Genomic DNA, 288,358 nt, shown 5'->3' on the forward strand with positions numbered 1-288,358 from the left:
GGAGGGAAGAAAGATTGAAAGGCAGGCAGGCAGGAAAACTGTTCATTGTTTCTCTATTTTTCGTCATTGCTAAGACCAATAATGGTACCTGGTGATAGCTTAGATACTACATGAGTCTAGTGGCCATTACAATAAATATTATTTGTTTCGAGTTGTTGATACATACAGTCATTAAGCTTCTAAGAACTCAAAGAAACCATGAAGGAGCAGTAGACTGAAACAGTGTTAACTTACGGAAGTAGGAGCTTAAGAACTCACTGATAAACCAGTCCAGGTAATTCTCTGAGGCCAATTAAACCACGTGGTTTTAAATTTTTCTTAATAATGAAATGCACATCTTTCTAACAGGTACATTTTTCCATGAAGTATTTTTTTAATCAACAGATTTGAAAAATAAGAATTACTATTATTATAAAAGACAAGTTTAACTATGGAAGTTTTTATTCTAATATTCCACAAACATATGGTTACTTAAATTAACTTTCCAGAAAATAGTTGTCTTAGAAACTATTTCAGCAATAATCTGACGATGGTTATGTGTGTTCCATTACATAGTTGAGATAGAGGGCTTCTATGCCCTTTGAAGATCTTTTAAGAGAAAGGTGGAATATTATAGCAACAAAAGAACTTAGAGACCAAAGTAAGAATTGCTTTCAAAAAGCTAACAAAAATGCAATTGATTATGAAACGAAGAAAATACCGTATCAGAAAAACAAAGACTAGATGCTGTTTATTGCTTCTTCGAAAAACAGTGTAAAAAATGAATGAGTCAGGGGATATGTCTTTAAAAATCAGTAAATCAACCACTCACTTTATTTTTTACTGGGAAGATGTATACTTATTGTATCTGGAAGGCTTGACTTTTGATATAATAATATACATAATAATAGCAACATTGCAGTAAATAAAGAAAATAAACAGGCTCTTTGGGCAAGGTGCATTGTTATGTTATAGAGCATAAATGAATGAAAGTTATATTCAACCATTGTTTCCAGCTGGGGAGGTAGTTTCAGGTTCTGTTTTAAGTGTTTTACACGTTATCTCTTGTGAGCACCACAGTAGCATCACGCCATAGGTAATGTTACCGCTATGTTAAAATAAGAATTTTTTGATGTTACACTTTTAAAAGAACTTGGCGAGTAGAACATTCCTAAAAGGTCATTTTCTAAGACTACAAAAAAAAAAAAAAGGCAAATCACAGAGGATTATTAATTTGTTCAATTTGTTAACTTCTACCCCCTCTCAAAAATAATTTGAAACAATATACAAAATATAGGTTTCAAAGGTTAACAAATTGCAGTCGTATTTCAGAACCATAAAAATAAAATGTAAGCAGATAACTCATAGTAAGTTCCAAGGATCAGAAAGAAGTTTAGCTGTGAGTACCTCAGGGGAGACAAGTTTTTTTGTTTGTTTGTTTGTTTGTTTTCCTAGAACTAAATTCTAAAACACTGTCTCATATGGGGATTTATATAGGGCACATTAAATAATGGAATAGGCGGTGTCAGAGTCAATAAAGAGGCAAATTTCATAAGCCTCTTGCTTGTTGCAACCTCCATAAAACCTGAGAACGGCCCATAACACCGCAGCACATCTGGAAAGGACAAACTGATGGCCAAATACATTGCTTTTCAGCCATAGAGTCTGACTCAAGGACACAGCTTCAAGGCTGCTGAGAAGTCAATGCCAATTATTGCCCTGGGATGGTCTTTTCTAATGATGTTTCTTTCAAATGGGGCATTTTTTAAAAGGTTAGAATAGGGCAATTTGGGTTTATAGTCTGGGACGAGAGCCTAGTAAACTCCTTGATTTGGGCTAAAGGTAAACTGCAGGCCGTAGACACCACAGGAAGCTTAGCCAGTATCTTAACCCTGAAAGCACCCACCCCCACCCCCGCATGTGACTCCCAGTGAACCACTAGGAAGACAGGATTTTCTTCGGGTGGTCACTTCTGATCCACTCCTGGAGAGATTACACAGTGCAAGGATAGAAACCAACGCTCATGAGAACCATGCAATGTTAGTTCAACAAAATGCTTCATTCTCAGCATTGCTTTGTATTCCAAAACATAACACTTAATAAAAATGATTGTAGTGACAGAAGTTAGAATCAATCTTTTCCTAAAGAGTACTTGGAAGATTGTGGTTTCCAAGGATAAAGCAGAGATTCGGATTATTTTAAAGTTATATTCCAGTTTCTTTTCATTTATATTTTTATGTCTAAGATTTTTATTGATTTTGAATAAGCCATATCCTTTCCAACTCCGTATTAAAGGATTCACCAGCATATAGAACTTTATAATAAATTCAAGCAAAAGGAGACTGGCATTTAAATAATTTAGATTGACGGCATTACCCTGTGATTTCATTTTCTACATTCTTGAGTAGAAAACACACATTTCAACTCAACTGCATGAATTTTACAGGCTGGGGAAAGCAGAAGACAGCAAAACAGTAGACTCTGAAATCGCCAAAGCAGTAAAAGTTTCGTGTCATATGCTTAGCTACTGCCCTAGCCAAGCCTCAAATGATGCTAAAGTCACTTTCTGAAAACTGCAGAGATGTGACTGAAGGTGTGGCAGCAGCCCCAGTGCATTGAGGAAGTTTTTCTTCTGCAACAAAACTCAGTTTCGTCTTATACTTCTAAACTACACACAACTGCATTTACTTACTTCGGCCGAATCTTCCAAATACTAAGCCCTTTCTTCTCCTTGTCTTTAAAGTAAATAGAGTCAAGATAAGCTGGTTCTACAGCTCAGTATCAAGAAACAAATAACCCTATCAAAAAAACGGACAGAAGACCTAAACAGACATTTAGGTCATCTTCCAAAGAAGACACACACATGGCCAATAAGCCCATGAAAAGATGCTCAACATCACTAATTATCAGAGAAATGCAAATCAAAACAACAATGAGGTATCACCTCACACCGGTCAGAATGGCCATCATCAAAATATCTACAAACAATAAATGCTGGAGAGGGTGTGGAGAAAAGGGAACCTTCCTGCACTGTTGGTGGGAATGTAAATTGGTGCAGCCACTATGGAGAACAGTATGGAGGTTCCTTAAAAAACTAAAAATAGAGTTACCATATGATCCTGCAATCCCATTCCTGGGCATATATCCAGAAAAGATGAAAACACTAATTTGAAAAGATACGTGCGCCCCTATGTTCATAGCAGCACTATTTACAATAGCCAAGACATGGAAGCGACCTAAGTGTCCATTGACAGATGAATGGATAAAGAAGATGTGGTCCATATATACAATGGAATATTACTCAGCCATAAAAAGAATGAAATATTGCCATTTGCAGCAACATGGATGGACCTAGAGATGATCATATTAAGTGAAGTAAGCCAGACAGAGAAAGACAAATATCATGTGATATCACCTATATGTGGCATCTTAAAAAAAAAAAAAAAAAATGATACAAATGAACTTATTTACAGAACAGAAATAGACTCACAGACAGAGAAAACAAACTTAGGGTTACCAAAGGGGAAAGGGGTGGGGGAGGGATAAATTAGGAGTCTGGGATTAACAGATACACACTACTATATATAAAATAGGTAAACAACAAGGACCTACTGTGTAGCACAGGGATCTATATTCAAAATCTTGTAATAACCTATAATGGAAAAGAATCTGAAAAAGAGTATGTACATATATAGAAAGATATAAAACTGAATCACTTTGCTGTACACCAGAAACTAACATAACATTGCAAATCAACTACACTTCAATAAAAAGTTGTTTGTTTTGAAAAAAAAGGAAACATATATTCATATAACCAAAAAAAAAAAAAAGGATAAACTGCTTTTACCTACTTTGTGTGGCCTGATTTGTTTTTTTAACCAAGGCAGCTAACACCGCTAAGCTGAACATTCAAGACTCATATGGCTCAATCAGGAAATAGCTTCATTCTATGCAGTGCTGACCTTTAAACTTCCTCTGTGAGCCTAGGTCTTTACCTAACCCTGCCTGAAATCTCTGAGAAAGTCCACAATCTCTTCAAGCACCGTTAGATAGTAAGATGACCTCCATTCACTTTCCAGCATAAGAATAGTCATAAATAGACCCAGCCTGGTGGGATTTTCTAAAAGCCTGACTTTATTTAAAGTTAAAAGCTGTTGCCTCTCCTGGGTGAGACAAGCTTAGGAGGCTCTCATGGGGCTATATTCAATGTCTGTTCTATTTCCCCACCTCCCTGCCTCTCCGCCCACTGATTTTCCAACTCTGATTTGGGCAGGTTTGGAGCAGAGGCAGAAAGAAACGTCAAGAGCAGAACGAGTGTCATCGGGGCTGGTTTCTCCCGGCAGGTGGGGGGGTGACCTTATCTCCCACGGGCGGGTGGCCACAGCTGGCTCCTGTCCTCGCACGGCAACCGTGGGCTTCACTCCAGCCTGGGGACAACTGGTCCCCCTCACAGAGGCAGCAGCAGTAATTCTCCTCCGGCACGCACGGGGGTCCTTCTGTCCCTGTAGACCCCGGAGCTCACTCCCTGCTGCAGAGTCCTCTTGAACAGGATTTAAGGTGGCTCGAGAACAGCTCTCTCCCCTGGGAGACTCGCTTCTGGTCGCTCACGCGTGCTTGCCCCACCCCTGGCACCCGATCCACCTGGTCGGCTCCTTGCTCTCTTGCCTTCAGAGTCCTAGACACCCCTGCCCATTTCCCGCTCACACCTGTACTTCACAGACTGCTGGGTGTTCCTTTCTCTGATCCTGCAGCGCCCTCTCCTGGACTTTCCCCTCCCCCAACAGCTTTGCAATTGGGCAAGACGCCTGAATTCACAGCATTCAGAGGGGCTCTGCGCTCCTGACTCAAAAGCAGCAGGGACGTGTCTGTTACGTCCTGTAATTTATCCCTGAAGTTAGATGCAAAGGAAGCAGGGTTTCCTACAGTATGTGCCCCTCACCCATCCAAAGACAGAGATGAATGGGCATCTAAGGTTTCTGCCATGACATCAACGTTAAAGGAAAATCCCAGCGACATCTCTCCTAGTATATTAGAAATATGGATCTAGAACACTATGGGCTAGCTCCCTCCTCTCTTCTGTTCGAGGGAAAATATCCTCAATTTCTTTTTTAGAGTTCAGTAAACCTATCAGGTCAGCAGTCTTCCTGGGAAGCAGCACCAGGTATACCTAAAAAGACTCGGTGAACCACTCCCTAAAGCAGTTGGTTCTCGCTGAAAGATCTCCTTCGAGGTGCACGACAGCTTGATGCTTTCTGTTAACCCAAGGCATAAGCTTGTGCACGAGGGGTGAAATTATTCATCATTACAAATGCATTTCCTAGATTCCATCTATGGGGTTCCAGTCATTTCTAACAACTCCAGAGCTGTGTGCGTGTGTGCAGTCTCTAGCCTGGAAGCCGACCATTCCACTAGATCCGGGATCCACTAGATTCGGGATCCACTAGATTCAGGATCCACTAGATTCGGGATCTACTAGATTCAGGAGGCATGTGGCTCACAGATGGAATGGCATCTCCTGCTATTGGGCCGAGAGGAGCGTTACTATTCATCACCCACGGGAAGAAGATTCGCTGTTTTGCGCAGTGTACTGTGCGGGCCACCTGCTCCAGAACCATCTGCGGTGCCTGGTAAATACGCAGATTTCCAGGCTTAGCCCAAAGACACACACCAGAATTTTCTAGGGTCTGAATGCTAGAAACTGCAGATTGAAGAACCACTGCAGGTAATTCTGTGCACACACAGCAAAGTGTGAGAGCCGTGAGACAGACAATCAAAGACGGAAATGCAAGAGAAAGCATGCTGTGTTTAGAAACCTGTGTGACCGCCTTACCTGAAGGCCTCCTCCTCCACTTCCCTTTTCCACCTGAGGTCGACCTGAGCCATCAAAAAGCAAAAGCACGGATGAAAAAGGCAGAAGAGGAAAAGAAGAGGCAAGAATCAGGATAACAACAGAAACACTCCCATTTATAAGATGGGTGTTAAAAGATGCCATTAGGGGTGTTGAAACAACAAATAAAAGCAAATGCCTATTATTTAAAGAGACAAATGTCATCGCAAAGATCTGAAAGCCATGAGCAGAAGTGTGCGTTGTCAGGAATACCAACAGGGTTAAGGAAGCTTAAGTCTACAGCATGAGTTTTTAATCACAGACATGGATTCTTTTAGAAGAGTGTTTAAATATGCTTTTTGAAATCAATTTTACTGAGCACACAGATATGCAATAAATTCTAACACTGAGTGTGGCTGCCGTGAAATCTTCCTCCCTCGGGGTCTACAGGGTTGGTTCCAGGCAGCCAGAAGCGTCCTCTGAACATTCTAGGTTCTTCTTTTCCTGCTAAGTCTGGAAGCTCTGACATGTCTGCTTTTGAGCTCTGATTATTAGCTATTTTATTGGTGAAATCAGCATTCTTGGCTGTCTAAAGGGAAGGGAGGAAGGAAATTTAACTTTTATTTCAGAAAGCAGATGAAAAGGAGCTCCCTGTTCCCACAGAGTGATGTCCCACCCACATCATGCCATTAAATACCCCTGCGGACAGTAGCCCAGAACTAACAGTTAACTCATCTCACGCCTGATACAGCAGGAGCTGTGTGTCCCGGAGCACTGATGGGGGGAAGGAAAGACCTGGCCACTGATGATGAACTTTTATTCCCACTCGATTCTTTGCAGTGTTGCCAACGATACCTGCGTCATGGGAGCTCTGTCCCTGAGAGTCGCGTGGGAAGGATGGACAAGGGCCTTAACGTTGATGTAAAATGGGGAGAATGTAAGAGAGGAAACATGTACTGAATTCTGACAGAATGCTCAATATTTTAAATCACTTTATTTCATGTTCACCCTGTGCAGTAGCCATTATTAATTGCACTAATCTATTAGACAGGGGAGACTGGTACTCAGGGAAGTTAAGTATTTTGACCGACATCCATCTAGAAAGCAGTGAAGTCTTCAACCCTGCATCTGTCTAAAAATCTGATTCGTTCAAGGATTAAGTATTACACAGTGAATCAGAATTCAGTAAATGTTAGTTCCCTTCTCCTTCAAAAATGAGGCCTCCAGCGTCTCATGGGGTGAAGCAGGATCAGATTGTCTAGTTACAGCTCCAGCTTCCACTCAGGCTCCTTACGGGCAGGAAACATATTTATCACGCTGTTCATACCCAAGGTAGATGTTCATGATTTATCTGCCGAATATTAAGCGCTTAAACAAGATTTTAAAAGATAGCATTAAAGATTCAATTCCTCAGCCAAAAGACCCAAGAAAGGACTGGAAAGTCGAAAAAGCAGCAAAAGGGACAAAGCTGGACATTTTAACATAACCAGGTCAAGGCACTCATGTTGACACTGCCTAGTCAAAGAGCCGCATCAAAATGAAAATCACGGCTTTCTTCTTTTTAACCAAGAAATCTCCCACCTCTTTCTCCTGGAGCCTGATCACAGATCCGTTACCTCCCAACCTCTGCCCTCCCCACCCGTTCTCGGTGCTGGCGTCGTGTCTGAGACCCGCAGGGCAGCTCACAGCGTGCATCTGCACAGCCGGGGCACGTGTCCGTGACTGTGAATTCCCAAGTCCCTGTCAAGACTAGAGCCGCTATGAACAGCCATCAGTAGTGTGTGTGTGTGTGTGTGTGTGTGTGTGTGTGTGTGTGAAGGTCAAGGAATGTCTGGGCTTTGAGTTCCGAATGATTCCTCGAGGACTCAGCCTGAGGCATACAGAGCTCTGGCCTGGCTCCATGGCCTCCACCAAGAGCTCTGGTAGATAACTAACTGCAAAACCCTCCAAGCCGACCGATACGAAGGTAGGTCCTTTGTACACCTAGGAGCCCCGGTTAATGTGAAATTCATGTTCATGAATCCATGTCTTCTTTCCTTGAGCTCCAACACACAAGCGCACACACACAGCTACAAACAAGTGTGTCTGGTGAGTGAGGGAGGAGAGAAATACGAAAATCTATTAAATCTAAGATTACAAGCCCAAAATCAGTTATTTGAAATGGCATAGTCCCTCGATGGTGAATATTACTTCCGCCTTTCAGTCTTAAATCACATAAGACATTCTTCACCTCGGCTTTCTAAAAGTTTCAATTAGCTATTTCTGATGCGTTTCTTACCCTAAAAATTAATCCGAAGTCCGTGCTATGACCAGCGACTTCCACTGTAACGGGCAGCATCTAACCGTGACATAGTACACCTTGGGGCCTTCCTAAAGCCCCATGAGACTCACCTTGGGCCCACGTGGCTGGGTAATAGGATCAACGCCACGGCAGTCACAGCAGGATCCAAGGGCAATTTTACTTGTCATCTTGAACAAGCTCAGACCTTGCTTCCAGATTCAACTTTCTCTTGAACTTGGATGTCTGTTTTGCCTGGTTTGCGCTTCAGCAAGTTGTCATTTCTCTTGCTTTCATGCAAACCCTGCAAAATGCCAACGTAGCTGGACTTTTTACGGACTACGTTTGAACAGCGGTCTGCTTTACTACCCTGTCGACTGGTTCAATTTGTCTTCAGGACAGCGAGTTAAATAAGAGCACTATTTTTATACAGAGAAGAGGGTTTTTTTAATGAAAAATGAGCAACGTTAAATCTACAAAGGGTTGTGGGAAACGAGTCCATTTTGTTTCTCTGAACTTTGGAGCCTGGGCACTTTGCTCTGTAAATCAGTGAGCACCCATGTGGGTGTTTGGAGAGCACCCAGTGTATTCTCCGCGGCAGGCTGAACCACGAAAGTTGTAGAAGGTCTACTGGACCACACAACCCACTCCTGACTGCAGCAGATTTCTTTAAGTAACAGATGTTGCATTGGTTTGAGGCATCGGGATATTCATGCTAAAATAGATTCTATGACTTCCCCTGAGGAAATGATAATATAGGCACCTGAATATCATTTTCCCCTTAACTTCCACGTGACATATTAACAGATATCAATGCGCAAATGATCTGATCTAACCTCCTGCTTAACCTCCATACTCTGTCTCCCATCTGACTTCTTTCTTATGACATAGAACATAATTTTCTCGTTATCAAAGAATAAACAAAGAATTACCTGCCTCCCTAAGGAAAGAAACACTGCGATTAAGGAAGAAAAAGAAGACAAATAAAGAGGAAGAGAACTCGGACTCCTTAACCACGTCCACTCAAAGTTCCACCCTCAGGGCCGCAGGACATCAGCGGACTGGCTGAGCCATCTGTACTCCATTTGTTTTGTGTATTTTAATGTCATTTATCTCCATAAACAAGACAGTCCTTCCCCTAAAAATCAGAGTGAAAACGAGGAAGACGACTAGCTACAATCTATAAAACCACTCATTGTTCCGATTCTACTCTGGTGGTCCATAACCTGGGAAGAGAGTCCATGAACTTGGACTGGAAAGAAATGCCTCTTTATCATTTTAAATGCCTTTCGGTGAATTTAGTATCGCATTCAATTGTCAATGTAGAAAAGAAGTGTTAGTGGTGTCTGTGTCATTTTGTCACAAATAGCACAGGCATGTTCACATCACGCTACAGTTGTCACACATATCTCAAATATTATTTATGCTCATGCCTAATTTGAAATCTTGGTAGTTATTAAACCCACTTCCAGACTGCATCCAATTCTCCTGTTCACCAGCTATTGGATCACCCCTCATCCCATAGTTATGCAGTTAATAATGAAATCACATACATGCAAAATCAATGCTCAGAAAATGACTTTGTTCTCCAGTGTTCCACATCTACAATAGTTTGTTGACCAAAGTCAGAAGAAGATGAAATCTTAAAAGTTTCACAAATCTGGACAGTTCAAATTTCCATTCTTAATCCTCTGTAGGACAGTACAACTTGTGAAACGTGAATAGTTTAGAGTCCATAAGCAGTGAGCTTTCGCACTGTAACCATGGAAAAGATGACATTGAATTTTAACTTGTCTCTATTTTAAGTGGTTTGTCCTGTCAATTAACACATGAATACAGAGGCACGCACATCACTCTATCAAAAACCCATAAAGAGATTCATAGGTTTCACCAGATTGCTCAGAGGGTCTGTGTTAGTTCCCTACTGCTGCTGTTAACATTACCACAAATTTAGAGGCTTACAACAACACAGGCTTATTATTTTACAGATCGGGAGATCAGAAGTCCAAAAATGGGTATCATGAAGCTAAAATCCAGGTGTCAGCAGGGCTCTGCCCCTTCCTGCAGGGGAGAATCTGTTTCCAGCTCCGGAGACGACCACGTTTCTCGGCTCAAGTCAGCGATCACATCACTCCAGTATCTGGTTCCATCATTCTACCTCCTTCTCTCACCATCCAGCCCCCGTCTCTCACTTACAATGAAACTTGTGATTATACCGGGCTCACCCAGATAACCCAGGGTAATGTTAACTGCAGCTGCAGAGTCCCCTTTGCCACGTAAGGTAACATTTTTCACAGGTCCCAGGGATTAGGATGTGGGTATCTGTGGGGGGGGGCCACTGTTCTGCCTCTTACAGTGTCCATAAAACACACACACAAGCACGCACGCAAGTTAAGAACCCCTCTTCTTTTTCCTACCACCGTTTCTGATATTGCAGACATATCAATAACACCCTCCACAACAAAAAATAATGTGCCATGCTCTTCAATTGTGTTAAAAATATAATTTACCTAATCATTACTCTTGAGATTCAGTCACCTTCTAGAGAATAGGGCAACACTGGAATCATAAGAACTCAATGGAACGTGAGAATATACACAAGATCTAAGAAGTCAAAGAAGTCTAAAATTTATACAAAATTGTTACAATGTATTGAATAAAGCAAAATGATTTCAAGGAGCATATGCATCTTATATCCCGCTGAGATATCAACGTCAAAGCTCCAGTGCACAAATTCAGAAGTCTTTTTTTCCCTAGACAATTTGTCCTTAAATCGAGGTCAAAGCCCATTGACAAGAGCAGCACTACAAAAGCAGTTACCAGAGTTAAATTCTATTTCTTTTTAATCTTATTAAGTGTCTCTCAACTTGCGACGCGATGTTGGAACATGTATGCAATGGTCATTTCCTGGCACTCACACCACACTCTCCCTCTCTCTCTTTGCCAAAGAAGTACTGATCAATTTATCTGATAGTCTTAGATGTTTAAAAACCTAAAACAAAATGGGAAAGTACAGTATCAAGTGTTTGTAACTGATCCGTTCAAGCTACAGCTCAGTCCCTTCTCCTGCAGTGCTCTCTTGTTCCCACCTACGAAAAGAGACTGGGGTCCATGGGCTTCCCAGAGCCTGACTTGATGGCGGGAAATAGCTCTTATTGCTTCAACCTTGAGCCCATGGGCTCCGTTGTACTCTTCCGTAAATGCCTGACTCTACAATGCGTTTACATCTGTAAGGTACCTCACATCCTCTGAGAGATTAGCGGTGACTACCTTCAAATAATAACCATGAACATGAAGTATTTTAACGATGTCATTTGTTTACGTGATTTTAAAGCTCTAAAAGAGCTTATTTATGTGAAGTAGATCACAGTTTTCTCTTTTATAATAATCATATTTTTATTATCATATATGGACTTATACACACACACATCATATACATATACACCATGTCAAAAAGTCAGGTTTTTTTTTTTTAAAAAAAGAACAGATTAGCAGAAATGTTACTATTCCCGATATAAATGGTTGTAATGCTATAGCTCAGGCAGGCAAAGGTTTCGGCTACTTTTTACCTTGTTGCTTTTTTATTACAAAGCCGCTGCAGAAAGCATTTTACTCCAGAATAAAAATCACATCATAAGTCTCAAAATAAAATAATTTAATAGAAAAAAAAATTCTCCAGTTTTCTTAAACACTTTTGCAGAGTCGTGGTTTCCTAACCAAACTTGAAGCTTTCTTGAATCCAATGGACTTTAATAGCCAATTTTTGTCCTTTCCCTCATTTACATACAAATTCTTTTCTCCTCCTTAAATGCCATCAAGTTATCTTAAATTAGTGTTGAGGTGGGACAATGGGAAACGTGGAATAGTCTAGGAGATAAAATAATTATTGTTTTTGCAGTCCAGTGCAGCTGACTGCCTTTGGGCCTGTGCTATTTAACAAAAGAAGCTCGGAAGGGACCCTTTGCCTGTCTGTCTGCATCCCAGGGGCACCACTGCCATCGCAAGCCATTCCATTCAGTGGTGAATCTCTCTTGAATAACTTTCTACACTTACAGCACTCTAGCACCATATCGAGATTATTATTTTGGATAATTTTGCTCCACCAGGTTAAATATGTGAAACTGAGAGATTGTTTATGTATTTGTTTACTTGCCTTTATTATTCATTACTAGGAGAAAAGTTAAAAGAGATTTGGGGAGGTGGTGTGGTACAATGGGGGTCAGGAAACCTGAGTCCTGGTCTCAGGTGGATGACAACCAGTACTCACCTCTTATGGGGCCTTAAGTGAAGAATTACCTGGGCTTCCCTGGTGGTGCAGTGGTTGAGAATCCGCCTGCCAATGCAGGGGACACGGGTTTGAGCCCTGGTCCGGGAAGATCCCACATGCCGCAGAGCAACTGGGCCCGTGAGCCACAACTACTGAGCCTGCGCGTCTGGAGCATGTGCTCTGCAACAAGAGAGGCCGCGATAGTGAGAGGCCCGCGCACCGCGATGAAGAGTGGCCCCCACTTACGGCAACTAGAGAAAGCCCTCGCACAGAAACGAAGACCCAACACAACCAAAAAATAATTAATTAATTTTTTTAAAAAATTGGGCCTGTCAAATTTAAAATAAAAAAAAAAAAAAAAAAAAGAATTACCTCTCACGGCCTCAATCACCTCATCTTTTTGTTTTGGTTTTTTGGTTTTTTCAGAAACATTCCGGTTCCTCTGATATAATGATCTGAGAATCGTGATTTTTACAGTTTATAAAACAGAGAGTAATCATTTAGTAAACATGAATGTACATTAATTACATGACCTTTCAGGCAAGGTTTGCGTACACTTTTCTTGGGTATCAGTGAAGATGTCTTTATTGCAACAATGTCAACGAATATTCATGAATTCTATCATTGCTATTATGAAGATACATCAGGATTTTAATGAACTGTCATCTTTTTATCCTTAAAAAGCCATTGGCACAACTACTTAAAATTTAGAATGATCCTCTGTCTTACTCTAATACAAAAATAGATGTCCCGGGCTTCCTTGGTGGCGCAGTGGTTAAGAATCCGCCTGCCAATGCAGGGGACACGGGTTCGAGCCCTGGTCCGGGAAGATCCCACATGCCGCGGAGCAACTAAGCCCGTGCGCCACAACTACTGAGCCTGCGCTCTAGAGCCCACGAGCCACAACTACTCAGCCCACATGCCACAACTACGGAAGCCCGCATGCCTAGAGCCTGTGCTCTGCAACAAGAGAAGCCATTGCAATGAGAAGCCCGTGCACCGCAACGGAGAATAGCCCCCGCTCGCCGCAACTAGAGAAAGCCCGCTCCCAGCAACGAAGACCCAACACAGCCAAAAATAAATAAATAAATTTATTAAAAAAAAAAAAAAAAAAGATGCCCCCATGTCCCACCCCATGCTGTGCTCCGTGGATCTCGGAAACCTTAATATACAGATTTCATTTGGGGCTCTAGTTATAGGATATACTGTTTTGCAAATATTTTAATAAACCTTAAAAATTAGAGTAAAGCAGCTGATATAGCATCAATGAAACACTGCTTTTTGCTTAAAGGTCATTTTTAAAATGTAGAGTAAAATGGGAAATGCAACTCTCTTAACAGCTAGAGCCACGTCTCCTCACTGGGGTTGCCCTGAGTTTTGGGTGAAGCTGAGCTGCAGTAGATAAGAGAGGAATCTGCTGGGTTCTGCCGACAGGGAGAGGGTCAGGTAGAAAGAGGAAGAGAAAGAACCGGGCTGTGTGAAAAGCAGGACTGCAGTGTGACCTCTGCATGAGTCATTTCAGTGATGGCTGCAGTTATTCAAGCCTGGGCAGGAGGGAACTGAACACTGAGAGGCTGGTCTCTGCCTCTAGACCAGAGACCAGCGAAAGTCCTTCCAAAAGGGCCAAAGAGCAAACCTTTCAGGCTCTGCGGGTCACGTGTCGAAGCTACTCCACCCTGCTCTTCTGCATCAAGCCGCCCAGCATGTGAATGAGGGGTGTGGCCCACGACTGTTCTAATAAAACTTTACTTTGGACACCAGCGTTTGAATTTCATGTACTTTTCACGTTTCACAAAATATTGTTCTTCTTTTAACACTTTTCAACCACATAAAAGCGTGACACCATTCCCAGCATGAGGCCAGCCTACGGGTCAGGGTCATAGTTTGCGAACTCCTGCTCTAGACTCAGGAAGGGGCAAAAGAAACAAAGGAGCGTTTGCCTGGATGGTGAGGAAGAGACCGCAGTCATGCAGCAGTTGTAAGGAGAGCCCTGGATTGTCACTGACTGGGAAGGACAGTCACTAACGCTAAGAAGTAGCTGGGCCCCCAGGGACGTTGAGATACAGGGAGAACAGATGGGAAGTGTTGGACAGGTGTATTGATTAGGACCCTGCAAATAACTCAAAATAACTTTGACCAGCGTGAGAAAAAAAAAAATAGGGTCAGGTGGAATTAGTGTAAGGACACCATGTGTCTCGACGAACACAAGTATGAAGTAAATCTCTAAACTTGCAGAAGAGAAGTAAGTTCTTTGGAGTTAAGACGACAAAAGCCTTTAAAGAAGAGTTGAATTTGAAAGTCCTCAGGGAAAGGACCCTGGGCAAGAGGAGCAGTTTGAGTGAAAGGTCAGAGGCAAGAATAAGTTAGCTGTGCTGTGAATTAGCGCAGAGAAGTCAGGCTACGGGAGGGAAAATGAAGCTTTGGCCCCGCCCGGTCTCCTGCCCATGGAGACCCAGTGCTGCCACCCGGCTGCCAGCAGGACCATATCCGAGGCCAGAATGGAGCAGGCAGGCCCAGGGGCACCTCAGCTGAGATGCATACCCTCCACCCCAGGGACCAAGAGCCTAGGGAGAGGCCTGAGGTCCCATCAGCTGAGGTCAGTGGACTGCAGTGACAAAGGTGGCCAGCCTGTCAAGATGTGGAGCATGGACAGACGCCCTCCTGACTGCATGACCAACTCCTGGGACCGGGCGGGGCTTTCATTTCTCTCTCCCCGTCCATCTCCTCCACCTGCGAGGAGGAAGAGAAACTCTAAACAGCAGTCAAGGTGGAAAGGGCTGCAAGGACACCACTAGGGCACTGGGAAAGGAGGTGGATTAGCTTGGAATGCAGGGAAAATAAGGAGGAAGTTCTGGGTTGAGTCATCTTCCGGGCCCTGGCCCTTCTGCACCCTGTCGGCTGACTTCCCCTGCTGGGAGCTGGTCCCTGCGTGGCAGGTGCCGGGGGACCAGCGGAGATGCTCTAACACCTGCTGGACCACTCCTGAGTTCATCTGTCCCTGCCCTTTCCCATCTGCAGGGCGACAGAACAGTGCCACATCGGCTCTTAGAAGTGGAGGCTTAGATAGGGGTGCAGGAGGAGCCCTGCCAGCTCTGGACTCACAACCTTACCAGGATGACCCCGAGGCTCTCCCTCCTTAGGGACCCATGGGGAGTGAGCTTCAGCTGGGTGACTGATGCAGAACTCAGGGGTTCAGCACCTGAAAGGAATCTGTTTCCATCAGAAACAAGCGAGCAGTCTGTGCTGGAGGGCACGCTGGCCTTGTGATGCCTGAGCTAGGCAGAGGGTGCAGGCAGGCCCAGTACACAGCGGGGCCAGGGATGCAGCAGGGAAGCAAGGTCCAGAATAACGGGAAGGGGGGAAATGAGACGGGGAACAGAGTTCACTCTTTTCAAAAGAGGACATTTCCCTTTTAAAAGGTCCAGTAGGTAATCTTGGTGCTGACCCTAAGGCCTGGAGAAGAAAGAAAACTCCCCAGATGGGGCCTCAGAAAACAGTCGAAGTCTGAGGTCTGTTCCCATGGAGACACAGCTCTAGAACTGACCAGAGTGAAAGCAGCATCCGTGCTGGGACCAGGACATCAATCCTCCTTCTTAGATCAAAAACAGACCATCAGCTGGAGGGAGGGAGGGCACGATTAGACACAGGCTGGAAGGTTTCCTGCTTTTCTCCGAGGTGGCCATGGGGTGAGGAGCTGAAGAATGAGAAAGACACGGGGACACAGCTCCCGGGCATCTGAAGTGTGTGGAACGCAGGGCCCTGGGCCTCGCTGGATATGCATCCAGAGAGCAGGGATGCACCCCTTCTTCTTGGTCACATGGGGACATATTCTAAGGGGGTCAGAGCCCCGGAATGTGACAGCCCTCACCAGTATTCAAAAAAAAGCACTGAATGAGGCTTATGGTCAACAAGGGAGACTGTCCCTGTCCCCTACTGCACATGCGATGATGGCTTGGAATAGAAAAGAAGATGCAAAAAGAGAAGACAGTGTGAGTCTTCTGAATGTTTGATTCACCCGCTAGAGACAACAAGGAACCGTCAGTTGGTGTTCTCTGCATCTCGTCTGCCCGTTTGGATCCACCACTTTAGTCTCAGACTGAAAAGGTAGGATACGGGCTTTACCAATGGTGTCCTGTCCTTCTGAACACGTTTGAAAGTCACTGGTTCAAGAGCTATATTAAGGAATAAAAAGATTTCCTGACACCAGCTTAACATAGTCTTTGTCTCTGAAAATATGCTGTATATAATCACTGTTCAATGACCACACATTTTCTCATCCGCATTCAGTGCGTGTATTACATAAGTATCCTCTGTTGGGCAAAAAACTCTGTACCACATGCAGACACATACACACACACATACAAAGACTCAGCTCTGTTCTTCAAGGAATTTACAAGTGGTTGGTGATTACTGTCAATTACTATCATAATTTTTCAGTATCATATCAGATACCATTTCCAAAGGTATTTTTTTCAGTCAAATCTCTTAAAAGCTAATTTTAGAGGTAAAAATTCCTTCTCGGAAAAAGAAAAGTCATTGGGAATTTCTAAAAACACAAAAAGATAATAAACGGATAACAAAAGGGAACCAAGAAGCAAGGAAAGTTCTCAGAACTTCCCTACATCCTTCTCATCACCTCTGCAAACCTTCAGAAGGTCAACGTGGGCTACAGAAGGATTAGACTAAATGCCATGATGGAGCCACACTTTTCCAACAAATCATTTTAATTATGAAAAGAAAATTTTAATTCCAAAAATGTTTCTTTAACTATGCTACCAACAAAGAACTGCTTCTATTTGTAACCTCATGTTTACTATCTTAACAGTGTTCTGTATATCAGAAGGGCTACATGTTTTGTTGAAAAACACTCTTTTTCCTAATATTTTGTAACTGAACATTTCTCTTTTTTTCGGTCTGGTGCTATGGCATTCAACAAAACAATAAAACTAATTTTAGTTGAAGGACCTGTGGTAAGCTCTGAGCCTTTGCAGACCTGGTTAATCATAGTATGAAGAAAAACAAAGGCTAGCTTTAGAAACCCTGAAATTTGGAGATCTGGAATTCATTACCTTCGTGTTAGAAACATGATCCAATCTCCCCTCCCTCCAGCATGCAAATTTACCTTCCAAATTAAGGAGGGAAAATACTAATGAAAAATTTAAAGTTTGTGTTTCTTTTCTTTGAAGTAATTGGTAGAGAACCAGGATGAAGAAATAAGGGCGGGGGGGAATGGTAAAATGACAGAACACTTCATTCAACACGTGTTCGGCGCGATGCCCACGCCAATCACGGTGCTGGGGCGGCGGGGGTGGGGGGGAGGGGGGGGAGGACACTCCCGTGAGCGAAACGTGGACCCGCCTTCCGAGGAGAGAGCGTTTGCAAGCGTTGGAGAAAACATTTCCTGGTGAGGAGATAACAGGCTCCTCTGCCTTTCATCCCTGGCCACACCCTAAATCCTACAGGCTAAGTCGACATTAATTGACAGGAAAGTGACTCACTGGTCCTTCCAGCTCAATGCATCCCCGCCCCCACCACCCCGCTAACAAAGCCCATCCCCTCAAGCACCGCACACCTCACCAAACAGAGCCATCGCCCCTGGTCCCACAAACTAGGACACCCGGGGTCCTCCAGCTCCTCACACTTTCTCTCTTACCTCCATCACGTGCCAAGCCCTGCCTGTTCTACCAGAAATAGCTCTTCAGTTCATCTTCTCTTCCATCTCACTGCCCCTTCCCTAATTTAAGTTCCCGTGATCGTGGCGCCGAACTAATGGAAACACTCAGAGCCTCTTCCCATCTCCTCCCTGCCCCTTAAGTCCTCTGCCTGACACAAGAGCTGTCTTCCTAAACCACGTGAAGATATGGTCCTGTCTCACTACCCTGCCAGAGGACCTTAACGGAGAAGTTCTGCCATGCTCCTTTGAGTGGCATCCAAGCGCCTACAATCTGATGCAGCTTAACATGTAGACTCCACTGCACTGCGTGCATGCACACACATCATGTATGCACACACGTCATGCTACGCTGGACTACATCCTGCTTTCCAAAAGCCATCGAGATGCCAAGCATCCAAAGCTCCATCTCACCCGTCTGTGTACAACGATGCTCTCGGGTTACCACCGTATCCCACACTACACAGGTCTGAACTCTCTGGGAAGCCAGAGGAGCAGGGGCTTGTGGGAAACTCACCCTTGAAGCAAAAGCAGGTGGGTGGTCATGATGTGGTCAGATGCTGGCACATTTTAAGACTCACAGATCTGAATGTGCAAGGGCCTTAACATCTGAAGGGGACAAATCCAAGTGCAGAGCTGGCAAAAGTTAATAAGGAAAAGGCATGCTTCCGATACCAGGTATTTAATCTATCTGTAACATGGTCCTGGACCACTAGAGATTCTTGGTTTGGTGCTTCTTTGGAGGACCGAGGACTTCACTCTCACAGGTTTTCTTTTTTTTTCTTTTTTTCTTTTGGAGGGGGGAGGGACAGGTAACTCACTGGTTTTCTCAGAAGTACAGACCTCTATAAGGCTAGAGTCCAACAGAAGGTAACATTACAGCCCATTCATAGTGGGAGAACATTAGGAAATGTCACTTGTTTAGAAAATAGGAAAGTATTTCTCTTCGGTTGACTAACAGGTTGGCTTCAAATGTTTTGGGTAGGATTTGTTTCATAATGTTCTCTCTTTGGCACACTTCCTAACTCTAAGAGATTTTTAGTTAAAAAAAATATATGACTGCCATGCAAGGGAGGCTGAAAACACCATCTGCAATTTTATGTAACCAGCCTCATCCTGGCACACCTAATCCCTGGGAGAGGAAGCCCCGGGTGAGCTGCTGTGAAATCGCCATTCATTACCGTCTCATTCCTCCAAGGTCCCAGGCATCTGTAGCCAAGAGCCAGTTACCACTGTGGGCCATTCATCATCAGCACTGCTCAAAGCCCAGAACGAGAGGGAAGCTGCCTGCATCCTCTTACCTACGTTTCTCTACAAAAGGCACATCAGTGAATAGCTGGTCCTACAAGGGGAGGCCAGCCTTGCGTAGGCTCTGAATAAACTGCACATTTAGCCTCACAAAAGTTTCTCCCGACATAATGTGGTATTTCATATAGTTTATTTGTACCTTTGCTAAGTTTTAGCAGTAAAGCGTAAATTCAAATGTCATATAAAATATTTTTATATTTCACAAAATACATCTTGGACTATTATAAACTATTCAAAGTTTTTACTGTATCAAGAGATCAGTTATGGAAGTGTTTTTAAAAAGTGGTGTGTATCAGAAACTTAGTAAGGTGGCCAAGAGCTTACATCTGAAGCCTAATCAATACACTTTTTCCAAAATAAATACAACTTCCCATGGAGGAATGTTCTTCTCTTTAAGAAAACTATGTTTAGTCAAGTACATCCAGATTTGTGCACTTTCATAAAGCCCTAGAAGAGAATGACACTGGAAAAGGGATGCTATTTGTTCTAAATGGAAATCACAGATTAGGAAAATAATTTTATCCACAAATGGGTAAAATTATATGAGATGGATTTTGACTCAAAATTGAAAGAAGGTACTGAAAATCCGATGTCCGAAAACAGAATGTGCCACCTTGGCAAAGAGAAAACAGTAGGACCAAGGAAATGGAGGGGGGGGTGCTGGAGCTTGAGTAGATGAAATCATCCTAAGTTCCCAGTGCAGAAATGAACTACTTTTAAGAAAGCAGACACCTAAAATTTAAATTTAGGGGTTGCCCTGTAATTTCATTTTCGGTGTTGTCACCTGCTCCACTATTCCAAATCCGTAACAAAGACAGCTACACACAGGACTCTGGCAAGCAAAGGATGTGAACGGTGCTGCCCAGGGCAGTAGAATGCAAAGAAAGGACAGCACATGGGGAAAGCAGACGTGGAATGGAAGTGGAGAATTCAGAGGAAACAGCGATTCAGAGCCAGTGGAAACTAAAAAGAAATGTAAGTGTCCCAGAACTCACCCAAGATGTTAGGAGCTAAACCCAAAATGGAAGGTTGAAGCCAATTTTTCTTTGGGTTTCAGAAGACAGTCTGAGCCCAGAACATATCTGGGTTACCATTTATTTATCCAAAATTTATTGAGCACCCACTGTGTGCCCACTTTATCCCTGTTCTAGGCTTTGGAGAGAAGGTATAACAAGTGGACCAGGATGGCTGGAGTAGAGTGAGTTTGGGAAAGTAGTAGTAGGAGAGCTGCCAGGGCAGGTGACAGGGCATGGTTGGAGGGATGGGAGTCTCAGTGAGACGGGAAGGCACTGGAGAGGACTTTTTAACTGAATTATAGTTGCTGGACAATATTATGTAAGTTACAAGTGTACAACATAGTGATTCACAATTTTAAAGGTTATACTCCATTTATAGTTATTATAAAATATTGGCTATGCTTCCCATGTTGTACAATATATCCTACCATTAGAGTTGCTGGTTCTTAAAAAAAAAAGTGTATATATATATATATATATATATATATATATATCTGATTACCTAATCTATATATAATTATATATAAAATATATAAATGTCTGATGACCTAACATACATAATTACATATGAATTATATATATATCTTATTACTAATTTACATATAATTATATATAAATTATATATATATATATATATACACACACACACATATGTGTGTATATATATATAATTTCCTGAACTGTGTTCCATTTCTCACCAATTTTTTTTTACAGAACATGACAGAAGGCCTCTGTCTGCTGCGTTCAGGACAAAGGTAAAAGAAGATTCACATTCCCAGTTGACACCACAGGGTCTAATAAAATCTAGAAAGATTTTGGATTTCTAGGATCAGTAGGTTGAGAAATTTTATATTCCTCTCAGCTTTGTGGTCTGTCCGGTATACACAGAACAAAGGAAATGGACAGATCTCCAGTAGAGAAATGAAAATACCACAGAAATTAGGCTTCTCTGTGTGGTGAATCCTAACTTCTGTAATTAAAGGGGGAACGAGAAATACCTTCCTTCCTGTGAATTGTGAAAATAAAACATCGGTTCTTTCCATGGGTGATCCAGGATGAATCTCTCCTCCTATGTCCATAATTATTAACCCTACCACTTAATGTATACATGAACTTAACCTGGAATTATCTAGAAATTTTGCTATTTTATAGTTTTTTTTCTAAAAAAATTTTTGATATTTTTCTAAATTCTAAAACCCCAATCCTATCCCTTGAGATGGTTTTAATGTGCCCTCTAATTACAGGCAGGAAAATGATCTAAACTCTAGACCCAAAAATAATTACTAAATTCCCTTCCAATGTATGATTATATGGCTTCCTACTTTGTTTTAAAATAAAATATAACTGATTACCATCAGCTAAATTTTATTATTAGACCTGCCCTGAAAGAAAAAATATTTTAAATTTTTTAAGGTTTCTCAATTTTAAAAAAAAAGAATGATAGAATTAAGAATTAGTTGGGGGCTTCCCTGGTGGTGCAGTGGTTGAGAATCTGCCTGCCAATGCAGGGGACACAGCTTCGAGCCCTGGTCTGGGAAGATCCCACATGCCGCGGAGCAACTGGGCCCGTGAACCACAACTACTGAGCCTGCGCGTCTGGAGCCTGTGCTCCGCAGCAAGAGAGGCCGCGATAGTGAGAGGCCCGCGCACCGCGATGAAGAGTGGCCCCCACTTGCCGCAACTAGAGAAAGCCCTCGCACAGAAACGAAGACCCAACACAGCCAAAATAAATAAAATAAATAAATAAATAAATTTATTTAAAAAAAAAGAATTAGTTGGAATTAAGCTGGGAATTATTAAATATCAATTTACCCCCTTTCAAATTTGCTGATTAATACGTATTAGTAACAGGTCTGCTCCTGGAGTCGGATACTCGGCACCACAGTAACAGAAAATCTGACCCAGAGCGGCTTAAACACAGCGTGCTCGCTGTTCATTCACAGAGACTGGACTGGTTGGTCCACGATGACCGGCGGTGGGGGGATCCCCTCCAGAGCGCGCATCCTCAGCCTTGGTCATGCACCTCAGCTCTGCCCCAGGCGGTCAGCACATAACAAATTCCTACACCAGAGAGAACATTTCCTCTCCCCACTCTGTCCTTTCAGGGTGGACAGTCTCTCCTGGGAGCCCCAGAAGGCTGCCCCTTACATACCCCTGGCCAAACCGGACTTCATGCTCCCAAATCAGTCAAGCATGGTGACGGCCAACGAGGTTGCCATGACGGCACTGAAACCGTCGGGACTAGGCCCCTGGCCCGGCCACACCAGCACTCAGACGGCTGCCGGGTTCTTTTGTCAGGGAAAGGGTAAGGAAACCCTGCAGTGTCTGCCACATGTCGTGCGCTAGGTACTGTATCCAGACTTTTTAAATCTTTAAAAGAAAACCCTAGTGCCTATCCTTATAGTTCATAAATGAAGAGACTGAGGCTTCAAGACATCTAATGATCCACCCAAGTCACCCTGCTTGTAGGGAGGCAACTCTGAACGGAGGCCCAGCTGGCCCCAAAGCCTCACTCCCAACCATGCCATCCTGATACAGCCACGCCACGAGGATAACAACGGCCGGTCCCTGCGGCCAGAGCACCAGTGACGTGAGGCTCTGTTTGCCAAAATATGATTAGAGCTTCAGACTGCTTCTTGGGAAAAGATGCCAGTGTGTATCATCAGCACGTCCTCCAAACACTAATGTGTTTTTGTTCTTCCAAAGAAAAACTCTCTCTTAGTTGAGATGACAGGGACCTTCAGTTCCAGAGAAGAGAAAATATTACCCTTCTAGGCTCCCCATCAATGGGCACCGGGCGTCTGGAGACCAGGACAGGTCATATGTCTCAGGTGGCATCTTTCTGATGATTTGAGAGCCTCATAATTGTTTATTGACTCATGCCCAGCTTCACTTCATTTCTGCTGTAGGAGAAACTGTTTTTCTGTAATTTAGTGGTAAATGATTTTTGAATAATGAGAACTTGGAGGGAGGAAAGAGGACATTATATGAATCGAGACAAATGATTGAAGATGTTCACAATGCAAGTCATTTTTCTCCAGAAATAGCCCCTTGCCGAACTCCTTGTCTTCTTCTCTCGGGGGGTGGGAAAAAAACAACAAAAACCAAGCTCTGTGTCATCTTAAGATATGGATGCTTGGATATTAATTGGCACAGTGGCTGCTATTCATAAAATTAGGCAGGAGTAGAATGTAGTGTTCTCAACAAGATGCTAATTATTTTTTTCTGTCACTCTATTCTTACTAAAATTTCCGATCATTGGCCTTATCTTTTGCCTGCAGTCTTCCATCAAGGAAAAGTATATAGCCATCTTTCTAAGTTTTTAATGTAATGTTTTTAGGGTAAATGTTTAAGAAGACTTTTAGTGCCAAATGCTAATGAAACTGTAATGATATTGATAAGTGAGTAGAAGCGAAAAAGAAATGGCACTGTGGGGCTGTATAAGCAGCACTGCTTTGAACTTGCTCCTTGACACTGTTTCATGGTAGCTATCTCAAATTCCCTTTTTATAAATGAAACTTGTAAAAGCCGTTTTAAGAAAACAGTTCATTTTGGTATTGGGCCACAAGAGGTTAGCGGAGGAAATGAATTACATATATCTTATTTAAAATAATCATCAACTAAAGTCTACAAATAATAAATGCTGGAGAGGGTGTGGAGAAAAGGGAACCCTCCTGCCCTGTTGGTGGGAAAGTAAATTGGTGCAGCCATTATGGAGAACAGCAGGGAGGTTCCTCAAAAAACTAAAAATAGAGCTACCATATGATCCAGCAATCCCACTCCTGGGCAGATATCCGGAGAAAACCATACTTTGAAAAGATACATGCACCCCAGTGTTCATTGCAGCACTATTTACAATAGCCAGGACGTGGAAGCAACCTAAATGTCCATCAAGAGAGGAATGGATAAAGAAGATGTGGTCCATATATACAATGGAATACTACTCAGCCATTAAAAAGAATGAAATAATGCCATATGCAGCAACATGGATGGACCTAGAGATTATCATACTAAGTGAAGTAAGTCAGACAGAGAAACACAAATATCATATTATATCACTCATATGTAGAATCTAAAAAAATGATATGAATGAACTTATATACAAAACAGAAATAGACCCACAGACATAGAAAACAAACTTATGGTTACCAAAGCGGAAAGGTGAGGAAGAGGGATAAACTGGGAGTTTGGGTTTAACATATACACACTACTATATATAAAATAGATAACCAACAAGGACCTACTGTATAGCACAGGGAACTCTACTCAATATTTTATAATAACCTATAAGGGAAAAGAGTCTAAAAAAGCATATATATATGTATATGACTGAATCACTTGGCTGTACACCTGAAACTAACACAACATTGTAAATCGACTCTACTTCAATAAAAAATAAAATATAGTAAAATAATCACACAATCGGGTTGCCTCAGATGCCTTCAGGTCTGCTTTTGTGAACAAAACTACAAGGAGAGCCCCCAGAGGCAGAGTTAGGCATGTGGTGAACTTCAAGTGTGTGTGGGAGATGAAAGAAAAGAACTAACCAATCTGCAGTCTGAAATCATGCAAAATGTGAGTGCAGTTTTTCTGTAATTTCTGTGCTCTATGCTTTTTCTAATATATGCCAAGAAAATCTTTCTCAAGTTTGATGTACTAAGGAAATTTGTCAGTTCTTCCCAATTTTATCTTTTTATTTGTGCCTATTAGCTTAGAAATGTGTTTTTAAGTGCTTTACATAGCACTGGCCATTAATCACAGGTAGGTGTGCAAACAAAACTGTCTATCAGTGCTCTGAGCATTTTAAGTATCCCTTAGACCATCTACCACGAGAACACAGTTCTACTGGCCTGTGTTAATGCCTTTCCTTTAGAGCTTGACAGCTCAGAGTACTGGGCCACCTACTCTCTCATCGTCCTCCCGGAAACCTGATCCTGGAAGTGGGTAGGGGGGTAATTGCTCCTATTCTACAGGTGAAGGCGGGGCCCAAGATACAGAGCGAGGTCCCAGGGATCGTGTGGAGCCTGGAACAGGACAGGGGTCTTGATATTCCTGCCATTACACATGGTGAAAAGTTAGGGGAAAAGGCTGGCAAAATGCCTTACTAGAAATGCAAATGGGAAATCGAACAGCTTCATCTGGTTTGCTCACACCTGGGTCTACAAGGGCTGCTCCAGACCCATGCTGCCTACTGACTCAGCCATAAAAAGGAACAAAATGGCGCCTTCCTGATGCCAAGTCCTGCCGAGCTGCCGCTCAGAGACCCTCAGTATGAAAACCAACACTGCCCTTCATTGGCGCCCTTCTTCTCTCTTGCTGATTCTCTTATTTTCTTTTCTTTAATATCCTAACACCTTTATCAAAACCGTGTTGCCATTGTCTATGTCTAGAAATGCCAAATGCAGGACCCCTCTGACAACATTAACTTGGCCACCTCTGTCTAACTGTGGATCGGAAGCCTCTTCTCTGTTAGCTGGTTTAAATGTAGCCCGTGCAAATTATTCGTGATGTGAAAAGAAAGGTTTTTGTTTTACATAGTCTAATTTTTAGCTATGAGAAATGTCTTGTTCCTTTCCACAATTTAACTGTGTATTGATATATACAGACTTGTGCATACGTAGTTATACATGTATTTTTAATTGACTAAAAGTTGCCCTGGATCATGGTAGTTGTTAACATAACATTTTTGATATTGTTATAAAAAACTAGTTGGGGGGAGGGATATATTAGGAGTTTGGGATCAACATATACACACTACTGTATATAAAATAGATAACCAACAAGGACCTGCTGTATGGCACTGGGAACTCTACTCAATATTTTCTAATAACCTATAAGGGAAAAAAATCTGAAAGAATAGATATATATGTATGTATAACTGAATCACTTTGCTGTACACCTGAAACTAACACAACGTTGTAAATCAGCTATACTTCAATTTTTAAAGACTCAGAAAAAAATAAATTAAAAAAATAAAAACAAGCTAGTGGAAAACAGTTTGGCAGTTCCTCAAAAAATTAAACATAGAGTTACCATATGACCCAACAATTCCACTGCTAGGTATATACCCATGAGAAATAAAAACACACATGCATGCAAAACTTGCCCACAATGTTCACAGTCACATCATTCAAAATACCCCAAAACTGGGAACCCCTAAATGCCATCAGCTAATGAACGGATAAACAAATGTGGGATGGCCAGACAAGAGAATATTAATCAGCAATAAAAAATTATGAAGTACAGACACCTGTTACAACATGCACCAACCTTGAACCATTATCCCACGTGAAAGAAGTCAGTCCCAAAGGACCACATATCATACTGATCCCACTTACCCAGGACAGGCAAATTCATGAAGACAGAAAGGGGATTGGCTGTTGCTTAGGGGGGCGGCTGGGGCCAGCTGGGGGTGATTGGGTAGCAACTGCTAATGGGGACAGATTTCCTTTTTGCAGTGCTAAAATGTTCTAAAATGTGGTGATGATTGCACTCTGGATATGTTAAAAAGCACATAACCGTACACTTTAAAGGGGTGTATTTTATGGTATATAAAATATATCTCAATAAAACCGTAAAACAAAAATACCTAGCGTCTTAGTCTGCTCGGGCTGCTGTAACAATCTACCACAGATGGGGGAGCTTAAACAACAGACATTTACTTCTCACAGTTCTGGAGGCTGGAAGTCCAAGATCAAGGCGCAGGCAGATTCAGTGTCTGGTGAGAACCCGCTTCCTGGTTCGTAGACGGCCATCTTCTCTCTGGGCGGAGGGGCGAGAGAGCTGGCTGGGGTCTCTATTATAAGGGTGACATCACCTTCCCAAGGCACCACCTCCTAACAGCAGCACACTGTGTGTTAGGTTTCAACATAGGAAAATTAGGGAAACACAAGCATTCAGTCTATAGCACCTGGAACACTCATGTCAAATATTCTGATTTAATATTCAAGATCGACTTAGTCCAAAGACCTGGGTTCAGATCCCATCTTTGTCACTAAGCAGAGTATTCCCTGGGCAATCACTTAATCTCTGTGTCTACTGCTTCCTCCTTTTATAGAAAGGAAGATTGATTTCACTAGTGACTTGAGATCAAGTCCAACTCTACCACCTAGGATTCTGTGGGTGTTGACTTTCACAAAAGCAGAATAAGAAAGATGTTGTGTGATACAGAGAGGATGGCAGCCTTGCATTGCTCAGGCTGTATTTCCTGGGATCCCCCGACATTGTGAGAGGGGGTGCCCCTATGCTGGGGCAGCTTTCCAGCCACGGGAAAGTTGAGCCACGTAAATCATCTGGCTCTAACAGAGCCAGGATGTGTGTGTACCAACCGGCTTGCAAGGCATCCAAACCTTCACTTTTAAAAATCTACTCTAATATATGCCTGACACCCTTACAGTAATGTCATCAGAATTTATAGAATCTGTCGATTTATGACACTTGAGTTGGAGGTATTTTGTCCTATTTTACCTTTTTGTGTTCCCCAGACTATGGGGCCTGAACTGTTTTGTTTTTTGTCTTGTTTTGTTGATATTTGCAAGAATATAAAGCTCATTTTTAAGTAGATAAACCAGTATTTCATTAGAGATGCCAGCAGCTCATTGTGATTATTTAAAAAGCGAGGGGAAAACACTTCCTTAGGCTGTGCAACAATTTGGCTTTTAGATTATTAAAAATGAGCAGTTTCCTTAGTTTCCCTTCACCCACCCACCCCAGCCCCACCTCTATTCCCTTCCCCAACAGAAAAAAAGAGGTCTAGAAACCAAACAACAACAGAAAAGTTTTGTTATTTAATGAGCTCTCTAATCACCAAACACACAGACACAATTAAAATGAGAAAAAGTATATGTAGACAATCTGAAAGATACACATACATACTAATGTCACTAATATTTGTAAATATTCATGGCAGGCACTCACCTAATACATAGGAGGCCCCCCTCCACGGGGCGGGGGAAGAGTTAAATGGACACAGAACAGGGCTAAGCACACTTTCTCTGATCTTCTCTTTCACTCTTGAGAGAGGAGCACGGCACTGACAGGAGAAGAACCTGCTTCTCAGCTCTGACATCACATCATGTGTCTGTCCTTCAGTTCTTCTTGGTCCGGGTCCCCATAGCCCAAAGCACGGAGCCTTCACAGGGAGCCCTTGAGCTGCTGTCCTGTACTACACACCTCACCCGAGAGAGAGGCGAACTCAGACTCTTAGGCTCAAGTCCCAAGGATGCATCATTTTGATGTGCAAAATTTAAAAAATAAAGAAACAGGGTAACAGTGATTCCAAGAGTGTGGTTTGAGCTTCATCCCATCTTAGAAGCATATTTTAACTCGTTGTGACAAGAGACCACACCTCAAAGTGGCAAAGTGATGACTGTGGATTTTCTACATTGAAAACCTCATGGTCCAGATGCACAGGTGTAACTGCTGTAAATCATGGGGCAAGACTGAAAGTGAACCGGGCACACCCTTTCTGCCGCACTCAATAAAGATCCCTTTCCTCAAGCTGCAGGAGCCATTGTTTGCCAAGATCTTCAAGGGGGCCTGAAAGCATGTTTGGAAAACAAAGGACTTTTAAATTGCTGCTGACAGGAATGAACTCTCTGAAACAACAGCTGTGTCTTGAGATTACACTACAAGGCATGTGAGCAGGCTGCAAAGCATCCTCATCAAAAGACAAAGCTGAAGGAGCTTTTTATCGTTTCCGAAAAAAGTTCCCAAGCTGGGGACGCCTACTTTCAGTTCCTGTGGGACGCAGCTGTTGTATGTTTACAGAACGAAATTGAGAAACAACCTTTGTATTGATGACGGCTGATAAAAAACAAAATCCAGGTGGACAGTTCAGGCAGGAGTAGGAAGTCAGTTGTCAAGGTTATCCTTGTGTCCAGCCTAAAAGTTCGTTAGTGGCAATGACATCTGGCTATTAAAATACTGTCCCAGGAGATTATTTCCTTCCTGTCTTTCCAGTCACACAGAGTCTGCTGCTGGGTATAAATTACGGACAGAAGAACTCATTTGGAGAAATACTGACCCAGTCATACTTCACAGGTTTATTGCTACCCTGAGAGAAATGAACCTTGTGAAATTATAACCTCCGAACTACAACCAAGATCCTTCCAAAGGCAGACCTCTAGGGGACAGAGGAGAAGGTTAAGGGTAGGGGAGGAAGAATCGAGAGTGCTTAAGGAGGAAAGAAAAGGGCTAAGGAGATGGGGATTTAGTGAGCAGACCAGTGGCTCTGACATCAAGGGAATGACTAGCACACTATTTCTCCAGTTCCATTCATCAAGCAGCTTTATTTTAGACACTCAAGTCTTCAGGGTAAGTGATTCCACCAAAACTGCATATAAAATGAGGTGAGAGTGCATTTTCTATAACCTTCATCGGATTCTCAGAAGACCCCAGAAACTAAAACAGCTAAGAACCACGGTGTGGAGGATTAAAGAAAGCTGCAAAGCCTTTGATCCTCTTTCCATGGGGAAGTGGGTCCTAGCTCCCCTCCCCTTGAATCTAAACTGAACGAGGGCTGCTTTCACCACCAGGACGCTGAGGACAGTGGGCCTCCAGCTCCCAGCTCAGCTTGGGCAAGCAGCTTGTGCACGGGGGTTCTGGAGCCCTGAGACCACTGCCCATGAGATGCTCAGGCCACCTGCAGAAGGCCTGAGAGGATGAGATGCTGTATAGAGAGAGAGGCCAGGAAGCCCCAAGACCCCAGACATGAATGGAGAAACCGTCTTTGAGTGTACCCTACAGCCCCAGCTGCTGCCATATTGATCAGAGATGAATCACCCAGCCTGGCCCTTCCAGAATTCCTGACCCACAAAATCATGAACAAAATGAAATAGTGGTTCTAAATCATGGAATTCAGGGATAAGTTGTTTTAGAGCAAGAGATAAACATAACACACGTTTAAAGAGACTTAAGAAGGTCGCATATCACTCAGAACTTTTGGACAGTCTATAAAATTATACACTGAAACGTAATTCTAAGATAAAACTTTTGTGCTCCTATGCAATTTCTGCCCTTTGTGTTGCTTACCAATAAAGCTCTTAACAACTCCTTATAGTTTAAAAAAAAAAAACACAAAAACTTGCCAGAAGAAAAACATTTAAAAAAATCAGAACTCAGAATTTTCAATGCAAATGACCTTTAGTTTTACTTCATTTTCTTGACTTTCCATCCTGCCTACTTTCTTTCCAGCCCTCCATGCAACTTCCTTGTATGTTCTGCTCAGCCCTTGTTCTTTGTCCATCTTTCCCTTTGATACCTCATTTCCTTATTAGTTCATAGCCATGGTAAAATGGTTTTGTTCCCAAAGGACTTACAGATGAAGTTCCTTCCTGAATAACCTGTAGATGCTTCACTGCCTAATCGATTAGTTCTCATTTTATTTTTGCTAAAGATTGGTCCAGGTAACTTGCTCCACACAAAAGGACAGAAAATCCTGATAATTTTACTTGCTTAAGTTTAGATCCTATTACTTCTCTATAATTTCATATGATGCTTTCCCTTCCCATCCCTTGAGACAAAAGGAAATGTTAACTGTATAAGTCTCAACCTGGTTAAAGTGAATTTATATAATTTCCTCTCTTCTCATTTACCTGGAATGAAAACTTAGGAATTCTCATGACTTTTGGATCAACCTTAAGTACCATCCTACCAACTAAAACTCCAATCATGATTCTATTTTAAACCGGATTTTCTAATTCTATGCAGCAATCAAAATGGGTTTCCCACCAATTTTTACCTTAGCCTACTGACTTTGGCATCAGCATCTTCCAGTTATTTTGAGGAGAGGAAGTGGTGGAGGGGAGAGAGTGAGCAAGAGTCCTTACCTGACTGGTATTGTTGAACGTTTGCTTCATGCTCTCTGGATGTGGCAGGTTTTTACATCTCATTCTTTCTTTTGCCAGGTTCTTCAGAAATTCCTCCATTTCTGCAATTCCCTTGGTGAAAGAAAATATTATTCCCTGTATGTTTAAGTCAAAAGGTGCTGATATTCAAAATCTTTATTCCAAACTCAGTAAAAATTCCATTTATTTTCTTTCCAAGTTAATGTGGCAATGGAAGTGTCCAAATATATTGAAATGGTTTGGTAAAATACCATACCTCAACATGAAGGAGTGTAAACATTGAAATCCTCTGTAGAAATCTGGAAAATGTTTATGTTGTGTTAAATTAAAAACCATAATGCAAAATATGTATGCAAAATTATTGAAACAGTTTAAATATAAAAAAAGAATTTCAAGGTAATATACAAAAATTAAAAAACAACCGTGTCAATTGAATTTTGACAAGGGTGCTGAAACAGTTCAATGGGGAAAGAGCAGCCTTTGCAACAAACTGTAGTGAGACAACTGGACATCCACATGTAAAGGATTGAAAATGGATTCCTACCTCTCATCAGACACAAAAATTAACTCAAAATGGACCCTAGGTAGCAACGTAACAGCCAGATCTATAAAACTCCTGGAAGAAAACATAGGAGCAAATCTTTGTGACCTGGACTTAGACAATGGTTTCTTGGTTTCTCGGGCAAAGCACAAGTGACAAGAGAAAAATAGATAAATCAGACTTCATCAAAATTAAAAACTTTTGTGCTGCAAACAATACCGTCAAGAAAGTGAAAAGACAGCCCACAGAATGGCAGAAAATATTTGCAAAACAGGTATCTGATAAGGGATTTATGTTCAGAAAATATAAAGAATACTTACAAGTCAATAACAAAAAGACAAACAACCCAATTTAAGAATGGGTAAAGGATCTGAATAGATCCTCTTCCAAATGGTCAATAAGCAGATGAAAAAAGTGCTCACCCTCACTAATCATAAGGGAAACGCCAACGAAAACCACAATGAGATGCTACCTCACATCCACTAGAATGGCTACCACCAAAAGGACAAAAAATAACAAGCATACACAAGGATTAGGAGAAATTGGAGCCTTCATACATCGCTGGCAGATTTGTAAAATGGCACGGCCACTTTGGAAAATAGTTTGACAGTTTCTCTGCCTGTTAAACATAGAGCTTCCGTAGACGCAGAATTCCACTCCGGCATATAAACCCAAGAGAAATTAAAACATTCGTCCACACAAAAAAATTACTCCTAATGTCCACAACAGCACCGTTCGTAATAGCTAAAAAGTGAAAACCACCCACGTGTTCATCAGCTGGTGAATGGATAAATAAAATGTGACGTATCCACTCCATGCAATATTATTCAGCAACAAAAAGATATTAAATAACTGGTACATGCTACAACATGATAAACCTTTAAATCATTCTGACAAATGAAAGAAGCCAGTGACAGACCACATATGGTATGCTTTCATTTTCATGTAATGTCCAGAATATGAAAATCTGTAGAGACAGAAAGTAGATCCATGGTTGTCAAGGGTGGGAGGGGGGAACAGGCGGAGAAATCAGGAGTGACTGCTAGTTTGAGAGTTAATAAAATGCTCTGAAATCAGACTGTGTGATAGTTGCCCAGTGTGAATATACTGTGATATATACTGTGAATACTAATAAGCCATACTGTGAATGCACTAAAAACCACCGGATTACACACTTTAAATGGGCGACGTTTATGGTATATGAAATAGATCTCAGTAAAGCTGTTTTTTACAAAGATGATGGATAGCTGCTTTTATAAAATGTTCTATAAAATTTGTTTGTAAAATCGTATTTTTTATTGAGGTAGAGTTGATTTACAATATTGTGTTAGTTTCAGGTGTAGAGCAAAGTGATTCAGTTATATACTTTTTTCAGATTATTTTCCATTATAGGTTATTACAAGATATTGAATATCATCCCCTGTGTTATCCTTGCTGCTCACCTATTTTATGTATAGTTGTTTGTATCTGTTAATCCCATGCTCCTAATTTATCCCTCCCCCCCTTTCCCCTTTGGTAATCATAAGTTTGTTTTCTATTTCTGTGCATCTATTTCTGTTTTATAAACAAGTTCCTTTGTATCATTTTTTTCACATTCTACATATGAGTAATATCCTACGATATTTATCTTTCTCTGACTTGCTTCACTTAGTATGATAACCTCTAGGTCCATCCATGTTGCTGCAAATGGCCTTATTTTATTCTTTTTTATGGCTGAGTAGTATTCCATTGTCTATATGTACCACATCTGCTTTATCCATTCATCTGTTGATGGACATTTAAGTTGCTTCCATGTCTTGGCTATTGTAAATAGTGCTGCTACGAATACTGGGGTGCATGTATTTTTTGAATTAGAGTTTTCTCTGGATATATGCCCAGGAGTGGGATTGCAGGATCATACGGTAATTCTATTTTTAGCTTTCTGAAGAACCTCCATACTGTTCTCCATAGTGGTTGTACCAATTTACATTCCCACCAACAGTGTAGGAGGGTTCCCTTTTCTCCACACCCTCTCCAGCATTTATTATTTCTAGACTTTTTGGTGATGGCCATTCTGACTCATTTGAGGTGGTACCTCATTGCAGTTTTTTTTTTTTTTTTTTTTTTTTTAAAGAAAGGTATATTTTTATTTCATTCTTTTTTTTTTTAATTATTTATTTTTGGCTGTGTTGGGTCTTCGTTTCTGTGCGAGGGCTTTCTCTAGTTGCGGCGAGCGGGGGCCACTGCTCATCGCGGTGCGCAGGTCTCTCACTATCGCGGCCTCTCTTGTTGAGGAGCACAGGCTCCAGACGCGCAGGCTCAGTAGTTGTGGCTCACGGGCCCAGCTGCTCCGCGGCATGTGGGATCCTCCCGGACCAGGGCCCGAACCCGTGTCCCCTGCATTGGCAGGCAGACTCTCAACCGCTGCGCCACCAGGGAAGCCCCCCTCATTGCAGTTTTGATTTGATTTTCTCTAATGATTAGCAATGTTGAGCATCTTGTCACGTGCCTATTGGCCATCTGTATGTTGAGTGACGGTGTTGATGGTTTTGTGAGACCTCACATGCTATCACCCTTGAGCTCACAGGCATGACACTGCAGTTATTTAGAGAGAGGAGAGAGGCTCAGCATCTCATCCAAGTAACCATTACAGGTGGGAGGAGTGGCGGGATGGTCACGATGGGCAGCTGGGATGCACTGAATGATGGCATTTCTAAAGGAAATGGTCTACATGCAACTAAGGCCACCAGCAACTTTATCTATGAATTCATTAGCTTTGAACCTCCTTTTGGATGATAGATCATAAACACACCTGTTTCAATATAATGAAATAATCCACTGGAAAAGTGTGGTTGCATGACAAGTCTGCGATTAGTACCAAGACAATAATTTTGCTCGGCCCCTTCAGCCAGCAGTAGACTTGCAGCCTATCACGGTTAACCTATTGGAGCTCTGGTCATTTTCTCTGTTTTTCCCTTTAGTTCTATGGTATCTGGTTTATATATCTCTCGTTCCTCCCTTATACCTTTTTCTTTGTTGCATCACAGCAGACAGCTCAGCACAGAAGTAAAATAAATAAAATCTCAGATTCTGAGGATTCTCAAAGCTTAACAACACACTAAAGAAGGAAACCAGGGTCGGGGGCAGGAAGGGAGCTGCACGGTGTCCAGCCTGGTTGAGCCACATACCCTGTCCTGACAGAAATGTCCAGGGACCAGAGGTACGTGACCAGAGGCCAAGGACCTCCCGCTCTCAGGCTAATAGAATAAGACCTTAGAGGTCAACTTTTCCAACTCCTACCCTTTATAGATGAGGAAACCAGGGTCCAGGGAGACGTAGATGCTAGTTACATAGCTAATTCGTGACAGAGTTAGTACTAGAATCTGCTCTTTGCCTTATGTTGTGTTGTCATGGGGTGAAATTGTCTTTCCCTAAAAAGGGTCATGCTGAAGTTCCAAGCCCCCAGTACCTCAGAATATGACCTTGTTTGGAAACTGGGTGATCACAAGTGTACTTCGTTGAGGTCATCCCGGACTAGGGTGGCCGCTAACCCAATGTAACTGGTCCTCCAGAGAAGACAAAGACACGGGGAGAGAACCACGTGAAGACGGGGGCAGGACTGCAGTTAGGCAGGTGCAAGCCAGCGCCGGGGACTGCTGACTGGACTCTGGCAAGGTCCTCCAGAGCTGGAAAGAGGCAAGGAAGGGCTCTCGTGCAGCTTTCGGGGGAGTGTGGTCCTGCCAGCACTTTGATTTCAGACTTTCAGCCTCCAGAACCGGGAGACAATACATTTCTGGGGTTTGAAGCCCCCCAGTTTGTGATGCTTTGTTAGAGTAGCTCTGGGAAACTAACACACACGCCCTCAGGAAAATGTCTGTTCCCAGCACCTCGCTCACAGGGAGCCCGGGGTGTGATCGGGAGCCTGACTAAGGGGCTGCTGCTGAGCAGTTAATCCTGTCTGATGGTCACAGGGATGGCAGGAATCCTACCCTACCTCCCCAGCCACTGTCCCCACAGCTGTACACTCACTTTCAGACACCGAGCGCAAAAGGCCACGTTTCCTCTTTCCTTTGTGCCACGTTTCATGCTGCATCAGGACCAGAGGAATAGGAGTCACCATAGCGCCTGTTAGGGGATAAGAAAAATATTCTTGATGCCGAAACATCTCCCTTACCGTTCCTGACACATCAGACAGTAAGCCCTGGAGGATCAGCACCGAGCTCCCCAGAGTCTTCCAAACACAGATGGACCCGGGAAAGGCCATGCACACTGTCCCCAACACCTCTGTGTGGAAGAGTCCAACTCAGACGGAAGAAATGCACACACAGGGCAGCTCAGAATGTGGGCAGCTGGGTGCGGTGGGAAGAGCCTAAGCCTTGGAGACACAGGAACTCCAGCTGGAATCGGGCTCTGCTGTGGCCCCTGGGAAAGACATCTTCCTTCTCTAAGTTTCATTATCTATAAATAAAGGTACTAATACCCACCTTGCTGGGTTCATGTAATGCACATAGATAAAGTATTTAAAACAAGTAGGCTATTTAGATATACAATAAATGAATGTGGTTTTGTTGATATTTTCATTATTATTTTATTAAATCCCAGTGCTGGACAAAGACCTTGATGGAAAATCTGTGTCTTCTTAACTCTTCTCCATCCTATATTGGAAGCAGGAGACAAAAAACAAGTGTCCCCACTTCACTCCGGCTTTATCTGTCCTAGTAGAGTGTACATTCACGGGGCCATTGGGATAGGGACTCACGCGCATCTGAATACCTGGCACTAAGCAGAGTGTTTGATGCAGAATAAACAGTCAAAAAATATTGGTTGCATGTTGAATACATGTCACACGATCAATTTTCCTCGGGAACACAATCAAACAGTCATTTAAAATGGGCAAGTTAAAGATTCTTGTCCTAAAACACTGATTACTTTAGCTATTAAGGAGCACCAAGTACAGACTTCATCTAAGTTCACCCGGACTCAATGCAAAAAATATGTCGTCTTTCACTAGAGCTTTCCAAAACCTATGTTGCATTAATGACACTTTGCTTTAATCAGATTTTAAAATAAGTCAAAGTTCTTTGGATGTTGGAGACTAGGTATGGAATAGTCATGCTTTCTGGATTTTTCTCTTGCTCTAAATTTGCATTCACAGGCTTCCAAATGTTCATTCTCTCCCACAGAAGCTCAGCTGGCCTCAGTTTTTAAAACTGAGATCTTCAAAGAGGATGCTATGCACACACAAAAATATGTGATAACTGGATCAGATTAGTCCAAGGGTCTTATTCCCCTTGAGTATCTTTCTTTCTTGTTTCAACGTGCAGCCTTAAGACGAGCATCTTTTGCTGTATTCATACTCTCATATGTCAGTTTCCAGACTTTAAGACGCTCAACACCGTTATTTGACGACTGTGACAAACAAAAATCCCTGCTGTGTTCTTCCTCTCGCTTTCCACAAGAGCAGCCTAAAAAACCCTGTGGCTTGACTGCCATCTAGAGAAGGCTAGAGATACTGAAACTAAACAAGCTAATCTAGTATCTTCATAGGTTTACTTTTCTCTAACCCTTTGACGAAAAACCATAAGGAAAAGTCTTTTAAACAAGACATGAAGAAAATATTTAAATGTTATATTGTGTCTTGTGATGGTGTCGTTCACCTGTTTTTTACAAAAGTATATGCAGCAACTGTATTGTTCCCAGGGAGAAATGATACTATTAGTGATAGCCATCTGCTGGCCTTTGAATTTATTTTACGGAGTCCTTGTGGAAATACACATCAAGGTAATGTAATTATTATATCTGCACATTTGTAATGCTGTAATTAAAACTGGGAGGTTGTTCTCATTAAATTCTCCAGATTGTTGGTGGCTTCTTTCCTGCTGGCATATGAATTTTCATCTTAAAACAGACTCCAGACCTCTCTATGCTGTTCCTATCATATTAATACTGATATCACTAGACAAAAAAACTTATCCAGCTTTGAAAAATGTCTTTTGAGCAACTGTATCATGAAATGGCTTTAAGAAAACTTAAAGATATGGGGAATTTAAAAATGATTTTGCCGAAGTTTCCTCTGTTCATATACAACAAACCTGTTGATTTTCTGTGGGCTTCTATTACCTAGAAATCTAAAAGAATTGGTGGTGTTCCTTTTCTTTTACATTACCCTAGGCAACAGCTGTTATTCTAGTGCCAAGAAGTCAACACTTGAGCTTATTGAAATTCTCAACCATTTTCACAACAGGATTGTTATTTTTCACAGCTTGCAAATAATGGTTATGGGAGTGCTAACTTCAGGAAATTGGCAAACTGAAATGTAATACGATGAGTTACAGTGAATGACGCACATCTGAAGGCTACACAATGAAACAAGAAGGAAAGAAACATGAAGAGTCCACAGAGTATTAATTTAAAAACCACAGACTAAATTTTGATCCCATTCCATGTTGCCAGGTATCACCTTTTTTGTGTACTGCATCCTCTTTGAAGATTTCAGATTTAAAAACTGAGACCAATTGAGTTTCTGTGAAAGAGAATGCAATTTGGAAGCCTGTGGATGCAAATTTGGGGCAAGAGAAAGTCCAGAAAGTATGACTATTCCGTTCCTAGTCTTCTATATCCAAAGGACTTTGACTTATTTCAAAATATGACTAAAGCATCATTAATGCAATATTGGTTTTGCAAAGCTCTAGTGCAATACAACGCATTTTAGGATTGAGTCCGGGTAAATACAGATGAAGGCTGGATGCTCCCAACGGGGGCCAGGAAACTTTTTCTTGAAGGTCAGGCAGTAAACATTTTTTACTTTCCAGACCACAGAGTCACAATCTCCACTGTAGCATAAGAGCGGCCAGGGACAGTATGTCAACAAATGAGTGTGGCCGTGTCCCAGGAAAACTCTATATATAAAAACAGGCCAGCCCCTGTGTCAGAACAGGATCTTGGGTTTGCCTGATGGAAACGACTCTCAGATGGCGGAGCCTGGAATCATCAACTACTCAAGTGTCCAAGGGGTCAAAACTTCACGTAGGAGCCTGAGCCCAGCTGACACCAGCTCCAACCTCCTGGAACTAGTGCCTTTTTTTCCATATAACTGGTACATCTTCTACAACAGGGGTCCCCAACCCCCGGGCCACAGACCGGTACCGGTCCACAGCCTGTTAGGAACCGGGCTGCACAGCAAGAGGCGAGCGGCCAGCGAGTGAGCGAAGCTTCATCTGCCACTTCCCATCGCTCGCATTACCGCCTGAACTACCCACCCCACACACACCTCCCCCCGGTCCGTGGAAAAACTGTCTTCCACGAAACCGGTCCCTGGTGCCAAAAAGGTTGGGGACCACTGTTCTACAATATTAAACTTAAAATACTCTCAAGAATAATAACTTTTTCTCAGTGAATAATTCAACACACAAACTCAGGCAGACACACACACACGGTTTTCTCAGATTAGTAATGGAAGCAGAAGGCGAAAGACAAGTAAACTGGGGGTAGATGAATTTTTATGTATTTTGTGTGTTTTGATGCCTGTTTTAGATTGCCATGTCATCCTAGGATGAGATTCTACAGGAGGTATCAGATGCATTTTCATTTTAAAATGTAGCTTCTGTTTCATGATTGGTATTCTCCCAAAAGTCATGCCTGTAAAAAGGACCACGGGAAAGAATCTTTGCCGTAAAAATCTAAATACTGAAGTAGCTGTACTGCACGGGGAATTTCCATGTAATTCTGTGTGCTCGCATCTGAAGAGCTGTTGATATTAGAGGGAGCCCATTGGAAGAGGCGAGCTGTGGAGAAATAGAAATCCAGCAGAGTCTGAGATGTTCTAATCAAGCACGAATGTTTTTCCACTTTTTTCAGTCTATTTCACCATCTCAATGAGAATGTTTGATCTCCATTTTGATACGTTATCAGTTTCACCTTTAGTTTTTCGAGTACTCTTTTTTTTTTTTTAAATAAATTTATTTATTTATTTTTGGCTGTGCTGGGTCTTCGTTTCTGTGCGAGGGCTTTCTCTAGTTGCGGCGAGCGGGGGCCACTCTTCATCGCGGTGCGCGGGCCGCTCACTGTCGCGGCCTCTCTTGTTGCGGAACACAGGCTCCAGTCGCGCAGGCTCAGTAGTTGTGGCTCACGGGCCTAGTTGCTCCGCGGCATGTGGGATCTTCCCAGACCAGTGCTCGAACCCGTGTCCCCTGCATTGGCAGGCAGACTCTCAACCACTGAGCCACCAGGGAAGCCCTTTCGAGTACTCTTTTTGTAATGACTTCCTGGCCCACGAAGACACATGAGCATGAACTCCCATAATCGTTCACTGCCCTCGTGCTTTTCTTCCTGCTGCCTGTGAGTGGCCCACGCAGGGGACAGACAGAGTCTGGACTGGAAAGACAGACCTGAGTTGAAATCACTGCTTCTACTCACTCTGGCCCCGAGACCCTGGGGATGCTACTCAACCACTCTGAGACCCAGTCTCCTCCATATAAAATAGAGGTAACAGCAGGTATATTGCAGTACTGTTGTCACGATTAAAAGAGGACATCTGTGAGTGGCCTTGCACGTCACTCAGTAAATGTTAGCTCATCTCTTCTCTCTCTCCCCGTCCCTTCTCTAAGACGCGGGCTGCGAAGTCGGGAACTGATTCATCCACATCCCACCTCCCTGCAGTGCCTGCTGCTGTATTACACACAGGGGCCGCATGTGTGTTCCTGGAATGAGCAGTGGGTTCCCACGTTTTCCTTCGTTATTGAAGATCTTACCTTTTTAAATTGCTATGAGGACGAGCCAAAGGTGTTCTCTGAGTCATGAAAAGAAAATGTTTCATAAATTAAAAAAACAGAAGAACCCACTCACGTTAACATATACACACTACTATGTACAGAATAGATAACCAATAAGGAACTACTGTACAGCACAGGGAACTATAACTGTTACCTTATAGGTTAATATCTTGTAATAACCTATAAGGGAAAAGAATCTGCAAAAGAATATATATATATATTCTTTTTGTGTGTATATATATATACGTGTGTATATGTATAGCTGAATCATTTTGCTGTATACCTGAAACTAACACAACACCGGAAATCAACTATACTTCAATAAAAAAATACAATTAAAAAAAGAAGAAGGACCCACTCATCACATCGGAATGCTACACATCAAGTAAGCACTCAAATATCCGCTGGAAAATAAGGACCCACAAGTGTGTGGACCACATTAAAGAGATACAGTCACGATATTACACTCTGCTCTCGAGGGAGATGATTTGACTCACAATGATATTCAAATGGTGGAAAAACAAGGTGCTTTAGCACAAGGTTTTATTACTATTGTTAAGTCCTGTGATTCTCATCACGATTCATCAGTCAGACTTAGACACTTCTTAGCACTGCCCAGGGAAGAATCTTGCTGTCAAAACAAGCTTCACATTTTAATGTTTTAAACCAAACAGAGCACTGCCTGCTGATAACTGCGTGGAAATGTCATTCAGGGAATCATCAAGATTAGATGTGACTAATTCGGAGTCACCCAGGCAAAGGCGTTTTGATCAGAAGAGGAAATAAACTAACAAATCATCTGTAGGGGATAACAGTGGAAAGAGGATCCGGCAGTTACTTAAGGGCTTTGAGGAAAAGAAACAGAGTTAGTGAGAATGTTAAAAAAAAAAAAAAAATCACTAGCTATGGGGCACATGAACAGATCAGATAAGATGCCAGTAAAAACAAAATGGGATTCGTGAAATACCAAAAGGGTATATAAAAAGAAACCAATTAAATAGGATGTCTCCTTTGTTGTTCTGTACCTGTTCTGGCTCTAAGGGGTAGGAGTTACAGAGTTGTTTCCTCCCCTTTGTTCTATAAGACACAGGAGAAGTAATTATGCTGACTGAGATTTAAATTTTTATTAGTCACTTTTAAAAGTAGAATTTTCCTCATGAAACATAACTACTGCCCATTCTGCCTATCATGGCACCTATGATGTCCTAGAATATCAGCATGACAAGAAGGCAAGCTGTCATATGTGTTCTGATTATATTACCAGACTTACAGAACTTGTATAATGCATGCTGTACAATATCCCTGATAAGTTGTAAATCAGTCTGGCCGTAAAAGCCAGCAGATGTTTGCAAAAGTGATTTTACTTATCAACAAGTAAATATCATTGCATCGGTTTTAAAGATCAATATGTTTGTAAGGATATTTATGTACACAGAAAGAAAGTCTCCACTCTAGCCAGGGAAAACTCCTAACTGTCCCTGCATCTCCCTACCCAGCTATGAGTCATTGTGCCGGTGATAGCTGACCCACCTGGTGAAATCTCATCCTCTTCCATCATTTAAAAACTAACTAACACTGACAACTTTGCTTAGGAGTAGTGATTGTTCCAGAGAAGTAAAATTCCATATATGCAGCCAAAGACAGTCATCCGAGATTTGTTAATGGTACAAGATTCTTCTGAACAACTTGATGCATCTGCCCAGTTCTCATCTAAGATGATAAGAGCTAACACTTACAAGTGTGTACCATGTGTCAGGCACTGCTTTAAACACTTTGCATATCATTAAATCATCCAGTCCTCACAACAATGATGTTATAATGAAACAGGAGGGAAGGGGGCAGGGCACAACCTTTGAAAGAATGACATAACCCGAGAACATGACATAAACTGATTAGAACCAAATGGGTCCAAGACGGCGAACAAGTGGACTTCCACTAGACCTTGAGCCTCAGTATAGGCTCACTGTAACACATCAGCTAAATGACACACCCACAGGCACCATGACAGTTCCAAGGGTGACCACAAGGGTCAAAAAGAGGGTGGTGGCCCAATTCCTGGAAATCCCCACCCTCCCCCCAGATAGCTGGAATACTCCTCCCGCTCATTAGCCTATGAAATTACCCACCCCTATAAAAACTGACAACCCCATGCCCTGGTGACTTTCTCACCTTCTGAGATGGCCCACACTCTGTCTGTGGAGTGTGTTTCTCTCTAAATAAATCCACTTCTTACCCATCACTTTGTCTCTCACTGAATTCTTTCTGTGATAGGACATCAAGAACCTGAGCTTCGTTAAGTCCTGAAACCAGGTGTGTGCTCTCAGTTGGAAGACCGTGGGTTTCGTCTGGGTCTGAGTCCTGGCTACGTGGGTTCAAGTCCCAATCTGAGGTGCACGGTTTCAGTATTACGACCCTCACTTTGCAGATGTGGAAATGGGGGCCAAATGGTTAAGCGGCTCATGGAAGGACACACAGCTGGTAACAGAGCCAGGTTCTAACCCGGGCCGCCTGGCTCCAAAGTTCACATTCTTAACACTATGGTCCCAGGCAGCCTGCTGGGGGGGGGATCTAAGACTTAGATTCTTAGAAAATGGTTTAGTATAACCTACTTATTATCTTAAAAAAAAAAAAAAACAGCAAGTTAGCTAGATGGAACGTCTCCCTTACATGGTCCTATAGAGAAAGAGCTGTGAGTGGATGGAAGGGGCAAAGCCCTTACCACAAAGACCCTAATAATACACACCCACACTTCCCCCAAAGCCTGTGCATATTTTGCTCCAAAGAAGCATAATCAAACGTCTGTGTTTCTTTAGGTTAATCCATGACTCAACATAATAGAAAACGGAACACAACTTAATGTCCTTAAAAACAAGAAATTAACCAAAAACACAAAAAGAGAAACTCTACATGTGGCTTAAGCAATACAAGAAACCTTTGAACTGAGAGGGTTACAATTAACCAAAGGCTTTAACTCATATCAGTTAATCAGCAACTGTAAAGCTTTTTTAAGTAAAGAATCATTAGTACAAAAGAGTAAATCATGGAGAATGGTGTACCTGCCATTCTCGGTCAGGCATGAAACCAGTGTTACATAAATTTTTTCAACCAGTTCACCAAGAATTTAAAGAAAGAACTCAGGAGGACAATAGAATTTATTTCCCAATTTAATCATTTTTGAAGAGCTACATCCCACCCATAGGTTCTTTTTTTCATTTATGCCCTCTTCTTGAAACAGGTGATATCTTTTTATGAAACGATTGCATGCAATGTTCCAACAATAATGATCTTGGATTACCTTGAAACCCTAAATGATACTTTTGGTCTTGTTCACGACCGTCTTCCAAGTGAATCGTATTCTGGGTGGTCACACAACAAGAAGGCAGGGCAGTTGCCCCCAAGGAAGCCACACAACCCCGCGATGCCCTGACCCGGGGCTTGTTGTCAGATTGAACTCAATACTAACTCCAAGAAAACAATCCTCTGAGCAAAAAACTGGGCTGGATTTCCCCTTCCTGCAGAATGAAGTCAAACTCCTCCTCTTGGTCTTCATGGGAAACCAGGATCCCTCATTCAAGTTCAATTTCCATCAATCCCTTCCTCACTCCCTTCACGCCAATCAAAGGAAACAATAATTTTCTACATGCATCCTGCTTTTTTCTCATTTCCATCCTTATTTTCATGCTGTGCCTTCCATTTCAAATATTCATACTCATCTCTTCCTTCAAAGCTCATCTCAAATACAATTTCTTACACACATACACACGTTTCTCTCAACTATTTTTATGTGTGACGGTTAATTTTCTATGTAAGCTTGTCTAGGCCCTGGTACCCAGTGTTAGGTCAAACAGCAGTCAAGATATTGCTGCAAAGGTATTTTTAGATGAGATTAACATTTAGATCAACAGACTTCAAGTAAAGCAGATTACCCTCCATAATGAATGTGGGCCTCATCTAATCAGTTGAAGGAAGGCCTTAAGAGAAAAGACTGAGGTCTCCCAACTCAAGATGCAACATCAGGTTTTCCTGGGTCTCCAAGCTATTGGCCTGTCCTGCAGACTTCAGACTTGCCAGCCCCCAGAATCATGTGAGCCAATTCCTTAAATTAAATGGGTAGATAGATAGACAGATAGCTGATAGATAGATATAGATTCTCTGGAGATCCCTAACTAGTATAGTATGATGTCTGATTTCCCTACTGGACTGTAAGCCCCTCAAAAGCAATCTGCATCTTTCTAATCCTCAGAGAACAATGCTTTGAAAATGGAGTGTGTTTAATAAATATTAAATGAATGACTGAATTTTTGGTCAATGAATGAATAAATCTTTCATCAGATCCACCTGGGAAATAACTCAAATTATATTTTTATTCTCTCTTTCCTTTGTCAGTACTGTAGTTCATGCACTTACCCCCTCTGTCTACACTGTTTCAGATTGCTAATGGGTGTCTCTGCTTCCAGACCCTTCCAATCCCTGCCCAAGTGCTTCTTTCATATTGCCACGTGGATTTCTCCACAAACCACACACACACACACACACACACACACTTCAGAGAACTGCACTGAAACCTGTAATGACTCCCCGTTGCCCAGAGACCCTTTACAGCCCTCATCTGTATCCACTTTGCCTTCATGGCAAGTATTACCACACTAATCTCTCTTACAAAAATGCTCCTAAGAGGTTACTTGGTTAGAAACAAGTTTTCTGTGTGTATTACTTATCTTTTAACTATCAAAGGTAACTGAAGAAAAAAATGATTTAAAAGTTTCAAGTTATTTCTACTTTCCAGAAGATGGCCTTTATTATATAGTGCCAAGAGGCTGGGCATTTGGGCTGCGTGCTCTGGCATCTTGGGACCTCTATCTGCCTGATGACTGCTCACTTATCTTTGAGGCTCAGAGGTCACCTCCTCTGTACAAGCTTCCTCTCCCCCCCGTCAGGCAGTAGTTCCTCCACCTCCCATACATATCTCCACGTATTTTGGGTGTGTTTGTCTGTATCATTAGAATGTGAGTTCCTCCCAGGCTGTGTTCTTATCTCATTCACCTTGTGCACCCAGACATCTAGTCGTTGCCTGAGATCCCCAGCCTCTCTCTAAAGTACACTTTTATGTTTTATAGGCATGCAGGAAACTGTTGAAGTCAGCAGCAAAGCATAAATTATTGGCTTTTCTTTGGAAATTCTTTCCTAAAACCAGGGGGAAAAGAGAAAAAAAAAACCAACACAGGCACCATGAAGCAGAAACTGATGCTGTACTCTAACGGACACTGCTTTTCCTTTTTCATCTGGGCATTTCGACATGGCACAGAGCCAGCTGGTCATTCTGAAATTACGACCTCTGGGCTCCCCAGGTTTACCCCTGCAAGAACCCAAGTACTGCCTGGTTTGAACCTAAGACTAAGGGCTATTAGTCCTACACAAAGTTTCAGGAGTTGTCTGTGGTACCATCCAGGCAGTAGCCATAAGTCTGCCAAGTGACTAGTTTACATCATCATTCGTTAGAAGCTCTGCATTGACTCTGTTGACAGTTGCCTAACTTGGAAGACAGGTGAGCACAAACAAAGCTGGGGCAAAGCTGAAACCTTTTGCTAAACGTCGAGTTGCCGTTAGAATGCAGTTCATAGACTGTAGGGTACAGATGTCATTGTTCTCACCAAAGAAGCAATTGCTTCCTCTGAACACCCTGACAGGCCTGCATGTGTCCATAGACTATCACCGCCCTCAGAACACTTTACCATGTTTTAAATCTGTTGAAGAATGAAAAAAAAAAAAAAAATCAAATGTGCTTCACAAAACTGGATCATAAAAATTAACTTGGCTAGAGCTGGCTTTGATGGAAGATTTCGAATCATGCCCTAGACAAATCAAACAAATAAAAAAAAAAAAAAAGATTGGGAAGTTAGCTGAGACATCATTGCAGAAATGCTAAATACAGCAGGGAGTTAAGGGCAGGAAGACTTGACTCCCTTAAGGGCAGAAGAAACTGATGCAAAATTAAACTGAACCTTTGAAAAAAAATTGCTGTACAACAATATCTTTGTAAATTAATCCATATTTGAATATTATATACACTAAAGACAAACGATTAATTACTTATTTTCATTCCATATGCAAAAAGAGATCTCTTAACTGCCTGCTGCTTTACCTACTCACTTAAATACCTGAGCTGTATTTTCTTCTTAGAGCAGGCTGACTGCCCGTGACACATGGGTGTTTCCCAACTGTATCCCCTAGACTTTTCCTTTCATCCACCACTGCTTACCCATTTCATCTGTTCACAAAATTATATGTGTCACTAGACCGTGTTATAACTAACATTTTGTTAAACATTATGTGAGCCGATAACATTAAAATGTAAAAGGAAAGGGTTTCTTCTCTCATTGAAAGCCAAGCTGAGCATAAGAAAAATCAGTGGAATTGAAGCACCAAACATGCTATTATTTGATACCTGGTGGAGACGTCTGACAGGGGCTCCACTCCACTTCGCTGTACAGTAGAAAGTAACACAACACTGTAAAACAGCTCTACCCCAACAAAAATCAATTAATTAACTAATTTTAAAAAAAGCCAAACCAAACAAACAGGCTGCCAAGGTGCAGAAAGGGCAGGACTGCAGCCCTGCCCAGTCCCAGTGCTGTGTTCAGGGTGTTGACTCTGCCCCCATCCTCCACCAGCTGTTCATGACTAAGGTTTCAACTGCTCCCTCAGAAATATGCAAAACCTGCTCTGAGGGCCTCCTTGCCTAATTTCCCATCAAAGAACTAGAACCCCAGCTACTTGACTAACTTCTCAATCTACTGAATCTTGAGACATCAGAGCTGCTTCACGTATCTGCAACACTCAGGGAAATAAGACAGTTCACACTCGGTCATATTTGATGTTTGTATTAACAGCCCTTCTATTTTTAACATAATTCACATCTTTGGTTGCTATTTGATCTCCTCTGGTCTTAATTCGGAGACCAGGATTTCTCTTTTTTTAACCTAAAAAATTTACCCACTATGACAGTTCCAAGTATATCAAAGTGTAAAATTAATGCCAACCTCATTTCTTGGGGGGCGGGGGGAGGTGTATGCTTGTATATGTGTATTATGTTTTTGGTTCAAATTTGAATTTTGCTGGGTGTGGTTTTGACAATTTTGGAATTTGTGGGGTTTCCCAGTGAAGTGATTTCTGTACAATTATGCTTATGAAAAAAATCTTAAAACACCGCAGATTCACAATCATAGATCCTGTTATTTCTGAAATGGAAGAAACTGCTATCCTTACACTTGGGGAAAAGGAACCAAATGGGACTTGGTGAGTACACGTCACTTGATGACATGGCTGTGGGAAAGAGGAACCAGGGCAGGAAGGGAATCACGGTCGACGGGGTCCACATCACACATCCACAGTATTGAAAGAAGAGGGTGTGGCTTCCTTAACTTGGGTCTATGAAGCAATAACGCATTTCTAATAACAGACTAGGCACATCTTATATAAATTGAAAGAGGTATTTGCCTAGAGACTCGATAATCTAATCAAGGAACTCAAGGTAGATTTTAAGATGAAAAAGGAGAAACAGAGACTGGGTCACAAAAGAGCTGGGATTTGTACTCAGACAGCTCAGTTCCAGGGTCTGCGCTTGTAACCACGAAACTAAGCTGCACAGAAATATAGGGCCTGGTAAGTAGCAAAGTAAGACCATAAGCGCCATTTCAGAAACCCCATAGTTCAAAGAGAAAAGGTATCAAGAATAACGCCAGGAATCCAGACAGTCTTCTTTTTCCAGAGAAATTACAGGCAGACCTTGTTTTATTGTGCTTTTGCTTTACTGCACTTGGCAGATACCGTGTTTTTTAGAAACTGAAGGTTTGTGGCAACCCTGCATTGAGCAAGTCTATCTGCACCATTTTTCCAACAGCATTTGTTCACTTCCTGTCTCTGGGTCACACTTTGGTAATTCTTGCGATATTTCATACTTTACCATTATTATTATAAGTGTTAAGGTATCTGTGATCAGTGATCTTTGATGTTACTACTATGACTCGCTGAAGGCTCAGATGACGGTTAGCATTTCTTAGCAAGAAAGTATAATTAAGGTCTATGTATTGTTTTTTGAGACATAATGCTATTGCACACTTAGACTACAGTATAGTGTAAACATGACTTTTATATGCATTGGGAAACCAAAAATTTCATGTGACGCGCTTTATTGCGATATTCGTTTTCCTGCGGTGTCTGGCACTGAACCTGCAGTGTCTCTGAGGTCGGCCTGTACTAAGCCCACACCCACACCTGGCCCATCACAGAGCACGTACCTGGGCTCAGGAACATAAAGGACCTGAACCCATGATGACTGCCATGGCTTGAGAAGAATGTTCAAAACCATAAATCCTGATGCCAGTATCTGGAGAGTTTTCAGATAACAGTCCCCAGAAAGGTCCGTTGTACAGAACTTCTCTGACGTCACAGAGACCACACAGCAAGGCAGTTCCCAGCCGGAACCTGCAGTCCAGAGTGATCCTGGCACACAGCACACCGGGAAAAGGCTAAGGGTAGAAGTGGGAAAGTTCAGGAGCCTATTTCTTTGTTTCTCCAAACTCATGGAGAGAAGTGACCATCACAGCCTGCCTGTAAGTCATAGCTGTACATGTACATTATTTACTCCCAGCCTGCTTACCTTTGTGGATTTTCTTGTATCACCCTTTGCAAATTCTCTACGGCCTGCAACACTCACCTTAACTGAGATCCTTACCTCTGGGAATCTGCTCTGGGCACCCTCACCTAAACTTCCTACTTATATTCGTCTGTCCAATTCCCACCCAGCTTTCAAGGAGAGTTTCAAATTCTCTCCCATCTCAAAGTCGTTTATGATAATTCTGGAAGTGATTCTATGGACTTAGAATCAAATGGACTTAATCAAATTAGCAGTTGACCACATGTGACTCTATAGATGACTTCTGACTTCTAATTATGTACCTCATAGGGTAGTTGTAAAAATTAGATGTGTTGGGTAAAATAATTCATGTAAACTGTTTAGCACAGTTTGTGGCATATAGTAAGTGTTCAGTGTTAGCTACTATTATGATTATTTCTGATTTTTTATCATTATTACATTATTTTATGCTATTATTAAACCATGATATTTTATTTAATTTCATTAAACATATCCTTGGCCTTTCCAACAAGGATAAAGGCAATGTTCTATCTAGTTCGCCCCAAATTCCCGAAACTCCTAACCCCGTACTAAACATAGAATGTATTGCCAATAAATACTTAGATGGTTAAAAACGGGACCCTAAAATTGTTAACAAATACTGCCTTTTTACACTCTGCAGTTTCTGAATCACGTTCAGGTAGTAAAACAGGTGGGACTATTCTCACCAAAGATTTACAGTACAAATAGTTGTTAAAAATCTCTGTCAAGGCAATCTGTCACTCTAAGAAAAAACGAGGTGGTCTTGACCCCAAGATCTCAGGTGAGCTATAAATTCTCGGGAGAAGATGGCTTATAGCCGACCATCAATGTGCAGACACGTTTCCACATACATTTCAGAAGCTTGTGTCAGCTCACAAATCTCCTCGTCAGGTGGAGCCCAGAAGATTCCAAAACCCTAAGTCAGCAGATCCATTCGACAACATATAGATTTGTGTTTTAGAAACATCACCCTGGAAGCAGCTGAGAAGGAATGAGTTGCACGTGACGGGTGAAACAAGGGGGGAAATAGAGGCTGCAACCAGGGCCAGAGGAGGAAACTGCAGATCTGATGGAAGCAACGCAAGGGAGGACCCAGAGGTCCGGAACAGCCGCCCGCTACGACGTCCCCAGGGCTAGCTTCTCTGTGCTCAGCCCCCTCCTGCATGAAGCCCTCCAGTCTCTGGATTCTGCACATGCGGTGAATTCTACCACCATGGAGGTCGCATGCCTCCTGTCACAGATCTCACAGTTTTTCTCACAGCTTACAAATTAATTTCTCATCCCTAGAGGTCGTCGTTACTACTCAAAGCACAATTCAGCAGCCTGAGAATTTCCATTTGATCTCTTCTCTCTTTACACTTTCAGCCTAGATTTCTCTTTTATTTTCATTTATTCTTTCTCAGAAGGCAAGATGAAATTAATGTATAGATAAATGTACGAGGAAAATATTCCACGCTGCTAGTAATCAAACAATTTGAGGTATCACTATTTAGCTGTTGAGCAAAAAGACAATTCTTCTCCAAATGACAACCAGTACTTCCAAAGGTGAAGTAAAGCTGCTAAGTTCACAGCTGCTGAAGGCGCTGCAAGTTGATATAAACATGTTGGAAAACAGGTTAGAAAGAGCTATTAGGAGCCCGCCCCCCACCCAAAAAAAAAAAGAATTAAGCAGCATGCCCTGTGACCTTGTAATCCCACCTATAGAAAATTATCCTTAAGAGATAATCAAAATGGAGTGAAAACATTCACAGAATATGTTCACTGCAACATCATTTAAAATAGGCAAATATTGGGAGCAATTTTAATGATTAGTTGAATTAGCTGTTTCATGATAAAATAGCACCTTGTGTTTTTCCTAACATCTCTAACTAAATACCTATATAAAATTTTCAAAGTAAAAACGATCAAGACAATGAAAAAATAAGTAAAAACAGATGTGTAGTGAACAAGACGCATGTGAACCCAAGTGTAATTGCTGTTGCTGAAGATGACATTGCACAATCAAAGATAAATTAATAGTACATGTAGAACCCAGAGCTATGCCCCAGCTTGTCTGCTCCAGAGGCTGGGTGTTCAACTACTTCTTTCTACTGCCCACCCATTATATGCCCTTCAAATTGTTCCCTATTTTAAAACATGATAGCTCAGTGTGATTTTAGATGCCAGACAGAAATCCCCATATACTAAGGTGGAAGTACAAAGTTTAAAACGTTTCTAGAAAGTAATATTTATCAAGATCCATATTGCTCAAGCAGTGAACATTCGCCTCTAAAAATCTACTCTCTAAAAGAAGTATCACATACTGAGGAACTATGGCTAATTTTTTTAGGTGTGATATGATACAGTTGCCACAATATTTAAAGAGTCCTTATTTTTGAGCAGCACCTCCTGGCATGTTAATGATGTCTGGGATTTGTCTCAAAACAACCCAGGGATGAGAGTGTGTAGATAAAACAGGATGGGCTGTGAGTTTTTAATTGCTGAAGCTGGTGATGGGAGAAGAAGATTCCTGCAGTAAAATATTCTCCCCTCTGTTGTATCTATTTGACACTTTGCATAATAAAATGTTAAAAACTCATCAGAGATGCACTGATGGTTCAAGGATGAGCATGCTGGTCTACATGAAATAGTCACTGTTGCCAGTAACTAAAATACCCAGCCATAGGGAAATCATCATATGAATTATAGCATATCTATAGGTTCACGTATTATGCATCCGTTAAGAATTCTTGTTTCCAAGGGCAAATTCATGATATTACAAAAATGTTCATGATATACTAAGTGAGAAAATCTTGTATGAACACTAAAAACCATGTACAATATGGTTTTTGTAGGGAGGACCCCTCAAAATTTGGGGGGAAGACCTTTTTCCAGAGAAGAAAGTTGGAAAGAAATTGTTATTAGAATATTCAAATATTAACAATGGTTATCCCTTTGTAGTCTTGGGTGGTTTTCATTTTCTTTTAAAAATTTTTTTTCCTTTTCCAATATTTCTACCATGACAATGAATTATTTTTATATTCGGCAAAAAGTCAGTGTTTTCAGGAATTTAAAAAGCAAAATGAAACCTGAGTTTGCGCAGAGAGTAAAAGACTCTTGACCAGTGACACCACATCTCGGGTCACTGGTCAACCACTAGAGCCCTTGCGGTGGAGGCCCATTACCTCCCTAGCTGACGGGGCTGGTAGCCACTCACCCATGGGCATTCTGGAAGCCGGGGCTCAGAGGCACAAATGGGACCCTCATCCATATCCCTCCCACACGTGGAAAGACATGTGCAGTGGAGTAATTATAAAAAGAAGAACTATAAAGAGAAATGAACAACTGAGCAAAGTCATGGAACACGGACGGGTATTACATGTGTACAGAGGTAACAGCAGAGGTAAGTCATGCTGCTTCCAGGTGTCCCCAGGTAAAATAGAAAAACAATTTGAAATGCACCAAAAAACCCCACAACTTAGGTAGAAGATTTAGTCATTGTCAAAGGGTCATTATGAATTTTCCATTAGTGTAAAAATTCTTGAAACAAACAAAATTAAAGAGGTCTCAATAAACGGAAAGATATCCTGTGTTCATGGATCAGGAGAATTACTATTGTTAAAATATCCATACTGTCCAAAGCCATGTACAGAGACAACGCAATCCCTATCAAAATTCCAATGGCATTTTTCACAGAAATAGAAAAAAAGCAATCCGAAAATTCACATGGAACTACAAAAGACCCTGAATAGACAAAGCAATCTCGAGAAAGAAGAACAAAGCTGGAGGTTTCACACGTCCTAATTACAAACTATGCTACAGATTAACCCCTGTATTTACAGTCAACTAATATTTGATGCAGGAGCCAAGAATACTCAATGGGGAAAGAATAGTCTCTTCAATAAATGGTCTTGGGAAAGCTGGATAATCGCATGCAAAAGAATGAAGCTGGACCCCATCTTATGCCACCCACAAAAAATAACTTGAAATGGATTAAAGACTTTAAATGAAAAACCTGAAACTGTAAAACTCCTAGAAGAAAGCATAGGAAAAAAAATCTGCCTTGACTTTTTTTGGATAGAACACCAAAAGCACAAGCAACAAAATCAAAAATCAACAAGTAGAACTACATCAACAAAAAAGCTTCTTCACAGAAAAAGAAACAACCGACAAATGAAAAGGAAACCTGTGGAATGGGAGAAAATATTTGCAAACCATATATCGGATCAGGGATTAATATCTAAAATGTATAAGGAACTCATTTAACTCAGGAGCAAAAGAACAAGGTAATTTAAAAATGGGCCAAGGACTTGAATAGATGTTTTCCTAAAAGAGACATTCAAATGGCCAACAGGTACATGAAAGCATGCTCAACCTCACTAATCACTAAGAAAATGCAAATCGAAACCACAATGAGACATCACCTCCCACCTGTCAGAATGGCTATTATCAAAAAAACAACAAATAACAAATGCTGACGAGGGTGTGGAGAAAAGGGAACCCTTGTGCACTGCTGATGGGAATGTAAATTGGTGCAGCCACTATGGAAAACAATATGGAGGTTCCTCAAAAAAATTAAAAATAGAACTACTGTATGATCCAGCAATCCCATTTCTATATATATATATATACCATATACAATGAAATATTATCCAGCCATGAGAAAGAAGGAAATCCTGCCATTTGTGGCAACATAGGTGGATCTTGAGGGCATTATGCTGAGTGAAATAAGCCAGGCAGAAAAAGACAAATACTGAATTATCTCAGTTGTATGTGGAATCTAAAAAAGCAGAACTCATAGAAACAGAGAGTAGAGTGATGGTAACCAGGGGCTGGGGGTAGAAGAAATGGGGAGAGGCTGGTCAAAGATTATGAACTTCCAGTTATAAGATGAATGAGTTCTGGGGATCTGATGTACCACATGGTGACTCTAATTAATAATACTGCATTATCTACTTGACAGGTGCTAAGAGAGTAGATCTTAAAAGTTCTCACCATGAAAAAAATAATAATAATTATGTGAGTTATGGAGGTGTTAACTAACCCTCCCATAGTGATCATTTCACAGTATATAAGTGTATCAAATCATCACATTGTATACCTTAAACTTATAAAATGTTGTATGTCAATTATATCTCAATAAAGCTGGGAAATAAATAAGTAAATAAATACGTCTCTAATGCGGGGGGGGGTGTGGGGGGGGGTGGAAAAGACAGCTCGGGTTGAAGACAGTAACTGACACAAGAACAATGTCAGTTTCCTACTAGCTTAAAAATTCCCAGTCCAAAATCTTTGTCCCTCATCTTCATTTACATTCATAAGCACATCAAATGGAAGCTTCTTGCCAGGATCCGGGTGACGGGGCTCATGTGATTGTCGTGCTACCAGGAAGGACACCACGCACGGAGTTGTTCGCACGCACCCTTGCTTGGGCATTAACTCTCAGACAACCTGAGTATTTGCTAATGCTGGATGCATCCTTGGACTTAAAGTGCATGAAAAAGTCCTGGATCCAAATGATTCTCTGGCCTATGAACATGTGAACTCAGACAAATGTTTTTTAAGTCTAATCTCAGAAAAGTAGCTTTCTTAAGAGCGTGGACTTCACAATCCCTCTCTTGCTAGGTGTTAAAAACGTCACACTGTCCCCACCAAACAGAAACAGCTTCTCCTTGTATTTCAGTGCCTCGGCCCCTAAGAACACACTCAAGTCACATCCACAAACCATCGGGAATCATGAGAGGTAAAAAGCATTCTAAGCTCTCTTGATTCCGCAGCTTACAATCTTGATTTCTTATCATCTTTCTTTGATTTTTTGGTCAAAAACATGTAACATCCATATGCATTTTTCTCACCTGCTTTATAAAACTTCTTGTTAAATAAATTCTGATCTTCAAGGAAAATTTCCATCTCCTTATGCTCTCCAGGGAGCTCCTGTCTAGTGGTGCACATTATAATACAAGCGTGCACACTTCTGAGGAATGAAGCTTTAACTCCCCTATTGGCTGCTGCCTGTATGCATCTGTAGCAAATATAGCCCCCCAATATATTTATTTTTACCAAAAGTCTTCAAATTGAATAATCTCAGTTTGCAGGTGGTGTTTTTAATCTTGAAGCCTTTCTACGAGAAGAATAAAGAGAGGAAAAAACCTACCTAATTATGGTTAATCTTTGAAGTAAAAATGAGAATTCTAGAATTCTAAAATCAACATCCTTCTTAGTCACATGTGTGAGTTCCAGGAAAATTTTAAAAAAAGAAACAGATATCTGAATCAGTAAATGAGTCAGAAATGCCCAGAAATATGCTTCACGTCATAATGCCCAGCACCTTTGGAAATCATGAACACCTGTGCCACAGAAGATTTATATATTAAAGTTCACACTGCAACTAGAGTTTCCCTACAATATCAGTTTCAAATGACAGCCTGAGGTTTTTTGCAACAGCATTTGTCAGAAGAAGTCATTTCATTTCTTATTATTAATTCCATTTGTACTATAGTGTATTCGCTGGAAACTTTATTGATCCTTGCTCCATCTAATTTTGGCTTTCACAACACAGGCGACAAAACTTTAGTTTGCAAGAGAAATCAGTATTATAACCTACTCACTGCTAACCGTGACGACATTGACAAAATCATGGCTGGAGAGCTGCGGTACTGAGGCCAGCTGAAAAGAGCTCCTGTTTCAGAATTAAAATGTCATCTCTTAGGTACACACACTCACATCTCCATAGGCATGTGGGGTGCTTGGGACACGTCAGTATACACGACATGCAGGAACCCCTGCCCTCGGTCAGCTTACAGTCTCCCGGACCTTTCTTTGGAGGTAACACCCTCCCCAAATTGCCCAAAACTTAACAGCCTTCTCAGTCCAAATGTGAGAATGGCAGCCCGCCTTCTACACCTAAGCAAACAGAATCTGTATTCTTTGGACAATCCCATTAGTCCATTGTTGCTTCCTGGCACGTGGTGGCCGACACCCCTGGTCCCAGTTCCATGGATGGTGCTGCTACTGAGTCTGACTTTGATGCTGGTCAGCTGAGCTGCTAGGCATTCAGTTCCCGCACAGACCCAGGTGGCTCTTAAGGAGGGTAACCTAACTCCCTCCAAATCAGAACGAGCCAGCACAGCCTATCCACTACCCGGGCTCCCTTTGTCGCCAACCTCAGCTTGCCCCAAGGGGGCAAACCCAGGAGCGCTAGGCTGAGGCTGAGGCCTCCTATAGACCTTGAGCCACCACCCCTCTGCCCTTCTAAGAAATCCGCATCCCCAGACACCAGGCAGCCGCTCCCTTTTCACCTGGGAACCCAGAGTCTGAGTATACCTCTCTGCTTAGAAATCAGAAGGACCCTCTACAATCTCCAGAAGGCATTGCACTATTCATTCACTCTTTCATTCACTTTCCAAACACTCATTGACGACCTACTTTGTGTCAGGCTCTACCCTCAGCACCAACTGCCCCCAGGAAGGCCCTCTGTGGAGGAAGCTGCCTTCACACCTGCCAAGGGTGACAACATGACTCTCTGACAGTTCCCTCCCTAGAATAAAAGGGGGAAGAACCACCATAAATGGGACACTCAGCTGGGCATCCTATTACATATCATATATATATACACACACACACACACACACATATACACATATGTATTATAAATTTTTAATAATCCAGGTGATAATGAACACAGTGATGAGATGGAAATTACCATCAATTCCTTTACAAGAAACATTTCCACTAAAATTATTTTAGAAAGAAAATACACCTGAATTCTGAAACAAGCCAGTTCTGCAACTGTTTTTGTGGGTTTTTTTTTTTTCTTTTCTAAAATCCTATGTAAATAAGTTTCTACTGACATGATCTAATCAGGTATGTATTTCTTAAGAAAACTTTCTGCTTAGGACAAATCATTGACTCAGAAGGTTAGAAGAGTCCACCCCACTCTCAGCCCTCGACCCCTTGTCTCCCAAGTGGCCATCAGCCTATGAAGATGCCTCCAAGTTCAGGGCACTCCCTCTTGAGTCACCCTTACCCGGATCTCAGCAGCTCTGGCAGGAACGAGCATGCACGCTGCATCAGACTCTCTGACTCCCTCTAGCTTCAAGCTGTTGGTACTGTTATATTTTTGAGTCATATAATTCCTCTTCTCTTTGTGACAGACCCTGAAATATGTGAAGCTTTGAATCCCCATTTTTTTCCTCTTGCAACGAGTTTCAACTATTCTCTTGCAACTGTTCTCAAATGGCATTGTTTCTAGTCCCTTCATGAAATAGTCACTCTCTTCTGAACATACTTCATTTGTCCGTGTACCTCTTAAAGAATGATAGCAAAACCCTTGTTATCTGGTATTTACACTTCTAAGAGCTTTCTTGAAGGAAATGGTCAGGTATATGAACAAATATTTGTCTATCATAATGTTCATCACAGCATTACTTACAGTTTTCAAAAATAGGAGTAGGTATAGTATACCTACATGATAAAATTTGAAAGTACGTTGAAGAAGTAACTGAATGGCATTCAAATGTTTACTATGTTGTCCAGTAGGAGGAAAAGGAGATTACCAAAAATTGTGTCATGAGATCATTTGTGTATACATATCTGTGTATGTTCATAAACCTGGAAGAATATATGATGAAATATTAACTGTAGCTCCTTCCAGCCGATGGGATCATAGATGATTTTTACTTGATGTATTTTTCTGTACTTTCCAGATTTTCTGCAGTGAAAATATACTACTTTGTAATAAAAAGCAAATAATAAATGTTATTTTTAAAAGAAGGTTGTATTGTTGAAAACTAAAATCAAAAAACTGAAAGGCGTGAACTGATCGACTCACAGGATATGGATTCCAACTCCCTCACTCTGATCCACTTCCATTAAAACCACGGGACACACAGGAGGGTCTGCAGCCACATTACACAGTCGATTTGTTGAGAAGATTCTTCTCGATAACCTGTGAAACATTTTCACAAATATTATTGCTCTCTCATTTTGTACTTAAACATTAGCTTGTTTTTTGTTTTCTTTTGTTGCAATTCATTAAAATTTTTATTCTTAAAGTAAGTGACCTCCATTCCCGCCGCCTTGTGCCCCACCTGTCCCCACGGCCTCCGCCAAGCCCAGCACGGCTCAGCTCAGCAGCAGCTAAGCCAGGACCTGTCCCGGAAACTGGTGAAGAGTCTTCTAAATGCACCAGGAATAAAACCTTGTGCTTTCCCACCAAAGCGTCAGAGTGCGCCTAAGCCCCACACAGAACACACACTCGAGAAACATTTGCTCAGTGAATGAATCAGCGACTCAGCGTGCAGCCTATGAGATATTTTGGATGGAGCGAGTTAAGAGGACTGGGGGGACCTCAAGGAATGAGACCGTGCAGGACGCTTCTTAGAAAAGAAGAGCAAGAACGTGGGGACCTGGGAAGCATGGAGAGAACCGGGGGGTTGAGGCAGGAAGGAGGTTGGAGCAGAGTCACGGGTCAGTGGGAGGCGGGCACAGGCATCAGAGAAGAACGTTTCAGTGCAGGGGACAGACTCAGAAGAATCAGACGTCAAGGGCAGGTCGCAGCCCAAAGCAGCCTGGTGAGTCCAGGCTGAAAGCCAGCGCGGGAGAGACGCCTAGTGTCCAGCACTCAGCGCGCAGACCTGCTGCTCCGTCACCACGCAGGGGTCTGGGGAAGTTACCACGGCACTTTCACCCACACCTCCGTGAACCGGGGCCAGTCAACCCATTCCTCCACAGCAGCACTGACCAGGGGGCCTGGAGAAGTTACCACGGCACTTTCACCCACACCTCCGTGAACCGGGGCCAGTCAACCCATCCCTCCACAGCAGCACTGACCAGGGGGCCTGGAGAAGTTACCACGGCACTTTCACCCACACCTTCGTGAACCGGGGCCAGTCAACCCATCCCTCCACAGCAGCACTGACCAGGGGGCCTGGAAAAGTTACCACGGCACTTTCACCCACACCTCCGTGAACCGGGGCCAGTCAACCCATCCCTCCACAGCAGCACTGACCAGGGGGCTGGAGAAGGTGAGACGCCCCCAGGGAAAGCCCTAGTGCGGCAGACCGCACAGGACGGCGTAGGAAACACATCTACCGGTCACTGAGTCCTTTGTACATGATGCACACTCCACCCGGGACCCTTACAGCAGCCCTGAAATTCAGACGTTGTTATATATACATAAATTATGTGTAAGGAAACCTCAGAGCACGTGAGTCATTCACACAGACGCACGGCTAAACGGCAGATTGGAACCCAGGTCTGTCTCCCCAAAACCCGGGGGCCTCCAGCTGTGCCCTACGGCCTGCCCCTCTGCCTTATTTCAGTGCAAGGGTGAAACTGGTGTAAAAGAACCATTTCGCTACGAACACTGCATTATCTCTTTATAAGAGAGGTGTGTTTGTCTCTGAGTCACTGCACTTATTTTTTTATTCTCCAAATCGGTATATATCAAACGTCATTTTAACAACTGTTACAATTTTATGAGCATTTATTTTGATACTCACTTTCAAATAAAATACTCAGTATTTCTTCTCAGTGAAGACTCCCTAATTTTCCAAAGAGGGATTAATTCATTCACGCCACCTGAAGTCACAAAGCCTATAAGTGACATGACCAGGCCAAAAATACAATTTACCCTGCACTCTGCTGCCCAAGTCTTTCCACGGACCGTGACTCTTGGGTGACTTTTCTGTCTGAGGCTCTAATTTTCTCTTTGATGGGGTCTGCCCTACCTACGTGACCCAGTTGCTATTTTACAGCATAAAATAGTTATTCATTTATTCCAGAAGTGGTTATGTATTACTCAGAGGCTCCAGGCACTAAGAAAGCAGTCAGTTCTGGAAACAACAGGAAAGGAATAAGAAAAGGGTGGCTACCTTCAAGGAATTTCCCAGCTGCGGGAGCGAGGCAGACCTATGAGTAATGTAACAGACTCTGTGATAAACCTGCAAAGGTTAAGGGTAGGAGGTGGTAACTTCAACCCAGGAAGGACAGGAGGATAAGCCTCAAAGAGGTAGGTGAACTGTGAGATAAGTCATTATGCACATGTCCTTTGCTCCAGTAAGCCATCTTTCCGGGTCACCTCCCCACACGTACTTCTCATCCACCTCCCTACACAACCATCCCCCTCCTCTCCTCCGGCTCACTCACATCCTGCCCATCTGTGTGCAATGAACTGCCGCCGTCATACTGGATAGTCTAGGACATTCCCCAGCACCTCTGATCTCCATCTTCAACCCCACACTACTGAGGGAGAAGCTGTTCCCACGGAGGAATGCCACGCTCGCACCACCAGTTTTAATCTCCACTGTTGCTTACACACAAACTCACTGAGGAGATGCACAAAATACAAACAGGTCATCCTGCCTTTTTTTAATTTTATGATAATAAAATTCACCATATGCACTTCTGTCCTGCTTCTCACAGATGTTCTTAAAGCATTACCTTTTTAAAATATTTTATTCCAGATTTTAGCATTTTTTTCCCTACATTAGCTAAGCAAGCTGTTTTTCAGGATCGAACCTGAAAATTAAGCCAAACACTACAAATCCACGTGACCAAGTCTGATATCTCGTAAAATAACAGAACCTTAAATAGTTAACTCAGATGTTGGCCAACCCTCTCCTAATCAGCACACAGCGTTTTCTTCTGCTAAAAAAAAAGCGGCACGCCTCATAAATATCTTTTGCACACAAAATTCTATTTCTTTCCAACTTTATTTCGATAAAATTGGCACATGACATTGTGTAAGTTTAAGGTGTACAGTGTCATTAATTGATATACGTACATATTGCAAAATGATTACCACAGTAAGGTTAGTTATATCCATCACCTCATGTAGTTACCTTTTGGGTTTTTTGTTTTGGTTTTGGTTTTTTGTTTGTTTGTTTGTTTTTTTGATGGAACTTTAAAGATCTATTCTCTTAGCAACTTTTAAGTATACAATACAGTATTGTTAACTGTAGTCACCCTGCTGTCCACTACATCCCCAGATCGTATTCATTTAATAACTTGAAGTTGGTACATTTTAACCACTTTCACCCATTTCCACCAGCTCCACCCCTGGCAACCACCAATCTAATCTGTTTCTAGGAGTTCAATGTTTCTAGATTCTGCATGTAAATCATACAGTATTTGTCTTTCTCAGTCTGGCTTATTTCACTGAGCATAAAACCCACCAGTTTCATCCATGTTGTCACAAACAGCAGGATTTTCTTCCTCTTGTGGCTGAATAATATTCCATTATGTACATATACCATGTTTTCTTTATCGATTCATCCATCAGTGGATAATTAGGTTGTTTCCGTATCTTGACTATATAAATAATGCTGCAATGAACATGGGGATACAGGTATAATTTTGTGTCCTTCAGATAAATACCAAGAAGTGGGATTGCTGGATCACATGATAGCTCTACTTTTAATTTTTTGAGGAACCTCAATAGTGTTTTCCATAGGGGCTGCACCAACCCACACTCCCACCAACAGTGCACAAGGGTTTCCTTTTCTTCACATCCTTGCCAACACTTTCCTTCTCTTGTTTTTTTGATAATAGCAGGTGTGAGGTGATATCTCATTGTGGTTTTGACTTGCATTTCCCTGATAATTAGTGATATTGAGCATGTTTTCATGTACCTGTTGGCCATCTGAATGTCTTTTTTGGGAAAATGTCTATTCAAGTCCTTGACCTGTTTTTCTTTTTGTTTTTTTTTAACATCTTTATTGGAGTATAATTGCTTTACAATGGTGTGTTAGCTTCTGCTGTATAACAAAGTGAATCAGCTATACAAATACATACATCCCCATGTCTCCTCCCTCTTGCGTTTCCCTCCCACCCTCCCTATCCCACCCCTCTAGGTGGACACAAAGCCCCGAGCTGATCTCCCTGTGCTATGCGGCTGCTTTCCACCAGCTATCTATTTTACATTTGGTGGTGTATATATGTCCATGCCACTCTCTCACTTCGTCCCAGCTTACCCTTCCCCCTCCCCATGTCCTCAAGTCCATTCTCTACGTCTGCATCTTTATTCCTGTCCTGCCCCTAGGTTCTTCAGAACCTTTTTTTTTAGAATCCATATATATGTGTTAGCATACAGTATTTGTTTTTCTCTTTCTGACTTACCTCACTCTGTATGACAGTCTCTAGGTCCATCCACCTCACAATAAATAACTTAGTTTTGTTCCTTTTTATGGCTGAGTAATATTCCGTTGTATATATGTGCCACATCTTCTTTATCCATTCATCTGCCTTGACCAGTTTTTTAATTGGCTTGTCCTTTTACTCCTGAGTTGCTTGAGTTCCTTATATATTTTGGATATTAATCCCTTATCAAACATATGGTTTACAAATATTTTCTCCCATTCTGTAGGTCCTCTTTTCATTTTGTTGATTCTTCCTTTCTCTGTGCTGAAGCTTTTTTGTCGATGTAGTTCCACTTGCTGATTTTTGGTTTTGTTGCTTGTGCTTTTGTTGCCATGTCTAAAAACTTGCTGCCAAGACCAAGTCAAGGAGCATTTTCACTTGTTTCCTTCTAGGAGTTTTAAAGTTTCAGGCCTTACAATCAGGTCTTTAATCCATTTCAAGTTATTTTTTGTGGGTGATATAAGACAGGGGTCCAGCTTCATTCTTCTGCATGTGATTATCCAGTTTTCCCAACACCATTTATGGAAGAGACTACTCTTTCCCCATTGAGGGCAGTTGCCTCCCTTGTCTAACATTGGTTGACTGTTAATGCAGGGCCTTATTTCTGGGCTCTCTGTCCTGTTCCATTGGTCTATGTGTTTTTAAGCCAGTATACTATTTTGATTACTATAGCTTTGTAATATAGTTTGAAATCAGGATGTGTGATGCCTCCAGCTTTGTTCTTCTTTCTCATGATTGCTTTGGCTACTCAGGGTCTTTTGTGGTCCCATACAAATTTTAGGATTGTTTTTCTATTTCTGTGAAAAATGCCATTGGAATTTTGAAAGGGATTGCATTGACTCTATTGACAGCTTTGGGAAACTTGGGCATTTAAACAATATTAATTCTTCTGATCTATGAACACAGGATGTCTTTCCATTTATCTGTGTTTTCTTCAACTTCTTTCATCAGAGGCTTATAGTTTTCAGTGGAGAGATATTTCACTTCCTTGGTTAAATTTATTCTTAAGTATTTCCTTGTTATTGATGCTATTGTGAATGGGATTGTTTTCTTTATTTCTTTGTCAGATGTTTCACTGTCAACATATAGGTAGGCAATTGATTTCTGTATGTTTACTTTGTATCCTGCAGATATACTGAATGCATTTTTAGCTGTAAGAGTTTTTGGTGGAGTCTTTAGGGTTTTCTACAAGTAACACTTTGTCATCTGCAAACAGGGACAATTTATTTCACTTCTTTCATTTTTTTGGATGCCTCCTATTTCTTCTTCTTGCCTGATTGCTCTGGCTTGGAATTCCAGTACTATGTTGTGGTTACCCTCACTTACATAAATTACCTTACAGTTATAACTGTATCCAGTTGTAACTTGATAACCACTTAACTTCAATAGCATACAGAAACCTTATACTTTTACTTCTCCCACTTCCTCACATTTTACGTTATTGATGTTACACTTTATATCTTGTTTACATTGTGTATCCAATAACAAATTATTATGTTTTTTTAATAAATTTGTTTTTTAACTTTTAAGCTAGAGTTGTAAGTGAATTATGAACCACCATTACAATATTAAAGAATCTGACTTTGATTATATTTTATCATTACCAATGAGTTTTACACATTCATACATTTTTACAATGTTAATTAAGTTTATTTCCACTTGAAGAACACCCTTAGCATTTCCTGTAAGGTAGGTCTAGTGGTGAGGAGCTCCCTTAGCTTTTGTTTGCACAGGTAAGTATCTCTCACTCATTTCTGAAGGACAGCTTTGCTGGGTATAGTATTCTCCGTTGATGATGGTTACTCTATGGCCCTTTCTGTCTTTACCAGAGATCGATGGTGATTTTGTGCCCCCAAGTTAAGTTCTGAGATCTCTAATATATGTGCTTCTTCTGGTATATATTGCCCACAGGCAGGGCTGTCCACAATAACTCAAAGAATTTTTCCTGGAACAGATGCCATTTAAAGATAGAAATTTTTCAAGTTACTAAGTATGTGATCTCATGATTATTCCCAGGTGAGGTGTGGGCTAGCATTAGAACTCAAATAGTCTGAACAGCAATTGGGATTGACTCTTACTGGTTAGTGGGAAAATGCCTTAACATGTTCCCATCCATCATCCCACCCCAGAAACGTGATGATGATGGTAGAGTCTTTGATTTTATCTGGGTTCCTGGCCACACCTTCTCTCTCTTTGGTTACTCATCAAAGTTGAAAATTTACCCTGAACAGACGTTTCATCTCTACTCAGCCATCCATCTGCTCCACGCTTGTCATGATATCAACATATTGTGCTAGACACAGCAGCAACTCAGATTGATATCTTTGTGCAAGTTTACGTACTGGAAAGTTTGCATTTGCCTAGACAAACACAACAACTAATATGACAAAAGGTATCTGCCGGGGTGGTTAAGCACAGGCTCTGAATCAGACTGTCTGGATTCAAATCTCAGCTCTGTTACATGTGAGCTTGTATGTCCCAATTTCCCAGTTTATGAAATGATACTAATAATTGTACCTACCTCACAGAGTTGAGGCTTCAACCCTGATTTTTAACTGGGTCTAAATATTTCCATCATCTAAACCATGTTCTTATCTTAGAAATAAAACTCCCAGTTAAAAGGAGAAGAAGATTGGATGCACATTCACAGAAACACATTTCACAGTTGCAGACTCCAAGAAACATTACTCTGATTCTCACCTCTGGGTTTTCACCCATGTCTTGCAAAGTTTCTGTGTGAAACTTTACCTCGCTTAAACTGCCTCATCTTGCTTAAACTGCCTCTTCCTTAGACTGAGGAGCAAAAGTCAACTCACTGAGGAACTTGAAGCTTCTATTCATTCCAGTATTCCAGTGAAGTCAATTTATGGTTTTACAATGTTTCTGACCTAACACAGCCATACCATCTGCATTTTACTAAAGATGGTAATCACTAGCCCCCTCACCCCACACTTTTATTTTTAACTTGTTAACTGGAATAAGCAAATATGACACCATTTTCTTAATGCATAATTTCTTATGAGGTATTTGAATAATGTATTTTAGAGTCAGTACTAATTCACAGAAAGGCAAGCAAGTGGTAGGGATTTTTCTTTTCAGTAAGGAGCAAAGATTCCTTTCAAATCTTTGATTCAAATATTTAAATGCAAAAGGTGGGTATATTAATACATTATAAAAATGCTTTTTGAACCACATGCCATAATGACAAAAATAAAGGCATTACAATTGTGGCATTGTAAAGATTTAAGAATCCATTTAAGAATGATCAATAAAGAGAGAGGAACCAAGATGGCGGAGTAGAAGGACGTGCTCTCACTCCCTCTTGAGAGAACACCAGAATCACAACTAGCTGCTGGACAATCATCGACAGGAAGACACTGGAACGCACCAAAAAAGATACCCCACATCCAAAGACAAAGGAAGAGCCACAATGAGATGGTAGGAGGGGCGCAATCACAGTAAAATCAAATCCCATAACTGGTGGGTGGGTGACTGACAGACTGGAGAACACTTATACCACAGAAGTCTACCCACTGGAGTGAAGGTTCTGAGCCCCACGTCAGGCTTCCCAACCTGGGGGTCCAGCAATGGGAGGAGGAATTCCTAGAGAATCAGACTTTGAAGCCTAGTGGGAATTGATTGCAGGACTTCAACAGGACTGGGGGAAACAGACTCCACTCTTGGAGGGCACACACAAAGTAGTGTGTGCATTGGGACCCAGGGGAAGGAGCAGTGACCCCAGGGGAGACTGAACCAGACCTACCTGCTAGTGTTGAAGGGTCTCCTGCAGAGGTGGGGGGGGCTGTGGCTCAATCTGGGGACAAGGACACTGGCAGCAGAAGTTCTGGGAAGTACTCCTTGGTGTGAGCCCTCCCAGAGTCTGTCATTAGCCCCACCAAAGAGCCCAGGTAGGCTCCAGTTTTGGGTTGCCTCAGGCCAAACAACCAACAGGGAGGGAACCCATCCCCACCCAGCAACAGTCAAGTGGATTAAAGTTTTACTGAGCTCTGCCTACCAGAGCAACTGTCAGCTCTACCCACCACCAGTCCCTCCCATCAAGCCTCTTAGATAGCCTCATCCACCAGAGGGCAGACAGCAGAAGCAAGAAGAACTACAATCCTGCAGCCTGTGGAACAAAAACCACATTCACAGAAAGACAGACAAGATGAAAAGGCAGAGGGTTATGTACCAGATGAAGGAACAAGATAAAACCCCAGAAAAACAATTAAATGAAGTGGAGATAGGCAACCTTCCAGAAAAAGAATTCAGAATAATGATAGTGAAGATGATCCAGGACCTCAGAAAAAGAATGGAGGCAAAGATCGAGAAGATGCAAGAAATGTTTAACAAAGACCTAGAAGAATTAAAGAACAAACAAACAGAGATGAACAATACAATAACTGAAATGAAAAATACACTAGAAGGAATCAATAGCAGAATAACTGAGGCAGAAGAACGGATAAGTGACCTGGAAGACAGAATGGTGGAATTCACTGCTGCGGAACAGAATAAAGAAAAACGAATGAAAAGAAATGAAGACAGCCTAAGAGACCTCTGGGACAACACTAAACACAACAACATTCGCATTATAGGGGTCCCAGAAGGAGAAGAGAGAGAGAAAGGACCAGAGAAAATATTTGAAGAGATTATAGTCGAAAACTTCCCTAACATGGGAAAGGAAATAGCCACCCAAGCCCAGGAAGCACAGCAAGTCCCATACAGGATAAACCCAAGGAGAAACACGCTGAGACACATAGTAATCAAATTGGCAAAAATTAAAGACAAAGAAAAATTATTGAAAGCAGCAAGGGAAAAACGACGAATAACATAAAAGGGAACTCCCATAAGGTTAACAGCTGATTTGTCAGCAGAAACTCTACAAGCCAGAAGGGAGTGGCATGATATACTTAAAGTGATGAAAGGGAAGAGCCTACAACCAAGGTGACTCTACCCAGCAAGGATCTCATTCAGATACGATGGAGAAATCAAAAGCTTTACAGACAAGCAAAAGCCAAGAGAATTCAGCACCACAAAACCAGCTCTACAACAAATGCTAAAGGAAATTCTCTAAGTGGGAGACACAAGAGAAGAAAAGGAACTTCAAAAACAAACACAAAACAATTAAGAAAATGGTCATAGGAACATACATATCGATAATTACCTTAAACGTGAATGGATTAAACGCTCCAACCAAAAGACACAGGCTTGCTGAATGGATACAAAAACAAGACCCATATATATGCTGTCTACAAGAGACCCACTTCAGACCTAGGGACACATACAGACTGAAAGTGAGAGGATGGAAAAAGATATTCCATGCAAATGGAAATCAAAAGAAAGCTGGAGTAGCAATACTGATATCAGATAAAATAGACTTTAAAATAAAGAATGTTACAAGAGACAAGGAAGGACACTACATAATGATCAAGGGATCAATCCAAGAAGAAGATATAACAATTATAAATATATATGCACCCAACATAGGAGCACCTCAATACATAAGGCAACTGCTAACAGCTATAAAAGAGGAAATCGACAGTAACACAATAATAGTGGGGGACTTTAACACTTCACTTACACCAATGGACAGATCATCCAAAATGAAAATAAATAAGGAAACAGAAGCTTTAAATGACACAATAGACCAGATACATTTCATTGATATTTATAGGACATTCCATCCAAAAACAGCAAATTACACTTTCTTCTCAAGTGTGCATGGAACATTCTCCAGGATAGATCACATCTTGGGTCACAAATCAAGCCTCAGTAAATTTAAGAAAACTGAAATCATATCAAGCATCTTTTCGGACCACAACACTATGAGATTAGAAATGAATTACAGGGGAAAAAACGTAAAAAACACAAACACATGGAGGCTAAACAATACGTTACTAAATAACCAAGAGATCACTGAAGAAATCAAAGAGGAAATCAAAAAATACCTACAGACAAATGACAATGAAAACACGATGATCCAAAACCTATGGGATGCTGCAAAAGCAGTTCTAAGAGGGAAGTTTATAGCTATACAAGCCTACCTCAAGAAACAAGAAAAATCTCAAGTAAACAATCTAACCTTACACCTAAAGGAACTAGAGAAAGAAGAACAAACAAAACCCAAAGTTAGCAGAAGGAAAGAAATCATAAAGATCAGAGCAGAAATAAATGAAATAGAAACAAAGAAAACAATAGGAAAGATCAATAAAACTAAAAGCTGGTTCTTTGACAAGATAAACAAAATTGATAAGCCATTAGCCAGACTCATCAAGGAAAAGAGGGAGAGGACTCAAATCAATAAAGTTAGAAATGAAAAAGGAGAAGTTACAACAGACACCGCAGAAATACAAAGCATCCTAAGAGACTATTACAAGCAACTCTATGCCAATAAAATGGACAACCTGGAAGAAATGGACAAATTCTTAGGAAGGTATAACCTCCCAAGACTGAACCAGGAAGAAACAGAAAATATGAACAGACCAATCACAAGCACTGAAATTGAGACTGTGATTAAAAATCTTCCAACAAACAAAAGTCCAGGACCAGATGGCTTCACAGGTGAATTCTATCAAACATTTAGAGACGAGCTAACACCCATCCTTCTCAAACTCTTCCAAAAAATTGCAGAGGAAGGAACACTCCCAAACTCATTCTATGAGGCCACCATCACCCTGATACCAAAACCAGACAAAGATACTACAAAAAGAAAATTACAGGCCAATATCACTGATGAACATAGATGCAAAAACCCTCAATAAAATACTGGCAAACTGAATCCAACAACACATTAAAAGGATCGTACACCATGATCAAGTGGGATTTATCCCAGGGATGCAAGGATTCTTCAATATCCACAAATCAATCAGTGTGATACACCACATCAACAAATTAAAGAATAAGAACCATATGATCATTTCAATAGATGCAGAAAAAGCTTTTGACAAGGATGCCACCACCACAGGAGCTGTGGGGAGTAAGGAAAGATTCTCCCTAAGCCTTTGGAGGGAGCGCAGCCCTGCTCACATCCTGATTTTGACCTCAAGCTTCCAGAACTGTGAGAGAATAAATTTCTGCTGTTTCTGCCCCGTTTGTGGTAATTTGTTATAGCAGCAACAGGAAATTAACACACTGACTCACCCACTGTGGCTGCTCCCCTGCATGTCCATCCATCACAAACCCTGATTCTACCCTCTGAGTGACTCTCACACCCTATGTTTCCTCCCTTCCCCTCCCATCTCTCATATCCTTACTATGCAAGCACCTAACTGGCTCCACCTGTTAATTTTTGTTCTTCTCCCCCATCCATTCCTACTCAGTAGCAAGGGTGACCATTAAAGACACATATCTGAAGGGGCCACTCCCTTGAACAAAGCACAGCTACCGCAAAGAGGATAAAGTTCAACAGTTTCAACATGGACGACAATCCCTTCAGGGACCTCCTGCCACCTTCTTCACGGCTCTCTCTGCCCCATCATGGATTCGTCAGGTTCCTCCGCCTCACCATGCTGCCCCCTCTCTGTACTCCCATTCTGGTGCCCCACATGCTTAGTCATGTCTCTAACACGTAAATCCCTCCATCACATCCACCAGCACGTGTCCAGCACCAAATGTGTTCCTGGAAGATACCAAGTGCTCAGTAAACACTTTTTGAAATAATGACACAATGTAATCAAATTTCCTCAAGTCACATCAGACCAAATCTGATCAGATACATCTTTTCAGGAATCCAAGTTTCAACTCAGAATCCATTTTAAGAGAAATAATGTTTGAAACATCCAGTCACCATTCAGAACATTGTTTCCAGGGGGACAAAATGTTGTTTCGTTCAATCAGCCAAAAGATGAACTCCCGCCCACAATCTCTTTAAAATTAGGAACTTGCTCACCTCAAAGCTTGTTCGTTAATTACCAGTTGCCTTTCCTCAAGCCAAATCTTCAAGCAAAACATGCACACATATGTGCTCTGGGAATGCCGGGGGGGAACCACAGGTCCTAACCCTTCTTGAGAGAGGGTGCCACACCCAGAGAGAGTAATGACAGGAAGGACAAGGGAAAGAAAGTCAATATTCTCCGCCTGCCCGGGGACCCCTCTCCTCCATCTCCCCTTCCTCCCATTCAGCCGAGAGCTGCGCACAAGCCCAATGCCCGCTGGTAGCTTGGAGGACAAGTTCATCTCTGCAGTTGAACGTGGCCATGCTCCTCCTCTTCTTTACCACCACCATTCTAGGACTTGCCCAAATTGGCAACAAAAACCAATGGAAATCCACTTCTACATTCTCCCCCAATCCATTCAATACATTTGTGATTGCAGTGTCCACCATCATTCTTTCCTCTGGGACACTGATTTATGTAAAAATAATAGGAGTCCTGTCATTCCTTCTAGACCCACAACCGTCCCACCCGAATCTAAGCCTCTTCCCATGATCCCTGCCTCAGTAAATAGCACCACTATTCACCTAGCTCTGCCAACCAGAAACCTAGGAATCACTTTTGCCACTTCCTTCTCCCTGGAACCCATTTCCAATCCATCAAGTACTGTCAGTTTCACCTCCTAGTCTGTCCATTCCTCTCAATTTCCACCATCATAATTAATTCTTGTCTAGATTATTATCGTAATCTCCTAATTGGTCTCCCTTCACCCGCTTTTGCTTCTTCTAATCCATCCTGTGTGTCAAAGGCAAAAGGCACTTATCAAGTTGCCCCTCCAGCTCTTCTGCAGCCCCACCCCACCACCATCCTGACCTGTATCCTTCACCTTGAACCTTTCAATAGCTCCCTTATTCTTGGGATAAGAATGAAGATGTTGCCTGTAGCCAACAAGGACAGTATTATTTGGCCTCTGCTCTGTCCTACTTTCATCTCTTCTCACTCAGCTCTTCAGCCTCTAGCCTCCCTTCCCTTCTGTGAATTCACCGTGTTTCCTTCATCTGGGAAACCTTTGCACATTCTGTTCCTGCTGCTGGGGGTGCTCTCCCCTCATCCACTCTGTCTGCACCGACTTCTACTCAGCCTTTCGACCTCAGTGGAAAGATATCTTCCTCGGAGGACTATACCCCCTAAGACTGCACCCCTGTGTCATCCTATATCCTCATGCACTGAGTGCCTTTCTGCTCAGCCCTCACCACTGCGTCTCAAAGCACCAAACATAGGAAACGTAAAACAAACCTTGTCCAATTCAGTCCTTGCCCTGGGGGCTTCAACTTGCCAAGAAGAATAATACCTTGTTGCCCATCTTGAATCTTGTTTCCAATGCCACCTGCATACTTCGTTTTGCCCTTTCCACCCCCCACCACCCCAAAAAAAGTCAACGGTAGGTGAGATAGTATCACATACCTCCCTTTACTACAGATTTTAAGCCCAGAATGCTCACCAATAAGCTTGGTTGTCTAAAACTTAAATCTCTCTCAGATCATGGATAGATTCTGGGGTAAACATGTTGGTGAGAAACAAGGATCTCTTTTAAAATTAAGCACTTGATCTTTGTGCTTTATATGTGCACTATGCTCAGACAATTTATACATTTCACTTTGTTCTCTCATTATTTTTTGACTTTTGGAAACCACACATATATTTACTCATCAATAATAGGAACTGTGTGTTATTTGTCTTAGTAAAATCAGTTCACAGTTTGCACTTGGTAAACATTTAATAATCATTTTTAATATAATGGATTTAGTCCCCTTAAGCTTGAGGGAAGAATTTGAGATACATCCTTCTTAAGTAGGATTTCTCAGAATATTCTGGGTTTCCCCTTTTATCATTATTAATATTGCTGATAAGAATGAAAACACCTGACATTTATTAGCACTTATATATCAGACACTGCAAAGCATATTATGCATTTAATATTCATAATAAGCCTATGAAATAGGTAACATTTTTCACCTATCTTACAGCCTAGGTGATATAAAGAGGTTAAGTAATTTGTCCAAGGACACACATAGTGTAAGTGATAAAGCTAAGATTTGAAACCAGGCAGTCTGATTCCAAAGCCATGATCACTCACCACACCACACTGCCTTCTATCACTTTAAAAAGGCCATCACCATAGTTTTCCACTTTGGATAAAACCAACTATGCTCTTACCTGACCCAAACTTCCTACAGATAACAAATATGAGTACTGTCCAAAGTACAAAAGAGAAGGAAGGAAGGAAAGCAAGAAGGAAGGAATGAAGGGAGGGAGGGAGGGAGGAAGGAAGGAAGGGAAGGAGGGAGGGAGGAAGGAAGGAAGGGAAGGAGGGAGGAAAGAAAAAGGGAAAAATGGAAGGTCATAAAAGTTATCAAGGCCTCTGCCTTTCTCTCTTGGGTCACTCAAGCTGAGGGAAACCAGCCGTCCATGCCATGAGGACACTCAAGCAACTCTGTGGAGAGGTACATATGGAAAGCAACTGTGTCCTCCTACCAGTAGTCAGCCAGAAGTCTTCTGCTAGTAATTATGCATTATGATTTAAATTGTGTTCCCTCAAAAAAGATACGTTGGGAGAGTGGCCAAGATGGCGGAGCAGAAGGACCCGAAGCTCACTTCCTCTTATGAGTACACCAAAATTGCAACAATCTGCAGAACAACCACTGTTGAAAAAGACTGAAACCTACCATAAAATATCCTCCACAGCAAAAGACGTAAAGATGGAACCACAACGAGATGGGTAAGAGCGGTGGACTCGCAATATAATTAAATGTGATACCCCAACCCTCCCCAGTGGGCAACCCACAAACTGGAGAATAATTACATTAAAGTGGTTCTCCCACAGGAGTGAGAGTTCTGAGCCCCACATCAGGCCCACCAGCCTGAGGGTCTGGCACCAAGAAAGGAGCCCCCAGAGGATTTGGCTTTGAAGGCCAACAGGGATTGACTGCAGGAGCTCCACAGGATTGCAGGAAATAGAGACTTCATTCTTAAAGGGAACACACAAAATCTCACATGCACTGGGACAAATGGCAAAAGCAGTCATTTGAGAGGAGCCAGGGCCAGACCTACCTGCTGGTCTTAGAGGGTCTCTTGGGGAGGCAGGGAGTGGCTGTGGCCCACAGTGGTGACATAGACACTGGTGGCAGATATATCAGGGAGCATTCATCTGTGTGACCTCTCCTGGGAGCTAACATTTTGGCAACAAGACCTGGCTCCAACCAAAAGCCCGTAGGATCCAGTGCTGGGACTCCTCAGGCCTAACAACAAACTGAGTGGGGACATAGTCCCACCCTCAACAGACATGATGCCTAAAGACTTCCTGAGCACACATCCACCTCTAGACATGCCCCTAGACACAGCACTGCCCACCAGAGGGACAAGACCCAGATCCACCCAACAGCAGCCAGACACCAGCCCTTCCTGCCAGGAAGCCTGCACAAGCCTCTACACCAGCCCCACCCACCACGGGGCACACACCAGAAGCAAGAAACTATGGCCCCACAGCCACAGGCTAAATCCGCAAACACCATTCAGAAGCTACCCTGGGACCAGCTGGCCCCTGGCCCTTGAGGGACAAGAGGGGAGTGCACAGCTGAGACATATAGGATGCCCCCTACAGTGGGCCACTTCTCCAAAGTTGAAAAATGCAACAAACCTACCACACACATAAAAATACAAATGGCAATTAAGACAAAGGGGACAGAGGAATAGGTTTCAAAAGAAGGAACAAGATAAAACCCCAGAAGAGCTAAGTGATGAGGAGATAGATAATCTACCTGAGAAGGAGTTCAGAGTAATGACTGTAAAGATGATCAAAGAACTCAGGAGGAGAGTGGATGCACAGAGTGAGAAATTAGACATTGTTAACAAAGAATTAGGAAATATAAAGAGCAATCAAACAGAACTGAAGAACGCAATAACTGAAATGAAAAATACACTAGAAGGAATAAATAGTAGACTAAATGAGGCAGAAGAATAGATAAGTGAGCTGGAAGACAGAGTGGTGGAAATCACTGCCACCGAACAGAAAAAGGAAATAAGAATGAAAAGAAATGAGGACAGTTTAAGAGACCTCTGGGACTACATTAAATGCACCAACATTTGCATTATAGGGGTCCCAGGAGAAGAGAGAGAGAAAGGGCCTGAGAAAATATTTCAAGAGATAATACCTGAAAACTTCCTCAGTGTGGGAAAGGAAACAGTCACCCAAGGCCAGAAGGCACAAAGAGTCCCATCCAGGAATAACCCACAGAGGAAAACACTGTGACACATTGTAACCAAAATGACAAAAATTAAGGCTAAAGAGAGAGTAATAGAAGCAACAAGGGAAGCAACAAATAATATATAAGGGAACTCCTATAAGGCTATCAGCTGATTTTTCAGCAGAAACTCTACAGGCCAGAGGGAATGGCACAATATATTTAAAGTGACGAAAGGCAAAAACCTACAACCAAGAATACTCTACCTAGCAAGGTTCTCATTCACATTTGAAGGAGAAATCAAAAGCTTTACAGACAAGCAAAAGCTAAAAGAATTCAGCACCACCAAACTAGCTTTACAACAAATGCTAAAGGAATTTTTCTGGGTAGAAAAGAAAAGGCCACAACTAGAAACAATAAAATTACTAAACGGAAAAGCTAACATACATGGTAAAGGCAAACATACAATAAAGGTAGAAAATCATCCATGCACAAAACCAGTAGGGAGGTTAAAAGATGAAAGTACTAAAATCATTTGTATTCACAATAAGCAGTTAAGGGATACACAAAATTATTAGATGTAAAATATGATATCAAAAACAGTAATCATGAGGGGAGGAGAGTACAAATGCAGTGTATCTAAAATATGTTTGAAATTAAGAGATCAGCAACTTAAAACAATCACATATATACATGTAGACTGCTAAACAAAAACTCAAGGTAACCACAAACCAAAAATCTATAATAGCTATACACACAAAAAAGAAAAAGGAATTCAAACATAACACTAAAGGTAGTCATCAAATCACAAGAGAAGAGAACAAAAGAAGAAAGTTGGGGGGAAACATCTACAAAAATAAATCCAAAACAATTAACAAAATGGCAATAGGAACACACATATCAATAATTACCTTAAACGTAAATGGACTAAATGTTTCAACCAAAAGACACAGACTGGCTGAATGAATACAAAAATAAGACCCATATGAATATTTGCTGCCTACAAGAGACACACTTCAGAACTAGAGATATATACAGACTGAAAGTGAGGGGATGGAAAAAGATATTCAAAACAAATGGAAATCAAAAGAAAGTCAAAGTTGCAATACTTATGTCAAACAAAATGGACTTTAAAATAAAGACTGTTCCAAGAGACAAAGAAGGATACTACATAATGATCAAGGGATCAATCCAAGAAGAAGTTATAACAATTGTAAATATATCTGCACCCAACACAGGAATATCTCAATATATAAGGCAAATGTTAACAGCCATAAAAGGAGAAATTGACAGTAACACAATAATAGTGGGGGACTTTAACACCCCACTTACACCAATGGACAGATCATCCAGACAGAAAATCAATAAAAAAACACAGGTCTTAAATGACACATTAGAACAACGGACTTAATTTATATTTATAGAGCATTCCATCAAAAGCAGAAGAATACACATCCTTTTCAAGTGCACAAGGAACTTGCACCAGGATTGATCACATGCTGGGCCACAAAGCAAGCCTTGGTAAATTTAAGAAAACTGAAATCCTATCAAGCATCTTTTCCAACCACAACACTATGAGGATAGAAATCAACTACAAGAAAAAAAACTGCAAAAACACAGGCACGTGGAGACTCAACAATATGCTACTAAACAACCAATGGATCACTGAAGAAATTGAAGAGAAAATTTAAAAATACCTAGAGACAAATGAAAATGAAAACACGATGATCCAAAACCTATGGGATGCAGCAAAAGCAGTTCTAAGAGGTAAGTTTATAATGATACACACATATCTCAGAAAACAAGAAAGATCTCAAATAAACACAACACAAACTTAGTAGAAGGAAAGAAATCATAAAGATCAGAGAGAAATAAATGAAATGGAGACTAAAAGAACAATAGAAAAGATTAATGAAACTAAAAGCTTGTTCTTTGAAAAGATAAACAACATTGATAAACCTTTAGCTAGACTCATCGAGAAAAAGATGGAGAGGGCCCAAAGCAATAAAATCTGCAATGAAAAAGGAGAAGTTACAAACATCACCACAGAAATACAAAGGGTCATAAGAGACTACTACAAGCAAGTATACACCAATAAAATGGACAACCTAGAAGAAATGGACAAATTCTTAGAAAGGTACACTCTCCCAAGAGTTAGCCAGGAAGAAATAGAAAATAAGAACACACCAATTATCAGTATTGAAATTCAATCAGTAATTTAAAAACTCCCAATAAGCAAAAGTCCAGGACCAGATGGCTTCATAGGTGAATTCTACCAAACATTTACAGAAGAGTTAACACCTATCCTTCTGAAATTATTCCAAAAACTGCAGAGGAAGAAGCACTTTCAAACTCATTCTATGAGGCCACCATCACCCTGACACCAAAATCAAAGATATGAAAAAAAGAAGAAAATTACAGGCTAATATCACTGATGAACAGAGATGCAAAAATTCTCAACAAAATACTAGCAAATCAACTCCAACAATATATTAAAAAGATTGTACACCATGATCAAATGGATTTATCCCAGGGATCCTAGGACTTTTCAATACCTGGAAATCAATCAATGTGATACATCACATTAACAAATTGAAGAATAAAAACCATATGATCATCTCAATAGATGCAGAAAAAGTTTTTGATAAAATTCAATATACATTTATGAGAAACACTCTTCAGAAAATGGACATAGAGTGAACACACCTCAACATAATAAAGGCTATATATGACAAACCCACAGCTAACATCATACTCAATGCTGAAAAGCTGAAAGCATTTCCTCTAAGATCAGGAACAAGACAAGGATGTCCACTCTTGCCACATTTATTCAACATACTTTTGCAAGTCCTAGCCACCGCAATCAGAGAAGAAAAAGAAATAAAAGGAATCCAAATTGGAAAAGAAGAAGTAAACCTGTTACTGCTTGCAGTTGACATGTTACTATAAGTAGAAAATCCAAAAGATGCTACCAGAAAACTACTACAGTTTATCAATGAATTCAGCAAAGTTGATGGATACAAAATTAATATACAAAAATCTGTTGAATTTCTATACACTAACAACAAAATATTGGAAAGAGTAATTAAGAAAACAATCCCATTTACCACTCCATCAAAAAGATTAAGATACCTACGAGTAAACCTACTAAAGAGGCAAAAACCTCTACTCTGAACACTTTAAGACGCTGATGAAAGAAACTGAAGACGACACAACAGATGGAAAGATATACCAGATTCTTGAATTGGAAGCATCAATGTTAAAATGATCATACCATCCAAGGCAATCTACAGATTCAATGCAATCTCTATCAAATTACCAATGGCATTTTCACAGAACCAGAACAAAAATTTTTTAATTTATATGGAAACACAAAAGACCCCAAATAGTGAAAAGAATCTTGAGAAAGAAGAATGAAGCTGAAGGACTCATGCTTCCTGACTTCAAACTACATTACAAAGCTATAGTCATCAAAAAAGTATGGTACTGGCAGAAAAACAGACATATAGATCAATGGAACAGAATAGAAAACCAGAAATAAACCCACTCACTTATGGTCAATTAATCTATGACAAAGGAAGCAAGAATATACAATGGAGAAAAGACAGTCTCTTCAACATGTGGTGCTGGGAAACCTGGACAGCTACATGTTAGAGAATGCTCTGATTTCATTCTTTTACATATATAAAAGAATTATATAAAAGAATTTCATTCTTTTACCATATACAGAAATAAACTCAAAGGCACATGAAAAGATGCTCAACATAGCTAATTATTAGAGAAATGCAAACCAAAACTACAATGAGGTATCACCTCACAACAGTCAGACTGGCCACCATAAAAAAAAGTCTACAAATAATAAATGCTTGAGAGGGTGTGGAGAAAAGGGAACCCTCCTACACTGTTGGTAGGAATGTGAATTGGTGCAGCCACTATGGAGAACAGTATGGAGGTTCCTTAAGAAACTAAAAGTAGAGCTACCATATGATCCAGCAATCCCACTACTGGGCATATATCCAGAGAAAACCTAATTTGAAAAGATACATGCATCCCAATCTTCACAACAGCACAATTTCCAATAGCCAAAACATGGAGGCAACCTAAGTGTCCATTGATGGATGAATGGATAAAGAAGATATGGTATATATATACAATGGAATATTACTCAGCCATAAAAAAGAATGAAATAATTCCACTTGCAGTAACATGGATGGACCTGGAGATTATCATACTAAGTGAAATAAGTCAGACAGCGGATGACAAATATTATATGATATCACTTTATGTGGAATCTTAAAAAATTACACAAATGAACTTATTTACAAAACTGAAGTAGACTCAGAGACGTGGAAAACAAACTTATGCTTACCAAAGCAGATAGCAGGGGCATAAATTAGGAGTTTGAGATTAAAATATATACACTACTATATACAAAATAAGTTCCTACTGTATAGCACAAGGGTCTATACTCAATATTTTTTAAAAACCTATAATGGAAAAGAATCTGAAAATAATATAAATGTTTAACTGAATCACTTTGCTGTACACTTGAAACTACACAAAACTGCAAATTAACTATACTTCAATTTTAAAAAAAGATACTTTGGAGTGTTAACTCCCAGTACCTAGGAATGTGACCTTATTTGAAGATAGAGTCCTTGCAGAGGTAACCAAGTTAACATGAGGCAATGAAGGTGAGCCCTAGTCTAATGTGACTGGTGTTCTTATAAAAAAATGGAAGTTTGGAGGCAGGGACCTGCACACAACAGGGAGATGCCAAGTGAAGATGAAGACAGAGATCAGGGTGATGCAACACAAGCCAAGGAACATTAAATATTACCAACGGGCTTCCCTGGTGGCACAGTGGTTAAGAATCCGCCTGCCAATGCAGAGGGCACGGGTTCAAGCCCTGGTCCGGGAGGATCCCACATGCCGCAGAGCAGATGGGCCCGTGTGCCACAGCTACTGAGCCTGAGCTCTAGAGCCCGAGAGCCACAACTGCTGAGCCCGTGTGCCAGAACTACGGAGCTCGCGTGCCTAGAGCCCGTGCTCCACAACAGGAGAAGCCACCACAATGAGAAGCCTGCGCACTGCAGCGAAGAGTGGCCCCCGCTCGCCACAACTAGAGAAAGCCCACGCAGCAACAAAGACCCAGTGTAGCCAAAAATAAATATAATAAAAAACAATTTTTTTTAAATTACCAGTAAACCACCATCTAGTCGAGAGGCCTGGAACAGATTCCTGGTCACAGGTCTCAGGGAGAACCACCCCTGCTGACACCTTCATCCTGCACTTCCAGCCTCCAGACCTGTGGCTGGTCTCCGTCATCTCTTTAAAGGTGTTACAGCTCCCAGCACAGAGGAAGCACTCAATAAATGTTTAGAGGATGACTGGGTCCACAAGCCCTGGCCCTTTAATACATTCTGTCCCCAGGAGTCCTAAGCCAAGTCTTTAAAAGGCAGCCTGAGCCGTGACCTTGCTCACTCACCCCACACCCGGCAAAGAACTCCTTCTGCGGTTGCTCCTGACAATTTCAAAGGCTGGTCTGTTGGATTTCTCTGGCAATCAACTGTCTCTTCGGTTTTCAGCTTCTGATTGTCAGGTAAGCTGTCCCCAGCTTAGCCCTTGCCTACCCTTTCCCACCACTCCGGCCATGCTCTGCCTGCCTTTTCTAAGCACAACCCTCAGGTCCCCTGCGCTCCAGTAGCCGCCCTGATGGGCCACTTCTCTGCCTCGCTACCTGACCTAAATCGTCACCACCTCATAGTGAATCAGCACCCTCAGCCTCTCACCTGTCCAACTCCAGCAGCCAAGGAGAAAATTCAGCAAACCCATGAAGCTTCAGAGCCCGCAACTTATGACGAGCTGGCCTGAAATCTCTTTAGTTTTGGCTCCTTTAGTTTTGTTACCATTGATTGGAAGTGTGTGTGTGTGTGTGTGTGTGTGTGTGTGTGTGAGGGGGTCAGGGGATGAGTTCCACACTTCAAAAAAATGTCTGTATGTAATAAATATTATAAGAAGCACAGACCTGCGCATGAATATGGCTACAAAGGCTAAACTTTACTTTTTTTCTTGGCTCAGAACACCAAACACCTTTCACCAAACAGGTTCCTACTAACAAAGGGAAGAAGTTTAAGTTGTATTAAGTATCTAAGGGAACCACACTAATTAAAAGGGGGAGAAAAATCCTGAAGTCTCTAGTAACATCAGTATCTCTAGTGTTATTTCATAATTAACTATGGTCTCTAACTTAGTTAGATGTTACAGCTTCTGGAGCTAATTTCTAGGAACATTCAGAGGCAACACTTTTTAAAATAGATAACCTCACAAAGATTCTTAATTGTGTACACGAATTAACTAAGGACATAATTTGCCTTAAAAATTTCCATTTGGAGGCTGAGTCCTTAAGTTTTGCTAAGAACACTGTTACTATTCGTAACAACAGCTAATGGTCACTGAATGCTTTTACAATGACCAGGCCACTGTGCTGAGAAGCTTCATAGATTCTCTGATTTAATCCTGCCCACAGCCCTGCGAGCAAACGGATGCCCAGAAAGATTAAGTACCTTGTGCAAAATACCCAGCTGGCAAATCATTAAGTGGGATTTAAAACAGCGGTCCCCATCCTTTTTGGCACCAGAGACCAGTTTCGTGGAAGACGATTTTTCCACAGACCAGGGTCAGGGAGATGGTTTCGGGACAATTCAAGCTCATTACATTTATTGTGTACTTTATTTCTACTATTATTACACTGTAATATATAATGAAATAATTATACAACTCACCATAATGCAGAATCAGTGGGAGACCTGAGCTTGTCTTCCTGCAACTAGATGGTCCCATCTGGGGGTGATGGGAGACAGTGACACCCGAAGTGTGTTGCTATGCCCACTCTACTCGGTGATCTCGTTTTGGGTGCCATCACTGCAGAAAAGCCCGCATCACAAGGATAGGATGCTGGAAATGGAAGCAGGCTTTTCAGTGCTTTTGTGGCAATCTCAGGATATTCTGCCTTGACTTTAATCCAGAACATACGGAGATTTGAAGTTGTCTCAAACATACTTTTAAGGCCACCGTCACTTGCGATCTCAAGCAGTTGATCCTCTTCTAGCACGGACAAAGTCTATCACCAGATTTATTCACAAATGGGTCGCGGATCCATTCCTTCCCAGTTCGGGGGTCTTTTGTGGTTGGGAAGTAACGCTCAAACTCTTTTGAAAGCTGAGATAGGTGATCATGCACCAGCTGGGAGAAAGAAGGCCCTGGCTCAGTCTCTTTCAAAATCTCTGCTAATGTTCGAATCATGTCAAAAATCCCAATGTTCACTCGTCGCCCCCATAATTCCAGTTCGGCTTTGAATGCAGCCACTTTATCTGCCGACTTGAACACAGTTGTCATTCTCCCCTGAAGTGATAGATTGATGTCATTGAGCAGACTGAATATGTCACACAAGGAAGCAAGTTTTGCGACCCATTCTGTGTCACTGAAATGTGCTGCCAGTGGTGACTGTTCTTCTAAAAGAAATCTCTGGCGTGGCTCTCGTAACTCAGGAACTCTGGCCAGTGATCTACCTTTAGAAAGCCATCTCACTTCTGTGTATAAGGGAAGATGTGTGTCCTCTGTGTCCATCTCCTCACGGAGCTGCACGAACAGACGTGAATTAAGGGCATGTACTTTAACGTGGTTGATAATTTTAATCACATCCTGCAAAACGTTGTTAAATGAAGGTGACATTTTTCAGCTAGCCAGCATTTCTCTACGATGACACAGTGTGTGGACTCACATTCAGAAGCGACCTCTTTGACCCAAGTACTGAAACCAGAAAGCCGTCCAGTCATGGCAGCCGTTCTGTCCATACATATACCGACACAAAATGACCAATTCAGTTTTCTTGATATGTAATCATTCAAAGACTTGACTAGTTCTGCAGCTGTGCTGTGGTGTTGTTTGGCAACAAAAGTGCACATAACACATCCTCAGGCACATCCTCCTGAAAAATATATCGCACAAAAACAAGCATTGTTACCTTGTTGTCAACATCAGTAGACTCGTCAACCTGGATTGCGTACCATGGTGACTCACTAATCCTAACAATTGTGCCTCAATATCCTCTGCTATTTCATCAATTCTTCTAGTTATGGTGCTAGCCAAAAGAGGAACACGTGCCACCTTTTGAACTGCAGCCTCTCCTAAAAGTTCACGACAAATGTCCTTAGCAGCAGGCAGGATCAACTCTTCACCAACAGTAATGGGTTTCTTAGCTTTAGGAATGTGGTTAGCCACTAAGAATGATGCTCTCAGTGCAGGCACATGTGATGAAGTGGTGGCCTTCAATAATTGCTTCTGTTCTTCGTGTTCATGGTTTTTTCTTTTGAAAAACTCCAAAGCCTTGTCTTTTAATGCAGGATGCTTGGTCTCCATGTGGCGAAGCAGTTTTGAAGGTTTCTTGGCTTCATTGGATAGCCGGTAGCCACGTATTATATAAAGCGGGCTTGGAGAATGTGAATCACCTGTTGTGATGAACCCGTAATTTAAGTAGGACTCTTGGTATTTTCTTTTCAATGCAGCTTTCTTCTTGCTAGCAGTCTTAAGAGTCTTCTGCTGTCTCATCATTGGGTCTTTCCCCCTTTTCAAAGAAGCTCTTCAGCAACGTTTGTTTTTAACTCATTTTGGCTAGGATTAGCTTGTGGGCTTACCAAAACTGTGACTGAGACAAGTGCGCAGTGCAGGAAAGAGGCATGGATGGAAGCGGTAAATAAAATAATGGGCGGGCCACACACGGACTAAAATAAGTGTCAGATTCTGACTTAATGCCTGCCACCAGCTGCAGCTGTACAATTGAAGTACATCAACTCACTTGCCACTATAAAGCTTGCCACCAGATGCAGCTTGTCACTTGCCACTCACTGATAGGGTTTTGATATGAGCCTGCAAGCAGTTGATTTATGATGGTCTCTGTGCAGTCAAACCTCTTTGCTAATGATAATCTGTATTTACAGCCGCTCCCCAGCACTAGCATCACTGCCTCAGCTCCACCTTAGATCATCAGGCATTGGATTCTCATAAGGAGCGCACAACCTAGATCCCCCACTTGCACAGTTCACAGTAGGGTCCACAGTCCTATGAGAATCTAACGCCACCGTTGATCTGACAGGAGGCGGAGCTCAGGTGGTAATGTGAGCGATGCAGAGCAGCTGTAAATACAGATGAAGCTTCACTCACTGGCCCGCCACTCACCTCCTGCTGTGCGGCCTGGTTCCTAACAGGCCATGGACCGGTACTGGCCCGTGGCCTGGGAGTTGGGGACCCCCGATTTAAACCACTTGAAGTCTCTGAATCCAGAACTCCATCCCCGCTTGGGTTTCTAGTAGCTTTACTAATGATATTCCCTGTGTTCCTCAGCTGGGGGCATAAAGATTTCCCTGCGTTGTCTTATCCTGTGGTTGCCAGGACCTACTAAGGGCAGAAGTGTCTCCAAGATCAAACTATTTATGCCTAAGAAAGCCCTTGGCCGAGGGTCAATACTCACTCATGCAGGAAGAACTCAATAATGTTTACTGAATGAGTGAATCCAGGGTGGAAATTGGTGAAAAGAAATGATTCTTTAATACCCATTTAAGAATTTAAAAAGAGAGATTGTCTCCAAATCTTCTCTCATTCAGGGCTCACATGGAACCCTGTGCCTTCCATCTGGATGATTCAGGAAGGAGAAATCACGGCTAAAACTGGTGGGAGTGGGAGGACAAGGCTTATTCTGTGAGAAAAGGGGACAAGGTGCTGGCCCCAAAGACGGGCATCTTTTTGGATCGACACTTGCAACCTAAATCTACACTGAGTGGTCAAAAAAACCCAAGCGGAGGGGAGACACTAAAATTTGAGGAGACCCTCGGAGTGATTCCCCCAAAATTTCTATCAACACTCCATCCTCACTCTAAAACGCTCAGATCTTGGAAACAGTGGCGCTGGAAATCACCCGCGTCGCTTTGGTGACTCCCCAGGAGACTGTCTATAGTTATCCTTCTGAGAGGAGAGTTTTGCGCCCTGTTGCTCAGGCAGCCAGGCCGTGCGGCTGGCCCTCGAGGACCTGGGCACAGAGGACTCAGGCCCCTCCACCAGCCCCTCAGGGAGATCCCCGCCGGCGCCCCGGCCAACCCGACGCTTTCCTGCGGCGACTCCAGCTGCAGGGTCAGGAGTCAGACTGGGTTTTAAATTGACTCAGGCCCTGGTTCAGGCAGGCGGCCAGCCTCCCCGCACCTCCTGCGCCAAGACAGATGGCCAGGTTGGAGGCGCATGGCCAGGTCTCCAGGCGGAGCCGAGGCCTGGGGCGGAGACCAGTCTGCGGGCGTGGAGGGCGGGACGGGCAGCAAGGCGCTGCCGGGGGCGGGGACGCACTGGATGCCCGGCCGGGGGTGGGGATCGGCCAGGAAGGGCGAGGCCAGTGGGCGTGCTGAAGGGCCTGGAGGCGTGGTCACAGGGCTGGAAACCCGCTGGAGGGGCGGCCGGTGGCCATAGGCCGCGTCGCGCAGGGCGGGAGGGGCCCGCATCCTAACCTAACCGTGGACTTTGCCAGTCCTGCTACGCGCCAGGCCGGATCCTAACCAGGCTCTCGCGCAGCCACCAGCCGGGCCTTCGGCGGCCTCTCCTGGCTCCGCGCGCCGGACCAGACGCGGGGGACAGCAGAGGTGGCCTTTCCAGGGCAGGGGTTAGGGGGCAGGATTGACGCGGATCCTTGGTTTTCCTAGTCTTCAACCACCTAAGGCGGGGCTTGCCGCTTGGAATCCGAGAATGAATTACACACGGTTCATCACGGCTGCGAGCGCGGCCAGAAAGCCTTCTGCCATTCGAGTCATGAGTGAGTCCGGGCCCTGCTCTCCCACTGGAGGGGGCGGTCCCCGCAGAGCTGCTCGGGGCGGCCTGAGCCCGGCTCTGCGCAGACCTGGCACAGAAGCCGCGCTGGAACGGGCACGAGGGCGGGCCATCAGCAGTAGAGAGAGGGCAGGCCGCTGTGGACACGTCCTGCTTAGGCTCCAGAGGGCTCTCCCGGGCACAGGAGTCGGGGTTCGGCTCAGCGTGCGGGCGCGTGCGGAGTGGGGAGGGCGGGTTCGCGGGAGAGAGCGGGGTGCGCGCGGAGCCGGGCAGGGACGGGCCCAGTGGAAGACCGTTTTCTGTTACTGTGGCCTTTGGCTTGTCTGCCTGATCACTCTGCCTTCTTAGATGCACGTGTCTCTTCCTTAGTTCCTCCACCGGTGAGGTCGGTCCACAAAAAAAGGCATCTTCTATGTTTCTTTCGGACTAGCATTCTATCACTAGAAATCGTTACACTTTAAAGTTTTACTGACTTTAATGCAACATGCTGAACCATCTCTGTTTAGGAAAGTCTTCACTGAAAGTGTTTCTTCTTCTCCTCCTTATTTGTTGTAGCTGAGATATTGGGCAAGTCATCGAAATCTGTCCTCTCCCTGGCGACTGGAGCACCAAACCCCAACACGTTCCCTTTCAAGACTGCGGTTATCACCACAGACAACGGAGAGACCATCCAATTTGATGAAGAGATGATGAAGAGAGCACTGCAGTATTCTCAGAGTGCTGGGTACTGATCAGTAGATAACGTAACCTTGTTGGTTCATTTTCATGAGCAGTATTCTACAGCCCGCTGATAAAGTGACGTGTGTGTTTTTTAACTGGGTATTCAGCAGTGAGGAAGGTTTGGGGAAGAGCTTTAGAAGAAGAATAATAGCAGCAATAATACTGAATGCTTAAGACCCCTAGTGACTGCTTCTCAACCTTATACGACTAGGAGAGGGAGAGAAGGCTTTTGAAAGTAGGTACCATTTGAGCTGAGACTGGAATAAAAGAGAGAGAGAGACGATAGCTAGGTGAAGAAGCAGGGTAGGAGAAAGGAGGAAAGGGATGACCCAGGAAGCAGCCAGTTTAGGTCCTGGGGAAATTTTTTAATGATTATGTTCCCTTTCTAAACACGCAGCTATGCATCCACGTTGCCCTCAGTTCAGATGTGTTTAATCTCATAAAGGCAACTGGAACACATATTCTAAAGCTTTCCTTAGCTGGTCTTCTTCCAGTGATAAAGGGTAACTTGCAGAGTGTCTATGAATTATACTTTATTAAAGCCTGTTTGCTCTGTGATTGAAGAATAATGCATGTTGGGTGCATAAGAATTGAATTGTATACAATGTATACCTAGGCTTTTCTTTCCGTGATGGAAAGAACTTACTGAACCTGCACTTTAGGTATCCTACAGAAATCTCCCTAAGGGAAACAAAAAATTAATTACGCAGTGAGTGCTCTAATGTAAAAGAAAAAGTACAGGCTTTGGAATGAGAAAGCTCTAGATTCAAATCTCAGCTCTTTTAATCACCAACTGATTAACTTTATGTGGATTTCTTAATCTCTAAGTCTGTTGCCTTGTCTTTTAAGTAAAGATATTAATATTGGCAAAAAGCATTTGAGGACCTTTAAAGTGCCTGCTATAAAGCCACCATTTAGTTCCTGTCTACTATTATTATGATTTTCACTACTGTCAATTTTTAAATGCATTTTATGCTTTAGACTCCCAGAGCTGTTATCCTGGCTAAAACAGTTACAAGTAAAATTGCATAATCCTCCCACCATCCATTATCCACCCAGCCAAGGACAAATGGACATGTGTGTCACATGTGGCAGCCAAGAAGGTCTCTGTAAGGTAAGACTGGAAGGAAAGGCACCCGCGGGAAGAATCAAATACAGTGTTCACCCATACAGCCATCTCTCCCTTAGCCACAGAGCATCATGTTCTGTGGGTTACGAAGGCTTCCTTGTCTTCACCTAGAATCATAAGTGGAACTTAAAGACATTCACCAACCTGATTTCTCTTAAACAGAGATCCCACCATCAATGACCCAGAGCTCTGAGTCATTAGGACAAGATTCCTGTTCAGGAAGAACTCAACCCCTTCCTGCAGCTTAGTGAGCACTGCTTAGTTTCATCTAGTTCGGAGATTCAGGCTACATTTCAGTTATGTTTGTGGTTATGACATTTCAATGCATGACTTTTAAATTCTTCGAGGGTGTATCCTGATACCCCTGAGATGAAACGTCATTTCTTTGTGTGTCTGCTGGTGTCATCGTCTGTGCCGGCTGCCTCTTGTACCCTGACTCCCTCTTGGATGTGCTTCTCCAGGTCTATGTATATGTCTGTGTCTGTGGCTGACTTCTCCTCTGGGTTACTTTCTCTCTCTCTCTCTGTCTCTCTGCCTCTCTCCTGGGTTCCAGGAACTCCACAGAGGTAACCACCACTGGGGGGGGGTCCCCCGATAAAGAGACTGCATATATGGTTCTCTGTTTCATCTATTTTTTTTCTTTTCTTTTTCATGAATAATTAGTCCTGGATAAAGAGGCTCTATATTCAGTCCTCACATCTAGATGAAAGTATGACTCTTGTTTATCTCAAAGCAGAGTAGCTTCCTTGCTCTTCTTTTTTATGTAAATGTGAAAGCTGGTTAGTTTTAATGAATTTTAATTAAATTATTATTACATAATAATGTATTAAAGTAATAAGACTATAATTTTCCTCCCTCTTTTTGGACTTAATTAGGAAAAACAAAAGGATTAGCTGCTGTTTCAGTTTTATAGTTGAAGAGAAATATTTGTGATGCCCCAGACAAGTAGGGAAAAAAAAGGACTTCGGTGAATTTCTTTTCTTAGGAAAGAACACTATGTGCCTTTTTTTTTTCCAGAAAGATGCACAAGAAAGTTTCTTCTTTGTCTGTTGCAACATCAGTCATATCAAAGAGGAAGATAGCATAGATGGCCAAATGCATCAGTAACTCAGTGGCTTATAGCCATGCTTGTTACAGAGGCCTCCTGGGAATCTGGTTTAATATTTCTCCCACTTTGTTCTCCAGGATGGATATTATTTTCGGTGTCCGTGTCTCAGATAATAAACAGCCCTCCCTCCTCATTTAGGATATTTGACTTTCTCATGTCCCCTAATTGACATGGGAAATGTATGTGATGAGGTTTTCATCTGATCCATGGATGATACACAAGCCACCCAGTGATCTGTTTGGTCCTAGGATGCCCTGTAAATCCTGAACCAATGAACTTGTCAGAGGAAGATACTGTTTGTCATAAAATGCCAAAAGCTCCGAAGGAAAAGTAAATGGAACATCCTAGTCCAAATTGGAAAAAAATGTCACATCTTCTGTCTCAATGGATAATGGCCGTGCTGTCTGTCAAGAGATCCAGTTTGTTAAAATGATAGGGAGGAGAGGCTTGACCTGGGGATTGTGAAATGTCACAGGTTGGGAAAGGATTATTCTCTGACTCGTGTTAAGATTTAGTAAGAATGGACCCCTCTGATTTAGGCTGGAAAAATCTCTTGTGTGGCTCTACTGATGTCACGAGGCATCATACTGTCCTCAAGATCCCCCGAGATTTATGGGCCTTGTCTTCCCTGACCTCTGAGCCTCCTTTAGCCTTGCTGAGCCCCCCTCCTTTCTGGAATGCTCCCCTTCCTCCTTGCCCTGCCCCCCTTGCCGTGTCTGTTATGTATGGGAGCCCCGTGAGGCTGGGCCCCCACACCTCCTTCCCCTTCGCACACACACCTTCCCTGGGCATCGCACCCAGGCGATCACGTCCATGCCATTAACTCCAGGCTCCCTGCACATCCACGCAGCCAGCCACCCACCTGATCCACCCTGGGATGGACCAAAGCACACTCATCTGCGCCTCCCTCAGAACAGACAGCATTGGGGGTATTTTTCAGTCAGTGGCACCCCTCCCACCACCTCCCCACCTGCACAGCCAGAAATCCAGGGGTCCCTCCTGACACCTCTCCTCCCTCGTGCCCCCTCAGTCCACAGTTACGTCTGCGGGTTCTGATTTCCTAAATGCCGCTCAGTTCTCTCCAGCCCCGCCATCATCACCCCATCCAGACCACCCTTACCTTTCCCAAGGACTGCAGCGAAAACCTCCCAAATGAGCCAAAAAACTTCCCAGACTCCACCTGTACTCTCATTCCTTTTTGATACTTTGAGTTTGCAGCCAGAATGACTTTCTCAAATGCCTGTCTGGTCACCTGACTCCCCGGTCCCGCCCTCTACTTAAAATTCTCACTGGGCTCACTTGGCCCAAAGGTCTCCCTGGGACGCTCTCTGCCCACTTCCCTCTGAACTCCTTCCACTTCACACTCCACCTCAAGCCACAGGATTCTTTCAATTTCTCAAACTGTGTACGTATTGTCACCCCTCCTCCTACTCATCACTTCCTCAGGGAAGCCTTCCCTGATTGCTCTAAGTTCCCTGAGTGCCCAAGTCCTCCTACAATGAGCACTTAGAGCATTGGCATCTATACGTAATAGCGCCTATCACCGATTTTACATATGCATTTATCTGAGTCGTTATTTGATTAGAATCTAGCTTTCAGTGGGCTAGCACCTCCATGAGGGTAAAAACCATCCTGCTATACTCATCAGTTTATCTCCATAGGTCCTGGCTTAGAGCAAAGATTTTTAAATTATTCAAAGAAGGAATACATGAATTTTAGGAGCCAAACCAGTTATATATATATATATTTTTTAAACCTAGAATGGAGGTTTGCAAACTATGGCTTGAGAGCCAAGCCAGCCCTTGTCTGATTCTGTAAATAGAGCTTTACTGGAACTCAGCCACACCATCGGCTGACATATTGTCTACGGCTGCTTTCTCACCTTGAGGCAGAGATGAGTAGTTGCAATGGAGACACCAGGGCTCACAAAATACGTCCCATCTGGCATTTACAGAAAACTTGCCAACTCCTTCTCTAGAATCTTAGTGAGCCCAAACCAAAAAAAAAGAGGGGGGGTGGTGGCTTCTAAGACTGGAAACCAAACTAACCAAGCTAACCTATGCTTCTTTTGTTAGGTATTTGAAATGATCATTAATCCTGGAGATAATATCCTCGTAAATGAACCTATTTACTCAGGAACAATTCATGCTGTGAGTACACATTTCTACAAAAGGCAACTCTCTTTCTTATAACAAATAAGAAGAAACCACTGCACCTTGAGAATTATCTGCCCACTGAAACATAAAATAGCATCTTTCTTCTTAAACAGGAGAATCATTAATATATGCAAAATATGTGAAATGTACCCTCTTGCTTTATACATTTCTCCTTACAAAGTCTAAATGTAGAGGTGCTAAAATTGGGTTGTGCAAAATCATGTCCAGATTTCTTAATATTTCACGTGAAATGTGACTTAATTTACAAAGACGTTTTTTCACTACCATCTATATTACCACACGCCTAAGGATGATCATATGTCAATGGAGAATAACTGTACAGTAACATGGTATGATTAGGACTTTCCTCTCCAGTGTTAATTAATGGGACTCTGATATCCAGAACGAGGAATCGGATCACCTGCTCTGCTGTGCCCGGGTCAGAACACACCACTGTCGGGGGCACAATGCTTTTGGGTCGATGTGAATACAGACTGGAGCACAGTCGGAGAAAAGCGACCAGAGTGAACAAAGAAATGGAAATAATACCATAGGTTGAATTGTTTTAGGAACTATGCTCTTTTCTGCAGAAAGAGAAGACTCCAGGGGGGCATGAGAATTGTCCTCAAGTACATTAAAGCTAGCCACGTGACAGAGGAGTTAGATTTGTCTGTGCATGTCCTCAGGTTCATACAACTGGAACCAAAGGGTGGAAACTACAGGGAAACAGTTTCAACTCAATGTAACAACTTTCTAACCATCAGCCTTACCTGCTCTCTGAGGAGTAAAGTACTGCCCATCACTGCAGGGGCTCAAAGAAAGAAGCCAGACACAAAAGGACAAATATTGTATGATTCCACTTGTACTAAATATCAAAAATAGGCAAATTCATAGAGACAGAAAGTTGATGAGAGGTTACCAGGGCCTGGGGGAAGAGGAAATGGGGAGTTGTTGCTTAATGACTACATGGTTTCTGTTTGGAGTGATGAAAAAATTTTGGAAATTGATAGTGAGAGATGCACACATTATGAATGTAATTAATGCCACTGAATCCCACACGTTAAAATGGCAGATTTTTTGTTATATATATTTTACCACAATTTTAAAAACTAAAGTAAAATAATGGCCTTAATCATTGGATACTAATTATTCATTATTTTCCTAAACTCCAAAGATGTAAGATTACACAATGCCTGTAAATGTAAAACTTGTGTCTATGTAAATAGCACGATGCACACACGTTTTCACATGCCCAAACAGAAACCAATGCCACGCTGTGAGGGAATATGCTGATGGTCCATGTGTGTTTATCTCATGGCCCAATATCAACTTGTTTTATTCATGTAGATGTGTTTTTAAAGTCTAAGACCTTTTAAATTTGCCATAAGTAGGGTCTGGATTATTCTCACTTAGTGCATAAGTCTACATTTGACTACTAATATATGTGTTTGCATTTTTTTCTGAAAACTTCACTCAATTATTGGGGGTTTTTTTCTTAATTTTTACTGAAATATAGTTTATTTACAATGTCATGTTAGTTTCAGGTATACAGCAAAGTGATTCAGATATATATATATCTGTTCTTTTTCACATTCTTTTCCATGATAGGTTATTACAAGATATTGAGTATATACTTCCCTGTGCTATACAGTAGGAACTTACTGTTTATTTTATATATTGTAGTATGTATATGTTAATCCCAAACTCCTAATTTATCCCTCCCCACCTTTCCCCTTTAGTAACCATGAGTTTGTTTTCTATGTCTGTGAGTCTGTTTGTTTTGTAAATAAGTTCATTGGTATCCTTGTCTTAGACTCCACATATAAGTGCTATCATATGATGGTTGTCTTTCTCTGACTTACTTCACTTAGTATGATAATCTCTAGGTCCATCCATGTTGCTGCAAATGGCATTATTTCATTCTTTTTTATGTCTAATATTCCATTGTATATACATACCATATTTTCTTTATCCATTCATCTGTTGATGGACATTTTAAGTTGCTTCCACGTCCTGACTATTGTCAATAGTGCTGCTATGAACATTAGGATGCATGTATCTTTTTGAATTATACTTTTCTCCATATATATGCCCAGGAGTGGGATCACTGGATCATATGGTAACTCTACTTTTAGTCTTTTAAGGAACCTCCATACTGTTCTCCATAGTGGCTATACCAATTTACATTCCCACCAACAATGTCAGAGGCCCTTTTCTCCACACCCTCTCCAGCATTTATTATTTGTAGACTTTTTGATGATGGGCATTCTGACTCATTTGAGGTGGTACCTCATTGTAGTTTTCATTTGCATTTCTCTAATAATTAGCGATGTTGAACATCTTGTCATGTGCCTGTTGGCCATCTGTATGTCTTCTTTGGAGAAATGTCTACTTCAGTCTTCTGTCCATTTTTTGATTGGGTTGTTTCTTTTTTGTTTTTTGTTTTTTGATATTGAGCTGTATGAGCTGTTTGTATACTTTGGAAATTAATCCCTTGTCAGTTGCATTGTTTGCAAATATTTTTTCCCAGTCTGTAGGTTGTCTTTTCATTTTGTTGATGGTTTCCTTTGCTTGTTAATAATAAGTCCCAATTTTTTCTTTATGAACATAAAACATAAAAACACAAGACTTTTATAAAACTATGTCTATAAGCAAGGCCACTACTTTCAACTTCAGCCTCTGCAATTGGTACAGTATTGAAATAATTCCACATGCCTTGATGAGCCACTGCCATTATGCTCCCTGGCTCCCCTGGCCCCTCTCCTAAGACCACCCTGAACCCCCCATGGTACAGAGCTAATGCTGGCCTGGCATAGGGCCTACAGGATGTATCTGAAGTGCCCATGCTACACCACTTGTCCAATATTTTGAATATCACCTCTGCTTATAACTATTTTATGTATTAGCATCACAGACGCTTTATATGGTTAATTTACTTTGTAAAAAAATTCCTTAATAAACTCCTATTTTATGAAGCAGTTCTAACCATAATTATAAAGATGATACAGTCAGAAGAGGCTGGGTTATGCTGTGGAATAGCTGACTCCTTATCTCGCTGGCCTATGGCTGCAAAGTCCTGTCTTTCTCTCACACGCCGTGTCCACGGTCGGGCCCCCGAGCTCTGTGCCAGGCCATCTTCATCCCAGGCCCCAGAGTGGCAGAAGCAGCATCACCTGGACCGCTGCCAGTCTTAGAGCAGGGGGAACAGGGAACGAGAGACACAAGCTGGGATTTAAAGCTTCTGCCTGGAAGGAACACCCATCACTTCTGCATGCAATTTATTGACCAAAGCCAGACCCCTGGCCAAGCCTGACATATATGAGCTGGGAAGTCTACCCTTCCTCTAGGAATTGACAGGGGATATTTTTGAACCATAATGGAAGCTTAACCGGGGCAACAACGGAATCAGAAAATACCACCTCAGCCCTTGGGTGTAGGGCTGAGTGCAGGTTTGTGTTTAAGGGTATAAATGGTTACATTTTCGTTACTGTAAGAACCAGTGACTAGGATATTTTGTATCATGTCTGAGTCTTGGGTTTTCTTTCCTCCTGTCCTCCACAGGTGCAGCCCCTGGGCTGCAACATGATTAACATTTCCAGTGATGAACACGGGATTATTCCAGACTCCCTCAGAGAAATACTTTCCAGATGGAAACCAGAAGATTCAAAGAACCCCGAGAAAAACACCCCCAAATTTCTTTATACTGTCCCAAATGGCAACAACCCTGCCGGGAACTCATTAACAACTAACCGCAAAAAGGAAATCTATGAGGTATTTTCAAAGAATGGGTTCGGTGGCTGTGCTCTTGTTTCTTTCTGACCCTTTAGAAGAGTGCTCTGCAAGTTCCTTCTCTGATTAGCCTCTCGCTCTCAAGGAAGATGATTTTTAATAAAAGGGTCCCCATAAACTTAAACTCAAGAAACTATTACGCTCTCGCTGACTATGAGGTTTTCCTTTCCCTTTAATTGATACTTTGGTTGAAAGAGATGTTACGGTTCGTGTAGTGTTAAACTCACCTCTACCTCCCCTCTTCCTTCTGTCTTCCCCTCATCCGCACCTCCAATCCATCCCGTGGCTCCCACCACCAACGTTATCCAGACCCACCGTCCCCTCGGCCGCCCGCCCTCCCTGACCCTGTGACTGCCCCCCTCCTCACAGCTCCTCCCCCGGCTCGTGGCGTCCTTCCTGCTCCAGTGTAGATCTACAAGCCCTCTTGCAGCTGCTTCCCCGCACTTAAAAGAAGATGAGAGTCCTTCACCTGCCACGCACGGTGATGCGACCTAGGCCTCGGTTCTCAGGCTAGGGTCTCCCACATCCTTCTTGTTGCAGCTACACAGCCTTCCTTCCGTCCCTTACACACCTATGCCTTCTATAAACGTCTATCCCTTAAACATGCCAAGTATTTTCTCACCCCCAGGGCCTTTGCCCCTGGTCCCTCAGTCTAAAATCTTCTCCCCCGTCATCTGCACGCCTGAGCCTTCCTGCCAGCCTGAGCTCTCCTGGAGCTTCCGTGTCACCCTCTCTCTCTCAGACATGACCCTCTTCAACCGTCCGCCCAGCCCTCAAAGCCTCCCTCCTAATCGTCCTCTGTTCACTATCCACTGGCGCATGTTCGTTCTCTTTCCCGCCAGAACGTAAGTTCCCTGAGGACAGAGCTTTCAGGGCTGGTCCCTGTCTTCATCCTGCTCCTAGGACAGGGAGCCCTCGGTAGCTTCTTGGATGAATGAATGAGTACAAAGAACTATGGTTCCAAGTGATTTTCATCTTCGAGAGCTCTGAAGCAATAAATATGCTCCCTTAACCTTTTTTAGCTCGCAAGAAAATATGACTTCCTCATCATAGAAGACGATCCTTACTATTTTATGCAGTTCAACAAGGTAAGTGCAGTGTCAACTCAGCCCACAATCAGTAGATAAGTGGCTGTAAGTTATTGCGCTGATTTGAGTTTAGCCAGGCTGCTGAGTATTTTCATCTCTGGTATTACTGCTCTTTCTAGAAATTCCTTACCTTTAGAATAGTGGCTGGCTCTCTGTGCCAGGCACGTGGAGGGTCGAGTGAGTCAAGGGTGAGGGTCGTCTGGACTCCAAATCCAGATCGTGGCTCCTTAGACATCGTACCAGGGTTATGGAGTGGGCATCTCCTTGGGTGTCAACCTCAGTCTCTCGGGGGTGGCTGATGGGCTGAGGACTTGGGAGCTGTGTCCAGGCTGAAGGAGAAGGAGGGCCGCGCTCAGTCAGTGAGGTGGCGGTGGGCAGAGGAGGGGCGTTCCTAGCATCATGCTGCCTACTCGCCATCCCTGTCACTTAGGGCCGGGGACTTACCTGCAGAATGATGGACTTTTAGATCCTTTCCCACTATATACGTACAGCACTGTCCACGAGCATGGTTTCCTAGGAGACAACGGTAGTGGTACAGACTCCCAATGCCCAATTCCTCAAAATCCAACACTGTATTTGCTCTCAGGGCTGCAGAGAACAAACACATGGGCTCAGTCCCCACTTTATATCTACAGAGAAGAAACAGAACTCTTGGCTTTTTATCTAGTTTGCCTGAATACCATGCCTGCCTGCCGCCCACCTTCAACACAACCATGGCCCCCTTTCTTGTTGGCATTTACTTTTGAAGTAAATACGGAAGTTTCAGCATTGCACACCGACTACACTGCTCATCTTCATTTGCACCTTTTTTGTGTTTCTAGTTGGTCTAAGGGTCAGCATTCTCTTTCTAAACAGCCCTGAATGCTGATGGCCCTCTTCGTTTTGGTCTTTTCCAAACTACTTTTTCTTGAATCCTTCCTCGAAATCTGTTCATCCTGGATCTCAAGCCTTGGGACAAGGAGGTCCTGTGTGAGGTTTCCCTAAACTCACGGGAGTGGCATCGTGAGCAAGTGAGAGGACGTGTGTGTGTGTGTGTGTGTTTGGCAGAAAAGCCGTGAAGATCGGCAGATGCGAATAGAAGAACGTGCATCTCTGGTTCTTACTCCATTTCAAAGGGCTGAGATGAAGACAAGAAAAAGGATGTTTGTCCTACTGTTCTCCAAATCCATTCCTCCCCACTCTCTGCACAAAGTAGGGATACGGTCTCTATCAGACTTCCCAAACCAACAGTATTTTTCTTCCATTTCAAGCCCTGGGCACCGACTTTTCTCTCCATGGACGTTGATGGGCGTGTCATCCGAGCTGACTCTTTTTCCAAAGTCCTGTCCTCTGGGTAAGGCCCTGGCTGTGCCTTCAGGCTGCATCTAAAGGTGACAGAGGCTGCACCTCAGCATCTTTTAGTGCAAACACTTCTTCTCATTTAAGATGCTTGTATTCCCCATTTGATTGACTATTAATACCAGGCTTTTCTCCCAATCTGTCCCCTGTGGTGAAAGATACTTGGCCATTAAATTATAGCTGTAGGGGGACTGGTCAGGTTTTTGGTTACATATACGAAAGAGCACATTTAGAAATACATGGTCTATTTTAAGTGTACAATTAAGTTTAAATGTGTATTTTAAATAAGTAGTTTTATTAGAATGTGTTAACTGTCTAAGTGTGTTTGTCCCCAGGTCACAAAATTCTCCCCCATGAAATCACTAACATGGTATTAATTGTTAATGCAGGGTTGGTATTGTGCCTTTTCTCTCTTTGTGCAGGTTGCGAATAGGGTTTATAACTGGTCCAAAGCCCTTGATCGAGAGAATTGTTTTACACATACAAGCTTCAACAATGCACCCCAGCACTTTTGCCCAGGTACGGACAACTTAGGAAATAGGAATTTTTTTTGAATCAGATCATAAAACAAAATAGATGTTGGCAAATAAGACTGAGTGAACATGGCAGGGAGAGAAATCACTGATTGCATCTCTAGTTCCGCATGGACTGAATTAGGAGACCACACACAGCAGATGTTTGCTCTAAAAGGCAAAAGAGATTTGAATGGACCTGGTGCTGTTTCACAGTGTAGACCAAGCTCCTTGAGGGTCAGAGATCTTATTCATCTGTGTCCTGGCATCTAGCTCAGGAATCCCATAAAAACTGTGTTAGACTCGACAGGACGGAAGAGGTTTGGTGAAGTAACACACTGTTAGCTTCGTTGTCCTGGAATCTGAGAGCAAGGGTTCCAGACCCGCGTGGTGGCCCGACGTCTGCCTTCACTGCTCATGTGCTAAGCTCCCTACAAACAGCGGCTGGAATGTATTTTAATTAAATACAGTAAAATTATTTGTGGTGAATGTATAAATTTCTTCACAAGCTTTGAGAAATGATTGGACCCATCCCTAAGGCAATCTTGGGAACCAACGATACGGACAGGACTGCTACCTAAGAACTCAAAATGTGTAGTTTATGTAGAATGGACATTTCTTTGACATTATACACTCCACAAAGTGCACATGTCCCCATGTTTTATCAAGTTGGGGACTTTTTCCATATTTTCTGTAGCTGTTATCAACCAAATTTCACTATCCATTTACAACATTTAGAACTTCCATTTTGGATAGAAAATCTCTGAATATATTGTGTAACTTCATGTATCGACTGTATGTGTTTTTGGGGGGATTTTTTTGTTTGTTTTTTTTGTCAATTTATCTCTTTATTTTTATCATAACATTTGTTCAATTTCTGGAACTAATTTTTTTTTTAAACATCTTTATTGGAGTATACTTGCTTTACAATGTTGTGTTAGTTTCTGCTGTACAGCAGTGAATCGGCTATATGCATACGTATATCCCCATACCCCCTTCCTCTTGCATCTCCCTCCCACCCTCCCTATCCCACCCCTCTAGGTGGACACAAAGCACCGAGCTCATCTCCCTGGCCTATGCGGCTGCTTCCCACTAGCTATCTATTTTACACTTGGTAGTGTATATATGTCCATGCCACTCTCTCACTTCGTCCCAGCTTACCCTTCCCCCTCCCCGTGTCCTCATGTCCATTCTCTACGTCTGCATCTTTATTCCTTTCCTGCCCCTAGGTTTTTCAGAACCTTTTTTTTTTTTTTAAGATTCCATATATATGTGTTAGCATACAGTATTTGTTTTTCTCTTTCTGACTTACTTCACTCTATATGACAGACGCTAGGCCCACCCACCTCACTACAATAACTCAATTTCATTTCTTTTCATGGCAGAGTAATATTCCATTGTATATATGTGCCACGTCTTCTTTATCCATTCATCTGTCGATGGACACTTAGGTTGCTTCCATGTCCTGGCTATTGTAAATAGAGCTGCAATGAACATTGTGGTACATGTCTTTTTGAATTATGGTTTTCTCAGGGTATATGCCCAGTAGTGGGATTGCTGGGTCCTATGGTAGTTCTATTTTTAGTTTTTTAAGGAACCTCCATACTGTTCTCCATAGTGGCTGTATCAATTTACACCCCACCAACAGTGCAAGAGGGTTCCCTTTTCTCCACACCCTCTCCAGCAGTTATTGTTTGGAGATCTTTTGATGATGGCCATTCTGACTGGTGTGAGGTGATACCTCATTGTAGTTTTGATTTGCATTTCTCTAATGATTAGTGATGCTGAGCATCCTTTCATGTATTTGTTGGCAATCTGTATATCTTCTTTGGAGAAATGTGTATTTAGGTCTTCTGCCCATTTTTGGATTGGGTTTTTTTTTTTTTTTTTTTTTTGATATTGAGCTGCATTAGCTGCTTGTATATTTTGGAGATTAATCCTTTCTCAGTTTCTTCGTTTGCAAATATTTTCTCCCATTCTGAGGGTTGTCTTTTTGTCTTGTTTATGGTTTCCTTTGCTGTGCAAAGGTTTAAGTTTCATTAGGTTCTATTTGTTTATTTTTGTTTTTATTTCCATTTCTCTAGGAGGTGGGTCAAAAAGGATCTTGCTGTGATTTATGTCAAACAGTGTTCTTCCTATGTTTTCCTCTAAGAGTTTTATAGTGTCTGGCCTTACATTTAGGTCTTTAATCCATTTTGAGTTTATTTTCGTGTATGGTGTTAGGGAGTGTTCTAATTTCATTCTTTTACATGTAGCTGTCCAGTTTTCCCAGCACCACTTATTGAAGAGGCTGTCTTTTCTCCATTGTATATTCTTGCCTCCTTAATCAAAGATAAGGTGACATATGTGCGTAGGTTTGTCTCTGGGCTTTCTATCCTGTTCCATTGATCTATATTTCTGTTTTTGTGCCAGGACCATACTGTATTGATTACTGTAGCTTTGTAGTATAGTCTGAAGTCAGGGAGCCTGGTTCCTCTAGCTCTGTTTTTCTTTCTTAAATTGCTTTGGCTATTCGGGGTCTTTTGTGTTTCCATACACATAGTGAAATTTTTGGTTCTAGTTCTGTGAAAAATGCCATTGGTAATTTGATAGGGATTGCGTTGAATCTGTAGATTGCTTTAGGTAGTATAGTCATTTTCACAATGTTGGTTCTTCCAATCCAAGAACATGGTATATCTCTCCATCTGTTTGTATCATCTTTAATTTCTTTCATCAGTGTCTTATGGCTTTCTGCATACAGGTCTTTTGTCTCCTTAGGTAGGTTTATTCCTAGGAGTGTAAATTGGAGTGTTTCTTTAATTTCTCTTTCAGATTTTTCATCATTAGTGCATAGGAATGCAAGAGATTTCTGTGCATTAATTTTGTATCCTGCTACTTTACCAAATTCATTGATTAGCTCTAGTAGTTTTTTGGTAGCATCTTTAGGATTCTCTGTGTATCGTATCATGTCATCTGCAAACAGTCACAGCTTTACTTCTTCTTTTCCAATTTGGATTCTTTTTATTTCTTTTTCTTCTCTGCTTGCTGTGGCTAAAACTTCTAAAACTATGCTGAATACCAGTGGTGAGAGTGGGCATCCTTGTATTGTTCCTGATTTTAGAGGAAATGGTTTCAGTTTTTCACCATTGAGAATGATGTTGGCTGTGGGTTTGTCATACATGGCCTTTATTATGTTGACGTAAGTTCCCTCTATGCCTACTTTCTGGAGAGTTTTTATCATAAATGGGTGTTGAATTCTGTCAAAAGCTTTTTCTGCGTCTATTGAGATGATCATATGGTTTTTATCCTTCAGTTTGTTAATATGGTGTATCACATTGATTGATTTGCATATATTGAAGAATCCTTGCATTCCTGGGATAAACCCCACTTGATCATGGTGTATGATCCTTTTAATGTGCTGTTGCGTTCTATTTGCTAGTATTTCGTTGAGGATTTTTGCATCTATGTTCATCAGTGATATTGGTCTGTAGTTTTCTTTTTTTGTGACATCTTTGTCTGGTTTTGGTATCAGGGTGATGGTGGCCTCGTAGAATGAGTTTGGGAGCGTTCCTCCCTCTGCTGTATTTTGGAAGAGTTTGAGAAGGATAGGTGTTAGCTCTTCTCTAAATGTTTGAAAGAATTCGCCTATGAAGCCATATGGTCCTGATCTTTTGTTTGTTGGAAGATTTTTAATCACAGTCTCAATTTCAGTGCTCGTGATTGGTCTGTTTATATTTTCTATTTCTTCCTGGTTCAGTCTCGGAAGGTTGTGCTTTTCTAAGAATTTGTCCATTTCTTCCAGGTTGTCCATTTTATTGGCATATAGTTGCTTGTAGTAATCTCTCATGATCATTTGTATTTCTGCAGTGTCAGTTGTTACTTCTCCTTTTTCATTTCTAATTCTGTTGATTTGAGTCTTCTCCCTTTTTTTCTTGATGAGTGTGTCTAGTGGTTTATCAATTTTTTTTATCTTCTCAAAGAACGAGCTTTTAGTTTTATTGATCTTTGCTATTGTTTTCTTCTTGTTTATTTGAGATTTTTCTTGTTTCTTGAGGTGTGATTGAACTTAGTATGATTTTAGGCAGCCTCTCTGCTAATGGGAGGGGTTGTGCTCCTGTCTTACTAGTTGTTTGGCATGGGGCGTCCAGCACTAGAGCTTGCTGGCCATTGGGTAGAGGTGGGTCTTAGCATTGAGACAGAGATCTCTGGGAGAGCTCTTGCCAATTGATATTATGTGCAGCCGGGAGGTCTCTGGTGGTCCAATGACCTGAACTTGGCTCTCCCACCTCAGAGGCTCAGGCCTGACACCAGGCCGGAGCACCAAGACCCTGTCAGCCACACAGCTTAGGGAAACCTTCAGCCAAACAGAAACATGGCGAACGGAGCACACGCCTGTAGAAACCCTCTACGACTGTATGTGTTTTATATTTAGACACCATCCAGGGCGGCAGTTATTGGGTGGATCTCAGGCTGCACAGTCTGATTTAAGTCCAGGCTCTTTGAGGAGCAGTGACCTCAGGAAATTTAACTTCACCTCGTGCCTCAGTCTCTTCCTCAGTAGATTAGAAATCATGACCTGCCTAATAAGGGTATTACGAAGATCAACTTAGCTGAAATACGTTCATATGGTACAGCAGTTTCCGGCACATAGGAAGGACCATATAAATATTTGTTATTTTTACTATTATTCTTGTCATTGTTAATAATCAACCTTATTATAAATCGCTAGCTCTACAAAGCTTGGTGCAGCTTGTAGCATCCTCTGAGGGTGGTTTGCACATGATCAAGAGTGGTTTGCTTTTACGTTTGGGCAAAAAACACATTTTAGAGGATGAATGATGACCTTATTACTGTCTCATCCCTTTTAGCTCCTGGTATCACAGCTTCTGTACCAATGGGGAGAAGAGGGCTTCCTGGCTCATGTAGACAGGTATTGTATTTTAGGTTCCATACTTTATATAGAAATGGACTTCAGTCTATTAATTTTCATTTTTGAATTATTCCAAAATAATGGAAAAACCACAATGGTAAAAAGTTTACCACCCAACAGGTCAAATAAATATGCTTCTATTCCCTCATCAAGAATTCAACATTTTCATCAAGATAGAAAATAGATTCTTATAGACTGGACTTCAGAGCCTTTTAATTTCTGCAATCAATGTACTAAACACATCCTTTTCATTTTATTGTTCTTTTAGGGTTATTGATTTCTATAGAAAGCAAAGGGATGCATTATTGGCAGCCGCAGACAAGTGGTTAAGTGGTGAGTGGAACTTACATCCTGTTCTGGGATGAACAGTAGCCCTTATATGAGTGAGTGATACACACCACAGAGTATTGTTAATAACCCTGGGGAAGGAAACAGGGTCCAGGAGTATTCTTGTCAAGAAATGTTACCTTATAAATAATCTCAGAAGTAACAGCACAAACCCTGGCACAATTCTATGCATTTCTACTATACTTGACTGCTGCAAAGAATCTGTGGTTTAAAGAAAAATGGCTAATTAGTCTAACACCAGCAATAATCTACTTAAAGCTAAATAATATCTGTACTCAAAAGGTTTTCAAAATTTTGCTCCAAATAGAAAAGGAATTGTGACATAACATATTCCTTTTCTAACTAGACTCTATAAAAACAAAATAGTACAATAGTACAAACTAAGTATACTCTAAGGTGGATTTCTCATTACAGATGATTTGCCTTTTAATCATTAACCTCATTAATCATTAGTATTTCTATTGCTAATTTGATTTCAGAATGCTTTAGATTTTATTTTCTATTAAGGAAGAAAGTAAAATGAATTACCTGGCTTTAATTACACCACTAAAAATGCCTTTTGTAGGAATAATAGTAAATACAAAGTATTCACTTCTTATTTCCCTCATATCTTGTTCCCTATGTAGTCCTGGTAAAAACACAATTACTATCTTTTTGATAAGAGTACTATTCTACCACTTCCTATAGTGAAGTTGAAAAAAAGGTTTCAATCAACATCAAGGTTTTTTTTTTTAAAGGTAATAATCAAAATCAAAATAACTCTTTTTCCTTCTTGGTTTCTCTATCCTTATATTCAGTGAAATATAAAGCCTACAAATACACCAGGAATTCCTGAATTTTAAGTACTTCTTAATTACATTGCGATAAAAACTTCAATTCATTGGAGTTCTGAACGATTATGTAAATGATAGGATTTTTTGAAACACTAGAAGGTTCTAGAAAGAGTTGAGGAATCCTCTTCTAAAATTTAAAGAGCCATGTTTGGCTTAGGGACAGTTCTAAGAAAGGGAGGTGGGCATGGCACTGGATTTCCTGCACTGCCCTGAGACCCACTAAAATCAGAAATATACACATGAGTCCCCTCTCTCCCTTTCAAACCCTCCCCTCACTTTTTAAAATAAAACTCAGAACACCAATTTTCAGGACTCCTAAAATTATATTTTTTAAAAATGCTATCACCAAAGGAACTTTTTTGGAAATACTAGTTTACAGTTACTGCAATTTGTCATTTCAGCGATATAGCTGACATCATCAAAAATGGTCTTGGGAAATATTTCTTCTCTTCTTTTGTTTGTAGGTTTGGCAGAATGGCATGTTCCTACTGCTGGAATGTTTTTATGGGTTAAAATTAAGGGCCTTCATGATGTAAGAAAACTGATCGAAGAGAAAGCCTTTAAGAAAGAGGTAAAACGGGAAGAAAAGCTATATTTTTTCTTTAAAGTAATATCTTAATAAAAATGGCGAGAGATGTTTATCACTGCCCACCAACCCAAGGCATAATGTTTGCCTATCAGATACATTATCTCCTTACTAAGATCATAATAGATTTGGGGTTACAGAATTAGTCTCCTGGTCTAAACTAGGGGAAATACAGTCATTCAGCTCAGCTACTGATTAGCTTAGTGGCTAAGAGCACACTCTCTGGAGTCACGTCCTTGGGTGTGAATCCCAGCTCCAGCCCTGCCCCGATATGTGGCACTGGATGAGTTGCCCTTCCTGAGTTTCATCTGGAAAATGCAGATAATAAGAATCCCTCCCTCTTAGGGTTGCTATGATGAAAGCAGTCAATATGGATAAAGCACTTAGACTAATACCTGGCATATAGTAAATGCTTGATAAATATAAGCCATTAGTATTTACAATAGAAGGATTTATTTTCCTGATTATGAAAGTAAAGCATACTCATGATAGCATTATACTTCATTAAAGCAGAATGAAAAATTTTTAAATGGCCCATAATTTTACCACCCAGATTTTATGACCACTTGTGATACATTTTCTTGAAGAGGTTGTATACATCTAGTATTTTGGCTATGAAATTATTTTTTTATTAAAGTATAGTTGATTTACAATATTACATTAGTTTCAGGTATATACCATAGTGATTCAGTATTTTTAAAGATTAGACTCCATTTAAAGTTATTATAAAATATTGGCTGTATTCCCTGTGCTGTATAATAAATCCTGTATCTTCTTTATTTTATACATAATAGTTTGTACCTCTTAATCATCTACCCCTATCTTGTCCTTCCTCCCTTCCCTCTTCCCACTGATAACAACTAGCTTGTTCTGTATTATATGTGAGCCTGTTTCTTTTTGTTGTATTTATTCATTTTATTTTTTTAGATTTTGCATATAAGTGATAACATGTTATTTCTCTTTTTCTGACTTATTTCACGAGGCATAATACCCCTCAAGTCCATTCATGTCACAAATGGCAGGACTTCTTTCTTTTTTATGGCTGAGTAGTATTCCATTGTGTGTGTGTGTGTATACGCACATACCACATCTTCTTTATCCATTCATCTGTTGATGGACACTTAGGTTGTTTCTATATCTTGGCTATTATAAATAATGCTGAAATGCATATTGGGGTGCATGTATCTGTTCAAATTAGTGTTTTCTTTTTTCCGGATATACACCCAGGAGTGGATTGCTGGATCATATGGTAGCTCTATTTTTAGATTTTTAGGAACCTCAATATTGTTTTCAAAAATGGCTGCACCAATTTGCACTCCCACCAACAGTGGAGGAGGGTTCCCTATTCTCCACATCCTCGCCAACACTTGTTATTTGTGTTCTTTTTGTTAATAGCTATATTTACAGGTGTGAGGTGATATCTCACTGTGGTTTTGATTTGCATTTCCCTGTTGATTAGTGATGTTTAGCATCTTTTCATGTACCTGTTGTTCATCTGCATTTCTTCTGTGGAAAAACATCTATTCAGGTCTTCTGCCCATTTTTTAGTCTGGGTTTTTTTTTTTAATAATGCTCTGCAATTATGTTACATGATTAAAATTACACAGAAAAGTTTATATACTGTTTTTTTCACTTAAAATTAGCCCGCAAGGATTTCTTATAGGTTTTTTTTCCTCCTTTTGTACTTAAATCATAAGTCTACTTAGATTTCATTCAGAGGCACTAATTTAGCTGAGACATCTAAATATGCTTCTGTGTAGCTTTCCAATTTACCAAGTCAATCAACCGTTCTCCATTAATTAATTCCTTTATCATGTTCGTCACTCTTTAGTAAACACCAAGTTCTGTTTCTAGTATCACTTTTGTCTTGAGGCAGTGAGTACAAAGAACAGATCGTGTTGTTGTTGGCAAACTCCTGTGCTAGAGCATAAGAGACAGTCTAGAGGGCAGAGCTGGGAACTGGCTGCCTGGACCCGAGAGCCAATCCACTCCCCTGGGAAAGTCACTCATTCCCTGTAATCATCGTACTTGACCGCAGGACTCATGCTTTATGAATTGTTTTAATGCTAATAACAGCACATAGAAAGTGCTTAATAAATACTTAAATGACTTAACTCATCTAAGTGCATTTTAGTACAATAAATCAATTTTATTACTTTTTTTTTTTGCTTTCTTATCAATGCCATTATTCTCCAGAACATTTGATGAGTGGCTGTTTGTGTGTATCCCTGAACTAGGAGCTAAGGATACAGACTTCATATTTATTGTCATTTTTTTTTTCAGTCCCTTTCTTTTATTCCATATACCCTGTTGCACGTACCTTTACCTTTTCTAAGTAATCTCTATCACTGCTGCCTTAGCCCAAATTTTGCTTATCTTGCAAGGAGATTATTACCATCCCCTCCTTCTCTACAGAAACTTGCTTCTGGCACATCCCTAAACTGTTCCACAATATTGGTAGAAATGATGGCTTTCATTTCATTGTTAATCAGGACAAAAACAAACAAACAAACAAACTCATCTTCTGCCTTGAAATTTTCTCCCCAGAATGCCCCCAAATCATTTCATTCCCAGCTCATCTAACTTCAACAACCAGGGGCCAGATTTACACCATGAAAAAACAAGTAGTTTCTTAAAGTTCTGAATGTCATGATTTTACTAGACAACAATCTCAAAGACTTAACACAACCCAGCTTAGTTCTGACTCACGGACAGTTTTCAAAAAAGGTGTCTATAACCTCCTCTCCTCCTGCCGTGAGTCAGAGACCCGGGTTCCATTTTACTTTCATTGATCTTTTCTATTGTCTTCTTAGTCTCTATTTATTTCTGCTCTGATCTTTATGATTTCTTTCCTTCTACTAACTATGGGTTTGGTTTGTTCTTCTTTCTCTAGTTGCTTTAGGTGTTAAGGTTAGGTTGTTTATTTGAGATTTTTTGTTTCCCGAGGTATGACTGTATTACTATAAACTTCCCTCTTAGAACTACTTTTGCTGCATCCCATAGGTTTTGGATCATCATGTTTTCATTTTCATTTATCTCTAGGTATTTTTTGATTTTCTCTTTAATTTCTTCCGTGATTCATTGGTTGTTTAGTAGCATATTGTTTAGCCTCCACATGTTTGTATTTTTTGCAGTTTTTTTCAATATCCACAAATCAATCTGTGTGACACACCACATTAACAAATTGAAGAATAAAAACCATATGATCATCTCAATAGAGACAAAAAAGCTTTTGATAAAATTCAACATCCATTTATGACAAAAACTCTCCAGAAAGTGGGTATAGAGGGAACACGCCTTAACATAATAATGGCTATAAATGAAAAACCCACAGCTAACATCATACTCAACAGCGAAAATCTGAAAGTATTTCCTCTAAGATCGGGAGCAAGACAAGGATGCCCACACTCACCACTTTTACTCAACAAAATTTTGGAAGACCTAGACACAGCAATCAAAGAAGAAAAAGAAATAAAAGGAATCCAAATTGAAAAAGAAGAAGTAAAACTGTCACTGTTTGCAGATGAGATGATGCTATACATAGAAAATCCTAAAGATACTACCAGAAAACTACTAGAGCTCATCAATGAATTCAGTAAAGTTGAATGATACAAAAGAAATACACAGAAATTTGTTGCATTTCTATACACTAACAACAAAAGATCAGAAAGAGAAATTAAGGAAAAAATCTCATTTACCATCACATCTAAAAGAATAAAATACCTAGGAATAAACCTACCTAAAAAGGCAAAAGACCTGTAATTGGAAACCTATAAAATGCTGATGAAAGAAATTGAAGACAACACAAACAGATGGAAAGATACACCATGTTCTTGGATTGGAAGAATCAATATTGTCAAAATGACTTTCCTATCCAAGGCCAATTACAAGTTCAGTGCAATCCCTATCAAATTACCAAGGTCATTTTTCACAGAACTAGAACAAATAATTTTAAAATTTGTATGGAAACACAGAAGTCCCCTAACAGCCAAAGCAGTCTTGAGAAAGAAGAATGGAGCTGGAGGAGTCACATTCCCTGACTTCAGACTACACTACAAAGCTGCAGTAATCCAAACAGTATTGTAGTGGCACAAAAACAGAAATATATATCAATGGAACAGTATAGAGAGCCCAGAAATAAACCCACGCACCTATGGTCAGTTAATCTATGACAAAGGAGCAAGAATATACCATGGAGAAAAGACAGTCTGTACAATAAATGATGCTAGGAAAACAGTACAGCTACATGCCAAAGAATGCAATTAGAACATTCTCGAAGATCATATACAACAATAAACTCAAAATGGTTTACAGACCTAAATGTAAGACTGGATATTATAAAACTCCTAGAGTAAAACAGGCAGAACACTCTTTGACATAAATCACAGCAATATCATTTTTTCTCTGTCTCCTAGAGTAATGGAAATAAAAACAGAAATAAATAAATGGGACCTAATTAAACTTAAAAGCTTTTGCACAGCAAATGAAACCATAAAGAAAACAAAAAGGCAACCTACGGAATGGGAACAAATATTTGCAAGTGATGTGACAGACAAAGGATTAATTTCCAAAGTATAGAAACAGCTCATACAGTGCAATAGAAAAATAAAAATAAAAAACACAAATAACCCAATCCAAAATTGGGCAGAAGACCTAAAAAGACATTTCTCCAAAGAAGACATACAGATGGTCAACAGGCACATGAAAGGATGCTCAATATCGCTAATTATTAGAGAAAATCAAATCAAAACTACAATGAGGTATCACCTCATACCAGACAGAATGCCCATCATCAAAAAGTCTACAAATAATAAATGCTGGAGAGGGTGTGGAGAAAAGGGAACCCTCGTACACTATTGGTGGGAATTTAAATTGGTGCAACCAGTATGGAGGTTCATTAAGAAACTAAAAATAGAGTTACCATATGATCCAGGGATCCCACTCCTGGAAATATATAAATGGAGAAAGGTATAATTCAAAAAGATAAATGCACCCCAATGTTCCACTGCAGCACTATTTACAATAGCCAAGACATGGAAGCAACCTAAATGTTCATTGAAAAATGAATAGATAAAGGAGATGCGGTACATATATCCAATGGACTATTATTCAGCCATAAACAAAGAATGAAATAATACCATTTGCAGCAACATGGATAGACCTAAAGATTATCACACAAAGTGAAGTCAGACAGAAAAAAAACAAATATCATATGATATCACTATATGTGGAATCTAAAAAAATTATACGAATGAACTTACTGACAAAATGGAAATAAACCCACAGACATAGAAAACAAACTTATGGTTACCAAAGGGGAAAGGGGGGAAGGGATATATTAGGAGTTTGGGATTAACATATATACACTACTATGTATAACATAGATAACCAACAAGATCCTACTGTATAGCACAGGGAACTATACTCAATATTTTATAATAACCTATAAGGGAAAAGAATATGAAAAAGAAAAGATAGAGAGATACATATACATATACATATACATATATGTATAACTGAATCACTATTCTGTATACCCAAAACTAACACAACATTGTAAATCAGCTATAGTTTAACTTAAAAAAATGAAATAAAATAAAATATTTTTTTAAATGATATTTCATTGTTTGGATTTATTTTACTTTTCTAGTTATGTTAAACATTTATTCATGTTTATTACCATTTCTATTTCTTGAATAAGCTGTCCTTGTCCATTTTAAAGTTTTTCCTCTGTTTCTGTGCATTCTTTATAATATATGGAGAAGAGGTAGAATTGCTGTATTTATTGTAAACACTGGTTTCTATGCTTTTAGTTTTATTGTATGACATGCAGTAATTTTATATAAATTGATTTTTCTCTTGTGATTTCTTTCATTGCTTTTTAAGTTTAAAAGTCATCCTCCACTCTGAGATTAGATTCACCTATATTTTCTTTTAGTTTTCTTTAATGGTACATCACCTGTTTTCCATAAACTCTCTTAGATATTCATGCTTCCTGGATATAACTTCTACCTTGATAGTTCAGCTCCTTGCCCCTACTTCAGAGCATCCTTCTCTTTAGCTTCTCCAGAGCAGATGGACATGGTGAGTACAATATTCTCTTTAGAGTAAAACTAGATATCCATTTATATTTTGTGTTCATTTTGGGAGTTACAACATTATTTGATATCTTCTTGGGTTTCTGCAAAATGGGTATTAGTTGGAAAGTCACAAACTACCGTTCAAAGAAGTTGCCAGGCTTCTATAGACAAATGATGCGACCAAATTGGAGTTGAATTTTATTGCTTCCATGAATACATGTCAGACCTGCTCAACAGTGTTGGCAAATTATCAACACGTTAAAAAGAGAACCTCTTTCACTCCTTCATAGAATTAACATGAGCCATAGTACAAATTCATGAAGCCATCCGTCTCTATCTCTTGAGGAAGGGTCAAATAGAATAATATTAATGATTAGAGTTAAGTAATTGCTTAATCACAAAGTCCAGCTTTAACCAGGATTACAGGAAACCAAGAAGCAAGTTCCTAAGAACTGTGTGTCGGGAACCCACAGAGGAGCCATAAACTGAAGAGTCCAGTAAGTGTAAGAAGAGTGTATACTTATCCTTGGAGATGGGTTGTCTCCGGGTGTGTTCTTGATTGACTTGCTTTCTCATGTCATTAAATATGCTTTTCATAAGTTATATATGCGTAGAGCTGGACAACTGAAACTATACAGAAGGCATGTGCAGGTGAGAGAGTATATGAAAAAAATAATTCGTGTTCTGGGAGAAAATGATGATCTTGAGGAAATAAGGATTTGAAAAATTTCCTGGGACTCTGATATGCTTCCGTCTACATATATTAGTGGACATGACGGCCTCTGACCCAGATAAAACTGAGGTTAATCCTGACCTTTCACTGTCTGATCTCAACCTAAGATGGATACTCTTTGTTTAAATTTCTAAAGTTATGACAGACTTTTCCTAAACAGCATCCTAATTTTATTAATTCTTCTCTCTGTTTGCTTTTAGGCCTTCCAGGGGTTAGCCCAACTTATAAAGGAATCTTTATGAAGAAATCGAACTCTTCATAGCACTCACGGTTTTCAGATAAATTATTTCTATGTTTTAGCAGGAAGAAATGATTGTTGGTGTCAGACTTACAGATTGGGTTTCACCAAACACGTCATATCTGTAGTAATTTAACTAGACAACTTTTAAAGTGCCCTTGAACCCATCAGATTGCCAAAATATATTTATAATCCACCTATACATGTTGATAAATTTTCAACCCACAAAAAAATATTTTTATCCTGGATTTTATTGTAAAGATTTTTGTAGTTGCTTTATCATTTCCCATAAATTTTCTTTGAAAATAACATTTTTACAGTAAATTATTTGTAAGCAAACAATCATGTTCAAAATGGTATATAATGTGAACTTTTCCTATTTTGAAGAAAATGTAATGAGAGCTTGTTGCAAAAATTGTTAGAATTTGACCATTATACATAATTTTTAGTAAGAGTATCACAGACATTATGTTATGGCACAGAAATCCATTTAAAATAAAATTCTGAATCTAAACATACCTAAACGTCTTCCTATTAATTCTAAGTAAGGAGGAGAGATTAAGGACTGAGAAAAATATACTACATTGTATTTTTATGAAACTACACAACTTTCAAAAGCACATTCTTATCAGTTACGTAATTTCAATCTACTAGACTCCTTTGAGGTACTTAGGATATACTTTTAATGATTTTCTTTCTCACCTTTTAGGTCTTTATTTTCCCCATCTGATTATTAAATATATGCTCACTTAATTTTTTTCAAACAACCCAGTAAGTATAAGGAATAAAGTAAAAGCCACTGGTGTCTCACCCCCAGCATTTATATCTATCCTTTTAGATGTTTTCTATGCATATATATGTAATATGTACAAGAATGGGATCTCATTAGGACAGTATCATAAATACCCTGTATCCGTTTTCTATTGCTGTAGAACAATTTACCAGCATTCCAAGCCCCGTCCTTGTAAGGTCATCAGGTCCTTTAAGGAATTAGGAAGTTTATGTCACTGTCATTCCCGCCATCCTTGTGTATGTAAACATTTCCATCACAGTTAGTATTTTCCCAGCATATGAATGAGCTACAGCATTTGGTCCTGGTGGGAATCAATATGGCTCTTTCAAGTTGTCCTAAAATGAACAGTTGTCAGGAAGCACAGAGAGTCCCAGGCAGGATAAACCAAGGGAGGAACACGCCAAGACACATAGTAATCAAATTGACAAAAATTAAGGACAAAGAAAAAATATTAAAAGCAACAAGGGAAAAGCAACAAATAACATGCAAGGGAATTCCCATAAGGTTACCAGCTGATTTCTCAACAGAAACTTTGCAGGCCAGAAAAGAGTGGCATGATATCTTTAACGTGATGAAAGGTAAGAACCTACAACCAAGAATACTCTAGCCAGCAGAGGCTCTTATGCAGATTCAATGGAGAAATCAAAAGTTTACAGACAAGCAAAAGCTAAGAGAATTCAGCACCACCAGACCAGCTTTGCCACAAATGCTAAAGGAACTTCTCTAGGCAGAAACGGAAAGGCCACAACTAGAAACAAGAAAATGATGAATGGAAAAGCTCACTGGTAAAGGCAAACATACAGTAAACATAGGAAATCATCCACACACAAGTATGATATCAAAACTAGCAATCGTGAGAAGAAAAGAGCACAAATGCAGGATATTGGAATGCATTTGAAATTAAAAGACCAGCAACTTAAAACAATCTTGTTTATATACAGACTGCTATATCAAAACCTATGGTAACCTCAAACCAAAAATCTACAATAGATACACACACAAAAACGAAAAAGGAATCCAACCACAACACTAAAATTAGTCATCGAATCAGAAGAGAAGAGAAAAAGAGGAAGGGAAGAAAAACGACCTACAAAAACAAAGCCCAAACAATTAATAAAATGGCAATAAGAACATACATATCCATAACTACCTTAAGCGTAAACAGAATAAATGCTCCAACCAAAAGACACTGACTGGCTGAATGGAAACAAAAACAAGACCCTTATATACACTGTCTACAAGAGACCCACTTCAGATATAGGGACACACACAGACTGAAAGTGAGAAGTTGAAAAAAGGTATTTCATGCAAATGGAAATCAAAAGAAAGCTGGAGTAGCAATACTCATATCAGACAAATAGACTTTAAAATAAAGACTGTTACAAAAGACAACGAAGACACTACATAACAATCAAGGGATAAATCCAAGAAGAAGATATCACAATTGTAAATATATATGCACCCAACATAGGTGCACCTCAATATATAAGGCAAATAGGAACAGCCATAAAAAGAAAACAGTTGTTATTTGGCATGGTTTCCTTCTGAATTAAATTTAAATATTGACTTGTCCACTTTAGGAAACCGCCCCCCCCCCATGTAAAAAAGTCTTTAATGCTTCCCTATCGATCAATGAAACTAAAAGCTGGTTATTTGAAAAGATAAACAAAATTGAAAAACTTTTAACCAGACTCATCAAGAAAAAAAAAGGGAGAGGACTCAAATCAATAAAATTAGAAATGAAAAAGGAGAAGTTACAGCTGACACCAGAGAAATACAAAGGACCATAAGAGACTACTACAAGCAACTATACTCCAATAAAATGGACAACCTAGAAGAAATGGACAAATTCTTAGGACAAATTCTTAGGTACCAAGACTGTACCAGGAGGAAATAGAAAATATGAACAGACCCATTACCAGTACTGAAACTGAATCAGAAACTTTAAAACTTTAAAGTCCGGGACCAGACGGCCTCACAGGTGAATGCTACCAAATATTTAGAGGAGAGTTAACACCCATTCTCTGAAACTATTCCAGAAAAAATTGCAGGGGAAGGAACACTTCCAAACTCATTCTATGGGGCCACCATCACCCTGACACCAAAACCAGACAAAGATATCATTAAAAAAAAAAAGAAAGAAATTTACATGCCAATATCACTGATGAACACAGATGCAAAATTCCTCAACAAAATACTAGCAAATCAACTCCAACAATACATTAAAATGATCATACACCATGATCAAGGGGATTTATCCCAGGGATGCTAGGATTTTTCAATATTCGGAAATCAGTCAATGTGATACGTCACATTAACAAACTGAAGAATAAAAACCATATGATCAGCTCAACAGATGCAGAAAAAGCTTTTGATAAAATTCAACATCGATTTATGATAAAAACTCTTCAGAAAGTGGGCATAGAGGGACCATATCTCAACATAATAAGGCCATATATGACAAACTCACAGCTAACATCATTCTCAACAGTGAAAAGCTGAAAGCATTTCCACTAAGTTCAGAAACAAGACAAGAATGCCCACTCTCATCACTTTTATCCAACATAGTTTTGGAAGTCCTAGCCACACCAACCAGACAGGAAAAAGAAACTAAAGGAATCCAAATTGGAAAAGAAGATGTAAAACTCTCACTGTTTGCAGATGACATGAAGTATACATAGAAAATCCTAAAGACACCACCAGAAAACTACTAGAGTTCATTAATGAATTCCATAAATTTGCAGGGTACAAAATTACTTTACAGAAATCTGTTGCATTTCTATACATGAACAAGGAAATATCGGAAGAGAAATTAAAGAAACAATCCCATTAACTACAGCACCAAAAAGAATAAACTACCTAAGAATAAACCTACCTAAGGAGGCAAAGACCTGTACTCTGAAAACTATAAGATGCTGATAAAAGATATAGAAGACAACACAAACAGATGGAAAGATATACTGTGTTTTGGACTGGAAGAATCTATATTGTTAAGTTGACCATACTATGCAAGACAATCTACAGATTCAACACAATACCTATCAAATTACCAATGGCATTTTTCACAGAACTAGAACAAATAATTTTAAAATTTGTATGGAAACACAAAAGACCCCTAAGAGCCAAAGCAATCTTGAGAAATAAGAACAGAGGCAGAGGAATCATGCTACCTGACTTCAGGTTTTACTACAAAGCTACAGTCATCAAAACAGTATGGTATTGGCACAAAAACAGAAATATAGATCAATGGAACAGGACAGAAAGCCCAGAAATAAACACACAAACTTATGGTCAATTAATCTACGACAAACAAGGCAAGAATATACAATGGAGAAAAGACAGTCTCTTCGGTAAGTGGTGCTTGGAAAACTGGACAGCTACATGTAAAAGAATGAAATCAGAACACTCGCTAACACCATAAACAAAAATAAATTGAAAATGGCATACAGACCTAAATGTAATACTGGATACTATTAAACACCTAGAGTAAAACATAGGCAGAACATTCTTTGACATAAATGGCAGCAATATCTTTTTGGATCATCTCCTAGAGTAATGGAAATAAAAACAAAAATAAACAGGTGGGACCTAATTAAACTTAAAAGCTTTTGCAGAGCAAAGGAAACCATGAACAAAACAAAAAGACAACCTACAGAATGGGAGAAAATATTTGCAGAAGATGCTACTGACCAGGGATTAATTTCCAAAATATACAAAGAGTTCATACAGCTTAATATCAACAAAACAAACAACCCAATCAAAAAATGGACAGAAGACCTAAATAGATACTGCTCCAAAGAAGACCTACAGACGGCCAACAGGCACATGAAAAGATGCTCAACATCGCTAATGATTACAGAGGTGCAAATCAAAACTACAATGAGGTACCATGTCACACCAATAAGAATGGCCATCATTAAAAAGTCTACAAATAATAAATTTTGGAGAGGGTGTGGAGAAAAATCAACCCTCCTACACTTTGGTGGGAATGTAAACTGGTGCAGCCACTAAGGAGAGCAGTATGGAGGTTACTTTAAACACTAAAATGGAGTTAACATATGGTCATGCAATCCCACTCCTGGGTATATATCTGGAGAAAACTCTAATTCAAATAGATACATGAACCCCAATGTTCATACCAACACTATTTACAATAGTCAAGACATAGAAGCAACCTAGCTATCCCATGACAGATGACTGGATAAAGAAGATGTGGTACATATTACTCAGTCATAGAAAAAAGAATGAAATAACACCATTTGCAGCAACATGGGGAGACCTAGAGATTATCATATTAAGTGAAGTAAGTCAGACAGAGAAAGACAAATATCATATGATATCACTTATATGCGGTATCTTAAAAAAAAAAAAAGATACAAATGAACTTATTTACAAAACAGAAACAGACTCACAGACATAGAACACAAACTTATGGCTACCAAAGGGGATCCCGAGGGGTGGGGGCAGAGGGAGGGGGAGGTTACATTAGGAGTTTGGGATTAAAATGTACACACTACTATATCTAAAATAGATAAACAACAAGGTCCTACTGTATAGCACAGGGAACTATATTTGAAATCTTGTAATAACCTATAATGGAAAAGAATCTGAAAAAGAATAGATACATATGTATAACTGAATCACTTTGTTGTACACTTGAAACTAACAGAACATTGCAAATTAACTATACTGCAATTAAAAAAAGAAAAAGATACTTTAGAGTCTTAACCCCTAGTACCTAGAAATGTGATCTTCTTTGAAGATACAGTGCTTACAGAGGTAACCAAGTTAACATGAGGTGATGAAGGTGAGCCCTAGTCTAATGTGACTGGTGTCCATATAAAACAGGGAAGTTTGAACACAGAGACATGCACACAACAGGGAGACACCATGTGAAGATGAAGATGCAACCACAAGCCAAGGAACATTAAAAATTACCAGCAAACCACCAGTATCTAGCCGAGAGGCCTGGAACAGATTCCTGGTCACAGGTCTCAGGGAGAACCACCCCTGCTGACACCTTCATCCTGCACTTCCAGCCTCCAGACCTGTGGCTGGTCTCCGTCATCTCTTTAGACGTGTTACAGCTCCCAGCACAGAGGAAGCACTCAATAAATGTTTAGAGGATGACTGGGTCCACAAGCCCTGGCCCTTTAATACATTCTGTCCCCAGGAGTCCTAAGCCAAGTCTTTAAAAGGCAGCCTGAGCCGTGACCTTGCTCACTCACCCCACACCCGGCAAAGAACTCCTTCTGCGGTTGCTCCTGACAATTTCAAAGGCTGGTCTGTTGGATTTCTCTGGCAATCAACTGTCTCTTCGGTTTTCAGCTTCTGATTGTCAGGTAAGCTGTCCCCAGCTTAGCCCTTGCCTACCCTTTCCCACCACTCCGGCCATGCTCTGCCTGCCTTTTCTAAGCACAACCCTCAGGTCCCCTGCGCTCCAGTAGCCGCCCTGATGGGCCACTTCTCTGCCTCGCTACCTGACCTAAATCGTCACCACCTCATAGTGAATCAGCACCCTCAGCCTCTCACCTGTCCAACTCCAGCAGCCAAGGAGAAAATTCAGCAAACCCATGAAGCTTCAGAGCCCGCAACTTATGACGAGCTGGCCCGAAATCTCTTTAGTTTTGGCTCCTTTAGTTTTATTGCCATTGATTGGAAATATGGGCGGGCATTAGTTCCGTACTTAAAAAAAAAAGTCTCTGTGTAATAAATATTGTAAGCAGCATAGACCTGAACACCAAAGACCTTTCACAAACAGGTTCCTACAACCAAAGGCAAGAAGTTTAAGTTTGTGTATCTAAGGTATCTAAGTATCCAAGGGAACAACACTAATGGGGTGGGGGGGTGGGGAGGGTGGAATCCTGAATCTCTAGTAACATCAAGATCTCCACTTTTATTTCATGATTAACTGTGGTTTATAATTTAGAGGTTAGTTAGAGCTTCTTGAGCTAATTTCCAGAAAAATGCAGAGGCAACACTTTTTTAAATAGGTAACCTCACAAAGACCCTTAATTGCCTACATGAATGAACTAAGGACATAATCTGCCTTAAATGTTGCCAGTTTCTCTAGCAAAAACCATTAGGAAACTGTGTCCTTAATTTTGCTAAGAACGTTGTTACTAGTCATAATAATAGCTAACAGTTACTGAAGGCTTTTGTAAGATCAGGTCACCGTGCTGAGGAGTGTCTGAGATTCCCTGATTTCATCCTGCCCACAGCCCTGTGAGCAAACTAATGCCCAGAAAGATTAATTACCTTGTGCAAAACACCCAGTGGTAAATCATTAAATGCGGCCTCCCGCACTGCCTGCGCCAACAAAAAGAGCAGGCTGCAGGCGCGTGGTCAGGTCCCCAGCAGGACAGGCGGTCACGGGCGGGACGGGCTAAAGGCATACGAGGGCGGGGGCGGGTCTGGAGTCGCGGCCCGGGGCGGGGGAGGGATGGAAGGGCGTGGCAGGGGCGGGGCCGGGATGGAGGGGCGCGGCAGGGGGAGGTACCAAAGGGAGTGGGGCGGGAGGGGCCCGCATCCTAACCTGCCAGTGGACTTTGCCAGTCCTGCTACGCGCCAGGCCGGATCCTAACCAGGCTCTCGCGCAGCCACCAGCCGGGCCTTCGGCGGCCTCTCCTGGCTCCGCGCGCCGGACCAGATGCGGGGGACAGCAGAGGTGGCCTTTCCAGGGCAGGGGTTAGGGGGCAGGATTGACGCGGATCCTTGGTTTTCCTAGTCTTCAACCACCTAAGGCGGGGCTTGCCGCTTGGAATCCGAGAATGAATTACACACGGTTCATCACGGCTGCGAGCGCGGCCAGAAAGCCTTCTGCCATTCGAGTCATGAGTGAGTCCGGGCCCTGCTCTCCCACTGGAGGGGGCGGTCCCCGCAGAGCTGCTCGGGGCGGCCTGAGCCCGGCTCTGCGCAGACCTGGCACAGAAGCCGCGCTGGAACGGGCACGAGGGCGGGCCATCAGCAGTAGAGAGAGGGCAGGCCGCTGTGGACACGTCCTGCTTAGGCTCCAGAGGGCTCTCCCGGGCACAGGAGTCGGGGTTCGGCTCAGCGTGCGGGCGCGTGCGGAGTGGGGAGGGCGGGTTCGCGGGAGAGAGCGGGGTGCGCGCGGAGCCGGGCAGGGACGGGCCCAGTGGAAGACCGTTTTCTGTTACTGTGGCCTTTGGCTTGTCTGCCTGATCACTCTGCCTTCTTAGATGCACGTGTCTCTTCCTTAGTTCCTCCACCGGTGAGGTCGGTCCACAAAAAAAGGCATCTTCTATGTTTCTTTCGGACTAGCATTCTATCACTAGAAATCGTTACACTTTAAAGTTTTACTGACTTTAATGCAACATGCTGAACCATCTCTGTTTAGGAAAGTCTTCACTGAAAGTGTTTCTTCTTCTCCTCCTTATTTGTTGTAGCTGAGATATTGGGCAAGTCATCGAAATCTGTCCTCTCCCTGGCGACTGGAGCACCAAACCCCAACACGTTCCCTTTCAAGACTGCGGTTATCACCACAGACAACGGAGAGACCATCCAATTTGATGAAGAGATGATGAAGAGAGCACTGCAGTATTCTCAGAGTGCTGGGTACTGATCAGTAGATAACGTAACCTTGTTGGTTCATTTTCATGAGCAGTATTCTACAGCCCGCTGATGAAGTGACGTGTGTGTTTTTTAACTGGGTATTCAGCAGTGAGGAAGGTTTGGGGAAGAGCTTTAGAAGAAGAATAATAGCAGCAATAATACTGAATGCTTAAGACCCTTAGTGACTGCTTCTCAACCTTATACGACTAGGAGAGGGAGAGAAGGCTTTTGAAAGTAGGTACCATTTGAGCTGAGACTGGAATAAAAGAGAGAGAGAGACGATAGCTAGGTGAAGAAGCAGGGTAGGAGAAAGGAGGAAATGGATGACCCAGGAAGCAGCCAGTTTAGGTCCTGGGGAAATTTTTTAATGATTATGTTCCCTTTCTAAACACGCAGCTATGCATCCACGTTGCCCTCAGTTCAGATGTGTTTAATCTCATAAAGGCAACTGGAACACATATTCTAAGGCTTTCCTAGCTGGTCTTCTTCCAGTGATAAAGGGTAACTTGCAGAGTGTCTATGAATTACACTTTATTAAAGCCTGTTTGCTCTGTGATTGAAGAATAATGCACGTTGGGTGCATAAGAATTGTACTGTATATAATGTATACAGAAGCTTTTCTTTCCATGATGCAAAGAACTTACTGAACCTGCACTTCTAGGTATCCTACAGAAATCTCCCTAAGGGAAACAAAAAATTGATTACACAGTGAGTGCTCTAATGTAAAAGAAAAAGTACAGGCTTTGGAATGAGAAAGCCGTAGATTCAAATCTCAGCTCTTTTAATCACCAACTGATTAACTTTATGTGGATTTCTTAATCTCTAAGTCTGTTGCCTTGTCTTTTAAGTAAAGATATTAATATTGGCAAAAAGCATTTGAGGACCTTTAAATTGAATGTATAAAGTGCCTGGTATAAAGCCACCATTTAGCTCCTATCTACTATTATTATGATTTTCACTACTGTCAATTTTTAAATGCATTTTATGCTTTAGACTCCCAGAGCTGTTATCCTGGCTAAAACAGTTACAAGTAAAATTGCATAATCCTCCCACCATCCATTATCCACCCAGCCAAGGACAAATGGACATGTGTGTCACATGTGGCAGCCAAGAAGGTCTCTGTAAGGTAAGACTGGAAGGAAAGGCACCCGCGGGAAGAATCAAATACTATGTTCACCCATACAGCCATCTCTCCCTTAACCACAGAGCATCATGTTTTGTGGGCTACAAAGTCTTCCTTGTCTTCACCTAGAATCATAAACGGAACTTAAAGACATTCACCAACCTGATTTCTCTTTCTTTTTTTCACATCTTTATTGGAGTATAATTGCTTTACAATGTTGTGTTAGTTTCTGCTGTACAACAGTCAGTCAGCCATATGCATACATACATCCCCATATCCCCTCCCTCTTGAGCCTCCCTCCCACCCTCCCTATCCCACCCCTCTAGGTGGTCACAAAGCATCGAATTGATCTCCCTGTGCTATGCAGCAGCTTCCTACTAGCTATTTATTTTACATTTGGTAGTGTGTATATGTCCATGCCACTTTCTCACTTTGTCCCAGCTTCCCCTTCCCCACTCTGGGTCTTCAAGTCTGTTCTCTACATCTGCATCTTTATTCCTGCCCTGCCACTAGGTTCATCAGTACCGGTTGTTTTAGATTCCATATATATGCATTAGCATATGGTATTTATTTTTCTCTTTCTGACTTACTTCACTCTGTATGACAGACTCTAGGTCCACCCACCTCACTACAAATAACTCAATTTTGTTCCTCTTTATGGCTAATATTCCATTGTATATATGTGCCACATCTTCTTTATCCATTCCTCTGTCGATGGACACTTAGGTTGCTTCCATGTCCTGGCTATTGTAAATAGAGCTGCAATGAACATTGTGGTACATGTTCCTTTTTGAATTATGGTTTTCTCAGGATATGTGCCCAGTAGTGGGATCGCTGGGTCGTATGGTAGTTCTATTTTTAGTTTTTTAAGGAACCTCCATACTGTTCTCCATAGTGGCTGTATCAATTTACATTCCCACCAACAGTGCAAGAGGGTTCCCTTTTCTCCACACCCTCTCCGGCATTTATTGTTTGTAGATATTTTGACGATGGCCATTCTGAATGGTGTGAGGTGATACCTCATTGTGGTTTTGATTTGCATTTCTCTGATGATTAGTGATGTTGAGCATCTCTTCATGTGTGTGTTGGCAATCTGTATGTGTTCAAACTTTGGAGAAATGTCTATTTAGGTCTTCTGCCCATTTTTGGATTGTTTGTTTTTTTGATATTGAGCTGCATGAGCTGCTTGTATATTTTGGAGATTAATCCTTTGTCAGTTGCTTCATCTGCAACCTGATTTCTCTTAAACAGAGATCCCATCATCATTGACCCAGAGCTCTGAGTAATTAGGACAAGATTCCCATTCAGGCAGAACTCAACCCCTTCCTGCAGCTTAGTGAGCGCTGCTTACTTTCATCTGACTCAGAGATTCAGGCTAAATTTCAGTTTTGCTTGTGGCTATAACATTTCAGTGTATGACTTTTAAATTCTTTGAGGGTGTATCCTGGTACTCCTGAGATGAAACGTCATTCCTTTGTGTGTCTGCTGGTGTCATCGTCTGTGCCAGCTGCCTCTTGTACCCTGACTCCCTCTTGGATGTGCTTCTCCACGTCTATGTATATGTCTGCGTCTGTGGCTGACTTCTCCTCTGGGTTACTTTCTCTCTCTCTTTCTCTCTGTCTCTCTCTCTCTGCCTCTCTCCTGGGTTCCAGGAACTCCACAGAGGTAACCACCACTGGGGGGTCCCCGGATAAAGAGACTGCATGTATGGTTACAGTTTCATCTATTTTTTTCTTTTCTTTTTCATGAATAATTAGTCCTGGATAAGGAGGCTCTACATTCAGTCCTCACATCTAGATGAAAGTGTGACTCTTGTTTATCTCAAACCAGAGTAGCTTTCTTGCTCTTCTTTCTTATGTAAATGTGAAAGTTATAATCCAGTTAGTTTTAATGAATTTCAATTAAATTATTTTTACAGAATAAGGTATTAAAGTAATAAGACTTTATAATTTTCCTCCCCCTTTTTGTCCTGAATTAGGAAAAATAAAAGGATTAGCTGCTGTTTTATTTTTTTTCTTGAAGAGAAACATTTGTGATGCTCCAGACTAGTAGTAAAAAAAAGTTCTTTTCAGTGAAATTCTTTTCTTAAGAAGGGACATTATGTGCCTTTTTTTTTTTTCCAGAAAGATGCACAAGAAAGTTTCTTCTTTGTCTGTTGCAACATCAGTCATATCAAAGAGGAAGATAGCATAGGTGGCCAAATGCATCAGTAACTCACTGGCTTATAGCCATGCTTGTTACAGAGGCCTCCTGGGAATCTGGTTTAATATTTCTCCCACTTTGTTCTCCAGGATGGATATTATTTTAGGTGTCCGTGTCTCAGATAATAAACAGCCCTCCCTCCTCATTTAGGATATTTGACTTTCTCATGTCCCCTAACTGACATGGGAAATGTATGTGATGAGGTTTTCATCTGATCCACCGATGATACACAAGCCACCCCAGTGATCTGTTTGGTCCTAGGAGGTCCTGTAAATCCTGAATCAATTAGAAACTTGTCAGAGGAAGATACTGTCATAAAATGCCAAAAGCTCATAAGGAAAAGTAAATGGAATATCCTAGACCAAATCAGGAAACAAAAGTCAAATCTTCTGTCCCAATGTATAATGGCTGTGCTGTTTATCAAGAGCTCTAGGTTGTTAAAATAATAGGGAGGAGAGGCTTGACCTGGGGATTGTGAAACATCACAGGGCAGGAAAGAATGATTCTGTGACTCGTATAAAATTTAGTCAGAATGGTGGACTAGTACCTCCATGAGGGTAAAAACCATGCCTTTATGCTCATTACTTTACCTCCACCCTTTACACAGGCCTGGCTTATAGCAAATATTTTTAAATTTTTCAGAAAAGGAATAAAAGGAATAAATAAATTTTAGGAGCCAAAGCAGTTATGTTTTTTTTTTTTCAACCTAGAACGGAGCTTTGCAAACTGTGGCTTGAGAGCCAAGCCAGCCCTTGTCTGATTCTGTAAGTAGAGTTTTATTGGAACTCAGCCACACCATCGGCTGACGTATTGTCTAGGGCTGTTTTCTCACCTTGAGGCAGAGATGAGTAGTTGCAATGGAGACACCAGGGCTCACAAAATACATCCCATCTGGCATTTACAGAAAACTTGCCAACTCCTTCTCTAGAATCCTAGTGAGCCCAAACTAAAAAAAAAAAGGGGGGGGGTGGTTTCTAAGACTGGAAACCAAACTAACCAAGCTAACCTATGCGTCTTTTGTTAGGTATTTGAAATGATCGTTAATCCTGGAGATAATATCCTCGTAAATGAACCTATTTATTCAGGAACAATTCATGCTGTGAGTACACATTTCTACAAAAGGCAACTCTCTTTCTTATAACAAATAAGAAGAAACCACTGCACCTTGAGAATTATCTGCCCACTGAAACATAAAATAGCATCTTTCTTCTTAAACAGGAGAATCATTAATATATGCAAAATATGTGAAATGTACCCTCTGCTTTATACATTTCTCCTTACAAAGTCTAAATGTAGGGGTGCTAAAATTGGGTTGTGCAAAATCATGTCCAGATTTCTTAATATTTCACGTGAAATGTGACTTAATTTACAAAGAGGTTTTTTCACTACCACCTATATTACCACACGCCTAAGGATGATCATATGTCAATGGAGAGTAACTGTACAGTAACATGGTATGATTAGGACTTTCCTCTCCAGTGTTAATGAATGGGACTCTGATATCCAGAACGAGGAATCGGATCACCTGCTCTGCTGTGCCCCGGTCAGAGCACACCACTGTCGGGGGCACAATACTTTTGGGTCGATGTGAATACAGACTGGAGCACAGTCGGAGAAAAGTGACCAGAGTGAACAAAGAAATGGAAATAATACCATAGGTTGAATTGTTTTAGGAACTATGCTCTTTTCTGCAGAAAGAGAAGACTCCAGGGGGGCATGAGAATTGTCCTCAAGTACATTAAAGCTAGGCATGTGACAGAGGAGTTAGATTTGTCTGTGCATGACCTCAGGTTCATACAACTGGAACCAAAGGGTGGAAACTACAGGGAAACAATTTCAACTCAATGTAACAACTTTCTAACCATCAGCCTTACCAGCTCTCTGAGGAGTAAAGCACTGCCCATCACTGCAGGGGCTCAGAGTAACTCTCAGTGGCCACCTGACATGAATGCTAGCAAAGTAATTCTAGCTTAGAGTAGGGGATTTAATGAGATGACCCTTATGCTCTACTGAATCTAACTTCATGGATTATCATTTTTTTTTGAATTTAATATTATCTTTGTGAAAAATTAATATATATAGAAAGCAATTAGCTTTCTTAATGAAAGGCATATTTCCTCAACACTCCCAAGTAGGGGTAAAAATATATTATAAACATTGCTTTTCTAATGAACAATCTGAAAAGGAAATTAAGAAAATTCCATTTGTAATAGCATCCAAAAGAATAAAAAATCTGGGAATAAATCTAACAAAATGGGTGAAAGACTTCCACATTAAAAACTAAAGCACTGCCCATCACTGCAGGGGCTCAGAGTAACTCTCAGTGGCCACCTGACATGAATGCTAGCAAAGTAATTCTAGCTTAGAGTAGGGGATTTAATGAGATGACCCTTATGCTCTACTGAATCTAACTTCATGGATTATCATTTTTTTTTGAATTTAATATTATCTTTGTGAAAAATTAATATATATAGAAAGCAATTAGCTTTCATAATGAAAGGCATATTTCCTCAACACTCCCAAGTAGGGGTAAAAATATATTATAAACATTGCTTTTCTAATGAACAATCTGAAAAGGAAATTAAGAAAATTCCATTTGTAATAGCATCCAAAAGAATAAAAAATCTGGGAATAAATCTAACAAAATGGGTGAAAGACTTCCACATTAAAAACTAAAAAACAGGGCTGCCCTGGTGGTTGAGAATCTGCCTGCCAATGCAGGGGACGTGGGTTCGAGCCCTGGTCTGGGAAGATCCCACATGCCGGGGAGCAACTAGGCCCGTGAGCCACAACTACTGAGCCTGCGCGTCTGGGGCTTGTGCTCCGCTACAAGAGAGGCCGCGACAGTGAGAGGCCCGCGCACCGCGATGAAGAGTGGCCCCCGCTCGCCGCAACTAGAGAAAGCCCTCGCACAGAAACAAAGACCCAACACAGCCAAAAATAAATAAATAAATAAATAAAAATTTTAAAAAATTAAAAAACAAAACTAAAAAACATTGCTGAAAGAAATTAAAGAAGATGCCAATAAACCGAAAGACATCACCTTCTCCTGGGTTGGAAGATTTAATACTGTTCAGGTGTCAATACTACCACAGCAATTTACAGATTCCATGCAATCCCTATCAAAATTCCATTAGCCTTTTTTGCAGAAATAGAAAAGCCAATCCTCAAATTCATTTGGGATTGGAAAGGGTCCAAACAGGCAAACCAATCTTGAAAAAGTGCAAAGTTAGAAGATTCTCGGTTCCCAATTTCAAAACCAACTGCAGTAATCTGTAGTAATCAAAACCGGCTGGTACTGGCATTAAGGAGAGATACATATCCCAATGGAACAGAATTGAGAGTCCAGAAATAAACCATACAGCTGTGACCAATTGATTTTGACAAGGGTACCAAAACCATTCAACAGGAAAAAAAAAGTCTCTTCAACAAATTGTGCTGGGATAACTGGATTTCCACATGCAAAAGAAAGAAATTGGACCCTCACCTCATGCCATATAAAAATTTAACTCAAAATGGATCAAACATTTAAATATAAGAGCTAAAACTATAAACTCTTAGAAGAAAACATAAGGGCAAATCTTCTTGACCTTGGATTTGGCACTATTCTTAGATATAACAACAAAAATACAAGCAACAACAAAAATATAGATAAATTGCACTTCATCAAAAATTAAAATCTTTTGAGCATCAAAGGACATTATGAAGAAAGGGAAAAAACAGCCTACAGAGTGGGAGAAAATACATGCAAATCATATATACGGTAAGAGTTCAATATCCAGAGTATATAAAGACCTCCTACAACTAAAAAACAAAGGACAAAGAAATTAATTTAAAAATAGACAAAGGACTTGAATAGACATTTCTACAAAGAAGATATATAAATGGCCAATAAGTACATGAAAAGATGCTCAACATCACTAGTCATCACTAGAGAAATGAAAGTCAAAACCATAGTGAGATACTACTTCACACCTACTAGGATGGCTATTATTTTTTTAATGGAATATAGCAAGTAATGGTGAATATGTAGAGAAATTGGAACCGCAGTACATTGCTGGTGGAAATGTAAAATGGTGCAGCCCCTGTGGAAAACAGTTTATCAGTGCCTCAAAAAATTAAACATAGAATTACCGTGGACATACAAATTCCACTCCTAGTATGTACCCAAAAGGATGTGAAAACTGGGGCTCAAACAGAAACATGAATGTTCATAGCAGCATTATTCACAATAGGCAAAACATGGAGCAGCCCAAGTTTACATCAGCGCATGAATAAAATGTGGTCCATCCACACAATGGAATATTATTCAGCCAGAAAAAGGAAGGAAGTTCTGACACCTGCTACAACATGGATAAACCTTGAAAGCACTATGCCAAGTGAAAGAAGCCAGACACAAAAGGACACATATTGTATGATTCCACTTGTACAAAATATCTGAAATAGGCAAACTCAGAGACAGAAAGTTGCTTAGTGGTTACCAGGGGCTGAGGGAGGGGGAAGTGGGGAGTTATTGCTTAATGATACAGGGGGTCTGTTTGGAGTGATGAAAAGATTTTGGAAATTAATAGTGACGATGGACGCACACGTTGTGAATGTAATTAATGCCACTGAGTCGCACACTTTAAAATGGCAAATTTTTGTTATTTACAAATTTTGCCCTAATTTAAAAAACTAAAATAAAATAATTACCTTGTCTTAGTGACTGGATACTAATTGTTAATTATTTTCCTAAACTCCTAAGTCATAAGATTACACGATGCCTATAAATATAAAATTTTTATCTATGTAAACAGCACACATGCACACACGTTTGCACACACCCAAACAGAGACCAATGCCAGGCTGTGAGGGAATATGCTGACAGTCCATGTGTGTTTATCTCATGGTCAAATATTAACTTCTTTTATTCATGTTTATGTGATTTCTAAGTCTAAGACCTTTTAAATTTACCATAAGTGGGGTCTGGATTATTCTCAGTGCATAATTCTACATTTGACTGCTAAGAAAAGTGTTTGCTTATCCTTTGAAAATATTTTTTCTGAGAACCTCACTCAGTTATTGCTATTTTTTAAAATTTTTATTGAAATATATTGTACTTGATTTACAATGTTGTGTTCGTTTCAGATGTACACCAAAGTGATTCAGTTATACATATATATGTATAACTTTCAGATTCTTTTCCATTATAGGTTATTACAAGACATTGAGTATAGTTCCCTGTGCTATACAATAGGTTCTTGTTGGTTATCTGTTTTATATATAGTAGTGTGTATATGTTAATCCCTAACTCCTAATTTATCCCTCCACTTCTCTTTCCCTTTTGTAGCCAGAAGTTTGTTTTCTATGTCTGTGTGTGTCTATTTGTTTTATAAATAGGTTCATTTGTATCATTTTATTAGATTCCATATATAGGCAATATTATATGATATTTGTATTTCTCCATCTGACTTACTTCACTTACTATGATAATCTCTAGATCCATCCATGTTGCAGAAAATGGCATTATTTCAATCTTTTTATGGCTGAGTAATATTCCATTGTGTATATATGTGTGTGTGTGTGTGTATATATATATATATATATGTATACACATACATACATATACATACCACATCTTTATCCATTCATCTGTCAATGAACACTTAGGTTGCTTCCATGTCTTGGCTATTGTAAATAATGCTGCAATGAACATTGGGGTGCATGTGTCTTTTAGAAGTATGCTTTTCTCCAGATATATGACCAGGAAGGGGATTGCTGGATCATAAGGTAATTCTGTTTTTACTTTTTTAAGGAACCTCCATACTGTTCTCCATAGTGGCTGCACCAATTTACATTCCCACCAACAGTGTAGGAGAGTTCCCTTTTCTCCACACCCTCTCCAGCATTTATTATTTGTAGACTTTTTGATGATGTCCATTCTGACCGGTGTGAGGTGGTACCTCATTGCAGTTTTCATTTGCATTTCTCTAATAATTAGTAACATTGAGCATCTTTTCATGTGCCTGTTGGCCATATGCATGTCTTCTTTGGAGAAATGTCTATTTAGATCTTCTGCCCAATTTTGGACTGGGTTGTTTGTTTTTTTGATATTGAGCTGTATGAGCTGTCTGTATATTTTGGAAATTAATCCCTTGTCAGTTCCACTGTTTGCAAATAGCTTCTCCCATTCTGTAGGTTGTCTTTCCATTCGTTGATGATTTCCTTTGCTTGTTACTTATTAAGTTCCGATTTTTTTCTTTATGTTCGTCCACAAACATAAAACATAAAAACACAAAACTTTCATAAAACAATGTCTATAAACAAGGCCACTACTTGTGACTTCAGCCTTTGCAATCGGTACAGTATAGTATCCACATGCCTTGGTGAGCCACTGCCCTGATGCTCCTTGGTGCCCCAGCACCACCCTGGCTCCCCTGTCCCTCTCCTAAGACCAACCTGAACACCCCGTAGTACAGAGCCAATGCTGGCATGGTAGGGGGCCTCCAGGACCCCATTCCAGCCTGCTCTGTATCTGATGTGCCCATGCTACACCACTTGTCCAATATTTTGAATATCACCTCTGCTTATAACTATTTTATGTATTAGCATCATAGATGCTTTATAAGATTAATTTACTTTGTCAAAAAACATTCCTTAATAAACACCTATTTTATGAACCAGTTCTAACCATGATTATAAAGATAATGCACTGTGGGTGAAGAGCAGAGTGCAGGTTTATGTTTCAGGGTGTAAATGGTAACATTCTCCTTAGTGTAAGAACCAGTGACACTGATATTCTGTGTCAAGTCTGAGTCTTGGGCTTTCTTTTCTCTTTGTACTGGACAGCTGCAACCCCTGGGCTGCAACATGATTAATGTTTCCAGTGATGAGCACGGGATTATTCCAGACTCTCTCAGAGAAATACTTTCCAAATGGAAACCAGAAGATTCAAAGAACCCCGAGAAAAACACCCCCAAATTTCTTTATACTGTCCCAAATGGCAACAACCCTGCCGGGAACTCATTAACAACTAACCGCAAAAAGGAAATCTATGAGGTATTTTCAAAGAATGTGCTATGTGGCTGTGTTCTTGTTTTGTTCTGACCCTTTAGAAGAGTGCTCTGCAAGTTCCTTCTCATTACCACTTGCTCTCAAGGAAGATGATTTTTAATAAAAGGAAGTCATCTCTGCCAGGGTCGCCATGAATTTAAATTCAAGAAACTATTACACTCTTGTTGACTATGAGATTTTTCTTTCCCTTTAATTGATATTTTCATTGAAAGAAATGTTATTCTTGGTGTGATGTTAAACTCTATGAGGTTATTTAATAACTGGCCCCAAGTTTGATTTTCATTATTTTATGTTTGTATTTTCAACCTGTCCCTTCCCTTTCCTACTTCTTGTCATTTCAGGTTACAAAGAAATTCCTTTAAAATAGGAGGCAGGCTCCTTTTGTAAAGTCTCCTCTAGGTAGCTGAACATGATGCCTAAGATTTTCACTATAAACACTGTTCTAGAATCATATATTAAGCTACACAGAAATGAGTACAAAGAACTATGATTCCAAGTGATTTTCATCTTCGAGCGATCTGAAGAAATAAATATGCTCCTTTAACTTTTTTAGCTCGCAAGAAAATATGACTTCCTCATCATAGAAGACGATCCTTATTATTTTATGCAGTTCAACAAGGTAAATGCAGTGTCAACTCAGCCCACAATCAGTAGATAAGTGGCTGTAAGTTATTGCGCTGATTTGAGTTTAGCCAAGCTGCTGAGTATTTTCATCTCTGGTATTACTGCTCTTTCTAGAAATTCCTTACCTTTAGAATAGTGGCTGGCTCTCTGTGCCAGGCACGTGGAGGGTCGAGTGAGTCAAGGGTGAGGGTCGTCTGGACTCCAAATCCAGATCGTGGCTCCTTAGACATCGTACCAGGGTTATGGAGTGGGCATCTCCTTGGGTGTCAACCTCAGTGTCTCGGGGGTGGCTGATGGGCTGAGGACTTGGGAGCTGTGTCCAGGCTGAAGGAGAAGGAGGGCCGCGCTCAGTCAGTGAGGTGGCGGTGGGCAGAGGAGGGGCGTTCCTAGCATCATGCTGCCTACTCGCCATCCCTGTCGCTTAGGGCCGGGGACTTACCTGCAGAATGATGGACTTTTAGATCCTTTCCCACTATATACGTACAGCACTGTGAACGAGCATGGTTTCCTAGGAGACAATGGTAGTGGTACAGACTCCCAATGCCCAATTCCTCAAAATCCAACACTGTATTTGCTCTCAGGGCTGCACAGAACAAACACATGGGCTCAGTCCCCACTTTTTATCTACGGAGAAGAAACAGAACTCTCGGCTTTTTATCTAGTTTGCCTGAATACCATGCCTGCCTGCCGCCCACCTTCAACACGACCATGGCCCCCTTTCTTGTTGGCATTTACTTTTGAAGTAAATACGGAAGTTTCAGCATTGCACACCGACTACACTGCTCGTCTTCATTTGCACCTTTTTTGTGTTTCTAGTTGGTCTAAGGGTCAGCATTCTCTTTCTAAACAGCCCTGAATGCTGATGGCCCTCTTCGTTTTGGTCTTTTCCAAACTACTTTTTCTTGAATCCTTCCTCGAAATCTGTTCATCCTGGATCTCAAGCCTTGGGACAAGGAGGTCCTGTGTGAGGTTTCCCTAAACTCACGGGAGTGGCATCGTGAGCAAGTGAGAGGACGTGTGTGTGTGTGTGTTTGGCAGAAAAGCCGTGAAGATCAGCAGATACGAATAGAAGAACATGCATCTCTGGTTCTTACTCCATTTCAAAGGGCTGAGATGAAGACAAGAAAAAGGATGTTTGTCCTACTGTTCTCCAAATCCATTCCTCCCCACTCTCTGCACAAAGTAGGGATACGGTCTCTAACAGACTTCCCAAACCAACAGTATTTTTCTTCCATTTCAAGCCCTGGGCACCGACTTTTCTCTCCATGGACGTTGATGGGCGTGTCATCCGAGCTGACTCTTTTTCCAAAGTCCTGTCCTCTGGGTAAGGCCCTGGCTGTGCCTTCAGGCTGCATCTACAGGTGACAGAGGCTGCACCTCAGCATCTCTTAGTGCAAACAGTTCCTCTCATTTAAGATACTTGTATTCCTGTTTGATTTTATCTATTAATACCAGGCTTTTCTACCAATCCTTCCGAGTGGTCAAAGATACTTGGCCATTAAGCTATAGCTTAATGGGGACTGGTCAGGTTTTTGCTTGCATATATGAAAGAGCACATTTAGAAATACCTGGTCAGATATGCATTCTATTTTAACAGTACAATTTAATTTAAATGTGTATTTTAAATAAGAAGTTGTTTTATTAGAATGTGTTAACTGTCTAGGTCCATTTGTCCCCAGGTCACAACTTTCTTCCCCATGAAATCAGTAACAAGGTATTAATTGTTAATGCAGGGTTGGTATTGTGCCTTTTCTCTCTTTGTGCAGGTTAAGAATAGGGTTTATAACTGGTCCAAAGCCCTTGATCGAGAGAATTGTTTTACACACAGAAGTCTCAACAATGCACACCAGCACTTTCACCCAGGTAGGAATTTTTTGAATCAGATCATAAAATAAAATAGATGTTGGCAAATATGACTGCGTGTAGGTGGCCGAGAGAGAAATCACTGATTGCATCTCTAGTTCCACATGGACTGAATTAGGAGACCACGCACAGCAGATGTTTGCTCTAAAAGGCAAAAGAGATTTGAATGGACCTGGTGCTGTTTCACAGTGTAGACCAAGCTCCTTGAGGGTCAGAGATCTTATTCATCTGTGTCCTGGCATCTAGCCTGGGAATCCCATAAAAACTGTGTTGGACTCGACAGGATGGAAGAGGTTTGGTGAAGTAACACAGCATTAGCTTCGTTGTCCTGGAATCTGAGAGCAAGGGTTCAAACCCGTGTGGTGGCCCGACGTCTGCCTTCACTGCCCATGTGCTAACCTCCCTACAGCCACCAGCTGGAATGTATTTTAACTAAAATACAGTAAAATTATTTTTGGAGAATGTATAAATTTCTTTACAAGCTTTGAGAAATTATTGGACCCATCCCTAAGGCAACCTTGAGAATCAGACCTTAAGGACAGAACGGCTACCTAAGAACGCAAAAGGGGTAGTTCATGTAGAATGGACATTTCTTTGATATTATACATTCCACAAAGTGCAGATATCCCATGTTTTATCAACTTGGGGGCTTTTTCTATATTTTCTGTATCTGTTATCAACCAAATTTCACTATCCATTTAGAACATTTAGAACTTTCATTCTGGATACAAAAATCTCTAAATATATTGTATAACTTCTTATATAGACTGTATGTGTTTTGTATTTAGAGAGGCCATCTAGGGCGGCAGTTATTGGGTGGACCTGGGGCTGGACAGTCTGACCTAAGTCCAGGCTCTGTGATGCGCAGTGACTGCAGGAAAGTTAATTTCACCTTGTGCCTCATTCTCTTTATCAGTAGAGTGGAAATAGTGACCTGCCTCATAAGGGTATTACAAAGATCAGCTTAGCTGAAATATATTCATATGGTACAGCAGTTTCCAGCACATAGCAAGGACCATATAAATATCTGTTATTTTTACTATTGTTGTTGTCATTGTTATTAATCAACGTTGTTATAAGTCGCTGAGCCTATAAGGCTTCGTGCAGGTTGTTGCATCTTCTTAGGGTCGTTTGCACATAATCAAGAGTGATTTGCTGTGATGTTTGGCAAAAAACATATTTTAGATGATGAACCTTATAACTGTCTCATCCCTTTTAGCTCCTGGTATCACAGCTTCTACACCAATGGGGAGAAGAGGGCTTCCTGGCTCATGTAGAGAGGTACTGTATTTTAGGTTCCATACTTTATATAGAAATGGGCTTCACTCTATTAATTTTCATTTTTGAATTATTCCAAAATAATGGAAAGACCACAATGGTAAAAAAGTTTACCATCAGACAGGTCAAATAAATATGCTCTATTCCCTCATCAAGAATTCGACATTTTCATCAAGATAGAAAATAGATTCTTATAGACTGGACTCCAGAGCCTTTTAGTGTCTGCAATCAATGTAGCAAACACATCCTTTTCATTGTTTTCTTCTTCTAGGGTTATTGATTTCTATAGAAAGCAAAGGGATGCATTATTGGCAGCTGCAGACAAGTGGTTAAGTGGTGAGTGGAACTTACATTCTGTCCTGGGATGAACAGTAGCCCTTACATGAGTGAGTGATACACACCACAGAGTATTGTTAATAACCTTGGGGAAGGAAACAGGGTCCAGGAGTATTCTTGTCAAGAAAATGTTACCCTATGAATGACCTCAGAAGTAACAGCACAAACCCTGGCACAATTCTACACATTTCTACTATACCTGACTGCTGCAAAGTATCTGTGGTTTGAAGACAAAAGACCAATTAGTCTAACAATCAACCAGCAATAACCTACTTAAAGTTAAATAACATCTGTACTCAAAAGGTTTTCAAAATTTTGCTCCAAATAGAAGAGGAATTGTGAAATCAACAACATATTCCTTTTCTGACTCTATAAAGACAAAATAGTACAATCTAAGGCAGGTTTCTCATTACAGACAATTTGCCTTTTAATCATTAACCTCACTTATCTAATATTTTCTATTGCTAATTTGATTTCAGAATGGTTTAGATTTAATTTTCTATTAAGGAAGAAAGTAAAATGAATTGCATGGCTTTAATTACACCACTAAAAATGCCTTTGGCAAGAATAATAGTAAATACAAAGTATTCACTTCTTATTTCCCTCATATCTTGCTCCCTATGTAGTCCTGGTAAAAATAGAATTACTATCTTTTTGATAAGAGTACTATTCTACCACTTCCTATAGTGAAGTTGAAAAAAAGGCTTTAATCAACATCAAGGTTTTTTTTTTAAAGGGTAATAATCAAAATCAAAATAATTATTCTTCCTTCTTGGTTTCTCTATCCTTATATTCAATGAAGCATAAAGCCTACAAATGACCAGAATTTCTTAATTTTATGTACTCCTTTCATAATTAGTTACATTCTGATAAAAACTTCAATTCATTAGACTTATGAACAATTACATAAATGATAGGATTTATTGAAACACTAGAAGGCTCTAGAAAGAGTTGAGGAATCCGCTCCTAAAACTGAAAGAGCCACGTTTGGCTTAGGGGCAGTTCTAAGGAAGGGAGGTGGGCATGGCACTGGATTCCCCGCACTGCCCTGAGACCCACTAAAATCGTAAATAAACACACGAGTCTCCTCTCTCCCTTTCAAACCCTCCCCTTACTTTTTAAAATAAAACTCAGAGCATCAATTTTCAGGACTCATAAAACTATATTTTTAAAAATGCTATCCCTGAAGGAACTTTTTTGGAAATACTAGTTTATAGTTACTGCAATTTGTCATTTCAGCGATATAGTTGACATCATCAAAAATGGTCTCGGGAAATATTTCTTCTCTTCTTTTGTTTGTAGGTTTGGCAGAATGGCATGTTCCTACTGCTGGAATGTTTTTATGGGTTAAAATTAAGGGCCTTCATGATGTAAGAAAACTGATCGAAGAGAAAGCCTTTAAGAAAGAGGTAAAACGGGAAGAAAAGCTATATTTTTTCTTTAAAGTAATATCTTAATAAAAAGGCGAGAGATATCTATCGTTGCCCGCCAACCCAAGGCATAATGTTTGCCTATCAGATACATTATCTCCTTACTAAGATCATAATAGATTTGGGGTTACAGAATTAGTCTCCTGGTCTAAACTAGGGGAAATGCAGTCATTCAGCTCAGCTACTGATTAGCTTAGTGGCTAAGAGCACACTCTCTGGAGTCACGTCCTTGGGTGTGAATCCCAGCTCCAGCCCTGCCCCGATATGTGGCACTGGATGAGTTGCCCTTCCTGAGTTTCATCTGGAAAATGCAGATAATAAGAATCCCTCCCTCTTAGGGTTGCTATGATGAAAGCAGTCAATATGGATAAAGCACTTAGACTAATACCTGGCATATAGTAAATGCTTGATAAGTATTAGCCAGTAATATTTTTTAGTATTTTTAAAAAATTTTTATTGGAGTATAGTTGATTTACAATGTTGTGTTAGTTTCAGGTGTACAGCAAAGTGAATCAGTTATACATATACATATATCCACTCTTTTTTAGATTCTTTTCCCATATAGGCCTTTAGAGTATTGAGTAGAGTTCCCTGTGCTATACAGTAGGGCCTTATTAGTTATCTGTTTTATATATAGTAGTTTTATATGTCAATCCCAAACTCCCAATTTAACCCTCCTCCCCTTACCCACTGGTAACCATAAGCCATTAGTATTAAAATAAAAGGATTTTTTTCCTGATTATGAAAGTAAAGCATACTCATGGTAACATTATTCTTCATTAAAGCATAATGAAAATTTTTTAAATAGCCCATAATTTTACCGCCCAGATTTTATGACCATTTGTGAAATATTTTCTTGAACAGCTTGTATATATCTAGTAGTTTGCCTATGAAATTATTTTTTTATGAAAGTATAATGCTTTACAATATTACATTAGTTTCAGGTGTACAACATAGTGATTCAATATTTTTAACAATTAGACTCCACTTGAAGTTATTACAAAAAATTGGTTATATTCCCTGTGCTGTACAATATGTCATTGTATCTTCTTTATTTTATACATAATAGTTTGTACCTCTTAATCCTCTACCCCTATCATGCCCTTCCCCCTTCCCTCTTCCCACTCGTGGGCACTCTATTATGTGTGAGTCTCTTTCTTTTTGTTGTATTTATTGATTTTATTTTTTTAGATTCTGCATATAAGTGCATATTTGTCTTTCTCTGACTTATTTCACTAAGCATAATACCCTCCAAGTCCATCCATGTTGTCACAAATGGCATTATTTCATTCATTTTATGACTTTGGGTATCACATCACATATCTCACATATTCTTTATCCATTCATCTGTTGATGGGCACTTAGGTTGTTTCCATATCTTGGCAATTATAAATAATGCTGAAATGAACACTGGGGTGCATGTATCTTTTTTAATTAGTGTTTTCATTTTCTTTGGACATATACCCACAAGTGGAATTGCTGGGTCATATGGTAGTTCTATTTTTCGTTTTTTGAGGAACCTCCGTACTATTTTCCATAATGCTTACCAATTTACATTCCCACCGACAGTTTACAAGGGCTCCCTTTTCTCTACATCCTCACCAGCATTTGTTATTTGTTGTCCATTTGATGATTGCCATTTTCATAAGTGTGACGTGATATCTCATTGTGGTTTTGATTTGCATTGATGATTAATGGTTAATGATTGGCATTAACCTGATGATTAATGATGTTGAGCATCTTTTCATGTGCCTTTTAGCCATCTGTATGTCTTCTCTGGAAAAATGTACATTCAGGTCTTGTGCCCATTTTTTAATCGGGTGGTTTGTTTGTTTGATATGGCTGTGCAATTATTTTACATTATTAAAATTACACAGAAAAGTTTATATCCTGCTTTTTTCATTTAAAATTAGCCCGCAAGGATTTCTAGGTTTTTTTCTCCTTTTGTACTTAAATCAGGTCTACTTAGATTTCATTCAGAGGCACTAATTAAGCTGAGACATCTAAATATGCTTCTGTGTAGCTTTCCAATTTACCAAGTCAATCAACCGTTCTCCATTAATTAATTCCTTTATCATGTTCGTCACTCTTTTGTAAACACCAAGTTCTGTTTCTAGTATCACTTTTGTCTTGAGGCAGTGAGTACAAAGAACAGATCGTGTTGTTGTTGGCAAACTCCTGTGCTAGAGCATAAGAGACAGTCTAGAGGTCAGAGCTGGGAACTGGCTGCCTGGACCCGAGAGCCAATCCACTCCCCTGGGAAAGTCACTCATTCTCTGTAATCATCGTACTTGACCGCAGGACTCATGCTTTATGAATTGTTTTAATGTTAATAACAGCACATAGGAAGTGCTTAATAAATACTTAAATGACTTAACTCATATAAGTGCATTTTAGTACAATAAATCAATTTTATTACATTTTCCTTGCTTTGTTATCAATGCCATTATTATTCACAATATTTGATAAGTGGCTATTTGTTTGTATCCCTGAGCTAGGAGATAAGGATACAGGCTTCATATTTTATTATAGTTTTTTCAGTCCCTTTTGTTTATTCCATATACCCTGTTGCATGGACCTTCAACTTTTCTAAATAATCTCTAACTTTAACACCACTCTCTTAACCCAGATTTTGGTCACCTTGCAAGATTATTACCACTCCCTCCTTCTCTACAGAAACTTGTTTCTGGCACATCCCTAAACTGTTCCCCAATATTGGTAGAAATGACAGTTTTCATTTCATTGTTAATCAGGAAAAAAAAAAAAAACTCATCTTCAGCCTTGAAATTTTCTCCCCAGAATACCCCCAAATCATTTCATTCCCAGCTCACCTAACTTCAACATCCAGGGGCCAGATTTACACCATGAAAATACAAGCAGTTTCTTAAAAGTTCTGAATGTCATGATTTTACTAGACAACAATCTCAAAGACTTAACACAACCCAGCTTAGTTCTGACTCACGCACAGTTTTCAAAGACATGGTCTACAGGCTCCTCTGCTCCTGCCGTGAGTCAGAGACCCAGGTTCCTGCCACCTTCTTGCTCTGAGTTTTTCAATACACGGATCCATGATGACCGCAGCATTGAGAGGGCATGGTGGGTCACACAGGGAGATGTTCGGGGCCAGGCCGAGAAGTAGCACCAAAACTTCCCCTCTCCTGGCTGGGATTCAATCACGCAGCCACAGGCATCTAGAAAGAGGCTGGGAACAGTGTGTTTTCATGCGCAGGAAGCAGAGGACACATGCTTAGGAGTAGCGAGCTGTTGGCCACAGAAGTCACCAGGAAGAGCAGGTGTCCCACCGTTTTGACACCATTACCTATCATTTTTATTCCTTCACTCTATGTATTAAGTGTTTCCACCTCTTTGAGTGACCAATTTTCTTTGCACCTCGGGGACACTACACTCTGTATCTTCTCCCTGACAGACTCTTCCCCTACTTTTTGCTTGGCCTATGCCTACTCATCTTTCAACTCCCAGATGAAAGATCACCCCCAAATTTGATAACTCAAAAAGGGTATTTAACACTGATTGATTTGCAGATGTTGAAAAATCCTTGCATCCCTGGGATAAATCCCACTTGATCATGGTGTATGATCCTTTTGATGTGTTATTGGATTCGGTTTGCTACTATTTTGTTGAGGATTTTTGCATCTATGTTCATTAGTGATATTGGCCTGTAATTTTCTTTTTTTGTGGTGTCTTTGTCTGATTTTGGTAGTAGGGTGATAGTGGCCTCATAGAATGAGTTTGGAAGTGTTCCTTTCTCTGCAATTTTTTGGAATAGTTTCAGAAGGATAGGTGTTGACTCTTCTCTAAATGTTTGATAGAATTTACCTGTGAAGCCATCTGGTCCTGGACTTTTGCTTGTTGGGAGTTTTTAACTTACTGGTTCAATTTCAGTACTGGTAACTGCTCTGTTCATATTTTCTATTTCTTCCTGCTTCAGGTTTGGGACGTTGTACCTTTCTCAGAATTTGGTCATTTCTTCTAGGTTGTCCATTTTATTAGTATATACTTGCTTGTAGTAGTCCCTTATGGTCCTTTATATTTCTGTGGTGTTGGTTGTAACTTCTCCTTTTCATTTCTGATTTTATTGAATTGGGCCCTCTCCCTTTTTTTCTTGATGAGTCTGCCTCAAGGTTTATCAATTTTATTTATCTTTCCAAAGAACCAGCTTTTAGTTTCATTGATCTTTTCTACTGTGTTCTTAGTCTCTAATTTATTTCTGCTCTGATCTTTATGATTTCTTTCCTTCTACTAACTATAGGTTTGGTTTGTTCTTCTTTCTCTAGTTGCTTTAGGTGTAAGGTTAGGTTGTTTATTTGGGATTTTTGTTGTTTCCTGAGGTATGATTGTATTGATATAAACTTCCCTCTTAGAACTGCTTTTGCTGCATCCCATAGGTTTTAGATACTTGTGTTTCCATTTTCATTTATCTCTAGGTACTTTTGATTTTCTCTTTAATTTCTTCAGTGATCCATTGGTTGTTTAGCAGCATACTGTTTAGCCTCCACATGTTTGTGTTTTTTGAGTTTTTTTAAATATCCACAAATCAATCCATGTGATATACCACATTAACAAATTGAAGAATAAAAACCATATGATCATTTCAATAGAGGCAAGAAAAGCTTCTGATAAAATGCAACATCCATTTATGATAAAAATTCTCCAGAAAGTGGGTATAGAAGGAACACACGTTAACATAATAAAGGCTGTATATGAAAAACCCACAGCTAACATCATACTCAATGGTGAAAATCTGAAAGCATTTCTTCTAAGGTGAGGAACAAGACAAGGATGCCCCACTCGCCACTTTAACTCAACAAAGTTTTGGAAGACCTAGACACAGCAATCAGAGAAGAAAAAGAAATAGAAGGAATCCAAAGTGGAAAAGAAGAAGTAAAACTGTCACTGTTTGCAGATGAGATGATGCTATACATAGAAAATCCTAAAGATACTACCAGAAAACTACTAGAGCTCATCAATGAATTTGGTAAAGTTGCATGATACAAAATAAATACACAGAAATTTGTTGCATTTCTATACACTAACAACAAAAGAGCAGAAAGAGAAATAAAGGGGAAAATCCCATTTACCATCGTATCAAAAAGAATAAAATACCTAGGACTAAACCTACCTAAAAAGGCAGAAGACCTGTACTTGGAAAACTGTAAGATGCTGATGAAAGAAATTGAAGACAACACAAACAGATGGAAAGATATAGCGTGTTCTTGGATTGGAAGAATCAATATTGTCAAAATGACTTTACTATCCAAGGCCAACTACAGGTTCAATGCAATCCCTGTATCAAATTACCAACGGCATTTTTAACAGAACTAAAATAATTTTAACATTTGTATGGAAACACAAAAGACCCCTAACAGCCAAAGTAGTCTTGAGAAAGAAGAATGGAGCTGTAAGAGTCACGTTCCCTGACTTCAGACTATACTACAAAGCTGCAGTAATCAAAACAGTATGGTACTGGAACAAAAACAGAAATATAGACCACTGGAACAGGAGAGAAAGCCCAGAAAAACCCACGCACCTATGGCCAATTAATCTACAACAAAGGAAGCAAGAAAATACAGTGGAGAAAAGGCAATCTCTTCAGTAAGTGTTGCTGGGAGAACTGGACAGCTACATGTAAAAGAATGAAATTAGAACATTCTCTAACACGATAAACAAAAATAAATTGAAAATGGCTTACAGACCTAAATGTAAGACTGGATAATACAAAACTCCTACAGCAAAACAGGAAGAACACTCTTTGACATAAATCACAGCAATATCTTTTTTGTTCTGTCTCCTAGATTAATGGAAATAAAAACAAAAATAAATACATGGGACCTACTTAAAAGCTTTTGCACAGCAAAGTAAAGCATAAAAAAACAAAAAGGCAACCTACAGAATGGGAACAAATATTTGCAAATGATGCGACCGACAAGGGATTAATTTCCAAAGTATACAAACAGCTCATACAGCTCAATATCAAAAAAACAAACAACCCAATCCAAAATTGGGCAGAAGACCTAAAAAGACATTTCTCCAAAGAATACATACAGATGGCCAACAGGCACTTGCAAAGATGCTCAATATCACTAATTATTAGAGAAATACAAATCGAAACTACAATGAAGTATCACTTCATACTGGTCAGAATGCCCATCATCAAAATGTCTACAAATAATAAAGGCTGGAGAGGGTGTGGAGAAAACAGGATCCTCCTACACTGTTGGTGGGAATGTACAATGGTGCCGCCGCTATGGAGAATAGTATGGAGGTTCAAAAGGAAACTAAAAATAGAGTTACCATATGATCCAGTTATCCCACTCCTGGGAATATATATGGAGAAAAGTATAATTCAAAAAGATACATGCACCCCAATGTTCCATTGCAGCACTATTTACAATAGCCAGTACATGGAAGCAACTTAAATGTCCATCAACAGAGGAACAGATAAAGAAGATGTGGTACATATATACAATGGAGTATTACTCAGCCAGAATTACTCAGAGTGAAATAATGCCATTTGCAGCAACATGGATCAACCTAGAGATGATCATACTAAGTAAGTCAGAGAAAGACAAATATCATTTGATATCACTTATGTGGAATCTAAACAAATGACACAAATGAATTTATTTACAAAATGGCAATAGACCCACAAACATAGAAAACAAACTTATGGTTACCAAAGGGGAAAGGGGGAAGGGATAAATTAGGAGTTTGGGATTAACATACATACACTATTATGTATAAAATAGATAACCAACAAGGACCTACTGTATAGCACAGGGAACTATACTCAATATTTTATAATAACCTATAAGGGAAAAGAATATGAAAAAGAATAGATAGATTGATCGATAGATATACATATACATATATACATATGTATAACTGAATCACTATGCTGTATACCCGAAACTAACACAACATTGTAAATCAACTATAGTTTAACTTAAAAAAATGAAATATTTTAAAAAATGATATTTCATTGGATTTACTTTACTTTTCTAGTTATGTTAAACATTTATTCATGTTTATTACCATTTCTATTTCTTGAATAAGCTGTCCTTGTCCATTTTAAAGTTTTTCCTCTGTTTCTGTGCATTCTTTATAATATATGGAGAAGAGGTAGAATTGCTGTATTTATTGTAAACACTGGTTTCTATGCTTTTAGTTTTATTGTACGACATGCAGTAATTTTATATAAATTGATTTTTCTCTTGTGATTTCTTTCATTGTTTTTTAAGTTTAAAAGTCATCCTCCACTCTGAGATTAGATTCACCTATATTTTCTTTTAGTTTTCTTTAATGGTACATCACCTGTTTTCCATAAACTCTCTTAGATATTCGTGCTTCCTGGATATAACTTCTACCTTGATAGTTCAGCTCCTTGCCCCTACTTCAGAGCATCCTTCTCTTTAGCTTCTCCAGAGCAGATGGACGTGGTGAGTACAATATTCTCTTTAGAGTAAAACTAGATATCCATTTATTTTTTGTGTTCATTTTGGGAGTTACAACATTATTGGATATCTTCTTGGGTTTCTGCAAAATGGGTATTAGTTGGAAAGTCGCAAACGACCATTCAAAGAAGTTGCCAGGCTTCTATAGACAAATGATGCGACCAAATTGGAGTTGAATAGATTGCAGACCTGCTCAACATTATTGCCAGATTATCAACACGTTTTAAAGAGAACCTCTTTCGCTCCTTCATGGAATTAACATGAGCTATAGTACAAATTCATGAAGCCATCCATCTCTATCTCTGGGGGAAGGGTCAAATAGAATAATATTAATGATTGGAGTTAAGTAATTGCTTAATCACAAAGTCCAGCTTTAACCAGGATTACAGGAAACCAAGAAGCAAGTTCCTAAGAACTGTGTGTCGGGAACCCACAGAAGAGCCATAAACTGAAGAGTCCAGTAAGTGTAAGAAGAGTGTATACTTATCCTTGGAGATGGGTTGTCTCCGGGTGTGTTCTTGATTGACTTGCTTTCTCATGTCACTAAATATGCTTTTCATAAATTATATATGCATAGAGCTGGACAACTGAAACTATACAGAAGGCATGTGCAGGTGAGAGAGTATATGAAAAAAATAATTCGTGTTCTGGGACAATATAATGATCTTGAGGGAATAAGGATTTGAAAAATTTCCTGGGGCTCTGATATGCTTCCGTCTACTTATATTAGTGGACATGACGGCCTCTGACCCAGATAAAACTGAGGTTAATCCTGACCTTTCACTGTCTGATCTCAACCTAAGATGGATACTCTTTGTTTAAATTTCTAAAGTTATGACAGACTTTTCCTAAGCAGCATCCTAATTTTATTAATTCTTCTCTCTGTTCACTTTTAGGCCTTCCAGGGATTAGCCCAATTTATAAAGGAATCTTTATGAAGAAATCGAACTCTTCATAGCACTCACGGTTTTCAGATAAATTATTTCTATGTTTTAGCAGGAAGAAATGATTGTTGGTGTCAGACTTACAGACTGGGTTTCACCAAACACGTCATATCTGTAGTAATTTAACTAGACAACTTTTAAAGTGCCCTTGAACCCATCAGATTGCCAAAATATGTTTATAATCCACCTATACATGTTGATAAATTTTCAACCCCCAAGAAGTATTTTTATCCTGGATTTTATTGTAAAGATTTTTGTAGTTGCTTTATCATTTCCCATAAATTTTCTTTGAAAATAACATTTTTACAGTAAATTATTTGTAAGCAAACAATCATGTTCAAAATGGTATATAATGGGAACTTTTCCTATTTTGAAGAAGATGTAATGAGAGCTTGTTGCAAAAATTGTTAGAATTTGACCATTATACATAATTTTTAGTAAGAGTATCACAGACATTATGTTATGGCACAGAAATCCATTTAAAATAAAATTCTGAATCTAAACATACATAAAGGTCTCCCTATTAATTCTAAGTAAGGAGGAGAGATTAAGGACTGAGAAAAATGTACTACATTGTATTTTTATGAAACTACACAACTTTCAAAATGCATTCTTATCAGTTTCGTAATTTCAATCTACTAGACTCCTTTGAGGTACTTAGGATATACTTTTTAATGCTTTTCTTTCTCACCTTTTAGGTCTTTATTTTCCCCATCTGATTATTAAATATATGCTCACTTAATTTTTTTTCCAAACAACCCAGTAAGTATAAGGAATAAAGTAAAAGCCACTGGTGTCTCATCCCCAGCATTTATATCTATCCTTTTAGATGTTTTCTATGCATGTACATGTAATACATACAAGAATGGGATCTCATTAGGACAGTATCATAAATACCCTGTATCCGTTTTCTATTGCTGTAGAACAGTTTACCAGCATTCCAAGACCCAGTCCTTGTAAAGCTATCTGGTCCTTTGAGGAATTAGGAAATTTACCTATTTATCATTCCCACCATCCTTGTGTATGTAAACATCTCCATCACGGTTATTATTTTCCCAGCATCTGAATGACATGTTATACCACTGGCAGCTAAAGTTCTTGAAGAAAAATCTTACCTTAAAGCTCAAATCCAATCAGCTGGCTCCAAGCCTGGATCCCCTTTCTAGGACAAGCGGTGGTGGTTCTTTGGGAGACTGGAGACACGCAGGCAGCAGGGGACAGCTGAGATGGGGGAGCTGACAAGCCTGTGAAGTGGGACAAGAGAGAGGAAAGTGCAAATTAATTCGTAAAAGTAAAACCGGCCTTCCATGTATTTTATTCAGCAGTTTCCAACAAGAGCCAAACTGCTCAGCCTGGGCTATATACAGGAGGGCCTAGTTTTTCTTGTTAAGTCCCCGACATAGGGGAGTTGACGTACAGCCCCCTTTCAAGCCGGGAAACATGCAATCTAACGACAGGCTATGGGAATCTGCTTCTTCATAGGAAAATAGAAAGGCAGAGACAGGACGCCCAGGAGATGCGCAGGCTGCCCCTTATCACTCAGGGTTCACTTTCATTTCCAGAGATTTCCTGCCTCTCAAACGTTAAAGCACCACGAACAGGAGCCTCGCCTGATGCCTTTGCCCTTGTGCGTCTTTCCAAGCTTCTTTCCAAGCTGGGAAAGCTGTCTGGAAGGGCCCAGAAACACTAACAGGTTTGTAGTCTTTGACACAGCATATCAGATGCTGTGGCTTGGCTCCCTTGGCTCAGAGTCTGAGCTCCTTCCTGTGTCTTTGAGCTCTGGAAGGTGAAATGCCACATTTCCAGATGGCCTTGCAGACACAGCCCCAGGTGTGAGCTCTGTCCCCCAGACGCCTGGCTTCAGAACTGAGTCAGGAGGCGAGCGGGCAGGATATGGGGCTCCCGTCTCCTGGCACAGCTAAGGCAGCAGGACCTCACAGCAGGCCGCTGCCCGGCTGGGTGGGTCTGCTTCTTCTGGCAGAAACAGGGAAATGCGGGGCTAGAAATTGTCCCCAGCCCTGTGGAAAATGCTCCATCCACATTTTCAGTCATGCCAACCATTTGGAAACCACGGAATACATGATAAAAATGTTTTTTGCTTAAGCCAGCCAGAGTAGTTTCCACTATCTGCAACTGAATGCCCACCAGGCCAGGTGTGTCGGGGTCTCTAAGACCTTCATCGGTCGCTGGAAGGACGCAGAGGACCAGAAGTTGTTCTATTCACAGTTACAGGTTATTATAGCAGAAGGATAGAGCAAAATCTCAAAGGGAAAGTCACATGGGCAAAGTCTAGGGGAAACCAGACACAAGCTTCTGAGAGTCCCCTCCCAGCAGCGCCACGGGACTCACTTAATTCCTTCAGCAATGATGGGTGACGCCATGGCTGCAAGACTGCCCCACCTGCCGCAGAGGGAGAGCAGGTGTTCAGCATAAAGACACTGTCAGCATCAACCACCTGGAGAAACCATGACAGCAGGGATCAGCCCCCGGGCACGCAGAACACTCCTCCAGCACGTGTACCCCGAGAGCTCGGTCCCCAGGAGCCAGCCAAGGGCAGACATGGAAGCAGCCCGTTCCTGGGAATGTGCACGGTCCCAGACACCCAGAGCTGCTGCCTTAACCCTCTCCTGCCCACCAGGAATCCCACTTCTGGACAGGTAAAGAGTTACCCAAAATATGCAAGACACTAAAAACTACAAAGATGGTAATTGTAATTTAAAAGAGCCAAAAGCTGGGGGTGGGAGTAGAGGTTTGGTGACTACAGGTCTCACGATAGGAAGATGTTACGTCAATTATGGTTCATCCACTTAACTAAGTTTTAGGCCACCACTAAACACCAGTATGGTAAAATGATTATATGGGATGAAAAGTCAGGGTATAAAAGTATACACAAACTGTTACCTCACTGCCCGATGTACAGCGAGGCCAAACAATACCAAAACGTTGGACTTTGGAGCAGACAAAGGTTTACTGTAGGGCACCGCAAGGAGATGGATGGCTCAAGCCTTAAAAACCCTTATGTCCCTGAAAGCTTTCAGCAAAGCCCCCTTACAGGAAAGGTGAGGGAGGGGCATGGTTAGTTGCTGCAGACCTCTTGGTGTCAGATCCGTTGTTGTTGAGGTCGGGTCATGGTCAAGTCACAATGTTCCTGTAAAACTCCCCCTAAACAAATGTTATCTCTGTTCTGATAAGAAAGGGCAAGGTCCCAAGGCTTGACTTTCACCCCCCGAGGTCCAGGCCCTGGCTAAGAGGAAGGGGTCCCTGTGGGGGGCTGGCGGGGGGGCGTACCCTGCCCCGGAGCCTTCGTCCAGCACCAGGTCTGGGTCCTCCCGCCAGTGCCCAGGCTCTGCTGAAGAGGCAGATCTCAGTTGGTGGCGCCCTCAGGGCCGGGTCCCCAGACCCTGCCCAGCCATCATCACTGAGGGAGCCAGGCGCCCAGGACCCAACTGGCCCTCAGTCTCCTCAGGCCACCCAGATGGCAGGGTCAGGTCCTACAGACTGTGTCCCATCCAAACTGCCGCTGCCATTAGGTCACAGTGGCAGGGATGGGGAAGAGGGTCACTGCCGCCTCAGGGCCTGGGCCCAGCCAGTGGGTGGCCTTGGTGAGGGCTCTGGAGCCTTGCAGGACACACCCCCAGTCTGTTCCCTGGGCCCCCCAGCTCACCTGCCAGGCCCAAGGCTGGGTAGCTGGAGGGCCCCGGGGAGAAGGCCAGGATCCACCTCTTACCTCACTCTCGCCTGAGGACCACCACTCCATGGACCACTGGCTGAATGGGCCCACTAACGGTGGCTCATTGACAGTTGGTCACTTGGGGGAGGTGCCCACTGTGGTGCCGACCAATGGTTGAGTGGGACCTCTGACACAGCTCTAACCATGGTGTTTGTGGTCTCCCGGTAACCGCTGCCTGGTAACAGGGTGGGGGCGTGGGTGATAACAGCATGCAGCAATGGCTGTGCTAAGGGCTGCACGCTGCTGTGCTCTATTACAATTCCCCCATTTTCTTTGATACTCCTCAGTCTTGAGGAGAACACGTGGGTATGTTTTGGACAGAGTGGCTAATCATAAACTCGGCAGAGGAACTCGGTTTTTGGGGGACTTGGTCTCCACTTCCAATCCTGTTTCATCCTTGCCCAAGTCTTTCAGGGAATCAGACGATGACTGCTCTAGCTAATTCCTGCTGAAATAGGGTGTAGTCCTACCTTGATGTGGGGAATGGATACCAAGTTGGAAATATTCCCAAGTTCCAAGTCCTGGATCCAAGTCTTGTATAAGAAAGATCTTATATAAGGGATTCAGGAAAATAAGACTGAAAACCAGTCTGGATCTTGCACTCTGGGGGAGACTTGTTGCCAGATAGCCAGACTCACAGAAGTATAATTTACCAAATTGCTGTAAGTCGTGAGTAACTTGAGGGGAAGGGCTTCCCTATATCTGGAGAACACAGATCAAAATCAGTAATATTCCAGACAAAACCCATAAACATAACCATATACACCAGTTTACTCAGTAACCAATCCTTTTACTTTTTATGAAGCCATCAGGTCTTGCATTAGGATTTTAAATTTCTTACCCAGTTCAAGGGTATAATCTGAAATTTACTCAAGATCTGTGTTTGTCAAAAAGTCCTTCCTATGAATCTTCTTGAAGATGAAGCACCTTTTGTTTTTTAACATCTTTATTAGAGTATAATTTCTTTACAATGGTGTGTTAGTTTCTGCTTTATAACAAAGTGAATCAGTTATACATATACATATGTCCCCATATCTCTTCCCTCTTGCATCTCCCTCCCTCCCACCCTCCCTATCCCACCCCTCTAGGTGGTCACAAAGCACCGAGCTGATCTCCCTGTGCTATGCAGCTGCTTCCCACTAGCTATCTATTTTACATCTGGTAGTGTATATATGTCCATGCCACTCTCTCACGTTGTCCCAGCTTACCCTTGCCCCTCCCCATATCCTCAAGTCCATTCTCTAGTAGGTCTGCATCTTTATTCCCATCTTGCCCCTAAGTTCTTCTGACCATTTTTTTTTCTTTTTTTAGATTCCATATATACGTGTTACCATATGGTATTTGTTTTTCTCTTTCTGACTTACTTCACTCTGTATGACAGTCTCTAGGTCCATCCACCTCACTACAAATAACTCAGTTTCACTCCTTTTTATGGCTAAGTAATATTCCATTGTATATTTGTGCCACATCTTCTTTATCCATTCATCTGTTGATGGACACTTAGGTTGCTTCCATGTCCTGACTATTGTAAATAGACCTGCAATGAACATTTTGGTACATGACTCTTTTTGAATTATGGTTTTCTCAGGGTATATGCCCAGTAGTGGGATTGCTGGGTTGTATGGTAGTTCTATTTTTAGCTTTTTAAGGAACCTCCATACTGTTCTCCATAGTGGCTGTATCAATTTACATTCCCACCAACAGTGCAAGAGGGTTCCCTTTTCTCCACACCCTCTCCAGCAGTTATTGTTTGCAGATTTTTTGATGATGGCCATTCTGACCAGTGTGAGATGGTATCTCATTGTACTTTTGATTTGCATTTCTCTAATGATTAATGATGTTGAGCATTCTTTCATGTGTTTGTTGGCAATCTGTATATCTTCTTTAGAGAAATGTGTATTTAGGTCTTCTGCCCATTTTTGGATTGGGTTGTTTGTTTTTTTGATATTGAGCTGCATGAGTTGCTTGTATGTTTTGGAGATTAATCCTTCGTCAGTTGCTTCATTTGCAAATATTTCTCCCATTCTGAGGGTTGTCTTTTCGTCTTGTCTATGGTTTCCTTTGCTGTGCAAAAGCTTTTAAGTTTCATTAGGTCCCATTTGTTTATTTTTGTTTTTATTTCCATTTCTCTAGGAGGTGGGTCAAAAAGGATCTTGCTATGATTTATGTCATAGAGTGTTCTGCCTATGTTTTCCTCTAAGAGTTTGATGGTGTCTGGCCTTACATTTAGGTCTTTAATCCATTTTGAGTTTATTTTTGTGTATGGTGTTAGGGAGTGCTCTAATTTCATTCTTTTACATGTAGCTGTCCAGTTTTCCCAGCACCACTTATTGAAGAGGCTGTCTTTTCTCCACTGTATATGCTTGCCTCCTTTATCAAAGATAAGGAGGTGACCATATGTGCGTGGGTTTATCTCTGGGCTTTCTATCCTGTTCCATTGATCTATATTTCTGTTTTTGTGCCAGTACCATACTGTATTGATTACTGTAGCTTTGTAGTATAGTCTGAAGTCAGGGAGCCTGATTCCTCCAACTCTGTTTTTCTTTCTCAAGATTGCTTTGGCTATTCAGGGTCTTTTGTGTTTCCATACAAATTGTGAAAATTTTTGTTCTAGTTCTGTGAAAAATGCCAGTGGTAGTTTCATAGGGATTGCATTGAATCTGTAGATTACTTTGGGTAGTAGAGTCATTATCACAATGTTGATTCTTCCAATCCAAGAACATGGTATATCTCTCCATCTATTTGTATCATCTTTAATTTCTTTCATCACTGTCTTATAATTTTCTGCATACAGGTCTTTTGTCTCCTTAGGTAGGTTTATTCCTAGATATTTTATTCTTTTTGTTGCAATGGTAAACGGGAGTGTTTTCTTAATTTCACTTTCAGATTTTTCATCATTAGTGTATAGGAATGCCAGAGATTTCTGTGCATTAATTTTGTATCCTGCTACTTTACCAAACTCATTGATTAGCTCTAGTAGTTTTCTGGTAGCATCTTTAGGATCCTCTATGTATAGTATCATGTCATCTGCAAACAGTGACAGTTTTACTTCTTCTTTTCCGATTTGGATTCCTTTTATTTCTTTTTCTTCTCTGATTGCTGTGGCTAAAACTTCCAAAACTATGTTGAATAATACTGGTGAGAGTGGGCAACCTTGCCTTGTTCCTGATCTTAGTGGAAATGGTTTCAGTTTTTCACCATTGAGGACGATGTTGGCTGTGGGTTTGTCATATATGGCCTTTATTATGTTGAGGAAAGTTCCCTCTATGCCTACTTTCTGGAAGGTTTTTATCATAAATGGGTGTTGAATTTTGTCGAAAGCTTTCTCTGCATCTATTGAGATGATCATATCGTTTTTCTCCTTCAATTTGTTAATATGGTGTATCACATTGAGTGATTTGCGTATATTGAAGAATCCTTGCATTCCTGGGATAAACCCCACTTGATCGTAGTGTATGATCCTTTTAATGTGCTGTTGGATTCTGTTTGCTAGTATTTTGTTGAGGATTTTTGCATCTATGTTCATCAGTGATATTGGTCTGTAGATTTCTTTCTTTGTGACATATTTGTCTGGTTTTGGTATCAGGGTGATGGTGGCCTTGTAGAATGAGTTTGGGAGCGTTCCTCCCTCTGCTATATTTTGGAAGAGTTTGAGACGGATAGGTGTTAGCTCTTCTCTAAATGTTTGATAGAATTCACCTGTGAAGCCATCTGGTCCTGGGCTTTTGTTTGTTGGAAGATTTTTAATCACAGTTTCAATTTCAGTGCTTGTGATTGGTCTGTTCATATTTTCTATTTCTTCCTGGTTCAGTCTCGGAAGGTTGTGCATTTCTAAGAATTTGTCCATTTCTTCCAGGTTGTCCATTTTATTGGCATAGAGTTGCTTGTAGTAATCTCTCATGATCCTTTGTATTTCTGCAGTGTCAGTTGTTACTTCTCTTTTTTCATTTCTAATTCTATTGATTTGAGACTTCTCCCTTTTTTTCTTGGTAAGTCTGACTAATGGTTTATCAATTTTTTTATCTTCTCAAACAACCAGCTTTTTGTTTTATTGATATTTGCTATTGTTTCCTTCATTTCTTTTTCATTTATTTCTGATCTGATCTTTATGATTTCTTTCCTTCTGCTAACTTTGGGGTTTTTCTGTTCTTCTTTCTCTAATTGCTTTAGGTGTAAGGTTAGGTTGTTCATTTGAGATGTTTCTTGTTTCTTAAGGTAGGCTTGTATAGCTTTAAACTTCCCTCTTAGAACAGCTTTTGCTGCATCCCATAGGTTTAGGGTTGTTGTGTTTTCATTGTCATTTGTTTCTAGGTATTTTTTGATTTCCTCTTTGATTTCTTTGGTGATCTCTTGGTTATTAGTGTGTTGTTTAGCCTCCATGTGTTTGTATTTCTTACAGATTTTTTCCTGTAATTGATATCTAGTCCCATAGCATTGTGGTCAGAAAAGATACTTGATACGATTTCAATTTTCTTAAATTTACCAAGGCTTGATTTGTGACCCAAGATATGATGTATCCTGGAGAATGTTCCATGAGCACTTGAGAAGAATGTGTATTCTGTTGTTTTTGGATGGAATGTCCTATAAATATCAATTAAGTCCATCTTGTTTAATGTATCATTTAAAGCTTGTGTTTCCTTATTCATTTTCATTTTGGATGATCTGTTCATTGGTGAAAGAGGGGTGCTAAAGTCCCCTACTATGATTGTGTTACTGTCGATTTCCCCTTTTATGGCTGTTAGCATTTGCCTTATGTATTGAGGTGCTCCTATGTTGGGTGCATAAATATTTACAATTGTTATATCTTCTGAAGATGAAGCACTTTTGCAAAGCATCAGCTTAACTGTCTATTAAAGACTTAAAAAGGCAAAGTTAAAGATCTGATTACAATGGATTGACAAAGAAGCTTAATCAAGTTGCAGTGATATAACCAGACTTATGGCTGATAGATTATACCAGGGCATATCTACATTTCTGACACTTTATATAATTTCTAGAATATCTACAGTAGTAACGTTTATCCATACTGGATAACCTTAGAAGGCGTATCACTCCTTTGACAATGCTTCCCATGTTATTCAATACACCAAATAATACTTATTAAATATTCCTCCTTGACGTGACTTAAGGGCCCCCTAACGAATCCCAAAGTTAGCTGGAGGTCAAAAGAACCTTAATTAAAATTTGATATTTGGGAAGTTTGTCAAAAAGTTTCAAAACACTTGGTCAAATAAGATCATCAGTCACTGTAAGATAATACTTATTTCTTTTCCAAAGTGAGAAGAGATCGTAAAAGCAAATACAGATCACTTAAAGGCAAGGAAGTTCATATAACCTCTTATCAAAAGCAGCATTCAAAGTAAACTTGTTCTCTTAGCAGAGAGGAACCAAATCTAGTCTTGCACCAGCTTACTTTTAATAACAAAATCCATTTACCTAAATTTAATCTAATCTCAGCCCAACCGTGCATAAAACTCCGTTTTTACTCAAAACATAGATCCTACTTTCTCACTTTATACTGAAAATTTTTTTCATTCGATTATTTTCAGTAGCTTTAATTACATATTTAGATTAGAATCCTCAACTCTTAAACACCTTAATTTTTAGTGAAAACCAAGAGGCAAGTAATTGTGAACTGCTTGTCATTCCAGCATTTTCTGATTGGAAATTTATGCTTTAGTTTTCCTCTCCTAAGAAGGCAAAGGTAGATAAAGTTAGATTTACCCAGCAACCAGCGTTCAAATATTTTATCCTACTTGAAATGACCCAGATAGTCAATGAATTCTTGTCATTTAACTTAGTTCTGTTTCAAGTTACCAAAATCTAGAGAGGCTATTCTAGATAGACTTAAAGTTTCATCATATCAAGTTATTTTCCTTGCTGACAAATTTGCAACAGATATAAGGTCTTATTTGATTTCTAATAAACCTAGGTACAACAGAAGTGTTAACAACTTAACAAACCAACAAGCTTAAGTTTAACTTAACAAACCAACAAGCTTAAGCTAGCTTCAATACCAGATATCAACCCAGATCATGAAGACCTGAAATTCATTTTGGCCAATTTTCTAAGTATTAGGAAGTATTTAATTTGTAAGCACTTACTTTAGAGTCAGTTAAATAGAGCTCATTCACAAGTTAATTCAGCAGTATTATAACCGAAAATGGTCCAAATCTGGAGAATGCCCCTCAAGGGGCTGCATTTGGGAAACAAATCTGAGTTTCCCATAGCCAGCACACTTAAACACAAGACCAAATCAAACGTACACACAAGACCAAATCAAACGTACACACAAAGAACAAAGTCTACTTCCTGCAGGACAAAAACAAAAGGGTGAAGTTCAACAATTTCCTCAACTTTTTCAAACACAGATCCCTCTTTTTAACAACAAACAACATGCAAATGGAAAGATAGGGAATCGTGACTACAAGTGTCATGGCAATTCACCTGGCAAACGCAAAACCAAAAATAACAGTTGGAATAAGTTAAGTTTACTTAGTTAACTTCAAGCTTTTTCCTAGAAATATTTTTATTTTCTCAGGGTCAGAATTCTGAAAAAATGTATTTCATCAAGCCAGCTTTCTCTAACTGCATATGCAAAAAAAAACAGTTTTGGAATTCCAAAAGAGTTTCATCTTAACCAATTTTTCTTCAGAGTCTAAAGAATATAGTGGCCATGCAGTGTTAAAAAAATCTTCTTTCTTTTACCCTAGGGGGACTATAAGATGGAATAGAGCTCTGATTATCATGGCAAGTGTTATCAAATACCAAACAAACAAATGCAGTGCAAAACGGTCTCTCAGGATCACAGTTCCCTAGCACCAAAAAGGAGATTCCCACCCATTGCAAAGGGAAAATCCCAACCAAAGCTCCGCCACAGGCAAAACCCAACACAATGGGGAAGGATACCTGGTGTCATCACAGTTGAGCTCCGTTTTTCACCAAAGGCATCTCAACTAGCCAATGCAAGTACTGATTCACACACATACAATACACAAATAACAAACATGGTCCCACAAACAAAAGCACAAGCCAGAGTGGCTCACCCCAAAATGACATATACAAAAACACAAACAACAAATAAGCTACAGTCACATAGACAGAAAATCAGAGGAAGTGTAGTCTAAAATTCCACTTCCACTCCCAGACGAAGGCCTCCAAATAGAGTGGGCCAGCTCTCAAGAGAACGGACCCAAAGTGGCTCATTTGCTGCAACAGAAGCAGCCCAAACGGAGTGGAGAGAATTCCCAGCCTGCGCAAGCTGGAGTGACTTACCCCCAAGCGACACCAAATGTGGACCACCGCTCCAGACGTTTCTCTGCTCCCAACAGCCTCGTGCACTGGGGCGGCCGACCTCTATCAGGAAGAGTCCCTCCCAGTTCCCTGGAGCAAAATGAGCTCCAGCAGCTGCTGGGAACTCAGGAAAGGGGCTGCCCCTGGCTGGGGTCCACCTGCCACTGGCACAGACCTCCTGGGTGGCTCGCCATAATTGTTACCGAAATGCAAGTCCATGTGCCTGATACACAAGACAGGCCAAACAATACTGAAACGTCAGAGTCTGGAACACAGAAAGGTTTATTGGAGGGCCATGCAAGGAGATGGGTGGCTCATGCCTTAAAAACCCCAAACTCGAGCTCGAGGAGAAGACGGTGGAAGAGTAAGACACGGAGATCACCTTCCTCCCCACAGATACATCAGAAATACATCTACACGTGGAACTGCTCCTATAGAACACCTACTGAACGCTGGCAGAAGACCTCAGACCTCCCAAAAGGCAAGAAACTCCCCATGTACCTGGGTAGGGCAAAAGAAAAAAGAAAAAACAGAGAAAAAAGAATAGGGACGGGACCTGCACCAGTGGGAGGGAGCCGTGAAGGAGGAAAGGTATCCACACACTAGGAAGCCCCTTCGCGGGCAGAGACTGCGGGTGGCGAAGGGGGTAAGCTTCAGAGCCACGGAGGAGAGCGCAGCAACAGGGGTGCGGAGGGCAAAGCAGAGAGATTCCTGCACGGAGGATCGGTGCTGACCAGCACTCATCAGCCCGAGAGGCTTGTCTGCTCACCCGCCGGGGCAGGCGGGGGCTGGGAGCTGAGGCTTGGGCTTCGGTCGGATCACAGGGAGAGGACTGGGGTTGGCGGCATGAACACAGCCTGAAGGGGTTAGCGCACCACAGCTAGCTGGGAGGGAGTCCGGGAAAAAGTCTGCAGCTGCCGAAGAGGCAAGAGACTTTTTCTTCCCTCTTTGTTTCCTGGTGTGCGAGGAAAGGGGATTAAGAGCGCTGCTTAAAGGAGCTCCAGAGATGGGTGCGAGCCGCAGCTATCAGCGCAGACCCCAGAGACGGGCATGAGATGCTAAGGCTGCTGCTGCATCCACCAAGAAGCCTGTGTGCAAGCACAGGTCACTATCCACACCACCCCTCCCGGGAGCCTGTGCAGCCCGCCACTGCCAGGGTCCCGTGATCCGGGGACAACTTCCCCAGGAGAACGCATGGCGCGCATCAGGTTGGTGCAACATCACGCCGGCCTCTGCCGCCGCAGGCTCGCCCCGCATCCGTGCCCCTCCCTCCCCCCGACCTGAGTGAGCCAGAGCCCCCGAATCAGCTGCTCCTTTAACCCCGTCCTGTCTGAGTGAAGAACAGACGCCCTCAGACGACCTACATGCAGAGGCAGGGCCAAATCCAAAGCTGAACCTCGGGAGCTGTGCGAACAAAGAAGAGAAAGGGAAATCTCTCCCAGCAGCCTCAGAAGCAGCGGATTAAAGCTCCACAAACAACTTGATGTGCCTGCATCTGTTGAATACCTGAATAGACAACGAATCATCCCAAATTGAGGAGGTGGACTTTGAGAGCAAGATATATTATTTTTTCCCCCTTTCCTCTTTTTGTGAGTGTGTATGTGTATGCTTCTGTGTGAGATTTTGTCTGTATAGCTTTGCTTTCACCATTTGTCCTAGGATTCTGTCCATCCGTTCTTTTTTTCTTTTTATTTTCTACTTTTCAAAATTTTTTTCATAATAATTATTTTTTATTTTAATAACTTTATTTTATCTTACTTTATTTGATTTTATTTTATTTTACCCTCTTTCTTTCTTTCTTTGTATTTTTTCTCCCTTACGTTCTGAGCCGTGTGGATGAAAGGCTCTTGGTGCTCCAGCCAGGCATCAGTGCTGTGCCTCTGATGTGGGAGAGCCAACTTCAGGACACTGGTCCACAAGACACCTCCCAGCTCCACATAATATCAAATGGCGAAAATCTCCCAGAGATCTCCATCTCAACACCAAGACCCAGCTTCACTCAACGACCAGCAAGATACAGTGCTGGACACCCTATGCCAAACAACTAGCAAGACAGGAACACAGCCCCATCCATTAGCAGAGAGGCTGCCTGAAATCATAATAAGGCCACAGACACCCCCAAAACACACCACCAGACATGGACCTGCCCACCAGAAAGACAAGATCCACCCTCATCCACCAGAACACAGGCACGAGTCCCCTCCACCAGGAAGCCTACACAACCCACTGAACCAACCTTAGCCCCTGGGGACAGACACCAAAAACAACGGGAACTATGAACCTGCAGCCTGCGAAAAGGAGACCCCAAACACAGTAAGATAAGCAAAATGAGAAGACAGAAAAACACATAGCAGATGAAGAAGCAATGTAAAAACCCACCAGACCTAACAAATGAAGAGGAAATAGGCAGTCTACCTGAAAGAGAATTCAGAATAATGATAGTAAAGATGATCCAAAATCTTGGAGATAGAATAGAGAAGAAGCAAGAAACATTTAACAAGGACCTAGGAGAACTAAAGAGGAAACAAGCAATGATGAGCAACACAATAAATGAAATTAAAAATACTCTAGAAGGCATCAATAGCAGAATAACTGAAGCAGAAAAACGGATATGTGACCTGGAAGATAAAATAGTGGAAATAACTACTGCAGAGCAGGATAAAGAAAAAAGAATGAAAAGAACTGAGGACAGTCTCAGAGACCTATGGGACAACATTAAACGCACCAACATTCGAATTATAGGGGTCCCAGAAGAAGAGAAAAAGAAAGGAACTGAGAAAATATTTGAAAAGATTATAGTTGAAAACTTCCCTAATATGGGAAAGGAAATAGTTAATCAAGTCCTGGAAGCACAGAGAGTCCCATACAGGATAAATCCAAGGAGAAACATGCCAAGACACATATTAATCAAACTATCAAAAATTAAATACAAAGAAAACATTAAAAGCAGCAAGGGAAAAACAACAAATAGCACACAAGGGAATCCCCATAAGGTTAACAGCTGATCTTTCAGCAGAAACTCTGCAAGCCAGAAGGGAGTGGCAGGACATATTTAAAGTGATGAAGGAGAAAAACCTACAACCAAGATTACTCTACCCAGCAAGGATCTCATTCAGATTTGATGGAGAAATTAAAACCTTTACAGACAAGCAAAAGCTGAGAGTTCAGCACCACCAAACCAGCTTTACAACAAATGCTAAAGGAACTTCTCTAGGCAAGAAACACAAGAGAAGGAAAAGACCTACAATAACAAACCCAAAACAATTAAGAAAATGGAAATAGGAACATACATATCGATAATTACCTTAAATGTAAATGGATTAAATGCTCCCACCAACAGACACAGACTGGCTGAATGGATACAAAAACAAGACCTGTATATATGCTGTCTACAAGAGACCCACTTAGAACTAGAGACACATACAGACTGAAAGTGAGGGGATGGAAAAAGATATTCCATGCAAATGGAAATCAAAAGAAAGCTGGAGTAGCAATTCTCATATCAGACAAAATAGACTTTAAAATAAAGACTACTACAAGAGACAAAGAAGGACACTACATAATAATCAAGGGATTGATCCAAGACGAAGATATAACAATTGTAAATATTTATGCACCCAACATAGGAGCACCTCAATACATAAGGCAAATACTAATAGCCATAAAAGGGGAAATCAACAGTAACACAATCATAGTAGGGGACTTTAACACCCCACTTTCACCAATGGACAGATCATCCAAAATGAAAATAAATAAGGAAACACAAGCTTTAAATGATACATTAAACAAGATGGACTTAATTGATATTTATAGGACATTCCATCCAAAAACAACAGAATACACATTCTTCTCAAGTGCTCATGGAACATTCTCCAGGATACATCATATCTTGGGTCACAAATCAAGCCTTGGTAAATTTAAGAAAATTGAAATTGTATCAAGTATCTTTTCCAACCACAATGCTATGAGACTAGATATCAATTACAGGAAAAGATCGGTAAAAAATACAAACACATGGAAGCTAAACAACACACTACTTAATAACCAAGAGATCACTGAAGAAATCAAAGAGGAAATCAAAAAATACCTAGAAACAAATGACAATGAAAACACAACGACCCTAAACCTATGGGATGCAGCAAAAGCAGTTCTAAGAGGGAAGTTTATAGCTATACAAGCCTACCTTAAGAAACAAGAAACATCTCAAATAAACAACCTAACCTTACACCTAAAGCAATTAGAGAAAGAAGAACAAAAAAACCCCAAAGTTAGCAGAAGGAAAGAAATCATAAAGATCAGATCAGAAGTAAATGAAAAAGAAATGAAGGAAACGATAGCAAAAATCAATAAAACTAAAAGCTGGTTCTTTGAGAAGAGAAACAAAATTGATAAACCATTAGCCAGACTCATCAAGAAAAAAAGGGAGAAGACTCAAATCAATAGAATTAAAAATGAAAAAGGAGAAGTTACAACTGACACTGCAGAAATACAAAGGATCATGAGAGATTACTACAAGCAACTCTATGCCAATAAAATGGACAACCTGGAAGAAATGGACAAATTCTTAGAAATGCACAACCTTCTGAAACTGAACCAGGAAGAAATAGAAAATATGAACAGACCAATCACAAGCACTGAAATTGAAACTGTGATTAAAAATCTTCCAACAAACAAAAGCCCAGGACCAGATGGCTTCACAGGCAAATTCTATCAAACATTTAGAGAAGAGCTAACACCTATCCTTCTCAAACTCTTCCAAAATATAGCAGAGGGAAGAACACTTCCAAACTCATTCTACGAGGCCACAATCACCCTGATACCAAAACCAGACAAAGATGTCACAAAGAAAGAAATCTACAGGCCAATATCACTGATGAACATAGATGTAAAAATCCTCAACAAAATACTAGCACACAGAATCCAACAGCACATTAAAAGGATCATACACCATGATCAAGTGGGGTTTTTTCCAGGAATGCAAGGATTCTTCAATATATGCAAATCAATCCACGTGATACACCATATGAACAAATTGAAGGAGAAAAACCATATGATCATCTCAATAGATGCAGAGAAAGCTTTCGATAAAATTCAACACCCATTTATGATAAAAAACCCTGCAGAAGGTAGGCACAGAGGGAACTTTCCTCAACATAATAAAGGCCATATATGACAAACCCACAGCCAACATCATCCTCAATGGTGAAAAACTGAAACCATTTCCACTAAGATCAGGAACAAGGCAAGGTTGCCCACTCTCACCAGTATTATTCAACATAGTTTTGGAAGTTTTAGCCACAGCAATCAGAGAAGAAAAAGAAATAAAAGGAATCCAAATTGGAAAAGAAGAAGTAAAACTGTCACTGTTTGCAGATGACATGATACTATACATAGAGGATCCTAAAGATGCTACCAGAAAACTACTAGAGCTAATCAATGAATTTGGTAAAGTAGCAGGATACAAAATTAATGCACAGAAATCTCTGGCATTCCTATACACTAATGATGAAAAATCTGAAAGTGAAATTAAGAAAACACTCCCGTTTACCAGTGCAACAAAAAGAACAAAATATCTAGGAATAAACCTACCTAAGGAAACAAAAGACCTGTATGCAGAAAATTATAAGACAGTGATGAAAGAAATTAAAGATGATACAAATAGATGGAGAGATATACCATGTTCTTGGATTGGAAGAATCAACATTGTGAAAATGACTCTACTACCCAAAGCAATCTACAGATTCAGTGCAATCACTATCAAACTACCACTGGCATTTTTCACAGAACTAGAACAAAAAATTTCACAATTTATATGGAAACACAAAAGACCCTGAATAGCCAAAGCAATCTTGAGAACGAAAAATGGAGCTGGAGGAATCAGGCTCCCTGACTTCAGACTATACTACAAAGCTACAGTAATCAAGACAGTATGGTACTGGCACAAGAACAGAAATACAGATCAATGGAACAGGATAGAAAGCCCACAGATAAACCCACGCACATATGGTCACCTTAACTTTGATAAAGGAGGCAAGAATATACAATGGAGAAAGGACAGCCTCTTCAATAAGTGGTGCCACGAAAACTGGACAGGTACCTGTAAAAGTATGAAATTAAGAGCACTCCCTAACACCATACACAAAAATAAACTCAAAATGGATTAAAGACCTAAATGTAAGGCCAGACACTATCAAACTCTTAAAGGAAAACATAGGCAGAACACTCTATGACATAAATCACAGCAAGATCCTTTTTGACCCACATCTTAGAGAAATGGAAATAAAAACAAAAATAAACAAATGAGACCTAATGAAACTTAAATGCTTTTGCACAGCAAAGGAAACCATAAACAAGACCAAAAAACAACCCTCAGAATGGGAGAAAATATTTGCAAATGAAGCAACTGACAAAGGATTAATCTCCAAAATTTACAAGCAGCTCGTGCAGCTCAATAACAAAAAAACAAACAACCCTATCCAAAAATGGGCAGAAGACCTAAATAGACATTTCTCTAAAGAAGATATACAGATTGCCAACAAACACATGAAAGAATGCTCAACATCATTAATCATTAGAGAAATGCAAATCAAAACTACAATGAGATATCATCTCACACCGGTCAGAATGGCCATCATCAAAAAATCTCCAAACAATAACTGCTGGAGAGGGTGTGGAGAAAAGGGAACCCTCTTGCACTGTTGGTGGGAATGTAAACTGATACAGCCACTATGGAGAACAGTATGGAGGTTCCTTAAAAAACTAAAAATAGAATTACCGTACTACCCAGCAATCCCACTACTGGGCATATACCCTGAGAAAACCATAATTCAAAAAGAGTCATGTACCAAAATGTTCATTGCAGCTCTATTTACAATAGCCAGGACATGGAAGCAACCTAAGTGTCCATCAACAGATGAATGGATAAAGAAGAGGTGGCACATATATACAATGGAATATTACTCAGCCATAAAAAGAAACCAAATTGAGTTATTTGTAGTGAGGTGGATGGACCTAGAGTCTGTCATACAGAGTGAAGTAAGTGAGAAAGAGAAAAATAAATACCGCATGCTAACACATATATATGGAATCTAAGAAAAAAAAAAAAAAGGTCATGAAGGACCTAGGGGCAAGACGGGAATAAAGACACAGACCTACTAGAGAATGGACTTGAGGATATGGGGAGGGGGAAGGGTAAGCTGTGACAAAGTGAGAGAGTGGCATGGACATATATACACTACCAAACGTAAAATAGCTAGCTAGTGGGAAGCAGCCGCATAGCACAGGGAGATCAGCTCGGTGGTTTGTGACCACCTAGAGGGGTGGGATAGGGAGGGTGGGAGGGAGGGAGATGCAAGAGGGACGAGATATGGGAACACATGTATAACTGATTCACTTTGTTATAAAGCAGAAACTAACACACCATTGTAAAGCAATTTATACTCCAATAAAGATGTTAAAAAAAAAAAAAAGAAAAACCCAAACTCGAGGGGTTCGAGTTCCTTCTAGTGCCCCCCCCGCCCTGCCCCGCCCCCCCATCCCCACTCACCCTGAGGACTTGCGTCCCACACACTTGGAGAGGAGGCCCGGACCGCCCCCGGCCAGGCCAGGGCCTCTGTCAAGCACCATACAGCCTGATCTCTTTTCCTTTGTAGCTCCTCCCACAGTAAGAAGTAATTCTCTGTGCACTTGTTAATTGATGTTCTCCTCCCAAGCCCTCATCTCTGAGGACAGGAGCTATGCCATGCTCCTCATGGCTGCGTCCTGGGGGCCGGCAACAGAGCCTGGCTGAGGGCAGGCCTCCAGTAAATATGCATTGCCGCTGGATTGTGTACTTTTAATGGGGAAGTTTGTGGTGTGTGAATTATGTCTCAACAAAGCTATTAAAAAAAGACATTACCATTAAAACAAGTAAACTAATTAAACACTTAAGAGAATTACCATATCGTGGCATTTAATGTAGTTAGAAAAAAAGTTTGAGTTGCATGTCTATTGACATGGGAAAATATTCAAGAAACACCATGTAAAAGAGTTTTGCTAAAGCAGTTTATTTATACAATATGACCCCGGTGTTTTTTGTTTGTTTGCTTTGGGGGGGTTTTTTTTGCTTAACAAAAGGATATATCCACATATTTAACCAGTATTTTTGAATGCCCATATTTGTGGGCGCAGTTATAAGTGTTTGTGACCCATCAATGAATAAAGACACTTGTTATCATGGGGCTTACATTCTAGCACAGGAGGTTTACCACAAATAATAAGCACAATACACAAGTACATCATATAGCCTGTTACATGGGACAAAGGGCCACGGGGGGGTCACCTGGCAGAGAGGGTTGGGATGCTGGCGATGTGCAGCCTGAAATTAAGATGCTAGCCTGGTCCTTGAGAAGGTGAGCAAAGACTCAAGTGGGCATTAGCCAAGCGGGTGTCTGAGGGAGCAACAAGACCCCAGGTTTGAGCCTCTTCGGTTCAGGGGACAGCCAGGGGGACCAGTGTGGCTGCAGCAGAGCAAACAAGAGGGACCCACTGGGAGAGGAGGGTGGGGTGGCCGGAGCATCTTGTTGTCGAGGTGAAGAAGGTGGCTTTCACTCTCCAAGGGGGAGAACCATGGTGGGATTTCAACCACAAGACAGAGGGGACCTCCAGTCTGAGTGGTTGGCTCTGGCTGTGGAATTGAGGGGAACAGGCAGGGAGGCCTGTCCAAAGGCTACTACAGTAACCCAGGCCCAGGAGGATGGCAGCTCGGACCCAGCAGAGGGCAGACAGGTCGTTAGGAGAGGCTGCTGTCCAGGTTTTTAAAAACAGAGCCAAGGAGGTCTCCTAATGGATTGAATGTGAGGGGTGACAGAACAAGGAATCAAAACCCCCAGTTTTTCATCTAAGCAACCGGGAGTGGAGTTGACAACCACAAAGATGAAGGCAAAGGATGAAGCCAGTTTGAAAGAAAGAACTGGGGCTTAGCCTTGGACGTGTCACTTTTGAGGAGCCTGCCAGGCATCTGTGCGTCACTGTCTGCAGTGGCCTCTCACAAAGTATCTGCTGACCAGAGGCCGGGAACCACTTCCCCAGAATCCCTTCTCCATCAGTCAGCCGATGAGAGGCCTCAGATATGAGGCCCGATTCCCTGGGAGTGGCTGTAGCCAGAGGGAGGTTGGCAGTGGCTTCTGAGTGAGCTCTGTGATAACTGCCCACATCTGGAATGCTGGTGGGTGCCTGTTACCCACAGCATCTTTTTTTTTAAATTTATTTATTATGTATTTATTTATTTTTGGTCTTCGTTGCTGCATGCGGGCTTTCTCTAGTTGTGGTGAGCGGGGGCTACTCTTTGTTGCGGTGCACGGGCTTCTCATTGCAGTGGCTTCTCTTGTTGCAGAGCATGGGCTCTAGGCATGTGGGCTTCAGTAGTTGTGGCACATGGGCTCAGTAGTTGTGGCTCGTGGGCTCTAGAGCGCAGGCTCAGTAGTTGTGGCACACGGGCTTAGTTGCTCCGTGGCACGTGGGATCTTCCCGGACCAGGGCTCGAACACTCACATCATCTTCAGGACAGTATACTGCGGGAGCCTGAGGGAGCTGGCGGGAGGACCCTGACACCTGGTGGCTTCCAGTGTGTGCTTGCTGCAGGTGAAACAGAGTGACAGCTTGGCTGACTGTCCCTCCCCGAGGCCTTCTCACCATTGTCTCAAGTCCCAATCCCTTGAACAAACTCTATGTACTCAGAACGCAGAGAGCACCATCTCCTTTCCTGACGGAACGCCCAGATGGAGGCACGGATGAGGTGGCTAGAAGCGTCCACCTGGAGTCTGGAGAGGCGTTGGGGCTGGAGGTGAGACGTGGGGTTACCCAATCAGGTCCGGCTGCTTACCACTCAAACATCAACACTCAAGAGAGAAATGTTGCTAGAAAGGAGAGTTCCTTTAATCAGGATGCTGGCAACGTGGGGAGATGGTGGACTCCATGTCTCCCAAAAACCACCTCTGAGATTCTGCTCGGCCATGGAAGTTTTAAAGGGAGGGAGGGGGGTAATCTCAGTTAATCACTGAGATGGGGGTCAGGGTCATCGCCGTCCGCCACTGTGAGCAGGCTCGTGTCCACGAGCTCATGTCCTCGTGATCTTCCTCTAGATGTTAACTTGTTCACAAGTTTGGTCACACAGTTCATTCAGGAGATTACTGGAAGGGATGCTAGGGAAGAGATCTGGCCACCTATTAATTACTGATTCTTCATTTCTACATCTTTGATCTACAGAAAGAACGGACAACTTTAGGCAAAGTATTGTGTGATGAGAAGACCTGAAAGGTGTGCTTGGGCCGGAGATGAGTAGAGCATGGGGTGCCTGGTGAAAAGTCACAGTACAGCTCTGCTAAAGTGACAAGGAAAGGGGCTTCCTGCTGAGGGCGGTTTCCTACAGAGAGCTGCTTACAGTGGGAGCCGTCAGCAAATGGCAGCATCTAAACAACCTTGAACTTGAATGACTACCACATAGAGAGAGAGGAAAGTTAGGAACTGAGCCTGGGGAAGCCAACACAGACAGCTGCAGTGAGCGGGTGGCCAAGTCAGATCAGGAGGAGTAATGAGGCAAAGAGCCAGGCCAGTGTGCGCTCTGGAAGCCAGAGGACAAAGGGCAGAGGTCAGGAGAGAACACCCGCTGTGCCCAGTGCTGCTGAGGTCAGGTGGTGCCGCGGCCAAGGACCGACCCATGGATCATGCAGGGCAGGGTCCCTGGTGACCTGGACAAAAGCAGCTCCATGGCGTAGAGGCGGCGTGAAAAGCTGACTGGAGGGGGCTTGGGACAGAGTGGGAGGGAAAGACTCCACACAGCTGTGTTCACTGTAAACACCTGGTGACGTGCAGGAAAATGTGAGCAGGCAGTGTGCCCTTGTCAGGAGGTTCCAGGTGAGGTCCCGTCCCCTGCATCTCTATACTGGGGAGCTAAAATGATCATGCAAATCCGTCTATAATAAGTGAAAATACAGTGATCAACATCCCCCTCTAAATGCTTCAACCACCAGCAGCCCGCGCTGGCCTGAGTCCCGGGGGCTCAGGTCTGAGCCGTAGAAAGTGTAGGTCAAATTCAATGGTACATGAGACAGTCCAGTACGTAACAGTTCAACTGTTGCAAAGTTAACAGTCCCCAGGCGGTGCCCACCTTCTCCTGATTCCCAAGAAGACCAGACGACGCACATCCGGTCTACTGTTCCCTAACTTCAGTGATGGAGCACTGTGAAATTAATGAGGCCCCTGACAACTTGAAGATTCTTTTCAGTACTCAAACAGACGTTTATGGAACCCTTTCCATGCAGCAAGAACGCCCTAAACGCCACATTTAAGGAGATAAACAGGGTCGCCGAATGCTTACTCTACACTGTGGCCACGTTTACCCAGGATGAGCACAGTGCCAGCCACACCCACGCCCGTCAGCGCCACTGAGAAGCAGGCAAAGCAGAAATTTCAGGCACTTGAAGCTCGGAAGACCTAAAAAGGTAAAAAACCTGGGGAAATCCAACTGTAACACAACACATAAAACAGCCGCGGAAAGGACCTTATTACTGGGGTTGACACAGTCAGGGGACTTTCTCGCAGGGCTCTGGACAGGGTCCTGTCCTGACCTCGTGCTCCCAGCACCTCCCCCGGTCACTGTGTATGGTTATCACTTAATTAACACTTATAGCACTAATTATCTCCCTTGCTCTCTTTCCAGAGTCATAACAATTACCCCTCTTTCTAGCAAATACAAAGTCAGGTTTAATGAGTGCAGACGAATCAACAGCCGAATCAACATGGAGAAGCTTCAAATGCTCGCAGGACCCACCGACGTTTCTCTCCAACCTCAAGGCAGTTTCTATGCTGTTCATGGTGATGCCCTAAACATCCAGTCCCTGGGATTGCAGTCTGCCTGCCCACGAAGCGGGTCTTCAAAGTACAACAGGGAAGAAAAAGAGGACTAAAAGCCGGGTTGGGTGACACAGATGAGGTGAAAAGTCAGAGGGCTGTATCTTGGTGAGTCTTTGAACCTGCTGATGATGGACACGCACAGGAGAGTCTTACAGTCAGGAGGCTAAGTGCTTTCCCACATTACCTGACTTAATGCTCAAGGCAACCCGGAGGAGTCATCCGCCCTACTTCACAGATGAAGAAGCTGAGGTTCTGGGACACCTGGGGGATGGACGACCCTGGGCTGGGCTCAGGGCCAGACAGAGGAGTGGGGGAAGCCCGGCTGGGGTCCTCCACGGGGACACGGCAGCTGCACCAGTGTGTGTGTGCAATGTGGTCAGGAAAGAAGAGGCAGAGGAGTGAGACTCTGCCAGAGGGTTGGCCGCATTTACGGGCCGACTTGGCACACAACTGCTCAAGAGAAAGAAGCCTGATTGGAACGTGGACTCTGTATCAAAGGCCCAGAAACATACAGCCCTAGATTTATCATCAATGGTCATCAGAAGGGAAGAATAAACATGAAAGGCTTGTGGGAATGACAATGGTTAGGATGTTCAAGCTTCAATAATTCATGACAGCCTGGGAAATCTCAAAAGTCCATATGTAGGATTGCTTCAAATTGTATCACATTCTTTTTTTTCTTAAATTATATTTATTTATTTATTTTTGGCTGCGTTGGGTCTTCGTTGAGCTGTGCGGGCTTCTCATTGCCGTAGCTTCTCTTGTTGCGGAGCACGGGCTCTAGGCACGTGGGCTTCAGTAGTTGTGGCACGTGGGCTCAGTAGTTGTGGCTCACGGGCTCTAGAGCGCAGGCTCAGTAGTTGTGGCGCACAGGCTTAGTTGCTCCATGGCATGTGGGATCTTCCTGGACCACGGCTCGAACCCATGTCTCCTGCATTGGCAGGCGGATTCTTAACCACTGCACCACCAGGTAAGTCCCACATTACATTCTTTGGCTGTAGTGAAAAATGCCCAGGTTATTTGAAATGTAGACCGAAGTAACAAGCCTTGACCAGCAGGTGGCAGGTTTGTCTCATGATGACTTCAAAAGCTCACAGAAAGGATGACAGTAAATTTTTGATTCTGAGTGATACCATCACAAAAATCCAAATGTATCTCATATTTAGCAGGAATTATGAATGCAGCATTGTTTAATCATACTATGGCCTTGAGTTTCATGAATAATGTCTGAATCTGTTCATTCAATTAACTGTAAGAATACAAGATAATACATGTAGGTATTAAGTGCATTAATTGTCAAGACATTTCTGTACACTCCATGTAATGCATAATGTCTAGGCCATTCTAAGTCATAGCGGGGGGAAGTAATATATTTAAACATTGATTTTCCCATTAAGATATTTAACATATTTTGTCTTCCTATGTGAGGCCTGTCACTAATTGTATATTGCATACTCCTGGGTCTCAGTTAATTAAAAAAAAGTTCAAGTTTTCATTCATTGTAGAGAAATAACAAAATTTACTTTTAACTTTTCAGAAAGATTAATATGTGGCTGTGATTTTTATAATATTTAAAAGTATATTTCATATAGTACTCAAAATTAAAATGGTAAACCTTGTAGGATAATCATGGTAAGTATATGTTTACTCTCAAAATATTTGCTGAGTCTAGTCCAGTAAGAGAACACATTTTCCTCTGTTGACCTTATTTACATTTAGTCAACCTCTGGCTTCCCTAGCTGGTGTGACAGGTCAACAAGCGTGGCCCTGCCCCAGCAGGAAGTTGGCATGAAGCAGGAAACAGAAGGTTCCCGCCTTCAAGGAGTCCATAGCTTGGTTATAGAGATGAGACCATCACAGTCTTATGTCCCTGGGAGCTTTCTAAAGCTCTCAAAGATATGATTGCACCTACAGTCCCAACAAAAGACTTAACGTCATCAAGGTGCAGAATGTCAGCGAGTTTCACATTTAGGTAAAGAAAGGCCAGCCAGGCACTCATTACCTGGGTCACCCATTACCACCCACTCCACAGCTCAGCCCCACACGTCCACTCTTCAAATTCCAGGTGATTAAAACCTGTATTTCAGGGCTTCCCTGGTGGCGCAGTGGTTAAGAATCTGCCTGCCAATGCAGGGGACGCGGGTTCGAGCCCTGGTCTGGGAGGATCCCACATGCCGCGGAGCAACTAAGCCCATGAGCCACAACTACTGAGCCTGCGCGTCTGGAGCCTGCGCTCCGCAACAAGAGAGGCCGCGATAGTGAGAGGCCCGCACACCGCGATGAAGAGTGGCCCCCGCTTGCCGCAACTGGAGAAAGCCCTCGCACAGAAACGAAGACCCAACACAGCCAAAAATAAATTAATTAATTAATTAATTTTTTTAAAAAATTTATTTCAGGGGACTTCCCTGGCAATCTAGTGGTTAGGACTCCACACTTCCACTGCAGGGGGCCCAGGTTCAATCTCTGGTCTGGGAACTAAGATCCCACCTGCTGCGTGGCACGGTCAAAAACTGAAACAAAACAAAATAACCCAACTTGTATTTCAGAAAAATTTTACATGCCTATGTATCAGACTTCCTTTTAATAATGGAACCAGAAATCTTTCCATCAACAAATGCCAGGAGACTAATAAATGCATGGCACGATTAAAACATAAGATGGTGTGTACATTTCAAATTTCAGTGAATAAAAATCAGGAGACAGAAGGGACCAAGTTACTAAAGGCTGGTGGTACAGAGTTGGGCCGTCTGCTGGTGAGAACAGCCAGGGAAGGTTTCCTGGTAGTGATGGAGGTGGGCTGGAGCCAGGAGGATGGGCAGAGTCGGAGAAAGAAGAGAAGGACCACCGGGGCTGGAGAGACACATGGGCAAACAAAGGAGCTTTAATTATTTTGCAGCATTTGAAGGACCCTTTACCTGATTTAATTTTTAAAATAATCTTTACTGCCCACTGATCTTACGTGCAAAATAATCAGGTTGCATCCAATAATCTCCCAGGACCCTACTGGGTCTACGCCTCCATAAGCTGATTATCTTCATGCCGATCACACTGTTATGTACTGAACTGTGTCCCCTAAAATTCATATACTTAAGTCCTGACGCATCCTTCCCCAGAAGGACAACGGCCCTACTGCACCGTGATCTTGGATTTCTAGCCTCCAGAACTGAGAAACAAGTTTCCCTTTAAGCCACTCAGTTTGTGGTACATAGTAACAAACTACTTGTTAGCAAACTACTAACACACATCAACCAAAATTCACTACCTTCATGTCAATATTTGGTATGTATAAACATACACGGTGAAATCCAACGTAAGTATTCAGATGCAGTCAGCCATTAGAGTTACAGATCGGGGGGAAAAAACTGTTTCCTGCAGAGGCTGGCTAAATTCAAAGAGTCTGGGCAAAGCCTCTTTTGCTGCCTTAAAAATCAAGCATGGCTGCTGGTGGCAGCCAGTGAAATAGCCAACGGGCCGATGAGGCCACCCTGTGAGCTCCACATCACGTGGAGGGCCGCTCGCACCTCTGCTCTGCCCATCATCGGCTTGTTTGGAGCATCAGGGTATTCACATTACTCTCCTTGAGAAGTTCTTCTTGCTCTTGGTCAAGCAGGGCATCTGCTGGCATAGGGAGGGACCACCTCGTGTGGCAGAGCTGGGCTTTCAGCTCCGATGCCAACCTGAAAGATGGCCCAGGATGCCGCGACCCTGACTCTGACCCTCACACCCTCTGTCCGGTGGCAGTACCATGCCGATTCTGAAAACACTGGCCACGACTCTTTGTGTCCTGGGTGACTTATTAATAGACACCCCTATTTCCAAAAAGGACTTGAGGTAACTTAAAAAAAACACCTGGCTAACATGTACATTATAAACTGTTACACGTTTTATAAGGTCTGCTCTCATGGGATTGTAAGGTCTTCTCAGATACCTCCTGGAAATGTCTGTCTGTGCTCCTAGATCAACACGTGTTTCAAACTCTGAAATAAGTTTTATCGGCCAGGACATCATCCTCTACGCACAGCAGATAATCACAGGTAACCCAATCAGTGTCCATGGCAGAGAAAGGGGGGAGAAGTTCTCACTCATTCTTATGATCTGCTAATCACGTTCCCCTGTAACAGGCTCCGTAACACAATAGAATTCCTTATATTGCAGGAAAACTTACTTCGTGGAAAAAAAATTTTTTTTTTTATGTTTTTAACTTATTCTTGTGTATACTCAATGGTGATCAAACTTTTTTAAAAAACTCAAGATAGAAAAAACTATGGTAAGAGCCAAATATATAACAGGAAAACAAGGAGTGCAAAAAAAAAAATAGGAAAAATGTAAATGAATGGAGTGAGTCCATTTTTCTAGAGAAATAACCATTCAAGCACTACAATTCCTGACAAGTTTTTTGCACAGAGAAAAGAAATTCAAGAAAAGAGGCAGGAGTGGGGAATAACATAGAAAAGTTTACATTTTTAACAAATTAATTTTTAAGAAAATTTTCAAAGAAAAAATCAGAATCCAAGAGTTTCAGTGTGAACACATAAATCATAGGCTTTTTCTGTAGGAGATCTTTTGAATTATCCTAAAGGATCTCAAAACAAGCAAAACCCAGAACCATCTCTTCAAAAGCTGCATCTCCAGTACTTGCACTGGAACCACGGTCCCATAAACACCACGTACAAACGACCCCATGGCAGTACCGCGTGCTCTACTCTGAAAGCTTCATTCAGTGCATCCTCACAAAAAGGAAGCTTCTCTGCCCCCTCCCAGCAGCACCTGCACTCAGGTGACATGAACGCCGCCACCTCCCCTTAGACGGTCTCCCCATGGCCCTGCTGTCAGCTGATGGCTCCACTGGGAGACAGGAGTCTGGGAAAGACCATGTTCCAGACAAATGTTTTCTGGAAACATACTGTCTTAGTCAGCCCAGGCTGCTGTAACAAAATTCCCCAGGCTGGGGGCTTAAACAGCAGACGTTACTGTCACAGCTTGGAGGCAAGGAGTCCGCAGCCAGGGCCGGCTTCCCGGGAATCCCCCCTCCGCCTGCGTGGCTGCCTCTGCCGTGTCCCCACGTGGGGGGAGGTCCTCTCCGGCTCTGCTCACAGGGGCACTAGCCTAGCAGGAGGGCTCTCCTTTCACCACCCAATTACCTCCCCACCATCCTAAGTCCATCCCACTGGGGGTTAGGCTTCCACATGGGACCTCTGGGCGGACAGGACTCCGTCCACAGCACAGAGAAGGATGGACCCAGCCTGCCCGCCTTTGCGGTCCTGCCCACGGACATCACTCCTTGGCGCCCAGTTGGTACAAGCCCAGCAGGACTCCCCCCAGTGGGCTTGGGGTCTGGCCCCTCCCAGGTGCTGGGACGCGGGGACATCCACGCATAGGGCCCTGCAGGGCACACACTCGCGCACAATGTCACGGCACGTCGGGGAAGGACCAGGCGCCCTGGTAAACGCAGGGCAGCTCAGATGGCAGGAGTGCACGGGTGGGGGTGGGACACCCCTCGGCAGGATGGCCAGGGGCCGCCGGCGGGACGAGCAGGATGCAGAGCCTCTGGCTTCTGGGGAGCTCAGCACGCGGACGTCCAGCTGCTCGGCCACCGAGGGACGCCAGGCCGCCGGGAAGGGTTCGTTGTTGGGGATGTGAAACTTAATTATTATTAAATTAAATATAATTACTATTAATAAAAATTAAATGTAATTAATAAAAATGAGAAGACACCAAACTCACGGCGCTTATGGAATCCACACTCTCCACACGTAAATCTCGCACTGGCTTTGATCACCCAGGTTCCTGAGCAGGTTACAAACAGGACCCTGATGGCACTTAGATTAGCAAGGTCATCGTTAAAGGAAAGGCCGAGAAACACACAGGGCACTCGTACCAGTGGAGCAGAAATACTGCACCTCCGGTCCAAAGACAGTACTGATGATGAACTTCAGACATAAAATCAACTTCCAGCTGCCCACCCGATCTTCCCGGTTTTCTAATATCGGTGACAAGCCACACCCATCCGCTCTTACCTCATATGCAACCTCCCGTGACCATCTTAAAACCACAACAAAGTGAGGTTAAATGCCAAACATAAATGACACCCTGGCTTTACTGTCACGCTGATGTGTGCTGTGACCTGAGAGCAGTAACCAACCAAACAGGCCTTTCTTGAATAGTTCAAGCTGGATCAAAACAGCGACTGTGCAGAGCCCAGCTCCAGAAGGGCTGCCTCTCACATAACATAACTCAGTCAAAGAACTGCCACGACTTCCAGGCTCCTTCACATCACAGAAACCCTACTTTTAGCACAAAAGGCAATGTGGTCTCTGACCCCGCATCCGACCCTTCCCTACGTGGGATGCAGAAAATGCAACTCCTTACGTTTAATCCTCGTAGTGAAATGTACTAAAGAATAAAGGTTTACTATTAGGGCAGAATGAGTAGAGAGATTCCTTCAAGACCGTGGATCGGACTGCACGGACATTTGTACAGAGACGTTCCTCTCATTCTCCCATTGGAGAGAGATTATATACTCAAACGGGAAGGTTAAGCTTTATGGTCAAGGCAAGGGCTTTTCTAGAGTAATTTTTACTACATACTAATCTCAGAGATTAGCCATACATGAAAAGCCACCTCCCCAATACCAACCTGCTTCTAATCAAATCATCATTCAGGTTTTTTAGGTAAACAACTATTCAAAAGGAAGTCATTGCCTTTCTTTCATGTACGTTTCCTCATAAAGACTAGCTCACTTAAAGCCATTGTATATAAAATGGATAACTAATAAGGACCTACTGTATAGCACAGGGAACTCCACTCAACACTGTGTCATGACCTATATATATGGGAAAAGAATCTAAAAAAGAGTGGATATATGTGTATGTCCACTCACTTTGACTCACTTTGCTGCCCACCTGAAACTAACACATCATCGTAAACCAGCTATACTCCAAAAATAATTAATTAAAAAAAAACCAAAAACTGTTTAAGTCACTCTTAAGTTCAGGTTTTACCCAGCAGACGCTGAGCCAGTACCAACCATGTGTAGGATAACACCCTGGATGCAGAGGCTGCACGGACAGGAGACGTGGCCTCCGTCCTCAAGGAGTTTCAACTAGTTTGGGGGGATGGGCAATGTGTGTTCAATGCCGTTTGCGTGATAAAACAATTTTAATGTTGTGCCAGATAAAAATCAGATTCCTTAATTTGCTGTGTAGTAAAATTCTTTAGCCTGATTAAAAATGTGGCATTCGTTATTATTTGTTCTTGCTGTAACCCTGTCACAGCAAATGCATTCATCATGCTTAATGTTTTTATTAATCTTCCTACATAAATAACTCATGGGATAAGAATCACTCTCCAATTTGTTTTATGGCTTAAAAAAAAAGGCACCCTAGTTCTTTCGTAAATGAACTGTCACTATAAGTTATGCAATGTTCCTAAATTGTTAGACAAATCTGGCATATTAATTTCATAATAAATTAAAATGTATGTATGAGACTCAATTTTCCCACTTATGTGCAGTATTAGTCTCACTGGCCCAAAATGTTCCACCTAATGCATTCTGAAAGTCACAGATTCTATGGCTAATTTCTTACACCGACATTAAGAGTAAATTGTTGTGACGATTGTGCAACACTGTCCCTTTAACACTTCACGTGGGTACCATCACCTTAATGTTTAGGAGGATGCAGCTTGACCGTTAATGCAGCAACTGAAAAATATTCTCACTCTAAAACGATCAATATGTGTTTATAGATATTAAAGATACTGATTCCATGTAGACATTGCACTCACCTGACAAGAGGATGAAGTGCGGACATACATCCCCTCTTAAGCTCCTGTTTCCTGTCTCTCCACGGTCCACCTCAAGGAACCCACGGCTCTCACTAAGACTCGGGATTGAGCTGCAGCTCAAAGAGGCTGCTGGCTTTGAGGGGCTCGAGGAAAGCCCAGGCGGACCCACAGGACACTGGGAATCCTCAGCAGGGCTGGGTCAGGGTAACAGAGTCTAGCCCCAGAAACCAGCAGGTCATCAGCCTGTGCTCGGGGGGAGCAGAGGTGACAGGAGGGCAGCAGGAGGGTCATCCAGCCCCAATGCCAGGCCTCAACCTGGTGCCGCCACGAGGGGTGGGAGACTGGGGGTGGTTGAAGGCAAAGGACCCGCACCCTCCTCCATCACCCCCGACCCTGAGGACAGGGACGGGAGAGGAAGCGGAACAGGGTAACCGCGAGCCCCCGGAAGGTCGCATCACCCTGCGCTTTCAGCCTTCAGCCTCCTGGCCCCCCAGGCCCTGCCCGCAGAGAGGGCCACTCAGACCACGGCCTTCTCCCACAGGAGGTGAGGCCCTGGCAGACCCAGAGACAGGGGGCACTTTCGGAGAAGCTGGGGCGGCCATCCTGCTCTCTTAACTGGTTCCTGACAAATGCAGTAGATCTCACAAACACTAGAAAGGTGTATTTCACGTGGGTCTAAAAGCTGGGAATGCTAGAATGACGTAATTCTATGCTCCTAACTTGCCTGTCAGATCATATTTTGAATACTTTAAGTTAATAACAACTACCATTTAAAGGAAACCTGAGCCAGAATCTCATAAGAAATAAATCAATTCAACCCTCTCCATGTGCAGTCTTGGGAGCCGTCCTGGACGCGAGGTCAGCGGGACCAGCCTGGCTTGACCCCGGGGGTCTCAGCACTGACTTGGTTCCTCCTTTCCCTGGTAGTTTTCTCATGACTTTCCCCATGACGCTACGAAAGGAAAGGAAATAACCCTCTCAAGAAGAAGTCGTGTGAGAGTCAAAACAAGCGAAAATAAGAGAGAGACAGAAAACCAGATTCAACCTTCAGAACCAAAGCCCCCAGGTAGTGGAAGGCGGTCATGGGAACCTGACAATGCAAACTCCACGCCGCAGCGCGAACGTGGTCTCCCCGCAGGACTAGCTTGGTGCTCAGCTAGCACTGACACCTTCAGAGCTGTCCCCGGCTCTCCTGCTTCTCTGGTGCCCTCAGGAGTTGGGGCCCAGCACCAGGAGAATTATAGGTTGGTAAGTGCCTAACAGATGATGTGTCTCTTACGGGGAATAAGCAATGGCGGACTTTTAATGTAATTAAATGTAATATTCATGTACCAGCCAGAGATTCCTGAAGCTGCGCTGGTTAGCTCAGTCCATTTGCAGTCATTAGTACTACAGGCCAAAGCACAGACACGCAATTATAAATCACTGAAATCAGCCACGTGGAGACAGCCGGGCAAAGCCCTCTCCTACTCCACTCTGATTGCTGCCGACATCGCCAGCCAATGCCACTAGGCATCTCAGCAATTCCTAGCTGCACTTCTCACCTGACCCTACACCCCACACTGTGGGCAGCAAATCGCAATTTCCATTCAACTTAAGCAAACTGGCTCGTTTAGTTCATACATACGATTACAACATTCCTCAAGTTTTAGGGATGGTCGATTCCAGGACACTTTTAGATTTCCTATTAAAGCAAAAGGAAAGGCTCATTGAAATTAATAGCAGAAATGCTGACCTATTACAGTAGAGAGCCCTTGAACCACGATGCTAAAAAAAACAGCCACTTAGTAACCTTCTCCTGCAAACATTTTCATGAACTCAGCCATACACTCATCCAGGATGTATTTGCAGCTCTGCTTTTTTGCCAGCTGACCCAAATCAGGGAGGAACAGTCTGGTAACCGACCTGAAACACTTCATCAGAAAGAAAAGCCGAATTAAGATGACACAGGCCGAGGCCAGAGTCTGGATGGCGTTTCCCACTAACCAGCTGAATGACAGATTTTGTATTTTTACACGCCTGCCTCCGAGATACTCTGACCTGTAGTTCTAACACCAATTTCAACACGTGATTCAACAAATTCGATGGGCATCAATTATGTGCCAGAACCTACACGAGATGAGATTGAAAAGATTACTAAAGAGAAGCTGCAGAGTTTGTGTCCGCCTGACACGCAGGCGTGGTCCAGGAGGAGAGCCCCGTGCCCTCAGCCGCACAGTTCGGCTGTACCAACCCCTGCGCGGGCCAGAAGCAAAGAAAAACTATTCACGAGCACACTCGCCACGATGGAGGACACACCACACAGCCGTTCCTGTAGTGACAGGTGGAAACTGTACTTTTTATCAGGCAGACGGGAGCAGGGATCTGAGTGAAGGCCGGCACACTTGGGCTGTGTCTCTGGTGCCAGGAGGGAAGTTCCAGTCTGTTAGGAAACTTCATCCCCAGGCGGGGCTCAAGCCGCAGTTGTAACAGCATCAAAAGTAAGTTTCAGGCCCCGTGTCAGCCCCGGCCCGTGGTGACGCATCACGTGTGGATGTCCAGTGCCTCCACGCTGCCTGCTGCGGAGCCCCCTCCCCGGGCAGGTCCTGGGCTTGGGCCGCCGGCTCCCTGGACCCTAACCTCGGCCGGCAGACGGGAGGGCTCCAGAGGAAGACGGTACCCACGTAAAAGCAAGGCCTCCCACCTCCCAGTCCTTCAAATCTCCTATGAAAACCAGCTCTTTCCACCTTCTGTGGGGCGAGTATCTCACTCTCCCCATTCCTGCCTCGGGAGGGCCCCTTCCCCCGGCCCCTCCCACCCACCACGTGGCCTCGTACCCCCTGTCAGCCGCCTTGGCCTCTGCCCGCCCGGCTCGGCTCAGCTCAGCCGCCCCTCGGGGCTCCCCACCCCCTGCCTTCATCCCGGCTGGAGCCCCTGTGTCCACTTTTTATCACGTGTATCCACGGACGAAATTTCCTTTCCTTCCCTCTTAATTCTAGCAAATGACTGCTGAGAAAAGAGCGAGGCGTGGAATCGCCAGCACAGAAATCACACCTCGACTCTCCGAGCTCACCTTGGAGTCTTCATTGTGCAGGGGTCCCGGTCACTCCTACGCAGGTCAGAGAGGCTGCCGACACTCCCCTGGGCGGAGCCCCGGGCTTCGAGCCGCACCTGACCTGGGCGCGGGGCCTCCCGAGCTGCTGTGCTCCTGGAGAACATCTCGGCATCGCTGGGTGTCTCTCTCCCATGTGCTGACCAGCGATGTGTTTGTTCGTTTCATTACATGGGTCACCCAACTTTGACCCGTGCTGGGAAAGTGGATGCTTGGCCTTCCCTCCTTCCTGAGGAAATTATAAACTCAAAGACCAGGACACCAAGCTACACGCAAGACCTAACTTCCTCAGAATCCGAGGGAAACGCCGCTGTGAAGTCCGTTTTCACAACGCCCCTGCCCCTGGACCCGCCCCACCTCCCAAGCAGCCTCTCCCGGCTTTTCACGGAGAGGTTCCCGCCTCTGACTTTCCCACCCCCTCTCAGGAAGGCCCTGCACACGGAGGGGACCCCCGGATCCATCCCTTCTCCTGCCAATAACCCGTGTCCCTAGATCCAAGTCACCGTCGGAATGAAACCCAAAGTGGGCAGCAGGCTCAGCTGCAAGGTGACCAGGGCCTTGCTGTGGCCTCAGAAAACGATCACGGAGGGCGGGACCGCCAGCTGGGTCACCGGCCCTACTCAGGCTGCAGGCAGCCCTTTGCTCTGCGGTTCCTGGCTAACTGGTTAGACAACACACGTCACACACCGCTCAAAGGACCAACATCAGGGCTCCATCTACACCCAGACGAGGAAGGGAATATTTCCCTAACCCTGACTCAGACTTTTCAAGAAGCTTCACCCTCCTCAGCCAGCAAGTCACAGGGTTGTGGAGAGAAAGGCTTGCTTCCTTCCATTCCTCCCCCGCCCCCTCCTTACTGGCCTGGTCAGGCTCCCAGGAACAAGGACGCTGCCTAATGAGAGTCCCACAGTTCTCCTGGCCTCTTCCAGGAAGGGGTCGGGTCAGAGCCTCCACGGCCCGCTCACCCCCGCCAAGGGGGCTGCCCTGAGGACACAGGTGCTGGGGAATCACACGTGGCCTAAGAGGCCACCAAGTAAGGCCCCGAGCGGCTCAACACACCGATAAGCAAGCAGCTGCCTTACCTCGTGCTGGTCTAGATCCCCAGCCTCCCCAACACAAGCCCCGGCTGGTTAACACGCACAAACACGGGCAACGCTTCTGAAACGGGCCAACTGTCTTCCCACCCACGTGCATCTCTCCACCAGAGAAAACCAGTACACGGGCTACTTACTTGAAGTTCTGGACTAATACTTTGTTTTTTTCCTTTTATCCGTATGACTTACAACTGTGTTTCTCAAATGTATCCAGAATCACCTGCACGGCTTGTTAAACTCGCCGGCCCCCCAGTCCACTCTGCTCAGGAGGTCTGGGTGGGTTAAGCCTCCCCGGTGAATCTGAAGCAGGTGGCCAGTCACCCCACAATCAGCTGGAAGTGCTCTTGGAAGGCAACACAAGCTGGCGGAACTGCAAAAAGCGTGTTCCTTCCTAAATGGTTAATCTGCCCTCTCTGTGTGCCACACTCTCATCAGAAAAAAAATCAAGCACAATCTATTCTAAGGAGTAACCTGTAATTAGAAGCTTATGACTACACTGTAGAAGGAAACAAGGAGAGAGAACAATGCAGTCTGTAGATTAATAAGCAATACAACACAGAACTCTGTGCAGCCACAGACTGATAAACAAGGACCTCAGACGTGCCCTGATCTCTGAAGCTGAAGAAAATCCACTGGGTTGAAAGTCAAATCCGAGGTCTCACATCACTCAAAGGAGTAGAACCATTTGGCAAACAGCATAAGATGTGACTTTGTTCTAGTATTTTTTTCTGTGCACTCCACTTACAATTCTTGGGAAGAATTTTTTAAATTAATGAACTTTAAACATTAGATGGGTACATATACCTATCATTCATTTATTAAGTAAAAATCTTACTGAGGATTGAGAGCGAAGACACAGAGATGGCTGACAGGAGCCCTTGTGGTCACGCTGCCTCAGTGCAGCGGAGATGAAGGAAAATAAATCAAGGTCAGGTGTGTCAGATGGAGACAAAGCACACGGCCCAGGTGACGTACCCAGGAGAAACCCCTGGGGAGGTCAGAGGAGATCCAGCCTGAACTGGGTGTTGAAGATGTAACCGTTTGCCAAGGGGTGAGCAAGGCAAAAGGAGGGACAAGAGAACTACAGGAACATAGAGGTGTGACTTTTGGGGTCAGCTAGGATGGGGGACACGAGGGGACACTGGCTGGAGGCCAATCAGGAGAGGGAGACAGGGGCCAGTTTATGCTTAAAAACTTGGACTTTCTCCCGAAGACAGTAGGAACCCATGTAAGGATTTTTTGCAGATATACTGAAATATAATTTGCTGAGAAAGAAAAGTGTGTGGAGGCACAGAGGATGGATCGGAAGCAGAGGAAGGATCCTTCTGGAAGGTCGTTGCTCTGCGGTTGATGGGGAAGCTGACACGGCCCGAAAAGGGTGGTGCAGGCGGAGGGTCCGCACCCAGCGAGGTCTAAGGGCAGGGTGGACAGGCCAGTGACCAGCTGGATGACGGGGGAAAGCAAATGAACGAATCTGGGATAACATCCATACGTGTGCTGCGCATAGCTAAGAAGAAGGGGGTACCGGTCACCAAACTAGGACATGCAAGGGAGGAGCAACTACAGCTCGTGACTTCTGCTGGGGACATACCGGGTTCAAATTCTCACCCATCCTCTCCCAGGCTAGACGCTTCGCGGTGTGGACCTCCAAGGGCCCTGGGCAAGCTCAAAGGCAGGGCTCAGGAGGCACGGGCAATGATGGCGCCTCACAGTTCGCGAGAGGGAGATGGGGGGCCTCAGCACAAGGTAGGGCTCTGGGGAGCACCAGAGTAAGCCCCCCCAGAAATTGTTCCCCAGAGGGACCTTCACTACAGGTGGTGTCCCCAAGCACACTGGCGCTGAACTGGGGCTGGACTAGGGGAGAGGGAAGCCGCCCTTGGAGGGAATCCCAATGAAACCCTGTAACTCAGATTGGCACTTGAACCCATGGTGTTTTAACTGAGATCACACACCTGGTCTCAGGACTTAATGAAGCTCAGGTTCTTGACGTCTCAACACAGAAAGAATTCAGTGAGAGACAAAGTGATAGATAAGAAGTGGATTTATTTAGAGAAACACTCCACAGACAGAGTGTGGGCCATCTCAGAAGGCAAGAGCGGCACCAGGGTATGGGGTTGTCAGTTTTTATAGGGGTGGGTAATTTCACAGGCTAATGAGCGGGAGAAGTATTCCAGCTATTTGGGGGGAGGGTGGGGATTTCCAGGAATTGGGCCACCGCCTACTTTTTGACCTTTAGGGTCAGCCTTGGAACTGTCATGGCACCTGTGGGTGTATCATTGAGCTGATGTGTTACAATGAGCCTATACTGAGGCTCAAGGTCTAGTGGATGCTGACTAGTCCGCCATCTTGGACCTAGCTGGTTGTAACCAGTTTATGTCATGTCCTCGGGCTATGTCTTCTTTTAAAGGTTGTGCCCTGCCCCCTTCCCTCATATTCCACCACCACGGCACCAAGCTTGGTGCGGCAGCGTCCCCCCTCCCCGGACAGGAAACCCGCAACACCCCACTCACCTGAAACCATCTCTCTGGGTTCCTGAGTTTACTCCGCTCCTGCCTGTAGCCTCCCTTCCCTGGAAGCTCTCCATTCCCGTCTTCTCCTCCGAAACCGAAGGCTAGCAGCAAGTTCCCACGCCCACCCAAGTGCATCCAAGGCGGCGCGAGCGCGCTCTGCAGGGTCCTGGAGAACGTGGAGTCTCCGAGGAAGGAAGAACTGAAGAAAAAATGGACTCTTAACACCGCGCAATGATCTGTGAGGACAAGGCCTTCATCTTCGAAAAAGCAGGTGAAAACTTCGTGTCCTCATGCAATTGTCAAGGATGCCTATTAAATACGAGAAGAGAATGAAAGATTTGGGTTTCCTGAAAAACAAACCAGCTGAAAGTTCTTGAGGTAATGAAACTAATGTTGAAATAGGATTTCTAATTCCACTCACTTGTGACCCAGACCCACCCCCCCCCCCAGCCCCCCACTCCGGCCCGCGGCCCGGCCGGGTACCGCGCACCTGCTCCCGGACCGCGCACCTGCGCCGCCCCCGCGCGGCCCGACCGGAGGCCCGGCTGGTTCCACCTGGGCGCCCGACGCGGCCGCGAGCCCGCGAGCATGCTCAGTCGGATCCTGACCCATTTCTGCGGCCGGGCCCGCGGCGGGGGTCGCGGCGCTCCCTCGCGAGGCTCGCCGGGGACGGGAAAAGAGGGGGAGAGCGGAGCTGCGTCACCCCGACCCCGGCAGCGCTCCCGCCCGGCGACTACCGGCGACTACCGGCTCCCGGGCGCCGTGGGAAATCTGCCGCTCCGGGTTTACGCCGCAGCCGAGGGGGCGGGGCTCGGGGCGGGGAGGGGCGGGGCCGGCAGGGGCGGGGGCAGCCCGAGGAGGAGCCGGGGGCCGGCCTGGCACCAAGTGGTCCCGCCGTCTGGAAAAGGGCAGCTTGCGCTGCGGGGACGGGCCGCTCAACTTCTGCAAGCGCTTTAGAAAACCCATCTTTCCTCACTAACAAAACACCACAGTGGTCACTAGAGAAAACTTATAAACTCCAGATAGTCGCAAAGGAGAAGACTAGAATCCCAAGCCCGCCGCTCAGAAGCCGCCGGTGGACGTCCCGCTCCTGCGGCTCCGCGCGCGGCGGGGGCGCTGCCGGGGCGGGCACCGCGGCCGCACGCGGACCCTGCTCGGGGTAGGTCCGGGGTCACGGGCCCAGGGCGGGTCCCGAGCCCCGCGTGCGGGAACCCGGGACCCACGCCGAGACGGCCGAGGCTGCAGCACAGCCACGCGGGGCGGGCGCCGGCCGGAGACGGCTGGGCGGGGGGTCTAGTCGCGGGACCTCGGGGACCGAGCGGCCGCCCCCCGGCCCTGGCCCCTCCCCCGCGGGCCGGCCCGCTGCCCCGCCCCGCCCCGCCCCGCCCCGCCCCGCCGCGCTGCCGCGAAGACCCGGCGGCGCCGCGCGCACTGGGCATGCTCCGCCCGGCCGCTCGGCCCCGCTGCGCTCCGGGAGGCTCCGCGCTCCCGCAGACCGCAGCCTGCGCTGCCGCCAGCGCGGGGGCAGAGGCGGCCGCCGGGAGGCTGCGGGCGTCGGCGCGGCTCCCGGGCTGGCCATGGCTAGGGGCGCGCGGCGGCCGCTGGGGGTGGCGAGGCGGCGTCAGGTTATCCAGGTTAGCCGGGCGCTGGCGGGCGGGGGCGCGGGGCGCGGGTGGCGGGGAGCCCCGCACCGCGTGGTGGCCGAGTCGCCGCCGCCGGCAACGCGGCCGCGCAACTTTGGAGCTCTCGGGCTGGAGGGGCCCGCGGCCGGGGCTGCGCGCCGGGAGGCGCCCGGGTCCCCGCGGCGGGCTCCTGGGTCTCAGGATGCTGCGGGATCCGGGAGCGGCGGGTCGGGGACACGGCGTCCCAGGCTCGTGCTATAGCCCTCCCACGGCTATAGGAGCGTGGTGTCCACAGCGCGCTGCCGAGGAGCCTCCCGGTCTCTGGGGAAAGGGGACGGCAAGCCGCGGCGGGGCCTTCGCCGACTCCAGGTCGCCCTGGTCACTGGGCCTCAGTGTCCCCGGGACGGGGGATGGCGGTGGTGCACTGTCCCGGGCCCGGCAGGCCCTGAGCGCGGGCTGCGCGTCCTGGTGCCGCAGGGGTGCGGGGATCTGTGGGCTCCGCCAGCCGCCGCCTCCACTGGAGCTCTCGGAGTTTGTCGCATTTGACTCCATAGCAAGTTGACATCGAATTGCTTTATGGCGTGGAATGGGTAAACGTGTTTCATCGGCCTAAAAAACGAAGTAATTGCAGAGCCGATTTATTTTAAGCTCGACCATTAACCGGCCTTCCCCTCCAAAACACTTGAGCTTGCAAGTTGCAAGATTTTTAAAGCAAGCTAGCCAAAAAGAAAAAAATGTTTGCGGGCCCATTACCCGCTCACACTGTAGAAAATAATGTATTGTGGTTGAATGGTCATTGTTTTTAAGCATACTTGTTGCAGAAAAGTTGGGTTACTGTAGCCATCTATATTGTGCGTTATTTTGGCTTTATGTTAAGAACTTGGAAGCGTAGCGTCGCAGAAGCGCAATTTTTTTTTTGTAAAGTTTTCTCACTTTTGTTTCTAAAGGAAACACATTTTTTTCTCAGTTGCTACTATGCTGAACATAGTAAAATTGTTCAAGATGAAATGCAAGATGTTGGGTTTCCCTGGTGGCGCAGTGGTTGAAAGTCTGCCTGCCAATGCAGGGGACGCGGGTTCGAGCCCTGGTCTGGGAGGATCCCACGTGCCGCGGAGCAACTAGGCCCGTGAGCCACAACTACTGAGCCTGCGCGTCTGTAGCCTATGCATCTGGAGCCTGTGCTCCGCAACGAGAGAGGCCGCGATAGTGAGAGGCCCGCGCACCGCGATGAAGAGTGGCCCCCGCTCGCCGCAACTAGAGAGAGCCCTCGCACAGAAACGAAGACCCAACACAGCCAAAAAATAAATTTAAAAAAAAAAAAAAAAAAGATGAAATGCAAGATGCAAGAAAATTATTTTCAGAAGGGATTAAGTTAGAACAATGTAGTTCTACTGGGCGTTTTACTTTTATGGAAAACGAAATGTGTAGGTCCCACCACCGTTTCTGTTGGTTCTTAAAACATTTAGTACCATTATCAGCCTTAGCATTACTGGATTTTAGGAGCAAGGCAAACAATCCTTTTCCTAGTGGGAACTAGTTCCACCTCTAACTAAAGCTCTAACTCTCAAGCCAGTTTCCATAAGTACCACTTAGTGGGTTCAGTTGTTTTATTTATTAAGGTTATTACAAAACATCTGGTTTGCGTTCTTCATAGACCTAGACTTTTGAGGTACATTTGCTTTTCACTGGGTTGTGAATAGCTTTTAATGTTTGTTCTTTCTTGAGATGGCTCCAGCTCTCGTTCCAGATGCTCCAGACCATTTCCCCAAGTGGGATCTGTGTCGTGCCTGTAGGTGACCGAGATGTAATAACAGGAGTGAAGTGTCCAGACAGTAAGAGCGGCAGCATGATGACTCTTTTCTGCAAATTAGGCCTGCAGTCCTCCATTTTAGCCAAAGAGTTTGGTTGGTGGTGTTCATTGCCCTAAATGTTTTTCTTAATATATTTATAGAAGAATTTAGAAGTTTGAAAAAAGCCCAACACAAATACTGAGAAATTGTGCTTCCCTTTTCTATAAAAATGCATGCAGTTCAAAATCTGCCGTGTGTACTACATGTATGTACAGCTTATCCGTTATGGCAGGGCCCGTGTTCTCAGGCTCCATTCCTCAGTGGGTGTTCGGACCGTCTCCCCTCACCCTTGGCTTTTTGCTGACCTGGAGGAAGCAGCTAGGCCTGAGTTTCTGCTTTGTGAATGTGAGGTTTGATACAGATACATAGGCCCCCCCTTGTGGATCTGAAAATCCTACCTATTTTATCAGTGTTAGGAAAGACAATGAAATTTAACAGAAGGCACATTTAAACACCACTCTTGGCTTTGGGAACTCCACATTCTGCTAACCTGAAACTAACAAAACAGGAGTTAGGTTGAAGAGAGGTTTTATTACTGCTAATGAAGAAAAAATAGCAGAGTAGACTTTGTATTCAATTTTGGAAACAAGTGATAATCTCTCCTCTTTTGTACCTAACTGTTGGGTTCTTGCAACCCAACTGCTGGGCACATAGATTTTACTTTTAATTCCATGTCTTTAGGTTTCTGTAGTGCATAGTCCTATTAGTCACATTGGATATTCCTGGCAAACTATTGCCTTTAAAAGTACAGCTTTGCCCATTCACGAGACCGAAATTTATTCAATTCCTTGTTTGCCTTGCAATTTAAAGATTTGAGGCCATTTAAACTTTGCTTAATTTGAACTTTTTGTTCTATGCAAGAACTTCCAGATACTGAAATATCAAACAAATATTGTGGCAAAGTTGCTTTTAACCCCCAACAAAGTGCAGTCAGATTTGTTAGATGAGAATCATTTTCTTGGAATTCAGAAATAGTGCAAATAAGGTCACTTCCCTAATTCAGCATCTAACCAAGCATTTGGGATGTGGCTTGCCCTTTTCTAGCCAAGCCCAGGAGGACACTTGACAACACTTTGTGATCTATGGCAAATCACTTTAAAGTCAGAAACAGCCTTAGATGCAAATGGTTGATTTTAAGTTTGCAGGAAGGTCTCCCTGGAATCGTTAAAGGATTAAGAGGCTTGGTTGATTATGTGATAAGAACCAGTTAAGAGCTGTCAGAACTAGTTTCTAAGATATACTCAGAAGTCCTGTGTGTTTATTGGTCTTGCCTCTGCCTGAGGCCTTTACTCATTAAAATATTCATTTTTCTTCCCCACAATCTTTTATAGTTAGGCCCCCAAGGCTGCAAAAATGAGTAAGACACAGTGATTCACAGTCTAGTCAGAGACAGGCTTGAGCACAAATAAACTGGAGTACAAAGTCAGTGCTGCCAGAGACGTGTCTTGGGTTGGAAGGGGAGGGGCCTCGTGAAAATAGTGACATTTCCATAGGATCTTAAGGAATGCCTAAGGAATTGGATAGGAGTCTTCTACCAGGGAAGTCCAGGCAGACAGACCACCATGATGGTAGTTAGGGTAATGCCCCCCCCCCCACCCAAGATGTCCACTTTGGGACTGTGCAGATGTGGTTAAATGGAGGATCTGGAGATGGAGAGATTATTCTGGATTATCCAGTGGGCCCCATGTAATCGCAAGAGAGAAGCACAGGTCAGTGTCAGATGCATGTGAGGAAGACTGGCTGGCCATTGCTAGCCTTGAAGATGAAGGGGCCAAGGAACGGGGGCAGCCTCTGGAAGCTGGTAAAGGCCAGGACACAGATTGCCGCCCCCCGAGCTTCCAGAAGGAGCACAGGCCTGCCAGCTCCTTGATTAGCCCATCCTGACCCATGTGGAACTTTTCACCCGCAGAACTGAAAGATAACAAATGTGTGTATAAGTCAATAAACGACTTGGTGCCTTAGAAAGGAGCCATAGAAAGGTCATCCAACCATATACAAAGAAAGATTTGGTGTGATGGAATCAGGGGCCGGGGCAAAGGAGTTTGGATTTCATCCTATTATAGATAAATGATGGGAAATCAACTGAGGATTTTTAAACAGGAACATGTGATGGACAAACCGCTGCCAGTTTTATCTTCCTGAAAAAGCAGTATACAGCTAAACCCCAGGTTTCACAGGGCAGTTCGACAAAGGGTGTGTAACTAGAGGTGGTCAGAGGCAGATAGGAATCTGGAACCAGCGTGTCGTATAATTCAGTTCTGTCCATTGATCTGAAATGACATTAGTATGCATGTGTGGAATTAAGAGCTTAGGAAGACTTGTGTTCACAACTAGTAATGCAGGAAGGACGTAGAAAGTAAAGCAGAAGGGCGAGTCACATTTGGACTACTTTGTTTCTGTTCATTGCCCTCTTAAGAGAGGGCAGCTGCTCTGCTGAATACACACCCGTGCAGACCAGATGTGGGCAGGGACCTGCGGGAAAGCCAGGTTTAACATAGTTACCTTGAGAACGATGCCACGTCACCTGGGTCAACTCTGACCAGTTGGTAAGAGCTGCTTGCCATGTCGTGGGCTTGTATAGGCTTGGCTGGGAAATTCCGACAACCCATCAGCAGTGTTTGCTGTGGGCTCCATATTTGCCAGAGGATGGGCAACAGCTACACTACCAGATGCCCTAACCTATGGGTTTAAATATAAGAATTTCAGTCATTCTCTCCAAATATATTATTCAGTCTCTTTTACATACAAGGGCTTAATAGCGTATAAAAACGTATGGTCTGGTTGAATTGACATCTCTATGTGTCTGGAAAACCTCATCTGAAGAAATCTTCTACCTTAGTGTTACAGGAGTGGCTCCAAGTTGAAACCAAACTATATGTAGAAAAATTAGTAAGAGAAGAACAGATTTTTCAGACAACATGGTACAGGAAGCCCTGCGTTGGCAAAATCCGATCCTGGGAACAATAGTAAGACTTGATGAAAACTTATCTTAATGAAAATGAAACTGTGGATCTATATTGTTTAGCTTCCGTTTGCATAACTTTGTAAGATTTTTACCGATACTTCCTTATATAGTGATACAATAATTATTGTTTTCCACTGTACAGGACAAGCTCAGTGTAAACCGTTCTATCTATCTTGAATCTCCTCTCCCTTAGGCTCTGGGATACGGGCCCCTCGTTCTCTGAGGGTCTGTCCTCCCTGGGTTCTAACCTTAGTCCTCTCATTATGTGGCCCACTGTGTTCCTTCTGGGTGATTTATTTTTCCTCATGACTGCATCAGTCACCCACACGCCGATGTCCCCAAATCTGTACCTTCAGATAAGCCTCTCTCATTCATTCACTGATTCATTCAGCAAATATTGATAACCTGAGAGCTTATAACCTAGCGGAGGGATGGATGTGCACAAAGACGATTACAGTGAAAATATGAAGTTCTGGGTGAAGGTTGGTGAGAAAAGGAGTATCTGGGGCTACCTGGGCAGTCCTGGTTGGCTTTGAACTTGAAGGCTGAGTAGGGGTTTGCCAGATGTGTGAGGATATGGAAGGAAGCACGGTGCAGAGGTGCCAAGGGAGCTCCAGGGATGAGGTTACAGAGGCAGGCGGGAGTCAGAGCATGAAGGATCACGTGTGTCCTCCCATGGACTTCAGTTGTATGCTGGTGGTGGGATGAGGACCTGGAATATGTCTGAATCAGATCTCTCAGAGTCAGCCCACTTCAGCAGCCACATGGTGTGTGGATTGCAGGCAGGCGGGACTCGAGGCAGGTCAGCCAGGACGGGGTCCATCAGAGTGATGTTAGTCAGAGGGGATGAGGAGCACTTAAACCAGGGACAGACCTGGACGTGGCAGCCATGTGGGCAGGGAGGGAAAGCAGGCATCGTAACGCCCATGTAGTTGGAGCATCTGTCAGGTGTGTGACGACACCTTCTGGAGGGATTGCGGGCAGAGAGACTGACTCTACCTCAGGTGCTTAACCAGGGGGACCTGAGGCTGGAGGAGCAGGAAGCCCGCTCGCAGGCGTGGTACGCGGGGCTGTAGACGGAACTGCATTGCCGCAGGGCACAGACTTTGTGAGACAGGTGTGGGAGAAAGAAAGAAGGGATTAATTCCCCGGTGGTTGTCCAGCTTCTGGACAGAAGCCTCTGGGGCTTGCCAATGAGACTGAGAGGAAGTCGGTGTGGGTGGACTTCCTAATTCTGGATTTAGAAGGTAACTCTTTTAGAAGCTGGGCTGAAGTTGACTTTGTCATCAGTGGGAGAGAAGCAGCTTGCTGAACAGATATTTAGATGTCATCCCAAACCTTTCCTTCCATTGAGGATTTGAGTTGGCTGAGGGCTCGAGGAAGAGTGTAAGGGAAGAGATTGCTCCTTAAAAAAAAAAAAAATCAGTGGATCGGAGTAGTTACCCATTGACAGCGCTGGAGGTGGCAGGCTGGATTCATTAAAGCAGTAGGTCTCCTAGACAAGACGGAATGTGCCTGTTCCCACGTCTGTACCTTTCTGTACCCTCTTGAAACTAGCGAGAGCTCTGGGATACTTGTGGCAGTGGGGACCATCCCAAGTTGGCCAGCTGACCCCTTTCTCGCTTGCAAAGGGGTAGGTAGGTGTACAGCCACTGTGCTTTCTTAAAGGTGCAGAGCCCACTTTCTCTGGTCCTCGGCAGGAGAAGGTATTGGAGTGAAGACTGACTGCATTAGTGTTTGGCTCCCACCCAGTTCTTCCTTCTGGGTCTTCACACCCTGGGATGGCCGTGGGGTGGCTTAAACTTCCAGCAGCCATGGAGCCTGCTTGCTTCTCAGATGCTGTTGTTAGTTTCATTTTGTAGATTTCTGCTGCGATGCTAAAGCCCGGGCTGGGCTGCACTGCCCTGTTACTGGATGTGCTGGAGGGAAGGGTTTTGTCCTTCAAGGGTTTGGACAGCCCTAGATGACTTGGTCTCTGAGTGAGTCTAGGTCTTGTTAGACTCCCCAAAGGTAACATGGCTTTCTCCATTTTAAAACACTTTTGAGGAACTTGAAATTAATTTCCAGAAAATATCTGAGCATTATCAGTCCTTTACCTTACTGGGGGCTGGGCATTTCTCCCTGTACATCTGACCCCAGGACCTATAGTGGACTTGATTCCCTCCTGCCTTTGTAGGGCATCCATCCCTTCCTCCAGATTTTGGCTGTCTCCCCTTCTTCTTTCACTGGGGTAATGGATCTCTGTCCCAAAGTCCTCTTTATCATTGCTCCTAAGAAGCCCTGGAGGCCCTCTTATTAAGTAGAACTTCTGGAGGAATACCCTGATGTGCCAGCATTCTTGAGATGAGTGCACACAGCAGATCCACTGCGTGAGTCCTGCTGAAACACACTGTAATGAAGATTTTTGTTTTTAATTGGGAGGCCGTGCTTATTTCCACCCCTACTTGCTAAACTAAGCTGTTAACTCCTGCTGGGGAAACTGTCCTGTCTCCTTTACTCACCCTTCAAGGCTTGGCCAATCCCAGTGAACGTTCTTTGACCTTTCCAGCTGGCCCTCCTCTGAATTTCTGTGGTATTTACCCAGTAGTGCTTAATTATCATTTTGTATCATTTTGTATACAGGTATCACCAAGATTGTAAGCACCTTTAGGGTAAAGACCTGGTCTTAAAAGTTTTTTTAAGCCCCACAGCAATTGGAACCGAAGTGATAATAGTGGCCTCTTAAATACTTGGAGTTCCGCTTAATTGGGATGACTGAGTCCTAATTGTTTTTATCACTCAGCTGAATCTGCCCCACTGAGAAATTCTTGAGAATACCCAGAGAGTGTGCTCAGCCTAGCGGGGCCTTCTCCCGTCAGAGCTGAGAGAAAAGCAAAGCTTCCTTCAGATTCTGCATGGAAACCACTGAATCCACATTTTCAACTTTCTTCTGGTGTTTTTGTTAAGATAATTTTCCATAGTGCCACAGTGAAACCCACTTAACTTTGGGGGAGGATTGACCTTAGGATATATGCATTGAACTCAGCTAGAAGATTATTCCGGTCCAACTGAATTTTGAAGAGTATTGCTCTATGCACAAAATTTTAAAATAATAATACTTTAAATAATACATAATCACAATATTTTTAAATTATCATTTTAAAATAACAGTTATGACAGTTTGGATGTTAGTGGCATTTAGCCAGTTTGCCGGGGCTGTGGTGTCCACTCCCAGGTCACCGTGGGCAGGCGACAGGAGCCCTGGGGTGATGTGGTCCTGGAGGGGCTTCCATGCCCAGGTTGGCGGCTTGGCCTCTGCCTCTTCGGCTGTCATTGTAGACAGATCTACATGGTCCTTCCCCACGTCGTAGGCTCGTGGCAAGGCGAGGCTGGGTAACGTCCTCGGGTGTGTCTTGTAAACCATAAATGCTAGGTGAGTATAAGGGATGTTGTCTTCATGCTGTAAGTAAGAATGAAATCAAGCAGAGTGTGAATTCCGGATCTCTTCTGATCTGTTTTTCCTGACATCCAGTTCTCAGAGAGAGTCTAGTAAGAACACTCGTGTGATTTGGAAACACGTTGGTCGTACAATTACACTTTGTGAAAATGGGCTGGTAAAGGAGGGAGAAAGAAAAGAATTTTAACTACTCTCTGCAGTTACTGAGCATATTTTCTCAAATAGATGAGATTTTATCCTGATGAAAGAAGAAACCCTGGGTGATCCAGTTCCTCTGCGGTGACTCTGAATGGCCTTAATCAGACGCCAGCAAGACGAGGAATGAGGGATGGTTTTGACGCTGTGAAATATAAATTCCATTTCAGCAGTCATAGGAATGTACATTTCAGGTGTAGAAGAGAGTCCCGTAAACCTCACTCACCTCGCATGCCCGAGTCCTCCGACGGTGGATCCCGGGGCCCCCATGGTCCCCGCCCAGGTCCTGGGCCTCTGCTCCCAGGTCCACGTGGGAGCACCGGCCTCTCCTGCAAGGGAAGGATGTGCTGTGAAGACTGAGCTCTGGGGAAACCTTGGTTTATATTTTAAAGTTAGATTTGTGGTAAAGAATGGACACAGTTACCTAGAATTCCTAAGAAATGGGTGGAATTTGGAGGAAAGCAGGGCCAATGTGGATGCCCAGTGAGTTAGTCAACTGTTTAAAGGAAAGGACCCAGAGCGGTTTAAGCTCACCCAGTGGGTGGCCAGGTGCTTGCCCTGAGGGGGGCGGCAACCCACGTGACCACGAACCGCCCTCGGCAGGGATAGGAGCCCAGCCCCCGGGGAGAGGGAGGGGGAGCACACGCACTCCCATCACACAGGGGGGAGGGTGCTGACGAGGCGACATCTGAGAGTCAGAATGGGGGTGTGTAGGAGCCTTGCCGGCATCCCAGGGGTTCGGACCAGAGGAAGGAATGGCGCGGGCGGCTTCCCGCGAGCCTGGCGTCTCCCGGGGTTAGCGGAGCCCAAGCGGCTGGCTGGCAGGGAGCGAGAGGGGCAAAAAGGTCAGAAATTGAGGCTGGGAGGCAGCCAGTGAGCAGATATTGTAGTGGCCATGGGAAGGCCCTCTGGCTTTTTTTTTTTTTTTTTTTATAAATTTATTTATTTTTGGCTGTGTTGGGTCTTTGTTGCTGCGCACGGGCTTTCTCTAGTTGCAGCGAGCGGGGGCTACTCTTCATCGTGGTGCACGGGCTTCTCATTGTGGTGGCTTCTCTTGTTCCAGAGCACGGGCTCTAGGCGCGCGGGCTTCAGTAGTTGTGACGCACGGGCTCAGTAGTTGTGGCTGGCGAGCTCTAGAGCGCAGGCTCAGTAGTTGTGGCGCACGGGCTTAGTTGCTCCGCGGCATGTGGGATCTTCCCGGACCAGGGCTCCAACCCGTGTCCCCTGCATTGGCAGGCGGATTCTTAACCACTGCGCCACCCGGGAAGTCCCGGCCCTCCGGCTTTTACCCTTCAGTGAGGAGCCCTGGGAAGTGTGCATTGTGCTAACTAAGGAGTGTTCCTGGTGTGTTTTCCTTGAGGCCTCCCCATGTACAGACCGCTACCAGACATTTACAAAAGTACATAACGAATGAAAAACTGATGAGCTCATAAAAGTGCTAACAAAAGATCAAGATGAAAAAAAAAATTAATTACATGGGACTGAGTGAACTGATGAGGATGAGTATAATTTTTGTGACTTTCTGTTTGAATTTAAAAAAAAAGAAAAAAGAAAAAATCCCACAAGGACTCAGAGGCAAAGAATATACAAATCAATTTTCACTGCAAAGTAAAGGAGCTGTTACAGTGGAGGATTACTGGACAGAATGTCAATATTATGACATAGTATGAGTGTGTTTCATGTTTGGTAATTGCAATCATTGTTGCTTTTGTTGTGGTCATCCATGTACAATGCTTGGTGTCAGTCTATTATCTCTTGTAAAAATAAAATACAGTGTGTGTGTGTGTGTGTGTGTGTGTGTGTGTGAAAAAAAAATGTGGTTTTGAAGTATATTGTATGTGATTATGTAGTATATGCAAGGTGATAAATGAAAATATAAGATCAAAAAAAAAAAAAAAAATTACATACATTTCCCCAGTGTCCCCAGAGCAACGTTTTGAAATAAAGTCCTAATCCCAAAAAAAAAAAAAAAAAGTACATAACGAACGCCTGGTGCCCAGGATGGCAGCAGGTATTTGAGCACCAACCACACCTTTCTGTAGTTCACATAGAATTTATAGAGAGTTTGTCCAGTCACAGTGTCGCCAGGGTAATAGTGATACCCCCCCAGGTGGCAAGAGCAGTTGCAGGGCCTCTCTGTCGGGTATTAGCAAGCGAAGTGGAGCTGTCAGGGCCCGGGCAGGGGCACAGCAGGGGCTAACTCCGTGGTGGGCCTTGGTCTGAAGAGGGGGCGGTCGGTGGTGCGGCCACGGCACCCGGATCCTCACCGCCGTCCACGCGAGCAACGAGGCTCCATGGTGGCGCTGAGCTCGCCGTGGGTGGGGCTGAGGGAGAGCCCTGCCCCTGCCGCGCGGGAGGAGAGTCCCTCCCCGCAGCCCCCAGCCACCCCATCCTGCCTGCGCGTACAGGCGCCGCTAGGGACCCGAGCTGTTTCCTTTCTGTGTTGAGGTGAGGCATCTGGAGGGTGTGGATGGAGGTCTAAAGGCTTCAGGAGCTCGCGCCCTGTTGTACAGGATGGAGGGGACACTCAGGAAGGTGCATCCCTGGCAAAGGACAAGTCCCCACGTGCTGTGTGGTACCCAGGCCACTTCCTGGCCATCCACCGAGTCCCGGACGGCTGGCAACCTGGTGCTCTGCCCTGACTGTTCCCTGCAGGGGGACCTTGGTCTGGACACAGACACCTCCCTGTTCCCTCCCTCCACAGCTCAGCCACACCCCTGCTCGTTGTGGTCACAGGATAGTGGATTCGGAGGAGAAATAATCAGTCATCCCTTAGGGATGGCTTCTGTGCAAAAGGGCCCCCCTCAGTCCACACAATGCCTCACCCTTGGCAGTTGGGAGGTGGTCTGTGAACAGGCAGATGGGGTTGAGAAAGGGGCTTTCACTGCCACGGCCTTAAGTGTTTACGGCGTGTGCCAGAATCCGCGAGAAAATCTAAACTCGCCATCGCTTCGGGCCTAAACATCATATTTAGGAAGCAGGTTAAGAATATTGGTCTCTGATTTTGGCAGTCGGCCAGGAGGGCGGATTGCCCCTCTGTCCGGACAGAACGCTGGCCTTGCGGGCAGGCAGCCGGGGACCAGCGTGTCCATCAAACATTGCCCCAAGACATCGAATCCTCTGGCCACTTTTCCAGGCTGGCCTGTTGATGCGTCCAGGCTCCCATATGCCCACCAGCTCCTGTCTGGCTTCACTCTGGACAGAGGAGCTTATGCATGAAATACATCAAGAGCATCTTGGGAAATGGGCTTGCAATGAAATTAAAACAAGAAGAATTGAAGGTTGGCTGAAGTTGTGCTGTAGGTCAGCCAGTAAGAGAAATTAACTGCACTAGGATGAAAATATGTATCTCCCTATATGCACGTTCCAAAGAGTAGGGAGGATGTTTGGAAAGGACCCAGTTTTTTTAAGTGGTGGTGGGAGATGCTGGACAAAATATCTAGTGGTAGAGACAGGCAGAGAAAGACAAGCAGCTCCAGGTGCTTCTGGACCAGCTTTAGGTCCCGTATAGGATCTGATCATCAGAGTTGCAAAGGTAAGAGAAGAGAAAAATGCCAACACAGCATCCTCACCTTTTTTTTTTTTTTTTAACATCTTTATTGGAGTATAATTGCTTTACAACAGTGTGTTAGTTTCTGCTTTATCACAAAGTGAATCCGTTATACACATACATATGTTCCCATATCTCTTCCCTCTTGCGTGTCCCTCCTACCCTCCCTATCCCACCCCTCTAGGTGGTCACAAAGCACCAAGCTGATCTCCCTGTGCTATGCAGTTGCTTCCCACTAGCTATCTGTTTTACGTTTGGTAGTATATATATGTCCATGCCACTCTCTCACTTTGTCACATCTTACCCTTCCCCCTCCCCATATCCTCAAGTCCATTCTCTAGTAGGTCTGTGCTTTATTCCCGTCTTACCACTAGGTTCTTCATGACCTTTTTTTTTTTTCCCTTAGATTCCATATATATGTGTTAGCATACTGTATTTGTTTTTCTCTTTCTGACTTACTTCACTCATGACAGACTCTAACTCCATCCACCTCACTACAAATAACTCCATTTCGTTTCTTTTTATGGCTGAGTAATATTCCATTGTATATATGTGCCACATCTTCTTTATCCATTCATCCGATGATGGACACTTAGGTTGCTTCCATGTCCTGGCTATTGTAAATAGAGCTGCAATGAACATTTTGGTACATGACTCTTTTTGAATTATGGTTTTCTCAGGGTATATGCCCAGTAGTGGTGTGGAGAAAAGGGAACACTCTTGCACTGTTGGTGGGAATGTGAATTGATACAGCCACTATGGAGAACAGTATGGAGGTTCCTTAAAAAACTAAAAATAGAAGTACCATACAACCCAGCAATCCCACTACTGGGCATCCTCACCTTTTATCTACATCGTGATGTGTTTCAGGAACAGGTTTGGTAGCACAAAGGCACCATCCACCAGTGTATGTGTCCCATCTGTATTCAGTTCCCAGGTTTGGCTTATTCCCTGGACCATCAGATTCCTGAGGAAGTATCTCTCTGATCAATTAAGAATTTGTATTAATTGGGCCCAAAAGTGTTTTAGCCTATTCATTTAGAATGACAATTAGAAGATGCTAAATACACCCTAAAACATCAATAAGCCCTTCTAAAAGATACGCTTGTAATTAGAATAGTCCTCTGTGCCTGTCTCAACTGCTAGAACAATGAAAAATCGCCTTTACGGAGCTGAGAGGTTTTAATGTGATATCAGGCCTGACATGGACGTGACGTTTTATCCTGGTTTGAAGCCAATAAATTGTGTGACCCTAGGCAGTTGCTTACCTGCTGTGGTCTCTCTTTCTCATCTTGTGTAAAAAAAACGCCTCTGAGAAGAGACACCCAGGTTCTTCCAGATCTACTGCTCTTGTTCTGTGAACAAACCCATGCGATGGGACCATTTGTATCTCACCTGACGATACTCATTGTCTGCAGAGGGAAGCCTTTAATACTCTTCTTTTTCTTTTTCTCCTTTTCTAACCATTATATTTATGAGAGCTCTATTTTATATGATTCTTACTTTTAACCAGAAAAACGTACCCTGTGGAAAAAATGTGATGAAGATCCAAGAAGGGTTTCTTCATATGATGCACCCATAAAAAATAACGTATTACATAGATGGCATCTCTGGGCCTGTCATTCATTGTTAGGTTTGAAAAACAGTGATTTAAAACAGATCCGTTTTTGAAAAGTAGGTGCCTTTTGTGTATCAGAAAAATAGAGGCCTGAACATCAGTGTAGTTGATAAAGTAGGAATGAGACCTTTTGTTCTAGCTCCTTCTGAATTGTTCAGTGAGCTTGCCGGCCTTGTCTGGGGGTCACTCCCCCCGTTACCTGTGGGCGCACCCCATCCTTGGTGTTACAGGGCTCCCCCCCCCGTTATCCGGGCACTCTGCCTTTCCAGCCTCCCGTCTTGTGCACGTCACCAGTGATGCCTAATGCATACCTTTCCCCGAGTGTGTTGGGTCCTCTCTAATCACCGTTTCCTCTTATAGGGTCAGCTTCTGGCCCCTGGCCCCCTTGGTGAACTCCTTTGTAATTAAACCACAGGGTCACTTCTTGTAAGCAAGTTCTTCCTGGACCCTCTACCACTTGGGTCTCCTGTCCTGTACCATGTGGATCCTTGACCCCTCTCTGATGGGGCAGTTGCCACACTGTCCTGTAATTATTGATTTACTTTGTCCTCCTCCTCGACTCTTGGGTGACAGGGGTAAGGACCGTGTCTTCCCTGTGTGCTCCACACCCCGGCAGTGTGCCTCGCACAGGGAATCTTCTCAGTTAAAGTGTAGTGATTTGGATTGATGCTGGGTGCTTCTGAAAGTCACCTAAACAGGATGCTCTTCATCCTTTCGTGTAACGATCACCATCGGAGTCAGGAGTTACCTTTGTGTGGTTAGAGACATCAGGAGTCCCTGCACAGACGGATTCTAGGACACACGTCGGGAAGAAAGAAGGACCATGTGAACCTCTTTCTGTAGCGTGACTTTGGACACTGAGATAGAACTTAGCTGATTTAGAGCTTAAATGATGTGGTGCTGGGCTACAGCCACTGTGGCAGGAACGTGCTTGTTCCACAGAGCTCTTCATCTTTGACTTTGGATTCCCGTAGCCCATGTTCAGACATCACCTTAACTACCTAAAGACTCAAATTAGGGGAGAAAGAATGGGCAGGTAGAATTTTGTCATTTTTCTTTCAAATTGCAAAAGAAAATCTTTTTTAAACCATGTTTGTAAAACAGGTTAGCATAGGTATTTTTCACTGATTATGACACATGGGAAAGGAAGTTGCAGAAAGATATCTGTAACTAGGGTGGCCGCAGCTGGCTACCGGTCTTGAACGTTAGCACCTACGATGTAATGAGCACGTCAGGCCTTGTCCATTCCACCGGAAGTTGAGATGTCCCACCTCGCCTGATGAGTAGGGACCTATCAACATTGTGTCCTATCTAAAAGGTGGCCTCTGTGCCCGTCACATCGTTTATGCACAAATGAAAAATGGTGATAACTCTTCGTATATTTTTGTGACAAAACCCCGTTCTGTGAAGTATAAAATTATTCATCACAGTTGATGGGGAAATGCCAGCATGAACACTGCCAAGAGAAAACAATCCTGTACATTCATGTAGTTCAAAACACCCTGAAACAAGAGGCCCTTTTCCTTCCAACTCCAGAAATTCATGGTCAATAGTCATGTTTTATTATAGGTGCAGAGATAGCAAATAAGCCTCCACACAGCATTTTATTAAAATGCTTTTAGATAAGATGCAATTGTTGGAAAGTAAGAAAGGGGTCAAGTTAAAGAAAGGACATTTGATATTTGCTAAGTGTTTTCTCTTTTGTTTCATTCATTAAAAAAAAAAAAAAGTCAAGTATTCTGTGAACGTTTTCCCAAAGGCCCTGAGCAAACATGTGAACCTTAACAATTTGTCCATTGTGGCTGTCTCTAAGCCCCGGTTTGGGAATCTGTGGCCTTCGTTGTTGTATTTTGAAGGACTGCGTTTTAAGCTGCCGGATTACAGTCCTCGTGGTTAATTCTACAGTGGCTGAAATGTCTTTCCCAGCGTGACAGTGTTATCAACTGAACTTGTCACGATGCTGTCTGCAGAGTCCGACAAGTTGAACAAAGTACGTTTGTGGAACGTTTCCCCAGCATCCAGAGGGATGCGATGTCTTTATGTTCTTCTGGCATCTCCCTCCTCTGGAGCAGGTGCCGGTGGATCCCACCTCGGTGTGGCCACAGGGCAGGTGTGGAGGGAAGCAGGACCATGGGCTGCCGAGATGGAGGGAACTCCGCAGAACTGCGCCGAGTTCCTGCCCTCTACGCGTTCTCCTTGTTACTCGGAACTGAGAAAAGGCAAGGGCCTGGGTGGGAGGGGTGTCAGGAGGCTGGCACAAGCTGCATCTGCCCCGGGACGATTAGGACTGGGATGGGTGAGTGGTGGGACTCCTGGAGGTGGGGAGGGGAGGGGGGGAGGGGAGGTGGGGAGGGGAGGTGGGGAGGGGAGCTGGGGTGGGCCTGGATGCTGCAGGGGAGGCCAGCGGCAAACAGCCACTCCCAGTGTCACCCGCCAGCCACCCCCGGTCTCCCAGCACCTGCACAGCACATTGAATTTACCTGTCTCTCTCCACAGGGGATTGTAAGCGGACACGGCCTATGGCTTGTTGAGTTCGTAGCGCTCCCAACGCCCCCTGCCGCCCCCAAGCCCCTGGCGGTGTGCCCAACACATAATAAATACTTTTTTGAAAATCTAAACTGAAAGGGCATGGCATGAGATATGGTGAATTCTTACCAAAACCTGTTAATTTCGTTAGTGCGCATTTTCAAAAATGAGCGCTTTCTTTTCAAAAATGAGTGTTCACAGAGTGTTGTAGAGTACAAACGCTTGGCTTCCCAACGGCGCATAGGTGACGCACTCTGTTTTCGAAGCACCTCAGTGACTTTTCAGACGGGAAGGGAGGGGAGGGATGAGTCAGCTCACCAGCATGCCTGCAGCAGAGGAGGAGCCTCTACCTGGTCAGGCCTCCTAGCGAGCTCGTGCCGTTGCAGAGCGGTCACCGTGTGTCCAGCCCAGAGCACCCACTGACGTGATTAAAAGAGGACAGAACAGCTGTCTCCCCTTCCCTTTCTCCTGGCTGGCACAGTGTGTTGGGAAGTAAAACCATGTGGCCAGCCTTTGTCTGAAAGCAGCTCTGATTTACGCACCTTAAAACCCATTGTGATCTCCCATTTGCTGCATTCTCCCTAGTTGTGGGGAAAACGGTCACAGTGTATTTACTGCACATATTTACGAGAGCCTGTCTCCCTCGCCGACTTGTTTCTGATCCTCCCTGAGGTCCGTGGTCGGCGTCTGCCCTGGCCTCGTGCCAGGGAGGGAGTGTCCCCAGGCGCTCGCTGCCCGTGGCACTCATGCTTCTCAGACCTGAGTCCCACCAAAGGACCCAGCGCCGGAAACCATTTGTCATGACTTCTGGTGGTGGGATGGTAGTCATAATATATTCAACAAAACCAAAAACAAGGTGTGATAACAACCTGAAAGAAGAATAAACTCGAGAAGCGTAATTTCAGTAAAGGATGCTTTATATGCTGCATTAGTAATTTTTATTTTTCAAGCTGAGCAATGCATGCTTGATGTATATTTGATCATGAATCCTTGTAACAGTCCTTACTTGGTAAGGCCTGGGCCGGAAACACCCAGGCTGTCAGGGTGGTTGGATCCGGGTGGGATCCCAGTCGCTCTCAAACCTGAGGCCATGCTCTTAAGCGTTCGGTATGGAGCAGGTCAGCTTTCCTGCTAAAAGGAAACCACAAGGTGAGCCCAAGTATAGAAAACCATTGACAGAGTCACGGCAGGGTGTCTGTCACGCTCCTCGGCCCTACGATTCCTACTGGGAAGTTGCATGTGGGCCGCCCTGGGCAGGAAGGCACCCGGCCCCATGGGGTGTATGTGTGGAAGACTGTAGCTCTAAGAAGACGCGTGTCTTTCTGACTGAAGAAATCTGTGGTCCGAGGCTGCTTTATCACCCCTGGCACCTCTTCAGTGTTACCGTCCACACGATTGGAGTGATAATTTCTGCTTTCTGCTTTTGCAGACAGATTCATTCGTTCAGCAATCCGTTGGGCATGTAAAGTGTCAGGGACAATTTCAGACTCTGTAGATACCAAGAAAGATGAGGCAAACAGTACGGTCAGGATGACAATGGCATCAGGGCAGGCATTGGCGCTAGTGGAACAGAAGGAAGAGTTTAGAAATAGACTCATTGTGTTTGAGACACAATCCACTGAGAAAGGATGGTCTTTTCTACAGGTGGTGCAGAAATGGCTGGATGTCCGTGTGGGGAAGAAATGAACCTCGGTCCCTCCCTCACGCCATACACAAAAGTAACTGGAATGGGTCCATGGCAAAACTAAAACTGGGAAGGGACACAAGGGAACTTTTGGTCGTGATGGAAACATTCTATATCTTGTTTATTGTGGTGGTTATGTGAGTGTATAAATCTGTCAAAGCCTATTAAAATGCATACGTAAAATGGGCACTTTTTTAATTTGTAGATTACGCCACAGTAAAGTTGATCTTAAAAAAGACAAATCATATCCTGTCCCTCCCCTGCTTAACATTTTTCAGTGAATGTCAGCTAAAATCCAGATTCCTTACTCTGTCCTCCAAAGCCCTAGGTGATCTGGGCCCATCTCATAGCGCCCCGTTTGCTTTGGTTGTTGGCTCTTCCTGGAATGCTCTTCTCTGGGGTCTAGGCATGGTTGATTCCCAAAGAGCCCTCAGCTCCGGGGCCACCTCCTCAGTGAAGTTCTCCTGGATTGCCAGCTGTCACAGAGGGCCTGGCTGGGGCTGGTGAGCGTCCCCTTATTTTTGTGGTCACGTCATGGGTGTAGGATGCCCTCCCAGTCCTTCTCCGGCCTCCGGGGAGTAGGAGCTGGGATGACAAGCGATGGGTGGATCGCGGCTGGGCGCTGGCAGAGGGATTGTGGCGGGAGGGTGAGGGCTGAGGGTGCGGAGGGCGCAGTCCGTGTGCCCGGGTGCAGGCGGGGGCAGAAAGGAAGCGAGCCAGCTGGGTGGGAGGGAGGACCTGAGGAGAGTAGGACGGCCAGGAAACCCAGTGAGAGGACTGAGAAGGTGGGGTGCAGGGAAAGACGGGTATTGAGAACTTCAGAATGACCTGGAACTCCAGAATTTAGAATTTGGAGAGAAGAAGGGTCCTGGGTGTGGCCGTGTGATTAATGGATGAAATGGAGAGTAGAAGTGTAGGTGAAGGTTAGATCCTTGGGTGAAGAAGTGCAGCCACCCGTCATGTCACCCCCTGCATCCAGGGAGGCAGGTGAAGATGGAAAGCAAGCCATTCAGTGAGTGATGAGGGCGGGTGGTGAGGGTGGCCCGGAAGCTCCAGGAGCCAGGGCAGTTGCCTGAAAGGGGAAGGGGGTGTCCTGGTGGGGGTAAGGGAGACACAGCACTGGTTCGGGGGGGCTCTTCCGATGTGGCAGAGCCCAGGTGCACACTGCAGGAGCTGAAATTCATTTCGGCCAGCAGAGAGAGGTTAGGAGGGCCCAGGTGCACCACCAGTGTCCACAACGGGGACAGGTGAGGGATGGGAGGAGGCCTCGAGGTGTGGGATGAAAGAAGCAGGGGTCAGCTTTTGAGCCCCATGAAGTCGTGTGGTACAAAGTTAACGTGTTCCTGCTAAGAGTCATATGTTTCAGTAGCAAAAATAACGGACGTGTATCATCACGATTTCCATGAATATTTGGAACATCTTCTGAATTCGTGTGCTATTTAAAAATGACACAGATGTGTACTTTAGCTGGGTTTCTAACATTTTATAAATAATCCTTTTAAAGTATGGGCGCTAACATTTACATGTCTTTTTTGTTCGTTTTTTTCTTTACAGAGGTTCTTAATCCAGAGCCAACTCCATGGACCCAGGCCGGGTTTGGCCCTTGGCCTGCTGTGAGCAGGGTGTTGTCTGCTAGAAGACTCCCCTGGCCGACCGGCTCGGTTGCCTTACAGAGCAAGCGAAGAAGATGGACGGAGTGACGCGCCCTCTGCCTGTGTGCTTTCTGCCTTCTGTGCCCTTGTTAATCCTAGTGTCCACTCTGGCGACTGCTAAGAGTGTGGCCAACAGCACTTTAAATGGCACTGACATGGTCGTGGGCTCAGTGCCCGTGGTCATTGCCAGAACCGACCATATCATCGTCAAGGAAGGGAACAGTGCCTTGATCAACTGTAGTGTTTATGGCCTCCCTGAGCCCCAGCTCAAGTGGTATAACTCCGTGGGCAAGCTGCTGCATGAGGACAGCAAGGACCGAGGGGCAGGTAGGCTGTCCAGTTGTGTCCCGTGGCAGGAAATACGGGGAGGGCCTTGGGGGCTGGCACCCTCAATGTCCGTTGTTCTTATGCAGATCATTTCAGCATCTCCTTTTGTCTTATTTTTCTAAGGCAAGAGAGAGATATCCAAGAAGTGGATATCCTTAAGGATTCAAAGCAGTAATGAATTCATTCTTTCACTCTTGACTCAGAAGACAAAATGCAAACAGCTTCTCCCCTCTAATGAAAGTATTACAGTAACGAAAATATTGTGTGTATGTTTGAGTCTTTTAAAAGGCCTCTTGGAATGTTGCAATATAATGCATACAGAATATTGTAGGGGTGGATGTAAAGTGGATTTTCCTTAAGCATATGTTCTGTTTATATGGGAGTTTTAATTTGTTTCAAGGAACATAGCAGTTGTCTATCATTAAAGGTCAGTTTAATTCGTGGACTGTGGGTTTAAAGGTCACGTCTTTTGAGAGCAGTCTCTGTGCAGCTTCTCACCAGCAGCCAGAGATCATGTGTGCTCCCGGGGACCTGGCTGAAGTTTCTAGACTGTTGGCCAGGGGGGAGAAATAACCCGTGGCATAGGGGGAGTGCTTGGCTTCTCATGAATGAGTTTCTGGCCAAAAGGTGCAACTCCCCTTCCCACGTACCAGCTCACTTCAGGAAGGACTGTGGCCGGATGGGGCACCGTGGGTCCTCAGGAGTCTACATGCTTCCTATCTCAGGTGTGAGAACCAAGCCTGATTGATTGACCTGAAGGTCCTGGATGTACTTTCTGAGCATCTCCGGTGATGACCTGGCGGGTGGGGGTGAGGGTGAAAGGACCACGGATCTGACTTAGCAGCTGCTCCATTTCTGCCGCCCTTTCCCTCGTGTACCTCCCAGCCCACAGCCCTCTAACCCCCAGAAGAGTCTCTGCCCCAGGAAGGCCTGCATTGCTAATCTCTTTTCCTCATTTTATCTTAATCGCTCTGAAAAAGAACAGAGGCTGGGACTTCCCTGGCGGTCCAGCGATTAAGACTTCGCCTTCCAATGCAGGGGGTGCGGGTTCGATCCCTGGTCGGGGAGCTAAGATCCCACATCCTGTGCGGCCAAAAAGTAAAAACACAGAGCAGAAGCAACATTGTAACAAGTTCAATAAAGACTTTAAAAATGGTCCACATCAAAAAAATCTTAAAAAAAAAAGACCAGAGGCTAACACTCTGTCTCCTTAGGTGCCAGGTGATGGGGTGTCTGACAAGTCCAGGCTTCTCCCAGTCATGCCCCGACATTCGCTGCCTGTGCTGCCCCTTACACGGCCGTTCAAGGCCAGGCAGCGTCATGCAGCTTCTCCCCTCTAGTGAAAGTATCATGGTCACGAAAACACCATGTGTGTGTTTGCATGCTTCACCTGGTAGAGGGGAACTCCCTCCCCACCAAGTAAAACGAAGGGACCGCAGAACTTTCCCATTAGAAGGGACCCTGGAGACAGTGCAGTCCAAACCCCTCTTTTACGTGACTTTTCCCCGGTCCTGTGGTCATTAAGTGGCTGTGACCGGACCTTCCGTGCTGACAGCGGGCAGATGGGACGGCGCAGCCCCTTCCTCCTGCTGCAGGTCAGGAGGAAGTGACGTCACACCGGCGCGGGGCGGTAACCATGGCAACGTGTGCACACGCAGGTCCCTGGACCCCACGGGGTCTTTCTGCTGGGCTGGGCCTCGGGGAGGATTCTCGGGGGACCAGGGACTCCAGACCGAGCCTGCGGCTCCCGTGGGCCCGGAGCAGAGGTGGTCCTGGGTATAAAGAGCCAAGGTGGGGCTCTGAGCCCTGTATCCGGGAGAGGAGGGAAGCGTGGGAACAGAGTGGGGCTGGGGCCTGGACCTCAACCGTGGCTTTGTGAGGGCTGCCTTGGAGTCGTAGTGGCCCCACCAGGGAGATTGTGCGAAGTCTTGATGGTAGGGGTCCAGTCTTGGCAAGTGGCCCCTGTATGTCGTTTCTCTCATTGGGAGGTTGGTGGAGCCGGGGTCCCCTGGGCTCACCTCTCTTCTGTCCACGGGCGCTGGGGGAGGAAGGAGCAGCCACCCGTGCCTCGGAGACAGAGCCTGGGTGCAAGGCGGGGCATCAAAACCCTCTGGTCGTGTTTGTAGCCGGTGGCCGTGCTGAGAAATCAGTTGGCTGTTCTAAAACCTCGTAAGGAAGACACACTGTGGAGTTTTTAAAAGAACTCGTGATCCTGGCACTTGATGTTCCAGCTCAGCTTACCGTGCATAGTAACAGTCATTTCAGGACACAAGTAACACGGGGCAACATTCAGAACAACCAGGCAAGACAGAGGAAACGGCAGAACATTTATCTTCATCGTAAAATACGCGCATGGTGGTGCCACTCGAGGACCCATGGTCTCTAAGTCTCCATTTCTGACAGGAAGGTGCCCACGTGCTAACCAGGATGTAGATTTCAGTTTCTGGGCTGATTGATTGGCTAGGAGTTTAAATGCAGCAGTGTTAATAACTCAACAAGGAGGTGATGGATACAGCATGGAAAATGGTGCTTCTACCCTGGAATGTTACCTGTGTACGCGGTAGACCACTGCTGAAACCAAACAAAACGAGTGTAATTCCCATTAGCAACCACTCGCGTTGACTAAGCCCTTGTACCACGTTGCACACCTTGTTTCTGGTCCTTCCAGTGAGTGTGAGGGTTTGGTGGCCTTGGTGCTCACCCATCCAGATGAGAAGCAGGTGCGTGGTGCCCACCGTGCCCACCAGCACCTCCTCATCCTCCAGGTCTTGGCAGGCGAGGGGTGGTGAAAGCCTCTGACCAGACGGAGTGGATGAGAGGCTGGATGGTCGCTGCACCAGCCCCGTCACCGTCACAAAGAAGCAGGGTTAGGACCCCGCCATGACCTGCGTACGAGGCGTGCACACACCCAGGTGTGTTCAGAGCCGTCTGGCGAGTTGCCCACCACGTGTGCCTTGCGGTTCCAGGAGGAGTTCCGTTTCTTGTTGGTGCTGAGAAAGTGAGACGGCTGTTCCTGGCGCCAGCCCCGCGGGTCCTAGAAGGGACGGGCTATTTCCTGTCGCTGGCAGGAGCAGCAGCTGCTTCGCTTTGTGTCCCTCGTGTTGTCACTTCATTCCCACAGATCAGGAGAGGCTAATGTGTGAGCTATTTCTGGAGGAAGACTTTTTTTGGAGTTCACCAAAGGACACGTTCGGGGTGGTCCACCAACCATGTTACAGAAATAACCCACAAGTCCAATAACATGAGGAACCACAAATGGCCACAAAATGTCCTGTTTTCAATTTTCCTTTTGCTAGGGGTAACTAGGAATATACAGGTGCCAGAAAACGGTTCCCTGTTATTTCAGGTACCAATTATCCAGTGTATTTTTGCTGTAGCTTCATACTCTGACTTTAACCCATTGAAATGCACATTGGCACCTTTATCAGATGATAAATAAGAAGCATTTCAAGAAAGTCAGCTTTATAGAAATAGAGACCCAGATGTAGAGGACAAACTTATGGTTACCAAGGGGGGAGGGAAGGGTAGGATGAATTGGGAGATTGGAATGGACATATACACACTACTATGTATAAAATAGATAACTAATGAGAATCTACTGTTTAGCACAGGGAACTCTACTCAGTGCTCTGTGGTGACCTAAATGGGAAGGAAATCTAAAAAGGGGGATGTATGTATACGTATAGCTGATTCACTTTCCTGTACAGCAGAAACTAACACAACATTGTAAAGCAACTAGGCTCCAATAAAAATTAAAAAAAAAAAAAAAGTCAGCTTTGGAAAAGGCATAGGCCTTTGTAAACATGCCTGGTTCGTTAGCGATTAACTTGGAAATTCTTCCTTCAGGTGAGGTTTTAGACTTTCCTGTGGATTTGTTTTCCATTCCCCTGTAGCATTCTGCCACCAAAAATAACTAAGAATTATCTCTGAAAATAATCATGCACAGCGTAGGTAAGCTGAGCTGAATTGTACAAAGTTCACAGTTGTCTCACAGCTACTTGACCTTTGTGGAATTCATTGTTATAAATTTTGCTTTAGTTTACACGGCTCTTGTGTTTTTATCCTCTGCTTTGCAAATGTTTTTAGTAGCCCGTGAGATGCTTTCAACTCCTTCTGCCAGGGGGCCTCAACAAACTGTGCCAGCCACGTCTTGAGACCTGAGTGTATCACCCCCTGCAACATATCCAGGAGGGGGTCAGCGCCCACAGCACTAAGTTTACATCATCCTTTGCCTCTCAAATGAAGCGTGGAGTAGTGCATTAACCTATGGAAGTGTTATACTGAATTTCTTTTAAATATGTTACATATTTGAGATTTAAAAAATCAACTCCTCAAAAGGCGTTAGACAAAATTTATGTAACTATAAATATATTACTGCAAATTCAGCAGAACAGCACAATTCTATCTCTTTGAGCAAGTTCCTCAACTTTTCGGAGCCAGTTTTCCTATCTGTAAAGCAGAGATAATCCTATTTTACCGCCAGGCAGGGCTGTGCAATTTGTGTCGTGTATGAAATGTCAGTCCAGTACGTGGAACACACCAAGCCATCAGTAAACGGCAGCTGCCACCGTCATTAGTCACATCACCAGTGTCCTGTGCTGTCACAGTCAAGATCCCAAGTGCGTCTGTCTCTGCTTCGTAGTACGGTGTGTTTTGTAAAGAAAAGAAATCGTTTTCTGGGCAATTTCTTATTCGCTCTCTCAAGTTCTCAACCTTTTAAAAAAACATTCAGTAAAGACCAAAAACATTTATATCCCTTAAGTGTTGTTTAGAAGCTCGAGTTTACGCTGTGATGGATGTGATGGCGAGAGTGGCTCTCCCCCCTCCACCAGCAACATCCCCTCCCTGACACATCCCGCCTCCGCGTGCAAGGGGCCCGCTGCCCTCCAACGCGCCCAGGCCTCGGAGCAGTGAGTGTGGATGTTACGGAGTATATTACGCACAGGATGAACTTTCCCTTTGCCTAACCCACTGGTTCTCTCACCCAGAGGACACCGGCCAAGTCTGGAGGGGTTTTTGGTTGTCATAGCCGGGGCAGGAGGGGAAGGACCGGGGAGATGTGCTGCTGGCATCTAGAGGGTGGAAGCCAGGGATGCTCTCAATATCCTGCAATGCACAGACAGCCCCCTACAAAGAATTATCTGATGCAAAATGCCAGCCCAAGAGAAGAAACCCTGGTCTCAACTAAAGAAGCATCCTCAGCCAGCTAAAGAATCATTCCAAAGTCGGTTAAGTCACTTGTGTGAACCCATAATGTATTTTTCCATAAAAGTGGTACTTTGGTTCATTTTCCAAATTGAGTCACGTCGAGGGCCAGCCTGGTAATGAGCCACCATTTATAGTGGTTTTTTTTAATGAGTTGTGCTGGCCCTTTGGGCTGTGAGCCCAGACTGCTTTAGTCTTAGCAGTGGGACGACCCTTCCCCATCCCTCTCAGATGAGGATGTGAGGGCTGAGATGTTATTTCCATCCACCCAGGGCAGCGTGCTCGTAGAAGACCACCTATGCCCACTCTCAGAAGAGACTCTTGCCAGCCTGCATGGAGTGACGTGCTTGGCACTTTTTTAAAAATGGAGATTATCAGGCCGAATGAGCCGGAGGGTCATATGTTTCCTTTGCCAGGAAATGAAAAGACGGGTTCTTTTCAGATATTATTTATGCCTTGAAGCAAGGCACAACTGCAGGCTGTGAACAGCCCACCCTCCCCCCAACCTTCCTGAGCTGAGAGCTGAGCTAATCCCTGATGATCCCAGGCCACCTCTGTCCCACATGATGTAGGAAGCAGCTTGGTAGAGCTACCCCAGGACCATCCGAAGAGCCCGCTTGGGAGGCTGGGGGTGGTGTCGCAGGAGCCCTTGCAGCTTGCAACGTTTCTAACCTGGGTCTCTGCAGTGGCTTTGGGGAGCTATCATCTCCTGCAGAAGCCCCGTAACAGGTGCAGCCATGCGGGGCTCCATTTGTTCTCAATTCTGTTTTGTAAAAAGGCTTGGGTCCTTTCCTCTCAATAGCTTCTATTTCACATGTTGGAAAATAGACCCCATGCTTATAGCCACATGCGCATGTTTGGTTCTTATTTGAAGAGTGTGGATTCAGTGCGGTGTCATTCAAGTGAGTGTTGCACTTCCTTTCTGTTTGCATAAACATTGGAACTCTCACCACCTGAAAAGTTTTAAGTTGGTTTCAGGAAAATAACCTCCTTGTTTTAGCAGACTGAACTCTCCTCCTTGAAAAGTTTAAGAGCCTCCATATCTAAATGGCATTGTGAACAGAGGCTTAATGTTCTCATACCACCTATCGGGAATGTAGACGAACCACACATCAGCTTGTTGACGCTTTCACGGAAAGACATCTCCAAGGAAAAAGAGAAATCCTTTTCTTCTAATAAATAATTTGAGGGAAATTCTAAGAGCTTTTCATTTGGGCATGGTGTTAATTTTTAATGCTGAGCGAGCCTCAGGACTGCTGGAAAGATTGGGGATTTTGGCAGACATGAGTTTGGAGGAAAGTTGTCGTTACAGCATCTTTGTGGTTGTGCTGTCACCTTTCTCGTGATGCTTCGGTTCCGGGAGGAAGGAGTTGGTGCTGCTGTTTCTGTCCAGTGGTCATTTGGTTGGAAGGTGTTGGCACCAGCGTTCGTCCTGATGTGTCACGTCAAGTCACAGTAACCCGTGTGCCGTGGCCTTTCTTGGTGGCACGGGTTTTAACTGTCGCCACGCGACGCTGCTGACCTGCTTCTCTAGTTGCTGGATGGTCCCCTGACCCAGTTCTGTCGACATGACCTTGTGCCGCCCTCAGTGACTCCCCCTCCACGTGCCTGGGCCCCGCAGTGACACAGTGATACGAGGTCAGCCGCCTTCCTGGCCTGCGCCCTGGTGACGTCTTCGCCCAGAGGATGTAGGCCGTGAGGAAGGCTCTAGAACTGTGTCCCTGGGGAGAAAGATGCTGACAAGGAGATGTTTTCACTACCTTGATTTTCTTACACTCATTAATATTTTCCCAGTCAATCTAGGCCTGCCTGATTTGAAGCGTTTCAAGAATTCTAGAAGTGGGTCACAGGCTCCATTCATCTTGCACTTTGGTCGATGCCAAAACCCAGCCTTGCAGTCTGCCTTCCCATCCTCCCAGCAACACACTATATAATCAGGGCCCCCTTCCTCTGGTGCTCTGCAAGGTGGAAAGTCATCTGTTTTTAAAAATTACTTCAATCTCTTTAAATTTAATTATGATTTAACCACGAGTGATTTTGTGCACTTAGACACTGCCTGCATTCCTTTTTTCTGTGACTTCTCCGTCCATCTCCTTTCCCATTTTTTTTTTCCTTTTGGGTTCTTTGTCTTGATTTACAGGAGTTCTTTATGTTTCGTAGTTATTAAGCATTTGTCTGTCAAATATTCCAGAATTTTCTCCCACTCTTTCATTTGCTCTCAACTTTAGTGTAACAGATGTTACAGTGTAAAACTTTTAATTTGGGAGAAATCCGATCCATCAGGGTTCTCTGTTAGAGTTTCTGGGATTCTTTTTTTTTTTTTTTTTTTAATTTTTTTTTATTTATTTATTTATTTATGACTGTGTTGGGTCCTCGTTTCTGCGCGAGGGCTTTCTCTAGTTGCGGCAAGCGGGGGCCACTCTTCATCGCGGTGCGCGGGCCTCTCACTATCGCGGCCTCTCTAGTTGCGGAGCACGGGCTCCAGACGCGCAGGCTCAGTAGTTGTGGCTCACGGGCCTAGTTGCTCCGCGGCATGTGGGATCCTCCCAGACCAGGGCTCGAACCCGCGTCCCCTGCACTGGCAGGCAGATTCTCAACCACTGTGCCACCAGGGAAGCCCCTGGGATTCTTGAAATGTTGAAAAAAGCTTTCCGGTCCCAGGGTTAGAAAAATGTTTTCATATCTTTTATTAACTTTATACTTTTCATTTTATGTTTAGAGTACTTGGAATTTATTTTTAGGTATCACATAAACTAGGAATTTAACTTCATTTTCTTTCAAATGTGTAGTCAGTTATCCCAGTATTCTTCCTCCCGATTTGAAATGACCTTTTCCTTCATTTAAAAGTCCCACGCTTGCCGGCATCTTTGTCTGGACTTTGAGGTTTCCTCTGCTGACTGAACCAGGGGTCAGAGCAGGGGGTGTGCAGGTGGCGCATCCCCTCTTGGTGTGTGCGACGTCTGTGAGCTGCAGCGGTGCACACGGGCTCCCCTCGTTTGCTCACCGGCCCTGCTGCCCCCTGTGGCCTTGGGAGTGCTTCCTCTTCCTCTGCTGTTCTGCCTGCACCCGCATCCCGCTCGGGACCGCACCCCCGCTGAGCAGCATCCTTGCCGTCCCCGCTACCCACACAGGGCACGCGCCACAGGCCCCGGCTTGGCTGCGAGTCTGCAGCCCTCTCGGGGCCCGCTGGTTTCTGCAGCCGGGGGTCATGTCTTCCTCATCTTTGTAGCTGCATCTTCTGGCAGGGAGCCTGGTGACAGACAATGTATTCAGTAATGTTTGTTGACTGAATGCATGAACAAGATAATAAATACCGCTGTCCTTCTAAAGACATCAGCTTCGTCACACAGCGCAGCACTCAGCGTGGTTCAGCTACAAGCGAACCTCTGTTAGCATTTGTCTTTGCAAAGGCGATGCCCCAGTTCACATGGGGGAGATTTCCACATGGGCCTCTCGTGCCTGGAGTATCCGGGGAGACCGTGAAGGATGCCCGAGAGCCGCACGGCCCGTCTCCTGGGGTGTCAGCCTCCAGCCATGCATCAGGACAGAGCGGGAGGATGGGATGGGGAAGGCCATCCCGAGGGGCAGCGGGGGAGCTCCCATCCGAGCACAGGACGGGAACCGGGGACTGCCCTCCCGAGTGTCAAGGAGGCGGTTTGTTGTTGTTGTTTTTTATTTTCTTTTTTATACAGCAGGTTCTTACTAGTTATCTATTTTAAACATATTAGTGTATATATGTCCATCCCAATCTCCCAATTCATCCCACCACCACCACCCTCCCCCCGCTTTCCCCCCTTGGTGGCCATACGTTTGTTCTCTACATCTGTGTCTCTATTTCTGCCTTACAAACCAGTTCATCTGTACCGTTTTTCTAACGCACATATATGCGTTAATATACGATATTTGTTTTTCTCTTTCTGACTTACTTCACTCTGTATGACAGTCTCTAGGTCCATCCACGGCTCTACAAATGACCCAATTTCATTCCTTTCTATGGCTAAGTAATATTCCATTGTATATATGTACCACATCTTTATCCGTTTGTCTGTCAGTGGGCATTTAGGTTGCTTCCATGTCCTGGCTATTGTAAATAGTGCTGCAATGAACACTGGGGTGCATGTGTCTTTTTGAATTATGGTTTTCTCAGGGTATATGCCCAGTAGTGGGATTGCTGGGTCGTATGGTAGTTCTATTTTTAGTTTTTGAAGGAACCTCCATACTGTTCTCCATAGTGGCTGTATCAATTTACATTCCCACCAACAGTGCAAGAGGGCTCCCTTTTCTCCACACCCTCTCCAGCATTTGTTGTTTGTCGATTTTCTGATGATGCCCATTCTAACTGGTGTGAGGTGATAGCTCATTGTAGTTTTGATTTGCATTTCTCTAATAATTAGTGATGTTGAGCAGCTTTTCATGTGCCTCTTGGCCATCTGTATATCTTCTTTGGAGAAATGTCTATTTAGGTCTTCTGCCCATTTTTGTGATTGGGTTGTTTGTTCTTTTAATACTGAGCTGCATGAGCTGTTTATATATTTTGGAGATTAATCCTTTGTATGTTGATTCGTTTACAAATATTTTCTCCCATTCTCAGGGTTGTTTTTTCATCTTGTTTATGGTTTCCTTTGCTGTGCAAAAGCTTTTAAGTCTCATTAGGTCCCATTTGTTTACTTTTGTTTTTATTTCCATGACTCTAGGAGGTGGATCAAAAAAGATCTTGCTGTGATTTATGTCAAAGAGTGTTCTTCCTATGTTTTCCTCTAAGAGTTTTATAGTGTCCAGTCTTACATTTAGGTCTTTAATCCATTTTGAGTTTATTTTTGTGTATGGTGTTAAGGAGTGTTCTAATTTCATTCTTTTACATGTAGCTGTCCAGTTTTCCCAGCACCACTTATTGAAGAGGCTGTCTTTTCTCCATTGTATAGTCTTGCCTCCTTTATCAAAGATAAGGTGACCATAGGTGCGTGGGTTTATCTCTGGGCTTTCCGTCCTGTTCCATTGATCTGTATTTCTGTTTTTGTGCCAGTACCACACTGTCTTGATGACTGTAGCTTGTAGTATAGTCTGAAATCCGGGAGCCTGATTCCTCCAGCTCCATTTTTTTCCCTCAAGATTGCTTTGGCTATTCGGGGTCTTTTGTGTCCCCATACAAATTTTAAGATATTTTGTTCTACTTCTGTAAAAAATGCCATTGGTAATTTGATAGGGATTGCATTGAATCTGTAGATTGCTTTGGGTAGTATAGTCATTTTCACAATATTGATTCTTCCAATCCAAGAACATGGTATATCTCTCCATCTGTTTGTGTCATCTTTGATTTGTTTCTTCAGTGTCTTATAGTTTTCTGAGTACAGGTCTTTTACCTCCTTAGGTAGGTTTATTCCTAGGTATTTTATTCTTTTTGTTGCAGTGGTGAAGGGGATTGTTTCCTTAATTTCTCTTTCTGACCTTTCGTTGTTAGTGTATAGGAATGCAAAAGATTTCTGTGCATTAATTTTGTATCCTGCACCTTTACCAAATTCATTGATTAGTTCTAGGAGTTTTCTGGTGGCATCTTTAGGATTCTCTGTGTATAGTATCATGTCATCTGCAAACAGTGACAGTTTTACTTTTTTTTTTCCAATTTGTATTCCTTCTATTTCTTTTTCTTCTATGATTGCCGTGGCTAGGACTTCCAAAACTATGTTGAATAATAGTAGCGAGAGTGGACATCCTTGTCTTGTTCCTGATCTTAGAGGAAATGCTTTCAGTTTTTCACTATTGAGAATGATGTTGGCTGTGGGTTTGTCCTATATGGCCTTTATTATGTTGAGGTAGGTTCCCTCTATGCCCACTTTCTGGAGAGTTTTTATCATAAATGGGTGTTGAATTTTGTCAAAAGCTTTTTCTGCATCTATTGAGATGATCATATGGTTTTTCTTCTTCAATTTGTTAAAATGGTGTGTCACATTGATTGATTTACTCATATTGAAGAATCCTTGCATCCCTGGGATAAATCCCACTTGATCATGGTGTATGATCCTTTTAATTTGTTGTTGGATTCTGTTTGCTAGTATTTTGTTGAGGATTTTTGCATCTATAGTCATCAGTGATACTGGTCTGTAGTTTTCTTTTTTTGTAGTATCTTTGTCTGGTTTTGGTATCAGGGTGATGGTGGCCTCATAGAATGAGTTTGGGAGTGTTCCTTCCTCTGCAATGTTTTGGAAGAGTTTGAGAAGGATGGGTGTTAGCTCTTCTCTAAATGTTTGATAGAATTCACCTGTGAAGCCATCTGGTCCTGGACTTTTGTTTGTTGGAAGATTTTTAATCCCAGTTTCAATTTCATTACTTGTGATTGGTCTGTTCATATTTTCTATTTCTTCCTGGTTCAGTCTTGGAAGGTTATACCTTTCTAAAGATTTGTCCATTTCTTCCAGGTTGTCCATTTTATTGGCATAGAGTTGCTTGTAGTAGTCTCTTAGAATGCTTTGTATTTCTGTGGTGTCTGTTGTAACTTCTCCTTTTTCATTTCTAATTTTATTGATTTGAGTCCTCTCCCTCTTTTTCTTGATGAGTCTGGCTAATGGTTTATCAATTTTGTTTTTCTTCTCAAAGAACCAGCTTTTAGTTTTATTGATCTTTGCTATTGTTTTCTTTGTTTCTGTTTCATTTACTTCTGCTCTGATCTTTATGATTTCTTTCCTTCTACTAACTTTGGGTTTTGTTTGTTCTTCTTTCTGTAGTTCCTTTAGGTGTAAGTTAGATTGTTTATTTGAGATGTTTGTTGTTTGTTGAGGTAGGCTTGTATTGCTATAAACTTCCCTCTTAGAACTGCTTTTGCTGCATCCCATACGTTTTGGATCGTCCTGTTTTCATTGTCGTTTATCTCTAGGTATTTTTTGATTTCCTCTTTGATTTCTTCAGTGATCTCTTGGTTATTTAGTAACGTATTGTTTAGCCTCCGTGTGTTTGTGTTTTTTACGTTTTTTTTCCCTGTAACTGATTATCTAGTCTCACGGCGTTGTGGTCAGAAAAGATGCTAGATATGATTTCAATTTTCTCAAATTTACTGAGGCTTGATTTTTGACCCAAGATGTGATCTATCCTGGAGAATGTTCCGTGCACACTTGAGAAGAAAGTGTAATCTGCTGTTTTTGGATGGAATGTCCTATAAATATCAATTAAATCTATTGGGTCTAATGTGTCATTTAAAGCTTGTGTTTCCTTATTAATTTTCTGTCTGGATGATCTGTCCTTTCGTGTAAGTGAGGTGTTAAAGTCCCCCACTATTATTGTGTTACTGTCGATTTCCTCTTTTATAGCTGTTAACAGTTGCTTTATGTATTAAGGTGCTCCTATTTTGGGTGCATATATGTTTATAATTGTTATATCTTCTTCTTGGATTGATCCCTTAATCAGTATGTAGTGTCCTTCCTTGTCTCTTGTAACATTCTTTATTTTAAAGTCTATTTTATCTGATATCAGTATTGCTACTCCAGCTTTTTTTTGATTCCCACTTGCATGGAATATCTTTTTCTATCCCCTCACTTTTAGTCTGTATGTGTCCCTAGGTCTGAAGTGGGTCTCTTGTAGGCAGCATATATATGGGTCTTGTTTTTGTATCCATTCAGCAAGCCTGTGTCTTTTGGTTGGAGCATTTAATCCGTCCACATTTAAGGTAATTATCAACATGTATGTTCCTATTACCATTCTCTTAATTGTTTTGGGTTTGTTTTTGTAGTTCCTTTTCTTCTCTTGTGTTTCCCACTTAGAGAAGTTCCCTTAGCATTTGTTGTCGAGCTGGTTTGGTGGTGCTGAATTCTCTTAGCTTTTGTTTGTCTGTAAAGCTTTTGATTTCTCTGTTGAATCTGAATGAGACGCTTGCTGGGTAGAGTAATCTTGGTTGTAGTTTCTTCCCTTTCATCACTTTAAATATATCGTGCCACTCCCTTCTGACTTATAGAGTTTCAGCTGAGAAATCAGCTGTTAACCTTATGGTAGTTCCCTTGTATATTATTTGTCATTTTTCCTCTGTTGCTTTTAATAATTTTGCTTTGTCCTTAATTTTTGCCAATTTGATCACTATGTGTGTCGGCGTGTTTCTCCTTGGGTTTACCCTGTATGGGACTCTCTGCACTTCCTGGACTTGGATGGCTATTTCCTTTCCCATGTTAGGGAAGTTTTCAACTATAATCTCTTCAAATACCTTCTCGGGTCCTTTCTCTCTCTCTTCTCCTTCTGGGACCCCTATAATGCAAATGTTGGTGCATTTAATGTTGTCCCAGAGGTCTCTTAGCCTGTCTTCATTTCTTTTCATTCTTTTTTCTTTATTATGTTCCACGGCAGTGAATTCCACCATTCTGTCTTTCAGGTCACTTATCCGTTCTTCTTCCTCAGTTATTCTGCTATTGATTTCTTCTAGTGTATTTTTCATTTCGGTTATTGTAATGTTCATCTCTGTTTGTTTGTTCTTTACTTCTTCTAGGTCTTTGTTAAACATTTCTGGCATCTTCTCGATCTTTGCCTCCATTCTTTTTCCGAGGTCCTGGATCATCTTCACTATCATTATTCTGAATTCTTTTTCTGGAAGGTTGCCTAGCTCCACTTCCTTTAATTGTTCTTCTAGGGTTTTATCTTGTTCCTTCATCTGGTACATAGTCCTCTGCCTTTTCATTTTGTCTGTCTTTCTGTGAATGTGGTTTTCGTTCCACAGGCTGCAGGGTTGTAGTTCTTCTTGCCTCTGCTGTCTGCCCTCTGGTGGGTGAGGCTATCTAAGAGGCTTGTGCAAGTTTCCTGATGGGAGGGACTGGTGGTGGGTAGAGCTGGGTGTTGCTCTGGTGGGCACAGCTCAGTAAAAGTTTAATCTGCTTGTCTGCTGATGAGTGGGGCTGGGTTCCCTCCCTGTTGGTTGTTTGGCCTGAGGCGACCCAACACTGGAGCCTACCTGGGCTCTTTGGTGGGGCTAATGGTGGACTCTGGGAGGGCTCACGCCAAGGAGTACTTCCCAGAACTTCTGCTGCCAGTGTCCTTGTCCCCACAGTGAGACACAGCCACCCCCAGCCTCTGCAGGAGACCCTCCAACACTAGCAGGTAGGTCTGGTTCAGTCTCCTATGGGGTCACTGCTCCTTCCCCTGTGTCCCGATGCACACACTACTTTGTGTGTGCCCTCCAAGAGTGGAGTCTCTGTTTCCCCCAGTCCTGTTGAAGTCCTGCAGTCAAATCCTGCCAGCCTTCAAAGTCTGATTCTCTAAGAATTCCTCCTGCTGTTTCCAGACCCCCAGGTTGGGAAGCCTGATGTGGGGCTCAGAACCTTCACTCCAGTGGGTGGACTTCTGTGGTATAAGTGTTCTCCAGTTTGTGAGTCACCCACCCAGCAGTTATGGGATTTGATTTTATTGTGATTGCGCCCCTCCTACCGTCTCATTGTGGCTTCTCCTTTGTCTTTGGATATGGGTATCTTTTTTGGTGAGTTCCAGTGTCTTCCTGTCGATGATTATTCAATGGTTAGTTGGGATTCCGGTGCTCTCGCAAGAGAGTGAGCGCACGTCCTTCTAGTTGGCCATCTTGAACCAATCTGTCAGGGAAACATTTGACACAGAATCTTTGGTATTGGAATCAGAAAGTGATGACTCAACATCTGCCTTAAAAAAAAAAAAAAAAATCTTATTCACTTATTTGGCTGTGCCAGGTCTTAGTTGTAGCATGTGGGATCTTCGTTGGGACATGCAGGATCTCTTAGTTGTGGCATGCAGGATCTTTCAGTTGTGCATTTCCTCCAGAATCATTGCCTGTTGAAGTGACTCAGCATCAGCGGCTCACGTTTTAGGTGTTTACTTGTGCTGAAGTGATGCAGCTTCGTGAGAATTCAGCACGTGGTTGTGACATCCCTGCTCAACTCCAGTTTAAAATCATCTCTGGAGCAGCAGCACCGAGCGTCCCCGCCCCAGGTGGCTGGTTCTGCGGGTCCATGTGACAGTCACTGTGGCCCTTTTTATTCCCTCGACCTCCTGACGGCTGAAGTCAGACCTTCCAGGCTGGGTCTCAGGACAAGGTATTTACAGACTAAGGAGAAAGGCAACATGTGGCCCAGGAATGTTCTCGAGACGATCCTAGTGGGGCGGCTGCCAGTGATTCTCCATGAGCCTGGGCCCCTGCTGATATGGGAGGACCCCCAGGGTGGGGTTCATAGTGTTCGGGGCTGCATACAGCAGGAGAACATGCAGAAATCTTTATTTCTCACTAATCGAAGGTCATGCTGAGGCTGAGAGGAAGTATTTAGAGTCTTAGTTCCTAGGAAGGAAAGAATGTATCAGCCTTTAAACAGGACGTGATACAGACATACATCACCTTTGAGGTCAGAATCTTCTGTCATCAAAATGAGTGTGTGTGTGTGTGTGTGTGTGTTGGCTTCCCAAGACTCGCTTTGAGATCTGGCAAAAGAATGTTTAGTCCAGGTCACACATTCATTTTACCTCGTTGTACCTGAGAAGCCTTAGCAGCATTAGTATTACCTTAATCCATAAAGTAAATGTGATATGCGTTTTGTTTCAAGAGAAATATAGTGAAGGACTGAACCCTGAAGAGAGGGATGTCTTGGTGTCCTCGTCGTGGACCCGAAACAGGGACTTGCTGGCAGAGAGATGGGTCTCAGTTATTTAACTACAGTGTCACAGCTCCTATTAGGGGTAATACCTGCCTGTTTCAGGATAATCATATGTGATTCATTGTTGTGGTTTATCGTTAGGCAAATATAGTCACTTCGCAGATTCATGGCTGGGCTTCGGGCTTCCGGAACAAACGAGGTTAATTATTGGATAAGGTACATGATAGATGTTAGTCCAAGGACCCACTGCCCTGGGCTAAGAAACAGAATACGTGCCAAACTAATAATTTATGCACTCTACGTCTCACCAGTTTCCCCAGAACAAACAACAAGTGTCACCTAATTGTGTTTGATTCCAGACTGTGCCTGTTTTGACCGTGCGACAGGGAACTTCTGGAGTGTCTGAGTCAGTATCTGCTTTGAATCGCTTGGGTCCAGGATAGATAAATATACATCAATAGACGATTAAAAACATGCCTAAAGATAACTATAAAATCCAAGTTCAGAAACCCTTTGAATAGTCAGTAGAGGAAACTGTTGGTATCTTGTAACTGGTGTGCATTTCTGCACTTCACTTTTCTATCACAATTAGGTACAGTTGTCACTGAGCGCCTTGCCTAGGTGTGGGGAGAGAGCTTGTTTATGTTACGGTCAGGTGGCTGCCTTCTGAGTTCAGCACTCTTTTCTGCTCTTCCTCCACACCCTGGGTCCCCCCTACCCTGTCCTTGAATTTGTAGATAATAATTCCTCCACAGAGGGAGTGAGGGTGGGAGGTTAGGAGGTGGACACATTGGTCCTAACTGTCCCTCATACAAATAACCTCACCTTCTCACCTTCTCCCTTCCCATTTCCTGTTGTTTTCCAACAATCAGTATGAGAAACTCCTATAGGTAGAGTCTGTAATTCTCTGGAACCCAGTACCTTCCACATCTATAATAAGCTTTCAAGCAGCCAGAGTTGTTATTTTTTTCTATGCCTGCTGTAGTGTGGTTTGATGAAACATGCACATTTTAAGAAAACAAGTTGATCATTTCCCTTGCTCAAATTATTCTCTATTTGGATAAATCTGCCACTGAAGTATCAAGTCTCATGTTCGGGAACGAACGGACAGGGTGGAAGGCTTGCCTCTGCCCATCTGGACGAGAGAAGATTTCACAGGCCGGGCGCTAGGTTGGTCTGTTCATACACATTCACGAGAGACGGAAATTCGCTAGATTTCCCAAACCAGTGTTTCCTACTCTCGGGAAAGTACACTGGCTGAATTATTAGACACAGGGTACCTGGGGACACCAGGAACCACTCTTTACAGATGTTCCTTCAGAAAGCAGAGGAATGTGACAGCATCTACAAGAGGCTTCCTGCCAGGCTTCCCAGGCCAGCGGGAGGAGGGGCTGCAGGTCCCCGACGGCCCCCACGGCTCCGGCCAGCCTCCCGAAGGATGGTCCTTGGAGCAGAGGACCTGGAATAACGGGGGCGTCTGCTGTCTCATCCCACAGTCCCTGGAGACCCTGGTCACGTTGGTGCTCACAAATTTCTTCTTTTTTTAAAAAACCATAGCTTGTTGCTTTGGGGAAATATCAGACTTTAATTAGAATTAAGTTACTGCCAGAAGGGGATGAAACAAGCAAAAATACAAAGCGATAATACACCCTTAAAAGGAAACTACACGCTAAGTTGCCGCATCTCTCAGGAGAGGCCTCTGGCTTGCTTGGGGACGCGAGTGCTTTTACGCAGAAAGATCTTCCTGCTCCTCCGAACTCCCCCGAGGCCGGACGGGGACCCTTCTCTCTCTACAGGACAGTCTAGGGAGGTGGAGGGTTTTCAGAAAGGCTCAGACCCAAGACCTGGAAGGCAAAGCTAGGATCACGTTTCCCGGGGTCCTCTGACCTGCGGGTACGCAAGCAGACTAAGGATTAATCCCTAGCAAAGATTAATTCAGATTAAGAACCTCATTCCCAGGGCAACGATCCTTTCCAGGCCAGAGAGCGGTAGAATTCTTATCTATTACAATGCTTTTCAACGTGCATTCTCCATTATGTGAGGCCTGGTTTTAACCTGATGGGTCTATGATTTATTTGCAAAGCGAAACCAAATTGTTGTTTATTCACACCCAGCCTCTGAATCTCCACAGTGTTAGCTTGTAACTGTAAGTGACATAGTTCATTGTAGCTTCTCAAAATTAATTATTTATGTTTCCATCAACCGAGGTCATACCAGGACTACTTCAATCTCAAATATGAGAAAGCCAGGTGAACAATTACAATTTAATTGATTTGCTCCAGTTTTTATGTTGATCCTGAAGTACTTTATCTTCTGAAAAGTATTAAAACTCTCCAATGAACATATATATTCTGTAGAGCCATGCACACAGGCAGGCTAGAAAATCAGATGCTACATTAAGGACTTCTCTAGTAAGAGCAAGTATTTTCCATACTGTTTATTTTTCTAATTTTTCTCTAGGATGTGGAATCACACAGTATGATTTGGTGTTAAGAGGACAGCCTCTTGGGCTCGAGTTCACGTCTAGCTCAACTGCTTCCAAACTGGCGCCCTGGGGAGGTGGCTTAGTGGACCTGTGCCTCAGTTTCCCCATACTGTAAAATGGGCTGGTGCTGGTAGCTCCTCCCTGAGTTGTGCGGATTAGGCGAGCTAACACTGTCACCGTCTGGCGAGGTCGGCGTTCGCCGTGGGCGCCGTCGGCAGTGGCAGACACGGTGGTGGGCGATGCTCTCAGCGACGTGCGGGGCAGTGGCTGCAGGGAGCGGAGGGCCCGGCTGACTCTGTCCTCTTCCTCCTGCAGGAAAGTGGCAGATGCACGACGGCCTCCTGAACATCACCAAGGTATCCTTCACAGACCGAGGTCGGTACACATGTGTGGCCGCCAACATCCATGGCACCGTGAACAACACGGTGACGCTGAGGGTGGTCTTCACGTCGGGGGACATGGGCGTGTACTACATGGTGGTGTGCCTGGTGGCCTTCGCCGTGGTGCTGGTCCTCAACATCACCCGCCTCTGCATGATGAGCAGCCACCTGAAGAAGACCGAGAAGGCCATCAACGAGTTCTTCCGTACAGAGGGCGCCGAGAAGCTGCAGAAGGCCTTCGAGATCGCCAAGCGCATCCCCATCATCACCTCGGCCAAGACGCTGGAGCTGGCCAAGGTCACACAGTTCAAGACCATGGAGTTCGCCCGCTACATCGAGGAGCTGGCCCGCAGCGTGCCGCTGCCCCCGCTCATCATGAACTGCAGGACCATCGTGGAGGAGCTCATGGAGGTGGTGGGGCTGGAGGAGCAGGGCCAGAACTTCGTGCGCCCGGCGCCTGAGGGCCAGGAGGCCACCACCGGGGACGAAGTCTACACCATCCCAGACGCCCTGCAGCGGAGCGAGTCCCCCACCGCTGACTCGGATGCCTCGTCGCTGCACGAGCAGCCCCAGCAGATTGCCATCGAGGTGTCCGTGCACCCCCAGGCCCAGAGGGAGCCCACGGATGACCGGGACGGGGGGCCCCTCGAGGCCAGAGACGAGGACACCGAGCCGTCGGCCGAGCACTCCCCCGAGTCCGCGGCGCCGTCCACCGAGGTCACGTCCGCGGCGCTGACCTCCGAGGAGCCCACGCCTGTCGAGGTACCGGACCGTGTCCTGCCCCCAGGTCTCCTGGAAGCCGCAGAGCCGGTCGGGGCGTGCGACAGGAACGCCCGCGTCGTCTGTGAAAGCCATGTCTAACAGCCCCCACCCCGAGAAGCTATGCACACCCCGAGAATCAGGGCCGCCCCCCCCAGGGCCAGAGGCAGTCCGCCCTCGCCGCTAAGCCTTACCGGAGACGCCTGTCCTGTAGGTAGGAGCCAGGCCCCTTCAGAAGGGAGCGCCTGTGTGCATGCTGTGTGCCCGGACCGCGCCCCGCGACAGAGGATGCAAGCAGCAGCAGGGTGCAGAGCCGGCGACCTTGGGCAGGTGTCTGTGCGCGCGGCATGAATCTCAGAGGCTCTTCTCTGCCAGATACCTTAATCGCTGATGCCCTTTTGGTGTGAGAGACTCTGAGGTCAAGAGCCCTGTCCAATGCACACTGCAGCGCTTTTCCTTTAAAAAATTATAGGTCTGCTACGAGAGCAACTGCACGTCCGTGGGTCTGTTGCACTTTCTTCTCAGTTTTAACCCCCTTCACTGTTCCCCTATAACCGAATCGTTGTGATACGAATGCTAATCGTTCCTTCTGGTTTCGTCCCCTTTGCCACTTTGTCCTTATTTCTCTCCACCCCCCTCTCAAACCCCCCTGCCAAACTTTTACCTCGGAGGCTTTGGTGTCAGGGCTGATACCCACAAGTCATCTGTAATGTTCCAAAGCAGTTACCAGCCTCATGATTTTTGTCATTTCCCAGGCCTGTCTCCATCCATCGCTTTTTTTTGTTTGTTTCCAATGAAGCTGCTGTTGTGAAACTGAGAAAAAAAAAAAACCTTGCCCAGGATAGCACTTTAATAGCCAAATAAAAATGTGTTGCCTGTCCGATGCTGAGAGCCTTTGGGTGAGCTCAGCTGAGGTTGCAGGGAGACTGTAAACTTGAATTTGCCCAAACTGTCCATGAAAAGTGCTGTTTTTACGTTTAAGTAACGTCATCCTCCAAACACGGCTGCTGCTTGATCTGGAACGCATGTTGCTTCCAGAGACAGAGGCATCTGAGGAATCCGTGTAGGTGTAGAATGTGGGCCTCCCTCGAGGGCCGCCAGGGGCCGTCCAGTGACCGAGACGCTTGGTTTGGGGCAGCGAGTGTGAGGGTCCGTGGGGTCGCCTAGCCAGGCCCACTTCTCTGAACTGCAGGGCTAGCTCGTCCGTCCTTGAAGGGGAGAGTGAAAGGTTAGGGTGATGGCATCAGATTTCACACCAGAATTCTTGAATTAATTTTGTCCCACAAGAAAGCAGTTGTATGTGCGGCAGAATGATGTTATAGAAACGACAAAATTAGTCACCCAAAGGCTAGCGTCTCGTCTGACGGTGCCAGTAAGCACCGCAGGCTTTGGGCAGGTGGGGCCTCCATTCCTTCCCTGGCAGAGGGACAGACCGGACGGGCTCGAGCTCCATCTAGATGGTCCCCTCTCCCGCAGAATCACCTGGCCCTCCTCCACAGTTACTCGAAAGATTTTTCACTTTCCTCTCTGGTTCCTCTAATCTTCTTTATGCTGAAAGTTAGTACTGATGCAAATCAAGAGGATCGGTTTCAAAAACTCAAAACCCAAAATCATTAGGGCAGCGTCTGCAGTTTAGATGTCATCATGGGAAGAATGAGAGGTATTGGTTCATTTCCATGTATGAGTAGGGGAGCCATAACCTTGAAGTCGTCTTGAGGGTCACGGCCACATCATGGTTTCCATGGAGGTTCCCTGGGCCGCACGGATCGTGAGAGCAGAGCTGATGTTTAGTCCTCACTCTCTCGCTATCTGGATAAGTGACCTTCGACACCCCCCTGGGTTTAATCTTTCTCATCTGACGAACACGGAGGTGGTACTTAATGGGTCCCCAGATCCCATGCGGCTCAGACATTTAGAGTTTTATGGAAAGCGTGTGATGGCCCCCCTTGCAGGAGACAAGCAGTCTTGGGAGCAGAAATGGGCACGTGAGGTTAGATGCTCTTGCTGCCAACCTTCACAGCAAAAGCATCTGAATCCGTAGCTGAGGGCAGAGGGTTTGGCTTCAGGGGTTTCTCTGTGTATAGATAACCGGTGTGACAGGTGGTCTGACAAGACTCAGAGTTGGATCAGAGTCCTCTTGGCCTCAGATGACCCATTGCCATCAGTTAGGAGTGTCTTGGGTGGTCACATAAAAAGTGAGTAGGGAACAATCCAGAGAAACCTTGACCTCCCACTTGCACTCTCTGGACGAGGGTTTTCTGTATTTGGTTGCAGAAGAGTTTTATCTCCACCTCTTAGAATTGTCCACTTGTCATGGAGGTCAGCAGATTCTTACCATGGATCTGTACGCCCAAAGCGACAACAGGGGCCGACACTCATTTTGTGACACTGCGTGAACTTTTTCCCATTCTGTCCAGTTCTCCCTCCACCGAAACCCATGTGCACATTTCCACGTGGAAATTACAGGAAAAGGCATCTCTCCCATCTAGACACTGATTAGGGATAGAAAGTTAAAAACGGGCAGATTTTTTATGAAGCAGGAACAGAAATGTGTGACCAAAGAATGTTTTCAGGTTGGTTTTAGCTTCCTTAGACTGGCGAGATTATATAGATTTTTCAAAACCTTTCCCCTCTTTAAGGCATCGGAAAGCTCTTGATAGAATAACAGCCAACCAAAGAGGAGGCTGGCTTACAACGAAGATTTCTCTGTCCAGAAAGGCCACACTCTTCCTGTTCATCCTGTAGCTTCTTTACAGAATAGAAAAGCTCTCCTGCTAGAATATGGAACAGAGATGATCTCGTGACTTCTGGCTGATTTTTCAAAGGTAAACTGTTGAGCTTCATAGAAATTCATAAAAGTATGGCTGCATGTGAGCGTGTGTGTGTGTGTATGCACACATGCATACGTCAGACTCATTTGGGCAGTTTTAACAGCTTAGCACTGAATCCCAAGCCATGTACTTTGGGTCTTAGGTCATTATTCTCAAAAGCAAGCAGTTTCTGGTTTCTGAGTCATCTGGTCATATCTCTAGCGATTTTTTTTCTTGAAGTTCTGAAAATGATTCAGATATGTGTGCATACTTAATTCACATAGATGATCTGTAAACTTGGATGGTATTTATTTATTCTAAATGGGAAAAAATTTTATACTGCAAATCTATGTAATTTATAATGGTTTTGTTTTATATATTATATTTTCATATTTTTAGGGCACATCTATTCTCATCTTTTTGTATATCATACTTGACAAAAAGAAATAGTAATACTTGACTAAATCTCTAGGAACCAAATGTGACATCTATAATGTATAGAAACCGCTCTGAAAATAACTGAGTGTCCTTACCCATCCTGAGCATTATTGTGCTGTGTCATCACACCCAGAATGACTGCTGGTGAGCGTTTCTTTTTTCAAAACCAAGCCAAAAGGCCTGGCCTCCCACACAGTGGAGTCTGGAATCCTTCCCTTCTTTATCTTTTTCATTGTGTGTTTCATTTTTAATTGTAGACATCCCGTGTTGTTCAGACTTCCTTTGAAGGGCAAATGTGAGATAAGAAAGCAACTTGATGGAAAGACTTGGCTTGAAGGATGGCTGTGTAACTTATTCACTGGGCTGGTAACATTTCTCATCTAATGTTTGGATTGTTCTCTATTGGTGGTCTCAGAGCTGTTCAGCTGTTTAGCTCGTGAAGAAAATGTTAGGCAGAAAGAATGTTTGCAAGATTTGGACAGACAGCCTCTAAATGTAGTGCAGCCAACACAAACTAGCTCAACCACAGAAACCCCAATCCCAGCCAGCGGACAAGCCATTTCAAAAGGCAGATCAGACTCCTGTGTGTGCAGGTTGAATTTCAGTGTTGTACCAGTGCTAAAACTCTTGAAGGGCAGCCCCTGTGGTTCTGTGAACAGGGGTTTCCTCCCAGTGTTTCATTGGGTAAGAAAATGGAGCATTTACCTTATCTTTCAGATACTCTACTTTATACCCAGCGCAGTTCAGCGACTTCCCTGTATCTGTCTTCACGTACCCTTTTGGCAGTCCCTTTAGATCATAATCCTGGTTTCTGTTCTTGCTTTTTAAACTAATTCGTTGGTACTCTTTAAATAGCCAGCACATCTTGTTGTATATTCACACACGTGTTTTGAGCACCTGTTAAACCTTCACGGTATTAGTCATTTTTACATTCACCTATTCATTTAAAAATCCTTTAGTAGATAACAAAGTTCATCTTCCTAATGACTCTTAGGGTTAAACCAGTGATTAACAAGGTTTGAATTAAACAAATCAGTGGTGGGGAAAAAATCGAAAAAAACAATTGCTTATTCTGCTTTCTGAAGGACTGAGTGTCTGTCATACAAGAAAGTGTTGTATGAGGGTGATAATGATCTTTAACTGAGATTTTTTAGAGATGTCATTTTTAAGGGGACTAATGCTTAGAATATCACAGTCGAAACTGAAGCTCATAGAGAATGTAAAAACAGAAAGCAAATAGTTCTAAGAATATTCTGGCATAAATTATTTTTATTTAACGAGGAATTAAAACCTTCAGTGTGTCTCTCAGACACCCCAGCACTGCTCACAGAAGATGCTGGCACTTAACGTTTGATGTGCTATTCCTCTGGTTCTGGAATTTCTTTGTTAAAGCCAGGAAATAAGATGGAAAAATGTATCTGGGCGGAAATGTCAAACTGTTGATTTGTGAGCTATAAATGTTCACCTTTTAAGAATAATTTAAAGGTATAAACAAATGACTAATATTTAAATTGATATAGCAGCAAAAAAGCAAAAAAAACATGTGAGCCATCCTGTATTTTGGTTGTTGCTTTAATAAAGGATTTGCACAGGTGTGCCGAGCGTGTCGTGTCCCAGCTCAAGGCTGTGTGAGTGTGGCCTGATTTACTCTTTCCAATGGTAAGAAATCCGTAGTCAATCCTCGTCCGTACCTTTTGCATCTGTGGCATATCTTGGGGAAAAGGGAAAAATGAAGTAATTGTTATGTGAATCTACAAACTTTATCCAAATTCAAAAATCCTAACTCTGTCCTGATAAACTTGATAGCCATTTATTTTTTATAAATGGCTATCTATATGAAGAAATGATTTTTAACATGTAACATCAAGCTTATTGTAGAAAATCCACGAAGACCAGGAAACTCACCTACCCAGAACATTCCACGGGAGAAGGCATTAGTCATAGATCCAACACAAAACACCTAGACAGAACCCAGTCCAGACCAAATCCAAGAATATGCTAAGGAGGTGCCCTTTGAAAGCTTTGAAAGCTGGATTCCTCTCAGATAGGATGAGGTCATGTTAACAAAACAAGAAAGGATAACACCAAATGGGAAAGAAAGTCGGTGTTTTGCTATAGATCTGGAGAGGCCAACAAAATTATTGAGTGGGTTACCGGATAAACTGTGCACATAACTAAGATCCAGAGGTTCTGTCAAGCAAAAAAAGGTTTAAGAGAACTATGGTGGCATTCGTGGAAAAATTAACAATTGTGCCACCAGGGAAGAGAAAATAGGAAAGTTTTGTCCTAACTGCGTAATTTTGACTGGTACATATTTTCAGACCCAGAACAAACAGCTGCTAATCTTTTTTTTTTTTACAGGTTTTGGAATAGTGCATTCTTCATGGGCCTTAATCAGAGGAGCCTAGGTAAGGCTTAATATTAATCTGAGTGATTTTCAAAGCGTGTAGTCACAGAGCTGGAAAATAAGTGTCAGGTTTTCTGATTTCCCTGTCTTTTCGGCAGAGTCCCTAACACACAGGGATTCAGCTCTGCTTGAACATCTCTGGTGTAGCAGAGCCCATGACCATGTTTAGTACATGCTCCGGTGTTGGTAGGTTTTAAGCGCTGAGTCAGAAATCTTAAAAGTGGTCCCACACTGGTCCTTGTTGAGCATCTGGAGCTGAAAGCGTGAGTTTGTCCTGCCACAATAAAATTTTCCTTTACTGTCAACCCAAAATGAAAACTATAAGTGTATTCATGTCAAAGGATTACCAAAAAACGTGGGTGCTCCTGGCACCACTACGTGAATTACGCGCCATATGGCACAGACCCTTTTGAGTTTAAGTGGTTTCTGCCAACGGTGTTGGAGGCAGAAGTAGGCGAATCAGGTGCTCCCCCAACCCTGGAGATGCCCTGACGCTACAGCTCATTAAGTAAAGGATGGTTCAACTGCCAGAAAAATGAAAGAACCAGCAGATTAAGTGCCTCAGTAGATTAGTATGTTTTGGAAGGACCATTAGAGATGACACACTGAAAGAAGTGTATGTATGTGTTAAGTGGCTTATTGAGGTATTTTTAAATAATAAGTGAATCAGAGCCAGCACCAATAGCTTTTAACTGTTAGGTAAAATGAAGATGCCAAGAGTAAAATAAGAATTTTCCTAAGATATTAACTCATATTAAATAAGCTAAAAAATATGAATGAAGGTTGATGCATAGCAATATGAATTTTTCAAGAAGCAAATTTCTCACTACCAATGGAGTAGGTTTTCTTATAATGGACTCATGTTTTAAAGCTCATTACGAAATGGGAATTCACATGAATCATGCAAAAAAAATTACCTGTGCATAGAACTCTAGCTAGATTGAGGGTCTTTCTGTTGTTCAGTTTTCATGCTGTACAGCATCTGTTTCCTGAAAGTTTTCATGATTCGTATGAAGCTCACATGCATTGGAGACCCTGACGTGATCGGCGTCTCTGATCTTTAGGTCTGCTGGGTTATTCTACTGTGGCATACTTATTCCACCCAGCCATTTGATGAGGTGAATAAAGTTGTCCCAAAGCTTTAAAAATATTCCTAGTTCTAAACCTCAAGGTTTTTACATGAAGTGGGAAAGAAATGACAAGTTTGTCTGAAGAAAAGAGGTAAACTTCTTTCATACCAGCTGCGCAGATAGCCCTCACTGTCAGATGATGTCTCCTGTCTTTCCTGCTAGCATTACCTCACCTGTTGGGCCAGTGGACCAAGCTATTACGCATGAAGTAAGATGCTTGATTACAGTTAGAGACTGAGAAAATTCATCCACCATGAGCAGACACTTGAACATACAAGTGGTAGATTTTAATATTGGCTCCACTTGAGATTATTTTAAAGCTGAAACATTATAAAAGTTAAGACCTGGCACCATATTTGTAGAAATGTCTTCATCTAATGAATAAGAAATTTTGAAAGTGTTAAGACCTCAGAAATTATAGAAAATTTAAATACATTTGTAGGAAAAAAAAGAAAGATGACAGCTTATATGGGAAGTCTGGGATCAGTTTTTTTGTGTGTTCAGAATACAACTTTCCTAACTTTTTGTCATTATAGTAGTTATTGAGATACATTAGTGATATTTCTGAAACCCTGCCAGATCCTGAAAAAAAAAAAAATTAACCCAAGTTTTTTAAAAAATACATGCAGATAAATAGTTAGATATCATCTAACTATTTTATGTTACCTTCTCTCATCCCATAATGGATTTGAGGTGATTGAGTTAAATATATTTTACTCTCTGTGCATCCTTTGACGTTAGTAATTGCTGTGTGTCGTACAAGTTCACTAACTCAATAACCAGACTACTTTATTAATCAGACATTTTATTCCCAATCATTTTGAATCCATGAGAGATTTTCAGTATGACTATAAAAGCAGAACAGCTGGATGATCTAGAAATGCTTTTCTTTATCTGTAGCTAAAAATGGAAGGTTTTCTGCTGTAACACAAGAATAAGATGATTATGCCATACTCACAAACAGACTGAATGTTTGTGTCCCCTCAAAAACCGTATGTTGAAATCCTAAACCCCAATGTGATGGTATTTGGTGGTGGGGCCTCTGGAAGGTAATGAGGTCATGAGGGTGGAGCCCTTATGAATGGGATTAGTGCCATTATAAAAGAGGCCCAGAGCGCTCCGAAGACACAGCAAGAAGATAGCCATCTCTGAACCAGGAAGCTGGCCTCACCAGGCATTGAATCTTCCAGAGCCTTGGTTATGGACTTCCCAGTCCATATGTGAGAAATAAATGCTTTTTTTAAGATGCCAGTCTATGGTAATTAGACTTTTTATTTTGAGAGTTCTCGATTCCCACGTGGTTGTAAGAAATAGTATAGAGAGATCCCACGTACACTTGACCAGTTCCCCCAGTGGTTATCTCTCACAAAAGCATTGCACACCATTGCAATCAGGGCATCAATACTGGTACAGTTCTCCAGTCTTAACCAGGTCACCCCAGTTTTCCACGCACTCATTTGTGTGTGAGCATTTAGTTCTGTGAAATTTTACCACACATGTAGGTCTGTGCATCCATCACCACCAGCGAGATGCAGAACATTCCATGAGTACAAGGACCCCTGAGTTGCCCTTTCACAACCACACCTCCCTCCCTCCCACCCCAGAACACATTTTTTTTTTTTTACATCAGTAAACTTAACTAGATAACTGAAGCTTCTCTGGAACCAACTGTAATAAGTATGTTTTACCAATAGAAATATATGGACATCAGTTTCTTGATGTCTGAATTCCTGTTGCTTTAAAAGGACTTGTACAATGAAGACAGACAGGTGTGGTTTCTGAAACACAAAGGAAAGACAGCCAGACACTTGAAATCCTAGAAAACCCTTGAGAAGGAGGAACGTGAGGCAGGTGTCTTGGTGGAGGAGCTCTGGGATGCCCAGTTCGTGCCTTGCACTCTAGAGCAGCCAGAAGATGCAGAGCACAGAACAAAGGCATGGTTGCTACATGCCTTTAAAAGTCTCAAAGAGAAAAGTACTCCCTCCCAAATGTACAATGTCTAGGTACACTCCAGAAGTTCCAAAACTAAGGTGCAGAGTGGTAACAAGTCATGGGTAAAGGCTCAGACAACCTCTGTGATGCTGGAGATCTCAATAGCCTTGTTTTCCGCTCCCTTGGGTAAGACGGGACGGGCAGGTAAGTGCCAGCCCTAAGCCGTGACGAGGTACCTGTCACTTCTGATGTAATATTAAGAAAGCATCGGGGCTTCCCTGGTGGCGCAGTGGTTGAGAATCCGCCTGCCAATGCAGGGGACACGGGTTCGAGCCCTGGTCTGGGAAGATCCCACGTGCCGCGGAGCAACTAGGCCCGTGAGCCACAACTACTGAGCCTGCGCGTCTGGAGCCTATGCTCCGCAACGAGAGAGGCCGCAATAGTGAGAGGCCCGCGCACCGCGATGAAGAGTGGCCCCCACTCGCCGCAACTGGAGAAAGCCCTCGCACAGAAATGAAGACCCAACACAGCCAAAGATAAATAAAATATTTTTTTAAAAAAAAGCATCTCAAGTGTTGAACTTAAGACAGCTGGCCACAGTGTTGAGGAAAAGATCCTCTGCCCAACTCAGGAAGGCACAGGAGGCAGATTCCAGAACAGGGGCATCTGAGGAGTCTCGAAGAGTCCTCATTCGAAGCCACTGGAAAGGCACCATGAAAGAATCCTTCCAAGTAATATTGTTCTCTTACTGTGCAAATGCCCTGGACTCGTAATCACATTTGGCTTCCATCAGGCATTACGGGTGCAGAGTGTGGGTTGGTTTGCTCCTATGACTCTATCTAACAACCAGCTGAAATCTGAGTGCCCAGGACCCAGGAGTGTTGAGGAGGGTACAGGACTTCCAGGAGGCCAGCCCTGGCCGGAGGTCCTGAGCAGCCTGAAGCTGGACGCTGACCTCTTGGAAGCAGGAGAGGAGCAGCCTAAGGAAAGCAGGAGAAAACTGAAAAACAACTCTCCTTCATACTGTTAGCCAGGGGCAGCTGTGCCCAGATAAAAGTGAATTTTTAAAATATGGAAAATGGTAAATGCATTAGCTTGTGTGAATCAGTCATAAAAATTACAGAAAATTATACTCATTACCTAATTTCCAGCCAAGAAACCCCTCCGGTTTGGGTCCTGATTGTCTCCTCGGTGACATGAACCTCAACGACTGAAGCATTTTGTGCTAAGCTAATCAGTAGAGTCCTGTTACAAAACTCAAGTTATTAAACCATTACTAAGAAATGATTCCCAGTGATAGTGGAGGGCAGACTTTCCGTTAAGCAGCAACATTGAAGCCTTTTTCAAATATTTATTTTGAGTGTGCTACATTAGGATACTTTGTCTCCATCAAGTTCAAAAATGTTTTTGTCATAATTGCCACATCAGTAACGTTGCTGTTCTGTATTTTCCATTCCAAACTCAGGACTAAGCACGAGATGTGCACACCATACACTGACCATGATCAGATTTATTCTGTACCACCTAAGTTTTGCTCTGTTTCCTCTGCACAGGCAGTACTTCACAGCCTTACAAAATTGTTTATGCTCATTCATCAGCAGTGGGAGGTAACATTTCCTGTCATTTTTCATATCAGAGTATTTAGGTAAAGCTGCGTAAACCCTTAAGTCTTTTTGTTGTTGTTGTTGAATTGTAATAGTTCTTTATTATATTCTAGATACAAGTCCCCTATCAGATATATGATTGCATAAACCCTTAAGTCTTTTCTTTGGTTTCCCCTTCATAACAAGACACACCCTTCTTCCCTGTCTTACCGGCAGGGTAGCCTAACAGATGATCCCATGTTCTAAACAAAAAAGTCATTTTCCCAAGACCATAAGAGAATCTACAGCTACCAGATCGTGAGCTCTGTGCAGACAGCAATCATGTCTGTATACCCACAATGCTTCCTACAGAAGCGTAAAGATGACTAGCCTTTAGTAAACGTTAATTAAATGAAAACAAATCTGTCTTCTAGCTAATTAGGATTTATTGATATTGGATTAAATGTCTTCATTCATAGGGCCCCGTGAAGGGTAAAAAGTACACTTTGAAGAATCTCTTGGAACCTAAAACCATACTTGTGCAGACACTCCCCCCTTCACAGGATGGGGTAGGTTTCTTTTTCACGGAGTAGAATATAACTCTTCTCTTTCTGTCAAACTTTACCCTAATATATTTTTTTAAAGAGCCGTTTAAAAGTCTTCTGTCCACTCTGGTGGTGTCTTGGTGAGACAGCTTTCCACAATTAGAAACCTGCAGTGAATTCAAGAGAAAGGAATAGTGACACTGGAATGACCTCTATGTCATTTCATGTCGTGTTCTCTGAGGGCACTTTTCAGACCCTGGAGGGTCGAGCAGAATAAAAACCGCATCCTTTCTGCAGCTCAGATGCTGGCCGGGACAGTCCATGCATCCCGGGGACAGGTCAGTGCGTAACCGCCCAGGCTGCCCTGGCCCCCTTCTAAGTTTCTTTTACCTCAAAAGAAACAACAAAATTCTAGTGGAGAATCCCCTTCCTCGAGCCCAAGCTGCCCTCTCCTTAAATCTTCACCAGGGCAGACCAGCCCCAGTGGAAAATGAACCCCCACACACAGCTGATGGGTTTAAGTGTTCCTAAACAACCAGGGGTGTGTACCCCCCTGAATTGCTTTCAGGGCACAGCAGGGCAGCGCTGCCCACGGGCCTCGTTGTAGGAGCGGGAAAACCGGGCTCGTTAAGTGAGGGAATTATTTCGGATCGAGGAGGGACAGCATGGGACATAACAGGCACGTCCCCCCGACTCACACGTGTGCTGCCGCTGAGCTGCGTGCTGTGGCGTCGCCCACGAGGGCTTCTTGGTGCAGCCGGTGCCCGGGGTTTGTGAAGGGCCACCGCTCACCCCCCTCCTGGGGAGATGAAGGCCCTCTGCGGCTGCAGCCTCATCTCAAGCGGTCACCATCATTTCCTCCCCAGCTTCCCCTCCATCTTGGTCTTGTCTTGGGGCCTCAGCCCCCGGCGGGCAGGGAGCACCTGTGTTTTCCTCCTGTCTTGAAGGCGGGTGCTTCCTGGGGAGGCTGGGCTCAGGCTCACACAGGAGACCGCAGAATGCAGCCCAGGAGGTGGAAGCTTTCACCGGCTCTCGTGTTTCCATCTTGGTGACCTCTGGTCCCCTCCAGCCACTCTTGGTCACCATGTGCCGCTACTAAGGCACATAAACACGTCCAAACATCGACTGCTTTAGATGCTGTGAGTTAACTTCCCCCGCCCCGGTATTTACCAGGCTTGTTGAAAGACAAGCCTGCCTACTTGCTCAATTCCACCTTTCCTTCCACGCTTCACAGGGGATCAGGCCAAGTTGACCTCCACTAGGGCTGATTCCTCCTTACTGTCCTAGCCCGGGCCGCACAAACCCGTCCTCCCCTTCCCCAGCCTCCCTCCGCTGGCCAGCCCCGGCCCTGGCCCGGGCCCCGGCACCACCATCAGAGCGTCACCGTCACTGGGCACCCTTGACCTCGGGAACTGTGCAGACCCTTCTGAGAGGCCTCGAGCTGCTGGGACCTGAACTGCTTCCCTGTATAACAAACTGCTGAGGTGCCGTGAGCCCGACTTTCCCGTCACGCTGCACACGTGCTCCCGCTGCACACGTGCACACACACACACACACACACACACCCCAGCACCCCCTGCAACCAGAGGCAGGTGAGGAGGAAGAAGAGCTTCTTCCAGGGCTGTGATCCCTCCTGGTCCCTCTCAGAAACAGTAACTACAGAAGATCAAGGGGATGGTCTTACAATAGCAGAACCACATCAACACGTGGCACACACGCGGTCTTGCGATGGGGGGGACTGACATCTGAACTATAAGAACCCCTGTCACCCCCTCCATGACATCCACCTGGACAGAAATGCACCTGCCGCCAGGTCAGCCAGGTCTCTGTCTTGGTCCTAACACCACCCTCCCATCCGAAAGTTGAGTAACCATCCAGAGGCAGTAACGAGGGAACATTTCCACTGGGGTCCACAGCGGCCACTCTTTCCCACTCCCCTGTGGAGCCTGGTTCCATAATCGCTGCTGCCCAGACCGGAGAAGGGCCCAGATCCAGAGCTCTGTCCACTGCCCCGGCGTCCAGCAGGGTGACTGGGCGCCTACTTGCTTATGTAACATCAGCCCTGCCCAACCTCGCTGTAAATCCTCTTTCCTGGCATCTGCAGTCACAAGAGGCTAGACTCTAGGTGTTAATTATAGGGTAGAAATCCTTTTGAACCCTTTGTGACTCACTTCTCTCTAGTTTGCTGTGTGTTTCTGAGCTGCCCTTGATTTCTTTATCCCCACCCGATAAAGGACCTGTTCCATCCTGATATGGATTAAAGGTGGGTCCAGTTGGTTTTTACTTTTGCACGAATATTGTGCAAATAAAATCTTAATTGCTCCTATTAAATACTCAGGAATTCAGTTTTACCAATTATCAAGTGTTTACTTCGTAACCTGTCCTTAAAGTGAGTCAGAGCAAATCCTACTATGGTATCTAGTTACATTATCTTCTTACCCAATAAGCAGTAAGTTCATGGAAATGAATAGGGTTTATTTACTCTACAGTTTTCCTGATCTGATAACCTCTGGGTCTACTTCTGTTTTACACTGTGTATTAAATTTAATCTAAATAGTAGGGGAAAAAATTAAGGGTAAGAAAATGTGGAGGGTAAACCTAGATGTGTCTCAGAATTCCCCCAGCATGAGTCTGTGGTGCGTTTCTTTTCTGCAGATTAGCTGAGTAGAGGTTCCTGGGGTCCAACAGGAAGTCCTGGTGTTAACTGCTAACTAGGTGGCATGCATCTCCTCATCTCATGGTGCCTACACATGAACAGTAGGGCATCACCTTGATCAGTAGAGAAGTCTGCCCAGCGGAGAAATAGGCATTTGCTTGTTTAAAAGCATCCTTCATATTGATATTGGTACATGTAATCTTTTGACTCATGGAAAAGTGGTGTTTTTCAGTAAAGCAAAACAGTCATTTTCTGTAAAGTTCAAGTGATAATCTTCAGATGAAAGGCTGAAAAGTGTTTATAAATTTGGGGGAATAATCCTGAAGTATGTATGTTATTCAAACTCGTTCAGATTAATAAGAATCTCTCTGAAATAGAAAACGAAGGTATCTATCCTGTTTTGCAGTTAATGTGATTCTGAATTCATCAACCCTTCAAGAATTCTCCCTCATATAGGCGATTAGTGACCAGCTGAACCAAATAATGTCCCTTTATTTTTTTGCAAAATTTTATTTCATTTTAATTAATCAGATGATGATAAGGTTTGGACACACAAAGCAGGATTCAACAGAAAGCCAGTCCCTCTTTAGTAATTCAGCTTTCTTTTAGTTTACAAAGCGCCACTGCACACTCTCAAGTCCTGCCCTGTGAGCAAGTCCAAGGACAAGCAGGCACTTCCTAACTGCAGAGGTACCGAGAGAAAGCAGTTCTGTCAAACTGTGTGTTTACAGACACGTATCTTTATTGGATGTTTGTAAGGGTCAAGGAAATACTAGGCTCCAAGAACATAAAAATGAACAAGACCTGGTTCCTGTCCTTAAAACTTCACCTTTTTAGAAAGTACTTAAGGTATGTAGTAAATATCTACAATAGATGATTTTTCAAAAAGTAATAAATGTTGGAAAAAAGGTGGCACACCATCAGAGATTTTAGGGATTGAAAAGAGTAGCTCAAGACTGGATTGCAGCATCATTGTGAAGCACCTGCCTCAGATGTTTGTCTTCTGCTACTACTAATCACGGAGTGTGAAACCTCTAGAGCAGCACGGATCTCATTACAAGGGGAAGAACTGCCAACACCCCGTTCTTGGTAAAAACCCTTACTTAATGTTAAAGAGATGCCAGAATGAAGACAGGTTTTTGCTCTGTGGATAAAACTGATTATGTACTGTGATGCATACATCCATTTAATCCAGCTCTCAAGAAATGCCTAGAACTGTGGTCAGGCATCTAAGATACCATTCCTTCTGCCTATAAGGAAACACTATACACCTGTGGGGAAGCAAGAATTTTATTATATTTTATTTGATCAGACTATTATAACTTGCAGGGAAAAAAATCTAGTTGGTTCAGGTTTATGTTGTATTTTGAAAGTCTGTTCTTGTTCAAACAGACATAGCTCTATAGAAGCATCAGCTCTTGTATATAATGCTCAAATTTGCACCTGACTATCAAATCCACTAAAAGTGAATCTTGTAAAAAAAAAAAAAAAAAAAAAAAAAAAGTAATAAATGCCCTCATGGATAGAGAACTGAAATCCTAGTAAAAGTCAAGGGAGGAATGCCATACTTTTGACTGGGAGAAATCAGGAGAACTCTGAAGAAAAAGGTAATTGCAGATAATCTGTGAAGGGTAGTTGGCATTGGGGCAGATGGAGATGGACTGGATGTGAGGTGAGGGGTGAAGGCAATAAAGGGCCCAGAGGGCCGGCTGTTGGGCTGGAGTGGGGAACGCGGGGCACAGGGGGGACGTGGGTTGAGGTCTCCTGAAGGCCAGTGTGCAGAGTGGACAGGACAGACCTCTGCTTTGGAAAGATGCTCGGGAGAGAGTGAAGCCCCCCGTGGGGATTTCAGAGGCTCTTGATGAGGGTCTGAACCAGGTGAGTGGCAGGAACGGCAGGGCGATCTGCCTGGACCTGAGAGATGTTTCTGAGGGCCTCGTCGGGGGCTTGGCCACAGTAGTTTCTGGAGTAAGAGGGCGGGAGGAGCAGAAATAAATTGGAGGTTTTACGCCTGGATGACTGAGAGAATCACATTGCCATCCGAGAACTGGGGAGGAGAACGTAAGGAAAATCGAACACTTGGAACAGTTGTACCCATTACTGCTGTGACTTTTGCAAGTCCTTTCCGGCTCCTTGAGATTGACAGATACGTGTCCGTAAACACGTAGTTTGACCACTGCTTTCTCTCGGTACCCTTGCATTTAGGAAGTGCCTGCTTGTTCTTGGACTTGCTCACAGGGCAGGACTTGAGAGTGTGCAATGGGGCTTTGTAAACTGAAAATACGATACAAACAACACTGAAAAATAGAACCAGTAATTTGTCTTCTGTTGGAAGTAGAGACTCATCTATTTGATATATTGACGTATTAATTACTAGAAAATCCTACTGTTGTTCAAAAGTCCCCAAGCCAGGGGATTATAAAGACATGTTGAGCAAACAGGGGGAGTCACATGGCTTAGTTAGGGTGCTTTGGGCTGCCAGGAAGGTAGAAAACGCAGTTCAAAGTGACTGAAGCAACATTAGGATTTTTTTTTTTTGGTACTCTCACATGATAAGAGCTCTGGCGGTGGAGAGTTTCTCAGGGTGATTAAATCATCAGCATAATTAAGTACTGAGGTTTTATCCAGCCTCCAACAGTTCCGTTTCCCCTGGACCTTCACTGGCTTCCCTCGTGGTCTCCAGGTGGAAAAGCAAGTACAGGCATCACCCTTCACACTCGGCATTCGGAAACAGAAAATACAAAAGGGCCATTTCTTCTTATTCTTGTTTGTTTTTGTTTGTTTTAAGGAAGGGAACTCTTTCTCAGAAGTACACCCAGCTGAGCTGATCAGACATCTGTTTTTTTCCTGGACTGAGTGAAATGCCTGTCCCTAAATCAGTCCCTGGCTTATATCAAGCATGATGAACCCCCCGTGGACAGGGCCAGTCTCACCTGAAATCTAACCACGTCAACTGTGAAGAGGGGTGAGGAGGGCTGAGCAAAACCAGGGTTATATTAGAAAGGAGGGCAGTAGAGGCAGATGGAGGCTGGGAGGCCTCAGTGGCATTCGCTGAAATGCCAGTGGTAGGAGGTGGAGAGGGAGAGGATGAGCAACTAGAGGGTGGATTTTCTTGTAACATTTTATATCGATGTATTGAGAAATTGAGAGCAATCTGCCCTTATTTTCTGTCACTCAGGGAAGTCTCGTAGCCACAGAAACGAGGACCCCTTGGAATCAAGTTCTCCAGCCACAGCCATGGTTTGTCAGGGACTTCTACACCCTCAGGGAGCTGGCGCTCTTCTTAGGAGGATGTGGGACTCGGGCTGCCAGGCTGGCTGGGACGGGCAGCTCTGCAACGAGCACAGTCACCCAGCCCAGGGAAGGGGCTTCAGGTTCTAAATGCCCTCTTGGGAGCAGAGAGAAGGCAGCCCGTGGGAACAGTGGACAGGCAGGCTTTGTCAGAAAAGTGGAGTCATTGATTGTGTCACGAATGCCTAATGGTCATTATGCTGTGGTTCAGAACAGAAGTTCCACAGCCTCTCATGTTCCATTTACACTCGCTTGATACAAGCATCGCGATACATCAGGCTGTCTCGGGTTTGTTTAAACCCATCCGCCTCAAATTCATGAGAGTATTTACACGTGAATCCAGCTTCCCTTTCCATTTGTCGTGCCTCCGGGACTTTTCTCACCTGATTAGGGGGTGGCTGATACATGTGTGAGGTGTGGGTAGCATGAAGATTGCATGCACAGCTGAACTCTTGGCGTCTTCATGTCAATCTGAAGATGTGTGCGTTGCCCATCACCGGGCAATATGAAAGCCTGAAAAATGCATGCCCAACTGTCCAAATCCAACTGCCTGGATACCTATTCTTAGGAGCAGGGTAGTAGACCACCCTGTCTACACTCGCTGGGTCATAGAGAAACTACCATTACCAGGTTATCCAGGACACCCTGGCCCACTTGCTGGCTGGACTGTTCTCCATTCCTCTCTAGCCACGTTCTTATAAATCAACATGAAGAATATATATCAATATACTGAAATCAAAATACGATACTGCAGCACATAACAACGACGGTCATGAAGACCACTGTTGTTCATTTAACAAATGTTGTTACTTGCCTACTCATATGTCTGCCAAGTGCTATTCTGGGTGTTGGAAACCAGCAGTGAACAGGCAGGGTCCCCACCCTTAGTTTTTTTTTCAGATATATACCGAGGAGTGGAATTGCTGAGTCATATGGTAGCTCTATTTTTAATGTTTTGAGAAACCTCCATACTGTTTTCCACAGTGGGTGCACAAATTTACATTCCCACCAAGAGTGTAGGGGGGTTCCCTGTTCTCCACATCCTTGACAACATTTGTTTATTTGTGTTCTCTTTGTTGATGGCCATTCTGACAGGTATGTGATGATATCTCATTGTGGTTTTGATTTGCATTTCCCTCATGATTAGTGATGTTGAGCATCTTTTCATGTGCCTGTTGGCCATCTGTATGTCTTCTTTGGAAAAATGTCTGTTCAGGTCTTCTGCCCATTTTTTGATTGGCTTGTTTTTTTTGATGTTGAGTTGTGTGAGCTGTTTATATATGTTGGATACTAACCCCTTATCAGTTATATCATTTGCAAATATCTTCTCCCACGCAGTAGGTCTTTTCATTTTGTCGATAATTTCCTTTGCTGTGCAAAAGCTTTTAAGTTTCATGAGGTCCCCTTTGTTTATTTTTGCTTTTATTTCCTTTGCTTTAGGAGACAGATCCAAAACAATATTGCTACGAGGTATGTCAAAGAGTTTTATGGTTTCCAGTCTTACATTTAGGTCTAATTTTTTTAATGTAGAGAGAGGGAATTTAATAAATAATGGCAGAGGGAGTATTTAGTAAGTGATGGCACCTTCCTTATGCACTGACACTCTGCTGGAGTCCATGGGGTGTTTATAACATTTCACTGACTTTCTACTGTACTTTATTTCCCCTTCAGTTTTATTGAGATATAGTTGACATATTACAGTGTATTAGTTTAAGGTATGCAACATAATTATTTTGTATATGTATACATTGCAAAATGACCACCGCAGTAAGTTAACATCCATAACCTCGCCTAGTTACAAAGTTTTTTTGAGTGTGTGAGGGAACTTTTAAGATTTGTTCTCCTAGCAACTTTCAGGTATGCAGTACAGTGTTGTTAACTATAGTCACCGTGCTGTGCGTGACATCCCCAGGACTTATTTATTTTACAACTGGGATTTTGTACACTTTGACCCCCTTCACCCATTCCCCTCACCCTCCACCCCTGCCTCTGGCAACCACCAATCTGTTCTCTGTTTCCATGAGTTTGTTTGTTTTAGATTCCACATATAAATGAGATCATACCATGTTTGTCTTTCTCTGTCTGACTTACTTCATTTAGCATAATCCCCTCAAGTTCCATCCACATTGTCACAAATGGCAAGATTTCCATCTTTCTTACAGCTGAATAATATTCCATTACACATACACACACAGACATGTGTGTGTGTATATATGTATAGTGATATATGTATAGTATGTATATATATATGTATTACATATATATTTGTAGATAGAGATGTATAAATTTCTTTATCCATTCATTTGTCAATGGACACTTAGGTTGTTTCTATGTCTTGGCTACTGTGACTACTGCTGCAGTGAGCATGAGGGTACAGATATTTCTTCATGATAGTGATTTTATTTCCTTTGAATAAATACTCAGAAGTAGGATTCCTGGATCATATGGTAGTTTTATTTTAAAATTTTTGAGGAACCTCCGTACCATTTTCCATAGTTATTGCACCAATTTATGTTCCCACCAACAATGCACAAGGGATCCCTTTTCTCCACATCCTCACCAGCACTTGTTATTTTTAGTCATTTTGATAATGGCCATTCTGACAGGTGTGAAGCAATATCTCATTGTGGTTTTGATTTGCATTTCCCTGATGATTAGTGATGTTGAGCATCTTTTTATATGCCTGTTGGCCATTTGTATGTCTTTTTTCGGAAGAATGTCTATTCAGGTCCTTTGCCTATTTTTAAGTCAGATTTTTTTCTATTGAGTCTTATGAATTCTTAAAATAGTTTTTGATATTAACCCCTTATCGGATATACGATTTGCCGTAGTTGCCTTTTCATTTTGTTGATGGTTTTCTTTGCTGTGGAGAAGATTTTTAGTTTGAAACAGTTCCACTTGTTTATGTTTTTCTTTTGTTTCCTTTGCTTTTGGTGTCAAATTCAAAAAATCATTGCCAAGACCAGTGTCTAGGAGCTTTACTGCCTGTGTTTTCTAGGAGTTCTATGGTTTCAGGTCTTACATTCAAGTGTTTACTCCATTTTGAGTTGATTTCTGTGTGTGGCATAAGACAGTGTCCAGGTTCATTCTTTTGCATGTAGCTATCCAGTTTTCCCACGGTTTTATATTCTTGGCTCTTTTGTTGTAAATTAATTGACCATACAGACATGGAAAAGACTTGAATTCTCTAAATCTAAAGCTTTCCTATTACTGTTGTCATCCCTAAAATCGGTTCATAGACTTTGTCAACATAGAACCTTGGGTCTGTACAAATTATATCCATTTTTTTCCTTTCCTCTGATCTGGCATCTTGCTGCTGAAGAGAAAAACATTCCCAGATGTCCCAGCCAGATTTGAAAGCGCCATCCATCTTCGGTTTGTCAGCACACTGAATTGAGCAAGCCACCTCCCTAGAGCTGTCAACAGACAATTCTTTTTCAGACTGGTAGGTCTTAGGGCACTGAAACTGGTCATCAGTTGAAACAACAGGAAAAAAAGGGGGGGGGTCATCAGATGAAACCACAGAAAAAAACAACAACAAAAAAAGGAAGGAAATTAAGAATACATGCTGTAGATTTTGACTATTCTTAAAATTTGAAAGTTGACGTTACCGTATACAAAGAGCAACCTTTTGTAGGGAGACTCTGGGTTTTGAATCCCATCTATCCATAGATGTATTATTTATGAATAGCTTTCCACTGAGACGGCCCAAGTTTTGTCTGCAAATAGCATCTTGCCATTACCTTGTACTTCTCGGCTGTCTTAAGGATCAGTGAGCAGATATAACTGTCACACATCACAAGCTCCCCAGAGTACTGAGATACATAACATTATCAGCCATGATTTTGGCCATTAATATAAAATTCTGGGGAACATGCTTTTTTGTTTGTTTGTTTCTTTGTGTGTTTGTTTACCAATGGAGTATAAAAATGAAATATCGGGCTTCCTTGGTGGCGCAGTGGTTAAGAATCCTCCTGCCAATGCAGGGGACACGGGTTCGAGCCCTGGTCCGGGAAGATCCCACATGCCACGGAGCAACTAAGCCCGTGCGCCACAACTACTGAGCCTGCGCTCTAGAGCCCGCGAGCCACAACTACTGAGCCCGTGTGCCACAACTACTGAAGCCCGCATGCCTAGAGCCTGTGCTCCGCAACAAGAGAAGCCACCGCAATGAGAAGACCGTGCACCGCAACGGAGAGTAGACCCCGCTCGCCGCAACTAGAGAAAGCCCGCGCCCAGCAACAAAGACCCAACACAGCCAAAAATAAATTAAAAAAAAAAAAAAAGAAATATCAGGGTAAAAATGTACTGATTCACCAGGTTGAAATCTCTCAGAAGCTGAGACATATTTCCAATGGTTTCCCACGTAACTATTTTAGACCAAAATATTTCTACAGATTGGACTTGTGCCTAATCATACAATCAGATTGCTTCAGCCACCCAGATGCTTATGGGCAAAAATAATAACTCCACATTAAGTTATTATTAGCTTTTTCTGTCTGAATCATGGCTAAGATCTCTTTGTCTTCAGAAGTGATATTGGCATAATCAAATTACAATCCATTTGAATATTTTCTTCCCAGCTTGTGCCCCTATTAGCAGCTCTCCGTTAGAAAGCCTCTCATAAATGAACGAAGCATCCTTCCTTAAGCTTAGTCAGTTCACCCATAAAACTTGAAACTTTCAGGAAGTCTGACCTACTGTATATGTTATGGTAACAAGCTTTTTACTTATAAAACATTGGTATTGGATATAGCTACTGTTATTTTAGGTCTAGGGTTGTAACACTGAAGCTAATCATCCCGGAGGATGAGAGATTCTGAAACAGTGAGAATTACCTGTTACACAAGGTATTTCAGTCAGGATGGTCAAGTCATTTGTGTAAGTTGGCAGTGCCCTTTATCTAACAGGGACCATGAAGTACAGGGACCACCGTATAAAGGTGAAGTGTGTGTGCATATTTAATTGGAGTGATCATTTGGGAAGTTTTATTTCACTTGGTTTTAAATAAGCTTCCAGTCTTAAGGTAACAATTCTAAGCCACATAAAATCCTCTCTATTAGTGGATAGAATATAGATACGTTAATTTGAAATATAGTTGTTTCATTATTCAGAAGGTATGAATTGGGTCTTACTTTTAAAGGCAGAATTTGATGTCTTTCCAGACTAGCAGTTCAGGTTTAACATGAGTTGCTGGCCTAATTAACTCTTTTGTGAAGTAGCTCTTTGAGGAAATTGGGCCAAATTAATGTGTTTTGGGCCGGGGTTGGGGGGGGGGGAAATCTTTGTTTTGTCAGTTTCCCTTCTTCCCCCAAGTCCCCCCTACACCCCCCCCTTCCTGATGCCCCTGCTTTCCAGAGTCCTGTCTCAGCCCACACTTCTTCCAGGCCTTATGCTCATACAGCTATTCAGTGAATCTCCAAGTAAGTTTGAATCTGATAACTGTTTAAACAACATCAAAGAAATATCACCACTGGTGGGATTTCAGGCAGATGATAGGCAGTTGGACCCAGGCGGCGTGCTAGGAAAGAATCTGAAATGGGGTTTATGAATCTACCTGCTACCTCTTAGGTTCGAAGTGTCAGAGATGAAGGATGTTGAGGACACCCCATCACTCCTGTGTCTGCCTGCCGCAGACTTTTCCAGACCAACCCCCAACCAATGCCCTTAAAATAGAAAGGCCAGAACTATTGCCTCACTCTGACCTAGCATTCTTGTGTCAATAAAATATTAACAACTATAAATAACTTAAAAGGCCGTGACTGGGAAAAATGGCAAAGCACGAGTTCATTCTTCAGTGACAGAGAAAAGTAACATTTTAAATCAGATTGAAGCACTGACAGTATTTAATAAAATGTTTCTAAGCAACAAGGTAGAAGAATCAAAGAGCTTCAATAGAGCTAACATTCATAGAATAAAAAGGAATCCAAAAATAGTCTCACTTTCTTGTAAGCAATTCAGTCTGGAAGGTAAAACAAACTCCTTCCCGAAACTCAGCCTATTGAATAATCATCTCTTTCTAAACATCCCATGTATGGTTTCAGCATGGAATAACCATGTTAGTAGCCAAGTTTTTTTTCTTGTTTTTTGGGTTTTTTTAATAAATTTATTTATTTATTTTTGGCTGTGTTGGGTCTTCGTTTCTGTGCGAGGGCTTTCTCTAGTTGCGGCGAGTGGGGGGCCACTCTTCATCGCGGTGCGCGGGCCTCTCACTACCGCGGCCTCTCTTGTTGCGGAGCACAGGCTCCAGATGCGCAGGCTCAGTAGTTGTGGCTTACGGGCCCAATTGCTCCGCGGCATGTGGGATCTTCCCAGACCAGGGCTCGAACCCATGTCCCCTGCATTGGCAGGCAGATTCTCAACCACTGTGCCACCAGGGAAGCCCCAGTAGCCAAGTTTTAATATGCATGAAAACCTTGGAGAGTAAATACTGGGGAACAGCGATGATTTAAATGCCCTGGGCATGAGATACACCCTCTTCAACCCTTGTTATCAAGATAACTTACAAATAAAAAGGAACACTCAGTACTCTCTCTTATGTGTACTTTAGGCCCATCTAAGTGGAAGTTTTGATATTCCATTGCTAATGACACCCCCGCTTTGTCAGCAAGACTTTCTAAAGAAAAATTTCAGTGTCTGTAATAGACCCAAATAAGTACTTAGTAGATTCAAGTCTAGAAGAGAATATGAGATCTTTTCATGTCACCTTAATGCCACAAAAGCAAGAATGCTTTAATACTTGTAGAGCCATTTTCCCACCACTGTGTCTTTGAAATGACAGCTTATAAATGCACGAATATTCTCATAGCTTCCCCAAGAGACGGCTACGGTGTGTGAGAATGTCCAGTCTGTGCAGAAGGCTTGTGGCATACAAATGGGTATTCTTGGCTCACTTTTACTCTGCACCAAAAAACACGTATAATGGGCTCAAGAAAGAGAAAAAGGAGGCCGTTTTTCTGGCTGTTGGTCTGGTTGACAAACCAGTACTAGGTGCTTTGATTTCTCTGTTTCTGCTGCCACTGGAGTTTGGTACAGGAAGTCAGGTAGGGGACCACGCAGGTCATTTCACTAGAGAGAAAGGCGTTTAGTGAAATCCATCCATCCATCCCTTCATCCATCCATCCCTCCATCCATCCATCCCTCCATCCATGCAGGAAGCGTAGTTTTTAGAGTCATTTATTTAATTAACCACTTTTTAGAAAACTCGCCAAAAATATGTGTTTTGGGTTTTTTTATTTTGTTTTGTCTTTTCCTTTTGTGATTGGTTTATTTCACTTAGCCTATGTCTTCAAGGTTCATCCATGTTGCAGCATGTATCAGAATTTTCTTCCTTTTTCAGGCTGAATAATTGTGTAGACTTTTTTTTATTGAAGTATAATTGATTTACAATGTTTCAAATGTACAGCAAAGTGATTCAGTTGTATATATTTATTCTTTTACAGATCCTTTTCCATTATAGGTTATTACAAGATATTGAACATAGTTCCTTGTGCTATGCAGTAGGTCCTTGTTGTTTATCTATTTTATATATAGCAGTGTGTATCTGCTAAACCCAAATTCCCAATTTATCCCCCCCTTCCCCTTTGGTAACCATAAGTTTGTTTTCCAAGTCTGTGAGTCTGTTTCTGTTTTATAAATAATTCATTCGTATTCTTTTTTTAGATTCCACATATAAGCGATATCCTATATTTGTCTTTCTCTGTCTGACTTACTTCACTTAGTATGATAATCTCTAGGTTCATCCATGTTGCTGCAGATGGCATTATTTCATTCTTTTTTTATGGCTGAGTAGTATTCCATTGTGTATATATGTACCACATCTTCTTTATCTGTTCATCTGTCAATGGACATTTAGGTTGTTTCCATGTCTTGGCTATTGTAAATAGTGCTGCTGTGAACATTGGGGTGCATGTGTCTTTTTGAATTAGGGTTTTCTCCAGATATATGCCCAGCAGTGGGATTCCTGGATCATATGGTAGCTCTATTTTTAGTTTTTTAAGGAACCTCCATACTGTTCTCCATAGTGGCTGCACCAATTTACATTCCCACCAACAGTGTAGGAGGGTTCCCTTTTCTCCACACCCTCTCCAGCATTTATTATTTGTAGACTTTTTGATGATGGCCATTCTGACTGGTGTGAGGTGGTACCTCATTATGGTTTTTATTTCCATTTCTCTAATAGTTAGTGATGTGGAGCATCCTTTCATGTGCCTCTTGGCCATCTGTATGTCTTCTTTGGAGAAATGGCTATTTAGACCTTCTGACCATTTTTTGATTGTGTTGTTTGTTTGTTTGTTTTGATATCGAGGTGTATAAGCCATTTGTGTATTTTAGAAATTAATCCCTTGTCAGTCTCATCATTTGCAAATATTTTCTCCCAGTGTATAGGTGTCTTTTCATTTTGTTTATGGTTTCCTTTGCTGTGCAGCAAAACTACATATTTTGTGTGTCCACTGAAGCTCACCAGAGGTGATTCATGAGATTGAGGGCACACAGCTCTGGTCCCAGCTTGGTCCAGCCCCGTGATCACACACCTCCTGCCAAAACAAGCCTGACTTCCCTCCCAGGTCATGCCTTTAGACTCTGTACACAAATTCTAGAACTGTTGATTTGATCCTTTAAACTACCTTCAATTTCAAAATGATCCACTTCACCTGCCCTGGTCTTTTTGCATGAGTCTGCTTGGAGGACATTTTTGAGCCAAGGGCTTGATATTTATGGTTTTTGTTGTTTTTATTATTCCTACCACTTTCTAATATATCTCAGTGAACGTGTAAAGTCATCACAAAGTAAACGGTCTAAGTTTTTTTTAGAAGATGATGAGATTAGCACAATGTCCATTTAAAAGGACTTCCCCAGAACCCGAAATTGAGCTGCCAGCTGCTCCCACCGTTTTCCTGAGGTCTCAGTGTACCTCCACCACTTTCTTAACCATTGTGCATCTTAGGTTCTATACTAAGTACCTGAGGGATGATAATATTGTGGTGTTTTCATTCAGACCTTCTGCCCATGTGATGCTGTCCGTCCTGATGTCACTGAGAATTTGGGTCCACGTCCCTCCTCTTGCTTCTGGGCGGGCTTCATCCAACAGAGTCTGTGGCAGGAGAGACACTGGTGTCTTATGAGGCTGGGCCCTGAAAGGCAATGTGGCTTCCACCCTGTTGGCTGGAACTCATCCCCTTGGAGCTGTGAGGAAGCCTGGCTCCTTGCAGAGGCCACGTGTACACACCTGGTGGGCAGACCTGGTCGTCCTGTTTCCAGGTGGGGCCCCAGACACGGTGGAAAACAGGCAGCCACCTCCTCCACGCTCCGTGCCCCCTCCAAATCCCTAACCCACCGGATCTGGGAGAATAATACAATGGTTGCCTTATGCCGCTAAGTCCTGGGCTAATTTATTATCATCCAGCAAAAGGAACTGGCGCAACTTTCTGTGAGTCCCAAAGACTTTGTATATTCCAATGTTACAGCACTCAACAACCCTGCAGAATCCTCGTCTTTATTTGTCACACTCACTGGATTGCAGGCTCCCCAAAGACCAGAACCCTGCTTTACTCATCTTTCTGTGCCTGGCACGAAGCACGGTGCCTGGAACTTGGGAGATACTCAAGATGCATGTTGAATAAACTATTCCTTAGAGGGTACAGACGTCAAAAAATGTTACATTAAATTGTAATCAAATTATATATAACTTATAATCACCGGAAGGTTTAGCCCAGTGCCTGAAACTCTGAGTTCTCAAAAGCGCACGTACCGGATGCAGAGCTATGTCTGCGCATCCATGTGACACACGTGAACATCACACACATTGTGAGTGTTGGTTCCCCTGGACTCCCCCCACCCCTACCTCGCCAGCACCTGGGTATTTACTGGGCTTTTCTCTAACCTAGACCAGCTTAGAGAAACTCTTCCTCCTTCCTGCCTGAGCTCAAAGCCCTCCTTGAAGCCGTCACACTGAACTAGCCCAGAACACGGCCGAGAGCTGGCCCCGGCGTCTGACGTCCCGTTCTCAGCAGACTCTCCCACGGTGGGCTGAGTACGCACCCCTCCAGGAGCAGGGCTCACACGGCGTTCCCTCTTTCTGTGCAGTTTAGTAAGCCAAGAAAGTACAGAGCTTCTGTTGTCACTGCCAGCTTCAGCTGACTATTTATAGACGCGTGTTCTGTGCTCTCATAGAAACGTAGCATATACGTGTATATTCACACCCAGTTTTTGTCGGGTTAGCAGCTGAATTGGCTCGACTCTGCAGCTTAGAACTCCCGGAGCTGCGTCGGGGGCCGCTGTTCACTTGCTCCTCTATGCAGTGCCCGGGAGGAATCCCTGCCAGCCCCGCTCAGTGCCAAGCAGGAGATTCGTGCTGGCTTCATTTATTCTGTTGGATTTGAGGTACATCTTTGATGCAGCATCTACTTGCAAACCAAGTTTGCCACTTCTCCAGTGTCTACTCCTGTGACTAGAATTGCAAGAAGCCACGTGAGTCAACAAGCCTGTAATGGGCTGAGATTAGACTGTGCATGAAATTTACCCCAAACTGACAGCACTGACTCTGAGAAGGGGGTTGATGGGGGGAGACCAGCCTGTGAGCCATGAAGAGTGCACGGTGGGGTTTCTGGCGTGGGCGGCACCTGCCAGAGCACAGATGGAAAGTGGTGGCCTCGGAGAGAGGACATAATGGCCTGTGGGCTCCGGCCTGAAAAGAGTCCGTATTCAAGGACCTGGTAAATTACATAAAGGAAAACCAAAGAGGGGTCAGACATTTCCTGAGCACCAGTGAACTGTGTGCCAGGCAGATTTCTAGGTACTGTACTTGCTGGTCCATGTACTTTACACCATCCTGGTGACAAGTCACGTGATGCCTCTGAAGCTGTTCCCTCCTCTGTGGCCATGGCCGTCCCCTCCCCCCCCCAAGGCTATTCCACCCACTCCCACCCCCTCACTTTCCACAATCTACCCCCTTCACTGGGATCAGGGCTGTCTGGTGTGAACTCACTCCACCTCCAAAGTCCTCATTATCAGTTTGTTGTTTTTCTTTACTGATTTCAGAAAAACTTTCCAAGGCTCCATCTTTGATCCCAATTTTCCTCTCTTATATCTTCCAATATTACCTCTGATTTGGCCCATTTCCTTCAGCCCGTAAATGTTCCTAAATCTCGGGCTATCTCCTGACTGCTCTGTCCTCCAGAGATGGCCTTCCCTGTCCACTTTGAGAAGTGTTGACCCCTGACCGTGATGTTCAAGTCCCTCTGAACGTGGTTGAAAGAATCTTCCGCTCCCCTTCATTCGCACCAGAGATTCGAGATCTATCCGATTACTCGTTGTTCTCTGCCCTCTTCCCCAATCCACCTGCATTTTCCCACATCTGGCTCTTTGGATATAAACGTACACCCTGCCTGCTTCCTTCTCTGTCCCCTGAAATCCTACTTACACCGCCAAGGAAACCTGACATCGCACCCCCTCCGAGAATACGTACTCAAGATCCGCCAGTAAAACGAAATTCTTCTCTTCCAGGGTATTAATCTATTTCTGTGCAGTAGCAAACAACCCCCAAATCTCTGGCTTACAGTGAAGGCGTCTTACTCTTGTCACGTGCAGACTGTGCGTCCTCCCGTTCTGGGACCCGGGCAGACTGGTGGAATCTCACAGTGACTCTGCACCTTCCGCTTGGAGGTGATGCACATCTGGTTCTCGCACATGCCGTTGACCAAAGCACATTACGTGGCCAAGTCCAAAGTCTGCGGGGTTGGGGATATCTGGTCCTCTTCCAGGGACAGATGTAAATAACTGCAGATGTCGTCTCTTGGTGCTGGGCTGGTACCTTTAATATGATGTGAGGAGCCATATGCCTTGTATCCCTCTCACTTGGGGTAAGAACTAAGCTTTTTTCACATTATTTATTTATTTTCTTTTAAACCAATTTTTTTAAAAAAACAGCTTTATAATTGAATAAGCTTTTTTTTTTTTTTCTTTCTTAGCCATGCAGCATGTGGGATCTTAGTTACCTAACCAGGGATCGAACCCATGCCCTCTGCACTGGCAGCTCAGGGTCTTAACCACTGGACCACCAGGGAAGTTCCCACATTTTTTAAAATTCAGGTATAATGGACAGGTAGAACATTCGGGTATAATTCAGGTGGAACATCGTGTTAGTTTCAGGTGTACAGCCTAATGATTCACTATTCATATACACCGTGAAATGGTGGCCGCATAAGTGTAGCTAACATCCATCACCTCACAGTTACAGAATTTGTTTCTTGTGATGAGAACTTTTAAGGTGTGCTCTCTCAGCAACTTTCAAATATGCAGCACAGTTTATTAACTGTAGACACCATGCTGTGCATTACATCCCAGGACTTAGTTACTTTATAACTGGAAGTTTGTACCTTTTGACCCCCTCCACCCATTTCACCTACCCCCCGCCTCTGGAGACCACCAATCTCATTAAGAACTAGGTTTTCGGGCTTCTCTGGTGGTTCAGTAGTTAAGAATCCACCTGCCAATGCAGGGGACATGGGTTCGATCCCTCGTCCGGGAAGATCCCACATGCTGCAGAGCGACTAAACCCATGTGCCACAACTACTGAGCCTGCGCTCTAGAGCCCGCGAGCCACAACTACTGAGCCCACATGCCACAACTACTGAAGCCCACGCGCCTAGAGCCCGTGCTCCACAACAAGAGAAGCCACCGCAGGTGTGATGAACTGGGAGATTGGGATTGACAAATACACACTAATATCTATAAAATGGATAACTAATAAGAATCTGCTGTATAAAAAAATTAAAATAAAAAAAAAGAGAGAAGCCACCACAATGAGAAGCCTGTGCACCACAACAAAGTGTAGCCCCTGCTCGCCGCAACTAAAGCCCACGTGCAGCAACGAAGACCCAACACAGCCAAAAATAAAATTAAAATAAATAAAAAATAAATAAATTTATTTTTAAAAAAAGAACTAGGTTTTCATCGTCTTGTATCCCCCATGTGTGTCTTATATTTTGAGAAACTGGAGTACTTAGAGATTTTAAAATACTGTAAGTTGCTTAATGTAGGACATATTACTTAATCTTTCAATGAAGCTCTTTCATGTTGGACAAGCAGTGCGTTTAATAAATGTTTATTATGTGTCAAGCTTCCTATTTCCCCACGGAGAGCCCAAAGCAGCCACGGAGAGTCCAGCTCAGTAGCCTGAGTCCTTAGTGGGGTTTTAACAGTCGCAGAACAGGTTTTCAAGCAGAATGGGATTTCATACAGGATACTGGGCACCTACAAAATCACAGCCGAGTGCAGGAGTAGCTGGAGAGCTGCTACCAGACTTACCTCCATAGGTGAGATTCAGAGACCAGAGGCTGATCCTCTTGTCACCTCCACTCCCATCACGGACACCTCCCATCCTCACTGGACTGAGGGCTACACACTGGGATGCTGAGTCCAGCCGTAAACCTCCGCGCCTCCCTGACCCGGCTCGGCAGCCGCCTCATCAGCACAGAGAGGACCTCTGCTCCTCTTAACCTTCCACAGTGGGTCTCACGCTGGAGTGTGTTCACATCCAGAACCCTAGCTGCAAGGGAGTCGGGAAAATTCTGGTTCTGGCTTTCCGGCTCTCTGGGGTTTAGAAAGGTGAACACCAGGATGAGAGCACATGCTGAGGGCCTTCTACCAGGGGCAGCCCACTCACAAGGCTACCTGAGCCCTCTAGCCCAGCAGTTGTGGAACCTTCCATCTGCCACCTGCACTCTACTATGTGGGATAGTGGCTCAAGATTTCATCATAGACATGGAGGTGAACTCACAACATTGCTGTATGAAATCCGTGGTCGTACTGAGACACATAACATAGGCGGTAATCGATGTCGTTTATTAAATTGCAGTACTGCTAGGGCTGTGTAGGAACTCGGACTAATTTTTGAGGCTAAAATAGGACTCTGAAAATAGCTCTGCCTTACTGGCATGCATCAGGGCTGAAGTGATGGTGGCAGACAAGCAGGTCAAGGGGGGCAGGAAGGCAAGAGATTGGGCATCAACTGAGAAGCATGACAAGCTCTATCTGCTCCCAGAAGGGGTGATGCTGAGTCTCGTTCGGCTGTGAGGGAACAGAATTCCATGCGGGAAGGTACTGGATTATTTCTCACACTTCTCTGAGTGATGCTACCCGGGTGAGAACTGGAGTTTGCAAGCCGACCAATGTCGGCAGGAAGCAGAACGGCAGGCCTTTCCTTCGGAATGTGCGTCCATAATTGCAGTTCACTTTAAAGGTATTTTCATGCTGAAATACTAAGCCAATGTTGAAGGAAGTTCTGCATCTCACACTACTCATCCTGAACACACAACCACCTTCACCATTTCGTGTTCTCCTTGGGTCTCCAGTCCTGGGCTCCTGCCATGATCAGGCATGGTGCTGGGTTCTAGGACATAGGGGTGAGTGGGAAAGACACAGAACTTAGAACAGATTCTAGTGGGAGAGTGAGACCGTGAACAAGTGGTAAACAAATAAGAATCAGTGTGTCCAGGCGCTCTTAAGAAACAAAAGGGTGCAGAGGACCCCTTTCTACTGGAAGGACTGGGATGGCCTCTCCGCGGGCGATTACAGTCCCAAGGTGTATATGTGATTAACTATTGGGAATCCAAGTTTTCCACATTGAATTAGATAATGCTCTGGATATTGGTTAGATTTATTTTTTTCCTTAAAATAGTATTAATAAATATCCTCGTCGCTTATGACTTTGGGCCTAAATCCAGTTGTAGGTAACAGGCCAGGAAATATATCAATATATTTATACAATACTCGATTACAATTTGTCATACATTGAATTAACTCTTATTTTATCTACTTAAAATATGCATATTTCAATGTAGGATTCATGTTATGAAAATAAAAACATATGCAAAATAATGTAACTCTGTGTACCACAGGATTTTCCTGGAAGAACATGATAGCTTTAGTGCAAAACCTCATGCCTAAAAGACCATGACAAAATGCACTGTAGTGCACTACAGTTCAGCCATTAGAACATAGAAGATAGCACTCTTAATTCCTCCCATCTTTGACCCCTATTGTGCTCCAGCTTTCCATGGCTGCATGCCAAAATTTACTGGCTTAATGGATAAACAAAATGTGGTATATCCATACAAGGGCATACGCTTGCTGGGTTTCCTCCCTTCCTAGGGTTTAGCAGGGTTGGGTCTGCAGGAAGGCACTCAAGGTCACCACCCACCCCAGTGTGAGTGTACCCAAGGGTAACACTCCTGACAGCTCCCAATGTTAGGAATTGTCTTAACTCCAAGATCCATTCATTCGTTCAACAAATATTTATTGAGAAATGACTATGAACCAGGCCCCCTGAAAGATATTGCAGGTAGGATAACTAAAAAGACAGAGGAGTGGTGGACACAAACGAGAAGGTTAATACTATAGAAGGTGGTGCTGGATTCATGTCCCATAACAGAGATTGAAGCCAGGATGCAGGAGGCTTCCTGGAGGTGCTATCAGCCTCTGAACTGATTCCTAAAGGGTGAGTTGGGATGAGCCAGGTGGAGAGGGAGGTGTAGACAAGGAGGCTGGAGGGTTACACTGGGACCAGATAATGAAGGTGCTGAATTATCCTGCTAAGGGATTTGTTCTGTAACACAAGTAATGTGAATCCCTGTGCCCAGCACAAATAATAAGTTCCTGGTAAATCTTATCCTTTATTATTTATTCTATGGGCCATAGGAAGTCAGTGAAGGATTATAAATGGTGTGTGTATGTCAGGGTAGGGGGTATTGACATAATGAGATTTGCATTTTGCAAGGTCCCTTTGGCTACAAGGAAGAAAACAGATTGTAGAGGATCAATACTAGAAGTAGTGAGGCAGTGTAGGAGCCTGAGGGGGTGATCTGACCAAAGGTGTTGGTAGCTGGGGTGGGAGAGTGGCCATAGTGAAGGGAGAAAAGTGGTCCAGTGTTACAGATGGGATGGGATGGGGTGAAGAAACGGGCATGTCAAGGATGACACTGGGTTTCCTAGTTGAGCAAAGAATCTGTGTGGGTGCCCTTCCCCAACATCGGAAACATCGGGGAAGGGGAGGGAGAGAAAGGATGCTTTCTGAGTGTGAAATGTCCAGCTTTAGTGCCTGTGGGACATGTGTGCTCCTGGGCTGAAACTAATGAGAAAATCTGTGCTAGAAATACACCTTTGGGAAGTTGGCAGCCTTTCGAGAGTAATTAAATCCACAGGAGGCGATGAAATGGCCCTGAGAGGAGGGAAGAGGGGCAGCCCTAAGGAGGAACCCTGAGGAGGAAGAGATCAGGGCTTCAGGGAAGCAGGAGAGGGTGTCTTACAGGAGCCAAGGAAGGGGGTATTTCACGGAGAGGGAGCTTCACGTTTCGCTGGAAATTCAAATGAGATTAAGAATTAAGAATAAAAATTCTCTTTACATCATTCCCCTAGTCATTGAACCTACTATTTGCCTTCATGGGAATCTCTTGCCCTTTATACTCTCTGTTCTTACCATTTTTTACTTGCTCTTGACCTCATTTGCCTCCTGAAGTGGCTTAAATCCCATAACCAACCATTTTAACAATGGCCCAACCACTGTTGGCCGACAGTTCTAAATCTGCATGTTCACCTAAACTGACCCTGTGTGCTGATCAAGATCCTTTTCTCTCCTTTTTCTCACTTCTGATCAACCTTGATGACATTCAGCACAGCACCTGTTTCAAATACTTTCTACTTTCCTCAAAACATGAATCCCCACTCAACTCTCAGACCCAGTAAATAGCCTCACCTCCTGTTGACCAGGAAGGTGGAGGCCCACCATGTGAGCTTTCTTGGAAACGTCCCCCTTTACACTTTAAAACTTCTTTTATCTTCTCAAATTCCTTCCCTCTTCCTATATATTCAAAATAAAAGAAGTCCTCCTCTCCAAATCTAACTTACGTGTGACCTTGGCCCCTGTCCACCAGTCACCCCTGGCCTGTCTCTAAAGATGGATTTTCCCTCTACACTGGCCACTGCCTTCCAGCCTAGAAGCAAGTGCAAGTCTTTTGTGGCAGAGACGGTCCCTGGAATCCTCACCTCCTGGTGTTCAGGACCTCGTGTGCAGGTGTGACCTGTGACTTGCTTCGTAACAACTAGAATACGGCAAAGGCGACAGGATGTACGTGATTGTGTGGATGTGATTAAGGGACATTGTGCCTGTCTTGGGAGGACTCTCTCTCTTTCTGGCTTTGAGCCGCCACATTGGGAAGTCTCAGGTGGCAAGGAGCTCACAGTGGCCTCCAGCCAGTGGCCTTCAAAACTGTGCTCCTTGGTCCAACAGCCCACAAGGAATTGAAAGCTGCTCAAAGCCACAAAATCCTGGAAATGGATCCTCTACCCCGCCCTGCCCCTCTGGAGCATCAGATGAGACTGCAGCCCCAACTGATACTTTGACCACAGCTTTGTGAGGCCATGACACAGAGCACCCAGCTCGGCCAAGCCTGGACTCTTGATCCACAGAAACTGTGAGGTAACAAACGTCATGGTTTTAAGCTGTACATGTGTGGTAATGTTGGTGAACAGCACTCCATGAGATGAGTAACCTGTACCCTACAAAGGCCCCTCCCTAAAACCTCTGGGCTCTGAAACAACCGCCCTTCGTTGCAATAGCTCTTGAAAGGTAAGTAACCCACATTCTCATCACCCACCCTCTGGGCGATTTAAAACGGCCTCAAATCTTGGTCACTCCTCCCCAGGGGAGGTGGAGTCTATTTCCCCACCTCCTTGAATCTGGGTCGGACGTGTGTCTTGCTTTTACTAACACAATATTGTTGAAATGATATTATGTAACTTCAGAGATTTAAGAGATGTACAGCTTTGACTTTATGTGCTTGGGACCCATCTTCCCAGAATCCCGCTGCCCCATGAGAAGCCCAGGTCTTGTGGAGAAACTACCTATGGGGAGGAAAACCAGGGTCCTGGGTCACCAGCCCCAGCTGAGCGCCCGCCAGCAGCCAGCACCAACTGCCAGGGTGAGAGGGGCCATGTGGGAATGTTCCTGCCCCATCGAGCCTTTCAGGACCCCAGCCGACACGTATGCAGCTGGAGAACCACCAGCCAGCGGAGCCTCATCAACCTACAGAAACGCAAAAATGATGCTAATTTTTAAAACACTGTAAGGTTGTTTGTTAATTAGCAACAGATAACTGAAACGCTCCCAATGCTAATCTTCACTTCTCTGGTGAAGCAGTTCCTTTAAGGATCAACAGTGACCTCAGCTGAAAATTCGGGGGCCTCCTCTTCGTCTTTTTCTTTCTGGACAGCTCCAAGGCATGTGGCGCTACTGAAACTCCTTCTCTTGGTGCTTCCGTCTCCTTTCATTTCCATGGCCTCCCCTAGGGCTCAGCCTCTTCCCCTCATCCCCTGAATGTGGAGGTTCCCAAGGTGATGTGCTTGGACATTCTCTATAAACTCTCTTCTCGGTGGTTTCCTCCAATCTCATTGCTTTAAATGTCACCTGTGGGGCTTCCCTGGTGGCACAGTGGTTAAGAATCCTCCTGCCAATGCAGGGGACACAGGTTCGAGCCCTGGTCCGGGAAGATCCCACATGCCCCAGAGCAACTAAGCCCATGTGCCACAACTACTGAGCCTGCACTCTAGGGCCCGCAAGCCACAACTACTGAGCCCGCGTGCCACAACTACTGAAGCCTGTGCGCCTAGAGCCCGTGCTCTGGAACAAGAGAAGCCACCGCAATGAGAAGCCCGCACACCGCAACGAAGAGTAGCCCCCGCTCACCACAACTAGAGAAAGCCCTCGCGCAGCAACGAAGACCCAACGCAGGCAAAAATAAATAAAATAAAAATAAATTTTAAAAAATAAAAATAAAAATAAATGTCACCTCCATGCAGATAATGTCCAAATCCTGGAAGAGGCATAATGATTAGAGTCTCCAAGTCTGGAAATGGGCCGGACAGGGCTTTAATTCTGCATCTGCCAGTTGCTAACCAACCGTGTGACATTGACGCCAACCATGTGACATTGACGCCAACCATGAAAGTGGTTTAACCCCTCTAAACCTCCATTTTCTCCTCTCTTCAATCTGGATAATAATAGCATCTCGCTCATGGGGACATCACTTCAGCCTGCCCCAGCATGAGCACTCGGTAAAGCAGAGCTTTCCCATGTTTTACAGTTTTTTCGTTCCACTGCTTACGTAAGAAAAAATATGTGTACGCAAGCCGGGGTAAGTGGAGGTGACTGTGTTCAGAAAGAATTGGCCGCAGGGCTCTGGCCTCTCCAGCCCCTGCCCAGCCCCACCCTAGGGGCTGATGACTAATTCAGGCCCTCACCCCACTGCTGGCACGCCAGTGGGAAGCTGTGCAGTAAATGGTAGCAATTTTTATCCTCATCTCTGGTCCTGACCTCTCTCCAGGGCTCCAGCGCCACCGTAACAATGCTGCCGGTTTCCACCCACCTCCTCTACCCCAAAGACCAGAGGGTGATTCTCAAAGCGAGGTCCCTGGTCAGCAGCCTCAGCGTCACCAGAGAACTTGTTAGACCTGCAAATTCTCAAGCCCCGGCCCAAACCTACCGAATGAGCACCTCTGGGGATGGGCCACCACTCGACCGGTATGTTAATGACCCCCCACCAGGTGATTCTTAGAACCAGCGACCAATAGTGATTTTAGCTGAGTAGCCACGCCTGCTCCGCCACCCCGCCCCTATCTGGGTTCATTAGTCCCACTACCTCCCGGCTACCTGGGCTCAAAACCTCAGATCCATCCTTGATGCCTGCACCTACCAGCCGGCCCTGTCTAATCAGTCATCAGCCCTGACTTTCCCTCGTCACTCAAATCCTTCTCCTTTGTGTCCCCACCGCCACGCCGCCACAGGAGGAGCTGGCCAGCCTCTGCTAAACCAAGTCACTCGAAATCCAATTTGACTGCAACTAATTTCACCAACAGCCAGTTAGGTTAAAGTGAGTTTAATTTAAAAATTAAATTAATTAAAATTGGATTCGTAAAGCAATTATACTCCAATAAAGATGTTAAAAAAATAAATAAATAAAATAAAATAAAATAAAATTGGATTCACATTTAAACAAATATTAATTAAAGTGTAACTAAAATTTAATTCTGTAATTTAAATGAATTTAAATTTATAATTTTAAAATATTAATTAAATAGAAATTTAATTTCATTTAAAAATTAATTTCATACAGTCAAACCTGCCCATTATTTTCCTCATGACCTCCACCACTTCTAAATTTACTCTGTCCTTGCTCGGAGCAGATGTTTGATAAATATCTAATTCTATTCTTCTAGTTGCTCTACCCTTTAATTTTCTTACATTCAACTTCCGAATTGTCTGGAGTTTGCTGTGATTCTTGGTGTAAAGTGAAGTTCAAATCACCCGCGGGAGGGAAAAGGACTCCTCATTACGAGGCTAAATTCTGCGGTCTCATTCCCCGACAGGCCTCGCGCAAAGATCGAAGGCGATAACCAGGCATCTGGGTGGTTGTCCCACTTTCTACGTGCGACAGACTTTCTCTAGCACTTCTCAGTAGTAGCTTGAAATGGGCTCATTTGCTAGAAATTCAAGCATACGTGTCCTTGCACAGGTTCCCCTGGAAATCCTTAAACACTCAAGACTGTGTGCTGGGAAATACACCTTCTGGGTCCTCCCAGGGAGGGGGAGATGGACAAATGTCACTCTAGGCCAGAGACGGTAGGCCCGCCCACTGCCTGGACAGATGCAGGGGCAGCAGGGGCTGGGGAGACAGACGAGGGTCGGACATGCGGGGCTGCTCCTCCCACGCCTGGTCCTGAGGGGAAGCCTCACAGAGACAAGGAAGCTGGGACCAGGAGGAACGTGCGGGGCGGGTCCAGGCCACGCGGGCTGCGGCAGCCGCGGGATGAGGCAGGGCCACCTACTTAGAGCTCCGCTCCTGTGCAAGGAGGGAGGGTGCCCTCGTGCACCGGGAGAGCAAGGCCACCGAGGGCAGAGCACTGGGCCTGAGCCTGGGGCTGCCGTGGCGCCGGCGAAGAGGACCTGCTGAAGGGGCTCCTCAGGCTTGATGGAGATGCAGCTAAGACCCAGAGCCGCCCCCTGTGCTCCAGGACCCTGGGGGCCAGGTCGGCAGGGGGACCCCCAGCAGCTGCTGCACCAAGAGGAACCAGAAGTCCTCCCACCCCCAGCTTCATGGCAGCCGGCGGCCCTGGGGCCGGGCAAGACCAGAGGGCTCAGGAGGACAGCAAGAGGGGCCAGACTCGACACGCCTCCCTCTCTGCACCCACGTCACACCCCAGATGCCACGCCCGGAGGACCAGGGGCAGGAGGGGGCAGCTGAGAGGCTGACATTTCCCAAAGAGAAGGAGTCGCCTGGAAAAGACCACTGAAATCTGTAGATACAGAGGACCCCCGACTGCCCCTCACCACCCAGAGGGTCGGGGTGGACGAGGAGCAGGAAAAGAACTGCGCATCTTCGCACATCTGAGCAGAGGACGCGTGTAAATCAGCAGCCCCGCTACCTGCTAAAAGTAGACGAGACATCTAGAAGCTTGTAGAAATGCAGAAAGGTCTGGAAATTTCCTACCATAAATGAACTGTTTCTTTTCCCCCATAAAATAGTGCCAACTTGCCTAAATTAATATTTAATAAATAAAAATACAAAGTATGAGTAATGTATGAAAAATACTGGTTCAACAAAACCCATCTATCCATAGGCCCGTTTATAATAAAGGACACCCCCTCGCCCTGATGGCCCTCCCACCATCCCCCCCAGCCCCGCCCACTTGATCCCCCAAGAGGGACCACTCTCCTGGGTTCTGCCCCATCATTCCCTCGTTTTTCTTAACAGTTTTACCACATGTGTTTGTTTCTCTAAACAATATACATAGTTCAGCTTTGTAGGGTTTTCTTAACTTGCTATAGGTAGCCTTTGTTGTATGTATTCTTTGGGGACTTTTTTTTAATTGAAGTATAGCTGATTTACAATGTTGTGTTAGTTTCTGGTGTACAACAAAGTGATTCAGTTATATACACATAACTTTTATATATATATATATATATATATATATATATATAACATATATATATTCTTTTTCAGATTCTTTTCCATTATAGGTTAAGATATTGAATATAGCTCCATATGCTATACAGTGGGTCCTTGTTTATCTGTTTTATATAGAGTAGTGTGTATATGTTAATCCCAAACTCCTAGTTTATTCCACCACCCCCACTATCCCCTTTGGTAACCATAAGTTTGTTTTCTGTGCCTGTGAGTCTATTTCTCTTTTGTAAATAAGTTCATTTGTATCATTGTTTTAGATTCCACCTATAAGTGATATCATATGATCTATTTGTCTTTCTGTGTCTGAGTCACTTCACTCAGTATGACAGTCTCTAGGTCCATCCACCTCATTACAAATAACTCAATTTTGTTTCTTTTTATGGCTGAGTAATATTCCATTGTATGTATGTGCCACATCTTCTTTATCCATTCGTCTGTCGATGGACACTTAGGTTGCTTCCATCTCCTGGCTATTGTAAATAGAGCTGCAATGAACATTGTGGTACGTGACTCATTTTGAATTATGGTTTTCTCAGGGTATATGCCGAGGAGTGGGATTGCTGGGTCATATGGTAGTTCTATTTTTAGTTTTTTAAGGAACCTCCATACTGTTCTCCATAGTGGCTGTATCAATTTACATTCCCACCAACAGTGTAGTTCCTTTAGGGACTTTTTTTCAGTCAGTATTTTGTTTCTCAGGTGCTTCAATGTGGTTATAAGTGTAGAGGAGAAAAGAGTTTTCCTCCACTGTCTCAGGGCCCCTGTCTGGGTCTGAAAATTACACCAACAAAGAGAGATTAGTAGGAGAAAAGCATGCAGATTTATTTAATATAAGTTTCACATGGGACCTCCCTGGTGGCGCAGTGGTTAAGAATCCGCCTGCCAATGCAGGGGACACGGATTCGAGCCCTGGTCTGGGAAGGTCCCACATGCCACAGAGCAACTAAGCCCATGCACCGCAACTACTGAGCCTGTGCTCTAGAGCCCGCGAGCTACACTACTGAGCCCACAAGCCACAACTACTGAGCCCATGAACCACAACTACTGAGCCCACGTGCCACAACTACTGAGCCCATGAGCCACAACTACTGAGCCCATGAGCCAAGACTACCGAGCCCGTGAGGCACAACTACTGAGCCCATGAGCCACAACTACTGAGCCCACGCACAACAACTACTGAGCCCATGTGCCACGACTACTGAAGCCCGCGTGCCTAGAGCCCGTGCTCCGCAACAAGAGAAGCCACCGCAATGAGAAGCCTGCACACCACAACAAAGACCCAACACAGCCAAAAATAAATAAATAAACAAACAAATTTCACGTGACATGGACGCCTCCATAAGGACACGAGGACCCAAAGGAACAGACCTGAGCACGTGATGCTGGGTGTGGTGCAGAGCGGGCACTCGTGGAGGACGGCGGGGCTCGGGGAGGATGAGTGATGTAGTAACCGGGGGGTCAGCAAGGCCTGCTTGTCGGGACTCTTCTTGGTTCCCTCCGTGTGTGGAGATGCAGATGTTCTTTTCCTCTGGGTGTGCAGAGGGCACCTCTCACCTGAGGGCTTTGTGACCTGCTTCAGGGGAGAGAGGTGGGGGAAGCTCAGAGGGACCTTCATGCTTCTGCCATTTTCTCAAACTCCTTTAGCTTAAAATATTCAATAGGCCGAGACACCGTGTTTGTGGTATCATGTCCCGAACCCCATCCCAGGTAGCTGATTCATCCCTTGGCCTTTCAGGGCATGTCTGTGCCCCCAGCTCACCCGCCCACATCTGAGCTGTTGCCAACTGTGCTCCCCCGAGCATCCCTGTGTGGATCCCGAGGCCCACATCCCGGGGCTCTTCTAAGGTGTGCGCCTGGGAAGGCCGGCTTGCGGCATGGAAACTGGCTGGTCACACAGGGGACCATTGCCTACGAGGACCTGTACTGCCTCAAAGCTCTGCTGTCTCCATCTTGCATTCTTCATTTCTCGGTAAGGGGCCCTGCATTTTCTTTTGCACCGGCTCCACTAAAATGCAGCTGGTCCTAGAGCTTGAGTGGGCGTTCTGGTGCCAGCATCAGCTTCCATTGACCATCGTGCTATTGTCTGGAGGACAGCAAGAGGGTCCAGACACATGGATGTCCAGACCCACCCGAGGGTGAAAGTTCACACTGCCCCACAGCCCTGCCCACACTTTTTGTCCAACTTCTTAAATTTTGTCACTCTGGTAGGTATGAAATGCCGTTCATGCATTATTTTTTAATTACACTTTTTATTTTGTGATCAGTGTAGATTCACATGCAGCTGTTAGAAACAACACAGAGAGACACCCTAAGCCCCCCACCCAGTCCCCCCAATGGCAGTACCTGCAAAACGTCAGTGCAGTGTCACAGCCTGGACACGGGCACAGACACACCCACGGATGCTACTCAGGTCACCTGTTCTCGGGTGTGTGTACGTGCACTTCGTTCTGTGCGGTTTTATCACGCGTTGGTTTGTGTATCCACCACCACAGAAAGGATCCAGAACACTCCCACCATCACAGGGATCCCCTGTGTTGCCGAAAACAACCACACCCACCGATCTCCCACCGCATCCCTCACTCCTGACAGCTGAGCATCTATTATCCATTTCTACAATTCGTCTCATTTCGAGAATGCTGTAGATGGAATCATCCAATGTGCAACCCTTTGGGATTTGCTTTTTTCATTCAGAATAACACCCCTGAGATCCACCCAGGTTCTTGCATGGGTCACAGGTCGTCTGTTTTATGGCTAAAAGAAGCAGCTCTTCAAGGTCTGGATGGACCCATTTCTTTGACCATTCACCAGTTTTAGGAGAATCCGGGTTGTCTCTAGTTTGGGGCTATTACGAATTCAGTTGCTATTGTATTGAGGTACAAACTTTTGTGTTAACTCTCATTGTACTTTTAAGATTAATTTCCCTGAAAACTCTAGTTAGACATTCTTCTCGTTTGTTTACAGGCAACTTAGGTTTTCTCTTCTCCGAAAGGTCTTTTGACCATTGCTCTTTCTAGTTATTTATTTTTCTCATTTTGACTCGTGGGAATTCTTTATAGATTCTGAATACTAATCTTTTGTCCATAATATATGTGATGAATATCTCCCAGTCTCCAGTTTGTCTTTTCCCTCTCGGGTATCCTTAGATGAACATAAATTTTTAATCTTAATGTGGTCAGACTTATCGCTGTCACCCTTTTGTTTGTGCTTTTGTGTTCTGTTTAAGAAGTTATTCCTTACCCCAGGATCACAAAGGTAACCAGCACGGTCTCCTAAAGTTGTAGGGTTTTGACTTTCACATTTAAGTCCTTCATCCTCCTGGAGTTTGATTAGTGTGAGAGATTTAGGTAGCGGTCCAATGGCGCTTTTTGAACACGAATCCCCGGTTGTCCTAAGACCATTTATTGAAAAGTCTGTTCTTTCCCCAGTGATCTGAAAAGCCGCCTCTTTCGTGTATTGTGTCTATATGTTCTCGAGTCTGTTTCTGGGTTCTCTCCACTCAGCAGCAGAAAATGAGCACGTTCCCCTTGCGGGGAGTGGGGGAGATGGGGCAGGTTTATTCCTGGCACCCTTGTGCCTTTTCAGGTCCTAGCCTGTGCTGGTGGTCAGTGTCTCTTTTGAGAAGCCCTGCCCTTCGGGGGCCTGGGCTTTGTCTGGTCTTTGATGCCTCAGGGGGCTCTGGAAGGTCCGCAAATGCCAGCTTTGCGGGTCCACCCCCCTCTCGGGCACCTGGCCACTCATTAGTCGGCCTTCTTGTCAGTTCAAGTTCTTATCAATTTTTTTCCTTCTTTACTGGCTGTTTTCACGGGGGCGTCACCCAGAGTATCCCCTGCGGCCAGGAAGGGAAACACAGGGGATTCACATCTAAGCCAAATTGGCAGCTCAGCTGACTCCAGGAGAACTGGAGTTGGGGGCAAACGGACTTCCAGCCCTTCTTCACTTCTTCGTGGCGCCCACTTTCGGTAGTTCGAAAGCCTCCAAACTCATCTCCCAGCTCGAATCTCTCACCAGCCCAACCCACCTCCCCCATGACTGCCAGACTGACCCCCTCGGAGCAGATCCCTGACCAGGACACAACGCCCTCCGCCACCCCGTCCTCCCTCTTGGCTGTTTGGCTCGAACGGGTCTCGTCTGTCACCTCGGAAAGGAGGGCCGAGGCCCGCAGCCCCGCCCTGGAGCTCAGACAGCCCCGCCCCCGCGCCACGTGCCCACTCTGAGCCCCGCCCTGTGCACGTGTCACGTGCCACGGCAAGCAGGACTTTGCAGCTGTGATTGGAGGAGCAAGCCTTTAATTAGGGAGGTTCTCCGGGATTATCAGGTGGGGGTTAACTACGCACATGCGCCTTTGAGAGCAGAGGACGTCCTTGAGCTGGAGGCGAGAGCCGCGAAGTGTGAGAAGGGCCGGCCTGGAAGGTGAGGCCCAGGGCCCGAGGAGAGCGGGCAGCCGCGGAAGCTGGGAGTGACCCTCGGCTGACAGCAGCGGCCGGGAAGCAGGGGCCTCGGTCACAGGGACACACGGACCTGAATTCTGCGCAGGAAGGAGGCTGGAAGCAGGTCTCCCCAGAGCTCCCGGCAGAGCCCTGCCGGCCCCGCCTTGATTTTGGCCTTGGGAGACCCGGAGCTGAGAACCAGGCAAGGAGGCCCCCCAGACTTCCCGCCTGAAAAACGGAGGTAAGAAATTTGGGTTGTTTATTTCAGTAAAGTGTGTGGTGATTTGTGAGAATGGCAGTGGGAATGAATACATGCACCTCTGAGCGGGAAGGGCGCTGCGGTCCTGTGCGTTCACATCACCTGTCTCAGGTACGGCTACCCAGCCTCTCCCAGCCTTTGTTCTGTTTTTCACTGGAAAGGAGTGTAGATCCCCGATTGGCTTACCTCACGGGCGTTCTGGGGTGATGCACTGTGATAACTTCCACAAAATGCCCGCGTGTGCTAATAAACAAGAGGTCACCTCTTCGCACGTGCCGCCCTCTCCCACGGTCACACCTTCCTCTGGCCTCTGATGCTCTAACCTCTTCACACCGACCTGCTGCCCATTCTCCAAGGCCCAGGTGGGCTGTCGCCTCTCACACACAAAGCTGGAATCCCCCTTCTACAAGTAAAGCCCTTCTCCTACGAATTCGTGCAGTTTGCCATCTTTACCCCTACATCAGAACAAGATTACAGCTCAGGCCTCTTCTTTCCGTGGGATCTCAGGAAATAGCGGAAAGGAGATGCAGGACTTTTAAAAGCTCCCACCACCTCTCATTTGTTTCATCACGGGGGTCAGGGAGCACGTGTCAGGTGCCTCAGAGCAAGGCCTCTACCAGGGCTCTGAATCCCACCCACTGCCCCTCAGGACCAACTGTATGTCAGGACCGTGAAGTGTGATGGACTGAACTGTGTTCCCCAAAATCCAAATGTTGAAGCCCTAACCTCCAGGACCTCAGAATGTGCCTGTATTTGAAGATAGGGCCTTTGAAGTGGTGATTAACTAAAATGAGGCCGTTAGGTGGGCCCTGATCCAACCTGTGTCCTTATAAAAAACGGGAAATTTGGAGAGACAGAGAGATACGAGGGGTGGGAGCACCGAGGAAGGACCATGTCCTCACAGCAAGAGGGCAGCCATGGCCTTGGGAGAAACCAAACCTACTGACACCTGGATCTTGGACTTCTAGCCTCCAGAACTGTGAGAGATAAATTTCTGTTGTTTAAGCCACCCAGTCTGTGTTACGGCAGCCTTAGCAAACAAATACAGGAAGAATAAAACCATGGAGGAGATACCTGATAGTAGTTGATTGTTCAGTAATCCACAAGGTGTACCTGGCTGCGTTCAGAGTTGACTTCACGTTTAAAAATTTACTTTTTTGAATATAACAGTATATTATGAAAACAGATCTTCAAGGGCCACCGTAACATAATTTTAGGGCCATGCTCCAGGATAAAACAAGAATCAACATAACCAGGGAGTGTTGGAATCTACGTCTCTTTACAGAAGTAACGATTATTGAATTCTGGTCCAAGGTGCAAGGGAGAGGACCAACTTAAGGCCAGGATATTCCATGATTGTCTAAGAAATCTCTATCAGAACCAGATCACTGATCATTTAGAGATTGCCCGTGACTGGCAGTGTCTTGGAGGAGGCAATGACTGCTCCTGTGTGAAAGGCTCTGTTCTTCCAATAATGAAAGTTGCTGAGTAGCTGCTTTCTACCTGTGCAGCTGGTGGGTCAAGAGCTCCCACCCGGTACTGGCCTCTGGCACGATGACAGTCATCCTTGCCTGTTCCATCCCAATTGCAGGCATTTCTGCCAGACATACGTTGATCATGCCTTGTTCATAGCTTGTGTATTTTTACACGGCTGTGATTAAACTGACAGAAATGTCTAAAGGCAGGAGGGAGAAAAAGAAGGAGCAGGGGCTCCATGGGGGACCCTGGCAGCTACGCTGTGGTGGTTTCGTCACAGGCACCGTGTTACTGAACTTGGGTTCAGCTGCGCTTGGCTCAAGAGTCCCGTACTGAGAGTTCCTTGGGTAAAAGGAAAGGTAGTTGTATTGAGGAAGCTGGCAGTCCTGGGGAGAAGGTGGGCTCATGTCCCAAAGAACCAGCTCCCCCTTGCCGATCAAGGGCAAGAGCTCTTAAACGGGAGTTTCAGGGGTGCACATGCGGGGTGAGGGCTACGTGCAGAGCAGCACAGTCAGCTCTGACAGTCATCTTGAAATTGGTCATTGGTGGTCTGATCAGCGTCATCTTGATTGTTTTAAGTACAGTTAATCTTCAGCTCCAGGGTCGGTCGGTTTGTTCCCATTTCCTTGAGGCCAGTTCTTGGACTTGTGTAAGATGGAGCGGCTTATGTCATGGCTACATTCTGGTCATCATGTAGTTAACTTCTTCCACCTGTTGGGGATTTCAGTATCTGCAAAACAGCTCAAAGGATATGGCTCAGACTATTATCTTTAGTCCTTGAAGAGGAACTAAAGGTCCTTGACTTTGTTTAATGGCTAAAGTATTATTATTTGGTTTGTTCGACTATTTTCCTTTGCTTTTGCATTTTCTCAATTCTCTGACTAAATTTGTTCTTTGGCTAAAGTTTTTCTACTGACAAGAGGCAGGTGAGGACATGGGGCGGGGGGAGGGGTCTGTCCCAGGACGGCCGCATAGGGTTCTGCTCAGTTTCAACCTCACTGTTCTTTTATTTTTTTCCAGTTATGTGGTTCCTGATCATGTGGGCCTTATATGTCTGTATTGGTTTTTTTAATTGAAGTATAGTTGCTGGACAATATTGTGTAAGTTACAGGTGTACAATATAGTGATTTACACTTTTTAAAACTTATATTCCATTTATAGTTATTATAAAATATTGGCTGTATTCCCTGTGCTGTACAATATATCTTGGTGCTCATTTATTTTATACTTAATAGTTCGTACCTCTTAATCCCCCTCTCCTATCTTTTCCCTCCCCCATCCCATCCCCCTCCCCACTGGTGACCACTAGTTTGTTCTGTGTATCTTACCTCACTGTCCTTTCCAGCACAAACACACTGTGGTACAAACAGCCTCACACACATCCTGTGAGTAGCATCTTCTTTCCCTGTATCTTCCCACATCGCTAGCATCAAAGAATTTGCCTGAAATATGCAATTTTTAAATTACACTTAGATCATTATTTTGAATGTATCCACGTACTGTTTACCTCCTTGGAGAGATTACAAGCTCCTGGGCACAGGAACTGGGATCTCTCCTTGGTACCAGCACAGTGCCGCGGGTCACGCAGCGTGACTGTGTGTCTTCAGCGGCCCCTGACCCACGTGCCTGCTCACCTCTGTGTCCTGGGAGAGGGAGACATGCTCACTCTCTGCCACCCGCCTTCTCGCTTCTTCCCGGGAGGCAGAGATGCCCCAGCACTTGGTCTCACGGCAGAACATCGTGGGACCCACGTTTGCTTTGGGGAGGATGACTTAAAAGTCACTTACTTATTCAGCCATTGTTTATCGAGAACACGTTGAACAAGATTTACAGACACTGCTTCACAGACACTGCTTGGGTCCCTGGAGACGTGGCCGTGAAGTGGCGTGGGGCGCCATTGCAGAGGGGGTGACAAGGACATCGACAAACACATGAGAGCATTTTAGATGAAAGACCGCTAAGGATGAGACAGAACAGAGTAGTGGGGCTGCCGTGGGAAGGTGGCTTATTCAGTTTAAGGTGTCCGGAAAGCCCTCTCCAAGGAGGTGACAGTTTAGCCTAAAGACAAGGTTCAAGACAAGGAACCCGTTACGCAGAAAGCTGGAGATGAGGCTGGAGAGAGTGGGGGGTAGGTGGGGGGTGGTCAAGAGTGGGAGCAGGAAGAGGGGGAAGTGGAGAGCTGCCAGGCCCTGGGGGCCCCGGGGGTGGCTTGGCCTGGAGGTGGGCGTTTTATTCCAGACGCAGTGGGAGCCACTGGGGGATTGTGCTCAGGAGAGGAGGTGGACTGATGGGCATTTGGGCTTCGGTGCCGGATGGTGGTGCTGAGGCAGGGATGCAGCAGGGCCGTCGCCAGGACCATGTCGCAGTGGCCCCTGCAGGACGCAGGGGAGGCCTGGACTAAGGTCGTAGCCGTGAAAACAGCGGGAAGTGTGCAGCTTCCGAAGAGATTTTGGTGGTAAAAGCAACAGGACTCGCTGCTGGGTCAGACATTGTGGGTAGGAGGGAGGAAAAGGGAGGAATTTAGTGACTCATAGATTTTTGGCCCTAGCAACTGGTGCTGTTAACTGAGATGGGAAAGACGCAGGCTTAGAACCGGGGGCTGGGTGCGGACCCCAGTCTTGAGCAGGTTAAGGTAACTCTCAGACATTCAGTCAAGCCCAGGAAGCAGGGTCACTTAAGGCCCCAGGGCTCGGTTTGGGACCAGCCTTCACTCCTTTCCTTTTGCGTGGCTCCCCGAGCTGGCCGATCGTTGTCTCCCTGACGCGTGGAACGTTTCTGTGCCATATCACTATCCAGAGGTGGAGCGTGTGGGATTCCAGCTTTCAGGGTCATGGAGAAGTGAAAGCTCCACACTGGCCTCTGGCCTAAGCCTCATGCTCCCCCTTAGGAAAGTGGACATCACAGAATAAGGAATAGTACCTTGATGAGGACCAAAAGGAGATGAGCCCAGGGTCCAGGGTTTCACCCTTCTGCCCACGGCTGTTTACCGTATACTTTATTCTTTGTTTTGCACCCCTACCTGGATGTAACACACTATACAAAGAAACTGGGAGATAGCCACTGGTCACACTATTCTCTCCTGAGGCCTGTTTTAATATTGTCTCGCTCTCTGAGTTAAGGACCCTGGGAGCTGCCGGTACTAAACTATTTCTGTGATTAGAATCTCTGAAGTTACCTGAATCCTTTGTACACATTGCTAGGAAACGTTTCCATTGGGTGAAACTATTCACGTTGTGGGGGAGTGGGTGGTATCATGCTTAGATCAGGCTCTGAAAGTTTTTGCAAAAGTAAATACACTATTTCTTATTTATCGTTACTGTGTGTGTGAATAGCTCCCGTGAGAACCTCTTAAGAGGAGGCATCCTCTGTCTAATTACCATCAAATAATATCCAGTTCCTAATGTCATCCTAGAAAAGAGCTGATACTACTTTCGTATAAAAATTGCACTATATTCATTAACATACATCACAGCTAAACGCCGGCAGGAAACAAGGTATTAGAACATGCGTATTCTGGAACTATTTGCAGAATAACCTTAAAGGAGCTTTATGGTTTATAAAAGGACCTAGCAGTTAATCTAGGTTGTGGAAAATGAACACAAGCGTAATTGTCCTTGTGAGCTATCCTAACAGCCCTTTGTAAAGACATCAACCACTAAGTCACTGAGACTGTGGACGGAGACTAGAAAAGTCAGACCAAGCCCATGCAATGGTTTCCCGGCCGTTGATGGGCATTAGGTGTTGGCTCACAGTCTCACGGGCCCTATACGTGTGTTTCCCTAAGTACGCACCCCATCACCATTTTGAATACCCACTCCAAGCAAAAGACCCTATTTAAAACACGTTGAAATTCTCTTCCTTTGTCTTTCCCTAGGCTCTAGGAGCTAAGGCCGTATTTGAGTCAAAGCTACCAAATGATTTAATGCGATATTACCCAGAAAAAAAAATTAAACAAGGATCCCCATCTCCCTGTCATGGGAAATGGATCAAAACGGAAGTCTTCCCCAAAGGAGATCCAGCCCTCCCTTGGCAAGAAGATTCCTGATCTTGTCCTCACATCAGAGGCTGTGCCTCAACTCTGCACTGTAGCGCAAGAAACTAGAGATTTTTCTATTTAAAGGCCAGAGGGAAATCGAGTTGGCATGAATCCCTCCAGGAATAAGAAGCTGTCTTTCTGCTCAGTCCATCTTATCCAGGTCCCTTCCTGAGATCCCTCATAACACAAGGCAGCCCTTGTCTTAGGGCCGCTAGGCTGATATTCCAACGTGGTCCCCAGAGGCCTCGCAAAGACCTGAGGGCTTTGCAAGGCTGGTCTCAGCAGCTTAACATCAAACCAGCGTGATTTTGAACTGACTGTCCCCCTTCATGGAGATTGTTCTCCTTTCTCTGTTATCAGTCACTGGTCCAAGTGTTTTATTACTTCCAGTGTGTTATTTCTCACTGAACAGGGCGTTTTCCCCTCAATATTTAGATTATGGAGGACTTCACTCAACAGTGTCCAAGTTTAAGGTCACTGAAATGCTTCTCTCTGCACCTAACTTAATTTTTTAAAGAGAGAATTTCTTAGATCTCGTGTGACTTTCAAACTAAAGCCTGATTCAATGAAAGGAAGAGAATTAAGAGCTTCCCCATGTTTGTGGTTTTAACGTTTACAACTCCGCTGAGCAGCATGGAAGGGTGCGTGTGACACAGAAAGCCAGCCCTGCGGCCCCTATTTCTCTCGGGCAGGAGGCAGTCTCAGCTACTATGTCTTCCACTCTCTTCTTTTCCAGTCTCTCAACTAAAAATAACCTCTCGCAAGCCGGCCTCGTCTTCGGGTGTTGCACAGTGTTGTCTTAATGGGGTTTGTGTAGAAGGGTAATGATGCTTCGGCCATCAACTCTGCTTCACGGCCGTTCATCATAACCCAGAATTTGCCGGTGTTGATTTGCCACTGCAGACATAGGGACTTTCTATTTCCATCAAGAAAAAGAATTTATGAAAGTTCGCCCCTGACTTTGATGAAGCAGAGGTCTAAATGCCATCATAACAGAAATGCAGGCCACATTTTTTAAAGCTACCCCAGGGGAAATAAAACAAACACACAGCAACCACTATAAAAAATCTTGAGCATTTAGGCTATAAATATTAATAGTATCTTCAACTTGTAAAAGCACTTTACGGTTACAAAGAGATTTCTCATTTATTCCCCACAATACCCAGGCGATAAAGGAAGAAAAGCTATTATTATTATTTTTTTCTTTTTTCTATTTTCCAAATGGCACAACTAGGGTTCAGAGGCCCAATGTCATAGGGCTGGTGAGTGGCCTGAGCTTGAAGCTGGGTTCAGCACATTCTCACCATATTGTCAATAGCATGCTCTTCTTCACACATGAGGCCAAGGTCTTTGTGTTGCTTTTTCCAGTAATTGTGACGGGCAGACGTGCCATAAACCTTCTGTAGCCCAGTCAGCTTACGTCTAGGGATGCACATTGCTTAAAAGGCCAGTCCCAGCTGGGGGTTCAGGCTATAAATGTGAACTAGACTGTTTAATTTATTTGGCCTTTGTGAAGATCAAAATTGTGATTACACTGGCGCCATGCTTTACCCGGAATATTTTTTCCGATTGCTAAAAAAAAGAGCTGTACAGGTATGTATCCACACTCCTGCTATGATGCAGATTTTTAACAGAAACAAAAATATGAGCTGTGACCAGAATGGAGACACATGGCACTTCACAGATCACAGTAATTGTTGAATATTTGTGGTGTTCTGTTGAGACTTGGGCCCTAGTGGTACTACACTCTCTTATCACCAACCACAGTAGCCAAGGAAGTATTTGACAGCCCTTCTGCCCATCTGAATAATCCCTAGGGGAGGATGCAATGATTGGAGCTGCTCTTAAAAGGATGGTAATTCATGGAGTTGGGGTGAGCTGTGGTCACCCAGGTGACAAAGCAGGAATCACCTCCTGGACGGTGCTTTTACCATCTTGCTGTGCGTTTCCAGTCACCAGGCGGGACAAGCAGTTACCATCTGCACTCCATTTAACCTGGAATATTGGTCTTCAGCTTCCCCTGTGGGCTGTGGGATCTACGTCATTTGGGTTTTCTTCTCCCACACTAGGGCTGTCTATGAGGAGGAAATCTATGGATCCAAATGATATCCTTGATCCTCAGGTGTTCTTGGGTCCACCCTGAACACTTCCAAAGCTCATGAAGGAGGTTCTAGGTCCCAAGATGCCTGGAAAAGGAGACGGGAAGATTACTGGACATAACCCCTGAATCTGGAATGAAGTCTTTATGTATAGGCAGATTTCTCCCGTCTATTTTGATAACGACTCAATTTTTAGAGTAGTGAGGGTGGTAGGACCCATGGTAGGGTGGGGTGGGGGGAGGGATGTTTCCACAGGGAGAAAGAGTTTAGTTTTAGAAGACTTTGTCAAAATATATTCCTCTGAAGTGGGCATGGGCTTCACACTGTCCCTCCCACGATGCCGGTGGACATCAGGAGGCCGGTCAGTGTTTCCACAGCCCCACAGGTGAGGGTGTCCCTTCGCTGTTTCCTGTAGAGCTCACAGAGCAAGGTGAGAGATTCCAGGGGCGGACACGCAGTTCCATCTTCCTGACGGCGCTGTAGTGGGAAAAAGAGAAGAGAGAATTGCGGAGGACGGGGAGCACGTGGGGAAATGCTGAAAGAGTTGGCAGTGTTCTGAAGCAACTCAAAACCAAGGTCACACCTCCTGGTTCTGAATGTGGAAACAGGGAAATGAAACCATCAAACCACAGCTTACATCCTTCTCTCTTTTCCTTTTTTTTTTTTTTGATAGGAGTATAGTTGCTTTACAATGTTGTGTTAGTTTCTGCTGTACAACCAAGTGAATCAGCTCTATGTAGACATATATCCCCTCCCTCTGGGACCTCCCTCCCATCCCCTCCCATCGCCCCCCATCCACCCATCTAGGTCATCCCAGAGCACCGAGCTGAGCCCCGTGTGCTTTATAGCAGGTTCCCACTAGCTGTTTTACACATGGCAGTGTGTATATGTCAATCCTAATCTCCCAATTTATCCCGCCCTCCCCTTCCCCCTCTGTGTCCACACGTCCGATCTCTACGTCTGCGTCTCTATTCCTACACTGCAAATATGTTCATCTGTACCATTTTTCTAGGTTCCACATACATGCATTAGTTTACGACACTTGTTTTTTTCTTTCTGGCTTATATCCTTCTGTGTTGATGCACTGAGCCGTCACTGTGTCCCCGCAAAGCACTGTGCGTGAATCACTTCACTTCATCTGCACAAGATGCCTACTAGGTGCCAGTATATCCTCGCTTTCCCAAAGAGGGAAGTATATATAAGGAGGCTGAGGAACTCACCCAGGGTATTCTCTAGAAAGTTCAACAGACCGGTCTCCATCCTGTACCTTCATGATTCTGGGTCTTCACGGCCCCCAGAGGATGTTTTGTGTGAGACCCTCCTGCTCTGTGGGGCTCCCGTAATTTGCCCAAAATACTGAGGCAGCTCCCCAGGTCTCAGCTCTTCTCAGGGACTCCGATGAAGGGCAGCCGGTGTCACAGAAAGAGACCGAACTAAGGGTCAAAACCTTTTTTTCCATCACAGACACTTGCAAGACACAGGAGCCTGAGCTCATCTTTTGGCCTCAGATACAAACTGGGGATAGGTTTTCTCTTGCAACCTCAGGTGATTGTTGGAAAACGGGAAGGAGAGAATATCGTGTATGTGAGCAAGTCTGAACACTGCGAAGTACTAGCAAACGTACTGTTAGCGTGAGAATAGGAGCGGGCTTGGGGGGCTTGATCTACTTGGATCATCTTCCCCATGACCCCTGTTGGGTGGCTGGTTTCTAGGTATTTCAAGAGGTTCCCAGGGAAGGTTGAGCAGGGAGCATCCTTGGGTCGCTAGTGTACCCAGCTCACTCGTCCTCCTTCGTGTCCCTAATCTCTCCTGAATGAAATGGATTGAACGTAGAAATGCTGGGTGTGACAGCTTCCCACTTACCTCTCTGCTGACTTCTTTATCTGCCAAATAAGCGTGATTGTGCTGTCCAGTACATGGCACTGGCCACGTGTGGCCGTTTCATCTGCATTTAAATGAATGTTCTAAGTTTTCAGTCTTGCCAGCCCTATTCAAGCGATTTCACGAGACTCGTGGGCCATGTGTTAGCAGTTACAGCCACCCGCGTCATCCCAGGAGCCCTACGGACGGCCCTGGGCTGGATTATCTGGAAAGGCCAATGCAGCTCTACAGGATTGTTTAAATTCATGAATTGTTTCTCCCGAGCTTTGAGAAAGGCCCTCTTGTATTGATATGTAAATATATGTGGACACCCTGTCAAGGAATGTGTTGGTGTCCTAGTCAACAAAATAGGTAACAACCTTGGCCCATTATATATGTTAAATGGGTTTTTTTTAAATTTCTAATTAAAACATTTCCTGAGGCAATGTATTTCCATGAAAATTCTGCAAGAGGGATCTTTTACTGGGCTTAGAAGGATGTTTGCAGTAGCAATGCAATGTTGTCTCACTTCCTTTTGAATCTAGATGGGTTTCTCTTGCATATCTATGTCGTTCACGTAGCCTAATTCTATTTTAGATGAATAGGTAAAATGGGCATCTCTGCCAATAACCTTGCTGTCTAAAACCTGCCGCTGTGGGACTTCCCTGATGGCGCAGTGGTTAGGACTCCGCGCTTTCACTGCAGGGGGCACGGGTTCAGTCCCTGGTTGGGGAACTAAGATCCCGCATGCCACGCGGAGAGGCCAAAAAATAAAAAAGTAAGAAAAGTAAAAAGATGGTAGTTAGCTACAAAATTTAAAACCTGCTGCTGAGAAGCCGCTGCTTCATCCTTCAGAGTATCAGGCATTTAGGCATTTCAAGCAATTGCACTGAAGAAAAAAGTATATACATTAGCTTCTATTCCATTTTTAAATGCTGACACAAACATCTCTCAGGCATTAATAAACTGAAAAAAACACACAGAAAAAAATCTCCTGGGACTCCAAGACCAAAAGTCAAAGTTTATCAAGACTGTTTTATTAGGTTTTTTCTCTGACAATCCGACAAGACTTGAGAATGTCTAACTCCCCCTTGTCCCTCCCTCCTTTCTCTCTCTCCCTCATTCCTTCTGCCTCTTTTATTTTCTTTCTTTGTCTTTTTCTTTCTGTTTTTTCTTTCTTCCTCCCTCCCTCCTTCCTTCTCTCTCTCTATTTTTTCATCTTAAAGCACACTAGGTGTATTTATCTATTGCCCCTGCATCCAGAGTTGTCAAAAATTATTATAGGTGCGATAACCCCACATTAGGGAAAATCTGGAAAACTGGAGAAAATGACAGCAAGGGGGGCCACCTGTACCTCCACTACTCCTGCCCAGTGGCCATCAGCACTCCCATCTAGCGCCCCTGAAGGTTTCTTACATAAATACTAGTTTCATTTTTACTATATTGGCGTAATTATACTATATATGCAAATGTATACTCCTTTTGTAGGAATAACATTTCTTTTTTTTTTTCTTTTTTTTTTTTTGGCTGCGTTGGGTCTTCGTTGCGGTGCATGGGCTTCTCATTGCAGTGGCTTCTCTTGTTGTGGAGCATGGGCTCTAGGTGCGCGGGCTTCAGTAGTTGTGGCGTGTGGGCTCAGTTGTGGCTCGTGGGCTCAGTAGTTGTGGCTCGTGGCTCAGTAGTTGCGGCTCACGGGCTCTAGAGCGCAGGCTCAGTAGTTGTGGCACACAGGCTTAGTTGCTCTGCAGCATGTGGGATCTTCCCAGACCAGGGCTCGAACCCGTGTCCCCTGCACTGGCAGGCAGATTCTTAACCACTGCGCCACCAAGGAAGTCCCAAAAATAACATATCTGTTTTTCACATTGACCAATATAAAATTAGTGCTTTAAATAGAGCACTTTTTCTTTCTTGGCTGCGCTGCGCGGCATGCGGGATCTTAGTTCCCCGACCAGGGATTGAACTCGCACCCCCTTCAGTGGAAGCGCAGAGTCTTAACCAGTGGACCGCCAGGGAAGCCCTAGAGCACTTATTTTTCACTCATTCTTTCTAAAAGCAGCCCTGCTGGGTGGGGGAGGAAAGAGGAAGCAGTGTCCCCTTTAAAGTGACATGAAGCCAGATGAGCTTGGTCAGAGAGTCTAAGGATGCCATGCCCTCAGATGAGCTTCTGCCGGGCCCAAGAAAGAAGCAGGAAAGTCTTAGGGAACTTGGGAGGGGTCAAGAGAAAGCCCACCCAGCTGCAAGAAAACACGAGGTGAGTCATAGATGAGGTAGTGTTTATTCAGATTCCCACTGGGTTAGTCTCAACCGACAACTTTCTAACGCACATGTGGCCTACAATTCAATTTTAAGAATCCTTACATCTTTCCGTGGATTTAACTTCGAGTCGAAAAGAGGGTAGTCCACTTCCCTGCCCCAAAGCACTTAGATAATTAAAGTTCTTTGGGTTGCAAATAACAGAACCCACTTCTGCTTAGCTTAAGGAAAAAAAAAAAAAAAAACCCCGAGTGGGAGTTCTTGGGAAGATGGAGCAGCCCACGGAACCCTAGAAGTTCAGGTCCACGCCCCTCCTCTGAGAAAGCTGCCTCCACGCGGCTCAGCCCTGAAAGCCCCCAGACTCTGGGCCACTCGGGTGCAAGCTTCAAATTCCCAGGTGAGAAATGAGGACAGTTCACTCGGGGCCAGGCCTGTAGCTTCTGCCAGCCAGCTTAGGGCAGAAGTGCGTGGAGCCACCAGGGATGCGGGACGGTCCCCAGGGCGAGCCCAGGGGTCAGGGACTCTCGCTTCGGGGAAGGCACTCCGTCTGACCTTGAGCAGCACATTTTATGCTGGGAGCTCTTTACTAGACCTTTCTGGGAGGCGACCTATAAACGTGTTGTTGTAGGGGGATGGGTCCTGCTTGGAAGAGTAGGAAGCCAGTACTGGGTGCAGATGCTGTTGGGGAAGAGGTTCGCGGAAGCCCCCCGAGTTCCAGAGGGAGAAGCCCCTCCTGTCACTCCGACTCGAATGCCAGCTGCCTCGCATTTGGCCAGTCAACAGCCATCCTTTCCCAAAGGCCACTGCAGTGAGAGCAGCGTCAGCCTCTAGATACTTCTGGGCTTGGCCAGCTGACAGCGTGAGGATGTCAGCTACGTCCTTAACAGTGCAGAGCTGAGGATCAGGAGGCCTTGCCCCACAGAGTTCAAAGGCCCCCTCATCAGTGCCGTCTTCCCCAGGCATGTCTGTCCTCCAGACCCTGTCGGGTGGCTGCCCTGGGGTCCGACTGCCGTGAGGTGGTCTGTGAATCTGATGCCCCCCAGTTATTGCCATGAAGACACATCGGTGCTAGGTCTCACCCGTCTATTTTCTACTACTTTCAAACATGTGTCATTGCTGTGATCAAGAAAATCATTCAAGATATCATAACAGCTGTGTATAAGTATATATATTTCCTCAGTCAACAGACAATTCAAGTAATTATTGCATGTGGGTTTCCCCCAAATGTTTGATGTTGGTGTGAAACAACAGGGAAAAGAAGGAGGATCCGCAAAGGTCACAGCACCAGCTGGATAAAGGGGACAGAGACCCACACTGGGCCGTGGGGGACGGTTTCCTTAGCAGCCCCCTGGCTCTGGCTTTAGTGAGGGGTCGTTTGAAGCCAACTCCAGAATTATTCTTCGTGTTCATTTCACCTTGTGACATATGACATTATGTCACATAAAAGCTATGTTCAAATTCGTGGTTTATTAAATATATCTACATGTATATTTACATAGGTAGTTTAACTTTATTAATTAAAATTAATTAGTATCTTAATAAATTTAATAAAGTTAAACTCAACAGGGGAATAAAAGAGTGACCCATGCTCAAAAAAGTCGGGAATTCCTTTAGTCTGTCCCATTCCTGCGACAAACATGACCTCAGTGGTCCTTGTCATTTGCATAAATTTTCTCTCTTTTTATTCTTTGTTGTCTCCCTTTGTTTCTCCGGTAGGAAGTGCTCAGTTAATACTTGTTTCTGGGAGTTTAGACCTCCCTGGGGCAAAATGAGATTGTTAGCGGGAACCACTGCAGAAAGGGTTCTGCCTTCCCAGGCTCTGCCGGGTCCTGCTTTGGGACCCGTGCATCTGAGCTGCTCTGCACCAGCCACGCCCTGCCCGCCATCCCACCGGACCCACTGGGAAGCCTGGCTTCCTCCCCCCTCTCACAAGAGGAACTTAATTCTTCCAGTCTCCGACTAATAAAACAGTGCTTCTCCAAATCCAGCTGTGGGAAACATTTAAACCAGTAACTCATCTCTGTTTATAAAAAGTTAATCTGTAAGGAGATGTAGAGAACAAACGTATGGACACCAAAGGGGGAAAGCGGGAGGGGGAGGGTGGTAGGATGAATTGGGCGATTGGGATTGACATGTATACACTAACATGTATAAAACGGGTAACTGATAAGAACCTGCTGTATTAAAAAAAAAAATAAAATGAAATGCAAAAAAAATTTTTTAATCTGTAAGGAAAGAAAAACCTAATAAGCCAAGACCTTCTGCTAACCACTTAACTTCAGATTTACCCAGACACAAAGGAGATCATTAAATCTCCAATGAATTAGAGGTTAAACTGGTCTAAGGCACAATGTTTAGCTCTGCAGGTCAATTTCAGCTTTGCCTTGCCTTCTGCTGAATGTGTGGTTTTCCTTGTAGTGAATGACGCTGACTTGAAATTTGATTTTGCCAAGTCATATTTTTTTTTCTAGCACATCTCCTGATGGCCAGGTTCACATTTTACTTAAGTGCCCCGATTGCTGAACCAAAAAGCTGGTACGGTTCTGAAACTTTTTTTTTTTTTCCCAGATAAATGACCATGCAGAGCAATATTTAGTTGTCACTGCCTGGAGCCTGGGTGGCAGGAGCAAGAGTCTGAGGCCGAGGTGGGAGCTTTGCCAGCCGAGATACCAACACCTCGACTGTGCTGTCCTGCAGCACGGGGATGTCACGATTACATTTCAGGGACGGCTCCAGGCTCCAACAGCTGCAGGAGCACCTTGCTTCCTGTTTCCTAACTCCCGGCCTCGCTATTAACGCCCTCATTTTCTTTTGTGCTCCAAGAGAGAGGCTATAGCCTGGTGTCGGCATGGTGATCACCGGGCCAAAGTGGGACTGTGGGACAGACCGGTGGAGCTGTAGGTTCTGATTCCAGACAATGACTTCACTTCCCTTTCTTCTTGCCTTCCCATCACCCTGCACTCTCTGCAACTTCTCTCTCTCTTTCCTCCATCCTCATCTCCATGCCTGCCTCCACCCCTACACCTATTCCCATCCCCGCCCCCTCCTAATGCAATTCACACCAACAGGACTGCAGGACTTCAGGCTCCTTGGACCTCGAGAATCAGAATCGGAGTGAATAACTAAGAGAGCCTTGAAGCACCACTCAGGGCAGGCAGATCTCTCTGTATGCAGCACCACCATTTCCCACCAAAGAGAAGACAGAACAAATTCAAGAACATTCAGAAGGAAAATTAAGGGATTTTTGCTTTTGTTTTTTTTCCCTTGGGTTGTGAATAGCGTCTTTAAATCACAGCCTTCTTAGAGGCCTGATAGTTTAGGTCTAAATGTCTTGCCTGTCCATTTGAAATATTAAGTCACCACACCAAAGGCAATGTAGTTAGGACACATTGCGATAAATAATAATGATGATAACAATTAAGTTTCCCCGTGTATTCTTAGTACACGTAGTGTGTACTGTACAGGGTCCTCCCTGACCCTCTAGCACATCTGCTGTTTCTCCTGCTGCCTGGAGAGCAGACAGAAGCTCTCCATCCTGTAACAAGGTTATGAGTGTTGGGGGAGGGGATGAGAGATGGGGAGAAGCATACAAGGAAAAAGAAAGGGGCTGAGAAGCAGAGAACTGTGTGCGTACAAACATAAGCTGAGCTTCAGGAGGAAGAGAGAGACCACCTAGGCAGGTTCCCCCAGCACCCTCTCTGGGGTGCCCAGGCGGACATACAGCTCCAAATGGTCTTGACTCGTGTCACTTCAGGGGTTCCCAGATCTGTCCTCGTTCATCCAGAAAAGAAGAAAAGCCGACCAAAGAGTGAGAGAGGTCAGGAGCCTGAGCAGTACATGATAGGAGGCATTTCTTTCCCCCATGGTTACTTTCTAGTCAGGGAACAGACTGACTGGATGGGTCATGACAGCTGTCCTCTACATTGCTGTGCCATTTGCATTAAATGCACCCGAGCAGGAAGAAGTGCATCTTGACATTTGCTGTTAAGTGTATCAGAGGCTATCTTTCTGACCTTTCTGATTGCTATCATCAGCACAATGATTACCTTAGAGACTGTAATCACACGTGTGTGAAGTATAGACATGCAGGGGGTCAGAAGTAGGAGGGCAAGAAGTGCCTGCGAACACTTTACAGAAGCTGTAATGAACGTTGAAAATTAATTTCCATAAGGGAACAACTTCGTAGACAATATCCTTAGCTCGATGGGTTCTGCAAAGAAGAAGTGTTAGAAAATAAAAAGCCTTACCCACTACCTTGATGCTTGAAATTCCACCATTAGAAATAATCTACATTATGGGGACTGAAGACTCATCTCCAGTCAAATTATAAATACCTTTGGATGAGGATGTGCATGGAATCCTGGATTCAGTTACTATGGAAGTAGCTCTGTGTGCATTTCTACCGTAAAACAGAGATGCTATGTTGAAATGTGGTTTTCTTCCTTTCTCTTCCTCATTTTCTTACATATGGCATTTCCCTCTTCAACCAGAAGATTCCATCTGCCTGCGGGAGAAGTAGAATTGTTACTGTGGAAATGCGAAGAGAAAGAAAGCTTTAGGCTTCCAGAATAGAATTTTGAAACCCACAGAAACACAATGGTCTTGAAAGCCGAAACGCAGGAGAGAGAAAAGGAACGTCAGCCTAGAGCGCTTCCTTTACATCTCACAAGTAAAGCTTGACGACTGATCATCAATTCACTCGAAGCCATTGGCAGGAAGCGCTTAGGGTGTGCTAAAGAAAGTTCCAGCTGGCAGGAAAAGTTTGCACTTCTGTCTTGTTTTACGATTGTGAGTTTATGAGGGAGGAGAGGCCTGAGGATGAATGACATGGCGTGCCGAGCACTGAGTACAGCTCCAGCAGGTGATAGGGACACTCACGTTACCGGCCACCCGTCCGTCACCTCTCTTCCTGTCTGCTGCCCTCCTGCCAGGCTGTACGTGGATTGAGGCCGGGATGCTGTTTTAGTTGTCATTTTGTCCTCAGCTCCTGTCACAGAGCTTGATGCTTGAACACCTGCTGAGTGAATGAGCTTCTCGGCTTCTCCTAACAAAGAACAAGGGCAATAAGAGGGGGCAGGTGCGACACCATCACCGCAAGCACCCGTCTGCGGTTATTTGTGGAAAAGGAACTGCAAATCTAAATCATCTGAGCCTGAGATTAGATAGGGATGCGGATTTTTTTACTCTCAGGGTGATAAAGTAATCATAGGGGCCACCAAAAAAATGTGGAGGCCTCTTTATCTCTAGTGAGCTCTTTGAGATGCGAAAACACCTGCCTGGATGGTTTAGACATCCCTTTGCCTGAAGACACAGGGCTGGCCGGGTCATCTCTTCATGTGCCTTCAGCTCTACTATCCTATGATTCTATTAACCAGTTACTATTTTCCTGTAATTTGCTCTTAGCACCTGACTAATAACATTACCGTTTCTTCCATATGTTGCAATGATGTGACATTAATCTAATAGCACGTAACGGCCCCCCCCCCACCCCGTGTCACTTGCTCTGCGACCCTCAAGAATTATTCAAGGATACCTTCCTTCTTTCCTTTTCTCCAACTAAACAAAGACCATCCTCAGGGCTTTAAAGTAGTACCTGTCGGGAGGGGGAAGGGTAAGCTGGGACGAACTGAGAGGGTGGCATGGACATATATACACTACCAAATGTAAAATAGGTAGCTAGTGGGAAGCAGCCTCATAGCACAGGGAGATCAGTTCGGTGCTTTGTGACCACCTAGAGGGGTGGGATAGGGCGGGTGGCAGGGAGACGCAAGAGGGAAGGAATATGGGGATATATGTATATGTATAGCTGATTCACTTTGTTATAAAGAAGAAACTAACACACCACTGTAAAGCAATTATACTCCGATAAAGACATTAAAAAGATAAATAAATTAATTAATTAAATTAAAAAAAAAAAGTAGTACCTGTCACATCCTCAATACTTCCTAGAAACCCACCTGGAGTTTCAGGTCTTTCATTCGCCAGGGTTTACATTCCTCTTTCCTTCTTTTGTGCCATCCAAATTATGTTCTTTTTTTATGGTTATTATTTTTTTTAATTTTTATTTTATATTGGAGTCTAGTTGATTTACAATGTTGTGTTAATTTCAGGTGTACAGCAAAGTGATTCGGTTATACATATACATATATTTATTCTTTTTCAGATTCTTTCCCATATAGGTTATTACAGAATATTGAGTAGAGTTCCCTGTGCTATACAGTAGGTCCTTGTTGATTACCTATTTCATATATGGTAGTGTGTGTATGTTAACACCAAACTCCTCATTTATCCTTCCTCCCTCCTTTCCCCGCTGGTAACCATAAGTTTGTTCTCTAAGTCTGAGTCTGTTTCTGTTTCGTGAATAAGTTCATTTGTATCAGTTTTTTTGGTTCCACATATAAATGATAGCATATGGTATTTGTCTTTCTCTCATTGACTTACTTCACTCAGTATGATAATCTCTAGGTCCATCCATGTTGCTGCAAATGGCATTATTTCGTTCTTTTTTTGTGGCTAAGTAATATTCCATTGTATATATATATATATACCACATCTTCTTCATCCATTCATCTGTCAGTGGACATTTAGATTGCTTCTATGTCTTGGCTATTGTAAATATTGCTGCAGTAAACATTGGGGTGCGTGTATCTTTCAAATTAGAGTTTCTCCGGATATGGGCCCAGGAGTGGGACTGCTGGATCATACGGTAGTTCTATTTTTAGTTTTTTAGGGAACCTCCATGCTGCTCTTACTGCTGTGAAGCTCTAAATCAGTTGCTAAGCAGAAGGACTGGATTGAGAATTTGAGCGTCGTCGCATTCCGAATGTCTGAAGATGCCCAAACCTGGCTGTAAGCCTGGATCCCTCTTTCCTCAGTGAAACAGGCCAGCGTCACCAACCCCCAGGGACACACCAGAGAAGAGAACCTGCCGGGTCAGAGGATCTGGGTGGCTTGGTGTCTCCATCCCTCTCTGCCCCCCCAATCTCATGTGACATAAAAGAGAGATTAGAACTGATTGTTTAAAGGAAACTTACTGAGACAGTAAATGTTACAGCTTCACAAAACAGCTGACTTGTCCCCAAGGAGAATTAAAATCCATGTGGCTCTTCGAAGCTTGAGCCAAAGGTAGCTCTTTCCCTGCCAACAACTCACACAGTGTTCCACCGAGCCTCTGCCGGGCTTGCTTCTTTACACTTTAAGAATCGAGTACATGGGATTCAGTGACAGCACGTGCAGGGTGCCTTCTGTACCAGGCCCCCTAAGCTGGCGGCGTCCCGGAACCTGCAATGCTGCAGCTTGGCCATCACGCCAGCACACAGTTCAATCCTGATAACCACCTGGGGAGTATTCTCATCCCATTTACAGGTGACGAAGCAGGCTCAGCAAGGAACAGAGAGTCACAGAGGATCAAGAACAGAGCTGGGTGTGAGACTTGGGTCTGGTACCAGAGGCCACACCGCTGTCAGCGGCTCTGCTCCGTGCTCTGGGGTCCAAAAGACCTGGTCTTTCAGGGTTCTGAAGTGCAATTAGAGAAAAGACAGATTCGTGTAAAATTAAATAGCAGTGTAATAATGGTTCAAGTGAAAAGAGAAAATGTGTCACGAGGCAGAGCATGATTGACTGCTAAATGAACCGTCAGGCTGTAATTGGTACCACCGTTTAGAGGGAAGGGAAATCTATACATATTTACGAACTTTGGCAAAAATACTCCACATATTGGGACTTTCTAAATAAGTCCCTAACTGGAGGCAGGACAAAGGCAGAAAATAAGAGAAAACTAGGACTGGTTTCTCCTGCAAAAGGGCCTGGCGGAAGAAAAGTTGGAAGACACACTTTAGGGAAGGAAAAAGGTAAAGGGTTCATGGCAAAAATGTCAGGACTCTGTGAGAAGGATTTGAGGCCATTAGGTTTCCTTTTTTTTTTTAATTGAAGTATAGCTGATTTACAAGGTTGTGTTAATTTCTGCTGTACAGCACAGTGACTCAGTTATACACATATATATGTATACACATTTTTTTTTATATTCTTTCCCATTTTGGGTTATCCCAGGACATTGACTATAGTTCCCTGTGCTGTACAGTAGCTATGCTGTACCTTATTGTCTATCCATTCTATATGTAATAGTTTGCATCTACTAACCCCAAACTCCCACTCCATCCCTCTCCACCTCCATAGAGAATTGGTTTCTTTTGAAAGTTTTCATTTCAGATTTAGCTTAAGGCCTGGGGAGCTCAGTATTTTAAAAGTGTGAAAGACATTATTTGAAGTGAAAATGTGGTATATGCTTTGGGTTTTATTTTGTAACTTAATATAAAATTAGCTTAAAGAGCTGTGGTTTTTAAAAAGGACTTGAAGGATTTTTTAAAGTTTAAGACTGATAAAAAAGAGTTGCACCAGCAAAATCTAAATAGTAGCTTCCAATTTAATTCTAAAATTGCTGGGCACGACAAAACATTCTTTTTTTTAAATTAATTTTTATTGGAGTATAGTTGCTTGACAATGTTGTGTTAGTTTCTGCTGTACAGCAAAGTGAATCAGCCGTATGCATACATGCATCCCCTCTTTTTTAGATTTCCTTCCACAGCATTGAGTTCCCTGTGCTATACAGTAGGTTCTCATTGGTTATATCTATTTTATATATAGTAGTGTGTATGTGTCAATCCCAATCTCCCAATTCATCCCACCCTCCCCTTCCCCCCTTGGTGACCATAAGTTTGTTTTCTACATCTGTGACTCTGTTTCTGCGTTGCAAAGAAGTTCATCTGTACCATTCAGTTAAAGCATTCTGTTCTTCCACTTTCCAACGGGTGGGTGAAGGAGATCTGATTGCTACTGCAGTTTTCTCTTCTAAAGCGCACGCAGGTAGTAGCCGTGTGCACTTCGGACTAACATCAAGTAAACTCAGGTTTAGAAGAAGCCTAGGAACAGAATGCCACACTTAGACCTGGGCTCTGATTCCTTCCTAAGCCAGAACGGTGCTGCTTGCTTTGAACAGTTCCCCAAGTGGGTTATGAAGCAAAGCATGTTACAGTAAGTAGTAGCCAAAACTGAGAGCGGAAAAAGTATGCCCCTACACAGTTATATGACTAAAGAAGGACTAATATTTTATAGAGCTTAGTATGCAAGCATTTTCACATGCATTTAATCTTCAAAACCACCTCTGGGATGAATATGACTATTAGCCCCAATTTATAGGTGAGAAATTAGCTCATAGAAGTTAAATGATTTATCTGGTAAATTGCAAACTCACCCAAACTCATGTGTCCTAATTCTTACGTCAAGAGCTGGCAACAGGGCTTCCCTGGTGGCGCAGTGGTTGAGAATCTGCCTGCCAATGCAGGGGACACGGGTTCGAGCCCTGGTCTGGGAAGATCCCACATGCCGCGGAGCAACTAGGCCCGTGAGCCACAATTACTGAGCCTGCGCGTCTGGAGCCTGTGCTCCGCAACAAGAGGGGCCGCGATAGTGAGAGGCCCGCGCACCGCAATGAAGAGTGGCCCCCGCTTGCCGCAACTAGAGAAAGCCCTCGCACAGAAACGAAGACCCAACACAGGCATAAATAAATAAATAAATAAATAAATAAATAAATAAATTAAAAAAAAAAAAAAAGCTGGCAACAAAGCATTGAAAGTGACTCCCCCTGTCAGGAAAATACACACCCCTTCGTTTTTGTTGACTGCTGGGGGAAACATTGAACCCTTCTAAGCCATTGTGACTTCATCCTTCCAGACATGAAGGGTTCCAAATGGGACTGGATTCCGATGCACAGAAGAAGTCAAAAAGAACGAAATTAGGGACAAGCCAATAGTGGATAAAAGCACTGGTTTTGGAGTCAGAAGACAGCTGACCTTGACCTCCACCTGTCACTAGCAGTGTGACCTTCAGGAAGTCGTTTAACCCCTCTGGGCCTCAATTTCCTCATTTGTGAAATAGGGGTAACAAAACCTAGGACATAGCGTAGCTGTGATCATTAAAGGAGATACTGTACAGTAAGAGTTAATGTCTGGAGAAAATAATATGTGCTCAATAAATGGAAAGTCCGCTGCCATCATTTGTTCAAAAAATATTGTATTGAGTATGTTTCAGATGATGGGAATAAGGAAGGAGAGAATGTGGCTCCTGCCTTCATAAGTGATACATTTTAGTACCGTTGCCCCCATCATTTTTATTATAAGCTCATTATTTTAAAATTTCTGAGAAACATCCCCAATACATATATGCATATATTAATTTATAAATTATATGCACATACTACTGTATTAAGAGTCATGCACTTTATAAAGCATCCATGATATCTGCAAAAGAGTGAGCAATTAAGATCCCGCTGGATTATATCGCACACCCCTTGGAATGTACACAGTCTACCTTGGAGACATGGTTCAGCCCTAGAGTCAAACTTTTCTCTAAAGGGCCAGTTTTTAGCTGATAGCTGTCAATTGCCCTCCATTCCTGACAGATCTACTGACAAACGTGAGCAATAGATTCCTTTGTGTTGTAAAAGAGTCCTGCTGTTTTACTTTATCTAGTCTTGCTTTTGCCAGTTTTGTAAACTCCAGAACTGATATTAGAGAAGTTCCAATGGTAACTGATAACAGCATACACTGATCATCATGACCCTTATTCTTGCTATAAAAAAATAACTCCAAATGAGTGATCGCATATGGTCAAATTCAAATTCCTTCTGAGAAAATTCAGCGGCTATCAGGGCGCCATCTCTTCTCTCTACTCTTCTCTCTAAAGATAAATTTTTAAAAACTGGACTCAGTCATAATTTTTTAAGAGCAGATGTTTTCAATCATAATTTGTTCAAAGTATTTTGCAAGCTTTTCAGAGGCAGAACTGCAAGCGAAAACAAATGCATGCATTCAGTTCATATGAAGAGGTAGAGAAGTGTGAAATGGGGAGGAACTTGTTACAAATGTTGGGTAGAAATCACATGTTTACTAACATCACAAGCCTTTAAAAGGCCAGTGATGGTTTGCAGTAGGTCTCATGAAACGTGTAATTTATATCTTGAATCTGGGCCTCTTTCTTGCACTCCAGACCCCCGTCTCCAATGCCTGTGTGACATCTGCACATGAGGTCTGATCAACAACTCACCTGCACGTTTCCGAAGCACAGCTGCTGACCTTTGCCCCCAGACCAGCTCCTCCTGAAGTCTCCCCGCCCCAGTTAAGGAAAACTCAGTTGTTCCCGTTGCTTAGGACAAAAGCCTTGGTGGCCATCTTCTCTCACACCCCACATCCAGTCTGTAGCAAATCCTTTCAGCTCTACTTTCAAAATACATACGGAATTGGACCACAAAATTTTCCCCATTTCTACTGCCACCTTCCTAATCCCAGCCACCAGCCCGTCTTCCCCGATGTCTGCAATAGTCTCCAACAGGCTTGCTCGTT

The 288,358-nt window shown here is 43.6% G+C and overlaps 3 protein-coding genes and 2 long non-coding RNA genes across 12 annotated transcripts; 3 read left to right on the plus strand and 2 right to left on the minus strand.

The window, feature by feature from the left end:
- Positions 1 to 28,771: 28,771 nt before the first annotated feature.
- LOC133098080 (uncharacterized) lies at positions 28,772 to 81,433 on the minus strand. Its single transcript, XR_009702107.1, has 5 exons — positions 81,175 to 81,433; positions 57,971 to 58,087; positions 35,743 to 35,838; positions 31,176 to 31,286; positions 28,772 to 28,884 (listed from the first exon to the last, which is right to left on the minus strand). It is a non-coding gene; the product is annotated as an uncharacterized LOC133098080 (long non-coding RNA).
- Positions 79,868 to 111,340, plus strand: LOC133098078 (kynurenine/alpha-aminoadipate aminotransferase, mitochondrial). Of its 3 annotated transcripts, XM_061200776.1 has the most exons (14): positions 79,868 to 79,991; positions 85,132 to 85,241; positions 85,811 to 85,979; positions 86,957 to 87,089; positions 90,288 to 90,362; positions 93,930 to 94,139; positions 95,180 to 95,245; positions 96,496 to 96,578; positions 97,006 to 97,102; positions 101,943 to 102,004; positions 102,273 to 102,337; positions 103,650 to 103,756; positions 109,754 to 109,855; positions 110,785 to 111,340. In XM_061200776.1, exons 2-14 carry the CDS (start codon positions 85,175 to 85,177, stop codon positions 110,824 to 110,826), a joined length of 1,278 nt encoding a protein of 425 aa, XP_061056759.1. In that variant the 5' UTR covers positions 79,868 to 79,991; positions 85,132 to 85,174; the 3' UTR covers positions 110,827 to 111,340. The 3 variants fall into 3 exon arrangements, with proteins under 3 accessions (XP_061056759.1, XP_061056758.1, XP_061056760.1); XM_061200775.1 differs by lacking the exon at positions 79,868 to 79,991 and having other exon boundaries at positions 84,863 to 85,241; XM_061200777.1 differs by lacking the exons at positions 79,868 to 79,991; positions 109,754 to 109,855 and having other exon boundaries at positions 84,863 to 85,241.
- A 5,488-nt stretch (positions 111,341 to 116,828) lies between these two features.
- Positions 116,829 to 143,986, plus strand: LOC133098081 (kynurenine/alpha-aminoadipate aminotransferase, mitochondrial-like). Of its 4 annotated transcripts, XM_061200779.1 has the most exons (15): positions 116,829 to 116,957; positions 118,343 to 118,452; positions 119,022 to 119,190; positions 120,181 to 120,313; positions 123,537 to 123,611; positions 129,341 to 129,550; positions 130,119 to 130,184; positions 131,431 to 131,513; positions 131,956 to 132,052; positions 133,272 to 133,333; positions 133,602 to 133,666; positions 134,969 to 135,075; positions 142,452 to 142,553; positions 142,950 to 143,028; positions 143,465 to 143,986. In XM_061200779.1, exons 2-14 carry the CDS (start codon positions 118,386 to 118,388, stop codon positions 143,013 to 143,015), a joined length of 1,302 nt encoding a protein of 433 aa, XP_061056762.1. In that variant the 5' UTR covers positions 116,829 to 116,957; positions 118,343 to 118,385; the 3' UTR covers positions 143,016 to 143,028; positions 143,465 to 143,986. The 4 variants fall into 4 exon arrangements, with proteins under 4 accessions (XP_061056762.1, XP_061056761.1, XP_061056765.1 ...); XM_061200778.1 differs by lacking the exon at positions 116,829 to 116,957 and having other exon boundaries at positions 118,143 to 118,452; XM_061200782.1 differs by lacking the exons at positions 116,829 to 116,957; positions 123,537 to 123,611 and having other exon boundaries at positions 118,144 to 118,452.
- Positions 130,248 to 181,656, minus strand: LOC133098082 (uncharacterized). Of its 2 annotated transcripts, none has more exons than XR_009702109.1 (4): positions 181,417 to 181,656; positions 180,908 to 181,216; positions 144,628 to 144,756; positions 130,248 to 130,513 (listed from the first exon to the last, which is right to left on the minus strand). It is a non-coding gene; the product is annotated as an uncharacterized LOC133098082 (long non-coding RNA). The 2 variants fall into 2 exon arrangements; XR_009702108.1 differs by having other exon boundaries at positions 181,398 to 181,656.
- A 149-nt stretch (positions 181,657 to 181,805) lies between these two features.
- MFAP3L (microfibril associated protein 3 like) lies at positions 181,806 to 226,611 on the plus strand. Of its 2 annotated transcripts, none has more exons than XM_061200784.1 (3): positions 181,806 to 182,066; positions 201,908 to 202,332; positions 220,918 to 226,611. In XM_061200784.1, exons 2-3 carry the CDS (start codon positions 202,041 to 202,043, stop codon positions 221,841 to 221,843), a joined length of 1,218 nt encoding a protein of 405 aa, XP_061056767.1. In that variant the 5' UTR covers positions 181,806 to 182,066; positions 201,908 to 202,040; the 3' UTR covers positions 221,844 to 226,611. The 2 variants fall into 2 exon arrangements, with proteins under 2 accessions (XP_061056767.1, XP_061056766.1); XM_061200783.1 differs by lacking the exon at positions 181,806 to 182,066 and adding an exon at positions 182,332 to 182,541.
- Positions 226,612 to 288,358: the final 61,747 nt, after the last annotated feature.

The sequence above is a fragment of the Eubalaena glacialis genome, chromosome 9 (genome assembly GCF_028564815.1).
Source record: "Eubalaena glacialis isolate mEubGla1 chromosome 9, mEubGla1.1.hap2.+ XY, whole genome shotgun sequence".
Taxonomy (NCBI): Eukaryota; Metazoa; Chordata; class Mammalia; order Artiodactyla; family Balaenidae; genus Eubalaena; species Eubalaena glacialis.

What these genes read in the sequence shown, in the direction of transcription:
- LOC133098078 (XM_061200776.1), top strand. Translation starts at nt 85,175, where the DNA reads ATGAATTACACACGGTTCATCACGGCTGCGAGCGCGGCCAGAAAGCCT. An exon ending in GCAAAAAGGAAATCTATGAG is followed by an intron (nt 94,140 to 95,179) that starts GTATTTTCAAAG and finishes AACCTTTTTTAG; the next exon opens with CTCGCAAGAAAATATGACTT. An exon ending in ACCCCAGCACTTTTGCCCAG is followed by an intron (nt 97,103 to 101,942) that starts GTACGGACAACT and finishes CATCCCTTTTAG; the next exon opens with CTCCTGGTATCACAGCTTCT.
- LOC133098081 (XM_061200779.1), top strand. Translation starts at nt 118,386, where the DNA reads ATGAATTACACACGGTTCATCACGGCTGCGAGCGCGGCCAGAAAGCCT. An exon ending in GCCAAGAAGGTCTCTGTAAG is followed by an intron (nt 120,314 to 123,536) that starts GTAAGACTGGAA and finishes GTCTTTTGTTAG; the next exon opens with GTATTTGAAATGATCGTTAA. An exon ending in TTCCTGGCTCATGTAGAGAG is followed by an intron (nt 133,334 to 133,601) that starts GTACTGTATTTT and finishes TTCTTCTTCTAG; the next exon opens with GGTTATTGATTTCTATAGAA.
- MFAP3L (XM_061200784.1), top strand. Translation starts at nt 202,041, where the DNA reads ATGGACGGAGTGACGCGCCCTCTGCCTGTGTGCTTTCTGCCTTCTGTG. An exon ending in CAGCAAGGACCGAGGGGCAG is followed by an intron (nt 202,333 to 220,917) that starts GTAGGCTGTCCA and finishes TTCCTCCTGCAG; the next exon opens with GAAAGTGGCAGATGCACGAC.